The sequence below is a fragment of the Schistocerca piceifrons genome, chromosome 7 (assembly GCF_021461385.2).
Source record: "Schistocerca piceifrons isolate TAMUIC-IGC-003096 chromosome 7, iqSchPice1.1, whole genome shotgun sequence".
NCBI classification, from domain to species: domain Eukaryota; kingdom Metazoa; phylum Arthropoda; class Insecta; order Orthoptera; family Acrididae; genus Schistocerca; species Schistocerca piceifrons.
Genome location: NC_060144.1, coordinates 341042134 through 341330491, shown reverse-complemented (window position 1 = coordinate 341330491; position 288358 = coordinate 341042134). Strand labels below are relative to the sequence as shown.

The 288358-nt window shown below is 43.5% G+C and overlaps 1 protein-coding gene and 1 long non-coding RNA gene across 2 annotated transcripts; both read left to right on the top strand.

The window, feature by feature from the left end:
- Window positions 1–114350: 114350 nt before the first annotated feature.
- LOC124805691 lies at window positions 114351–273189 on the top strand (the record flags this gene model as incomplete). Its single annotated transcript, XM_047266261.1, has 7 exons — window positions 114351–115120; window positions 173420–173476; window positions 243031–243105; window positions 255464–255733; window positions 259099–259296; window positions 266312–266548; window positions 273028–273189. Coding segments are annotated over exons 1-7 (1170 nt in total), but the record flags the coding sequence as incomplete, so codon positions are not given.
- Window position 273190: 1 nt separating this feature from the next.
- LOC124804934 lies at window positions 273191–282572 on the top strand. The gene is made up of 2 exons (XR_007017385.1): window positions 273191–273385; window positions 281684–282572. It is a non-coding gene; the product is annotated as an uncharacterized LOC124804934 (long non-coding RNA).
- The last annotated feature ends 5786 nt before the right edge of the window (window positions 282573–288358 follow it).

Below are 288358 nucleotides of genomic sequence, written 5' to 3'. Positions count from 1 at the left end.
CAGTTTTATTTCATGACCCCGAGAGCTCCAAATTTAGCATCGTGGGGAATACTGTTACATGCTTCGGCTAAGTACCCCTCTGTTATGACACAGTGGCTGTAGTGTAATACCATTTACTGTTTATGAATGAGCGCCATAATTTTTCTGCGTTATGCAACGCAGCTACATTAGCTGATGTAAATGAATAATAAATTAGGTAATAACACTGCTATTCCGCCACCGCCACGTTAATTTATTTAAACACTTTATTCTCCGATGGGTTAAACTGGCCGTTAGTTGTGATGACGTAAATGTGTTGAGATCTTATATGGCCTCGTGCTTGCTGTTGCTATGAAAATCAAATTGCGCGGAAACAAGCAGTGGAATTTTATTATGCCGTTAGGGAGCGACAGAACTTGCCATAATGTATTAGCGTTTTCCGATTCATGCATACACATAAAGTAAAATGGGTCGTTTGCCACTAGAGAACATTAGCATTTAATCAATGTTTGGCTATCCTAGATAACTGCGTGGCGCTTCACGGTTGCACATTAGGTCTTTCGAGATTTCATTACGCTCTGGTGTTACAATGATTCGTTATTCCTTGCATCATGTGCTGCATACTCTTCCGGAAAATTCCACCGTTGTTAATTTCGAGGAAGGGTGTCCCTGAACGTGAAAGTCTCGCAAAAGCAGCGCGACACCACAGTTTGATTCACTTCCGATGCTACCTTTGAGTCACTTCCGATTTTACCTGAATAGTCACAACTTCTAGTATTATTGATATTCTGAACAAAATTCCGGGATTAGAATCGATCGTAGTTGGTTCAAATGGCTGTGAGCACTATGGGACTTAACTTCTCAGGTCATCAGTTCCCTAGAACTTAAACTACTTAAACCTAAGTAACCTAAGGACATCACAATCATCCATGCCCGAGGCAGGATTCGAACCTGCGACCGTAGCGGTTGCGCGGTTCCAGACTGTAGCGCCTAGAACCACTCGGACGCACCTTCGTAGTTGGCTTCCGTGCAACAGTACTCAGTTTACATGTCGTGTTCTTAAGTAAACGATGACCGAAGCGACTGTAATCCCGAAACTATTATCTGTGCTAGAAAAACTTAAAAATCTGCAACATTCGCATATAATTTTTGCCTATAATGCCCATTTGAAATCCTTGTATTTAGTCTCCATAAACATGTCAGATAAGCTACACTCGAAAATGAAGTAATCAAAATTATGAACTACGATGAAGCATGTGCGACTGTTTGCAAAATTCGCAACCTACAGTAAATCTTGCAGGAATCAAGCATTTGTTGGAATAATTACATTAAGTCAGAGTAGATCGTAACTGACTTATGTTCTTTCACTTTACTTCAGCGGGTCTGCCTGTGGTTTATCGACGAAACATTGTAATAAATTATTATAACGCTAATACATACGTTTCTGTCTACATTTCGTAGGTTTTTATTTTACGTGGCATAGATTTCAGACTACAGGCCCATTTTCTAGTGTTTCTCTTTCAGGGATGTTATTCAAGTCTTTTGGCCAATGATCTCTATACTGCCTGGATGCAGAACTTTGATCAGAGAACAGTACCTGCATGTTCCAATGCGCCATGTTGTAGGTAACTAGTTTCGATCGATTGCTGCCGGATAAAGTGTTATGTACTTAATGCTTGTTATAATCCTTGTATTATTGACTGGAACAGTGTGGCAACGAACTATTAGATGCTTTCAAGATTTTAATACTTCATTAAAAGATTCCCAGAATAAAAGAATAATTACATCTTTCATACGAGCAGTATCTCTTGTGGTTTCGTCCCTAAAATCGATAAAAGAAAATTAAGTACTGCAGAGGTATTTCGTTTGATTTTCAACTTCACCGTGCATATTCTGCAAGTAACTGGCAACCATTAAGGACACTACTCCCGAAAACCATCACCTCTCACCTTGTATTGATATCTCTCTTGTGAAAATAGACCATACGTTGTACCCAAATAAGCTTCCTGAAAACTCTATGCTTTGCAACCTTCTGAATACGTTGAATTAATTGTCGCTTGTGCAGACTGTGTCTATGGCGCTGAGTGATAACATAAAAAATTATACACCATACTTCACTTACCAAATATGTAACAATGTATTTTACGTTGGTTTGTGAAGTAGGTGCCCTTGGACGTTTGGAAATGAGTTTATACCTAATGAGTACTTGATTAATTCATTCGTAATATCTATCAGAAATGGTTGTTTCTTGTGCAGACGACGCCATCTTTGTTGAACAGGTGTCTGCATTGTTTATGAAAACTGGTTCCACAGATTACTTGTTAGCAAGAATGTTGTATCTGGGGTATGGTTTACTTAGGAAATCATGATGTTTCCTTGTCGGTATTTCAATCTAATGACTGATTTTAGAAGTACATAAAGCAATGCGGACTAGAAACCTCCATAAGCAGTTTCCGGCATTGTCTAGTGTTTTTGTTGTTGTCAGACATGATGACATGTTTTGTGCAGCGTTTGTACGTAAATTTTTGTGAAATGTAAATTGCAAATTTGTAAATACTATGAGTTCTACATACTGAAGTACAGTGTGATAGGTTAAAGCAATCTGGAGGATATTGTTGATTCGTCTGATACAGAATTTTATGGTACGTTACAATCTATACATTTTTAAAACTAGTTACATGAGGAGTGTGCATAGTTATGCCGTAGTTCGTTAGTGGTCCACCATTTTGTATCTTGAAATGGAAGAAGATCTTGTACAATGGACCTCGTGATAGTGGCAAAGGAATTGAGCTTCTTAATTTTTTAAGAATACGGAAATTTGTGTTAGTTACCAGTAACTACTATTTCAAAATGTTTTTAATTTGTAACTGGTTTTCAGCAATACTTCTGTTCAATCTGAAATTCATTTCCTAATTATTGGCGTGTATTAGAGTAATAATGTAACGCTTAGACAGTTAAATATAGTATTGATAAGATTTAGTTGATTGGAACATTTTAAAATTAGAATAAAGTATTTGTGCCTACTTCGTTGTCTTCAAGTTCGTCACTAGTTTTATTTTTGCTGCTCTATATCAGTTTCGTCTGTCTTCAGTTTACCGCCAGCCGGTGTGGCCGACCGGTTCTAGGCGCTTCAGTCTGGAACTGCGCGACCGCTATGGTCGCTGGTTCGATTCCTGACTCGGGCATGGATGTGTGTGATGTCCTTAGGTTAGTTAGGTTTAAGTAGTTCTAAGTTCTAGGGGACTGATGACCTCATCAGTTAAGTCCCATAGTACTCAGAGCCATTTGTCTTCAGTTTACTCCCAGTTAATTTCCTGTACTCATTAGACTGTGTATTTATGGATTTGGGTAGAACTACACCACAAATTGTATAACAATTGGAAGAAGTCAAGAACATAATTTGGAATAGTTTTTCATACTTGCATAACACTGCTTTTCTGGAGTAATTTTTTTAATTTCTGAAAAATGTTGCAGCACATATAAAGTGAATGCCATCATTTCAAAATGGAATCACGAAGTACAATAAACTTCCATTGAATGTGTGACTAGATGCGATAGTCTGAAAAATGTTACAAGGTACAACACCCTCCCTTACTAACACATTTGGCTAACATTGTACCTAAAAGACGAATTTCTGCTTCGTTTCATCTTTTCCTACTAAAACAGAATCTATGAGTAAAATTTAAGTTAAATAAAACAGAATCAGCTTTCTGATTAGCATGTCAATACCCATATGAAACTAAAGGTTTGAACTGATAAGCGGAATTGTCACAAATTTTAGTACTAGTATTTAAACATCTCTTTTGGTACTTCTCGAGAAATTTCGAACAGACAGTACAACAAGCTCATGTGGACGAAAAAACGGAATGTTAGTTTCTCCTTTTTTTGCCTTCGATGACACTTAGTAGTCAAATAACGAAATAAGAGCCAACTGTATTTCAATATCCAGTTCAGGCAGATGACAGTGTTTTTGGTGTATTGTGAAACAGAACAGAGATTAACTATTTATTCGAAATACATCTACTTATGATTTGCTAATGGCGTAAAATCTAGCGGATTACATGGCCTTAGTACCTCACTATACTATGTTCACCATGTTATATGGTAAATATACAGATCTCACTACAGAATATTGACAGTCTATTACTATTTATTACGCATCAGAGAGTCTTCGTTGTTTACGTATTATTATCACGATAATTACAAATTTAAAACCACACAGTGATCATCTTCAATCTTCACAGTAAAAGGGCAACTCACAAAAAGATCTGCGGTCTCTACCTTACAGTACAGTAAACGTTAAAATATGTCAAATCAAACAACACAGACAGACACTTAACAATGTACCTATACTATTTTTTTACAATATTAAAGGACCCCTCAGTGAACTGAAATTACAATGTTACATAAATAGCAGTAAAGCATTAACAGTATTTCATTTTCCTAACGACTTTTGCGGGGTAGATCTTCCTATGACACATTTTGATTACCAGAAACTGCCGTGACTTTGGTCATAAATTCTATTTTTATTTTGACGAAATGTTTACGGAATCTTAAGGGATGAGAGGGTAGGAATTGGTGGAAGACTATCCTGAAAATAAATGCATTTCGGGAAAATAAATGAGAAACTAGTGAATAGGGCTCAGGTAAAAAGATATTACTGTGAATAATATGCAAAGATTAAAAAAAGTTGCACAAACTAATTTCAATAAACAAGGTTGCGAACGTCGTGGAATTTAAGTATTGCCGGCCGTGGTGGCCGAGCGGTTCTAGGCGCTTCAGTCCGGAACCGCGCGGCTGCTACGGTCGCAGGTTCGAATCCTGCCTCGAGCATGGATGTGTGTGATGTCCTTAGGTTAGTTGGATTTAAGTAGTTCTAAGTTCTAGGGGACTGATGACCTGAGATTTTCAGTCCCATAGTGCTCAGAGCCATTTCAACCGTTTTTGAACATTGCCGAGCACATTTTTTTTTATAAATCGACAAATCCTATGAACATTTTCTTATTCCATTCTGAAGCGCAGTGTCAGGACTGCCTTTCCTAAAGCCAAACTGTTCGTCAATTTTCTTTTCCATTTTTCTGACATCTTACGGGACTCTTAGGAGAACAAAGATTTTCAAGCACATTTCGCACAAAATGTTTGTGAAACGTGCCAAAACCATCTGCTAGAATGTAAGCGCATGTTCACATTCTTTATTCAGTTGTCTAAAGTAGTCATGGCTCATCTAACACGGTGGTAGAAAGTAATGGATATTTCTGGATGTTTCTTTATTTCTATGGATTTGAAATGATAAGTTTAAAAAACCGTTGTTAAATGATTATTAAAATGTGGCACAGCTCATTACAATACAACATGATCGAAGTATCAAATCAAGCTGATGTTGCTGAATACTGAAACACCTAGAAACAGAAGGAGTAAAATTTACGAAAATGTTGCGTCTCATGCAGCACTGAGGTTGACTACAGTGGCCAGCTTAGTGCTCATGCAGCTGTCCTAAATTAGACATACTTACTGATTCAAATAAATGTTATCAATTATTTCTTCCAGATATTCCACAGCCGGCCGATGTGGCCGAGCGGTTCTAGGCGCGTCAGTCCGGAACCGCGCGACCGCTACGGTCGCAGGTTCGAATCCTGCCTCGGGCATGGATGTGTGTGATGTCCTTAGGTTAGTTAGGTTTAAGTAGTTCTAAGTTCTAGGGGACTGATGACCTCAGATGTTAAGTCCCATAGTGCTCAGAGCCATTTGAACCATTTGAACCAGATATTCCACCAGATGGCTAAGGTAATCGATACTTGCAAAAGCAAGTCTAGGTGTGAATTATTTCGGTGACTGGATCTACAGCGCACAGTGTGAACGTGTGCAAGCTATGTAGTGAAAAAACTAGTTCACAAAATAGGTAGGATCTGCAAGATAAAACGATGTTCAATTAGTGTTCATAGAGTCACTGCCTCTTGGCAGACAGATGCAGCACTTCAAAGAAGTGGTTAACTTGAAAGGTCTCGCATTGGGGTTTTGGCCTCATTGATATATCCTCTAACTATATTTCAGATTGACATAAAACTGTCAATTCTGTTGTGTACCACAAAAGTAAGGTGCGTTGGGCTACAGGGTGGTGTGACAGCTGTCATTGTAGAAACGCTGGACACAAAGAGAAATGATTAGTGAACAAGTAACACAGAAAACAGAATGTTTGCTTAATTCGTATGTCTCTATACTTACAAAGACTCATTACAAACAAGGTAACAGGAAATTGAGTACAGCAATTGATGTTACAAGGAAGAGGCAAGAATGCAGGTGTCATAGTGTAGTGACTCTAAGTGCGACTGTGGTGAGCGGCTGCCACCGGCCATCCTACACAGCGGCGGCAGAGAGCGCTCGTGGTACCGAACCACTGGAGGTGTGGCGCAGAGCACACGCACCATTGAATCCGCCAGATCCCGGGCGATCGGTGTCGGCGTCTCATGGAAACTTGTTAATTCCATTACTGTGATGTCTGTCTAGTGGTATTGATGTGTGATACCACGAATTTGAATAAATAATGTGACATACTTGGTGCATACTGAAATTGCCACACCATGATACAATACAGGCTGGATTTAGGAGGAACAGATCCACGATGGATCAGTTATTTTTATTAAGACAAATGCTGGAGTCGTTTTATGAGTATGACAAGCAACTGAATCAGTTGTAAATTGATTTCAAACAAGCGTACGACAGCCTACATGGGAAGAAAATTATACAGATCATGAAAGAATTTAGAATTCCACTAAAACTGGTCAATTTAACGGAAATGACAATGAAAGCAACAGTGTGCAAAATAAGAGTTGAGCAAGAAATGAGGGGCTACGACAGGGAGATGCGGTCTCTACAATGTTATTTAATTTAGTTTTAGAATCGGTGATGCTGCAAATGCCCGTAAACCCAGGAGGGACAATTCTTACTCGAAAAGTTCAAGTGGTAGCATATGCGGATGACGTAGCATTAATGGCAAGGAATGTAAGGGCACTAAAGGGGAACTACGATACGTTAGAGGAAGCAGCAAGGAATTAGGTTTAGAAATAAACATAAACAAAACAAAGTATACGGTGATGGGAGAGCCCAATGTAAACAGACAAAAGAATTCAATAGTAATGAATGGGAAAGAATATGAAAGAGTGAAAACATTTAAATATTTAGGTTCTGTAATAACGGAGGACAATAAAGTAGCAGCAGAAATTCAAGAATGGATAGCGAGTGGAAATCGTTGTTATTTTGCCTTGCAGAATGTATTTAATTCGAGGAATGTTAGTAGGAATACAAAAATCAAAACATACACGACCATATTAAGACCTATAGTAATATATGGATCAGAAGGCTGGGTATTGACATTAAAGGAGGAGAACTGGTTATTGAGATGGGAAGGAAACATACTGAGAAAGATTTTTGTAGCATTGAGAGAGGAAGATGGCTGGAGAGTAAGAACAAAAGTAGAACTACAAACACCTTTTGGGCAAAAGCAGGGAAGAATAAGATGGGCAGGACACGTACAGAGAATGCCAGAAATTCGGAGTGTCAAGAAAGTTTTTATTGGAAAACCTGACGGGAGAAGGAGAAGAGGTAGACCCAGGGAAAGGTGGTTGGAGGATGTGGAAGAAGACCTAAAGGCGATGGAATAAGAAATTGGAGAAGGAAGGCGATGGATAGAGAAGAATGGAGACAGAGTGAAAATCTCATTCTGGAAACATACCCCAGGCTGTGGCTAAGCCATGTCTCCGCTATATCGTTTCTTTCAGGAGTGCTAGTTCTGCAAGTTTCGCAGAAGAGCTTCTGTAAAGTTTAGAAGGTAGGAGACGAGGTACTGGCAGAAGTAAAGCTGTGAGTACCGGGCGTGACTCGTGCTTCGGTAGCTCAGTTGGTAGAGCACTTGCCCGCGAAAGGCAAAGGTCCCGAGTTCGAGTCTCGGTCGGGCACACAGTTTTAATCTGCCAGGAGGTTTCATATCAGCGCACACTCCGCTGCAGAGTGAAAATCTCATTCAAGAATGGAGACAGTTGATACAGGGGGCCAAGGCACTTCAAGACCTGTAGAGCCAACCAAAAAGAAGAAGAAGAAGTACAATAAAATGCAATTAGCCAAAGCAAAATGACATACTCCATTTATAAAGTGGAGGTTTGCTTGGTAATTCTTAAATGAACTGCTATGTTGTAAAGAAAATTAATTAATTAACTAACCTGACCTTTGACTTAGATAAAACAGAGACCATTTAAACTCTCTTTTGATTTTTTTGCCTAGTTGCATACATTTAAAAAAAAAATTTATCTGTCGCAGATCAAAATCTGTGAAAAAAAATTAACTATAGATGATTATGTTTTCTTCGTGGCTGCTGTAAGGAAAGAAAGGGTTAGGTACAGAATGAGTTGGCAGATGGAGGTTTCCGTTTCTCCGGTTCTCAGAGAACGCCAGGCAAAGTTAGAGAAAACTGCAACTCGATGAAGAGTGCGTCTCTCTTGGCAGCTAAAGTACTCACAGTCGCCGTAAGATTTTCTGAAAACACTTTGAGAATGAGAAGGTTGCACAACAGTGGCAGAGTGATAACTTCTGACTGACAAACTGTCACTTAGGGAACGTCTTGAACACACAAGCTGACAGCGATATATTGCGTATCGTTCGGACCGTGATAGTAGCAGATTCGCCCAGTATTGTTAATGTGCGAAGAAATCACTATGCACTATATTACTAAACATACTAATAGTTTTTATGACGGTCCAGGGATCCAACATCGAATAAAAGTTCGTAGACGATATTCATCTACTTTTTCATAAGAGAAAATTTTTATTCTTTATAATTGCGATTACAAGTTGTATCTCCTCTGCACTTCAAATTACGTCTATACGCAAATTTATCTGATCCTCCCAAAATAACAATATCCAATAGCCATTTCTCATCTCCAACAATTGTGAAAAACGATGGATTTTTTCCTTTTTTTCACAGCAAAGAGCGTTGTCGTCATAGTCTGAGACCTCTGGACAATCAATCCCCCACCAAGAAACATATTAAGGCGCTAGTCCTTCATTATACGTTCATCCTTCAATTCGAAACGTTCCTTCCAACAATTGACCTCTCCGCAGAGATAAAAACTGTAGAAGTCTACATTTTGGCTATTTAGGAATCATTTCCAACTCCAAAATTACCTCACCATCTTTGTGGAAATGCCTGGTATCCAACGAAAGAGGAAGAAGTCACTGGTGCTGCCTAAGGAAAAAATGGGAAGGGGAAGGTCAGAAGACTTCGCTGCCGAGCTTCTGCGACAGTTTGTTCTTTACAAGCGTAATGTTGGTGCATCACACCATAACAATCCCAAATATGCTCAGTATGTCCTTGGGAAATAATGGTTGGCTACTCTCTCTTTCCGGAGGTAGTGAATCCACTGCTCGCCTGTCCACCCTGTCTCGGGATCATAGTATTTTTTCACTGTGATTACGTGGTTAAATAAGTCCCCTGGAATGGCCTGAGAAAGCTGTAATATTTCCGCTGCTGTCTCAATTCGATGGGATTGTTTATCGGGTGTGAGCGGCCTGGGTGCCAGACGGTGGCGACCTTCTTCATGCTCAAAATGTTGCTCCAGATTTCGGCAACTGTTCCAGGACTTAATTTCACTTTTTTCCACTGCCACCTCGATTTTAATACTCCAATCTTCGTGCGTCACTGATAAGAGCACAACTTCTTCGAGCATCACTTCTTTCGAGATTCCCAGTTCCTTACAGAGAGAGATTATTTGTCATTTAGACCTGTTTGACCACACTGGAAGCATTTACGCCACCTAACCACTGTACCGTAATGTGGTATATTGTCGTCATAAACTTACAACAACTCACCGTAATTAGTAATCTAACTTGATATCTTCGATATTACAAACAAAACTTTATGACTAATTCTGGCGCGAGAAAAGTCTTTCTCCAAGGGTCTTCCATATTACTCTTCTTATAGTATATGCGACATTTCAGCGTGAGATGAAACACTGTATGTCCTGTCCAGCAACAGCCTGATTATTAAGTGTGTGTCTAACTGTAAACCGTTTCTGCAAATGAAAGAAAATTATTTGTCTTAGCTACATTGATCTTTTGACCATCATTACCTTTCAGTTAACCAGTGGAGGCTACATGAAGGTAAATTGCGTAGTTATAAAATTAGTAATATCTGTATCATTGATCAGCGTTTCAAAACATTGGTTCCGAAGGCACGGATTTTTAGGTTATCTTTAGTATTTAGCGCACGCTGAATTCAATCTCATTGCTCAAGAAGGTTACGTTTCTTTGCTACCTCAATATTTAGTGTTTAGCCTATTACATATACTAAGCCACTCAAGTGTTTGAAATTTTTAAATTCACTGTCGGAAAGCAGAATTGTTTCCACATATTGTAACTACATCAAAAATGAGATACTCATATAAATTTTGTTAACAAGGATGAAAAGATACGTTTGACTGTCTGTGTTTTGTTTACGCCCTTGAACGCGAAGCTAGAGTTACAGTCACAGCTGGCCCAGCGCTATACAGAGATGGAGGTGGCGACTCTGTAGAAGAGAGGTACGGTTAGAACTGGCTGACTTCGCGTGTACCTTGTGGCCCCTGCAGGATAGTATGACCTGAGCTCTTTGAGTTATGGCAGCACTGCTACAAAACGAATCGAAAATGTAAGAATTATCCGGACTGATTTTATTACGTTTGTGGTGAAGCATCATGCAACACTTTGGAAATAAAGTTGGTGACGAGGACAAGTGCTTCACACCACAAATATATGGTGCGCTGTAAGATGTGTGCTGATTTCTGCGGCGCTGGAGCCAAACACTTCAGAAGTGGCTCGATTCTGATGTAGCTTTCATTTACGGGGAAGAAAAAGTCCGCACTACCGAGTTCTCTCTCTACTAGTACCTTTTAAATTAATTAGAATAAGTATCTTATTGGGTTAATTTAATGAACATAACGGCTTTTAATTCCAGATACAAACCAAAGAGAGCATAAAATATCAAGACGTGCCGTCTACCGTAAGACCGTCTAATAACCAGAATGACATTTGCGGCCTAGATAGCGAAACGCCTGAAGAGAATATTGGGGATATTGGAGACGCATATCAAGCCCACTCATATTCGTGACTCGAGATTTGTGATTATGCGAAGGATTTGTCCAGTTACCAAGTCTTCATGATAAATGTTAGTTCTTGGAACTAACTTCTACACTATGTGATCAAAAGTATTCGGACACGTGGTTGAAAATGACGTACAAGTTTTTGGTGCCCTCCATCGGTAATGCTGGAATTCAGTATGGTGTTGGCCCCCCCTTAGCCTTGATGACAGCTTCCACTCTCGCAGGCATACGTTCAGTCAAATGCTGGAAGGTTTCTTGGAGAATGACATCCCGTTCTGCACGGAGTGCTGCACTGAGGAGAAGTATCGATGTAGGTCGGTGAGGCCTGGCACGAAGTCGGCGTTCCAAAACATCCCAAAGGTCTTCTGTAGGATTCAGGTCAGGACTCTGTACAGGTAAGTCAATTACAGGGATGTTATTGTCGTGTAACCACTCCGCATTGCTTTTCGCCACTGGGAACCAAGAAGGTGCTTAAACTTCAATGTAGGCCTGTGCTGTGATAGTGGCACACAAAACAACAAGGGGTGCTAGCCCCCTCCATGAAAAACGTGACCACACCATCACACCACCGCCTTCGAATTTTACTGTTGGCACTACACAATCTGGCAGATGACGTTCACCGGGCATTCGCCATACCCCCACCCTGCCATTACATGGCCTCATTGTGTATCGTGATTCGTCACTTCACACAACGTTTTTCCACTGTTCAATCGTCCATTGTTGACGCTCCTTACACCAAGCGAAGCATCGTTTGACATTTAGCGGCGTGACGTGTGGCTTATGAGGAGCTGCTCGACCATGAAATGCAAGTTTTCTCACCTCTCGCCAAACTGTCATAGTACTTGCAGTGGACCCTGATGCAGTTTGGCTTATCTGGGTAAATGTCTGCGTATTACACATTACGAACCTCTTCACTGTCGTCGGTCTCGTAAGTCAACACATGAGGTCGGCCGGTACGCATTTGTGCTGTACTTGTCCCTTCACGTTTCCACATCACACCGGAAACAGTGGACCTATGGATATTTAAGAGTGCGTAAATCTTGTGTACAGACGTATGACACAAGTCACACCCAATCACCTGATAACGTTCGAAATCCGTGAATTCCGCGGAGCGCCCCATTCTGCTCTCTCACGATGTCTAGTGATTACTGAGATCGCTGATATTGAATACCTGGCAGTAAGTGACAGCACCATGCACCTAATATGAAAACGTATGTTTTTGGGGTGTCCGGATACTTTTGATCGCATAATGTGTTTGTATCGTAGTCGCGAAGACAGGGATGTAGTCCTTCGGCCCTACTGTTCAAAATGTACATTGAAGTAATAAAATAATTGAAAGAATCGAAATAAAATGAAGATTCAGGAGTGAACTTGAAATTCAAGGTGAAAGGATATCAATGATACGATTTGCTGACGACGTTGCTAGCCTGAGTGAAAGTGAAGGAGGATTACAGGATCTGAAAAATGGAATGAACTGTGTAATGAGTACAGAATGTGGATTGAGAGTAAACCGAAGAAAGACGAAAGTAATGAGAAGTAGATGAAATGAGTACAGCTAGAAACTTAACATCAGTATTGATGGTCACTAAGTAGATGAAGTTAAGGAATTCTACTACCTAGGCAGCAAAATAACCAATGACGGACGGAGCAAAGGGTCCATCAAAAACAGACTAGCACCGGCAAGAAGGGCACTCATGGCCAAGAGTAGTCTACTATTATGAGACTTAGGCCTTAATTTGAGGAAGAACTTTCTGAGAACGTACGTTTGGAGCACAGTATAGTATGGTAGTGAAATATGGACTGTGGGAAAACCGAAACGGAAGAGAATCGAAGCATTTGAGATGTGATGCTACACACAAATGTTGAAAATTATGTGGACTCATAAGGTAAGGAAAGACGAGTTTCTGTGCAGAATCGGAGAAAAAAGGAATATGTGGAAAACACTGACCAGGAGAAGGAACAAAATGATAGAACATCTGTTAAGATATAATGGAATAACTTCTATGGTACTAGAGGGAGCTGTAGAGGGTAAAAACTGTAGACGAAGACAGAGATTGGAATACATCCAGCAAGTAATAGAGGACGTAGGTCGCAAGTGGTACACAGAGGTGAAGAAGTGGGCCCAGGGGAGGAATTCGTGGCGGGCCGCACAAAGACGTCAGAAGACTGATGACTCAAAAAAAAAAAAAAAAAAAAAATGGCACTGAGCACTATGGGACTCAACATCTGAGGTCATCAGTCCCCTAGAACTTAGAACTACTTATACCTAACTAACCTAAGGGCATCACACAAATCCATACCCGAGGCAGGATTCGAACCCTGAAGATCAATTTCGGCAGTATTTAAGAAAGGATAAAGAAGTTTCTCTGGTTTACTGTCATGCTGGTCTCATTGAAGTTTTGATTAATGTATATCTATACTGAATGCTGCCTTTCAATAGATTCGTCACATAGAACTTTGAAATCTGTAGTACTTCGTATTCGTAAAGTGAATACTTCTTTTCAAGTAGGTCATTCATTACAAATGAGTGAAACCTACAGTTGTACGGAACGCTTGTTAACTGCTCTGAAATATGAACATCATAGCTGGAAGACATATCGAAGATTGGAGGTAAGTTTTTGAGCTTAATGCAGTATAATCTTAATGTGTAAATTTTTTTAGTATAATGTGTCATATACGTCGTATCATACACAGATACACATTACCACTATTTGTTATGGGTTTTGGCCACGCTGCTGAGTGTACAACGTGGCTAAACCAAATATCCATTCTTCTTACGTCTATGATACAGTGAGGCAGATAAGAAGAGCTACGCACAACGCAGGTGGGAAGCAAGACCTACCCTGACACCACATTCGCGCAACTTTAAGGAACAAGCTCTCTTAGATGCTTAGAAAATTCTGTTTCCACCGCTGTAGATTGTACTTTGTCTGATGAGATATTTTATAAAGGTAGTGAACAAAGAAATTACAGCTTTTGCTTTCTTAAAACAGAAATTCCTGAGTGTCGGTGAGGCCAAACATAATGCAGGTGATTTTTACGGTCCTCAGATCAGGGAGCTTATGAAAGATCCGTAATTCGATGAGTGTGTGGAGAATACAGAGAGGTATGCCTGTTTAGCACTGAGATAAACATTAAAAAACTTTCTTGGTAACTATAGAGGCCCACTGCATGCAAATGTTGTCGAAAAACTAATGCAAAACTTCCAGGTTCTTGGTACTCGTATGTCAGTAAAGACGCACTTTCTCAGCTCAAATTTAGATTCCTTCCCTGACAACTGTTGAGACTGTAGCGAGGAGCAGGCTGAGCGTTTTCACAGAGATATTATCGTGATAGGGGAGAAGTACCAGGGTCTCTAGGAGGCGGATATACTTTCTGTCCATCTTTGGTGTCTCAAGAGAGACCTTCCAGATGCAAAACGAATACGAAAGTCTTTAAAAAGAGCCTTTCCTACATAAAATGATGTTAATGTATGATCTTATATACATAATTTAGACATTATACAAACGTAAGACTGTTTTAAGACCACTATCAGCACATATGTTGTATTGAATATTTGTTAAATCCCAATTTTAAAATGTGAAATAGCAGTCTGATCTGGCTCAACAAAATGAGCTGCATTTCTGAATTTAGCGTGCACGAAATATTAAGAATCAGCTTAAAATGCTTCGACTTCAGAAACTACTTAAAATAGTCTGCATACACGATTTGTTTCTGGGACAGTTTCTTCCAGGCACTAACTCAGGTACCTAGTGCGCGTATGAGTGCCCGTGTGATTGAATATAATGCAACGCACCACCCCTGCCTGTGAAATTACTTTTTCGGTTTAGCATTTAACGTTTTCTTCATTTCTCTCTTGAAGTAGATTTTATTTTCGATCAGGCGCCCATTTCAGAAATTTTACCTCTGCAGTCAACTCATTTGCAGTTGTGTAAAAAATAAATGAAAAGTGCAGATAGAGATGTAATTTGTCTTTTGCTGGTGGATGTAGAATTGGACGGATGCAGAGAGGCACGTTGACGTCTTTGTAAAACATGTAAATGATGGATTCTAAAATGCTGTGGTATGGACTGCTTTAATTAATAACATGTTCAATGATTTCATAATTATTTTGTTAGAAGGAGGCTGCAGGAATATAGTTATTATCAAAGGACGGAAACGGCTTATTACCCCACTCGCAGTACATTACGTAAGAAGTTATTTGCTCGACATTTTTAGCAGCCTACCTTTAAACGTTGTATGTAGTTTATTATTCTGCACCTTTCCTCCCAAAGAAAGCAATGCGTTTGTTGCAAATAACTGCTCTTTTCAGTCTAAAGTTAGGAAGCCGGGTTCCTAATTGGAAATATCAGGAAGAGGACATCCAGTTACAGCATTCACCTAAGAGTCGAGGTAAACTTCTCGGGAAACATGGTCGAAACCGGAAGATCTGAACTGCTTTTAATTTATTTTTGGGCGATGTAGTACAACAGCATCCATTTTTAAATACCCGTTACATCAATTCTGATTGACTTAAAAGAGAGATGGGAAGAAAAGTGGGATGTTGTGAGGGATAAAGGAAGAGAGATGCAAAGATGAAGATGGTAAAACGGTACAAGGAAAACTACCAGTGAGGAATTTAGACACAGATTTTGGGTCTGATATTAGTAAGGGAGCATTCGAGAAGACGGCGTTCAATGCTCCGCTGTTCGCTAATCCTGTTAAGGCAACATTTTTCTGAACAGGTCCTTTAGAGAGCGCATATCAGTTCGCTAACGCGCTCGTAACCTGCCAACGTCAGTCAGCCACTTTAACCATTACTGGTTTGTTGAAAGTTGTTTGCTTCTGACACAACAAATAAAAATATAAGAACTACGGCTTCTGTGCGGCATTTTCAGTTCTCATACAAGGAGTAATTAATGGGAGTAATGTTTAGTTAGGGATTCTGTCGAAGGATAATATAATTTTACCCTTTATGTTGCGCACAACTTTAAATTATTTGTATTTTTACAGCCTCGAAGCTCTACCTGCAGCGACACGAAATGCTGTAAAGCAGGAACAGGATATTCGTGCGTGTCGTAAACGCACATTAGCTTTATAGCTGCGACACGAACGAAGCAGCAACAGCAAAAAGTGAACTCTACGTCTTCTTTTAAGCACGGAACTCCAGTAGCCTCGATTACCCAGTGAGAGCGCTGTTTACCTACCGTTCCCGTCGATTTCGCTCTGGCGTAGTGTGTTTTGTGTAGAATGGTATACAGGAAATAAAAGCCAGTCTGAGGCCCGCTATCATTTTTATTTTAAAAATTCCCAACCAATGCTGTACAATCCCAATGAAGTCATGAGATGTTTAGTTGACTCTTTTATTAGAATATGTTACGCGTTTCGAGATTACACCCATGTTCAGACATCACAAACTTCAACTCCTTCCTACTCAACCAGGGGTACAGCCTTGACAACTCAAAGAAAGTGTGTAGTAACATATGACTATAACTTCGACGCAAGTGTATACGCTCTGCTTCAAGACTGCTTGTGTCGCAGTTACGGTCTTATGTTACTGGACACTTTCTTTGAGTTGTCAAGGCTGTACGCCTGGTTGGGTAGGAAGGAGTTGAAGTTTGTGATGTTGAAAGGGTCCTGTAGCCACCTTTCATTAATCCGGTAGCCCATTTTCACTAGTATTTCTCTTTCCTTCCTTGTTTCTCTTTTCTCATAATCATCATAGTGGTGTGATTGAATGAATGTGGTTGTGTGTCACGTTGTTAGACGGTGGCGTAGTCTGCTGCAGAAAGTCTGCGATAGTCGTACAGATTCAGCAGCAGTTGTACAGAATAGCCAACTCTCGTAGTGGTCAAGTAGGCAAAGAGGTTTTCGCTACTTGTGAGAAATCCACCTGCATTAGGTTGGTGGCGGAAATGGCATCTTTGGGTTTCCCGGACCACGCGGAGCGTGGAAGAGGCTGGAGAAGAAGTGGGAGTCTGCCGCCGGTACGGGAAGCGTCCACAGCTGTGCTCCAGTCGAAGAAGGGTGAGTTAGACTGACCGCGTGGCGCGTTGTTACTTGGCGAGGGGAGAGCTGTTAGCTTTCGGTCTCGCTTTTCAACTCTGAAAGATTGCGTTGCCTTGTAGGAGCGAGGAATGCAAAACTTTGGCAGATTTTTTTTTTAGTAAATTTCTATAGCAGAGCGTTAATTGTTCGTGATTGTGTGATGTGATATTGTTGCAACTTGGTCACGATACCTAGAAATTGCGTCTCCACAAACCACGTGGGCACGCGGGTGTACTGCGAAACGTGTACCGTTTCACGAGTTATTGCGATCAGTTATCAGGCAACAGCAGTTGTATGAATGATTCACACCAATGATTTTAGTTGTAGATTATAGCGGTGAACGTATCGACGCTTTTCTTTAATGTTTTAGGAATTAATGTTATCAGTAATTGTGTACATGCCTCACATCCTTATCTTAGGAATAAATGACTTTATCTACAATTTTCTCTTGTGTTCCGAGATTACGTTTTTGCACGTAAGCCACTCACCTCGTAGCTTTCCCGTTAGCACATCCAACGCGTTTCCTTACGCACAGGTCCAGTGATTAGTCTCCCATTGTATTTTATAACAAATGCTTTAGATTAAGTCTTATTTTCAGGTGTGTTGCTGGGAGCTGATCTTATGCAGTGTTCATGCATTTTCTATTTTATTTTAAATGTTTGATTGTCGTGAACAGCGCACGGCAATACTATTAATTACATCGTATCCGCTATGAGCGACATCACAATTTATGCATTTTTGTGAGTTTTTAGTCTGTGATCAGATTAATTTATTTTCCGACTCGACCAAACCTTCGATTAGTTGTATGGTTAGAGTCAGTGGCGACGCTAATCTTCTCACTTTAACTTCACAAGCAATAAGTATTTACATTCCCAATAATAACGTAATAACCCGTAGGAACAGGGTAGTTACAATGTCTGAAGATGGATGTAATCTCTAAACGCGTAACATGTTTTAATAAAATAGTCAATTGAACACCTCATGAGTTTATTACCATTGTACAGCATTGGTTGCCAATCATTTTATAGAGTGAACGCGCCCGAAATGAGCTATTTCCACTCCCCACAGCGGTTCTCGTTTTCCGAAGGACGACTGTGCGGTGTGCGTCATACGAGAGAGATTTACGTCCGATATTCAAGCGCTGGGGGGACGCGGGACGGAGCCGGGCCTTATAATTACCCCGCGACGGCACACGTGCGCGACTTTCACTCCTGGAGACGCGCTCGGCGCTGTGATCAATCACACGGACCCGGCCCGGCCCGTCTGGCGCGGGGTGAGTGAGTGGGAAGCCGTTTGCCCACTTTCTACGTGAGCTCACACTCAGCTCACCCGGGCCCAGCTGACTCGCCTCGACCCGATCGGTTTGCCTCGGGAGACGTATTCAGTTAACTTATGCCCCTGCTCACACGGGCCGTGCGAAGTGGTCACCTCAGCGCTTTCAATAACGCTGCGTTACTTAGCTGAACCTTGTGTGCTGTTTTCTATTCTCGAGACAGCTGTTACTACAAGAATAATTTTCTAACCGCCCATCCGCTGTACCTTAAATTCCAAATCTTTAAACTTAATTCGTAAATGAGATAACAATTGCAATCACCCACTTTACAGAAGCAGTCTGCTTTTGGTAGGAAAACACATAAACGTTGACATTTTAGTTTCAAAACTTTCCATTTTTGTAAGACCTGGCGTCTTCCGGTGATGGAGACACAGCGATCTACAGGATGTCTCTGTGCAAAAATTTAACAGGACATAGAGGAGGCTCCACTGATCAATTTGAGGTAGGGAACCTGGAGTCGGAGAAACCAGCCTAAGAAGATAATAGGAATAAAATCACATTACTATACTTTTTTATTTACATTAGTAAATAACCGGCCGGAGTGGCTGAGCGGTTCTAGGCGCTACAGTCTGGAACCGCGCGACCGCTACTGTCGCAGGTTCGAATCCTGCCTCGGGTATGGATGTGTGTGATGTCCTTAGGTTAGTTAGGTTTAAGTACTCGGTTCTAGAGGACTGATGACCTCAGCATTTAAGTCCCATAGTGCTCAGAGTCATTTGACCATTAGTAAACTGCAAATACCATCATTGACACAACTGGCGTACCATTTATACTGTTTTTTTACAAAATGTGCTGAAACTGACGGCCATCGACCTCAATGCAACGTTGACATCGGCGGATAAGATTCTGATGCACGCTGACAAATATCGCCCGTGTGTTTCGAATCACATCACAGGCAGCTACAATTCAAGTAGCTAATTCTATCTCTGTATCCACTGACGTCTCATACAGAAGTGGCTCTAGATATCCCCATAGCAAATAATCAAGGGAATTCAGGTTAGGTGCCCTCGCAGGCCGTGGAACAGGATTTCCCTTTCCAGTGCAGCGACCAGGAAATACAGCATTGAGATGGTTGCGAACATGCACACTGAAGTATGCATCGTCATATTGTATCAACATCCTTGAGACGCCCTGCTAAACCCGCAGGACAGGACAGCTAGTTTAAATTGTGGAAAGGGGCCAATAAAAGCGGCTGTCAGTTACACTCGAACATACAGCTTTATTTATTTTACCAATTATTACAAGAGAAAGAAAATTAAAAAAAAAACACAACACTAATTTTTGGAACTTAATAACCGGCTGAATACGCCATAAAATCTCATGCCTTAGGGGCAAGACCCTTTAATTTAAAATCGGCTGGAGGCCCATCACTTAAGACTCAAACAAAAAAAAAAATTTTTAAAAGGCCAAAGGCCTTACCTTAAAACAGTTCTTTAATTAGGCTGAAGCCCAAACAATCTGACACCTTAAGAGCAAAACTACTTTAATTTTTAAATCCGCAGAAGGCCCATCACTTAAGACTCAACAAAATTAAATTTCCTAAAACAGTTCTTTAAATTAGGCTGAAGGCCCAAACAATCTTACACCTTAAGGGCTAAACAACATTAATTTAAAAATCGGCTAGAAGTCATGCAAATACAAACAACAAGAACAAATAAGAAAAGGCAGTTCACCCAACAGTGCTCAGAAGTTTCCGATGGTCGGCCTGGAATTCAGACACTAACGCTCGCTTAGGTGAGACAGGCAGTCGGCCCAACCATTCTCTATCCGACGACAGCCCAACCGACAGACAGTCAACGGACCCACCGACAAGATAACTTCTGCTCCACCTGACCAGTACACAAGAGGGAGTTCAATGGAACAACGTAGAAGATATTGGCGCCCACAACCATTCATACATTGAACTGTCAAACTACACACTGTGCTGGACAGCGACAACACGATGAGTAAAATACACTGCCTGAATTTACGTCAATGGCCAGGGCAGGTAACCGGAACGTTACCGGCCACGTGGCAGAAGATTCCGCTGGTGCACTTCAGTTCAAAATGACCAAGTACAGTTAAACTCGACCAGAGGGTGGCTACAATTTGCCAACTTGAAGACACCTGTTGTTGTTCCCGAGAACGTCCCAGCAGCCGGCAACGAAATCCAAACGACACAATGTGAACAATCGTGATTTGCTGGTAGATTAAGTCAAAACTCAACTTTCGTGTTCGGGATCGGTGAGCCACGGACCTCGTAACAATGGGAACAGCACCACACATTCCGACCGCGCGTAGATTCTCCGGCCAAACTATGCGCCGCGGAGATTTCCTCGCTGCTCCACGCCAACCGACCAACTGGTCGCACACAGCACAGACGGAAACTATATGCGCCAGGCCAAAGATAGTACAAGGTGCCAATATCGATACACACCGCTACTGCCACTCGTAGAGAGAGAGGATAACAGCAAAATCGCTATAACTGCGGGAGATTAAACACAGAATAGCAACCAAGGTTTAATCCAATGCGTAACATGAGCCAACCACGGCTCAATCCTCTCACGAAAAGCCAAGGTTGCAATGGAAATAAGATAGAACAGAGCCACCTAATGGTAAACAAAACCTGCATCATGACTTCCCAGTAATCGGGCTCATTCTACTTGTTTCCTTTCAGGAAAGAAATAATGCACATGTAAACAAACAGCACAATACGTGCTAACTTGTACGCATGTTAGTTGTAAATGAGGTGGAAAATACTAACGCTAGAGAAAGCAGTAGACAAATTTACTTCCATATCTCTTTAAACTGGCTTCTCTGATCCCAGATTCTCCCTACCTCAAATGGGTTAGTGGAGCATTCTTTATGTAGCCCTGTTACGTTTTTGCATGCTCTTACGGAAACACCCTGTATACTTAAGGACGCCATATTCACGTGATATGTCACTGCCAAGAGACATAGCTCGATGAAACTTGGACCATACATACAAAGAACAGCTGCAATATAGTACAGAAATAAACTGAAATAAATACGCAAGGAGACGAGAAGAAATGACACTTTTATTCAAAGGAAATAATTACACTGCAGTCACCGCGATTTGTGATGGACGCCCGTAGATTACAAAATGGCGGGACATGCTCCTTAATGGGATGCGTGATCACCACGAACGGCAATGGAGGCACTGCAACGTTCTCCTAAGCTGGCCACAAGGTTGGTAAGCAGTTATTGTCGTAGGCCGTTCCATTCGTTCACTAGCGCAGGTAGGTGGTATTTGCTGCATATGGAAGTGCTGCAAGAGGTCTCCCCATCGCATGCTCCACCTGCTCCACTGAATTTAAGTCTGAGTCAAGCCCATTCGCAGAATATACTCTCGTTCCGAAAGCTCCTCCACCTCCACTGATCGATGTGGTCGTGCGTTGTCATTCTTAAAAATGCAAAGATGCGCATGGGGAAGGAGTAGTGTCACAATAACCCTGACCGATGATTGTACCGTGTTCAAAGATTTAGAGGGCAGTCTGCTCATGCAACATTATGTCTACCCACTCCTCAACACCTGGACAACTATAACGATCATGTTCGACAATGTCCCTGGGTACCTAATATGTTCCCAGCTCTCGACATATGCGGGCACGTTCCACCGACTTAAATCCAATTGAGTACGTGTGGAATGCGTTGGGGTTATGCATTCTAGCACAAGCACCTGCACCATCGACCATTCAGCAGTTGTCAGTTGATCTTATGGTGGAATGGAACGCCCTACTTCAATAATTCCTCACCAATCTTGTGGCCAGCATGGGAGAACGTTGCAGTGCCTCCATTGCCGTTCGTGTTGATCACACACCTTATTAAGAACCACGACCAGCCATTTTAAAGTCAAATGGCTCAAATGGCTCTGAGCCCTATGGGACCTAACATCTGAGGTCATCAGTCCCGTAGACTTAGAACTACTTAAACTCACCTAACCTAAGGACATCACACACATCCATGCCCGAGGCAGGATTCGAACCCGCGACCGTAGCAGCAGCGCGGATCCGGACTGAAGTGCCTAGAACAGATCGGCCACAGCGGCCGACTTTTAAATTCGGGGGACCATCATAAATAACAGTGACTTCGGTGTAATATTATTCTCTTTGAATTAAAGTGTCATTTCTGTTAGTGTCATTGCATATTTATTTCAGTTACCTTCTACACTGTACTGCAGCAGTTGTTCCTATGCATGGTCCACGCTCCGTCGAGCTGTGTTACGTGTAAGTGAAACATCATGCGAAAGCTACTTTCGTGCTTAAGTTTCGCACACTATTGTAATTACAGCTTAATGATTAACGGTTTTGGCTAACTAGCAACCATCCTCACATCTATGGAAACAGAGAAATTGACTTTCACAATTCCTTTCAGGTATTGTGGAAACCTAAAAAAAATTTTAAAAATTCATTATTATAAATGCATGAAGACGTAAAACAATACTTAAAGAGTAGCATGCTTCAACTACACACATGCTCATAAATTAAGGATAATTCTGATACATGGTGAAACAACGCTCTGTTGGGCGGTTTGTGGGTCTAAATTACCTCGGGGTATGACGATGCGGTGCATTTGACCTGTGGTCGTCGCATGATGGCGCTGGCAGCAGTGCACATACGCAGAGGTTTGTTGGTGCATGTCAGAGTACGGTGCAGCGAGTAAGTGTGCAGACGTTTTCAGACGTGCTAACGGTGACTGTGTGTTGACAGTGGCTCAAAGAACACATATTCATGACGTTATGAGGGGTAGAATACTAGGGCGACTGGAGGCTGGTCAAACACAGCAGGTCGTAGCACGGGCCCTCTGTGTGCCATAATGTGTGGTCTCAAAATTATACCAACGATTCCAGCAGACAGCAAACGGGACCAGGCGCTACAGTACGGGACGTCCACAGTGTACAACACCATAAGGAGACCGATATCTCATTATCAGTGCCCGCAGACTGCCACGGAGTACTGCAGGTAGCCTTGCTCGGGACCTTACCGCACCCACTGAACAGGTGTCTCCAGACACACGGTTTACAGACGACTGAACAGACATTCTTTATTCGCCTGGAGACCTGCAAGGTGCATTTCACTGACCCCTGGTCACAGGAGAGCCCCTGAAGCCTGGTGTCAAGAACACAGTACATGGCCATTGGAACAGTGGTCCCAGGTTATGTTCACGGGCGAGTCCAGGTATAGTCTGAACAGTGATTCTCGCCGGGTTTTCATCTGGAGTGAACCAGGAACCAGATACTAACCCCTTAATGTCCTTGAAAGGGACCTGTATGGAGGTCGTGGTTTGATGGTGTGGGGTGGAATTATGATTGGTGCACATACACCCCTACATGTCTTTGACAGAGGAATTGTAACAGGTCAGGTACATCAGGACGTCATTTTGCACCAGTATGTCCGCCTTTTCAGGGGTGCAATGGGTCCCACCTTCCTCCAGATGAATGATAACGCACGGCCCCACCGAGCTGCTATCGTGTAGGAGTACCTTGAAACAGAATATATCAGGCTAATAGAGTGGCCTGCCTGTTCTCCAGACCTAAACCACATCGAGCACGTCTGGGATGCTGTCGGTTGACGTATGGCTCCACGTCTTCAAACCCCTACGAAACTTCAGGAGCTCCGACAGGCACTGCTGCAAGAATGGGAGGCATATCCCCGCAGCTGCTCGACCATCTGATCCAGAGTATGCCAACCCGTTGTACGGCCTGTGTACGTGTGCATGGTGATCATATCCCTTATAGATGTCGTGGTACACGCGCAGGAAACATTGGCGTTTTGTGTTTCCGCACGGTTTTCTCAACCTATCACCAATGCCGTGGACTTACAGATGTGTGTCGTGTGTGTTCTCTATGTACATATGCTATTAGCGCCAGTTTTGTGTAGTGCCACGTTGCACCACATTCTGCAATTATCCTTAGTTTATGATCATGAGTGTAGAACCGTTAGCTAAGATGTTGACCACAGCAACACAGAAAGTACATCTGGGTAATAGTGTAATTGTCATCTCAACATTAACAATTATTTCTATTTATTTCTCAAAATTATAACCGTCCGTCCTTGCACTCCACCTGTCAGTTACAGCTGGCAAACCACGGTGGATGCAGCCATGTACGCACCATCATTAGCCTTCTGCTGGTTTGTCGTGCTTTGACCAGCCGTTTAAGATTGACAAGTTTCACCTTGTAACGATGTTTTTGTCTGCATATCAGTAGGTGGGTATTCCAAACTTCGTTAAGGTTTTATTCTTTTAACCCTAGTCACATGGACACAGTTAATAGTTCAAAATTTCCAAAGAAAGCTTTTGAAAATTTCATTATGTATCACCAAGTAGGGTGAGACCTCTTTGGGATGGTTAAAGCTTTTAACGCTGTTAGACACGGAGCTATATTTATGAGAAACAGTTTGTTGAATAACATTTGGCGGACAAGGAAGGAAGCCGTTAGCTTGACGCACAGTCCGTAACGCGCTCATTGGAACCGGAGCACTACGTTAGTTCGCAAAGCTGTTTGCTACCCTGCAGAAGCTCTTCCTGACTCAGGATATTTTTCTGGAGCTCATTTACCCCCGTCTTGATTGGTACTGCGCCGCCGGTACCGGTATGTTACTGTGGAGATACATGGAGTTGGTTTCATTGACAAACATGAAAATAAATAAACGGTCAACCAACAGTGTAGTGAAAGGGAAACCGAAGGAAAGTATGCCAGAAATCGGGCATTTATATATAGAATGCATTCATTTAAGCATCCACATAATTCCGAACGTATGCGCTCTCATGATGTATCATATACCACTATATTCAAAAAGGAAAGTTGCTCTACGGGATATTAATACAGAGTCACCTTAGAGCAGGCTGTTCCAGCTCGTCGGCTCCGTTGTGAGCCGCTGAGCGCTCCCTGCTCCAGGGAGCCGTGTCGCTCGCTGTGACCATTCAAGTGGCCCGGCACGCCGGCACGTAGCACGGCTGGTGGAGGCAGGCGGCAAGGCAAGCGTTTTGATGTGCTAGCTGCGTCTTACAAGACCGACAACCTCATACTGTTAGCTGCTAAGACGTGGTGACATGCTTCACCAGGAAATACGATGTTCAGGTAATAAATAAGAAACAACTATTTTACAAGAAATTGCATACTAAATTTATTGGGCCTCTGTACCTTGACATTTTCTTTTCATTACAAGATCGGAAATATCATGCGTCAAAGTGTTCGCAGCGTTAATGCGGAGGATGGCCTTCATTGTAGCGTCCTGAAGAAACGATCATTCCTTACTTTTTACTCTTTTCATTGCTGAGAAAAGCTGCTCACAACAATACGTAGATCCAAACATGCACATGATCTGAGAGGCATTGTTCTGAAGCTTGGGAAATGTTTTTTACTGTAATGAACGATGCCATCGTGAGAAATCCAACGTGTTGTAGTACCTCTCTTTCAACAAAGTTGAATTTTGCAAATCAATGATCTCCAATAGAAGTGACGATGACAAGTCATCGGCGGAAACTGAAAAAGGAGTGCTGAACTCCTTAAGTTTCATTTCCAAACTAGTGAGGTCTCGGAATCGTGTTTCAAACGACGTGATGACCTGCTTTAACTTTGCTTGGTAATCGCCGAAAGTAGTATCTTCAGGCAGTTTTAAAGAAGCAAGACGACTGAAGAACGTTAAATGCCCATTAGTCATCTGCCTCTCAAATAAACGTAACTTTTCCATGAACGCTTTGATCTGGTCGTGCATGTCAATGATTAGCTGCCCTTTGCCCTGCAATGACAGATTTAAATTATTCAGATGCGTAGTTATGTCAGCTAGGGACGCCCGGTCTGATATACATTTTATATCTTTGAGACAAAGCATTTCGAGAAAAAGGGATATTTCCCCACGAATGGCAAAGAAAACATCAAGAACTTTTTCCCGACTCAGCCAACGAACTGTACTGTGGTAAGGTATATCCCCATACTCCGCTTCCATATCTTTCAGGAATCCTTTGAATTGGCGATGATTCATACCGTGACGCCGCACAAAATTCACACACTTCACGACATCTTTCATTACGCCACCTAGTCCTACTGTTTCAGCACACAGTGCCTCTTGGTGTATAAAACAATGAAGAGTCCAAATGTCTTCCCCGAATTCGTCCCTGAGTTTATTTTTCAAACGAGAAGCAAAACCTTGGTGACGCCAGATCATTCGTGGTGCACCGTCTGTCGCTGCAGAATGGAGCTTATCCCACGGCAAATTCATATTGTCCACTGATTCACAAACAGCTTCAAAAATGTCACGTCTTGTTGCGGTGTAATCGTGGTACCACATCCAAGAGTTCTTCAGTTACTCGCAGCTACATGTCGACACCACGCACAAAGACTGCAAGCTAAGTACAGTCCGTTATGTCGGTGCTTTCGTCAAGCGCTAGCGAAAATGCAACAAAGCTCTCCGCCTCTTTCCTGAGCTGTGTCTCTAAATCCGCTGCCATGTCCAGGATTCGACGAGACATTGTTTGGTTCGACAGGTAAACCCCTTCAATTGCCTGCACCTCCCTTGGAAACAAACATTCAGCAACTGCTACCATGCACGATTTTACGAGTGGTCCCACCGAAAACAGCTTGCCACTCGTCGCAATGATGTGAGCGACCCTGTAGCTTGCTCGAATTGCAGATTCAGTAGTGTTTTCTCCGCTCTCATTCACCTGAAAATTATAAACGCATTACAGAACGCGAACTATGTTGCATGTTTGATACCCTCCGTATTACGAAACCGTTGTTAAACCTACGTCTCCTGGTATGTCGTTCTTAAGCCTGGTTACCAGTTCTCTGCGTGCAACGCCTTCTACCTTATCGTAGTGTGGGATCCGTACCAGATAGGGTTGATAGAAGAGATAGAGAAGGTCCAACGGACAGCAGCGTGCTTCGTTACAGGATCACTTAGTAATCGCGAAAGCGTTACGGAGATGATAGATAAACTCCAGTGGAAGACTGCAGGAGAGACGCTCAGTAGCTCGGTACGGGCTTTTGTTAAAGTTTCGAGAACATACCTTCACCGAAGAGTCAAGCAGTATATTGCTCCTTCCTACGTATATCTCGCGAAGAGACCATGAGGATAAAATCCGAGAGATTAGAGACCACACAGAAGCATACCGACAATCCTTCTTTCCACGAACAATACGAGACTGGAATAGAAGGGAGAACCGATAGAGGTACTCAGGATACCCTCCGCCACACACCGTCAGGTGGCTTGCGGAGTATGGATGTAGATGTAGATGTAGATGTAGTGCGCTGCGTGAAGACGTGTATAATGTCATTGTATATTGTACTTCTTCGCAGAATTAAATACTTTATGACATACAAGACATTGTGGACGGCCATCCCTGTCAATGAATAGAAAGGTATCCTCCAATAGAGGTACAGGGCTCCCGCTGTGATTGAACACGGATTATTGCGTCAGTTGCGGCTGCATGCGACCAGGGGGCAGTGAATTCGCTTTCCCCCTCCACGCGCGCTCCGAGCTGCCGCGGTGAGCGCTCCGGAGCGCTCCGGCTCCCTGGAGCTCGGTTGGAACAGCCTGCCTTAGAGTCACAGGCTACATCCAACACCCGTATAAGCATGAATCATTTCCCTGTGAATGAAAAAGAGGTGTGAAACGATCGCCAGCACTTCCTCAAGCAGGGACACTAAAAAATAAAAGCATATAAACCCTCTGCCTCTCCGCACATTAATCAGGCTTAATACGGTCCTACATTCACAAGAATTTGTGATTACATGGGAAGAGTACAGTATAACAGATCTGACACGAATCGGACTGTCTGGTGCAATCATCAACAGGGTGTATGTTGCGGACTGTGTTCGTGTTACAGTTAGTCTCACTAGTTTTGTGTGTTACATTCTAACTTGTGTATAATGTGAGCGACACCGTACTTCGTTATTTAAAATTTGTAATTTCCATTTACTAGCTGACTTATAATAATGAGTACCTGAAAAGAAATGAGACCCAAATAATTTTCTGAGCCGGAACTGTGGACAGTGAAAGACTGGAAGTGATGCAGGTTTTCTCATTTATTTTTCTGTCTCCAATGCATCTTATTTAGCGGTTACCATTGTCAACATGGTTGGTGTTGGGGCTTGTACGACACGTTCTGTTGTTAACGCCGTTCCTCGCGGGATGCAGTTTGCAGCAACTTCTGACAGCAACTAATTGTTGTAATATGATGGAAGTTTTTTCCAGTGAGTCACCATACAAAACTCCACGTGTGACATGTAGCTCTAAGGTGTATGCATTGAGACTTTCCGCGACTGGAACGCCATACATAGCTAGGAAATGGACACACATGGCCGCGCTATCTCCCCTAGTGGAGAGGGACGAATCCTGAGACGTTTACAAAGAAAGTACGAGACAATATTTACGTAAAGGAGAATAAAAACTGTATTCTATGATACAATTATACACGAGGAAGCATAGTGCATATAAAGGTTATTCCCTTGCTGGGTATCTAATAAACTGATAGATTTAAACATAATTTAAAAGTACATGAGTATGTATTGTAGTCATCGTAATGTGTAAAATTGCAATAAAGAATCTGAAACGAGGCAGCGTATTTTAAGTTACCGATTTTGTGCACCTGTGACGAGAAGATTATGTAACAAGACTATGACTGTATGCTGATGTTGTTGTCTTCCGTGCGAAAACTGGTTAGGTACTGCTCTTCACGGTAGTCTATTCTGTTGAATCCCCTTCGTCTGGGCATAACTATTGCAGCCTATATCAATTCAGAAAAAAAATTAATAAATAAAATGAAATAACTTGAAGTGTACTTTCATGAGTGGAAGCAAAAATTAGTATGTGTACATTAATGTTAATACTAATCATGTATAAATATTCTCTAAACTGACTCTTTCCGTATCATTTAGATAAAAGAATCGCTCAGATGATCTATAGGACACGTAACTAACTAATTATATTTTCTGAAGGTATTTGTCTGGAGTGTAGCCCTTTACTGAAGCGAAAAGTGTACGATAACCAGTTCAGACGAATAAAGAATATAAAAACTTGGCGAAGTGTGCTACAGGATAATGCTGAAGATTAGATGGCTAGATCGCTTGACGAACGATTAGATACTGAACAGAAATGGGGAAAAAACTTGACTAAAAGAAGGGATCGGTTGACAGGACGCATTTCGAGACATCAAGCAATCGTCAGTTTAGTATTCTGGCGGGGGTTGGGGGGGGGGAGGGTTCAAAATTGCAGGGGGACATCAAAAAACGTAAGCGGGTTAAATGCATGTGGTTTGCAGTAGTTACTCGGAGATGAAGATTCTCGCACAGATGAGAGTAGCGCGGCAAGCTACATCAAAGACTTCAGACTGAAGACCACCACAATCACAGCATCCATTTGAAACTCCTCACCGTAGTTAAGATTTCGTGACCATCTATAACTTTTACGGATCACACTTCCCTCCAATTCGTTGATGCTCCAGAATGTGTCCTGTTATCCAATCCCTTCTTTTACTCACGTTTTGCTATAAATTTGTTCTCTCTCCAATTCGAAGCAATACCTCCGATGCGTCGAATATTCAGCGTTCCACTGTAGCACCATATTTCAGAAGCTTATATTTTCTTCTTGTGTGTACTGCTTGTCGTCCACGCTTCACTTGCGTACAAAACTACGTCCTAACAAAAAAATACCTTCAGAAAATACTTATTAACACTTTAATTTATATTAGATGCTAAAGAGCTCCTTGTTTTCACAACGCTTTTCTTGTTACTGCGTCTGCACTTTGTATCCTCTATAAAAGCCATCAATAGCTATATTGCCGATCACTAAGCAAAACTCGTTTACTACATTAACTTCTCATTCCTTAATTTACACTACCTGAAAAAAATATAAGACTATTTTAGAGGTTTCCAATTCACTTGAGACATATTGTTGGAACAGTGTATATGGAGTACTTGAAATGATTACATTTACAGATCAGTAGCACAAGAGGTTCTGAGGCACCACGTATCGACTCATTCTGAAACACCCATGCTAGTAAGTGGTGTAGCCTCAACCGGCGGCAATGCAGGCGCTGCTTGCCATCCAGTTGATCGTACAGATGGCGAATACTGTCCTGGGATACGTTTTGCCAGGCCTGCTCGACCTGTTCAATAATTTCTGTAAGAGTTGGTGGCTGACAGTTGCACGAGTCAATTTTCATTCCAAGCGTTATCGATTGAAGACATGTCCCGAAATCGTGCTGGCCAAGGAAATTACTGCAGTCTTGCAGAGCACGTTGAGTTTCATCGGCAGTGTGTGGTCGAGCATAATCCTGTTGCAACAATATATCACCTTCCTTCACATTGCAAGAATAGCGTAAGAACAGGTCTAACAACATTCAGCAAGTACCCAGCGCTGGTTAGTGTCCCCTCCAGAAACATCAAAGGTGAACGACAATTGCACATCAAACCATAAGGCCTGTGGTGGCACCATTAAGTCTTGGACGAATGGACTCTGCGAAGAGCGCTCACCAGGTTCACGTCGCACGCACGAATGACCATCAATTGTGTGCAGTCCGAATCTACGTTGATCTAAGTGACCTCTGATGGCACCGGTCGAGCCCTGCTAGTAGACGCTGTGGCGTGAATGGGATACAGGATAGAGGTATGCGTGACCGTAGTCCTACTGATCATAACCGCTTCGCACAGTTCGTGTTCACAGGTCCAGTCTCACAATCCCTCTTATCTGTGCTGTGGTAGCTGTACGATCTGCCACCGCTGCCTTTGCAATTGGACAATCCTGCAGGGCATCTGTGTTGCGTGAATGTTCAGAACCTTGAATGAGATTTTCACTCTGCAGCGGAGTGTGCGCTGATATAAAACTTCCTGGCAGATTAAAACTGTGTGCCGGGCCGAGACTCCAACTCGAGACCTCTGCCTTTCGCGAGCAAGTGATCTACCAACACGATACCACAGTTCATTGAGAGTAGTGACTGGCGTATTGTGATGAGCCAGTTGCTCGGCCACCATTGACCAGACGTTTTCAGTTGGTGAGAGATCTGGAGAATGTGCTCGCCAGGCCAGCAGTCGAACATTTTCTGTATGGACCTGCAACATGCGGTAATGCGTTATCCTGCTGAAATGTTGGGTTTAGCAGGGATCGAATGAAGGGTAGAGCCACGGGTCGTAACACATCTGAAATGTAACGTCCACTGTTCAAAGTGCCGTCAATGCGAACAAGAGGTGACCGAGACCTGTAACCAATGGCACCCCATACCATCACGCCAGGTGATACGCCAGTATGGCGATGACGAATACACGCTTCCAATGTGCGTTCACCGCGATGTCACCAAACAAGGATACGATCATCATGATGCTGTAAACAGACCCTGGATTCATCCGAAACATGACGTTATGCCATTCGTGCACCTAGGTTCGTCGTTGAGTATACCATTGCAGGCGTTCCTGTCTGTGATGCAGCATCAAGGGTAACCGTAGCCATGGTCTCCGAGCTGATAGTCCATGCTGCTGCAAACGTCCTCGAACTGTTCGTGCAGATGGTTGTTGTCTTGCAAACGTCCCCATCTGTTGACTCAGGGATCGAGACGTAGCTGCACGATGCGTTAAGGCCGGTTCCCACTAGGGCTGCCACGCGTCAAAACCGCGCGTCAGCAGCGTGGTTGCCATGGAAACGGCGGCAGCGGCACGGCGCGGCGGGCTCTGCGTCGCGGTTTGATCATGTCGAACCCAAGGTTGGTCGAACCGCTTCCGCTGCCGCGTGCCGCGCTCCAAGTCCGCGCCGCCAATCACAGAACGCACTGAGCGTGACGTCAGGTTGGCATCCCGCGCCACACGAACTTTCGCCGAACCGCTGGCGCGGACGCGGCGGCAGCTATGAAGTACTTATCATCCGATTTCAAGGAAACTATTGGACAGAAAAATTTGATTCTTGCGCATGTTGCACCCTGAGATGTTCTCTCGATAAAGAACCGAATTTCGTTTCGTTATTCATGGTGGTTACTTGTTGTATCGCATTTACGTAAACCTTTACACGAAATTTTAACGAGTGTGCAGAGGTAAAAACGCATTGCGTGGACTTTGCGTACAGTTCATTTTTGGTAACACATTATTGCGTATGAAATTTAGTCAACATATCGAAATTGTTTTTAAAGCTGAGAGCAGATCGATAGCTATCACCGTTCTCGAGATATTGAATGATATGTCGGCGGACGGGCTGTGCCGTGACCGCGCGCAGGTTGCTCGCGACGCGACCGATACTTCGTCCTGCTCGTCGTAAACCATGTGGTTGTATCAACCGCAAATTTCGTAAACGGTTCAAGAAATCGAAACGTGTTTTTTTGCAAACGATAACTTGTGAAAAGCCATGTATTTAGTCGCATGATAAATATCCTAAATCTGTTTATCTGCCGAGATATGAAAGTACAGTTTTTCAGAAGGGATAGTTGAATTTTTTTAAACAGCATTTAATAGCATGTGGAATGAGAAGTTAAACCGAAACTAATTTGCTGGCATGTCATAAGATGTAATTTACTAAATATCTACAGCTATTGATTATTTCCTTTGGTAAGTAACAAACTTTTTTTTCTTTATCCAGTGTACTTTACTGATTGAAGACGCGTTTCGACTTTTACTTCAAGGCATCTTCGGTGGAATCTAGAATGATTCAGTTTTGTTTTGATATGTGATACTTACCGATTATAAAACAGTTCACATCTTTTTTTATTTTTATGACTGATTATTTACAGTGAATCGAGTTTTTGGCGGACATATACGTTTCCCCTCACCCGATCACATGCTGGAGGTTGAACTAAAACTTAGATTATGGAACATAAGCATATTTTCATGTTCGCTCTTTTTTCTTCTGTCACTAGCAGTAGACTTTTTACTGAAAACTCTGATTTGAAGTCGTAACTACAGTGTGTTCACCTCATGTCCCTACCTGTCTGGTTGGTTTATGTATGTGTTGCCAACCTGCAGAATTATATGCTGAAAACTGATGCTCGTTTATTTTTGTTCTCCTTATATCTGTATGTGTGTGTGGCTAGCCAGTGATAGTTATAGAAAGTTGAAAGTGAATCCAGTAGTTGTCAGACAGTGGTTGAAAGATTTGGTGTGCAGCTGATTTCAGTTTTGATTTAAATGTTTTGTGGAGGAGTGCATGGAAGAGTAAATTCACTGCTTACATTAATAGTTAAAATAGTAGAATAGTATTTCAACAGACGATTATTATCAGAATACTATCACCCAACCTCTTTGTCCTCACTCTTTCACGCCCCATAATACGTTCTGTCAACTAACCCCTATTGTTGTCAAAGTTGTGCCTTAATTTCCTCGTCCTCCTCTATTTAATTCTGTACCTCTTCTTTAGTCACACGATCCTCGTATCTAATCTTCAGCATTCTTTTTCATCACCACGTTTTGAAAGCGTCCATTGTCTTCTTGACAGTACTGTTCATCGTCCACGTTTCACTTACATACAAGGCTGCGCTCCACACAGATACCTCTGTAAAATAGTATCCAACCATTAGAATTTATATTCGGTGTGAACAAATTTTATTTTTCAGAACGCTTTTATTGCTATTGACAGTCTTCAGTCAGGTTCGCGTATGCACCAGGAAATGCCTTACAATTTAAAATCTGGTTTCGAAAACTCTGTTCCAAATATATATTATTCTTTCGTGATTCTTAAGCAAGGTGCTGGCAATGATTACATTATGCTCTGTGGGAAATTCTATCAGGTGGCTTCCACTTTCATCCCTTCCACCTAGCCTTTGTGTTCTTACTATTTTCGTGTCCCTGCTACCGTATCACATTTTAAATTTTTGTCTCGCTTCATTATCTGAATAATCTCTTTTATCGTACATTGTTTCAATGTGTTAGGAGATATTGAACAATCATGAACGGTAGTTATTAAATCTGTTTATGTTGAAATGAGAAAACATGAATAATGAAATATGTGAAAGAGTACATTGAACAGAAAATGAAAAATTTTATGTCTTCACCCAACTTCGTCTTTCCTTCATGTAGGTGTAAGATATAGTTATTCAAACACACCGGTCGTTTCAGTGGGTCCCGCCCCGTACCTCAGTGGCTGTCCGTCATTGGCTACCGCTAGCGTCTGCCGCTTCCAGATGGGAACGCCAATTCCGCAAGCCGCCGCGTCAAAGCGGAAAACGCTTGCCGCTGCCGTTGCCGCACGACGCGCTGCCGCGCTCTAGTGGGAACCGGCCTTTACAGCCATGCGGATAAGATGCCTGTCATCTCGACTGCTAGTGATTCGAGGCCGTTGGGATCCAGCACGGCGTTCCGTATTACCCTCCTGAACCCACCGATTCCATATTCTGCTAACAGTCATTGGATCTCTTCCAACACGATCGGCAATGTAGCGATACGATAAGCCGCAATTGTGATAGGATACCTTCATCAAAGTCGGAAACGTGATGGTACGCATTTCTCCTCCTTCCACGAGGCATCACAACAACGTTTCACCAGGCAACGTCGGTCAACTGCTGTTTGTGTATGAGAAATCGGTAGGTGTCGCCACCGGCACCAACCTTGTGTGAATGCTCTGAAAAGCTAATCATTTGCATATCACATCATCTTCTTCCTGTCGGTTAAATTTATCGTCTGTAGCACGTCATCTTCGTGGTGCAGCAATTTTAATGGCCAGTGGTGTATTTTATTTGTGCGGGACATTTTAAATTATCAATAAAACTGTATCGAGCGCATATTCGGCAAGATGAATCGATTTAATTCCAAGCGCTTCATACAAAGACATGCATCCACCAAAATCATGTTCGATGCCACCCACGAGGTGCATACAATTCTTCCCACTAATAAATGCTGTCGACATTTTGTTTGCCATGTGAACTGGTGCATGTGAATATCTGTGTTACAAACTTGAGCAGTGACCACGTGCTCCCCAGATTTTCCCACCCCACAGGAATCTACAGATTAAGGCCAAAGTGGCCTGTTTTTCTCCTATGAGAAAGCCATAGGATCGTATATAAATGTACCAGGATTGTTTCGTCCGTCTATTAAATACAAATTGATTACTGTTAACATGCGAAATATTAGTAAAAAATAAATATTTTATCATTCGAAGCTATTTTCGTATCGTTAATTTATTTTCAGTACATCTGAAAATAGTGTCACATTTGTAGTGTTGATGATTACGCTCCTTAATTCCGAAGAGTTTGGCTCAAGTTCAGCTAACAGTACGTAGCTTTCTCTGACTGCCCCATAGAATACCATAGCGTTATCCGTTGCGACCTTCATAAAGTCAATCGGTGAAGGAATTGTTCTTAAAATTTAGATGGGCCTAACCATGTCTTTCAAATAACGGGCAAAAACTATTCAGAGAAGGTTACGTTGCCAAAAAAAATAAGAGCGAATGTGGACATTGTATGCCATCGCAGCAGGCTGGAACAAAAGAAATAATAATAATCAAAAGAAGCTCCTGCTAGTGAAAGTAAGTAACCCTCCATACGCTGCCACTCAATGAGTAGTAAGATCCCAGTGGTGAGTTACAAACTTTATCTTCTATTACAAGGCGTTAAATGTGCACTCTTGTTGGAAGTTTCAGGGCACTGTTGTGTTACAGTTAGGTCCACAAGAAACTACCATCCGTTTTATAACCAAATCAACTGTGTAATTTCAGGTTTGCTGACGTTCAGTATTGCGTAAAAAGCGAACAACATAGGTATGAAGAAAGGTAGGAAAAAAACGAATGCTGCATCAGTACTAAAACTATACATCGGCGACAGCTGCAAGTTGCTGTGTCACGTGATTGCTGGTAGTGATTTCCGTGGCGTAGCTTGTTAATTTGCTCGCTTGGTTACAGGATTCATGTACATTAATACGATGTGCATCTGATTTATTCCATGGTTGCACCTGACACCTACATGTAAAGGCGTTTCTTAAAGGTAAGATTCCACAATAATGCATTGGCCGTAACATATATACTTACTGCACCAACGTCCTATCACGTTGCCTGATCTCACAGTTTGTTTGTTTCCCTTTAGTTCGTGGGGTTTTTGGGAAGATTACGTGTATGTGACTCTTCTTCAGCTACTTTGCGTGAACGCTGACGCCACAGAGCAACAGCAGTGAATGCAGTGACATCAGACATACGAGCAAAAGTATGATACCTGTTTAACTAAACCCTGAATGTGGTGCGTTCAGTGGAGGGCATATCGAACGTTTGTGGAAGTTAAATAAAACCTTTGATCCTTAACGCAATATCAATTTGTCACTCTTCACAATAATGTTATTAATGGTATCTCGCCACTGTTTTCCTTATTTTAAAGATTCACTGTATTTTTTACACAACGATGGTCTCAAAATGTATGCTTCGGACAAAACAGCGAACAAATTTGTAGTTCTTTGTAGTCGCCCGGTTTCTACCTTCATTCACTAGAAGTTATAGTCCAATGAAGTGGAGAAAGCGTTTGAAACACGCTGTGTACCACTCTAACGATCATGTGTAATGTGCATTGACTTACAAATTGTGTACTGCGCACTTCTTTACCTGCAGTATGCTGTAATTTTCATTTGTTTCTCAATTGGTAGCGGACTGCTAATTTAACGCCTGCCTAGATCTGTCTAATATTCGAAACTATTCTCCACTTAGTTACAAGTATAATTTAGAGTCCATCGTTAAATGGAGAATTCTGTGACTAAATGAAGATTAACGATTGCCTACTGTTCTTACTTAGAATAAAAGCTGTAAACCCGATCACAAAAAGCTGTAATTTAAAAGCGTTATTGTAACTGCAGCAAACATCAAGGGAAAGGCTGTAGGACGCTTGTCACTGGGCTCTTCACATTTAATTTATTTCCATTCCGTTCCGTAGCCCTGCTGGCATTCCCGGCGTCACGCATGACGGTAGCTCATCAGTAATGCGTCATTATACCCCACGTCGGCCTTCTGCCAGTGTTGTTTCTACAGCGATAGCCAACGGTACAAGGTGAGAACGTTATGGCCCTTCCAACCAACCTGTCACTGAAGCAGCTCACAGTTAATCTGTGCTCTTAAAATCACATGCCAGAGTTGAAACATAAACTGATATTTTTTGTGATCTTTCAAGGTGCTTGATTGTGTAGATCGTGTCACCCTCCTAGAAAAACTCAAGTGTTACGCAATAGACGGCATTACACACAATTTGTCTGAACCATACCTAACTAACAAAATGCCAAAAGTTGAGGTAAATAATTCCCGCAATGTCAGAAAGGTAGAACATTTTAGTAACCGAAAAAAATACAAATGCAATCCCTCAGGGTTTTGTTTTGGGTCCGCTCCTACTCCTTATATATGTCAATGACCTTCCACTTAATATTCAACACTCAAAATAGGTACTTTTTGCAGATGATCCTAATGTTATAATAAATTCCGTTAGAGAGGAAACAACAGAACAGTTGATAAACGATATTTTCCAAAGAATTATTAAGTGGATCTCTGAAAATAGACTTAAATTTTTGCAAAAGAACACTTCATTCACTTCTGTGCAACAAACAGTCACAGCAAGAGCTGATGTAGCACATCAGCAGGAGTCGGTAAACAGGGTAGAATGCACCAAATTTTTGGAGGTATGTATTGGTGGAAACTTGAACTAGAAGAATCATATTGCTGAGCTTCTGAAACAATTAAAAGTTGAGCTACTTTTGCTCTTCGGCAGTTGCTAACCTTGAAAACAATTGTATCAACCTACTGATATATTTTGTATACTTCCATTCCGTAATGTTGTACGGAATAATTTTCTGGGGTAATTCAACACGCAGAGATAAAGTACTGATTGCACAAAAGCTGGCAGTAGGAGGAATATGTGGTATTTACCCAAGGGCGACATGTACGTACCTTTTCAAAGAGCTAGCGATTTCAACTGCGTCGTTACATTACATATGAAGGGCCTATTTTAATAGTGGTACAAGTCCATTTTTGTTCATTCTGAGATACAGAGTCCTAAAGTTGACTGAGCGCTGAAAAATCTGCAGTTGAGATAGCTTTAGGACTCTGTATCTCAGAATGAACAAAAATGGACTTGTACCACTATTGAAATAAGCCGTCCATATATTAGCTAATGAAATTCATCATACCTAATTCATCATAATTTGAGAAAAACAGTGATGTCATACCTACAACACTAGAGGGAAAAGTGATATTTATTATCCATTGTCAACGTTGTCAGTGGCTAAGAGAGAAGTTCAATATGCAGCAATGAAAAATTTTTCATCATCTGCCCAACAATATAAAATGTCCGACAGGTAGTGAAACAAGTTTAAAATCTAATTTAAACAACTCCTTCTATCCCGTTCATGAATTTCTGCTTAAAATCTGTAGCCAGAAGAAAATCTAGTTTTACAGGGTGACAGTTATTGAACAATATGAAAAAGAACGTAAATTAGTTAGAACCAACGCGTGTGCACACATAATATTCAACATGTAAGCGTCACTACATGTATCCGGATTTAGGTTATGACATGTTCGATACGCCTGCAATCACCGGCGATGTTGTAGCGCCGACGAACAGCGAAATTCTGCATGACCCGCTAATGTATGAGAATATTTATGCAGTCGACGCCCTCCTGAATGGCTGTTTCCATCTCAGCAATGGTTTTGGAGTTATTACTGTACACCTTATCTTTAATACAGCACGACGTAAAATAGTCGCATGAGTTCAGATTTACAGAACATTGCGCCCAATAGAGGCCCATGCCAGTGCTTTCCGAGTACCCTAGAGCCGGAATGCGTTCTCCAGAGTGCTCCTCCAGGACATCAAACACTCTCCTTCTTCGATGGGGTCGAGCTGCGTCTTGCATGAACCACTTCTTGAGGAAATCATGGTCACTTTGGATAATGGGGATGAAATCATCTTCCAAACCCTTCACGCACCGTTCGGTAGTCACCGTGGCATCAAGGAAAATCGCACAGATTATTCCGTGACTGGACATTGCACTCCACACCGTCACCCTTTGAGGGTGAAGAGACTTCTCGATCGCGAAATGCGGATTCTTAGTCCCCCAAATGCGCCAGTGTTGCTTATTGACGAACCCATTCAAACGAAAGTAGGCTTCGTCGCTAAACCACACTATATTCACATACCAATTCCCATCGTGCCCCACTCTCAAATGTGCTGTTAGGACGCCCTAACGCAAACCGTTCAGAATTTATGGGGATTTTATTTCATATAGTTCAATAATTGTCTCCCTGTAAGTGTAGTTGCACGAGTAGGAATGGAATGACACTTTGTTCATTGATGTTAATACTAATCATGCTTACATATCCTGTAAAGTGACTCGTTCCACATCATTTCTATAACGGAAACGTTGAGATGATCTATGGTATGTGTAATTAACTAACTAAGTAATCCCCCTCCGCAGACATTCGGACAAATCACTGACACTGTGTCCAGTAGAGTTGAAGCCGTCACAGAAAAGATAGCTGGACACATCCCTTGTTAATGTCCGCTAAAAGGCGCCCAGGTACATTTGATCAGATAGTGTACCGCTTTCGGTTAACTTTTAAGGGAGGGTAGGACGTCAAACGGGCCGACTTGGAGCAGGAGAGGCACCACAGGACATTTTAATTTCCACTGTCTATACTTTTACAAATAAATTCATAAAACTTTGTCAACATGACCAGGAAGGATTCAGAATTCACCCTCATAGGAGTGGAAGTTCGAAAACACGACGAAATGATTTTTTTTTACATGCGATATTTCATCGTTTTTTTCACTTACTAATGGCAATATTTCTTGCTAGAGGTACACTTTTCTTCATAAGTAAGAGAGGTTCTTCGATGAATCTTGCACAGCATACAAACCACACTTAAAGCTGTATGAAACCCCAGAATTTTCCAAATCTATTAAAAACTGTGGTAAAAATTGAGGCAATTATCTATAAAATTTGTGTTTTTTCTAAACATGAAGTTTAAAATATAAAATATCATTCGTTTTTTCATAAATTAAATAAATTCTAGAGTTTCATACACCTGTGAGTATGGTATGTATGCTGTGCAAAATTCATCGAAGAATCTCTCTAACTTGTGAAGAAAAGTGTACCTATAGCAACAAACGCAGCCATTAATAAGCGAAAAAATGATGAAATTTCACACTTAAAAAAATTTATTTTGTTATGTTTTCGAACTTCCACTGCAATGAGTGTAAATCCTGAATCCTTCCTGGTGTTGCAGACAATGTTTTATGAATTTATTTGTAAAATTATAGACACTGGAAATTCAAATGTCCTATGATGCCTCTTCTGCTCCAAGTCGACCCGTTTTACATCCTACCCCCCTTAAAAGCTTATTTTCCGGTCAGTTTTCGCCCCTCTCTAGCTTCACCCCTGGTGACGGAATATCTCTCCAGCCCCTCGGTACAGCCCTGCGTAAGAGGTAAGCAGGTAAATTTTTTCCGCTATACGACAAATATTAACTACCTGTGACGCAGCGGACAGCGTCCGTCAAACAGTAACAAACGACCCGTGTTACGGAAATGGCTTCCTGTCGGGAAGGTGGGGCAAGAACAGGTTGTGGCAGCTGCCCTGGAGCGTCACTTCCTGCCCCGCCGCGCGACCGTAACTCAGAAATGCCTATAATGTAGGTATTCATTAGTGGAACACAGACACACTTCGTATTCATGTCATAAATGACGGCCGCGTGCGTGTCTGTGTTTTCAATAATGAAGCGACGCATACCTACAGGACAGCAGAAGAATTTCTCCGTGTCCGAGGCGGTCTAATCGGTCCAAATTATATTGTTAGGCGCCGGGATAACAGTCACGAGCTATGAATAATTCCCCCCCTCCCCTCGCCGTCTCCAGCTTTCAATGAATACCTGATGAGGGCGTTGGACGGCGCCGGCCGCGACCCGAAGAAAACGGAGCAGCAGAAGCCCCGAAATGGGTCGTTAGGGCTGCGGCGGGGAGTCCCCGGGCCCGGCAAGCCGCGGGCTGTTGGCCGCCACCGCGCGGCACTTAGCCAGGAATCCCTGGGCGCTGGTGGGGTGGCTTTCCGGGAAAGAGGCGACTCCCGAGGACGGCCTGTCCTACGGCACTTGTGGTCGCGCTGGCAGCCCTCGGGTCAGTAATGGAACTGGGCCCGCGCACCTTCTGCCGTATAAACGCTTCCTGCATAAGAATCGTTCCTTTCCCCTGGCGGTTACAAAGTAATGAGGGAAACAACGTGTGGGCCTTTATCCCCTGGCCTGCCTTCCCTCATATACGTGCAACGCCACGCCTAATCACCATCGCGCTGCTGGTCACGGCCTGCACAGATGGCCGGGGATCTTCACTCTCCCTACAAGAGTTTCGAATTCATTGCTCAAATTACTTAACCAAAACACAGTTAAATAGTCAAATAACCACATTTTCAACGGGTCGGTTATCAGTATTTTGTTTTTACTGTTTGGCAGAGCCTTCACCTTAGTCAAATGGTTTTAAGCTAAAAATCGTCCCAGACGCATTAGCATTCGTTCAGATAGCCATTGCATTACTGACTTATCGTACCGCAAAATGGCTCATGAACGATTCGTAAACAGCTCTGTTTAGAACTCAGCTGTGTACTAGTGCGAAACGGTGGCAATGGGGAAGGCAGAAATGAAACAGTTAACAGATTGGAAATGTAGGATATTAGACGCATTAATCGATTAATCAGTGAGGAAGATTTGCGTAGTTTCGCCTAGAGAACAAGAAAAGGAAAGAATGGCAGAAGGAACACAGTGGAGTTACACTACTGGCCATTATAACTGCTACACCCAGAAGAAATGCAGATGATAAATGGGTATTCTTTGGACAAATATATTATACTAGAACTGACATGTGATTACATTTTCACGCAATTTGGGTGCATAGATCCTGAGAAATCAGTACCCAGAACGACCACCTTTGGCCGTAATAACGGCCTGGACACGCCTGGGCATTGAGTCAAACAGAGCTTGGATGGCGTGTACAGGTACAGCTGCCCATGCAACACGATACCACAGTTCATCAAGAGTAGTGACTGGCGTATTGTGACGAGCCAGTTGCTCGGGCCGGCCGAAGTGGCCGTGCGGTTAAAGGCGCTGCAGTCTGGAACCGCAAGACCGCTACGGTCGCAGGTTCGAATCCTGCCTCGGGCATGGATGTTTGTGATGTCCTTAGGTTAGTTAGGTTTAACTAGTTCTAAGTTCTAGGGGACTAATGACCTCAGCAGTTGAGTCCCATAGTGCTCAGAGCCATTTGAACCATTTTGAACCAGTTGCTCGGCCACCATTGACCAGACGTTTTCAGGTGGTGAGAGATCTGGAGAATGCGTTGGCCAGGGCAGAAGTCGAACATTTTCTGTATCCAGAAAGGCCCGTACAGGACCTGCAACAAGCGGTCGTGCATTATCCTGCTGAAATGTAGGGTTTCGCAGGTATCGAATGGAGGGTAGAGGTACGGGTCGTAACACATGTGAAATGTAACGTCCACTGTTCAAAGTGCCGTCAATGCGAACAAGAGGTGACCGAGACGTGTAACCTATGGCACTCCATACCATCACGCCGGGTGAAACTCCAGTGTGGCGATGACGAATACACGCTTCCAATGTGCGTTCACCGCGATGTCGCCAAACACGGATGCGACCATCATGATGCTCTAAACAGAACCTGGATTCATCCGAAAAAATGACGTTTTGCCATTCGTGCATCCAGGTTCGTCGTTGAGTACAACATCGCAGGCGCTCCTGTCTGTGATGCAGTGTCAAAGGTAACCGCAGCCATGGTCTCCGAACTGATAGTCCATGCTGCTGCAAACGTCGACGAACTCTTCGTGCAGATGGTTGTTGTCTTGGAAACGTCCCCAGCTGTTGACTCAGGGATCGAGACGTGGCTGCACGATCCGTTACAGCCATGCGGATAAGATGCCTCTCATCTCGACTGCTAGTGATACGAAGCCGTTGCGATCCAGCGCGGCGTTCCGTATTACCCTCCTGAACCTACCGATTCCATATTCTGCTAGCAGTCTTTGGATCTAGACCAACACGAGCAACAGTGTCTCGATACGATAAACCGCAATCGAGATAGGCTACAATCCGACCTTTATCAAAGTCGGAAACGTGATGGTACACATTTCTCCTCCTTACACGAGGCATCGCAACAACGTTTCACCAGGCAACGCCGGTCAACTGCTGTTTGTGTTTGAGAAATCGGTTGGAAACTTTCCTCATGTCAGCACGTTGTAGGTGTCGCCAAAGCATCTTCTTCCTATCGGTTAAATTTCGCGTCTGTAGCACGTCATCTTCATGGTGTAGCAGTTTTAATGGCCAGTAGTGTAGAATGAGGAGGAGGGGGAGGAAATTACTGTTTAACGTCCCGGCAACAACGAGGTCATTAGAGACGGAGCACAAGCTCGGATTAGGGAAGGATGGGGAAGGAAATCGGCCGTGTCCTTTCTAAGGAACCATCCCGGAATTTGCCTGAAGCGATTCAGGGAAATCACGGAAAACCTAAATCAGAATGGCCGGACGCGGGATTGAACCTTCGTCCTCCCGAATGCGAGTGCAGTGTGCTAACCACTGCGCCACCTCGCTCGGTAGTAGTGTAGAATGCTTGGGCAGATACTGTGGCGTTGTACAGCGTGCGCAGTACTCGGAAACATGGCGAAATTTAAAACTCACAAATTACACGAAAACTGATATAAATGTATAGTTTATGTTAGTGACCAAATAATAGTGTTTCGGAAAAATTCACAAATGGACTTGCAAACTTGCTTCTCAGATTTGTTTGGGAAGTCAGTTTTCTATAAAAATCCTAAATACGCATCGTTACGACAGTTTCTCCAATGTACGTTTCGTTATTTCTTCTGTTTTCCTGACTAGATTTTGGCCACTAGTGGAATGGAAGTACGACGGAGGGCGCTATAGAATTTATCTGTCGTTGACGAACGAAGTACTAGAGAAAATTCGTGAAATTAAGCAACTCATCGTTTCTTCTCAACCATCAAGTTTCCTTGAAAAATCTATTTCATCTCTGTTAACTTCGAGATTACAAAAGAAAATGCCTTCCTTGTGTGTGTGAAGCATTCGCAATTCCTCAGTCAAGTAATATGAAACGGTTCTGCCTCCACAAATGCACTTCTTTCTGAATAACTTATATCTCTAATCGAATCCGATGTAACAAACACAGAAGTGAATACGTTAAACTTCCTTTCCTATTAAGCAATTATGCATCTAATAATTATTATGTATATGCATTGTATACTTATCATAAAAATGTGGTTAGTTAATATCGATCAAGTTTTAGACTTCTGTTACATTTTAAATCACAAAAAAAATATTTAGTGTGGGTATACGTGGAAATCCTACCTTTCATATTACGTAAGGATTATAATCTAAAGTAAACCAACATTTACATTATGCGTACGCCTGTATCAAGTGATATACGGGTTGAATCACCTAAAACCTGCACCACAAATATTGCGGGAAATGGATGTGCTACTGATGTGAAGGTTTCACGGAATAGATTGGTACTCAGGGGCTCGTATTCTTAGCCAATCAAACGATTGTAATAATACTTATAAAATGTATTTCTTGTGCAAACACACAAAATGAAACAATGCCTATTGACATTAACAAACAAAAAGGTAGAGCAAATTAGAATGTCAGTGGTGTATGTTGCAAGATTCTAGTGCGAGTCTTTTACGAGATATAGTGTTTTGAAAAGTATCCACGCCAACGCTTCTACAATACACTAATTATATGGATACTGACTATTAACGAAACAACTGACGATCACTCGAAATGATCACCGCCAGCGACAATACACGCTTCCAGTCTGATATGGAACGACTGCTGCACACTTGTTGGCATTTCAGCGGAGATGTCCGAGTAGGCTGCAGTAATACATCGTTGCGTATCATCGGGTTAGTTGGTTTGTCCGTGTAGAGAGCGTCCTACAGGTTTCCTCGCAGGAAAAGACTACAGGCGTCAAATCCAGGGAACGGGATAGTCAAGGTACAGATCCTCTGCGTCCAATTGAAACGTTTCTCTCTCTCTCTATGAATTTATAGCGAACGAAAAGATTCTGAGACATAACTACTAAGCGAAGCTTTCCCACCATGCCACGATAAAACAATTACTGAGTGTTGTACACTTCCATGACGGGCTAAAGAAACATCCACAGAGGGCAAAAGTAAGCAAAAAATGGAATTAATTAGTACTAATAACAGATGCGAACTAAACATTCGTCGCCGTCCACTAATTTCTTGGGACAGAAGACCAGCAGGCTAGTGAAACGACGCCTACGCCATTGTTCGACGGTAGTTGATCGTAGTAGGCTAATAGATGTTATCACAGGGATCAGTGAGGTGTGCTTCCTAAATAACTCGTCTTGCATATTTTAATTAAATATATACTTAATTAAATTCAGAGGTACATAGGAGCAGATGCTTCTTACACTTTGTATTCCACAGAGAAAAGCACCGCAGACTGCAAGAAAAAGTGGAGTACATAATCACGGCTTGTTCCTTTACCGACACTATGGTTGCTTATTTCCATTTGGTTCTCTTAGCAAATCTCTCTGGCCAAACGATACCATTACTATATTAATTACAAAACGTATTTCTCTACATAGAAAGGAACAGAAAACATTATTTTACTATAAACACGGTTTTGAGATCACTTCGGGGGCAAGGAAGGGATGCGAACAGTCGACTTCGCTTTATTGGATGAACTCTGGAAAAGTGTAGCTCAGTTATAAAGGAGACAGCGTGTAGAACCATAGTGCGACCAGTTCTTTATTATTGCTTTAGTGTTTGGGGGCCCCACCTGGTCAGATTAAAAGAAGGCGTCGAAGCCCTTCAGAGACATGTTGCTTGATTTGTTACCTTAGGTAAGAAAACGTCCGTTTCTCGAAACACTATCGAGAAAATTTAGAAGTATGGCATTTGCGGCTGCCAATTTACAAGTCAAGTAAGGACTGAGAAGACAAGACAACGAAATTGCGGCCTGTACGAAGCGCATACGCAGTCATATTTCCCTTGCTGTATTTGCGATTGGAACGAGACAGGGACGCTCTACCGTACATCATATGGTGGCTTGCAGTATGAATGTTAATGAAGACATAGGTACGTTTTTCACAACTTTCTAATGTTCATTACTGTTGGCTTATAAGCAGCAAGGCCAGTCAAATCAACTATCGGTATTGTCCTAAGCGACATTTAGAAAAGCAAAGCATTTCTACATAATCATGTGTAATGATATCTAAATCTACCTATTTCCATCAATCCAGGCGGCATAGCGTAGTATTTTTTCTTGGAGGAATGTCCTCCCAGAACTAACTGCACCAGCTAAAACAGTAAGAGATTACCGGCCAGTAGCCTCGTAAGTGTGTCAGCAACAAACAAATCACTGTAGTTACATAAACTACTCGAATCATTTGAAAGTAATTTCTATAAACGGTGTATTGAAATACTGATACAGTAGAGCTGATCGACCAGTAGCTTATCTACTGGTTATAACAGTAAAGTTAACATTCGTTTGCTAAGAGAATACACATACTTCTTCCAGAAAAAGTTCTACGAAGATTAGTCTGTATATTGCACGGAAGAAAGATTTAATAAAATGCTATTACGTTATTAAAATACAATGGAGCCAGCAAATGTATACAGGGTGTAGTGTAGAAGTACAGATTTTTTATATGTGGAATGTAATATGCACACACACAAGTGTGTTGGTTGTTTCTGCCTTGTGTCAGTCTTCCTGCAAAAACACCACATAATTTACTACCTGATGTTTTCTGCACAGTTTTATCTGCTCCACTAAGTGGACTATGCCTGCAGTATAGACTAACCACATCTCGTACATGCATCCAATTTCAACACTTGACGTGCTGCCCAGGGAAAAATAAGTATTAAAAGCTTGCTCGTGTCACATGCACTTAAAGATACTAACCAAACTAGAAACTTACTTACCCTAACAGCAGGAATCAATAATCTGCAAACGACGTAAATAGTGATGTAATGTTATTCAGTACACTGTCCTGAGTCACTAATAAAAAACTGTACTTATACTCGCTAGAACCTGTATACATCTAGAAGAGGAATAATTCACTGATGATTTTTCGCAAGATACAGAAATGAAAGTGTATTACATGAAAGTAAGTGTTTTAATTAGTAATATGTGTTATCGGCCTTGTGCGCTGATGCTTGCGATTTGATTTAAGGCATTGCCGCCACAGCTGGTCATTGTAGCCAGCAACGACACAAGGCAGTCATTGTGTGTGCTCGGACTTTTGTGCAGAAAGGACATGAAAGCACAACGGTACCCGCATGTCAGTTTATGAGACTGAATCCACTACTTCTCAACCAAATAGATCCTCATTTTGCCTCACAAGGGCTGAGTGAATCCCGCTTCTCAAACAGAACTTAATTAATCTGTGATCCTTTTGTACAAACGTCTTTCGACTCCAATACTTTATTGTAGTGCAAAAAATATTCTGAACTTACGTGTACAATAATTAACAATCAAGAATTAGCTATGGCCACTCTCGTACGATTAATAGTTGTCAAATGTAAAGTGCAACTGGCTATTTTCGTTGTAGAGTTTTTAGAACTTACGAGAGTACATTTCTGGATTTGTATTTCGTTGCTCGGAACTCGCTTTGCTACTTACGTAAATAAGGTATTCAGGTACGATCTGCTGCATTGTCGACAGTGAACGGCTGCAACCTATGTACTGTTAGAAGGTGAGTGTGTCGTCCTGAATTTTCAATGCACCATGCATGTTTTTATTTCGCAATGCGCCATGTACAAGTATTGGCAGTGCGGTCCGGTACCAGAATAGAAACAGTAGCAATAAATCAATCAAGTACAAGAGTCGTTTACACTTACAAATAATTTATAGCGGTTCCCTGTTTTTCGAACGAGGAAACTCCTCTCTCGAGATGTGTTTGCGTGGTACCGCATTAGCAAAACTTCACAGCAGATAAAGCTCTGTACTTCGCTCTTTACGGAGCAAGGTAGTTAGTTGTAACAGTAATTTCTGGAGTAGTGCAACACAATGTTACAAGGCCATCGCATTTCATGAAGTAGAGAAATGATAAAACAGGCAGACCCCGGAAGAAATGCAAGGCAGTTCGCGAATGATGCTGTTGTACATATAAGAAATTGCAACAACAGAAAACTGCATCGAAATTTAGGAAGACCTGGAAGAGTATCGACGACTGATACGGTGAGTGCGAGTTGATCGTTAATGTAATGTGTGTATGGCAAATTGAACTCAAATAAAATCACAAAAGCTGTAAAGTAATCATTTATTCAGGATCGATTTCGCTGTGTTAAAGCAGCATCTTCAGGCAGTAGTGCATAGAAAGGAAGGCATTCCTGTAATCTATATATCTAAGATTATTGACTGCTTTAGAAGCCACTTTTTCCGTGAATGAGTTGCCTTATGATCCCAACATCACATCTGATTTTCCTACAATTGCCTACGTGTCACGACGCTCCGCACGGGTTTTTCTAAAAATTTTACTATTGTTGCCAGTATCAGTCATTTGTAACAAATAGTATAAAAGAACAGCAATGACTCAGGATAGTCAATAAAAGCAAACCTGTGTAAAAGTACTTGCAGTAGTGTCACATACATTGACACACTTACACACACACACACACACACACACACACACACACACACACACACACACACACACACACCGCCCCCTAACATTGGTAGTCACAGAATGCAACCCCATGAAAAGGGGAAGTCGTCGACAATTAATAACCAGCAGAGCACCTGGGTGAATAGCACAGCCGCCAGCCTTGGTGACCGAGCGATTCTAGGCGCTACAGTCTGGAACCGCGTGACCGCTACGGTCGCAGGTTCGAATCCTGCCTCGGGCATGGATGTATGTGATGCCCTATGGTTAGTTAGGTTTAAGTAGTTCTAAGTAACTGATGACCATAGAAGTTAAGTCCCATAGTGCTCAGAGCCATTTGAACCATCTGAATAGCACAGCCGATGAGGCACTACAGCAAAAGCAAATGTAGTTAATGGACTAAATATGGTTAAAATGCAGTGCAAGAAACATATAATAAGATATCATCAGTAGAGCGTCTGTCTGAGGAACCAGCCCAGTTAACCCCAGAAGGATAAAATTATGCAAGATTAAAAATCAAGTAGCAAGAAGTTAATTAAGCTGTTGGATCTATAAATGCAGCTATATGCAAATTGAAGGTAGATGAAGGACTAACCGTATTAAAAACCTTATAAGGTTATTAACTTTATTTAAGACCCCTACCAAAAACTAGTAAGAACCGAGAATGAACATCAAGTAATAGGGGACCCCATTTATAGAGGTAAATCTAGGAACCAGGTGAACAGATTAATGAATCACCTAATATAACGTGAATGTCCAAATAATCAATACATAAAATTTCTATACCCTGTAGTCGGTTGCCGCGAGGGTAAAGCAGTAGAGGCGGTCAGCTGTATACTAAATTGGCATGGATCGCCATACGATCGAAGACACTAGTGTATGATGAAAGATCACAATACGTGATAAGTGCGGTGGGATTTTGAAGGTTTGGGAGCGCCTTAACGATCGAACATTGCATCTAGGAACCAAAGAAAGCTGTAAAGATGAAGACGTATCATCAGGAGAGGATGCTGTATTAGTGGGAATGATATATAAATAGTGAAGGATGAAGGTACTAAAGGTGAATACCAAAGTCGTGGAATCCAAGGAATCACACACTCAACTTTTAACTAATCGGAATTACTTAGAATACTGCAGTATCTTAGCTCCATCTGGTTATTTAAAGTATGCAGTGGGATCTCACCTTCCTCAATGACGTTAGGAATCAGGCCTTTCTCCTGGCGATACGTAGCAGAGAAATTGTAGTTCAGTTTTGTGACTGAATGTCACATTTTGTCGAAGTGTGCGCTGAAGCATGACTTTGAGGTGACCAAATGACCTACCAGTGTGGCTGATAGATCTCATTGGACAAGTTGTAAGTTGTTGTTGTTGTTGTTGTGGTCTTCAGTCCTGAGACTGGTTTGATGCAGCTCTCCATGCTACTCTATCCTGTGCAAGCTTTTTCATCTCCCAGTACCTACTGCAACCTACATCCTTCTGAATCTGCTTAGTGTATTCATCTCTTGGTCTCCCTCTACGATTTTTACCCTCCACGCTGCCCTCCAATACTAAATTGGTCATACCTTGATGCCTCAGAACATGTCCTACCAACAGATCCCTTCTTCTGGTCAAGTTGTGCCACAAACTTCTCTTCTCCCCAATCCTATTCAATACTTCCTCATTAGTTATGTGATCTACCCATCTAATCTTCAGCATTCTTCTGTAGCACCACATTTCGAAAGCTTCTATTCTCTTCTTGTCCAAACTATTTATCGTCCATGTTTCACTTCCATACATGGCTACACTCCATACGAATACTTTCAGAAATGACTTCCTGACACTTAAATCAATACGGATGTTAACAAATTTCTCTTCTTCAGAAACGATTTCCTTGCCATTGCCAGTCTACATTTTATATCCTCTCTACTTCGACCATCATCAGTTATTTTACTCCCTAAATAGCAAAACTCCTTTACTACTTTAAGTGTCTCATTTCCTAATCTAATCCCCTCAGCATCACCCGATTTAATTTGACTACATTCCATTATCCTCGTTTTGCTTTTGTTGATGTTCATCTTATATCCTCCTTTCAAGACACTGTCCATTCCGTTCAACTGCTCTTCCAAGTCCTTTGCTGTCTCTGACAGAATTACAATGTCATCGGCGAACCTCAAAGTTTTTATTTCTTCTCCATGAATTTTAATACCTACTCCTAATTTTTCTTTTGTTTCCTTTACTGCTTGCTCAATATACAGATTGAACAACATCGGGGAGAGGCTACAACCCTGTCTTACTCCCTTCCCAACCACTGCTTCCCTTTCATGTCCCTCGACTCTTATAACTGCCATCTGGTTTCTGTACAAATTGTAAATAGCCTTTCGCTCCCTGTATTTTACCCCTGCCACCTTTAGAATTTGAAAGAGAGTATTCCAGTCAACATTGTCAAAAGCTTTCTCTAAGTCTACAAATGCTACAAACGTAGGTTTGCCTTTCCTTAATCTTTCTTCTAAGATAAGTCGTAAGGTCAGTATTGCCTCACGTGTTCCAGTGTTTCTACGGAATCCAAACTGATCTTCCCCGAGGTTGGCTTCTACTAGTTTTTCCATTCGTCTGTAAAGAATTCGTGTTAGTATTTTGCAGCTGTGACTTATTAAGCTGATAGTTCGGTAATTTTCACATCTGTCAACACCTGCTATCTTTGGGATTGGAATTATTATATTCTTCTTGAAGTCAGAGGGTATTTCGCCTGTTTCATACCTCTTGCTCACCAGATGGTAGAGTTTTGTCAGGACTGGCTCTCCCACGGCCGTCAGTAGTTCCAATGGAATATTGTCTACTCCGGGGGCCTTGTTTCGACTCAGGTCTTTCAGTGCTCTGTCAAACTCTTCACGCAGTATCATATCTCCCATTTTATCTTCATCTACATCCTCTTCCATTTCCATAAAATTGTCCTCAAGTACATCGCCCTTGTATAGACCCTCTATATACTCCTTCCACCTTTCTGCTTTCCCTTCTTTGCTTAGAACTGGGTTTCCATCTGAGCTCTTGATATTCATACAAGTCGTTCTCTTATCTCCAAAGGTCTCTTTAATTTTCCTGTAGGCGGTATCTATCTTACCCCTAGTGAGATAGGCCTCTACATCCTTACATTTGTCCTCTAGCCATCCCTGCTTAGCCATTTTGCACTTCCTGTCGATCTCATTTTTGAGACGTTTGTATTCCTTTTTGCCTGTTTCACTTACTGCGTTTTTATATTTTCTCCTTTCATCAATTAAATTCAGTATTTCTTCTGTTACCCAAGGATTTCTACTAGCCCTCGTCTTTTTACCTACTTGATCCTCTGCTGCCTTCACTAATTCATCCCTCAAAGCTACCCATTCTTCTTCTACTGTATTTCTTTCCCCCATTCCTGTCAATTGCTCCCTTATGCTCTCCCTAAATCTCTGTACAACCTCTGGTTCTTTTAGTTTATCCAGGTCCCATCTCCTTAAATTCCCACCTTTTTGCAGTTTCTTCAGTTTTAATCTACAGGTCATAACCAATAGATTGTGGTCAGAGTCCACATCTGCCCCTGGAAATGTCTTACAATTTAAAACCTGGTTCCTAAATCTCTCTCTTACCATTATATAATCTATCTGATACCTTTTAGTATCTCGAGGGTTCTTCCATGTATACAACCTTCTTTCATGATTCTTAAACCAAGTGTTAGCTATGATTATGTTGTGCTCTGTGCAAAATTCTAGCAGGCAGCTTCCTCTTTCATTTCTGTCCCCCAATCCATATTCACCTACTATGTTTCCTTCTCTCCCTTTTCCTACACTCGAATTCCAGTCACCCATGACTATTAAATTTTCGTCTCCCTTCACAATCTGAATAATTTCTTTTATTTCATCATACATTTCTTCAATTTCTTCGTCATCTGCAGAGCTAGTTGGCATATAAACTTGTACTACTGTAGTAGGTGTGGGCTTCGTGTCTATCTTGGCCACAATAATGCGTTCACTATGCTGTTTGTAGTAGCTTACCCGCATTCCTATTTTCCTATTCATTATTAAACCTACTCCTGCATTACCCCTATTTGATTTTGTGTTTATAACCCTGTAGTCACCTGACCAGAAGTCTTGTTCCTCCTCCCACCGAACTTCACTAATTCCCACTATATCTAACTTCAACCTATCCATTTCCCTTTTTAAATTTTCTAACCTACCTGCCCGATTAAGGGATCTGACATTCCACGCTCCGATCCGTAGATTGCCAGTTTCCTTTCTCCTGATAACGACATCCTCTTGAGTAGTCCCCGCCCGGAGATCCGAATGGGGACTATTTTACCTCCGGAATATTTTACCCAAGAGGATGCCATCATCATGTAATCATACAGTAAAGCTGCATGCCCTCGGGAAAAATTACGGCTGTGGTTTCCCCTTGCTTTCAGCCGTTCGCAGTACCAGCACAGCAAGGCCGTTTTGGTTATTGTTACAAGGCCAGATCAGTCAATCATCCAGACTGTTGCCCTTGCAACTACTGAAAAGGCTGCTGCCCCTCTTCAGGAACCACACGTTTGTCTGGCCTCTCAACAGATACCCCTCCGTTGTGGTTGCACCTGCGGTACGGCTATCTGTATCGCTGAGGCACGCAAGCCTCCCCACCAACGGCAAGGTCCATGGTTCATGGGGGGGAAGTTGTAAGTATTGCGTGTAAATAGGCGGGTAGAGTCATTGCCGGCCTTTTATATTATTTGTTACAAATGACTGACACTAGCAACAATCGTAAAATTTTTAGGAAAACCCGTGCGGAGCGACCTGACATGTAGGCAATTGTAGGAAAATTAGATATGGTGTTGGGATCCTAAGGCAACTCATTCGCGGAAAAAGTGGCTTCTAAAACAATCGTTCGGGCAACCTTTTTAGTATTGCTGATAAATCTGGAATCTCTTATCCAGTAAATTTACATAGGATGTAGAGAATATCGAAAGACTGCGTGTTTCCTCATAGGTGAACTTCTCATCAACTTCTAGTGGCAGAAGAGACGTGCGTTTACTGTTAAACTTCCGAGTGCAGAGTTCCAGGAAGAGCTACTCAGTACAATACATATTTCTACTCAGATGTAGCAAAATCAAGATGGTAGAAATATCAGTGAAATTATAGTAAATATGGAGGTTTATCAGTGGCTGTTCTTCCCATATGCCATTCACGAAAGTTCCCATAGTTACTTGGTAGCGCCCGAAGATAAAGCTTTATGCTCCGAAACCAGTTGTAATATAATTAAGAAAACACCGGCAACTGCAGAGGATTTTTACTCTATAAACATTCATGAATGATCAAAAAAGGGGGAAATGAATCATTGTGGGAGCTTGCCTCAGACCATAATGTGATTATTAGTTGCATGTAGATGTGCATGGACACGTTACTGATGACTTAATGCACTTTCTGAATGGATGACGCTGGAAATATGGGGCGTTCTAACATGGGAGCGGCACCAGCTCATTAACCGCGATGTCCGTTCAAACGAAGAAATCCGTAGAAGCCGGGGCGTGTTTATTTGGACGTACAGAGACATCGAATGGGTACACATTACGGAGCGTTGACCAGCCTTTACGCTTTTGTGTGCCACAGTATTTGTATTTCATTCTCCAGATGATAACAAAGTAAAATAGATATACGTAATTTTTGTTACGAACGACGCTGAAAGGAATTTCACAGACAGGAAGGAATGAAAATGATGGCAAAAGATTTGCAATTCAGCCTTCAGGCATGTGTGCAAGAACAGGGATACAGCAAAGACAAGAACCTAACACCGACAGATATTTCTTCAGAAGAGGTACATGAAACGATATTGTCAAAAGTGCTCACAATATATTGCTCATCTAAAAATATATAAGAAAAAGAACAGACAATTATGAATTAATCCATGCAAACTTTAAAAATGGATGTAGGCCACGTATTTAAGTACGTTCCATATCTCCTTCTGAACCACTTTACGGATTTCAACCATAGTTGGTACACATGTCACTTACTGTCTGGAAAGAACCACTGTGGGGATAAGAATCACACAACTTTGGGGATGGAGAAGCAGTGTAGCCCACGACACGTGAATACCAATAGTTCAGTCATCCGGTATTTGAGAATGAGGGACTTAGAGGCTTGCAACAAAATTTACACATTATGTCAAACCTTTAGAAAAATTTTTCTCGCTGACGGCCCCAAAAAAATGATGAAAGATATAAAAATTTTATGGCTTACTGCATTTTCGCTGTTCATAGAGTAAAAATGCTGCATGAAGTATGACGTTTTAATTTATCGCTTCTTTGCTAATAACTGTATTCGTGACACATTTTGCAGACAATACAGACAATATTCACATACACCACTGAACGTACCAGAAAAATTATATCATTATACGACACTTAGTTCAGGAGCTAAACACCGAGATGCCTGAAAAACTACCGAACCATGCAAGACGTCTAAATTTATTACCATGTTGTTACTTACTCAATTCCTAACACTTTTCGCCGGCAGCGTTTACATCGCCAGTAAATGTATATGCAAAAATGTATCACTGTACGACTGACAGTTCAGGAGGCCCGCCCGGCTAGCCGCGCGGTCTAACGCGCTGCTTCCCGAGCGGGAAAGCAGTGTCGGTCCTCGGCACGAATCCACCTGGCGGATTAGTGTCGAGGTCCGGTGTGCCGGCCAGCCTGTGGATGCTTTTTAAGGCGGTTTTCATCTGCCTCGGCGAATGCGGACTGGTTCCTCTTATTCCGTCTCAGTTACACTATGTCGGCGACTGCTGCACAAACGGTCTCCACATACGCGTTCATGATTACTCTACCACGCAAACATTGGGGTTACACTCGTCTGATGTGCGACGTTCCCGAGGGGCAGGGGGGGGGGGGGGGGTGAACCGCACGGTAACCCTGGGTTCGATGTGGGGTGGCGGTGGGGTGAGTGGACTGCTGAGGCCTGTTGCGGGGTTGTGAACCCTGAGGGCTACGGCGAGACGAAGCCTCCCCGTCGTTTCTATGCCCCTGGTTCAATACGCAATACACACACACAGTTCATGAAGTATGACGTCAAATACAGAGATGAGTGTCAAACAGCTGCATCATGCACAACGTCTTAATTTATGACTTCTTTACTGCTAACTCTGTTCATAACACATCTCGCATGCAATAGCCACATATAACACTGATTGTATCTGCACAATTGCATTATTGTACAGCACTTATTTCAGGACATATGACGTTATAAACATTGAGCTGCGCGAGAATTAAACTGCGGGTCGGAGCTCACTAGACATACAGGTGAAATGTGTGACAGATACATGTGGAATATGTTAAATGTGTGTGAAATATATTTGACAAGTGTGTGCGGAAAAAGCTACGGGTAAAAAGGTCGTCATAAACCCCTGGAACAATTTCAGTCAGAATTGGTACACATAGTAGTCACAATCTGGACAGAAAAACTGTAGGGTTGAGAACCACCAGCTTCCTATTGAGGTGAACGTGATAATGTGGTGAGACACTGGGGGAGAAGGAGATGAATGGATAGCGAGGGGGAAGGAGGAGATAGACATAGGAAGAGGATGAAATAGACCGAAAGGAGGAGATGGGTAAAGAAAAGAGACGGGAGAAAGAAGAGATAGCAGAGAGAGGGGCAGGAGGAGATGAACACAAAGAGGGGGAGGAGGAAAGGGACCGAGAAAGAAGAGCTGGAAAGAAAGAGGAGAGAGTTGGAGATGGACGAAAAGGAAATGAAAGTGTAGATGGAGACAGAAGGGGGGACAGAGGTGAAGGTCTAATAGAAGAATGGAACAAATACGTACATGAGCAAAGCCGGGCATTCAGCTACTAATTATGAAATGTGAAAATAACTGTGTCCGAGACATTAATTGTAGCATCTTTGTACTCAAACACATCAACATTAAGTTTTTTCTCCTTCTTTGCGGACTGTGTGGCAAGGGGGGAAAAGCATAAACAGTTTTGATGGAATCAAAAACGAAGCATATTGAAACTATTCCCACTAAATTCTTATGATATTGGTGAACTGCATATGCCAAAATATTATACTTACTGTTCTTCTAGCCGAGCGGTCTAAGGCGCTGCAGTCATGGACTGTACGGTAGGTCCTGGCGGTGGTTCGAGTCCTCCCTCGGGCATGGGTGTGTGTGTTTGTCCTTAGGATAATTTAGGTTAAGTATTGTGTAAGCTTAGGGACTGATGACCTTTACAGTTAAGTCCCATAGGATTTCACACACACATATATACTGTTCTTCGTTTACTTTACTTAGATTAGGTATTTGTTCCTCTGAATTTTTTTGTTTGCTGTGAAATTACGAACAACTTTTGATGGCACTATTTCAGCGATGATATCCAGTAAATCATCTCTTTTTGAGCTCTTTTAGACAAATGTTTATTTCAAAGAGAAAGGGACCACATTAGTGCATGCAATGAATCAATGTCACTTTCTTACAGAAGACAATTTCTTGAATTTTATAGCTTTTTAAAGGAGATTTTAATTCCATATTTCTGTTTGTAATTTACAAAAGTGATCGGAGATATTATCTGTATAGAGTTAAAAAATTCTGTTTCGGTAATTGTGATAAATGTGTTTAAACTATGCTCATTCTGTACACAGTTGATGAACTAGTGAATTATAACCAGTTAATCGGTTTGACTGACTGGTCCTGAGAATGACTATTTGCACCAGTGTTGCATTCCAAATTTTTTGTTGTTGTGTGCAGCACATATTTGGAAGAATTTGCTGGTGTTACACCGTTTCCCCAGCGGAGCCCAATCATAGTTTCCTCGTTTGCATACTGTCAGTTAAGTACCACAGGGTGAAACGTCATACAGACATTTATTTAAATGGAACAATGGCTATTGTCATTAACAAACTAGAATTATGGTAAATTATAACGTCAGTCGCGTTTGTTGCAGGATTCTAGTGCGAGTCGTTTGCGAGATATTGTAGTCTGAAAAGGTCCCACACCGACACTTGTAGAATTCCTGTAATAGCACACACTGAAGAACAACATAAGTGCATAAACTAGTTCTGTGGATTCCGACCAGTAAAGAGGCAACTGATCATCACAGATTCTGTTCAAAATGACCAACGGCTGCGGCGATACACGTTTACAGTCTGGTATAGGATAGATGAGAGGAGAAAGTACGAAAACGTTCCGGGACACTCAGGAATACAGAAATACAAGTCGCTGAGGAAATGCAGGGAAGTTAAGACGAAATGGCTGCCTGAAAAATGTGAAGAAATCGGAAAAGAAATGATTGTCGGTAGGACTGACTCAGCATACAGGAGAGTAAAAACAACCTTCGGTGACATTACAAGCAAGGGTGATAACATTAAGAGTACAACGGAAATTCCACTGTTAAATGCAGTCGAGAGAGCGTATAGGTGGAATGAATACATTGAAAGCCTCTATGAGGGTGAAGATTTGCCTGAAGTGATAGAAGAAGAAACGGGAGTCGATTTAGAAGAGATAGGAGACCGGGTATTAGAATCAGAATTTAAAAGAGCTCTGGAGGACTGAAGATTAAATAAGGCAGAAGGGATAGATAACATTACATCAGAATTTCTAAAATCATTGGGGGATGTGGCAACAAAACGACTATTCACGTTGGTGTGTAGAATGTGTGAGTCATGCAACATACTATCTGACTTTCGGAAAAAACATCATCCACACAATTCCGACAATTCCAAAGACAGCAAGAGCCGACAAATGCGAGAATTATAGCAGAATCAGCTTAACAGCTCATGCATCCAAGTTACTGACAAGAATAATATATATAAGAATGGTAAAGAAAATTGAGGATGCGCGAGATGGCGATCAGTTTGGCTTTAGGAAAGGTAAAGGCAACAGAGAGGCAATTCTGACGTTGCGGTTAATAATGGAAGGAACACTAAAGAAAAATCGACACATTCATAGGATTTGTCGACCTGAAAAAAGCTTTCGACGATGTAAAACTGTGCGAGATGTTCGAAATTCTGAGAATAATTGGTGGAAGTATAGGGAGAGACGGGTCATATACAATATATACAACAGCCAAGAGGGAATAATAAGCGTGTACGACAAAGAACGAAATTCTCGTATTAAAAAAGGTGTAAGACAAGGATGTAGTCTTTCACCCGTATTGTTCAATCTGTACATTGAGGAAGTAATGATGGAAATAGAAGAAAGGTTCAGGAGTGGTATTAAAATTCAAGGTGAAAGGATATCAATAATACGATTCGCTGAAGATATTGCTATCCTAAGTGAAAGTGAAGAAGATTTTCATGACCTGCTGAATGGAATGAACAGTCTAATGAGTACAGAGTATGGATTGAGAGTAAATCGAAGAAAGACGAAGGTAATTAGAAGTAGTGGAAATGGGAACAGCGAGGAACTTAATATCAGGATCGATGGTCATGAAACAGATGATGTTAAGGAATTCTGTTATCTAAGCAGTAAAATAACGAGTGACGGACGGAGCAAGGAGGACATCAAAAGCAGACTAGCAATGGCAAAAAGGGCATTCCTGGCCAGGAGAAATCTACTAACATCAAATATCGGCCTTAATTTGAGGAAGAATTTTTGAAACATGGACTGTGGGATAACCGGAACAGAAGAGAACCGAAGCATTTGAGAAATGGTGCTACAGACGAACGTTGAAAATTAAGTGTACTGATAAGGTAAGGAGTGAGGAGGTTCTGTACAGCACCAGAGAGGAAAGGAATATGTGGAAAACACTGATAAAGAGAAGGGACAGGATGATAGGACATCTGTTAAGACATGAGGGAATGACTTCCATGGTACTAGAGGGAGCTGTAGAGGAAGACAGGGATTGGAATGCAACAAATCATAGAGGACGTATGTTGGAAGTGCACTCTGAGATGGAGAGGTTAGCACAGGAGAGGAATTCGTGTCGCATCAAACCAGTCAGAAGACTGATGACACCCCCCCCCCCCCCCCACACACACACACACACAAAATGGAACAACTGTTGCACACGTGATAGCATTTCAAGATGTACAGGCAGACTGCAGTAATACGTTGTTGTATATAATCGGATGTAGTTGGTATATCCTTGTAGACAGCGTTTTTCAGCTTTCCCCACAGAAAGAAATCCACAGGCGTTAAATCCGGGGAAAGAGCCGGCCAAGTACACGTCCTCTGCGTGGAACGCAATAAATTCGAAGGGATTCGTGAAGACATGCTGTAGTATTTCCTACACTATGGGCCGAACAGCCATCATTTTGCTACCACAGGTCCATACTAGTCCTCAGAGGAACGTCTTTTGGGTGCATCTGTGGAAAATGGTGTACTAGGAGTCTGAGTTTTGTGTGTGCGATCAGTGTTCTGCCTATATAAGATGGGTGTATGGGCTGATTGTTCACTGTCCCACACCACACGTTTACACTCCATGGACGCTGACATTCCACAAGACGAACCCAACGGGGATTGTCGTCAACAGACAAGATGTATGTGTTTAAGCGGCTTACCAGCCGTGATTGGTGAATGTGGCTTCATTACCAAAGAAGATACATCTACAATATCCAGTTCTTAATGCCCATGTGCAAAAGTTACATCGGTTCTCATAATCGTTTCCAGGCAGCTCTTGATAGAGATGTGATAAGGGTGGAACCTATGTCGATGGAGAACGTATAGGACACTTGCTTGAATCACACCACTTCCTCGTGCGTTTGTGCGGGAGCTAACATAAGGATCAACTGCAACAGCGCCAAGAATATTAATTACCCCTCTCCTGTCGTCACTTGTTTCTTTCTGTTACCTTGTCGAGGTAACACATTACCACAACTGGTTGAAGAGGTTGATAAATAACCGCCGAGATCGTCGACGCCTAATGGGGTACCTTCTGCATACGCCGTACAAGAAGGACATCCATTCTTCCTACATGCTCCATACACCATGAGCATTTCGACTTTTCCTGCATTGGTGTGTCTCATCATCCACCAACGACCTACTGCTGGGACTGATACACATTAATTGACTAGCAAGTTGCACTGCACTCAATGATACAGAGCACCTTGTAATCAAATATAGCAACATTGTACCTAGCAGCTACGCTCGCTGAATGGCACTAACAAAAGTCGGTGTAGAAACCTTTCAAAATGCGATATCTCGTAAACAATTCGCACTAGACACCTACAACAGACACCACTGACATTCTAATTTACCTTTCTTTTGGTTTGTTAATGTCAATAGACATCTCCCCGTTAAAAAGGTGTATGGTGGCACAAAGATACACTTTCTTAGTATTATTACAGTATGTTTATTATTGGCTAACAATACGACCCCCTGACTACTAATCCATTCTGTGAAAACCGCACATCAATAACACCTTTTATTTCCGCGACATCTGCGATGCAAGGTTTAGCTGATTCACCCTTCATACATAGAACATTTAAGAAAAACTTGGGTAGTGACGATAAAACATTTTAAAAATAACGATGCGGATTTTCGTACACTATTATTTCGTGCCGACGAAATAACTGTTAGACATAATGAAAATTACTTGCAAGAAGCTGTCTTTAAATTTAAGTAAAACAGCCAGAGAATACGCTCTGGATATTTCCATCACAAACACAAATTCAACGGAATTTTTAGGGCACCAGCCTGTTCGAGTTAACATTGAAGTTGACAAGTAGGTCATAGTGCAAGTTAATTCATTTAAATATTTATGGAGCAGTATTGACAGACAAATAATGAAATCAAAAATAAGACAGTGTTATTTAAAAATTTCTGTGGAACTTACGCAGAACATCGGGAAAGAAATTCCACAGTGAGACTCCACTGAAGTTCTATAAGGGTTCGGCTACGTCAGCACTGCTCTGTGGATGCGAAAAATGGACCCTTAAGAAGAGTGATGAAAAGAGAATAGAAGCATGTGAAATGAATTTCTTTAGATAAATGGCTGGATATACGAGGGCTATTCGGAAAGTAAGGAACGATAGGTCGTGAAATGGAAACCACAGTGAAAATCAAAACTGTTTTATTTGCAACGGTTAGCTACACCTTTCAGCTACTTCTCTACACAGTCACCGCTCAGACTTAGACATCTGTCGTAGCGTCGTACCAACTTTTCAATTCCCTAGTTATAGAAGACAGCCGCCAGTGCTTTTCGACAATTTTCTACTCTGGACTGCAGCTCATTGTTTGTGTCAAAATATTGACTTCATAGCTAGCGGTTCATTTGAGCAGAGGTGAACCTCAGGTGTAGCCAATTACGGGCTGTATTGTGGGTGATCAAACAGTTCCCATCGAAAACGCTGCAGGAGCATCTTCATTGCCCCTGCAGAGTGCGACCGAGAATCGTCATGTAGAACGAACAGCGTTAAACTTATGTTATGTGGATTCCATAGCCTCAGGCGAAATCTTTCGCCAGACCCTCATGCTAGTCGGGAGATGCTAATTTCTGGCCATCTTTACGTTCTCACTGTGAGCTCAGAACTGAGAAGAGCGACATGATGCGATCGGCGGGCGTACTAGACACAGTGCCCAACGCATCTGTGCAAAGCTTCATCAGATTTTCACTGTATTTCCCATTTCGCGACCGATCGTTTCTTACTTTCCGAATAACCCTCGTACTTTGATGAATAAAAACAGAAAGGATGACCTCCGAACTGAACGGAACATACAGAATATAACTGACATGTTCTTGTGACCTTCAGTCGAGAGACTGGTTTGGTGTAGCTCTCCATGCTACCCTATCTTGTGCAAGCCTCTTAATCTCCGAATAACTCGTACTTTGATGCGTTTACCATCCCTCTGAATCTGATTACTGTATTCACCTCTTGATCTCCCTCTACAATTTTTACTCCCCCCCCCCCACCCCCTACCCATTTCCCTGCAATACTAAATTGAGTGTCTCTTAATGTCTCAGAACGTGTCCCATCAACCAATCGCTTCTTCTAGTCATGATGGGCCACAAATTTCTTTCCTCGTCAGTTCTGTTCAGTACCTCATTATTATTTACGTGATCTACCCACTCAATCTTCAGCATTCTTTTTTAGCATCACGTTTCAAAAGCATCTATTTCCTTCTTCTCTACACCATTTATCGTCAATGATTTACTTCCATACATGGCTACATCCCCAACAAACATTTTGAGAGAAGACTTCCTAACACTTAAATCTATACTGTGTTTAACATACTTCTTTTCTTCAGAAATGATATTCTTGCCATTTTATATCCTCTCTACTTCAGCCATCACTATTTATATTTATTTTGATGCCAAAATATCAAAATTCATCCACTACTTTAAGTATGTCGTTTCCTAATCTAATACTCTCAATATCACCTGATTTAATTCAAATACATTCCATTATTCTTATTTTGCTTATGCTGATGTTAATCTTATATTGTCTTTTCGAGACACTGTCCATTCCGTTCAATTACTCTTTCAAATCCTTTGCTGTCTCTGACAGAATTACACTGTCATCAGCTTATATTTCTTCTCGCTGAATTTCGATTCCTCCTACAAATTTTTCTTTTATTTCATTTTCTGCTTGCTCATCGTACAGATTGAATAACATCTGCGGTAGGCTAAAACCCTGTCTCACCCCCTTATAAACAATTGGTTCCTTTTCATAACCCACGACTCTTATGACTGCTGCCTGGCTTCTGTTCAAGGTATAAATAATCTTTTACTCCCTGTATTTTACCCCTGCTGCATTCAAAATTTTAAATTGGCGTAATAAAACAATATAAGTTAAGACGGAAAGAAAATATAGATCGTATGCCAGGTCCAAGAATCACTAAAACCATAGAACAATATACTGGGTGATCAAAAAGTCAGTATAAATTTGAAAGCTTAATAAACCACGGAATAATGTAGATAGAGAGGTAAAAAGTGACACACATGCTTGGAGTGACATGGGGTTTTATTAGAACCACTCCATATTACTAGACGCGTGAAAGATCTCTTGCGCGCGTCGTTTGGTGATGATCGTGTGCTCAGCCGCCACTTTCGTCATGCTTGGCCTCCCAGGTCCCCAGACATCAGTCCGTGTGATTATTGGCTTTGGGGTTACCTGAAGTCGCAAGTGTATCGTGATCGACCGACATCTCTAGGGATGCTGAAAGACAACATCCGACGCCAATGCCTCACCATAACTCCCGACATGCTTTACAGTGCTGTTCACAACATTATTCCCCGACTACAGCTACTACAGCTAATGTTGAGGAATGATGGTGGACGTATTGAGCATTTCCTGTAAAGAACATTGTGGTGTCACCGCCAGACACCACACTTGCTAGGTGGTAGCCTTTAAATCGGCCGCGGTCCGGTAGTATACGTCGGACCCGCGTGTCGCCACTATCAGTGATTGCAGACCGAGCGCCGCCACACGGCAGGTCTAGAGAGACTTCCTAGCACTCGCCCCAGTTGTACAGCCGACTTTGCTAGCGATGGTTCACTGACAAATTACGCTCTCATTTGTCGAGACGATAGCATAGCCTTCAGCTACGTCATTTGCTACGACCTAGGAAGGCGCCATTATCATTTGCTATTTATCTTGTGATGCATGTACCGTCAGACCGATGTTCACCAATTATGAATTAAAGTTAAGTATTCCAGAAGCTCCGTACTTTTTTTACTAGACTCAACTCCTTTAACTGTTCCAGACCTCACGCCAGCCTGCGTGAGCTTAAACGCGTGCCTTTCGGCTACCTCATAGTGGCTTGGCTGTCTTGCCAAGTCACAACAAACATCATCTTTGCTTTGTCTTACTTTGTTATGATAATTATTGCTATTCTGATCAGATGAAGCGCCATCTGTCGGACATTTTTTAAACTTTTGTATTTTTTTGGTTCTAATAAAACCCCATGTCATTCCAAGCATATGTGTCAAATTGTACCTCTCTATCTACATTATTCCGTGATTTATTCAGTTTTCAAATTTATACTGACTTTTTGATCACGCGGTATACCAAGAGGCAAAAGAGATTTAGCGCCAATGAAGAATGGCTTGACCTATTTTGAAGGAGACGACATACGTCTCGCCACTGTCGTCCTGTTGTCAAAGTCTACATTGGAGAATGAAGTTCAAACTCACTTCTTTATGTACCTCGGAGATTTGCCGGGAATCATCATTTTAGAGTTCGGGTGATCGTCTTCTTGTTATGATGCTACTACAGGAATTCTTAAGCTTTAGTAGCGCGGGTGATTAGAGGAAAGTACTTACGGGAAACCGCCATTATAATTGCAGCAGCGCCTTCACCGAACAATGTACTCTCTCCGGAATACCTTCAGTCCGTGCTGGCCTGAGACGCCAGCGAACAGAAGAAAAGCTCCGCTGCGTTGGCCACCGAGACGCGTGTAACGCAGCATGACGCCATCAAGGGCCGCAGCCGGCTGGTACAATCGGAGATGCCGACTCACGATGCTAAGGAAGGGCCTAAAATAGTTGCGCTGCGTCATCCTCGAGATGACCGCCGATTTGTAGTTCGAACGGAATCTTCGCGGAAATAAAATGCCGCTATATAATCAGAATTCTTATGGGGTCTACTGCTGGGAAAAGACACGCTTTTTTATGCACAGTGCTACAGTAAACCCCTCATGTTTCCATCAGATTATGGAATCTAGCGGTTTCACCTCGTTAACTGCGGAAAAGGCCATACTTAAATTTTGCATAAGCATGATGTCACGAAACGTGGTATCCGGGAACAAAGGTTGTCGTTGACAGTCGGGTCACAATTTGAAAATAGTTGTGCCATCCATAAACATAATCTCGTACTAACGGAAATACGGATAAACTGCACACAACAGAAATTATTTAATTTTTGAAGAACAACATTTTTCCACCAGGCTGTGCATAGAAATTCTATTTTTCACTAGCGGATTCGGGCATTGCCCATCGTCACATGCATCTGAAAACATAGCAACACACTGTAGCAAAAACAGCTCAACACATAGCGGGTACCTGCATTGGACACACCATTACCCAAACATTACATTTATATATGGCTACAATTAAAAATTATACGAAACACACTCGTCAAACATCCTAATCTATAATATAAAGATGCATAGCATGAAAGTGCTTATGGAAAAAATACTACTACGGCGTTCTTTAAATGCCACATCCAGCCAAAAGCACTAAGAAAACAAATCAAGCAATATATTCTACGAATCACACTGTATACATTCATTCAAAGAAATATCTTATGTTCAGTTTCCGTGCAACATTTCGAACTGTCAGTCAGGGAATAAAAATACAGGCATCTTACAACTATCGACGCAATTTCAAAAATATTTATATCTTAGTAACAGTAACAGTAACGCATAATACCAATAAATCGATGTCACACATAAGCATCGTTACAGTATCTTTAGTACATATGTCGAGACGTATTTCGTGGACTGAACAAATTTATTTACCTTGTATATATTCAGTAAAATACTGTTAATCGATGTAATACTCTGTCAAATCTCAAATGTAGCACTTCGGCTCGTGAAGTAGAAAAATGTGTGAAAATATGTCCACATTCCTCACGTAAAACATAGTGTTCACACTTACAACGTGTGACAAATGTGGAGAAATGACGCTTGCAATCAGTTGTGGCCAAAACAATCTTTCCACGTGTCACAAATAGCCGTGCACATACAAAGAATAATTAAAACATTGACAGCAAGACATAAGGTGAAAACAGATAACATTAATATGTAAGTCTGTATACGATGTTGTACTTGAAATATATCTTTTACCGCACAGCGTTTGAAGAACAACACTTTTCCACCAGGCTGTGCATAAAAATTCTATTTTTCACTACCGGTTTCGGGCATTGCCCATCGTCACATGCGTCTGAAAACATAGCAACACACTGTAGCAAAAACAGCTGAACACATATCGGGTACCTGCATTGGACACACCATCACCCAAACATTGAGTGTTACTAATCATGGTTGTTATGGCACGGCACAACCGTCTCTTACAGTATCACCATTATTTGAAAAAATAGACAGGTGAGACCATTAGAAGAGTAATCCTTACCATAGCATAAACTCATCAGTTTTGATTGGAATCCACCCACATGACGAACAGCAAATGAAATTTACATCGTTCATTCTTATAAGATTGTCGTTTGTTGTTGCGGTGCTCAGTCCGGAAACTGGTTTGATGCAGCTCGCCATGCTACTCTATCCTGTTCGACCCTTTCATCTCCGAATAACTACTGTAATTTCCATCCTTCTCAATCGGATTATTATATTCATCTCTTGGTCTCTCTCTACTATTTATACCCCATACACTTCCCTCCAACACTAAATTTGTGATCCCTTTGTGTCTCAGAATGTGTCCTATCAACCGATCCATTCTTTTGGTTAAGTTGTGCCACGGTTTCCTAGTTTTCCGAATTCTAATCAGTACCTTCTCATTAGTTATGTGATCCACTCATTTAATCTTCAACATTCTTCTGTAGCACCACATTTCGAAAGCTTCTATTCTTTGTGTCTGAACTGTTTATCCGTCATGTTTCTTCCATACATAGCTACACTCCAGACAAATATCTTCAGAACAGACTTCCTAACACTTAAATCTATATTCGATGTCAACAAATGTCTCTTCTTGAGAAATCCTTTGCTGGTCATTGCAGGCCAAATTTTATGTCCTCTCTACTTCGGCCATATTAGTTGTTTTGCTGCCCAAATAGCACAACTCATCTACTACTTTAAGTGTCTCGTTTCCTAATCTAATTTCCGTAGCATCACCTGTTTTAATTCGACTATATTCCATTATCCTTGTTTTTCTTTGGTTGAGGTTCATCTTACATTCTCGTTTGAAGACGTTCTCCATCCCGTTCAACTGCTCTTCCAAGCCTTTTGCTATTTCTGATAGAATTACTATGTCAACGGCTGACTTAAAGTTCTTATTTCTTCTATTTCAACTTTAATTCTGCCCCAAATTTTTCTTTGATTTTCTTTACCGCTTGTTCAATGTACACGCTGAATAACATAGGGGGAGACTACAACCCTGTCTCTCTTCCTTCTCAACTACTTCTTCCCTTTCATGTCCCCTGACTCTTATAACTGTACAAGTTGTAGACAGCGCCTCACTCCCTGTATTTTACCCCTAGAGCCTCCAGAATTTCAAAGAGAGTATTCCCGTCAATATTATCCAAAGCTTTCTCTGAGTCTAAAAATACCATAAACGTAGATCTGTCTTTCCTTAACTTATCTTCTAAGATAAGTCGTAGGCTCAGTATTGTTGCCTCGCGTGTTCCTACATTTCTCCGGAGTCCAAACTGATTTTCCACGAATTCGGCTTTCACCAATTTTTCCATTCGTCTGTAGTGAATTCGTGATAGTAATGTGAAACGGAGACTTATTAAACTGATAGTATGGTAATTTTCACACCTGTCGGCAACTGCTTTCTTTGGAATTGGATTTACTATATTCTTCTTGAAGTCTGAGGCATTTCGCTTGTTTCATACATCTTGTACACCGTGGAAGAGTTTTGTCATAGCTGGCACTCCCAAGGCTATCAGCAGTTGTCACGGAACCTCATCTACCCTCGTTGCCTTGTTTCGACTTAGATTCTTCAGAGCTTTGTCAAATTCTTCTCACCGTATCGTATCTCCAACCTTTGAAGTTTATCTCCCTCATATAGACCTTCTTCAGACTTTCAACTTTTGCATCGTTGCTTACGAATGGTTTATCGTCTGAGCCCTTGATATTCATGCAGCTGATTCTGTTTTTCCCAAAGGCTCTTTAATTTCCCTGTAGGTGGTATCTGTCTTTCCCCTAATGAAATATGCCTCTAAATTTTTCATTTGTCCTCCAGCCATTCCTGCTTAGCCATTTTGCACTTTCTGTCAACCGCATTTTTTAAATGTCTGTACTCCCTTTCGCCTGCTCTATTTGCTGCATTTTTAAATGTTCTCTATTCATCAATTAAGTTCAATGTCTCTTGTGTTATCCAAAGATTTCCATAGGACTTGTCTCTTTACTAATCAGATCCTCTGCTGCCTTCACTATTTCATCTCTTAAAGCTACCCATTCGTCTTCTACTGTATTTCTTTCCCCTGTTCTAGTCGTCTGTTGCCTAATACACCCTCTGAAACTCCTAACAACCTCTGGTTCTTTCAACTTATCCAGGTTCCATCTCCTTAATTTTCTACCTTATTCACGTTTACTCAACAGTTTATAATCAATAAATTGTGGTCAGAGACCACATCTGCCCCTGGAAATGCCTTAAATTTTAAAAATTGGTTCCTAAATCTCTGACTAACCATTATATAACCAATCTGTCTCCAAGTCTCTTCCACGTATACAACCCTCTGTTATGATTCTTAAACCAAGTGTTAGCGATGATTAAATTATGTTCTGTGTAAAATTCTACCAGACGGCTTCCTCTTTTATTCCTTTTCCCAAGTCCATATTCACCTACTAGTTTTCCCTCTCTTCCTTTTCCTACTGTCGAATTCCAGACCTCTATCACAATTAAATTTTCGTCTCCTTTAACTATCTGAGTAATTTCGTTTATCTCATCGCACATTTCTTCAATCTCTTCGTCATCTGCCGAGTCAGATGGCATATATGCTTGCACTACTACAGAAGGCGTAGGCTTTGTGTCTGTCTTGGCTACGATAATGCGTTCACTATGCTGTTCGTAGTAACTTACCAGCATTCCTATTTTCATGTTCATCATCAAACACTCTCCTGCGTTACCCCTATTTGACTTTGTACTTATAACCCTGTGTTCACGTGACCCAGTCCTGTTCCGCCTGCCACTAAACTTCATCAGTCCCCACTACATCCAAATTCAACCTATCCATTTTCCATTTTAAACTTTCTAATCTCCCCGCCCGAGTAAGAGATCTAACATCCCACGCTCTGATCCGTAGAATGCCAGTTTTGTTTCTGCTGATGACGGCACCCTCCTGAGCTGTCCCCGAGAGATCCGAATGGGAGACCATTTTACCTCCGTAATATTTTACCCAAGAGTACGCAATCGTCATTTAACAATACAGTAGAGCTGCATGCCTTCAGGTGGAATTACGACTGTAGCTTCCACTCGCTCTCAGCCGTTCGCAGTACCAGCCCAGCTATGCCGTTTTGGTTGATTTTACAAGGTGAGATCCGTCAGTCATTCAGACTCTTGCCCCTGCAACTATTCAAAATGCTGCTGCCCCTCTCCAGGAACCACACGTTTGTCTGACCTCTCAACAGACACCCCTCCACCGTGGTTGTATCTAGTTTACAGCTTCCAGTATCGTTAAGGCATGCAATCTAACCCACCAATGACAAGGTCCATGGTTCATGGGGGTATGAAATTGTACTGGTATAAAAATGAAAGTATAAAATAATATGCTGTGCCAGAGTAATAATGCCAGTGTAAATCGAGAGGATAAAATGAAACACGGTGGCAGGTCAAAACTTAAAAGACCTAAAGTAACGAAGATTACACCTGTTGGCTCTGAACATTTTATTAGTACATGGCACAGTAGATAAAAATAAAATAATATGCCCGTATCACATGCGGCGTCATTGTGTAAATAGAAAACAAGACGAGTTCAGAGAAATTGTTCGAAGTGTTCAAAAAATCTTCTGTCCTTTAGTTCTATTAGTTCATTGAGGATTCTGTCAAGATGTTTACGTAAATGGCTGTATCTCTCTATTCTTCAAGTATATTCGTAACTCTGCCGTTTGTGACCTTGTGTAGAGCCTCCAGTGTGCTACCAGTTTATCCTGGGATAACTAGATCCTTCAGGCCCTACTTCCAACAAGGCGTAACATTCATTGCGAGATGTATGTTACAAAAGATCTGGAACGTAACAGAACACAACATTTAGAAATAAAATGAGTAACGGCACAGTTGTAGCTGTAGGAGGAGAAAAACTCATTTTTTTCGTTGTTGGGAAGTATAATGATAAAGACAAACTACAGGCTTGTGGATATTTAAATTATGAGCGCTGGCAACAATTGACGAGGGAACATTGAAGAAGAGGAGTGAGAAAGGAGGGACGTAGGAGAGAGAGAGAGAGAGAGAGAGAGAGAGAGAGAGAGAGAGAGAGAGGAAATTAAAATACAAGTAATTAAGATAATGAAAAAGAAAACTGAATCGAAAAATGAATAGTGGAGGAGCGTAATTAACTATGCTCACTGGTTATTACTGAAAAATCGGATTTTCGTAGAACGGAGTGCTTCAGCTTTTTCTTAAACGCAACGGGGCGTCGTGGGCGGACCGCAGGATAGCTTGTTTTAGACATGGAAAGTAGCAACACATAATTAGTTCACTAAATGCTTTTCTTTCGTGTATGGCCACAATTAAGGTTCTAGGCAAGTGAGACCTGTTGTTGCATTTGCGATGAGATGTCATTTCTAATTCGAGGTAGTGGGGCACATGCACACGGATGAGTCGATTAAGTAGGCACAGCATAATTGTAGTAAACGTAAACGTTCACAGACCCCTGGCGGGTCCTCGGTACCGACCGACTGCCGTGTCATCCTCCGGCAACGGCGTTCCTGGATGGAATGCGGAGAGGCATGAGGTCAGCTCTTCTGGTAGTTGCCAGTGTTCGGACCTGGATTCGGTTCTGTAGTCACATAATTATTCTGCCCGCAACCGTCCGAACTGGGAGCAAGAAGTACTGAGATGCTGAAATACGCCAGAAGTTTCGCACAACAATGCAACTACGCATAGATAACACGTAGCACTTGAAACTAAATTTGTAATTATTTCCGCTTGGCGGTTTTATCTACTTTACTGGGTGTATTTGGTACAGCTATTATAATTAAATGACTTAGTACATAATTTGCTTGAAGATGATTCCGTTTGAACGAGTGACTGTAATAACGCAGAAGGAACACTGTACTCGATGTGAAAGCTGGTTTCAACACCGCAGTATTTTATTATACGTGGTTCTCTTGGAGGTGTTTGCCCTTGCCTTCCACCAACGTTTGAACTGACTTACCCAGCGGGCCTGTATCACAACAAGTACTACGAACCAAATTGTAACGCACACAAATAAGGTTCGGAGGTAAGGATATCAGCAAAATAACAAAAAAAAAAAGTTGTATGATTGACAAAGGATTGAATTCCAGATCTTTGACTTTGTACCCTGGCACTCACTGGTTAAGTCATCAAGAAACACATTCGGAAGGACGACGGTTCAAACCCGTCTCCGGCCATCCTGATTTAGGTTTTCCGTGATTTCCCTAAATCGTTTCAGGCAAATGCCGAGATTTGCTTTCCAATCTTTCTCTAATCCGAGCTTGTGTTCCGTCTCTAATGACCTCGTTGTCGACGGGACGTTTAATATCCTCCTCCTCCTCATCAAGAAACACGTGTTTTTCGTTATATCAGTGGCCCACTCACTTATTTCTTCGTTTATTCGTTGTGCTCCATAAATGACATCATGTTCACTGCATTCAGTAACGTAAAACATGCAGCGTAAATGCACGAAACAAAGTTAAGTACCGATATATGGTTTAAGCAAATTTTTGACGTGTACGATTAGCATGTAAGGTTACTCCAACGATACGAATGACTTTCACAGTTTCGCTGAGTTGAATTATATTATATTAACTAATTCCTTTATTGTGTCATTTCATCTCGTTTTTCTTTTTTATTATTTGCATCTGCTTCTACTGCTTAAAAATCAGCCCGAAGGTTGTTGTGATCAGCACAGTGTTTTACTAGTCATTGTGCTGTTGGAGATAGTATGCCGCTGTTTTCCTGTGACTTCTGAACTTACAGGAGGAAACTTCATTTAATACTGCCTCAGAATCACAGTGCAGCTCGGCGTTTTTCGCATAAACAAACATCTTCGAAGGTGAAAGAAGTGGTAAGTGGCTCAAAAAATGTTAGAACTGAAAAGGGACTGAATGATCGACCTTTTGAACTTATGTAGCACTCGCAGCTATCGTGCGTCAGTGTATATTGTTTAGCAGAGAGGATTTTTGTCTTACTATTTGTTAAGGATTCTTTCAGTACAAAAAGTTAATCGTCTCATAGTATGAAAACTGATATTTTCTTCTCGAATCACTTCATTCGCTAGAAGTAAGTAGCGCATTACTTTAGTTCTAGATTCCTCATTCAAAAATGCGTTTGAGTTTTTGTAACACGAATTCCGCAAGAGATTCAGTATGTTTCACCTGGGCCAGTGCCACTTTATATTTTTTTTCTAATTTTATGATACTCTCTCGTACTCAAGAAAACCTATAAGAGTTAGTGGAAGTTTTTTTCCTGAGAGTTTCTTCGAACAATATTCCATTGCAGGTTAGGACTATATAAGTACTTCATGGACGTTCTTTCTCGCAGACGAACAGCTAATTTCTCGCGTATTAATAACTAACCGATGGCAACTGTTTACTTACGTTCATACTTGCTGTGCCAATCACAGTTTTGCTTATTGACGCCACATGCTGGCCAATCAATCGAAGCCTGAGGCGTTTTGAGTCCAGAAATTCTTTTTTGTAGGAAAACCAATATGCTGCCCAAAATACCTGACTTCTCTGTGTGCCTTGGGGTTTAATTGGCCTACAGTCTGCTTACAGCATTAGTGTAGGAACGTTTAGTTCGCTAACTTCGAAGGAAGTGGACTACGTTCACTTATCATTTTAAACTTTCCGTTTTTTATAATCGATTTGCGTTTCGTTCTATCTTCCCTCTGTACTGTACATGGCATTTTATGAGAACGAATCATAGACTTTCACACTTTCCTATCTAAACATTCCTCGCATTTCGTTGAAATGCGGTGCTTAATTACATTCCTTAATACTTCAAATTATGCTGAAGCGCCAAACAAACTGGTATAGGCATGCGTATTCAAATACAGAGATGTGTAAACAGGCAGAATATGGAGCTGCTGTCGGCAATGCCTATATAAGACAACAAGTGTCTGGCGCAGTTGCAGTTGTTAGTTCTACTACTGCTACAATGGCGGGTTATCAAGATGTGGGTGGGTGTGAACGTGGCGCTATGGCCGGCGCAGGAGTGATGGGACATAGCATCTCCGAGGCAACGATGAAATGGGGATGATACAGTACGACCATTTGATGAGTGTACCGTGAATATCAGGAATCCGGTAAAACATCAAATCTCCGACATCGCTGCGATCGGAAAAAGAGCCTGCAAGAACGGAACCAACGACGACTAATGAGAATCGCTCAACGTGACAGAAGTGCAACCCTTCCGTAAACTGCTGCAGATTTCAATGCTGGGCCATCAGCAAGTGTCAGCGTGCGAACCATTCAACGAAACATCATCGATATGGGCTACCGGAGCCTAAGGCCCATGCGTGTAACCCTCATGTCTGCACGACACAGAGCTTTACGCCTCGCCCGGGCCCGTCGACATCAACATTGGACTGTTGATGACTGGAAACATGTTGCCTGGTCGGACGAGTCTCGTTTCAAATTGTATCGAGCGGATGGGAGTGTACGGGTATGGAGACAATATCATGAATCCATGGACCCTGTATGTCAGCAAGGAACTGTTCAAGCTGGTGGAGGCTCTGTAAAGGTGTAGTTCGTGTGCAGTTGGAGTTATATCGGACCCCTTATACGTTTAGATACGACTCTGACAGGTGACACGTACGTAAGCATCCTGTCTGATCACCTGCACCCATTCATGTCCATTGTGCTTTTAGACGGATTTGGGCAGTTCCAGCAGGGTAATGCGACATCACACATGTCCAGAATTGCTCCAGGAACACTCCTTTGAGTTCAAACACTTCCGCTGGCCGGCGAACTCACCAGACATGAACATTATCAAGGATATCTGGGATGCCTTACATCGTGCTGTTCAGAAGAGATTTCCACCCCATCGTACTCTTACGGATTTATGGACAATCCTGCAGAATTCATGGTGTCACTCCCCTCCAGCACTACTTCAGACAGTAGTTGAGTCCATGCCACGTCGTTTGCGGCACTTCTGTGTGCTCACGAGGACCCTTCCGATATTTGGCAGGTGTACCAGTTTCTTTGGCTCTTCAGTGTATGTGAGACTCCAGAGTAGCACCGAAAAATTATCAGTCATAGTATTCTACGTGCTTGCTCTTAACTATTCCTTAACATTAGGCACTCCATCGGCGTATGACAATCTTCCAAGAAACTTGTTCGCACGTCGCGTGCACAGCAGGAGCGAAATTAGATCAGAGGAACCAAGTTCCTAGGGACGTTTGTGGAACGCACTGTCTATAGTCGCGTGATGATCTCATGCAAGCGTAGATATCAGAACATCGAAAACAATACGGCAGACTTTCCACAGCTACTTCAGCTGTAATGCTACTAACTCTATGAAGAAGTGGGAATGTTATTTGTTACCAGGCCGATACTTTCGTATGCTTCGCCAAAAATTTCTGCGAATTATGGACCATTGTATGGCAGTGAGACAAGGACTGTGGGAAAACTGAAAAAAATGGGATCGAAGCATTTGAGATGTATTGCTGCAGAAGAATGTTGAAAATTAGGTGGACTGACAAGGTAAAGAATAAAGAGGTTCTACGCAGAATCGGTCAAGAGAGGAATATATGGAAAACACAGGACGAAGGGGCAGAATGGTAGGACACCTGTTAAGAATCGGGGAATAACTTCCATGGTACTAGAAGGAGCTGTAGAGTGTTAAAGTGTAGAGGAAGACAAAGACTGGGATACATCCAGCAAATAATTGGGGACGTATGTTGCAAGAACTACTCTCAGATGAAAAGGATGGCACAGGAGAGGAATTCTTGGCAAGCCGCATCAAACCAATCAGAAGACTTGTTCGTCGAAAGCCTCGTAATTAGATGAGTTTTCATTTTGCGACATCACGGGAATATAAAGAGAGGATATAACCCAATCATGAGATCGCACGTAGCTGCGAGTTTCGCGCCAAACTGTCAGCTGTCTAAATTCGGATTTGGACGTATGGTAGTTCAAATAAGAGCCATATGAGGCATCCTTAACAGTTACTTATAATGGACACTTCGGTAGGCATCATACTCATCATGAATCTTATTTTTCTAGCCTTACGACAACGGTTACAGTGCAATATAATTTCTTAGTTATGGACATCGATAGGACATACCGAAACGAATTAATATGGATGTTGCTCATACCAAATGAGCAGAGAACGATATTGTTTAAGGCTGTCTTCTTATCAGTTTTACTCCTTATTCGCTTCTGGTTTTCAAACAAGAAATGCATAACGAAATCTGACAAGTGCATTAACTTGTAGTGGATCGATCAGTATCTTGAGGAAGCGCGTGATTGCCCTCATGCTCCTATTCCGTCCAGCATCAGACTATTTTCTCATCTGAACACCCGCACCGCATGCCCAGTCATCATATGATACGACGAGCCGGTCCCAGGCGGACCCACAATGACGCCGGTTGCAACCTCTGACAGGTGTTGGTAACGACATCGCACCTCACACGAGCGTGCAGCGTTCTCCGTGGGTCCTCACAGTGCTCACTATCTGATCCAGTGATCGCCCAATATACAGGGTGTCCCAAGAGGAATAGTCACTATTCACAAATATGAAAGGAACGATCATTCGAAGGGAAAGAGTCCAATAAACACCAAAAGAAGAGTTAATTGTCCAGTAAACATGGGCTCTAACTTGCATACCTTCAACGCTATGAGCACATGTTCAGTAGAAGAAATATTTCACAGTAGCGAAGCTACAGAAGCACTTTAAGCCCGTCTTTGTTGAACTTTTCTTGTTATGATCCATATTACCACCTCTAAAAATGTGGGAAACAAAGAACTTGCAATAGAAGAGATTTGGTTCACAGAATCTAAGATGAAATAGTGCTCATAGTTCTCAAGCTATACATTTTAAAAGCCCATGTTTACTACATTTTTTATTTCAAATTATAGTTCCTGTAATATCTCTGAATAATGACCGTTCGTCCTTGGGCATCCTGTTAGGTCTCATAACGTTGTCACGTGCTTCAACACTAATGCATCTGAAGGCAATTCTAACCGTCACAGATCATTGCAACTCAAATCACTTACATATCTGCAGCTGAAGATACGTGAGCACACCCGTGAGCACAACAGACAAGTATTTATCATCCCCAGGAACCATCTCTCTAATATCGTGTAACAATCCCGCGAGGTAAAGAGTCACTCACTGATGATTAGATCCGGGGAATTCCCAAATTGGAGAGGGGGGAGGAGGATGGTGTTAGTTTCACCTGTTGGTCCAGGCAGTCTCAGACATTTTCTGTGGATTTGGGTGATTAAGTGGATCAAAGATGATGTGACTGGGAGGTGTTTTCGTAAAGCTAGGAACGCATGTGTGCAGCCCCGTGAACACGGCTGATATCATTTTTTAAGACCGAAATTTCCGCAGCATACCCGTCACTAAGTTGCAAAAGATAGTGTCGCGAGGATGTTGAAGTAAATACCGTGGTTCATGTTCACGGTGACCTAAATGTACGACCCTACGCTACGGTACGAAAATCGCCACGAATACATCACAGAACCAAATAGATTTGGCGTTAAACGCGTCATTGAACTGCCGATGTACTCGACAGCTCGCATCATTTGAAAAGAGACAAAATCGCGACACTCCGTCACAGTACACGCCTCTTCATCTCAGAGTAGCCTTTGCGCCCTACGTCCTAAATTATTTATTGGATGATTTCCAGTCTTCTCTTTCCCCTCTGCAACTCCCTCTAGTGTGATGGAGGTTATTCCCTGATGCGTTAGCACAATTCCTATCATGCTATACCATTTTCCTGTCAGTTTTTCCACATGTTCCTTTCTTCACTGATTCTGTGAAGAGCCCCCTCGTTACTTATCCTGTCAGTCCACCACCCTGGTCGGCAGACGGTGGTTGAACTGATGGCTATAGCAAAAAACTACTAATACCAGTACTGATGGCCCCAGTTTTGATCAGAATCGAGGTAGAACCTTCCTACACGTTGCTCAGGGGTCTGAAGATGTCTTAGTAAAACGCTGAAACTGGTAGCCGTATAAAATAAATTTGGAAACTAGACAGCTGAAATGTGTTTGACATTATGTATCGAACAGTCGAGTCCCACAACCATCTCAAAAAAAAGATGGACATTTAGAGTTTTCCTCTTTCTGTCACGTCATCGAAGGCCTTCAATGTATTCTTTCCACCTATCAGCTTTTCTGTGTTTAACAGTGGAATTTACATTGCTTTGCTATGCTGACACCCTTCCTTCTAGTTTCACCAAAGATCGTTGTCCCATTTGTTGATGTGCCACTGCACACAGCTCAACGAACCTAGAAAGAACAGTGTACCAATCGCGGCCATGGAATGCACCATAAGAACGGTGGTCCTAAAAGATCCTGAGAAGGACAGGAGGTGAGGTTCACGTCTTATCGATGATAACAGGTTTCAGATCTGACAGTCATGGTTATTTTAAGTGAATGCATATGCATCTTAACCAGTTTCCGTATGAACAGTGCGAAGGAAACGACGTGCAATGGCCATCTGGGATCGGACACCTTGCAGGACCTTTGGTCTAGGGTCAGCGTCTTTGATTAACAGACAAAGTCCTCGGTCCTGGGTGCGCTCCAAGCAGCTGCTTAAATTTTGAGCAAAAATCATCAGTAACGACTGCTGAAGGTTTCTGCTGTAAGAAGTCATCTCCGTTCTGTCAACGTCTTGACGATACCCTCTTGCCCTTCGCATGGGAAATCGACCAACCATGCAGAAGAATCAGCAATGACTAAAGGCATGAGGATGTGGAAAGCAATGGAATCAACGGCATTAAAGACACACTGAGGGTATCAACAGAAAATGTGGCTGTAATTTAGAAAATGTCATGATGATCATTGTCAAAAAAAATTCGTATTAGTTCCTCATTCGCAGCTAGGGGAGGGGTTTGCGAAGCGGGAGGTAACTTCGAAAAAAGTATTGCACAACCAAAGAAAAAGTAACATACTGCGAGTCGGACGGTGGAATGTCAGAAGTCTGAACGTGGTAGGAAACATGCAGAATCTGACTCCCGAAATGCAAGAGCTAAGTCTCGATGTAGTGGGGGCCAGTGAAGTGTAATTGAAATAAGAGATGGGTTTCTGATAAGGCGAATATAAAATAACTTAAATAGTAGTAGGAAACGGTATAGCGGGAGTAGTATTCATTATGAATAGGAAAGTAGGGCACAGAATGAACTGTTGTGAAAAGTTCAGTGACAGGGTTGTTCTCACCAGATTCACAGCAAACCGACGCAGACAATAGTAATTTAGAATGCATACCGCCGTCCCGGAAAATGAAAAGATAGGGAAAGTATATGAGGCTACTGAACGGCTAATTCATTATGCAAACGGAGATGAAAATCTAAAAGTCAAGGGGACTCGTAATGCGGTTGGTGGGGAAGGATTAGAAGAAAGAATTGCGGTGATGGGTATGGGAGAGGAGAAGAAACGCATTGAGTCCTGCCGTAAATTTCAGACGGTAATAGTGAATACTGTGTTCACGAATCACAAGATGAGGAATTATACTTGAAAGAGGTCTAGAGACACGGGAAGAATCCAATTGGATTACATCATGGACAGACAGAGAATCGGAAATCTGATTCTTCCGGACAAGTCTCAAAAGCTTCAGTCCACCTTCATCATTACTAGATTGTGATCCGTGTCTGCATCGTCGCTTGAATCCAATACCTGATTTCCGATTCTCTGTCTGTCCATGATGTAATCCAACTGGATTCTTCCCGTGTCTCTAGACCTCTTTCAAGTATAATTCCTCATCTTGTGATTCGTGAACACAGTATTCACTATTACCGTCTGAAATTTACGGCAGGACTCAATGCGTTTCTTCTCCTCTCCCATACCCATCACCGCAATTCTTTCTTCTACTCCTTCCTCACCAACCGCATTACGAGTCCCCTTGACTTTTAGATTTTCATCTCCGTTTGCATAATGAATTAGCCGTTCAGTAGCCTCATATACTTTCCCTATCTTTTCATTTTCCGGGACGGCGGTATGCATTCTAAATTACTATTGTCGGCGTCGGTTTGCTGTGAATCTGGTGAGAACAACCCTGTCACTGAACTTTTCACAACAGTTCATTCTGTGCCCTACTTTCCTATTCATAATGAATACTACTCCCGCTATACCGTTTCCTACTACTATTGATGTTATTTTATATTCGCCTTATCAGAAACCCATCTCTTATTTCAATTACACTTCACTGGCCCCCACTACATCGAGACTTAGCTCTTGCATTTCGGGAGTCAGATTCTGCATGTTTCCTACCACGTTCAGACTTCTGACATTCCACCGTCCGACTCGCAGTATGTTACTTTTTCTTTGGTTGTGCAATACTTTTTTCGAAGTTACCTCCCGCTTCGCAAACCCCTCCCCTAGCTGCGAATGAGGAACTAATACGAATTTTTTTTGACAATGATCATCATGACATTTTCTAAATTACAGCCACATTTTCTGTTGATACCCTCAGTGTGTCTTTAATGCCGTTGATTCCATTGCTTTCCACATCCTCATGCCTTTAGTCATTGCTGATTCTTCTGCATTGGTTGGTCGATTTCCCATGCGAAGGGCAAGAGGGTATCGTCAAGACGTTGACAGAACGGAGATGACTTCTTACAGCAGAAACCTTCAGCAGTCGTTACTGATGATTTTTGCTCAAAATTTAAGCAGCTGCTTGGAGCGCACCCAGGACCGAGGACTTTGTCTGTTAATCAAAGACGCTGACCCTAGACCAAAGGTCCTGCAAGGTGTCCGATCCCAGATGGCCATTGCACGTCGTTTCCTTCGCACTGTTCATACGGAAACTGGTTAAGATGCATATGCATTCACTTAAAATAACCATGACTGTCAGATCTGAAACCTGTTATCATCGATAAGACGTGAACCTCACCTCCTGTCCTTCTCAGGATCTTTTAGGACCACCGTTCTTATGGTGTATTCCATGGCCGCGATTGGTACACTGTTCTTTCTAGGTTCGTTGAGCAGTGTGCAGTGGCACATCAACAAATGGGACAACTTCATTCACGGTATGATCATGGGCACACCCAAATATGATAGCTCCTTTTTGTCACATTTTCACGTGACCCAGCTTACTGCGTTAATTCTGTGGTATCACAGATCGATAGCACCCTGACCCCCGTCTCACGGTTGGCAGCGCAAAAGCACATTTCCGCCAGATGTCAACAAAAGTCGTGCGAGGACCGCGCGGATCCAATGATGCTCGCCGCCTGAGCCATGCCTTCACCGGCTCTGGCTATGAGCACCCTCTGTTGCCACGATGGAGAGTGACTGGCAGCAGCTATATGGACCAGTCTCAGTCTCATTCTTCGACAATCTTTAGCCTTCGACAGTTCGCTCATGCATTCGTAGTGGGAGTCTCATATTGCACGATGCTCTATAATTTGATTATTGTAACAGCTGGTCTTAGTATCTGTTTGTTCTTTTGTAAAGTTCCTTCGCAATACTTGGAGACAGCTACAAGTTAGTAAAATTTTTGTTTACTGTACCTAATCATTTCTGCTTCTGTCCAGCTTCCCTACGACGACAGCTGCTACGTTCCTCTGTAGCTCAGCTCTAGCTACCCTTGTCTACCACTTAAACAACATTCCCCTGCCACGACTTATGTTAGTGGTGGAGGGTCAAAAATCATCTGGTACCATTCCACATCATTTACAGCGCTTAAAGCCTCTAGTGTGTTCTTTGAAGAATGTGACTAATATTTGTCTGGTAAGTCTAGTTGTACAAAGTTATGTATACCTTGCGTGATTTCTTCGAGTTGTTTCACTTTCATTTATCATTGAGTCTACTAGTATGAAAAAGAGAGTTTTACCTTTGTTCGCATACCTTCCACAGATTTTGTGAATGTATTCTACAGTATATTCTTATAGTATCAACATATTTACCTTGCAGTAATCTACAAGACATTCACTATGAAAATATCACATGCTCTCGATGTTAATGTGCAGTCTCTCCTGGCAAATGCCGGGGTGTTTCCTTTAAAGGAAGCGACCAATTTCCTTCCACTTCCTTGCATCATTACAAGCTTTTGAACCGTCCCTAAAGACCTCGATGTCGACAGGATGTTAAATTCTAATCTCCTTTCCTTCCTAGAATCGATGTACTACTTTGCACACAATTGCAGAAAATAAATAATAGTTCAAATAGAGAGAAACAGCCCTTTCACCTCGCTCCCTTCCTCCCAGCCACTACCAATTACTGGCCGTCGTTGTACAACGTTAGCAAGCAACAGCGATAATTATTGAATACCGGTCTGTAAGAAGTCAGAAACAAAAACACTGGCCCAACGTGGCACTCACCACAGCGTTGCCATTACCAGGGTAGGCAACAACTAGCACGTGAGACGGAGACTACAGCACACTGGCGACTGCGAAGTACTGTCCGTATCATTCTGTAGAGAACACATCACGCAGCCGCCAATCTTGCTTGCACGCCACTGTAACATAGGGCTTTTACTTTACGGGACGTTTCATTTCTCCAAGTACATTATCTGCTAATTGACGCGATAAAGGGCTGTAGATAGGTGTCCACTGGACGGTGTCTGATTAAATCTTGCAATGATGCAGTGAGAGGAGACAGTGGGAGAGCGAAAGCTGTCTGTTAGGATGTATCACGAGGAGGGGCGAGGGAGTCAGGAAGCCGGTTGGTAGCAAGGGGTCAGCGGCAGGGATGGGTGACCTGCGGTGTTGTGCCGCTGGCAGCTTTCCCTGCAGATGGCCACACTTTAGCGCCTGGCGAAAGCGTATGACCCCAGTGGAGGGCCATTCGCCGACGACCGCCTTGAAATCACGTCACGTACACACATACCCGTTCTCTCTCTCTCTCTCTCTCTCTCTCACACACACACACACACTCACTCACACTCACACACACACACACACACACACACACACACACACACACACAAACACACTCACAACCGCACACACATATACACACACACACGAGCGCGCGCGCGCGCGCGTACACGCATATGCACGCATGTACACTGGTACGCACTGTTGCTTCCATCTAGAGGACAATACTGGCCTCCTTTGAGAAGTACCATCTTTCCCGATGAAGTTTTCTCTCTGCAGCAGAGTTAGAGCTGTCTTAAAACTTCCTGTCAGAATTTGCGAAAATATTTCTTCGATTTAATACGGCTGTAGATTGTCGGTAGTATCTGATCCTTCACAAATACGTGCATGCATGTCCGAAGGACATTGTCGAGTACTCTACACACGCACTGTTAATACAGACACTGAGAACCTATAATCTAAATGTTACAGTGCAATGTTTCGTGCAGTCACCGAATAAATATCTAAGAAAAGCGTCCAACGATTGTGGAACGGCAAGAACAAGCCTAAGAGCGATTCAGAAATTTGAAACTGAGAGCTTATAGGGCTACTTTACTACAATGCGCAACAGTATTAAAAGGTCATTTTTTTCTAAACATCGTAATCCTCATCCATTGCGACGCTTCCTCTGTAACGTGCAAAAGCTTGTCGTCCTGCGGCGTCACCTTCGGACCCTACGACGCTTCAATCAGCGAGGTGTCGACAGGTGCGAAAAAAAGACCACACCTCAAAAATTTACGTGACGTTTAAGGTGGCTCAATAATTCACATTCGCACCAAATTTCATCACAATTCTGTCCAGTGCCACCGTGGACGTATCACTCGATCGAAAGGCCGTAGCACCACTTCTTACGCACATTTTCACCCCTTTCTTTTGACGTCTCTGTGACGGAGATCAGAACCGGGATGCCCAGCGTTGAAATCACGCTGTTATGTTGTGAGCGGCCGACAAAAACATTTCAGCCACTCCACCGCTCTGAATCGGCACGTACAGGCCACAGGGGGTGGTATAGAAATCGTCAATGAAACCACCCCTTTTCCTGGGGCGTCGATTCCCGCACATTTCGTGGTCGAAAATGACAGCTAGCACCCTTGGGTGGTTCAACCCTTGTCTAAGGACAATGTGGGCCTGCGTATCAATTAAATGTGGTAGTACCCGTTTGGAGTGCAGCCGACCAGAATTCTTGCTTTCTTGTACAGGTTGGAGCCACTAGGGACGGTTCAAAACCGTTCGACGAAATTTGAACGTAACCATAACACCTAGGAACGTTTCTGACTTTTTCGCTAGGGGATGTGAGATTGACACCTGTACACTACTGGGCATTAAAACTGCTACACCAAGAAGAAATGCAGATGATAAACGTTATTCATTGAACAATTATATTATACTAGAACTGACATGTGATTACATTTTCACGCAATTTGGGTGCATAGGTCCTGAGAAACCAGTACCCAGAACGACCACCTCTGGAAGTAACAACGGCCTTGATACGCCTGGGCATTGAGTCAAACAGAACTTGGATGGCGTGTACAGGTACACCTGCCCATGCAGCTTCAACACGATACCACAGTTCATCAAGAGTAGTGAGTGGCATATTGTGACGAGCCAGTTGCTCGGCCGCCATTGACCAGATGTTTTCAATTGGTGAGAGATCTGGAGGACGTGCTGGCCCTAGAACTTAGAACTACTTAAACCTAACTAACCTAAGGACATCACACACATCCATGCCCGAGGCAGGATTCGAACCTACGACCGTAGCGGTCGTGCGGTTCCAGACTGTAGCGCCTTTAACCGCTCGGCCACTCCGGCCGGCGCAACATGCGGTCGTGCATTGTCGCAGGGATGGCAGGGATCGAACGAAGGGTAGAGCCACGGGTCGTAACACATCTGAAATGTAACGTCCACTGTTCAAAGCGCCGTCAGTGCGAAATAGAAGTTGTTATATCCTAGCCAGTAATGCCACCCGAGCCCGCTGCCAAAAGGTTGGCAGCATCAAAGTCTGGTCGCCGCCCGCATAAGCAGCGCCAGCGAGACAGCAAATCGCCGCAAGTCTGCGCGCGCCACCGCTGGCTTCTGGCTTCTTAAGCGCTGGGCTCGAGAGCGCTAGGACAGTTCTGTATTCGCCGCTCAGTTGTATACTCGCCACCGAATTGTGTACTTGCTAGTCAGTTGTGTGTTCATCGCAGCAGAGTTGTTGTTTGTCGTCAGCCGACGCTGACCTAGCCGCTCCGACTCGAACTAGACAGATTTCTGTAGACACAGAGTTCACTACTGTGTTTCTGTATCTTCGTTAGTAAAGATAAGTACCGACTTTTATTTAATCAGAGTGTTTGGGTTTTCATCTTTCTGTTCCCTGTTCCAGCGGACCGGTCGGCCCGCCATTAAAAGTGTGGCGGTGATTTCGTAAGCCGTTTCTACAGCGAATTGCTTGTCGCTACGAACACCGCCACAAAAGAAGTGACCGAGACGTGTAACCAATGGCACCCCATACCATCAAGCCGGGTGATACACCAGTATGGCGATGACGAATACACGCTTCCAATGTGCATTCGCCGCGATGTCGTCAAACGCGGATGCTACCATCATGATGCTCTAAACAGAACTTGGATTCATTCTAAAAAATGACGTTTTATCATTCGTGCACCCAGGTTCGTCGTTGAATACACCATCGCAGGCGCCTCTGTGATGCAGCGTCAAGGGTAACATCAGCTATGGGCTCTGAGCTGATAGTCCATGCTGCTGAAAACGTTGTCGAATTGTTCGTGCAGATGGTTGTTGTCTTGCAAACGTCCCCATCTGTTGCCTCAGGGATCGAGACGTGACTGCACGATCCGTTACAGCCATGCGGATAAGATGCCTCTCATCTCGACTGCTAGTGATGTGAGGCCGTTGGGATTCTGCACGGCTTTCCGTATTAACCTCCTGAACCCACCGATTCCATATTCTGCTAACAGTCATTGGATCTCGACCAACGCGAGCAGCAATGTCACGATACGATGAACCGCAATCGCGATAGGCTACAATCCGACCTTTATCAAAGTCGGAAACGTGATGGTACGCATTTCTCCTCCTTACACGAGGCATCACAACAACATTTCAGTAGGCAACGCCGGTCAACTGCTGTTTGTGTATGTTAAACCGGTTGAAAACTTTCTTCATGTCAGCACGTTGTAGGTGTCGCCACCGGCGCCAGCCTTGTGTGAATGCTCTGTAAAGCTAATCATTTGCATATCACAGCATCTTCTTCCTGTCCGTTAAATTTCGTGTCTTTAGCACGTCTCCTTCATGGTGTAGCAATTTTAATGACCAGTAGTGTATAAATGAACGCCAAAGCGTCTCTCTAAGACCCGTAGTTTCTTCACTAAGAGTTTTAGACATGCGCCTGTACAGACAGACGACATGTGCGACGTCATAGGCGCTTGCAGACCGGCAACCCCTTTGACACCCTCCGATTCCGGATGGCCTACTGTCAGGCGCGAGGACGGCAGCATAGCCTGCCAGCCGGCACTGGTAGTCATTTCTACGGCATTTTCTGCCTAATCTGAGAGGTGGTGTCTCTCAGACGTTTTCCTCGGCCACCTGTAAGAAGACCGCGTGATTTCAACATTAGATGTCGCGGCTCTGACCTCCATCGCAGAGGCGTCAAAGAAGTGGTGAACTGTAGGTGAGATGGGGCGACACGTTCTCGGTGGTATCGGCGCATAATTGTAATGAAATTTTGTGCCAATATGACAGTATTAACCGACCTTAAATGTCAGATGAACTTCTGAGCTGTGGCCTTTTTTGCTAGTGTCGACACCTCACTGTCTGAAGCGCCGTGAAGTCTGAGGGAGATGCTTCAGAGCGATACTTTTTTCACCATTACAGAGGATGGATGTAAGCATCTTTGAGCCAAATTTCAAACTTAAGTGTCGCAATGGGGAGGAAAAACGATCCTTTAATTTTGTTATACAGTGTAAAAGGCATAAATAGAGGTGAACTGGAGATGGGTACGGAATTCTGCAAGTTGTATACAATCTGACAAGAAGTGGGTCCCAAGTTTTAGAGACGCGTTCTTTGGTGCGACGAAGTGAGTTTTAAGGTGAACAAACACAAATATGTCTACTGGCATTCTACGAAGCCCCATGTGTTCATTGCGTGACAGGATTTTCAGTGATGGCTTAAGAGAGCCTAATTTTTTAATGTACTATCAGTTCTGTAAATTACCTGGACATGCATCAAGAAGTGTTGTCAAAACTGCAAAATATTCCACTTTTTGAACATCTACAGCTGGTTAAAAAAAATTGTTATGGGGCCAAAACGGGACACCCCGCATTATGGACTTACAGCAAGAGTCTTCCTACAGCAAACTTTTGATCAATGGATTGGCAGATGGTGTGCTACTGAATGGCCTCTACGAACCCCATATATCACAAATGTTCAGATGTGTGTGAAATCTTATGGGACTTAACTGCTAAGGTCATCAGACCCTAAGCTTACACACTACTTAACCTAAATGATTTTAAGGACAAACACACACACCCATGCCCGAGGGAGGACTCGAACCACCATATATCACACCCATGAATATTTCAGTCTGTAGCGCTCTCAAAAATGAGGTTTGTTCTATCAGGATTAATGATGTTGATCATTTGAAGAAATAAATCTAATTAGAATTTGAGAAGCTACTGTCCTGGAAGACTTACTACGAAATTTGTAGATTAGTATGGGAAAGATGCCATGTTTGCTTCGAACAGCACTGAAACGACTTTTATCAACTCCATATTTATTTCTCTGTTGATGAAGAATTCGGATTTTCATTTGGTAAGTATTGCAGCATCAAACGCATTTTATACAGCTGACTTATGGCCCACCCCGTATGTTAACGAAAAAATGGTTCAAATGGCTCTGAGCACTATGGGACTTAACTTCTGAGGTCATCAGTCCCCTAGAACTTAGAACTAATGTAACCTAACTAACCTAAGGACATCACACACATCCATGCCCGAGGCAGGATTCGAACCTGCGACCGTAGCGGTCGCGCAGTTCCAGACTGAAGCGCCTAGAACCGCTTCGCCAACACGGCCGGCCGTATGTTAACGGATCACACCTGAAACTCCTCCGATTTGCTGATAATATTATAAAGCTTGTCTCGAGTGCAGATAAGTTTCAATAACAAATAGTGGCACTTATACAGAAAGCGTGAAAAACAGCTCATGAAAATTCATTACGAATAATGAACACACCGACAAGAAAACAGTGCAGATTAATAGGAAGTCATATAAGTATTTCACATGTTTCTGTTTTTGTGGTGGTTTAAAACTAAGCCTGTCGGCTTAAGTCACTTGGTTGGTTACAAATATTCAGTCACGGCTCGCATCTTCCTGCCAGAATGAAGTATTGTTGCCAACTCGAGAAAGTGCAACTCCCTGAAGCCCATCTTTATACACGATGGTTCCAGTACGTCGGCTGGTCAATGTAAAATATCAAAGCAAATACATCTTCAGCCGTCTACATTCCCTATTTCATTTTATTTATACTACAAGTTTCGGCGCTACATTACGCCATCTTCAGGCCTCTGTGTAAAGACAGCAGAAATAAAATGATAAACTACATAAAAAATGGTACGCTGTTAAATTTAGAAATCAAATTATAAACAGTTCTTAAATGTAGTAAAAGCATAACTAAAACCAAACTGTACAGGCAATGACATCAAAGTTTAAAATAAATTAAGGAATAAAACGATAGAACAGTTACACACTGTATGAATGTGAACTAGGGAACAAGATATATATGGCATAAAATAGTAAGGAAAACATAGTAATCGATAGCCAGAATTGCATGCTATGCATAGATAACCACGGTGTCACATATTCACAAACAACCAGTATGTATTGCTAATGTCAATGCCCGTTAATCAACTGAAGCAAAACAATCAAAGTCATATACTGATGAGTACAAACCGAAGACAAAATATTTATTTATATGTTGTCACGTAGTAGTAAAATGTAAAACCACTTATTGGTGGTCAACCCCACATTAACTACCTGTATCACCATGTACCATATACTAACAACAAGTAATAAAAGAAGAACATAAAATTACATCAACATAATGTATCAGTCAATGATTCATAAGGAGCCACATACTTAATAAAGACATTTTTAATGAGCAAAACCGTGAAGCTAATGTAATACACAGTAATACATTCCCACAAAGCAGTCAGAATTGAACGTCATATGGAAAAAGTCATAACCAACATTATCATGAAAGTGGGAAATCTGATGGAAAGCTGGCGTGTGGCTAGGCGATATACCAAACTGTAAACTGTGAAGTAACTCCAAATAAAAGTACTACAATACACTATATACACAGAAAATCAGAAAGACATACATTTCAATCAGAAAAACCAGCGTCTCAGAGAAACTGAAAAAGCTGAGGTGCCAGATCTTTGGAAGAGAGACGCCAACTGTCCGTAGAAAGGGTACTTAAAAAGTTTCGATAATCTAGGAATATACTACATCCCCAAAATAACACACCTGTAGCGATAGCGAAGACGACATCGAACTATTTACAACTGGCACTGCGCCATCTAAGCAGCTATTCCTCCCACGATCCACACGCCAACAGAACGGTAATAAGACCTAATACGTGTAGCAATGGGAACTACTCTATACCATGCACGCAACCTTAATTTTTTAGAATACACACTATTTGATCAAAATTATCCGGACACCCCCAAAAACATACGTTCCTCATAATAGGTACAGTGTGCTGCCAGGTACTCCATATCAGCGACCTGAGTAGTCACTAGACATCGTGAGAGAGCAGAACGGGGTGCTCCCCGGAACTCACGGACTTCTAACGTGGTCAGGTGATTGGGTGTCACTTGCGTCATACGTCTGTAAGCGAGATTTACGCACTCCTAAACATCCCTAGGTCCACTATTTCCGATGTGATAGTGAACTGGAAACGTGAGAGGACACGTGCAGCACAAAAGAGTACAGGCCGACAGTTGAAGAGATTCGTAATGTGTAATAGGCACACACCTATCCAGACCATCAGACAGGAATTCCAAACTGCATCAGGATCCACTGCAAGTACTATGACAGTTAGGCAGGAGGTGAGAAAACTTGGATTTCATGGTCGAGCAGCTGCTCATAAGCAACACATCACGCCGGTAAATGCCAAACGACGCCTCGTTTAGAGTAAGGAGCGTAAACATTGGACGACTGAACAGTGGAAAAACGTTGTGTGAAGTGACAAATCACGGTACATAATGTGGCGATCAGATGACAGTGTGTGGGTATGACGAATGACCGGCAAACGTCATCTGTCAGCGTGTGTAGTGCCAAAAGTAAAATTCGGAGGTGGTGGTGCTATGGTAAAATATGGTCGTGTTTTTCATGGAGGGGGCTTGCACCCCTTGTTGTTTTACGTGGCACTATCACAGCACAGGCGTACATTGATGTTTTAAGCACCTTCTTGCTTCCCGTTGTTGAAGAGCAATTCTGGAATGGCAGTTGTATCTTTCAACACGATCGAGCACCTGTACATAATGCACGGCCTATGGTTACATGACAGTAACATCCCTCTAATGGACTGGCCTGTACAAGTCCTGACCTGAATCCTATAGAACACCTTTGAGATATTTTGTTACGCCGACTTCATGCCAGGTCTCAGCGATCGACATCGATACCTCTCCTCAGTGCAGCACTCCGTGAACAATGGGCTGCCATTTACCAAGAAACCTTCCAGCACCTGATTTAACGTATGCCTGCGACAGTGGAAGCTGTCATCAAGGTTAAGGGTGGGCGAACACCATTATACAGGGTGGTCAGAAAATGTCTGAAACGCTTGTCGTGATGTTGTAGGGCAGATTGTACTGAGACATAAATGTTAAGAAAAAAGGCGATACGTTGCGCCGTTTCCGAGATATTTAACATTGAAGTTAGCCAAGAAGGTCGTTGGGCGCGCGAATTCAAGTTTCTGCTAGCAAAACAAAGCACTCGTTAGGTAACGCCGCCCCCGGCAGGCCGCTTGAATGTGAGCGCGCGACGCCCCGATTGGCTACATTCAGTGTTTAATTACTCGAAAACGGTGCAACGTATAGAATTTTTTCTTAACATTTATGTCACGGTGCTACCTGCCCTGCAACACCCCTACGAGCGTTTCAGACATTTTCCGACCACCATATATATATATATATATATATATATATATATATATATATATATATATATGAAGTCTCAAAGGAGGCGTGCCAGAGATAAGTTCCTGCAGTCGCACTATCCTCTGTGTCCTCGGTGGCTCAGTTGGATCGAGTTGGCCTTTGGCCGTGCTGCGGTGAGGACTCGCTGTTTGTGTCCCTGCCTTGGAACGAGCGCTTGTGTTGGTTACATCTACTCCGCCGTTTCGCGAGGGCCGTACTCAGCATATAGATCACAATGGCGCACCAATAAAGAAAATCGACACTCAAATTTACGTTCCGCAACAAATTTGCACGACCCAAAGCACCTGAAGTCTAACGATTCCTACGAGAAGAGGAAAAACTCCCGGCAACCGACATTCTTGGCCTTCACGTGTCCATTGTGAGCAGCATCGTATATGTCAAGATCATCAACGACGCAACAGGTGAATGAATCCTTCGGGAGACGAAACAGGGCCTCCATTTCTGCCATGCTGATGGCAATGTAGGGACTGTGCACGTCGATTACTCTGGCATGGGATTTCGCACGATCAGACTTTTCGAACTTCCATTCGAACTACCGGCGGAGGACGTCGTGGCAGCGCTGCGCCCCTACGGCACAGTGCATAATCATGTTGTTGTTGTTGTGGTATTCAGACCCGAGACTGGTTTGATGCAGCTCTCCATGCCACTCTATCCTGTGCAAGCATCATCATCTCCCAGTACCTATTGCAACCTACATCCTTCTGAATCTCCTTAGTGTATTCATCTCTTGACCTCCCTCTACGATTTTTACCCTCCACGCTGCGCACCAATACTAAATTGGTGATCCCTTGATGCCTCAGAACATGTCCTACCAACCGATCCCTTCTTCTACTCAAGTTGTGCCACAAACTTCTCTTCTCCCCAATCCTATTCAATACCTCCTCATTAGTTATGTGATCTACCCATCTAATCTTCAGCATTCTTCTGTAGCACCACATTTCGAAAGCTTCTAATCTCTTCTTGTCCAAACTACTTGTCGTCCATGTTTCACTTCCATACATGGCTACACTCCATACAAATACTTTCAGAAACGACTTCCTGACACTTAAATCTATACTCGATGTTAACAATTTTCTCTTCTTCAGAAACGCTTTCCTTGCCATTGCTAGTCTACATTTTATATCCTCTCTACTTCGACCATAGTCAGTTATGTTGCTTCCCGAATAGCAAAACTCCTTTACTACTTTAAGTGTCTCATTTCCTAATCTAATTCCCTCAGCATCAACCGACTTAATTCGACTACATTCCATTTTCCACGTTTTGCTTTTGTTGATGTTCATCTTATATCCTCACTTCAAGACACTATCCATTCCGTTCAACTGCTCTTCCAAGTCCTTTGCTGTCTCTGACAGAATTACAATGTCATCAGCGAACCTCAAAGTTTTTATTTCTTCTCCCGGATTTTAATACCTACTCCGAATTTTTCTTTTGTTTCCTTCATTGCTTGCTCAATATACAGATTGAATAACACTGGGGAACCCTGTCTCACTCCCTTCCCAACCACTGCTTCCCTTTCATGTCCCTCGACCCGTATAACTGCCATCTGGTTTCTGTACAAATTGTAAATAGCCTTTTGCTCCCTGTATTTTACCCCTGTCACCTTCAGAATTTGAAAGTGAGTATTCCAATCAACATTGTCAAAAGCTTTCTCTAAGTCTACAAATGCTAGAAACGTAGGTTTTTTAATATATATATATATATATATATATATATATATATATATATATATATATATATAATGTAAAATGAATGGATGAAAATGGGGAAGAAATAGCTTTAAATATTTTTGTTATTTACATGGGGAAGAAATGGCTTTAAATATTTTTGTTATTTACTCTTTCAGTACGAACTTCGTTGTAGAACCCTTTTTTTTACGTGTGATAATAAAAATTCATTTAGACAGAATTAAGCACATTTAAAATTACGTGAACTTTAGCAACCCTCTCATGCTGATAAATTCAAACTAACTGATTAATAACATTTACGACTTTGAAAATTATTTAAATTAAATTTTTTACATATTTCGGCCTTGGCACACATTATCTAAATTCAATGGGTTTTTAAATATTTACTGAATTCTTTCCCGGCGTTAGCTATGAAACACAAGACTGTCTCTGTTAGCATAAAATGGTTAAATATTGCCAAGCCGACCTGAACGTTTAATCATCATTGACAAAACCCACTTCACTATACGTTTAAGTTATTTGCTTTAGAAACTGAAAGAACCAACAGATTAACAACTTCAACGTTAATTATCCGTCTATGAATGCACAAATGTAAAACCAGTAATAAATTCAGTCAGCCTCAGGATCGCTGTAAAAGAAAAATATTTCGTAATTCACTGCTAATTTTACCTGCTCCCGATTTACGGGTTTGGTTAATTTTATAGCGGAACAATTTTTTAAATGTGGCGCCGCTGCAAATCGTTCGGTCGCGGCACAGCACAGCAACACCAACGATAATCGCTAAAAGTGCTGAAAATTCTTTAAGAAATATTATGGATGACATGGGCAAGCTAATTTACATTAGTAATACACAATTTTGATAAATTATAATGTATTTAGACCACAACAATAATTAAAATTACACACCTTTATAATTTCTCCTCTAATTGCGGCTAAAGACAGATACAGACAAAAGAAGTCTACTCATGCATATAATGCTACGTCACAGGTTCCTCTCTCTCTCAGCTCTCGAGGAAGACGACAAAGAATGCACATTATGTAGTGCTATTTATATTATTGCTGATAATTAATATCTCTTTGTAATCTTACAACATTATTTTTCCTCTGTGGCTATATTTTACATTTTTTCATCGCAGATATTAACATATGTCGTAATTACATTATCAGTATAGAAATATTACAATCATAAATACTTCGAGATTATTATTACAGAAAATATTACAATAATAACCAACGTCCTTTATACAAAATTAAATAATATTTTTTGTTGAACTATTACAGTGCATACGAATTGCTTCATAGCGGCGTACATAGTACAATTAAACGTCATTTCAGTTTATTAACAGTGTGTTTGCTGCCAGGGAACGTTACAGTTTGCCTTTCCTTAATCTTTCTTCTAAGATAAGTCGTAGGGTCAGAATTGCCTCACGTGTTCCAACATTTCTACGGAATCCAAACTGATCTTCCCCGAGGTCGGCTTCTAGCAGTTTTTCCATTCGTCTGTAAAGAATTCGCGTTAGTATTTTGCAGCTGTGACTCATTAAACTGATAGTTCGGTAATTTTCACATCTGTCAACACCTGCTTTCTTTGGGATTGGAATTATTATATTCTTCTTGAAGTCTGAGGGTATTTCGCTTGTCTCATACATCTTGCTCACCAGATGGTACATTTTTGTCAGGACTGGCCCTCCCAAGGCTGTCAGTAGTTCTAATGAATGTTGTCTACTCCCGGGGCCTTGTTTCGACTCAGGTCTTTCAGTGCTCAGTCAGACTCTTCACGCGGTATCATATCTCCCATTTCATCTTCATCTACAACCTCTTCCGTTTCCATAATATTTCCTTGAACTACATCGCCCTTGTATGGACCCTCTATATACTCCTTCCTGCTTTCCCTTCTTTGCTTGGAACTGGGTTTCCATCTGAGCTCTTGATATTCACACAAGTGATTCTTTTTTCTCCAAATGTCTCTTTAATTTTCCTGTAGGCAGTATCTATCTTACCCCTAGTGAGATAAGCCTCTATATCCTTACATTTGTCCTCTAGCCATCCCTGCTTAGCCATTTTGCACTTCCTGTCTATCTCATGTTTGAGACGTTTGTATTCCTTTTTGCCTGCTTCATTTACTGCATTTTTATATTTTCTTCTTTTATCAATTAAATTCAATACTTCTTCTCTAACCCAAGGATTTCTACTAGCCCTCGTCTTTTTACCTACTTGATCCTCTGCTGCTTTCACTACTTCATCCCTCAGAGCTACCCACTCTTCTTCTACTGTATTTCTTTCCCCCATTCCTGTCAATTGTTCCCTTATGCTCTCCCTGAAACTCTGTACAACCTCTGGTTTAGTCAGTTTATCCAGGTCCCATCTACTTAAATTCCCACCTTTTTGCAGTTTCTTCAGTTTTAATCTACAGTTCATAACCAATAGATTGTGGTCAGAGTCCACATCTGCCCCTGGAAATGTCTTACAATTTAAAACCTGGTTCCTAAATCTCTCTCTTACCATTGTATAATCTATCTGATACCTTCTGGTATCTCCAGGCTTCTTCCATGTATACAACCTTCTTTTATGATTCTTGAACCAAGTGTTAGCTATGATTAAGTTATGCTCTGTGCAAAATTCTACCAGATGGCTTCCTCTTTCATTTCTTAACCCCAATCCATATTCAACTACTATGTTTCCTTCTCTCCATTTTCCTGCTCTCGAATTGCAGTCACCCATGACTATTAAATTTTCGTCTCCCTTCACTACCTGAATAATTTCTTCTATCTCATCATACATTTAATCAATTTCTTCATCCTCTGCAGAGCTAGTTGGCATATAAACTTGTACTACTGTAGTAGGCATGGGCTTCGTGTCTATCTTGGCCACAATAATGCGTTCACCATGCTGTTTGTAGTAACTTACCCTCACTCCTATTTTTTTATTCATTATTAAACCTACTCCTGCATTACCCCTATTTGATTTTGTGTTTATAACCCTGTATTGACCTGACCAAAAGTCTTGTTCCTCCTGCCACCGAACTTCACTAATTCCCACTATATCTAACTTTTACCTATCCATTTCCCTTCTTAAATTTTCTAACCTACCTGCCCGATTAAGGGATCTGACATTACATGCTCCGATCCATAGAACGCCAGTTTTCTTTCTCTTGATAACGACATCCTCTTGAGTAGTCCCCGCCAGGAGATCCAAATGGGGGGCTATTTTACCTCCGGAATATTTTACCCAAGAGGACGCCATCATCATTTAACCATACAGTAAAGCTTCATGCCCTCGGGAAAAATTACTGCTGTAGTTTCCCGTTGCTTTCAGCCGTTCGCAGTACCAGCACAGCAAGGCCGTTTTGGTTAGTGTTACAAGGCCAGATCAGTCAATCATCCAGACTGTTGCCCATGCAACTATTGAAAAGGCTGCTGCCCCTCTTCAGGAACCACACGTTTGTCTGGCCTCTCAACAGATACCCCTCCGTTGTGGTAGCACTTACCGTACGGCTATCTGTATCGCTGAGGCACGCAAGCCTCCCCACCAACGGCCAGGTCCATGGGTTCATGGGGGGGGGGGGGGGGGTGCATAATCATATTGTGGAAAAATGGACATAATTGCAGACATATCACATATCCTGTACTGAACGGAGTCCGCTAGGTCCGAATATAACTTAAAAGACATGTACTTTCATATCTGTATATCGGTGGTTGCCGTGTCATCGTCATCTACAACGGGCAGCCAAAGACCTGCTCTGGTTGTGGGAAGGAGGGACACCTCAGATCCGAATGTATCCAACGTCGAATCACTCACGTGCCGCCAGCTGACAAGGACCCGCCATCGCTGCCGACGCTGCTTCCTGTGACTTACATAGCAGCCCTCACGGCAGCTACAACTTCACCACGACAGCCGATATCCAATGTTGAGTTGCCGCTCCATCCTACAACACAGGGCGATGACGACACATCCGTTCTACATGTTACGGATTCAACGATGGCGCCGCCCCCGTCGACGGATGACGCGATGCATGACGATAGCATGGCAGTAGACCCGCTTATTGTGCCAACAGCAGCCTTTGTGCCGGAACGTCGTGAGTCGTTGCCATCGTCTGACACAGAAGGACACACCAGGAAGCAACGCTCTCCGAAGCGACGGAAGCGGAGTCGGAGAGCGACTTCCGAACGGGATGCGACACAGCCTCCAGAGGAAATGCAATCCGAAAACAAAGGAAGTAGGTTACAGTACGCTTGTTCGCCCACTGCTTGAATACTGCACAGCAGTGTGGGATCCGTACCAGATAGGGTTGATAGACGAGATAGAGAAGATCCAACGGAGAGCAGCGCGCTTCGTTACAGGATCATTTAGTAATCGCGAAAGCGCTACGGAGATGATAGATAAACTCCAGTGGAAGACTCTGCAGGAGAGTCGCTCAGTAGCTCGGTACGGGCTTTTGTCAAAGTTTCAAGAACATACCTTCACCGAAGAGTCAAGCAGTACATTGCTCTCTCCTACGTATATCTCGCGAAGAGACCATGAGGATAAAATCAGAGAGATTAGAGCCCACACAGAAGTATACCGACAATTCTTCTTTCCACGAACAATATGAGACTGGAATAGAAGGGAGAAACGATAGAGGTACTCAAGGCACCCTCCGCCACACACCGTCAGGTGGCTTGCGGAGTATGGATGTAGATGTAGATGTAGACGAGTACTTCACCTTCAATGACGACACTACCACAGAGGCAGTCGCCATTTGCTGCAGTGTGGCTCGGCCGAACTGAGGACAAATCACACATATCCATAGTGGCGCAATCGGATGCCAATATGCAGGACAGATGCTGCCCACTACATTCTAGAGTGCAGACGCCCTTGCCGTGCCCTGAGGAAGGTAGGGAAGCCGATCCTGCTCCGAGTTCCCCGGCGTGGGCAGATGACCACGACGACGACGGCACCATGCAAGTTACGCCAACAGGGCCCACGCCATTGGCGCTGACTGTCTAGAAACGACTGCAGGTGAGGTTTGGGGGGATGCGGAGGAGCCAATATATCGGAAGCTCCATAGACATTTCCAATCTCAATGGATAACTTAGCACCTGCGGTTCGACAACAAGCGTATCGTATCGTCACGATTAGCCTCAATACGATAAGAACGGCAGTGAAGATCCAGTTGCTGCGTGAGAAGCTTCGTTCTTCGGTTGTCGACATTCCTGTGTCGCAAGAAGTGTATATAGCGGCTCTCCCCGTCTTTTGTGGTTATGTGACACCGGCGGACCGAAATGGCAGCGGTACGGCAATACTAGTGCGAGACGGAATTGCCATCGAAGAAGTGACTTACCTTCCGTCAGGCAGGGGCTGGCGATCACAGCACTGGGCACGCGCATCATTAACATCCATCAGGAACTGACCAACACAGTGAGCGTTCGAAGTTCTACTCGGAGGATATCACCCCCCTCTTTATTAGTCGCTTCGATCAGTGTATCTTCGGCGGCAGCTTTAACTGTGTGCTCCACCCCAAAGACCAAGTCCCACATTTCTCGATTAGTCAAGAACTTCGGCTAATGGTTCAAGATTTGCTTCTCACCGACACTAGGGAGAAAATGCATGATGACCGTCCCGGACCCACATACCTTACTAGTCGCTAAGCCAGTCACCTAGACCGCATTTATGTCTCACGAGCTCTAGCGCTGGGAGTGTTGGACGCCGAACGTTGGCCGCTTGCCTTCTCCGATCATAGCGCTTTCATATGCACGGTTATTCTACAGCAGCAGCGGATATGGCGCAGCCGTGGACTCTGGAAGCTGAATGTGGCACACCTTCAGGACCCGGAATGCCGTCGGATTATCGCTAGCACATGGATGGAGTGCGAACGTCGTCTTCCCCGATATCCTTCGACTCTAGCATGGTGAATGGAATGTGCAAAACCAGCGTTTCGGCTTGCGCTAACGCAATATGGAAAAGACATCGCAGCGTGGCATCGTCACACGTTGGACTTTTATTACACAATGCTCTGCGAACTCGCCACCCAACCACCGACACCAGACCGAAAAATGGAAAGCCGCCGAATTAAATGTAAAATATTGTCTCTTACAAGGCAACGTTTGGAGGGGGTCGTCGTGGGGTCGCGACGCCAAGACCGAGCGGGAGGAGAAAACCCGTCTATGCATCACATCGTGCACGACATCCGCCGATGCCGACAGCAGCTGATCACGGATCTCATTTTGCCCGATGGTAGGGTCGTAATGACTCAGGCGGCGGTTGCAGAAACCTAGCACCGGTTTTACGAAGAGGTGACCACGGAGTACGCGGACGATCACGACATACTGTAGCACGTGTCGCACACCCTCGACAACGCAGCAGCGGCGTCACTTTTAGGTCGACTGACACGGGACGACATCGAGGATGCGCTTAACAAGGGAGTACTCAACAAGTCGCCCGGGCCAGACGGACTGCCGCTCGAGTTTTATCGGACTTTCCGCGATCTCATGATGCCCCGATGGATCACCATGTACCAGGAACTGATGACCCCAGGTGCCACCTGGGTTCGCGAAAGGTCTCCTCATACCGATACACAAGCGTTCCAGAGGTCGGATGGTTGAGGACTTCAGGCCAATTACAATGCTAAACTCGAACTATAAAATCTTCGCCCGACTACTCGTCAGCCGCATAAAGAAGGTTCTGCCACTACTCCTATTCATGGAGCAAACGACACAGGACAGAATGACCAACATACAAACGGCAACCAGCGAATGCAGGGATTTAATAGTCATCGCCACATACTGTCGCCTTCTAGCTGCTCTGATCTCCATTGACTTCGACCACGCGTTCGACAGAGTTCACCACAAGTTCCTTCTGTCAGTTATGGCCCGCTTGGGCTCCCCGCCTGACTATCTTGACATGTTCCAGCGACTTTCCTGCAGAGTTGCATCTCGTGTACTGGTGAATGGATGGATTGCGGGTCCTTTGCCGATGCGACGGTCAGTTCGCCAAGGATGCCCACTCTCCACGATCCTTTACGCGATCGCACTAGAACCACATGTCGGAGGGTTGAAAAACAGGCTCTCGGGCGTGGCGTTAGGGGATCACACCCTTCACCGCAGAATATATGCTGATGACCTTCTATTACTTGTCCGATCTGGTGAGGAGGTACGGTCGGTGTTACAATGGATCAATCGGTACGGATTGGCAATGGGCAGCCTCATGAATGTGGCCAAGTCGGCAACGATGCCTATTGGGAGAGGCCTACAGGATGGCGCTTTAGCCCCACTCCCAATAGTCAACAAGATGCGGTTCTTGGGCGTAACAATTACACAGGATGTGCGCTTCACAGTTGCCATGAACTATAAAGGATTACTACAGGCGATACGCACAGAAGTTCGCCGTAACCTATTTCGACGGATGGACCTCTTACAGCGTGTGGAATACCTCACCCTTCTTTTGGCGACTAAGATGATCCACATGGCTCAGGTTCTATTAATATCGACAGCGATGGCACACAGACTGCAAGCAGCATTTGGATATTACCTTACTGGTGGACTCCTATTCAAAGTCCGCTACGAAACACTCACCCTCCCTCCGCGTGAAGACGGACTGGGACTTACAAATGTACGAGCGAGAGCTACAGCGTTATACTTGTGCACAGTGATGAAGTTGTGGACCCATCAAGATGCTTCCCTTACGGGATGTCTGTTAGAGGAATTGATGCGGACGTCTCATCTGCCATCTGTCACGATTGCGCACATTGCTGCCTCACTCTCGCACCTCTCGGCAGACCTTCCCAACACTCGCACTCCCAAGGCGAGACACATTTATAGTTTCCTGCTAAGGTCCACCTCTCGCAATGTGACTGAGAGGAAAAGCCCGATCATTCTATGGCCAGCAGTGTTGAGAGCGGTCCAGAAGCCGTTCCTCCCCACGCGGATACGAGCCACGTGGTACCAGGTTGTGAACGGGAAAATTGTAACACGACATAGGCTGCATACTATTGGGGTGACGGATTGCCACCTTTGCCCACGTTGACACCTTGTGGACATTGATGAACACCGTTTAACACGTGGATCGGCGTTAGAGGTATGGCTGCGAGTGCAGAAGATCCTTGCCTATTATACCTGCGTATCGCGCCTCTCACAATTGAGCCACGGCTTCTCCTTTGTCCGGAGGATACTTATTTCCCGCAAGCGAAGACTCACGCTCTCACATGGTTTAAATGCAAGTCCATATACAACTTCTTTCGAGATGATGAGAAGATGGTACTTGATTACTGGCAATTTCTCCAGGACAGTCATAGCACACTTGAGCGTACAACCCGATACCAACAGCTATTTGTGAACTATTTGCGCAGTGTCTTCGATAACTCCCCTCACAGTGGGGGAGTACCGGGCAGGGGATGATCGCCGTTATGGGACTCCACACGCTGCGAAATGTTTATCAACTTGGAACATGGAATCTGTACGCAGATGGACCATGCACATGGAATGGCGTGCAAGACTAGCTTACATTTTTCTTTCTGTATTATCTATCATTATACGATCAGTTTTAAATTCCATTTCATAGTGTCGAAGGTACTCCTGTTCTGTTATTGCTATAATGTAAACTCTAATTTTGCTTGTCGTCACTGACAGACGCCTTTTTTCTAAAAAAAAAAAAAAAAGACTCTGGTACGAATTTTGCTGGCGCTCCTTTTTCTTTACTCCCATGTGATTCTAACAATAGATTTGTTATGACTGCAAATCATCAATATTTAATGATTCATGTATTATTTACATAATATTTATCCTGAAAAAAGATGGTAGAGCACTTGCCAGGAAAAAAATTATAAAAAAAGCTGGATAGAGCGTCAGCCATGTAGGCAGGAGTCCCAGTTGGGGCACACATTTTCAACTGTCCCTGTTGACTTATATCAACGCCTGTATGGTTCAAATGGCTCTGAGCACTATGGAACGTAACTTCTGAGGTCATCAGTCCCCTGGAACGTAGAAATACTTAAACCTAACTAACCTAAGGACATCACACACATTCATGCCCGAGGCAGGATTCGAACCTGCGACCGTAGCGGTCGCACGGTTCCAGACTGTAGCGCCTAGAACCGCTCGGACACTCCGGCTGGCTTGCCTGTATGCAGCTAAGGGTATTCATTTCATTGCAACCATACTGAATTCCAGTATTACCGATGGAGGGCGCCACGAACTTGTAAGTCATTTTCAGCAAGGTGTCCCGATACTTTTGATCACATAGTGTACACAGAATATCAGAAAGACATTCATTCAATCAGAAGAACCAAACGCAATTGCCGCTATATGACATGTAAGCGTTATACAGGTTTAAGACAGAGGATAGTGTGGTCTAAGACCAGAAAAAGATATCAATAAAATTTTCGTACAGTAAAGAATAAATCCCCATGTCGTGTAGTAAATACTGGATTATAGTGAGGGGGATATCAACATGCTAATGACGACAAAAGTTATGGGGTGAGTATTTATGCTTCGGAACCAGGAGTATGTAATTACATGTGACGTAGTTTACCCAAAATATTCAAGCAACACATCACAAGGCAATATCAGTAAAGATGGACAAACGAATAGGCCCATTAGATGAATGAAAAAGGAAGATGATGAAAAACAAACATACAGGGAACAATATATTAAGGCTGTATAGCTACTCAGTATAGAATTAGAAATAACGTAGAAAGACGTGTATGGGATGTACTAGAGCTGATTGCGAGGGACGGTCATATCAGTAATGAGGCCAACCAATGTATCAAATGTTTCTCAAATATCTCAACAAATCAGCTCTAAAACAAAAACTGTGTCACTGTATACTACACAATGTATAATTTGTCAGTTGCTACCTTCATGAATATTTGGTTAAAGGAGAACATGGGTGTCAAGAGATAAACCAGAACACTATGTCGCATAGTATCCGAACAACCACAACAACTAAAAAAACTGCAGACTCGCGGAAACAAACAACTGTCATGTAACGTGAATCAGCGTAAGAGGGAAGAACAAGCAATACGAACACCATAATGCCAACAAATGTAGTGTAGTAACAATCATGGTTACAGACCAAAGAATGAAAGCAAGCAAGTGAGTGGATCAAGGCGACGTTCACTTACGTAATAGGGGACTTGTGAAAATCTAGAAGGGTTCTTCAAGAAGACACAAAACATATATTTTGTTCCATGAATAGTAAGGGCTGTAGTGCCGCTTAGAAAAATGACATTAATAACCAAATAAGAAACACGTGTGAATAATTACCCCTGTGTGTAATGAAGACCAGTAAAACAATATCACGTGTAGCTACACGCCGATAGTACAAAACTGTTAGCGAGAAGTACAACAATTACGGTTTACAATTATGCATCGTTCGTAAAATGGTATCCCACATATACAGCACACTTGAAAGCACTGCAAACATCAATAGTCATTCATAACCAGAAAACTACGTCAATGTATTTTAATACACTGGCAAACTCAAAATTAAAGTAATAACATCATTGTAATTATCAATGAATCAAACGGTCAGAAATGTAAAACTTCAATAAGTTAAACATTCGTCTGCAACCATAATTGGAAAACCAAGTTACCGTACTTAATGCGGAATAATCCTAAAGGAAAGAAGCAGGCCACACATACCACAAAGATTGGGCTTGGTATAGAGACATACTTTATGAAGACCAATCTTAAAAGGCCAACAGTGGTCATGGTATACGAGAAAACATGTGTGAATGAATGCAAAACACACGGACACGAACCAAAAACGAAGGATCAGAAAAGAAAATGTAACCACATTAGACTGAGGACAACCCATATAAAGAGGATACACGCGTTAGAAACCACTGACAATAAATGAACGATGCATTGAAAAGAGTTTAAACCAGAGACATGAAACTCATGTCATCGACACGTAAAATGATAAAGAAGTGGTAATGTTGTAAATATTTAGGCTTGCTACTCTATGAGCATTTTCAGTAGATTATATCAGTTTCAGTGTGTCGTGTGAGACGGTTTCTTGGAACTACTCTTACTGACTCGACAATCTCCACTAGCTTGTGCTACGACTTCTAATACGTCATGTTTACGTGTCCCCCCCCCCCCCCCCCCCACCTCCTTTGTCAACTAAGTTTCTCTGTTTCGTCATCCACGTTTCTACGGGGCTGGCTGAACTAGTATTTTTTGTCTAGAGAAAGTTTCTTTGTTTGGTCACCTGCGTTTCTACGGGGCTTGCTGAGTTAGTATTTTTTGTCTCTGCAACATTGCGTTGTCTTTATCACATTACGTGTTGATGACATGGGTTTCATGATTTGTTTTAACCTATTTACATTTCAACGATGTATTTATTATTAGTCGTTCGTAACACAAGTGTTCTATTTATACGGGTTGTTCTCAGTCTGATATGGATACATTTTCTTTTCTGAGCCTTCTTTTTTGGTTCGTGTCAGTGTGTTGAGCATTTATTCATATAAGTTGTTTCTATACGATGACAACTGTTGACGGCTTGTGCAACCTGCCTTTAAGATTGGTTCACATGAAGTACAGGGACTTGGGTTCCAATTATTGGTGCAAGCTAACGTAAGATGACCACATTTCGGACTGCCAAAAAGAGGACATGTTCCATGTTTTAGGATGAAAAAAGAAGACATTTTCTATTTCTTAAAGTTATTTCATAAGAAACAAAAAAATAAAAACAGCACACACATCTCACATACCTACAACACTTTAGAACTCATGTACTGGTACTGACTCACCTCTCTCAATTATCATGATCTTGGTCTTTTTCTTATTCACCGGAAACTCTAGTTTCTTACTTTCTCTCTTTATCCAGTAGTCACTTCATTTCGACTTGTGCTTCTTGCACACCACGGTGGCATCAGTGGATCACAAATTACGGATTCTTCGTTCTCCAATTTGGATACCACCAGTTCAGCCATAACGATAATGCTCGATAAAACATATGACATGTAGATGAAGAACCGTGGAAGCAGCGGGTGTTGTGAACCAAAGGAGGATATTGTCACAGAGTTTGAGCGTTGTGCACGACAAGTGTGCGTAAACTAATGAAGAAAAACTTCAATTGCATCATCAATATAATGGCGACGAAATTTAATTGACGAAATAATGAGTGCGAAGGAGATGCCGGAGCACTTCACAACAATTCTGGAATCAAAAGAGGTTTCGAATTATCGATAGGAATCGACCATTCCTACAGCTTCGAAGCTTCATATGATACAAAGCTCCTCGAGTCTTGCTGCAGCTCTGAGTCTAGTGCTGAATGTTCTAGGTCTCCTGTGAACGCTTGGTAGTGCGGTAGCGTACAGTAAGTAGAGCCACCAGAAAGTCGGCGACGAGAACGCTAATCTGTGTGAAGTAGTTTACGATAACACACAAGAAAACCTCTACGCGCCTGACGCATTTTGTAAAACTTCTCAACTTTTTACTGTGTACGCAATATAATTCATGCTGTTGGTAATGTCGCAGACTGTCAATGTAAAAATTACTTCTCGATGCACATGTCGCTCAGTGTTCTCAAGTTTCCGTTGATGCACACATAGCCCAAAATGTAATGAGTTATCGGTGCAGAAATGTTGTTGACGCGCGGATGCAGAGTGAATCGTAATCAACAACGAAAATTGTCAGAGGTGAAAATGTACGATAAAATAAACTAAATATTCTGGTCATCATGGCTTCACGAAAATCCTGCTGCGAAATGAAATGATGGTATGGCATTATTGGCATGTAGACACCACGTGGAACTGTTAGCCCGCCTGGTATAAGTCACTCTATTTGGCGCCACTTAAGAGAATTGCGCAGCGATGAAAATAGAATATGCTATTTGGTAAATGACCAAAGGCTGTTGTGGCAACATAATTCGCCCCCTTCTATGCCCAAGTTAGATATAGCCCACAATAGTGAAGAACATACTTTCTTCTAGTGTTGTAGCTACGCAGTTTGCTATTATTTTTGAAATAGAATGGGTTATTAATAACAAGTTTCGTAATTGAATATATGTATTGTGAAGGCAGTGTGAATATCCCCAAAGTGATCTTGCGTGAGCTCCAGCTATTATTCTGGTTACTCGCTCTTGTGCAATGAATACTTTTTCTATTAATGATGATTTCCCTTAAAATATGTCATGTGAAAGCAGTTAATGAAAAGAGGCATAGTTGGCTAATTTACTGATAAGTTTATCACCAAAACTTGTAATAACCCTAATAGCGTAAGTAGCTGAACTCAAACATTTCAGCAAATCATCAATGTGCTTCTTCCAGTTCATCAATGCACACACCCAGAAATTTCAAATATTCTGCAGCAACATACTTCGGTTCAAAATCTATATCTACAAAACGGAATATACTTTGTTTACTCAAAATTCAGTAAGAGTCGATCTGCAGAAAACCACTAAATAATTATCTGAATGACATTAATTAAAATTCCCTCATCTAATTATTGCTTGTTGGGTGTGATTGCTATATTTGTTTGCTCCTCGTAACTGAGGGGTCAGCGCGTGGGAACGTCATGCCTAACGAATCGGATTCGATTTCCGGTTGGGTCGGAGATTTTCTCCGCTCAGGGACTGGATGTTGTGTTGTCCTTGGATGTAAACAAATAGAGCCCGCCTCCACGTGGCGGGACACAGGCAACAGTGTGAGTGGGGACCGGAGACGGGTTGGTGTCACTTTCAGTCACACCGGACCCCGGACCCAGTCACAGCGGCTAAGTGGCAGCATACGAACCCACCATAAGAAATTAGACGGTGGGTCATAAAAAATAAGCAGCTAGTGAACAAAAAGTGTCCTTGTCATGATCATTTCATCCCCATCGACACGCAAGTCGTCGGCGTGGCGTCAACTCGAAAAACTTGAACCAGGCTAACGGTCTACCCGCCGGGAGGCCCTAGCCACACGGCATTTTCATTGGTATACTTGTATCATCAGCAGAAAGAACTAGCTTTTATCTCCGTGATTAGTAAGTTGTAGCCACTGGTCTACCAGGTGCTGTTAATGTGTGATTACGAGCCGCCACTGAATTCAAAAAAATGGTTCAAATGGCTCTGAGCACTATGGGACTCAACTGCTGAGGTCATTAGTCCCCTAGAACTTAGAACTATTTAAACCTAACTAACCTAAGGACATCACAAACATCCATGCCCGAGGCAGGATTCGAACCTGCGACCGTAGCGGTCTGGCGGTTCCAGACTGCAGCGCCTTTAACCGCACGGCCACTTTTTTTCTTTTTTTTAATTGCTTGTTTTTTTCCTTTTTTTAACCACTTTTTTTATTTACGCTACCCCTATTTTTTTAATAAAATGGAACTAAAAAAAACAAGTGCCACCGCCACTTTTCATCCTATAACAAAAAAAAAAAAATCTGGGCCACTTCAGGCGTTGGCTCCTGACTAAACCTACCCCAGAGAGCTGCCTATATACCAGGGGAAGTATGGGAAATCAAGGTTAGGGCTATCCTTAAAAACAAAACAAAATCTTCCTTTTTCTGAATTTTATTTTAATTTTTTTTTGTTTTATATTTATTTATTTATTTATATTTTTTTTGTTTTTGTGTAATTGATCAGAGGCCTTCTGCGCCCCGCTGGTAATATGTTGAGTCACGTCTTCTCGAAATTGATGGGTTCCGTTCAATTGTTCAGAAATGTTCATTGGTTCAAACAGGAAACCTTCTTCTCTCTTGGCTTAACACATTCCAGCTGCGAGGCAGCTCGTGGAAAGCACTCCCAAGGAAGTTCGAGAAAAATTGTCTGTATTTTGGGTGACGGACAACGACATAATGACGGTCATTGAGGTATGTCCAAAAATCGAGTGCAGAGTCTACAGTTTGTCCAAATAAGTAGTGAATGGCATGTCCGCGAATCCAATTCACAGCATTGGTCTTTGTCCGAGGAAAATAGTCACGTTCCGGAAATAATAATGAAAGGGGAGTAATCCGATCCGGAATGTCCCGCGTTAGAAAAGCCACAATACGTCGAACCAAGTGCCAAACCTCCGCCGCCGGTCCGCAAACAAACCGATGTTCATCATTGTCTGGCACTCCACACGTGGAGCATAGAGGTGATTGGGCGAGGTGGATACGACGAAGGCGAAATTGGTTGATTTGCTTACCATTGACAGTTATGTACCAGACAGATTGAACATTCGTGTCAAGGTAACAGGCGAACACCGCGCGCCATAAATGACGCCAGTCAACCTGGGGGAACTTTTGTTCAATCGGGTTAAGTGGACGACCTAATTGGAGGACATTGTATACTGCCTTTGTCTTGAGTAAAAGCTGTCTTGGTAAGGTGAGGCGTAGATAACTGAGTTCCAGAAAGAAGTACCGTATATAATGGAACTGGGCCGGAACATCCGAGATGATCACTGGGGCTGACAGTGAGACCGGCAAGTATGCCGACAGGAGGAGACCAGTGAGGCTCGTTGGGCAACGTGTCCATACCGTCATCTGGGAGCTGACAAATAGGGCGCGAGCTCTATCCGGCACGTGAAACAGACCTATCCCACCTCGTTCACGGGGAAGAGTAAGGGTCGCATAGTTAACTTTGAACAACATCCCAGAGCTGACGAAAGATGCCATCGCTGCCAACATGCGACGTGCCACAGTAAGCGGGAAAGGTAGAACTTGCGCTACATGGGGAACTCGGGATGCGATATATGTATTGACATATCGAGCTCGTTGGAGAATATCTAGGGATCGAAGGCGATGGTCCATAAGACCTGCTCTGATCATTAAAAGGAGGCGTCGGCAGTTGATGGTGGCTGAACGCCGGAGATCAGATGAAAAATCTATTCCCAAACAACGAATGGTATCAACGGTGGTGAGAGGTGTAACGCACTCCACGGGAAGTCCCGTGCCAATGAACATAACTTGTGACCTACGTACGTTTAAAGAGCTACCCGACGCCTCACCATAAGTCGCTACCCACGTCAAAACAGCTCGAACTTCGTCGGCATTACGTAAACAGATGACGACATCGTCAGCATAGGCCGTGCAACAGAATCGGCAGCGATCTATGGACAACCCTACCAAACGTTGTCTTAGTTCACATAGCAAGGATTCCAAGGAAAAGGCGTACAAAATTGCTGATAAAGGGCAACCTTGACGTACGGATCGACCTATTATTATCGGTGGAGTGAGTCTGCCATTGTACATAATCCTGGATGAGGCACCCCGCAGAAGGCGCATCACTACCGTGATAACGGCGACCGGGAAACCCATATGGTGGAGAACGGCCGTAAGGAACGAATGGTCAACCCTATCAAAAGCTTGACTAAAGTCCAAAGACGCAAGTGCCCCAGAGAGGCGTTGTGCCTGGGTAACGGCGATCATATCCCTGTAGCGGCATAAAGCCGTGCGAATATTGTTGTCGCCTCCCAAAGATGCTTGGTCTGGCGACACAACATAGCTGGCAACGTTTTTAAGTCGTGCTGCCAAAAGGCGAGTGAAGATTTTCATATCACTGTTAAGGAGGGTGAGGGGCCGATAATCACTGATATTGTTGCCACCGTGCGGTTTATGTACAGGAATAATAATTCCTTCCATGAAAGCGTCCGGCACAGGTACTTCCGGAGACATCAGTTCCCGACAGATGGAGGTGAAGGTGGACTCTAACAAATCACGGAAGGTGCGATAAAATTCGAGGGGAAGACCGTCGGGGCCCGGGGAGCGATTGATGGTTCCTGCCCGGATCGCATCGCGGACTTCCTCATCAGTCACCTCCGACATCAAGCCACTTCGGCCGGCCACTGAATTCAGTATGAAACATTGCCCTCGTTATCAAATGTACTTGAAATGTTAAGATCGGATTAGATTAGATGCCCTTTCATTTCGGAAAGTCCATAGAGTGGAGATCTTTCAGGATGTAGATCATATCTGGAAAAAAAGCGTAAACAAATATTTACAAGGAAAAACAAATATACTAATGTATCTTACACAGATTCTTCTTCATGGATTTGGAATAAGTCAAAAAAATCTTAAACATATTTTCATCTAAAAGGTAATAAATAACCTATCACAGGACATGTAAAGTTTCGATACGCATGACAAACATGATAATTCTTAGGCTACCGAATCCATGCATTATAGAATAGAAAAACCATGTTACAAACTTATTTACATTGTAACCTCCCAACAGATAAAAAATGTAAGTATAGCATTCATTCACATTCAGCGTGACACAGTTAAAAATACCTCCCAACAGTAAAAATAATTATATCATTCACTTTCAGCGTAAACTCCCAATGAAAAATTCCGTAACCTACCAATCATACAATGTGAATAGCCTCCTAATAAAAAATGTGACTCATATATAACCTTTCAATAACTGACTGTGAATTTAAACTACTAAATTTTGGACGTCAGCGGTGCTGTGTCATGGCCCTGAAAGATCATTCTGAACAAACTGAAAAATCTTACCTCAATGAAGTCGCCGGATAACGCGATAAATCTGCACCTATAATAAATTTTTCTGACACAGCCCAGTGCAATGCTGGCCGATAGATTTGTCATGTATAAAAAGAAACAAATGATTTTTCTTTACAATAATCGGAATGACCATGGATTGGAGAAATTAGTAAATTCTTTAGATTGAGATGAATGATTATCAAAAGTTAATTTTTATAAGAAAGATTACTATTAAGAGATTTTTTAAAAAAAATTTACATGGGACTTGATATAACAATAGTACATATGCGCGAGGCTGTTGGAATATTCGCTATTGTAGTTTTGGGCAGTTGGATGTGAACAGCGCGTAGCGATGAGCAGTTGGAGGTCAGCCGCCAACAGTGGTGGATGTGGGGAGAGAGAAGACAGTATTGAGATGTTAATATGATGGGACGAGCTGGACGTGTGTCCGTCAGAAAAATGAAATTTGCCAATCTGGATGTCACAAATTATACATATATATTAAGACTTTTGAACACTATTAAGGTAAATAAATTCTTTATTCTCTATCAAAATCTTTCATTTGCTAACGATATGCCTATAAGTAATTAGTGCCTTCAGTAGTTAGAATCTTTTATTTATCTGGCAGTATTGGCGCTCGCTGTATTGCAGTAGTTCGAGTAACGAAGATTTTTGTGAGGTAAGTGATTTCATGAAAGGTATAGGTTATTGTTAGTCAGGGCCATTATTTTGTAGGGATCATTGAAAGTCAGACTGCGTTGCGCGAAAAATACGGGGCTATTACAAATGATTGAAGCGATTTCATAAATTCACTGTAGCTCTATTCATTGACATATGGTCACGACACACTACAGATACGTAGAAAAACTCATAAAGTTTTGTTCGGCTGAAGCTGCACTTCAGGTTTCTGCCGCCAGAGCGCTCGAGAGCGCAGTGAGACAAAATGGCAACAGGAGCCGAGAAAGCGTATGTCGTGCTAGAAATGCACTCACATCAGTCAGTCATAACAGTGCAACGACACTTCAGGACGAAGTTCAACAAAGATCCACCAACTGCCAACTCCATTCGGCGATGCTATGCGCAGTTTAAAGCTTCTGGATGCCTCTGTAAGGGGAAATCAACGTGTCGGCCTGCAGTGAGCGAAGAAACGGTTGAACGCGTGCGGGCAAGTTTCACGCGTAGCCCGCGGAAGTCGACGAATAAAGCAAGCAGGGAGCTAAACGTACCACAACCGACGGTTTGGAAAATCTTACGGAAAAGGCTAAAGCAGAAGCATTTCTTAAACAGGAGATTGGAAAACCGATGGATCGGTCGTGGTGGAGATTATGATCAACAGTTCATGTCATGGCCTCCACGCTCTCCCGACTTAACCCCATGCGATTTCTTTCTGTGGGGTTATGTGAAAGATTCAGTGTTTAAACCTCCTCTACCAAGAAACGTGCCAGAACTGCGAGCTCGCATCAACGATGCTTTCGAACTCATTGATGGGGACACGCTGTGCCGAGTGTGGGAGGAACTTGATTATCGGCTTGATGTCTGCCGAATCACTAAAGGGGCACATATCGAACATTTGTGAATGCCTAAAAAAACTTTTTGAGTTTTTGTATGTGTGTGCAAAGCATTGTGAAAATATCTCAAATAATAAAGTTATTGTAGAGCTGTGAAATCGCTTCAATCATTTGTAATAATCCTGTATTGTGTGTCAGTTTAGTATTGATCAGAATAAGTAAAGACAGAAATGTCTGAGTACGTCCAGTTTTGCTCAGCTGTTTGAAAATCAAATAACGTCATAAGTTTACCAGCATAGTAATTCATAATTTTTCTAAGGGGACATTTCAATTATGATAACACGTGCATAAGCTAGTACCATGTGACAATGTGCTAAAAGCCGAGATCAACCTGTTATGGGTGTTAGTAAATTTTTAATTTTGAAGAAAAGTTCACAGTCCCTTGGAATGATGGTTTTCACATACAACATGGATAATCTGTAAATCTGTTAAGGCACTACACAGGGAAAGAATTTTCTTCGGCAGGAGACGATAGTAAGAAACGATGTGCTAGGTCTATTAAAAGGATGAAAAAAAGTAATTAATGAACGAAAAAGTTATTTGATAAAAGTGTAATGATGTTTGGGCAACAGGTGAAGCGACTCCTTTAGGGCGACTACGTCAAGAATAGCCACAGGCAAAGTTGTCGTTTCCTTCGTGGCATCTCTACTGCTGGTATGGAACATACAAGCCCGTGAAGCAAAGTTATTTCACCGCGAAGTTGCTGCTAAGAGATCGCGAGGCCGTTATTACCATCATACGAGTAGCTGACCGCGAGCTCCTGTCTGCGGTATCGGATAATAACTGAGTTGCTCCAAATTTGACAGCCATCGTGGGTGTTCCAGAGCACCATCACTGACGAGCAGTTTCATTTCTTCAAGGCAGTGTCAATGCTGACTTATGGGTGCTTTAGGTGATTTCACTGTGTTGAACTATTATACCACCCGAGTCGTCCTCTTGAAACCACACAAGTCGGAATTCGCTTAAAGGCGTGCTGTTTGACAAAAGGGGTCACATAATAACTGATTACTCATTGATATGTTTATTCTAATGATTAAGCGATGCAGGAGATGCAAGGCGGGCTCATATATTAAATGATTTGTAAGATTTTTATGGTGGTTGAAATAAAGCATCTTCAGCCTTCAGCTGTACTCGTGCAACTTAATTTTTAAGCCCGTTTCTCATGTTACAAGCATAATCACTGGAGAAAAAGCTGTACAGTGAAAAATCAAAAACCTTGGCATGAAATAGAGCGTGATCATACGTTCCATATAAATAAATTCCATGATGAAATAGTCCACATACAAAGAATGAAACTAACTTTAATGCGATTCATACAGATAGTGTTTTATAGGTTGTACGTGTTGTAACATCGTTGTTTTTTCAGTTTTAGAGCTCTAAAATCTGTTTTTATTCCATCTAGATAAAAATCAACGGCATGGCCTGTTGGGACTAATGTCGAATGTGAAAATCATCTTTTGGGGAAAAGTCCTCAGGGGTGACGGGTAGGTTTTCGATAGTTACTACCTGAGGATTTTGGTGTAAAACAACAGTTATAATTCAGGTTGTATCAGTAGAAGCCTGTTGGAACTGAGATGGTCACTGAGGCTTTTAAATGAGTTTTTTGAATGTTACATTATTTTGATTTACTGTTGATATTTTTTTAAGAAAAAGTTTTTCGTGATAATGCTCAACGGCGCCTTTGAACTGTGTTTAGTGTGATTATTGGCACCTTAAAAATCTGAAGTTAAAATTTTTTTAACTGAATCCTTAGCGCCCTTTTTTGGAAGTACATGATCTTACAATTATTTTCGTTGGCGCGTTTAAAAGCGCAAAAGCTACTGCTTGATTAGATACTTGGCGCCATGAAATTATTTCGCAAGTCATTCACTTAATGTGGACAGTGCTTTTAATTAATACTTCGCAGTCTTGTATAATTGTAGTATAAGTATCTGACTTCTTAAGATGAAATGTGTTAATGCTATCAGCGCGTGCCGTGTGTAAATTGTTTTGTGATGCAATAAATTTGTTATTTTTCTGTTATTTAGCACGCCAGGATCCCCGCTTCCTATGGAGTCTCGACTCTACCGCAAAACTGTGCTCAATTAGACTTGGTAAACTAGAACAAATGCAGCTTATTGATATTCTTTTGACTTTGTTGTTGTTGTTGTTGTTGTGGTCTTCAGCCCTGAGACTGGTTTGATGCAGCTCTCCATGCTACTCTATCCTGTGCAAGCTTCTTCATCTCAGAGTACTTACTGCAACCTGCGCCCTTCTGAATCTGCTTAGTGTATTCATCTCTTGGTCTCCCTCTACGATATTTACCCTCCACGCTGTCCCCCAATACTAAATTTGTGATCCCTTGATGTCCTACCAACCGGTCCCTTCTTCTTGCTTTTGACCTTACAAACGATAAAACGTCTCCTTCACAGTAATTCACAGGTTGAAGATGCAGATACGTTGTTGAGCAGGAAAGATTTTAGCGTTCTCCTTCCAATACAAACGCATCTAGCGTACACGTTGTTTGACTTGGAGCGGCAGCAACAGCCTCGATGTTCCAACGCGGACTGTAGGCTGTTTCTGGAGAATGCCGCTCCCGCCGTGGTGGCAGCAGAGGTCAGATGGGGCGGACCTGCCTGTGGTGGGGGACAGTCACGTGACTCGCGGCGCCGGGCGACGGTAGTGGGGATGGAGCAGCTGTAGCTACGCGGGTGGCAGACTAACTTTCAGTGCGTGCTCGAAAGCACGCGGGGAAGGTGGGATTTCTGAGAGAAGGAGGAAGTGTACATTGGATCGTGCTTCAACGAAGCTTCTAATTCGAGGGAAAGACAACGTTCCAAAGAGGCAGTGTCAACCTACATGGTGTGTCACGACACTATGCAAGCACCGTCTCATTCGATCCGATGACGCAGTCAATGTCGTGAGTAGAGCAAGTGTGTCAATGTGTCAGGTACCTCGTTTTAAAGTTATAGGAAAACGTCACTAACAAGTGGGATACGTATTTACGGTTACTGATACGTATTTACGGTTACTGAGTAAAACCACGAGCGCACGCTTTGTTTCGCTTGTCAGTGACCTGAAGTGGAGCATGGGAGGAATACAAGCAGCGAGCAGTATTTTTTTGTTTAATGAAGTGATGCGTGTCATCCGTTGCACTTAGGTTTGAAAAGCACAGTACTCACTCTTGCTATCGGCGCGGACGCTTGCAACTGCACTTGTCGTATCACTGTTTCACTCGAGCACCGCCGCGCGCTACGGCCCTGCGCAGAGTGACCTATTGTGACGTGTGTCCGCTATGTGAGGAGCAGCTGATCGGAGGACACCATCATCTCGTCTCCCGATGGCTGTGAGTGCGGGCAGGTCGGCTTCGGCGGCGACGCGCGTGCTGCTGCTGGCGCTGTCCTGGAGCGGCGCCGTCTCTGGAGCCTCCGGTGGCGCTGCGGACTCGCTGGAGGACCCCACGTGGTCCCCTCTGGCCGTCGCGCACTGCCGAGCCACGTGTCTGCGACAGGTGAGCGAGCGCGCGGAATCAGCTTCGCTGTAAAGACCAGCACGTGCTGCCGCAGCGAAAACCTTGCATGACAATAGTCATCGTTTCACGTAAAAGAAAATGTATTATGTCACTAACACTGTCAAACTACAGTCTGAGTACAAATTGATCTACTTTGCAGCAGCGACCAGAACTGTTTTGTTTTGCGAAATGTCTGTTTTTCGACTGGAAAAAAATTGCGTATGTACTCTTTCATGCTTGGAAAACTTGTCTCCTGCCGAAAATTCTCTTTTTTCCTCCGCATTCCTCGTCCTGATACTGCTATTTTCGTTAGGAAAACGGTAGTGTTTAATGTGTTACACATTTTCAAAGTACACACGTACGATGTCATTTATACTGAAAACACAATATGATAGTCTACGTTAATCGTGTACTCACAGATAGCAGAATGTTACTGCACTGCCTCTACATCTATATGGAAGTCTCCAGCCCTCTTTTTCTGTCTGTATTTGAAGGCTACGCTCAGGAAATACTATAAAGATTTTGATACGGCATTCACTAACAGCCGACCGATTCACTACGAAGCTTCGTGTGTATAATTTATAAATACTCCGTGCGAACTGGCCGAACTATGGTGAATTAAAAATGCCCCCAATGTGCTTTACTGTCTGTATGTGAAGGCTGATCTCAGGAACTACTGTAGGGATTTGGAGACTGTTTTCAGTAACAAACTGATATGTGAGGAAGGCGTGTTTGCATATAATCTACTGCTGCTATGTTAAATTAGTCGTCCGCTCGTAGATTCTTGGTGCTACCCGTGCGAAGCCGAAACGGGTCGCTAGTTTCAATTTTACAAATGACGTAGATGACGTAGTAGTTGAGTAGTCGCGTCATAAATAAAGATCTGTCTCTCTCTCTCTCTCTCTCTCTCTCTCTCTCTCTCTATATATATATATATATATATATATATATATATATATATATATATATTGTCAAACATCATTTACAAAGGTCCAGTTAGAGTATTTGATGCTGTACTGGCTGTTTTTATAAAGGTTGCATGGTGGTCTTTGCTTTTGTAAATGATTGATCGAAGATCCCCGACGGTGTAAAAACGGCCCAAATCTGTGTGGGACTGCACCATGTTCTTCGAGTTTGTCTCTAGGTTCCCCTGACATAACAGTTTATGTTCACGAAAACCTGCCAAACCAGATTATTAGCGTCTCTGGGAAAGTACCTCCAGGTTAGCGACGGTCTGTTTTGTCTGTGTTCGTACACATTTTTGAACAAGTGTAAGAGGAGGTACACACGGAGTTATACTCCCATGCAATGAAAGTGTTTGTGTAGCTACAACGAATGTTTCATTTATGGTATGGTGGCTTAAATACCGGCTGTTTGTACAGGACGGCACTTATACGAATCGAAGCTTCATAGTACTTACAGGATTTCTGGATTCCTCGTTTGTATTATGTGGACATTTTCCCGAGCTTACCGCCGTCATCATGAAGCGTCTGTCGGCTCTGGAAGTCCGGTGTACCATAGTCTCGAAATGTAAGTGGCTAGACTTGTTGCCTGTATCTGCGAACATTTGATATCCGCTATTTTTATAAGGTACCAAAGACACTTAAACGGCATCTAGAACAATATGACTGTAGCGTAGGTATGTAAAGAAAACCACTACACTTACGTTACACTATTGACTAAAATCGCTGGTAACAGTAAGTCCTATCAAATACTTAGTAGTAACTGTACGGACGGTCACGTAAAACGAACAGTGGGAAAAACAGGATCCGGGCTGAGATTCATTGGGAGAATATGAAGAAAATTTAGTTCATCTACGAAAGAAGTGGCTTATAAAACACTTGGTCGACAGCTTCTTGAGTACTGCACATCAGTCTAGGACCCTTGCCAACTAGGATGAATAGAAGCGACAAGATCAAAGAGTACCAACCCGGAATCGTTTACTGAGCGCTAAAGCCTTGCAGAGATGCCCAACTAATTCCAGTGACAGTCACTTCGAGACAGGTGTTGTGCATCGCGGAGAGGTTTTCTCTTGAAAAGAGTCTAGTAACATAATAATTCCTCTCACACACTTCTCGCGAAATGGTGAACCGGCAAAATCAGATAAATGAGAGCCAATGCACACCTTCAATGACAATAATTCACACAGGAGCCATTTGTGAATGGAACAGGGAAGTGAAGACGAGATAGTGGAGCCAGAAGTACTTTTCTCCATAGTGTAAGATCGCAGTGACGCTTTATTAGCTAAGTGTTGTGATTGCAGGTGAATTGCACTTCTCCAAACGTGTTACTGCCGAACTGTGTTTAACCTCCAGATTTACCCACGACGAAATCATATCGACATCCTTTCACATCTTTCAACAGTTGCTAGCCTCAATCATTGCAACAGAACTTCAATGTTATGCGGGTATTAAAAATTTGATATACTGTTATGTTTCATCAAACAAGGAATAAAATATTTAGCTAATTATTGCGCGTTCGATGGTACTAAACACATTTATCGTCCAGTTGCAAACCGGAATCACGGAGATGAACGACAAAATGTGCATATTCATTCCATTTCAGTATTCTGAGCAATCGAATGATCGGTTTATGCAGATATCATCTGTGCTATAACAGACAACAACAAAGGTGTGCTACGTAATGTTCAGTAGCTAAGACTCCGACAATCTGTAAATTTCCTTTGCAGGAATGAACAAACACGAACTGATTTTCTTTATAGGATCGAGCATTCTTGTCTTCTTCGGATGCCCCGCAAATCATGAGAGGTCGCGTATAATTTTGAGTTATGAATCCAACGTGCTAAAAGTAGCTTACTTCTATTTGGAAGTGTGTTTTCTGTTCAATATTATTAAATATATAGTTCCTATGGAGTTAAACTGTAAGAGTATTCGATCAGGCTTCAGCTCTTGTAAAAGGTCGCATAAAAGATAGCTAGTACGCCGTTAAATATATTGCAGAGCGTTTTTACAAAAAATAAAGCATGTTCCATAAATGAAAACATAACTGAAGAAGACAACATTACGCTATCTGTGGTAAAATGAGTAAAGTGATAAAACAATTTTTAAAGTTCCTCTGAAAGTCACTAAAGGCTACTTTTCATTAAAAGCTTTCTTTGTATTGTTACTGACGGCGATTACTCACACAGTTTGTGAAATGCTTCTATGCTTGTATTCCAGTGGTGACTCTCCGCTAGGGTCAAGAACAAGGCGCGGGAACTGAAGGCAGGAGAATAACTGCTTTCACTTTCGTTAGACTAAGCGGTGTTGCAAGCTGGAGAAGCACACACGCACGCACACACACACACACACACACACACAGGAAGAACGGACAATACAATCAAGATCTTCGTAGCGCTGCGTACGCGGGATTGTTCAGCGCATTACGTCGTTGATTGAATACTCAACCTAACGACTACCCTTCCCCGTAATGTTACCTCACACTGCAACTAAATTTCGCAACAGGTTTTCCTTACTAAATATGTAGAATATGACATACTTATTCGTTTCAGCTTTTGTGTTATTTTGTTAAATTCTATTCTTCTGAAATCAAGCTATAGCATTTCGTTGGAAGAGAGAATAGTTCAGATTCACGAGATCCATTACGTGGAATGCGCTTTACGAAGGTGATGAACAAAACTTTGTTTTGAGTCGGGGAAAGAGCAACGGCATTTCAGGAAGCGATTGACTTGTCGGTTTAGTATTCTGTTCATTGCAGAAGGAGGTGAACAAGAATGGTTGGAGGTTGTTTTGGGGGAAGAGACCAAACCGCGAGGTCATCGGTCTCATTGGATTAGAGTAGGACGGGGAAGGAAGTCGGCCGTGCCCTTTCAAAGGAACCATTTCGGCATTTGTCTGGAACGATTTAGGGAAATCACGGAAAACCAAAATCAGGAAGGCCGGGCGCGGGATTGAACCGTCGTCCTCCCGAATGAAACAAGAATCTGGTGTATTGTATCACTGTGCCGTAGCACCTTCCAGCTGATGGCAAGCGTTGGAAATGCCGAAATCAATGTGAATTACGATGTTTGTTCCCTGACGTAAAACGAAGCCAGAAACAATTCTCAGGAGCTGTGGTGGAATTCTGACGTAATGTAACATTACAAATACAAACGCGAGAGTTACAGAGTTGGTATGGTTTTACATTTTTGTATACCTGAAGTGACTATCAATGCTGGCAATACCTCGTATATGACGTGACCGAACTTGAAAGTTACTTAGTGCTAACAAGTAACTGGCAGGGTCAACCAGTTCTCAGGTAGCAAGCAGGCATTGGTATACGCTAATCTACATTAAAACAAACATTCTTGAACGGTTACAGTAGAGCGTAATTTTCTCATATCGCACGTTCTGCTTCACGTCCCTTTAAAAGCGGGCACGCCTTAGCGCTCTTTGCTTTCAGTCGTTTAAGGCTGCTGTCTGGCATAATCGACTGCTTCAAGTGGTTGAGATGGCTCTGAGCTCTATGGGACTTAACATCTGAGGTCATCACTCCCCTAGAACTTAGAACTACTTAAACCTAACTAACTTAAGGACATCACACACATCCCAGCCCGAGGCAGGATTCGAACCTGCGACCGTAGCGGTCGCGCGGTTCCAGACTGATCGACTGCTTCGATATTTCTGTAGGTATTGTAACCGCTGTGATGCTATCATGTTCATATAACATGTGAAGCGACATGTTAATTTTGTCAAACATTTAACCACAAGTCCTTCCTTACTTCGAGTCGCCTGCCGATGTGACCGAGCGGTTCTAGACGTTTCAGTCCGGAACCGCGCTGCTGCTACGCTCACAGGTTCAAATCCTGCCTCGGGCATGGATGTGTGAGATGTTCTTAGGTTAGTTGCGTTTAAGCAGTTCTAAGTTCTAGGGGACTGATGACCTCAGATGTTAAGTCCCATAATGTTCAGAGCCATTTTACATCGAGTCGCTCGGTAGTTCGAACTGAAATAAATACCAATAACTGTGTTAAGAAATTTTACAGAGAATTCCAGTACCTTATTTTGATGCGAGGGCTATTTACATTCTTTCCGTAGTAAATATTGGCTTTTATTTATTGTTAGCGCCGTGATTAATCAACCGGCATCCTGAACTCACATCTTTTTATCACCTTTTGCAAATGTCGGAATAATCTCTCACTGCTGTTAGAACGTACTTATTAATTCACTCATATTTATTGTGAGCAGGAGAAATCCTGTCACGCTTACTGCCAGCCGATGTTACTTTGCTTTCGATGATGACTTCCAGTCCACGGCGTCATAGCAGATTCCCCAGCAATTTACATTATGCACGGCTAGTTCCGTCATCCTTATGGATAGTAAGCGGGATGTAAATCATGAAGTCCTTGAAGATGCGTTTTTCTCTGTGAACCGATAAACACCAAGAAGAGCTTATGTCATGCAGTCGCGGTGGAAACAACGCTGGCAGAAGGCCGATGAGGGGATAATGAAGCATTGCTGATGAGCTTCCGTCATGCGTGACGGCAAGAATGCCAGCAGGTGTACGGAACGGAATGGAAATAAATTAAATGTGAAGACTGCAGTGACAAACGTCCAACGGCTTTCCCTATATCCTTCCTGGTATTACAGTAAAGCTTGAAATGGCAGCTTTTTGTTATAAGCTTTACAGTTTTTATTCGAAGTGAAAACACGACATAGTCGTTAATCTTCAATTCGTCGCAGAGTTCTCCATTTCGCGATGGACCCTAAGTTATACCTGTAAGTCGGTAGAGAGTTATAACGCATAGTAGGCCCATCCAGGTAAGAATTAAATTATCTGTCGGCTGTAAATTAAGGAACAAATGTAAAATAAAATACACTGAGGGAAAACAAGTCTGGTGTATAAAATTTATTTGAGACGTGGTACAGATGATCAATAAAGTGATGTAAATAGTTCATCATACTTCGCAAGACAATTTCTACCCAAATGAAGATAGAAACTTATGCATAGAAGTGCAAAACATTTATTTTGAAAAGAACGACCCAGTTTTAGAAGGATGTACCTCTTACATACATGCGCGTAAGACCTTGTGGTACTTACTACAGTTATTTTAAAGGTAAAAGTTTTCGTTTATCTCTTATGAATGTTCGATGTTTTTCAGCTCAAGTCGTAATTTAAGATGGGCTGCTGATATGAACTTGGATCACCTCCGTTAACATCTGAAAGCACCTGGCAATCCTTGCGAGTTTTGGACTGTGATGGCAATCTAATCAAAGGTCAACATTTGGGGTTAGGGATTGGGGGTGGGATGGAGGGTGTATTGGAGGAGTGTGGTTCACAGGCGCATGACGATGTGAACGTATTAAACAACAAAATTACTGTATAGGCATAATAAATAAGCGTGCTCACTAATGTAGTAAAGAAGGGAAGAAGTTTTGTTACATGTTGTATTTGGTGGTAGAAAGCCGGTTGCTACATTGTTACATGTTTTTGTGATTGTGTCGTACGAAAAGGAATGGGTTCAATGATAGGATACTGGGAAAATCTAGTTGGTCTACAACGGTGACTGGTTACAAACGCTCTTACTAAACAATCGTGCGACCCGTTCCAGAAAATTGCCCTGATTGTTCGACCCCATATCAAATAAGCCTAACCGACCAAGACCGTACTAATTGCATAGTGCACAGAATCATTAAACATTAATTTTTTCTCATGTTCCAAGTGCGATTGGAAAGGCAAGAAATTCTAATGTATAGCAGAATGAAACGTACTCTCTACCATTATCATAGTAGCTTACCTACTGTGGATGCTCATGTAGAAACGTTGGGATGGCTCCTATGGGATATAACAGATTTCCTGATTCATCCTTCGTGAAAATTTTTAAAATTTTTTCACTGTTTTATTTTATTTTTTGCCTCTATAATGACTTCTTTCTTCGTAAATGGCTTATCGGTTCCTTACTAAGAGCCGTGCATCTTTTCGCATGTTGACAACTCTGTTCTTGTCCGAGACTTCCGTCAGCACCCCTCTCGTTTCCGCAGAACGCTCGGCGTGCCGCGGCTTGAGCCAGCGGTCACCTGTGACGTCGCACTAGCGCTGAGGTTGCGTGCGGGCCAGCGCTGGAACAACATTCCGTTTTATCTCTATCGACTTCTATTGCCCTTCTCGTCCGACCCGATCGTTCATCAAAATTTCACCGCAGCACTTAATCGATAGCAGGTGCCTTAAGCTTACGTAACGCGGATGCAGGTCAGCGGGGGAAAGGCGGGGGGAGAGGGGAGCACCTGTTGTGACTACATTTAGACGTTAACTCTAGAATTTTCTGTCGCCGTGACGTCAGTAAGCGTGAAATATGCACCACAACTCATCTGCGCACAGTGCTCCTTAATTACCGTTCATACCATGGCTTAAAATAAATTGTCGCTGCTACTGGTATCGACTGGATCGTCGGTGACGTATTGCTTTCCTTACCCTAAATGTGGCATCTCGCTTTACCGTCAGGCCTGGTGGGGTAGTGGTAAGGAGGGTGACTCGAAACCGAGAGGTGGCCAGATCAAATACCGGCCGGACCACTTTGCGTTTAAACTAACCTTCCACTCTCAACGGTGCGAGGAGTTGCCAGGAACGAGACGTGGTTCGAGTTCCACGTTTTACTCTACGTCACGCTTTTCCAGCTGGATAAGGGGGATACATTAAGGACACGCAAGACCACGACGTGGCAGCCAATTACAAGACTTGCACTTGGCCACTGAACCGGACTCATTATTATTTAGCTTCACCCACGCTATGTGTCATTACAAAATGATAGAGAACATTCGAGAAGTATGCTCATCATTCGAGGGATCTACTTCACAATACACGATTAGCGTTTGCAGTTGTTTGGTTATTTTCATGTAGTTCAAATGTATGACGTATCTGGAGTCATTATATATGCGTAGGGTTATTTTAAAATCAGTCATGTGTGACCCCAACTTGTGCAGTTAAAATCGTTGCAGTTTCTATGTTAGAGCTTAAATAGTCACTAATCGAAAAAAACGTTTACAAAATAAGATTATAATACAACTAGAAGAAATATTAGCAACCCTACTAAAAGAGCTACAACTAGACGAAATATTGGCAACCATACTCAAAGAGCACTTGGTCTCTTTGCAATGCAGCAGATAATGTACAACTACTACCAATCGATGATGTGAGCCCCCACTGATGACGCAAGTCATGACAATGAAGTGCCGTGCGGGATTAGCCGAGCGGTCTGGGGCGCTGCAGTCATGGACTGTGCGGCTAATCTCGGCGGAGGTTCGAGTCCTCCCTCGGGCATGGGAGTGTGTGTTTGTCCTTAGGATAATTTAGGTTACGTAGTGTGTAAGCTTAGGGACTGATGGCCTTAGCAGGTAAGTCCCATAATATTTCACACACATTTGAACATTTTTGACTATGAAGTGCTGTGTTGGTGCTAGTCTGTCGTGTACAGTCAGTGCTGTAAGATGGGTCCAAGTGGAACGTAGCCGAATGGCAGAAGGAGATATCATGTTTAGACCTGCCGAGGACTACAACGTGAATGCCGTTGCCCGATTTGTTGCGTTGATACAACGTGGACTGTCCAACTTCTCTACAAGTAATCTACGTCTACATCTACATACATACTCCGCAAACCATGGTACAGTGCATGACGGAGGGTACCTTGTACTGCTACGAATCATTTCCTCTCCTGTTCTACTCCCAAATAGAGCTAGGGAAAAACGACTGCCTAAATGCACTCGTAATAGTCATAATTTCTCGCATCTTATCTCCATGGTCCTTCCGCAAAATATGCACTGGTGGCAGTAGAACCACTATAGAGTCGGCCACTAATGCTGCTCCTCTAAATTCGCACAATAATGCTTTGCGGAATGAGCACAATCTTCCCTACAGGGATTCCCGTTTGAGTTCACCTAGCACCTCCGTAATACTTGAGTGCTGACTGAACCCACTGTTAAAAAATCTAGCAACCCACCTCCGAAGTACTTCAATATTTTCCTTTAATCTGACCTGGTGGGGATCCCAATCACTCGAACAGTACTCAAGAATTGGTCGCACTATCTTTCTACAAGCCGTCTCCTTTATGGATGAAGCTATGCTTTCCCAAAATTCTCCCAATAAAAGTATGTTGAGCATTCGCCTTCCGTCCTACCAACCTGACATGTTCATTGCATTTCATATCGCTTTGCGACTTTACGCCTAGACGTTGACAAACTGTATCCTACTGATGTTAACTTACAATCTTCTACACTTACAGCAAGCTGTCATTTCATGTGACGGGGCTATTCTGCAGTCTGGAGAAAGGGCGTATGAGTCGCAGCTATGTACACTATGAGACCAAAAGTATCCGGACCACCCCAAAAACATACGTTTTTCATATTAAGTGCATTTTGCTGCCACCTACTGCCAGGTACTCCTTATCAGCGACCTCAGTAGTCATTCAAATTTGAAAAAGCGAAATGGGGCGGTCCGTGGAATGTACGGACTTCGAACGTGGTCAGGTGATTGGGTGTCACTTCTCTCTCATAGGTCTGTACGCGAGATTTCCACATTCCTAAACTTCCCTAGGTCCACAGTTGCTGATGCGATAGTGAAGGGGAAACGTGAAGGAACACTTACGCTATGCATTTGACAGACTTTTTTCCTTGTTTTGGTCCATACTACCTCCTTCCAAAATATGGAAAATAAACAGCTTGCAATAGAAGAAATAAGTTTTACAGTATCGAAGTGCTCATCGTTCTGAAGGTATGCGTTTTAGAGCCCATGATTTTCATGTTTTGGTCTATACTGCCCCCTCTGTAGTTTGTCGGTGGAGTTCTGGAGATGCAGAAACCAAAAACAGTTACGTATTTGAAGCTAAGCAGCTTTTATAACACATCGTTTCCGGTCGCAACCGTTGGCTAATCGGTTTCCCGTGTACCCCGGAAGTCGGCTGTTCTCGAGCCTGGAGAATGGGCAAGGACCCTCTCGGCAAAATGAGCGGTGGACTTGACCGACTCTGCTGTTTTCAAAGTCAAGTGATTTTCTCATGAAAGTCGTTGTTTATTAATACCTTTATTAAAAGAATCTTGTCATAGGCTTGGCTGGAAGTAGCACATTTCATAAAAAAAGTACGACAGAACCAGCATTAGCAGGAAATAGTCAGTTTAAATGGATATCTCCTGCTCTGGAAGATGATAGTCCGAAAGTTCTGAAGTCTGAAAGTGGTTCTGTGAACCCTCTGCCAAGTACACGTGTAAGCGCAGAGGAGTCATGTAGCTGTAGACGTGGGTTAAAACAGCTTCGTGCTGTAGCAGCTCGCAAAATTGATAGCCGTCCTTCTGATCCCTAGCGACCAGTAAAGTTGGTAGTTGGTTTACCGTATCACAATACGGGGCTTCAGCAACCTGATCGAAGTGTTTCATAACAACGAGGTGTACTTGGCAGCGCCTTATAGAAGACGTAAAATCCATTTGCTGCAGAGGAAATTACTGTGTTTTTCACATGTGTCCATCTCCCTTGTAACTGTAGATTGTTATCTTATTTTGTCGATGGATGAGATACTATAAATGACTTGGAGGTTAAATAGACCAACAGTTAGGTTACAGTGGGTCCGATCTCCGTCATTTTTTGGCAGGATGAAGAAGCCCAGGTCAAGTTGGAATGTATTCTACACTCCTGGAAATGGAAAAAAGAACACATTGACACCGGTGTGTCAGACCCACCATACTTGCTCCGGACACTGCGAGAGGGCTGTACAAGCAATGATCACACGCACGGCACAGCGGACACACCAGGAACCGCGGTGTTGGCCGTCGAATGGCGCTAGCTGCGCAGCATTTGTGCACCGCCGCTGTCAGTGTCAGCCAGTTTGCCGTGGCATACGGAGCTCCATCGCAGTCTTTAACACTGGTAGCATGCCGCGACAGCGTGGACGTGAACCGTATGTGCAGTTGACGGACTTTGAGCGAGGGCGTATAGTGGGCAAGCGGGAGGCCGGGTGGACGTACCGCCGAATTGCTCAACACGTGGGGCGTGAGGTCTCCACAGTACATCGATGTTGTCGCCAGTGGTCGGCGGAAGGTGCACGTGCCCGTCGACCTGGGACCGGAGCGCAGCGACGCACGGATGCACGCCAAGACCGTAGGATCCTACGCAGTGCCGTAGGGGACCGCACCGCCACTTTCCAGCAAATTAGGGACACTGTTGCTCCTGGGGTATCGGCGAGGACCATTCGCAACCGTCTCCATGAAGCTGGGCTACGGTCCCGCACACCGTTAGGCCGTCTTCCGCTCACGCCCCAACATCGTGCAGCCCGCCTCCAGTGGTGTCGCGACAGGCGTGAATGGAGGGACGAATGGAGACGTGTCGTCTTCAGCGATGAGAGTCGCTTCTGCCATGGTGCCAATGATGGTCGTATGCGTGTTTGACGCCGTGCAGGTGAGTGCCACAATCAGGACTGCATACGACCGAGGCACACAGGGCCAACACCCGGCATCATGGTGTGGGGAGCGATCTCCTACACTGGCCGTACACCACTGGTGATCGTCGAGGGGACACTGAGTAGTGCACGGTACATCCAAACCGTCATCGAACCCATCGTTCTACCATTCCTAGACCGGCAAGGGAACTTGCTGTTCCAACAGGACAATGCACGTCCGCATGTATCCCGTGCCACCCAACGTGCTCTAGAAGGTGTACATCAACTACCCTGGCCAGCAAGATCTCCGGATCTGTCCCCCATTGAGCATGTTTGGGACTGGATGAAGCGTCGTCTCACGCGGTCTGCACGTCCAGCTCGAACGCTGGTCCAACTGAGGCGCCAGGTGGAAATGGCACGGCAAGCCGTTCCACAGGACTACATCCAGCATCTCTACGATCGTCTCCATGGGAGAATAGCAGCCTGCATTGCTGCAAAAGGTGGATATACACTGTACTAGTGCCGACATTGTGCATGCTCTGTTGCCTGTGTCTATGTGCCTGTGGATCTGTCAGTGTGATCATGTGATGTATCTGACCCCAGGAATGTGTCAATAAAGTTTCCCCTTCCTGGGACAATGAATTCACGGTGTTCTTATTTCAATTTCCAGGAGTGTATTATAGAGGTTAGAATCTCTTTCTGTGAGTGGTTGGAATAACCAGACAAATTTTGCAAATATACGAGACAAAGAGAAAAACGTTTAATTACGTGCTCGAAATGATTCATGGTGATATAGAAAGGTAAGATTGCAAATACTCTGCACCACTTCAAATAAATACAGCAAAACAGATGTATGTCAATTAAGCTTCCGTGACTTTCATTTAGCATATGTGTGGAAGACAAACACAAATTTTAGGATAAGATATTCTGAACACCTAAAGCACAAAAAAGTGGAAGCACATACACCAATCCCCATCCTGTGGCTAATCCGTGTCTCCGCAATATCCTTTCTTCCAGAATGCTTGTCTTGCAAGTTACGCAGGGGAACTTCTATGAAGTTTGGAAGGTAGGATGTGCAGTGGTGGAGGTAAGGGTGCGAGGACGGGTCGTGAGTCGTGCTTGGGTAGCTCAGGCTGTAGAGCACTTGCCCGCGAAAGGCAAATAACCCAGGTTCGTGTCTTGGTCCGGTACACACTTTTAAACTGCCAGTAAGTTTCATATCAGCGCACACTCCACTGCAGAGCGAAAATTCGTTCTGGACACACACATTTGCAGACCACCTCATACATTGCGGAAGTGAAGGATAGGAACCAATGCTGGACAGGACGTGATTTGGGACGAGAATGATTTCTAGTAGAGACAATTGAAGGTTCTATTCCGGGTAAAAGAGGGAAGTACAGAGGAGCCAGATGCTGGACGACGTCAGTAGACAGGATGGAGGGTACCGAAGAATGAGGAAGGAAAGTAGAGGACATAGAAGCATACAGGCCTACGAGGTCTAAACCTGCCGCAAGACACTTAACCAAATGGTGGCCTTAACAATGCCAGTAAGCAGTAACAATAATTTGTGGACAGGTAATTCCAACCTACGATAACTCAAAGCAGACAGTTCAAATGGTTCAAATGGCTCTGAGCACTATGGGACTTAACATCTATGGTCATCAGTCCCCTAGAACTTAGAACTACTTAAACCTAACTAACCTAAGGACATCACACAACACCCAGCCATCACGAGGCAGAGAAAATCCCTGACCCCACCGGGAATCGAACCCGGGCGTGGGAAGCGAGAACGCTACCGCACGACCACGAGATGCGGGCAAGCAGACAGTGAAGCTTGCTTTGTCCACTACAGAAACTTTAACTACTAAATAGACATACACCATCTTTCTCGTTTGTAAACATAACTTTCTGAAGTTATAATCTAAACCTAAAATTTCCGATGCAAGTTTCGCCTGTGTTGCAGATGACATATTGATTAGACATGAGGATGAAATGTATAGACAGCCCCGAACATGCATGAGGTAATGTAAGTTAACATTCAGTAAACTACTACTAAATTTCTAACTTGTTAGAAAACCGTGGTTTCGAATAAAGTAGTGATTTCAGGCCACACATTCCGAGACATTTTTTTCTATTATAACCTTACTCGTCCTTAGGATGTTATGGTTTCCTTCTTTTTCGTAGGCTGGTATTTATCAAATTTCTTTGTCAAAGATTTGATCAAAGATGTGATCAAATATTCCGTCAAATATATTTGACAAAGATCTTTGACGTAGCGCTAGAAGGGGTATTACACTATCATCACATTTTTCGTCAAAGTTCAAGATGGCTGACTGACAACAACTTGTTACTAACCGCAGCAGTTGCATGTACCACAATTGCACTGTGTGCACATGTATAAGAGAAGCGGGGGGGGGGGGGGGGGGGGGGAAGAAACATACCTGAGTGAAGTCGTGGGTGTTTTACGACTACAAGACAAAACCATTCAACAAAACTTGTTACGTGAGCTTATAGTGGAGGACGTCAAGTCGTACATCAATTACTTAAGAATGGATGAGCATACATTTCTGTATGTGCTCAATGAAGTGTATCCTCAACTTACAAAGCACAATATTCTTAAGAACTGCTACATCTGCAGAAGACAGGCTCACTGTAACACTCTGATTCCTTGCTACAGGAGAGGATTAGGTTAGGTCAGGTCAGGTGTCCAATCTTCTTAATCTATTTTTGTATTCAGCGTGCCTCACGTTGTAAAGCGCCTCATCAGCTTCATACATCTCTGTTAATTTTGTAGTTGTCGACACACACCAATTGTATTTACCGGCAATATTTATAAAAACAACACAGACGACAGAATGCTGCAGCGATGCTAGCGCTCCATGTGGTAACATGACACATTGCAGTGAACAGAAGACAAGCGACTTCTTTGATCAAATCTACAGCGAGGCCCTAGATTTGATCAAATACTGGACGACATTTGACAAAGTTCCCTATTACACCATCAAATATCTTTGACAAAGATACTGGACAAAGATATTTGATAAAGAAATTTGATGGTGTAATACCGGCCGAACTAAACTAAAAAAGAATTTCTCAAATCAAAGTTTTGCATGTTGTAACGTCGGCCGATTCGACGGAAGAGAATAAATGATTCGAATTCCACCAACCGCCTTGTTCGGCCGATGTCGGAGCCAGTGCGACCGCAGCCAAAGCTGTACGGTAAGGTCCAAGGCTGCGGGTGCGTGTGCGAGTAGCTTCTGCGGTCGCCAAGGCCGCTCCTGGGACGAGACGAGAGCAGAGGAGACTAGCTGCCCCTAATTACTGTGCGCCGAGCCGCGCTGCGCTGCGCTGCGGGCCAACAACCGTAACGTATACCCAGCCACCGCTGCCGCCGCCGCTGCTGCCTCTTAATCGCCGAAAAAAGAAGGCGACGAGAACGGCGGGCAGGGGAAGGAAGGCAGCACAAAAAGGAGCAGCAGGGGCGGCCCGAAGGGGTACACACACACACACACACACACACACATACACACACACACCACAGTGATCGGCCGAGACCTTGCTGCAGCGTCCTTGCCCGGCAAATGTTTGCAATGAATCTGCTCAGGGAGGTACTGACGGTAAGCAAGTGAGAAAGCACAGTGGTCCCGTAAGCAGCGACCGCTTTGTCATTCATAGGTTGAGCTGGTGGCGGACATAGTCACTGGTAGGATACTGGGACCATACAGCGCGGTTACAAAAAGGAGATCGGCTGCAAGTCACTCAAATACCGAGCCAGTGCATACTACCCACTCCAGATAGAACTAACAGGGGACGTAGAACTAATACACCGCCAAAAATTTCCGGGCTGATTTCATTCCTTGCGTGTAAGTGACGCCAGGGCAGTAACTACGATGGCAGCTTTCAGTAACAAGAATAAAGGACACATGTGCGTGCAGCTACTCAGTCGTGGGGAGCCAGTTTCAGTAGTGGATGTGCTACAGTAGTGCGTCAATGTCGTGTTGTCGCAAATTACAATAGAGCAACACCAAGGGTTTCAAGGCGTCCTCCAGAATTTTTTGAGGAAGAGAATAGTGTGCGCAAAGTTTATCGCTCATATCTTGACTCACGAACAAAAACGACTCGTGGACGCCTGCAGCGGCTTGATTGAAATGCAGAACGCAGACAATTCTTTCCTGGAAAAAACTAACACGCGGGGGGGGGGGGGGGGGGGGGGGGGGAAGGGAGGGATGAAATTTAGTTTTATGAATAATGTACATGCCACTCAGGCGAAGGGTCTACGGTTTGATGCCAAACCCGCCATTCAAGCCAGTGTAACAAACTGGTTGAACACCCAGAAGAAGGAATTTACTGAGAGTTTCACATTGCTATATCAACGTTCTGTGAGTTGTACAGAACTGGGTTGGAGACTGTAGAATACCTGAAGCATTAAAACTGCCATCTTTTCTCTAAGTTTTTTTCTAATCCAGTCTCGCTACTTTTTGGACTGACGGAATACAAAGAGGGACACCACGTGACCTGTAGGAAGCGTCACAGAGAAGCTGAAGAAGCTTAGGTGGCACATCTTTGAAGACTGATGCCAACTATTCGCAGAACAGTTACTTAGAAAGTTTCGATAACCTACGAATATGCTACTGCCCCAACGTATGGCTCCTGCAGCCATGTAAGCAGCTATTCTTCCCGAGATTCACCAACCAACAGAACTGAAATACGTGTTGCAATGAGAAGTACCCCATACCACGCATGTTACATTAGTTTGTACAATATAGATGCTGATGCGACAATTTAAAATCGTGAGGTGGGCAGATGTCACACCCAGACTTACCGGAAGATGCCTAAGAAACTTGTCATTGAGTCCGAAGAAGATACGTTGACACCGTGGCTCTACACTTGACATACCTTTCATCGCCAAACTCCTGTGATGTCCGGAGGACGACTTTCGGACGTGTAGTTTCGCCCCGGCGCAGTATTTATGACTGTATGTTAATTTATTCAGTGATCTTGTGATAGGATTCAAGGTGTTTTTACCCATTATAATAAATATAAGTGGCAGGAAATATCGTGGGGTGAAGTTCACGACAACCGTGTGCAATCTCGAAATCTCGTCGAATAAATATCTCAACAGTTATGGTTAATGTAAGAAACCTCCATTAATTCTTTCAGTGACTAACTCGTAATCATATGGATAACTGGAGACTATAAACGTTTCGACGACTCTGCACCAATCTTTATAAGTAGTTCACAGGATGTTTGTGAAAACTACACACTTGTTACATCCGTAGTGGTGTAGCTGCAAATAAAAGCAGTCTGCAGCGCTGGAAAGAAATAAAATGGATCAGAATACTAGAGCAACGTTCATCATTACTGTTCGTGCCAGGTGGGATTCATGCCGTCGTCGTCAGCTGGACTGAATAGTAGCACTACAACACAGAATTACATAACTTCAGTACGACGTCACTGCCCGTAGCGTTGCCCTGTTACGCTACAAGAGAACAACGTCACGCCGTAACCAAGCGACGTCTCAATTTTCACGTACCACTTTGACGTCAGCAGTAGCTATGACGACCGACATGCTATTCGATATCAGACGTAACATAAAACTGTCTCTCATGCAATGTCAACTGAAGGACTGTAAGTGACGTCCAATGTACTCGTAGATACGATGGATTTACTGACAAATACTGGTGAAAGGCACAGGTGTCAGAAAGGCGCAGGTGTCAGCCCTTCGAAAGAACCTTTAAATGCTATTCCTTGTCTCTCAGCTGAACATTTCGAGGGGCAAGTTACATTTGTAATGTTATAGCAAAACTGATACGAGTGGTACTCATTATATCTGAATCTTACATGAAAAGTACTGTTATCTTTTGTTGAATAATGCCTTCTTACAAAATATAGTAGGCTCAGAATTTTTGCGCACTGTGTAATATGCTACCCAGGACAAGTTATTTTAAAGTAATTGCACATATCATTACAAAAGAACTACACCAAACATCTCATACAACATCGAACTCTTGTCACTACTTCTTGGACAGTCCCTGGCCTACAGCATGGCTTATAAATTTTCCTTTCTTACCTCAAACACCGTCAATTTCTTGCTGCGTCGTCGCTAGCTGGAAGTACAGGCTCAGTACTGAGTTGCCGAGTCTCTGAAGAGTATCTCAAACAACGCTGTGTGCAGTGCCTCGCTCACAAGTCGAATGTTAGGTTGCACAGCGCTTCGCCAAGATCCACCTGGATTTGTACCGCTTGACAGCGAGGAATGTTGAAATCTTTAAAGTGTTATTTGCCGATTTGTGTGCCGTTCGAGGTATGCAGCAATGGCATTACCTTATTCAGTGTGAAGTCTGCTGAAACGGTACACCCGCAATGTACCGATGAAGACGATAATCGAAAAGCCTTTCGTGACTGGGACAAACTGGATGGTATGTTAAGAGTTGAACGTATCTCAGCGTTAAAAGTAGCTGTATTAATATTTTGTCCAAGGTCAAGATAGTGAACAGTGAAGCATAACGAAACTTTGTAGTACATTGAGAGATGTTGTGTTCAATCTGCAGAGTGTTTTGATACAGTTCTCCACGCTAGCCTGTCATGTAAAAGTCAAGTCTTTCCATCTTAATATTAAAACCCACACCCACTGGAGCCTTGATTCACTCTGTAATGGTGGACTCCCCTCCCCCCCTCCCTCCCTCAACGTCGCCCCTTGCTTCCCTCCGCGACTAAAACTTTCCTCGATGCCTCAGGAAATGCCCTATCAACCTATCCCTTCTTCTACTCTAATTACTCGATCTGCTCATCTAATCTTCCGCTTTCTTACTTATCACAGTATTTCTTCTCTTGTCTATGTTGTTTTCGCCGTTGTCTCACTTGCCTTTAATACTACATTCCAGACAAAAACTTCCAGGAAATACCTTCTAACATTTAGATTTATGTTAGATGTTAACTAATTTCTCTTCCGGAAAATTAACTTAAACTAACTTACGCTAAGGTCAACACACACACCCATGCCCCGGGGGAGGCCTCGAACCTCCAGTGGAAGGGTCCACGCAGTCCGTGACATGGCGCCTCAAACCGTACGGCCACTCTGCGCGGCTATTGCACCCCAGAATTAGAATGTGAATTAGAAAGTGTGCATTACTACAGATTCAAAAATGGTTGAAGTGGCTCTGAGCACTACGGGACTTAACATCTGAGGTCATCAGTCCCCTAGAACTTAGAACTTCTTAAACCTAACTAACCTAAGGATATCACACACATCCATGCCCGAGGCAGTATTCGACCGTAGTGGTATCGCGGTTCCAGACTGAAGCGCCTAGAACCGCTCGGCCACACCGGCCGGCACTGTGAAGTTTACCTACGATTATTTGCGCTAAGCCATTGTTGGCCTTTTTTGTGTTGTGTTACATGCAGTGTTGCAGACTTAATCATTTGACAAGTCACAAAGATAAGTAGACCTTTTAACTCATTTGTGTGACTTTGTTACTCATTCGTTGGAGTGCTGTAGTACGTCTCCTGTCTTGTTACCTGGCCCTGTGACACGGCTTTGTAACAGTGGCAGGGAGAAGTTTTCGTAGCGGTGTACTGCACCAGAAGCCGTTTCACGATCCCTCAAGCTCGGCCTACAGTAGCTACAGTGGCAACTCGGCCTCTAAAGAAATAGTGACGAGGCCCTTACAAAACTGGTGACAAGGGTATACGAAAGTTCCCATGAGAGGTGCCTATCGAGTATCACGCTCAGATATTTTTCAGTGCGAGACCATAGGGTGGGGCCTCCCACGATCCGGGTGGATCTCGGCAGACACTCTTTTTCTTGTGATAGTCAGGGCCTGACTGTTTGTGACATCATATCTCGGGCGCCATTTAGTGGTTCAGGCTCATGATGTCCGCATTTAGACACCTCCTGTATAGAGCAGTGTCGCCCGCATACAGCGCTAACGCAACTGTACCTTCGGTGTGTCGGAGGTGTAAAGGAAGTACACCACGTGGCCTAGCACGGACGTCTGCGGCACTCTCGACTGTTTTTTTGCCTCGCTGTTGATGCACCGACTCGTACGTGGAAGGTCCTATCCATACGGTAACTGACACTGGCCCGGAAACTACCGAGTCGAAAGTTCCAAGCGAAAATCGTTTTTATACATGTGACAGTGGACGACATACCGGTATTGTTGCAAGACTGTAGAGTAGGTAACTTTCAGAGGTAATAATATGGATTAAAAGAAGAAAAAAATGTCCATGGGCTCTAAAGTGCATGTGTTGAGAGCTATGAGCACTTGTTCATTTTCGCTACTGTGAAACATCCCCTGAACAAGTGCTAATAGCTCTTAAGATATGCATTTTGCAGCCGTGTCTACCTGATATTTTTTTCTTGTTTTGGTGTTTCAGGCGTGCTGCAGGGGAGTGTTGTAGGACCGTTGCTATTCACAATATACATAAATGACCTTGTGGATAACAGGAAGTTCACTGAGGCTTTTTGCGGATGTTGCTGTAGTATATCGACAGGTTGTAACAATGGAAAATTGTACTGAAATGCGGGAGGATCTGCAACGAATTGACGCATGGTGCAGGGAATGGCAATTGAATCTCAATTTAGACAAGTGTAATGTGCTGCGAACACACAGAAAGAAAGATCCCTTATCATTTAGCTACAATATAGTAGGTCAGCAACTGGAAGCAGTTAATTCCATAAATTAGTAGGCATTAGGAGTGGCCCATCGGGACCATCGGACCGCCGTGTCATCCTCAGATGAGGATGCGGATAGGAGGGGCGTGTGGTCAGCACACCGCTCTCCGGGCCGTTTGATGGTTTTCTTTGACTGGAGCCGCTACTATTCGGTCGAGTAGCTCGTCAATTGGCATCATGAGGCTGAGTGCACCCCGAAAAATGGCAACAGTGCATGGCGGCTGGATGGTCACCCATCCAAGCGCCGGCCACGCCCGACAGCGCTTAACTTCGGTGATCTCACGGGAACCGGTGGATCCACTGCGGCAAGGCCGTCGCCACGATTTAAATTGAATCGCCGTATAAAATTAATCGTCGGTAAAGCAGATGCCAGACTGACATTCAGTGGAAGAATCCTAAGGAAATTCAATCCGATAACGAAGGAAGTAGGTTACAGTACACTTGTTCGCCCACTGCTTGAATACTGCTCACCGGTATGGGATCCTTACCAGGTAAGGTTGATAGAAGAGATAGAGAAGATCCAACGGAGAGCAGTGCGCTTCGTTACAGGATCATTTAGTAACCGCGAAAGCGTTACGGAGATTGAAACGTCCCCTTAGAAAAATTAATTAATTACTGTGCTGATAAACCTCTTACATTATTTGATTTTCAAACAGCTGAGCAGAACTGAACGTACTCAGACATTTCGCTCTTTACCTATTCTGATCAATACTAAACTGACACAATATTTTTAGCGCAACGCAATCTGACTTTCAATAATCCCTACAATAGAATGGCCCTGACTAACATTAACCTATACCTTTCACAAATCACTTACCTCACAAAAATCTTCGTTACTCTAAGTACTGCAATACAGAGAGCGCCACTACTGCCAGCTAAATAAAAGATTCAAACTACTGAAGGCACTAACTACTGATAGGCATAGTTAGCAAATGAAAGATTTTTATAGAGAACGTAGAATGTATTTACCTTAATAGTGTTCAAAAGCCATAATATATATAGCAGTTCATGACATTCAGTCTTACAAATTTACTGACTCTGATGGACACACGTCCAAATCATCCGCTCTCAAAACTCCGCCATTTCTCTCTCCACATCTACCACTGCTGGCGGCTCACCTCCAACTGCGCAACGCTACGCGCTTTAACAGCCAACTGCCCAACACTACAATAGCAAATTTCAACAATGCCAACCAGCCACAGACTGCTCACAGCACAGCCAGTGATTTTCATACAGAGCGCTACGTGGCGTTACCAATAAAAAAAACCTAAACAGCCTATTTACAAGATGATAGATAAGCTCCAGTGGAGGACTTTGCAAGAGAGACGCTCTGTAGCTCGGTAAGGGCTTTTGTTGAAGTTTCGAGAACATACCTTCACCGAGGACTCAAGCAATATATTGCTCCCACCTACGTATATCTCGCGGAGAGACCATGAGGATAAAATCAGAGAGATTAGAGCCCACACAGAAGCATACCGACAATCTTTCCACGAACAATACGAGACTGGAATAGAAGGGAGAACCGATATACTCAAGATACCAACCGCCACAAAACGTCAGGTGGCTTGCGGAGTATGGATGTAGATTTAGAAACTTGCGTATCGCACAAGCTTAGTGCCAATACTACCGGTATATGTATTCTTTGTCAGAGGTATCGGAATGATTTTCTCTTGTAACTTTCGACTGTGTCGTTTCCAGACCAGGGTCACTTACCTCAAATAGATTCTTCTTCATCATCCCTGAAAGTTCGTTAACATCACCACTAAGCAGTGAATGTGCACTAGAGTTGGGCAAACTCGTTCATCCTTGGGAACTAGTTCACTGCTGATCGTTCTTTTTTGGGAACCGTTCATTTTTACTCGTTCACCGTTCATTTGTGCTTGGTATATGGTTCTTACAAAAAACTGAAAACTAGTAGTGTAGGTGACTGAAGGATGGAGGACACCAAGAGGGGGTACTTGCCTCCCCCCTGGAGTATAGAATTTTTATTCATTACAGAATTCTTACACACTTTTCGAAGTAATTTACGTGATTCTGCAGAACCTCTCGTTTAGCCAACTGTGGCGTAGTGTGGCTGATCGCAGGGAAATAATATAGGGTGGCGCACGGAAAACCAGCCCCGAGTACAGACTTCTCGCCAATTACGGACGATGTGTTGCCCGTTACGAGCAGATACAACAAACAGACAAACATGTAATTACTAGGCAGTGAAGAAATAGCAAGCTAATGCAAGCAACAATTGCGAAACAATCGATGACGATGTGTAGAGAGCTGGAGAAGAGAACACGAAAATCTCACGCGACGGGCATGGGCTGTAGCTCATGTAGTCAAGTAAACCTGTTGGTGGCTGTTTCCCAACTTAACAGACCACAAGTGTCTTGTATAAAATTCTTCGTTTCCACTTGCACTGCATAGCTATGCTTCGTTGTAAACAATAATCGTTTACACCCGGTATATACTTCACGTTGTCTCTGAATTCGTAGGCGAAGTAGAGACTTTATGGAAGCATAAAATAAAATGTGGTTTTCTCATCATACTAGCGTCACACGCTTCGTAAAAATTAAGTTTTTATGTTGCAATATTAAAGTTAATGCAGCAATAATAATAATAATAAAGTTCGCAGTAATGAAGTTTTTGGTTTGGAAGCTCAAATGGCTCAAATGGCTCTGAGCACTATGGGACTTAACATCAGAGGTCATTAGTCCCCTAGAACTTAGAACTACTTAAACCTAACTAACCTAAGGACATCACACACATCCATGCCCGAGGCAGGATTCGAACCTGCGACCGTAGCAGTCGCGCGGTTCCAGACTGAAGCGCCTAGAACCGCTCGGCCACACCGGCCGGCCATTGGAAGCTCCTTCTGAACAAATGTTTTTGAGATAATAAGTAAATACGATTTAATGGCAATCTATGTCTTTTCAAATGGAGATGCACCGCTTTTCCTAGTGAGCCAAAATGACCCACAACCCACTTTTTTTTTTTTTTTTCAAAGAAACCTAACTAGCAGGTAATTCAAATTGGAAACAACCAAACTTAAAAATAATTCGAGCCTTCCTAAATGTAATATTTTGTATATGAAAGATACACGAAAATCGTTTTATATGAATTTTCTTACACTAAAAATTAAGCAAACTTTTTGATTGCCGCTCGTGGACGCTGAATTGCCAGAGCCAAGTGCAAGAACAGTTTGGAACACATGTAAAATGGGCGAGCGCAGTGAACGAAACGAACAACTGGATACTGAACTAACTAGAAGCATTCGGCAGTGTAACTGGTTACGCGAAGAACGAGTGCGGCCGAGGGAGACCGAGACTGAGACGAGCACGCGACCGAGGCTGGAACGAGAATTGCCAAAGTGACCGCCGCGACCGAACTGAACTAGTGAACTATGAACCGATCGTTCCTCATTCCCGGGAACTATAAGTACACCGCCGTTACCGAAGTGAACTATGAATCGATCGTTCCTCGTTCCCGGGAACTATAAGTACACCGCCACGACCGAAGTGCACTATGAACCGATCGTTCCTCGGAATTCATTCCTCGGTCCTTTCGTTCATCTTGGTGAACCGTTCCTTCGCACCCGTTCCTTCGCGAACTACCCATCTCTAATGTGCACGTGTGGCCGGAGCAGGCGTGATGCAGCTGCAGCGCGGCGGCGTGGTTCGGCGCCCACGCCACGCCACACCACAGCACAGCGCAAGCACACGACCGCGTCGGTTCGGCTCCGGCTGCGGTCAGGCGTCGTGCCGGGGACCCGGACCGCGAGGCAGCTCGCCTCGCCGACCAGGGACAGCCGAGTGGGGCCACGCCGCCCCCGGCCGTAATTACACGGGACCCGACACGACGCCCCGCGGGACTGCAGGTGCTGCTGTCACGACTCTGCTCTCCCCGTCCCTCTCTCCCTCTCTCTGACACACACACACACACACACACACACACACACACATACAGTGAGCAAGACATTCGACACGAAACGCTGCTCCAGCTTACCGCCCATCCCGCTTTGAGCAGACAGGTCTCCTCTTCTCTTTATATGCTGCAGTTTTTTTTTTTTTGTGCGAAAGATTTCGTTTACCATTGTATCTGCATCTGGCAGCGACGATGAGTAGCTAAAGTAAGTACGGCACAGCTGGTGTTCAGCTGTACCTCGGTCGGTATGGTTGTGGTTGGTTGGCTGTGTGTGAGGTCTTAGGGGACTTAACTGCTAAGGTCATCAATCAGTCCCTAAGCTTACACACTACTTAACCTAAATTATCCTAAGGACAAACACACCCATCCATGCCCGAGGGAGGACTCGAACCTCCGCCGGGACCAGCTGCAGCGCCTTTCACGGCTCGGCTAATCCCGCGCGGCTATGGTTATGGTGGCAGACCTGCAGAGTAGCCGTGGTTGTGGTGGCAGACCTGCAGAGTAGCCCGAGGTCTAGGCCATTTCGTGTGTGAGTTCGTGAAGCCAAGGAATGCGAACGCCAGATTGAATCTGTGGTTACTGATTGACCTGTAGCGTATGCTAATGTTTACGTTCGGGCCGAGTTTAATCGGTCGATTTCGGCCGAAAGCCGCGTGTACCGTACTCGTTTTAGTTGCTCCTTCTAACGACCCTACCACAACAAAGGTCAACATTTAATAATAATTGTGGTCTTGCTCACGCTGCTAAATACTGCCTTTTCGGGCAACAACAAAGTTATTATGTGGCAGGTGTCATTAGAGCACAGTTAATAAAGTCATTTCATGTAATAATAAATAAACTAGGCACTCATCTTTTCGTGTTTCCCACGCTGGTCTCGTTGTAAAATCATGGCTCAGTCGTCGAAAATCTAAGTAGTGATGATTCAAATCTCGGATGCAAAGAGGCCTGGGTTGTATTCTGCTATATTCAAAAGTTTTATAGATGTGTTTCACAAACCATTCTTGAAGATTAAATCTTTGAAAGTTAGCACAATGGTGATGTAAAAAAAGTAATCAGCACTCCGAATTCATGTTACACTTCTTTTTATTGCTTTTGTTGCACTGGCACGTAACACACAAAACATCACTTCACAATACAAAACATACTTGAAAACATCTTCCTCACTGTTAAAGTTCACATTGTTTAAACTGGGTACAATATGCGTCTTTCCAACATAACGTCCAAGACATAACTTTTTCAAGGTCCGACTCTCTAACAAACTAGTAATCGCTTACGCGCCCAAAAATCAGAGTTACAAGTACGTCAAAGATCATAGTGACAAAAGAAAGAATACACATAAGAATAATATCATTGCAACATAAACACATCGATGTATCAAAGTACCTCTACATTAATGAAATCAAATCTGAATGTTGTCTCAGAAATATGTCAACTACTTTACAGAAACACAGTAGAATGTTGCTGGTACCGAGAAGTTCACGTGAGGTGCCGTAACGGTTACGTAATTCAAGTACCATTACATCCTGCAGCGATGAAGAAGCAGAGACGTGTCTTCAACAGCTGGATAAGGATTTGGATATGACCAGCACAGGACATACCGCTGGGAGGCAGTCAGACAGCGCAGTAGTTAGACACTGGACTCGCATTCGGGAGGACGACGGTTCAATCCCGCGTCCGGCCGTCCTGATTTAGGTTTTCCGTGATTTCCCTAAATCGCTCCAGGCAAATGCCGGGATGGTGCCTTTCAAAGGGTACGGCCGACTTCCTTCCCCGTCCTTCCCTAATCTGATGAGACCGACGACCCCGCTATCTGGTCTCCTTCCCCAAAAAACAACCCAACAACAACAAGCAGTCAGACAAGAGGCTTCGCGCAGAGCTGGAGTGCGCTGTAGATGCCGACTGTGTTGTATTGTAACCCGCTGGAGCAAGGCGGCTTGTGCAAGTCCGCCGGCCGAAGTGGCCGTGCGGTTAAAGGCGCTGCAGTCTGGAACCGCAAGACCGCTACGGTCGCAGGTTCGAATCCTGCCTCGGGCATGGATGTTTGTGATGTCCTTAGGTTAGTTAGGTTTAACTAGTTCTAAGTGCTAGGGGACTAATGACCTCAGCAGTTGAGTCCCATAGTGCTCAGAGCCATTTGAACCATTTTTGCGCAAGTTCAAATGGTTCAAATGGCTCTGAGCACTATGCGACTTAACTTCTGAGGTCATCAGTCGCCTAGAACTTAGAACTAATTAAACCTAAGGACATCACACACATCCATGCCCGAGGCAGGATTCGAACCTGCGACCGTAGCGGTCACTTTGCGCAAGTCCATCACTGTGTACATCAGAGCTAATATGTCTTGTGACTGTGGGAGGACACAAGATGACTTGCAATTTTGTCATATGATGACATGATGGAGACCGTGGCTGTTGTTTGAAGACAAATGTGTTAGGGCAGCACAAATGTGTTAGGACAGCAACCAGCCACAAATTTACTTTCTGTTCCTTTATTCAAAGGGTACCGTTACCGGTTTCGAATCGTTGTGATTCATCCTCAGACGGTTTACACCCTTTCTTTATGACATGTGCTTTGTTTTCTACAGATTAATTGTCCTAAAATATAAATAATACGTAATTATAAACGTGTCACACACAGATGGTTGCGTTACAGATTTTTGTTGCATGTGAATTACGTGAAACGTCGGTTTGGAGTGTTTGTTTTCATAACATCCGTCCAACTGATGTGAATACATTCCCACTGCATTCTTATTGTTGCACACGTAAATTGTTCTCACTGAACACTTTAGATTTGTCATTGAGAAGATTTCGACCACGCACCACATGTTCTGATACATACAAAGAGCTTACAAACATATGAGTATCAAAGATGCTCTGATATATCGTAACATTTGACGATGATGTCCTATGTTTGGAAAGTATTATATATTCGTTTACGCTACTGTAATGCCTTTTACACTAGTACAGAGACATTGAATTTTTTAATCCAAACCGACGTTTGACGTAAGTCATATGCAACAAAAATCTGTAACGCAACCATCAGTGTGTGGCGTGTTTATAATTATGTATTATTTATATTTTAGGACAATTAATCTGTAAAAAACACACCACATGTCATAAAGAAAGCGTGTAAACCGTCTGAGGATGAATCACAACGGTACTCTTTGAATAAAGGAACTGAAAGTAAATTTGTGCCTGGTTGCTGTCCTAACACCATCAACAAGATGACTTATTTTGTATTGTGCTGCTTGGCATTGTCACCTCGATCAAATACAGCGTGAACTATATGAAAATAAATGTAAATTAGTTACAAACTAAGGCGTATGCACACTTTATTCAACATGTAAACGTCACTATAGATATTCGTTCAGGCTATGACATGTTAGATATGCCTGCCATCATTGGCGATAATGTGGCATCGACGAATAGCGAAATTCTGCATGACCCGCTTCTCGAGCGCGAAATGCGTCTTCTCAGTCCCCCAGATGCGCCAATTTAGCTTATTGACGAACCCACCGAAATGAAAGTGGGCTTCGTCTCCAAACCGAACCTTGCAAGCTCATACCGTGCACTTTGGACGTCCTAACGAAAACCGTTCAGAACTTGATTTTATTTAGTTCAATAATTGTCACCCTATGTTTTAGGCGTAACTCTGCAAAGCAATCTGAAATAACGGTTCCATCATTTCTGACGGACTGCGACATTTCTCTTAAAATGGCAAAAAATTGACGTAATATGGAAAGCTGAAACCGAAACGAATTGGTACACTTCTCTTGAGCTTAAGAAGTGACTTAATTAATGAAAATATTTTCTTGGGTTTGTAATTAATACTGTCTTCAGCTACACCAAAATAATTGACAGTTGAAAGTTCATCGCATATAAAAATTTGACAGTGTCACACTCTAACACTGATTAAAAAGTTGCTGTAGAATTCAATCTGCCCAAAGTCATATTTTGTGCTGCTTCGGAATCATTAAAATATTTGCAGCTTAGCCTCGAAGTACACTCCACTGATTTCAAATACATTTGATGTTTAATGGTATGATAGCACATTGGTAATTCCGCAGCTGTTAGTAATCAAACAAATTGGAAACAAAATAAAGGTCCGTTTTAAGTGCTTTTAGAGAACACGTTTGATTGATGCTTTACTGTACCTAAATGATCCTTAATATCTGCTCTTCCCCTAAGTGCAATGGAAACACAAACACAAGTTACACATCGTACTTCAGGCCACTTCTCCCTCCTTTTATGAAAAACCATTCTTCTGAATATTTCTCTTGGACTCAACACGTCCTTTTTCTCATTTTGACTTCAGTTCAAACAGTCAAACACTTTAAAAACAAATTAATCCGATACGACTCAGACAGACAAACAGGGAACCAAGTTGCTGCAGAACTTAAATTGGACTGAAGCACTGAAGAATAATGGAAACTCCGCGGCCCTACCAAATAGAAATACTTCTTAAGGGGCACTAAGTAACTGTGATAATAGAGACTTCCATTATTTAGCTTAAAAGCTGGCTTTGAAATACAGATCCACCCAAAAATTTGGATAGGATATACATAGCGTCAGAACATTTCTCTGAAATCCGAAACCCGGGAAGAAATGCAATCCTGAACTACTTTTACGGACACCGACTTCTGTAATCTGAAGCCAGGATTGTCCCTCTGGCAAACTTTTCTGAAATGGAATGAGTACGTCAGGGTCGAATTAAAGGAAGTTGGCTCAAATGGCTCTCAGCACTATAGGACTTAAAATCTGAGGTCAGCAGTCCCCAAGACTTAGAACTACTTAGTCCTAACTAACCTAAGGAGATTACCGACATCCATGCCCGAGGCAGGATTCGAATCTGCGACCGTAGCAGCAGCGCGGTTTCGGACTGAAGCGCCTATAAACGCTCGGCCACAGCGGCGGGCTTAAAAGAAGACATCAAAGCGTACAAGGCAGAAGCGTGCTGTTATGTTCGTCACTGATAGGTTAGTTCTACACGCGAGTAGTATTGGGGAGATGCTTTCTGGCCTCAAATAGGAATTCCTGGACGGAAGACGACACTATCGACAAAGTTAAAGTTCAGGGAGTTAACGCTAGTTTCTACTGTCGCGAACGTATATTTTGCGTAATAACCATACATTATAGCTGATACGGAGGCAAATAGCCATTTGCCCCTCACTCTAATTACGAGTGGAATAAGAAGGGAAATGACTAGAAGGTATCCTGCGCCGTGAGGCATACGGTGGCTACCAGAGCATGTAGGTATACACAGAGGATCACTTCTTGTTACGTCCGTCCCCGTTAGCTGAGTGGTAGTCGGCACGGTAGCTCAGTGTGTTCGGTCGGAGGGGTAGCAGCCCTCTGTAATAAAAAGAAATGGATCAGTAACGAACTTCAACGGGTGTCATGGGACGTCCGCCCCGAACAAGGCAACGAACATGAACGAACACAACGACATAAAAAAAAGCGCGACAGAATATCAATTCTAAGGGCCCGGGTTCGATTCCCGGCTCGGTCGGACATTTTCTCTGCTCAGGGACTGGATGTTGTGTTGTCCTAATCATTATTATTTCATCCCCATCGACGCGTAAGTCGCCGAAGTGGCGTCAAATCAAAAGATTTGCACCCGGCGAAGGGTCAGCCCGACGGGAGGCCCTATCACACGGCATTTACATTTTACTTCTACCTACGAAGGTGTTCGGAGCGTACCTTACTAGCTCAGTATTGACGACCTCGCTATGTAGATGTTTTCTGTGTTAAGTTTCTCCTTCGACGTACTCTTCTGCTGATGGACTTTGTTTACAGAACGGTTGGCTCAAACTTGTGTGAAATCACTCGTCCCCATCTCCCGGCAGGACCGAACTCTGAACGTGACCTTTACGTTCTCCTGCTAATCCATCATCGTTTAGCGGTTGTGGTCTCGAAATCAAGGACCGCTTTGCAAGTCTCGCGTTCTATTGCTTGTGGACTACAGCCCTGGCATCGCTTTTCGGGACTCTCGTTCGGCGCGTGTATCTAGCGGGACACAAAATTTACAAAACGCAGTTCACCGCTGTTAGTGGGACTCGAAAGTGGTGGAAATATTCTAGGTGTAATAATGGAACTTCTTGTGGCTCATTGGTCGATTGCAAGACTTTCAACTGCATGACACTTTGGCGACATGCTTGTCCCTAATCTTTCAAATGTTCAAATGTGTTTGAAATCTTATTGGACTTAACTGCTAAGGTCATCAATCCTTAAGCTTACACGCTACTTAACCTAAATTATCCTAAGGACAAACACACACACCCATGCCCGAGGGAGGACTCGAACCTCCGCCGGGACCAGCCGCTCAGTCCATGACTGCAGCGCCCAAGACCGTTCGGCTAACCCCGCGCGGCTCTAACCTATCGATGGGAGGAATGCGGACCTGCAGTTTAATGTGGAATCCAAATCGAATGTCATTTCTCACATCGCTGGGAGGCGAAGGTTATTATTAAAGGTTGACAGAATTCCGCAGTCCGACCAAGATTTGATTCCGCGACCTCACGGTTTCGAGGCAGTGGATATAGCGCACGACGGCAGAGGCGGTTGCTCTGGTGACAAATGGCGCATAAAACGCGGCACGCGCGGCTAACGTAAAATCCTCTCCTACGCGACGACACCGCCAATAGCACTTCGGCACGGACAGATTGTGGATCGCGGCCTGCCGAGGTCTCCGACAGATGTCCCTGCGTTCACAGTATTGTGATCCAGTACGGTACAGAAGAAGTAAATCAGCAGATCGTTATGTTTTCCAAGTGACACTTGAATTGAAATTTTGGAAGCTATTTCTGCTTTTTCTTCCTTTGTAACTCAGACCTTGCCAATTTTGTTCTCGCTACTTACATGGTTTTTATAAGAGGTAACAACTTCCCATCAGTAAACGGCTGGATGGGTGTGTTTAACTGGTAACACTTGTCGGGTTCGCTGGCTCTATCAGTTAATACGAGGTGTCCCTCCCGCATCGGTACTACGATTTTTTTATTTTCATTTATCGTTTTTTTTTACCTCTAGCAATGATTGGTTGAAGTGAAAAATGCCAAATTGCACCCTGCTACGGACTTACCGCTGAACTGAATGGGACAGTTCTCAGGTTAGTGTCCCGCGTCAGTCCAATGCTTAACATACATTCTAAGAATGGACCAGCTGGTGCTTTGTAAAGAAATTCTTTTTTAGACGCCCTTCTCAAGAGCTCTTGTAGCTGAATATAACATTTGAGTATTTATATTAATCAATATTTATATTAATCAATCAACCTGAATAAGAAGTGAATTACTTCAGTAATTTAAACCATAAAAATAAAGAAGTTCTAATGATGAAAGATAAATAAAGTGAATCTCTAGCAGTTTCGACTTTACAAGCATGACATGGTACCAGTGCGAATTCCTGGGACGAAGTGCTCATCGTGTGGAAGGCTTTTCGAGATAGAACGTTTCCTGAACAGCCGAAATGCAGACTTGTACATCCAAATTCTTCACAAACTCGTCAGTTGCAAAAAAAAAAAATGTGAATATGTAGAGAAGCACTATCACCGATTTTCATTATCACAGCTTGATTTTTTTCAACATGGAAATTAAAACTTTATGACGACTCTTCGGAATGTTTTGTAGGACTGAACATTTTTTGTACTCTTTTTTTTGGGTGGGGGGGGGGGGGGAGGGAGGGGGGGAGGGGGAGAAGATCACCAGCCCTCTCACTCTTATGAATTACGAGTTCATCTCCTGCGCCAATCTCTTCGTTTCAGGGGAGTATTTATGCTCAAAGTCACTGTCGAACCTGCAGAGAATTTCTTCATTTCTTTTTTTATCAGTCTATCCAATTTTCTGAATCCTTATGTGGTATCAAATACCAACCTCTTCGATTCTCTTCTTTTCTGATTTTCCCACAATTCATTATTCACTTCCATAAAATGCTGTGCTCCAAACATACATTTACAGACATTTGTTATCCAGATTAGGGCAGGTGTTTGATGCTAGTAGACTTCTTTTGGGCAAAGTGTCATATTTGCTTGTGCTACTGCCGGCTGCGGTGGTCTAGCGGTTCTGGTGCTGCAGTCCGGAACCGCGGGACTGCTGCGGTCGCAGGTTCGAATCCTGCCTCGGGCATGGGTGTGTGTGTGATGTCCTTAGGTTAGTTAGGTTTAAGTAGTTCTAAGTTCTAGGGGACTTATGATCTAAGATGTTGAGTCCCATAGTGCCCAGAGCCATTTGATTTTTTTTGCTTGTGCTACTCGGTATTTTATTTCCTCTTTCCTCCGCCCGCCATGCGTTATTTTGCTTCGAAGGTAGCTGAGTCCCTTCGCTTCGTCTACTTCGTTGTCCCCAATTTTTATTTTGAGTTTATCGCTAATCTCATTTCTACTATTCATTACTTTCAACCTCATTATTTGCTCATTAGACCTTTAATTCCATTCAAATGGTCCTGAAACTGTTCTTCACTTTAATTAAGGACGTCAATGTCATCTGCTAATCTTATCGTTCATATACCTTCATCATGAGTTTTAATCCTATTAGTGAACCTTCTTCTAGTTCTCCCATTGCTTCTTCGACGTATAGATTAAACAGTACGGGCGATTAAACAACAGGGGGTGAAAGGCTACATTTCTGCCTCATAACTTTTACCATATGTTGGTCACCGGTGACACGACTGAACTTCCTTAGGCTCACGTGAATTCTTTGAACATGCCGCAGGGGGTCAACTTATGCGACTAGGGTTAGCTATCTATTGACGTAGTGCCAAGGAGGTCATCTAATTACGAAATTAAAAAGGACTAATACTAAAGCTTGCCAAAGAACAGACATTAGCACAGAAGGTGAATCTGCCCTCCAACTATCTACGACATAACAATGCCCGAAACTATTTCTCAATTCCGTGATAGCACCTACTAGTAACTTATGAGTCTCCCCAATTTTCTCCATAAGCTCGTGTCATCTTACCAAACTCTACATGTAGTGGAGGAGAAGTCATGATATGCTGTTAAGTGTTGCTGGCGGAGAGAAAGTCAGCCCTCGTGGGCTCACGGTGGGTAAGTCTAGTAGTCGGTGGCCGCAATAGAAGTCTCCAGTTCATCGGCAGGATATGAAGCATGGTACGTTCTGCAGACCAATTCTGTGTCCCATTTGGAGCGCCAATCCGATGATTTTACAGAACTTTGCCCAATGGCAAGATCGCAAATAAATCAAGAATTTCAGAGTCTGCTATGTTAACCAATGGAAGGACTCAGTTCTGAACAAGTCTTCCCGGCATCCCCATTCTGCTACCGCCAGTCCGCTGGCCTAGGTTTGTGGACATTCTGGAGGCCAGTGCTCGGCGCTGCCCCACTGCTGAATTATTGGCATTAACCACTGATGAATCTCGTTCTAAATTTACAACAAACTATCTGGATAATCCTGTGTTTAGGGTGGACCTGATAGTTTCTCACAGTTCCATAGAGTGGTCAGCATCTCACACTACTTGCCTCTGGGATGGACTTTCCAACCAGAAAATGAACTTTTTTGGAAACAGTTACGCCTTGGTAATTTTTGTAAACATTTCTCGCGAAGAACAGCGGTCTGGCTAAAAAAGTATTTTAAAAATGAATAAAAACATTCTCCACAGAAATAATATATTTATTTACAATGGTTACTGGTTTCGGTCAGAATGCGACCACTTCAGACCACTTGATGTGAGGCGGTAGCAGCGAGCAGAGGACTAATAAACCTTGCTTCGTTCACCGCCACTGCCTGCCATCATTCTGGTCTGAAGATGGTCACATTCTGACAGAAACCGGTAACAATAGTAAATACATGTTGTATTGCGGTGGAGAATGTTTTAAGTCCATTTTTAAAGTTGCGCCTCGCTCCTCCTGCCCACTAAGCTCGTCGGATGGTCCGACTGCTCTCACGCTAAGTAGTACGATCAGCTAGGAAGGCACCGGACTGCACATGGTGCGAAATACGCCATGGCGACTGCTCTGCGGCCAGTATGCAAAATCCTGACAGTGCCCTGCCCTGCAACTCTTAACGCTCAGCCACAACGAAATCTGATACCTGCCAATAGCCATTTGGGTGCAGAATGAGACCTCGCTCAGCTGAGAAAAACAAGATCCTCAAACTGTGCGACTTTGTAGGATTCTCCCTTCGCAAGAATTACCGGAAGATTTGCATTCGACTTCCAATATAGAGGACAAGAAGACTCTACATGACGTCCTGATTTCCGCAATCACTGAATATTGCTTTCTACTAAACGTAAGAATATATCAACTAGCTTCAGTCAGACTGAAACCAAATGAAATAGTGGACAACCTGACAATAAAAAATGAGACATATTAGTCCAGAAGTTGACTACCAAATATCACTTTTCCAATCACAGCACGTTTGTTCCTTGTCTTCCATCCTTCTTTTTTCACTATTGGTTCTGTACATATTGCATATTACCCCTCTTTCTCTATAGTTTACACACATCTTCCTGAGATTTTCGAACATCTTGCACCATTCTACATGAGTGAACTCTTTTTCTAGATCTATAAATCTTATGAATGTGTCTTCGTGTTTCGTAAGTCCTACGTGCATTATTAAGCGCAAAGTGAGAAGCGCCTCTCTTGTGCCGTTACCTTTCCTGATCCCAAACTGATCGTCATGTGACAGGTTCTGAATTTTCGTTCCAGTTCTTCTACACATCATTCTTGTGAACAGAATTGGATGCATGAGCTGTTCAACTGATTGTGCAATAATCCTCTCACTCATTTGGCCTTTTTCTACGTACGAGTCACGGTTGTGCAATAGTTCTCACACTTAATTTTCATTTCTCTACGTACGAGGCGTCAGACCTCAGATTCGGACGAACGTGGCTGAGTTCACCACTACATACGGCGCTCTGAGGCCGGTGTTTAATTCAGTGTTTGAGCTGCCGGAAGAGACACACGCATCACGGCTATCGGTAGCTGTTATTACACTGTAAATATTTAACTCCAACGAGCAAAGACAAAGTTTATACGCGCAGTGACTTGAAACAAAAAATCGAGAAACGAAACAAAACAAAAAAATATTAACTGTGAACAATAGCGGAGCGCCCAAGGGGGTAGGAGGGGAGAGGGTGGGGTTGGGGTGGGGGGGGGGGGGGACAGGGGGAAGCCCGGCCGGAAAAATACGCGGCCACTCGGCCGTGTGTTAGCAAAACTAATAACACGCACGCGGCGTGGCGCTCACGTGTCGCTCTTTTTGCCGCTCCCCGCCCGTGGGCGCGCGCCCTGCGCCTCACTCGCCGTCCTGCACAGTTTATTGAACAAAACGCCGCCCGCACCCGACGCCGCGCCGCGTGGTTGCGTGCCTGCCTATTCCCAGAATTGGAATTAAAAATTGAGAGGAGACTTTTGGAGCGCCATTCTGTTGATTGAACAATGCATGATGAAACACTCAGAGGTGCTAACGGATTGAGAGCGTGTCCTCTGTTTTCGAAAACGTAGCGATACGAGACGTTATACAAACAAGCTCTCTCGCGGCGATGAGTAACACTGAGAACTACTACGAATTAGAAGCGACGTTTCGACCGTGTTTTCATCTGCCCTCATCGGGATGACAATTTAGCTGCTTTCTGTCGGTGGTCTTGTACAAAACGTGCAGTTCTGTACACAGAACTGGACCACTAAACTAAACTCTGTTCGAAAATATCTTAATCGACCGACGATAACGTCCAACCGCCGTGTCATTCCCAGCCCACAGGCTTCACTGGATGCTGGTATGGAGAGGCATGTAACCAGCACGCTGCTCCTCCGGCCCTTGTCAGTTTTTGTGACCCGAGCCGGTACTTCTCAGTCAAGTAGCTCCTCAATTGAACTCGAAATGCTGAGTGCTGCACACGCTTGCCAACAGCAGACCTCGACGGCTACCCATCCTAATGCTAGACTGGAGGTAAAAGATCGTTGGCAGTCACCCCAGTATCAGCACCAGTCATTTTGTAAGACCCCCTCCCCCCACACATGGTACTTCTCAGTCAAGTAGCTCCTCAATTGGACTCGAAATGCTGAGTGCTGCACACGCTTGCCAACAGCAGACCTCGACGGTTACCCATCCTAATGCTAGACTGGAGGTAAAAGATCGTTGGCAGTCACCCCAGTATCAGCACCAGTCAGTTTGTAAGACCCCCTCCCCCCACACATGGTACTTCTCAGTCAAGTAGCTCCTCAATTGGACTCGAAATGCTGAGTGCTGCACACGCTTGCCAACAGCAGACCTCGACGGCTACCCATCCTAATGCTAGACTGGAGGTAAATGATCGTTGGCAGTCACCCCAGTATCAGCACCAGTCAGTTTGTAAGACCCCCTCCCCCCACACATACATACCATTTCACACCACTTGTCGCCTGGCTGATCTTACCGTTACAATCACGGCCACAGATCACACCCCAGGAGCCAGTGCGTATTAATCCAGTTAGGCAACGGAACATAATGAAAATGTGATCTCTTATAGGTGGCCTGAAAGTCTGTATCCTGTGTGGGTGTCATTGAACTTATACCTTCTACCTGTGGACATGGAATTCATTGACCGTGAAAGTAAAATCGCATAATACGATAGTCATAATTTATTTCACAAACGGAATGGTAAATCTTCCAAGGATTGGACATTTGTTACCAAAAGATTTCGATTCAGATAATACTTGGATGGTTACATCAATGACTAACTAGCTGTTGACAAGGTTCGGAGATGGATGGGATGGTGATTTTGTTATGACGATTTATCATCACGCTAACTAAAACCATGAAGTCGTATGGTATGCATGCAGTGACCGCGAGGTGTGAGGTGGAGAGCGAATGACTCTGGTCCTCAGATTTCTCCCAGCGCTTCAGTCAGATCGTTGTACTCAAAAGCCACGATTGGAATGGCTAGAAAGCAGACTTCTCTGCGACCCGCGGTAGTTTCCTTGGCAAGTCAACCAGTTTGTCACAAACATTCGCCAGTGACATTATTTTGTAATGTCCTGCATCCTCCCTCTTTTTCTGTCCAAAAAATGGAAGTGAAGAATAGTGCCACAAGACGCCTACCAAGAGCACACTTTTCCCCTTGTCGCGATTTCGCCACCTTGGGGAAAAAAATGAAGAAAAGTTCTACCCACTCGGCTTCGGTTTGATGGGACATCAGCTGCATATTAAAGTCACAGCAAGTGGTATTTTGTGGTGTGCTTTCTAAAGACTTTATCTGTACCCAGTGCCTGTACTTTCGCACTCCGCAAATAACATTCCCTTGAAATCTTTCACACAACTATCCACGAACAATACGAGACTGGAATAGAAAGGAGAACCGATGGATGTACTCAAGGTACCCTCCGCCACACACCATCAGGTGGCTTGCGGAGTATGGATGTAGATGTAGATGGACGGCAAGTTTTTCACCTGGGGCGCACTGTCCGATCCGCATGTCGGCCTAGGGAAAACAGTGGGGGTTGCATCTTTAGCTCCATCCTGCTATATTGTCCAAGGCCTTTGGGGTATATGGCCCGGCGCTGGCCTAGCGACTGTCCATCCTCCAGCACAGAGTCAGTTCTCCCACTTTCTCTCTGACTTGAGTTCACTGGCCAGTTGATGAAAAGACCCTGCCACCTGCGGCCCTTGGGAATGATCCCTGTGGTAGCCCCTCGCTCCCTAGCGCTCGTGTGCCCTGGACGATTCAGCGTCTCCCTCTACACGTCGTGATATGGCATGCATGAAAGCCAAGCAGAAAAGAAAAGGCGCAGGAAATTATCACTGCCCCTTGATTCGCTGTCATATCCATCCCTAAAATTCTAAATTCAGCTGTCTCATTAAAAGCGTCATTAGCATAATACTCCATTCCATCTCTGTTTGCATGGAGAAGTGACTAACTGGAAAGGTTAGCCACCTCTCAAGGTGGCCTGTCAGCATTGAGTAAGCCAGACGACTGTACGGAACCTTCTCTACAAGTACTACAGCTGTCTGTATCAAAACGTGGTGCAGGACTTCTTAGCTACAGACTTGTCTCTGCAGTGCCTCGGGCATGGATGTGTGTGATGTCCTTAGGTTAGTTAGGTTTAAGTAGTTCTAAGTTCTAGGGGACTGATGACCACAGGTGTTAAGTACTATAGTGCTCAGAGCCATTTGAACCAGGACTTTAAATTACGTGTATTTACGGATACAGCAGCAGCGACAATATTACGGCGGTCACTTAGATACTATCATATATCGTCGCCATATTACTGGTGTTAAGAAAACAAAGCACACATGAATTACTACTGTTATAGTCCACCCCCGGTAGCTGAGTGGTCAGCGCGACATAACGTCAATACTAAGGGCCCGGCTTTGATTACCGGGGTCGGAGATTTTCTCCGCTCAGGGGCTGGGTGTTGTGTTGACCTAATCATCATAATTTCATCCGCATCGACGCGCAAGTCACCGAAGTGGCGTCAAATAGAAAAACTTGCACACAGCGAACGGTCCACCCGACGGGAGGCTCTAGTCACACGACCATTGTTATACACCGAAAAAAGTGGACTAAGAATCGAACCCTGTGGGACATGAGAGAGTACAGTAAATGTTTCCATAGAAATTTATCTGAGAGACATATGGTTTTAAGGTAGCTACATTGCACTATTTGAGGAATTCCACAATCAACAGTATCAAAAGCGTTGCTGAAATCAATCAGGGTTAAAATGTACACTTGACGACTGTCCAGGACGTGTTTCAAGCCGTTGGCCACGTAGTAAACGTGTTGATTGAGAGACCTGGCGTGAGGGGGGGGGGGGGAGGGAGGCTGTGTCTCCCAACAAGATCTGTAGTGAGCCGGGCCCCCCAGACGCTGCAGACGGCCGGTCGCAGACTGGACAGGTAGGGTCTACGCACCCTGGGGTCTGCCGTCAGCCGGGGAGACGCTGCTGCCGGTGCTGCCGCCTCCTGGCGGCGCTATAAACCAGCCGGGCGGCGAGTCGGCTCTGGCGGCCGGCCAGCGCCGTGACACAAAATTATGGGCTGTCCGTCGAGCCCCGCGGGACACGCGAAACGCAATACCCGCCATTAATTCCCTAATGCACACACACTCCAAACACACACATACACACACATGCACGTCTGCGGCCGCACACGCGGGACGACCCAGGCCCAGCCCACCGCCGGCTGCTTCTGCGCCTCTGTCTCTCTCTCTCTTTCTCTCCCTCCCTTCCTTTCTCTCTCTCTCTCTCTTTTTCTGTTTATTCGTCCGGCACCGCCCGGCCCTGACAGCTTCTCCATTACTCCGAAATAATTTCTTTCATTTAGCCTCCCACCGCCCGATCGCTCAGCAGCTTAGCTGGGCGGCCCGTCTGGCGTACGTGTGGGTGCGCGCGCGTGTCTGTAATCCAGTAATGGCGGCGACGGCAGTATTGAAAATTAATTTCGCGTGTAGGCGGAATAATTGCATTTGCGTCAGCGGGACGACAAGCGGGGAAAAAAGGGAGTACAAAAAAGCACAAGTTGCGCAACATGCGGTGGTGGGGGAAAAAAGTGTTTGAGTGACACTACGTATGTGTACGTGCATGCGTGCATATGTGTGTGCGTGTGTGTCTGTGTGTGTGTGTGTGTGTGTGTGTGAGACAGAGAATGTCCGTGCGTATGATGGGACATAGAGAAGGATCGGTCGTTGTCAGACACGTACTGCATACACTGGCATGGCGAGTTTATTTACGGATACTGCGTTGTGGGGACGATCGAACGGTGTGCGAGCGCAGTGGCAGACACGGCACCAAGCGCCCCCGTCACTCACAGGCTGTTTATAGATCGCACGTGCACGACACTTGCTGAACGCTTTGTTGAGGTCCTTCTGTGCCGATAAAGCCACCGCTTAATGGTGCTAGATGGAAACGTATAGCGGAAACACTTCAGAACTTTTGAACTGGTGTCTGATGGGCCGGCCGGAGTGGCCGAGCGGTTTTAGGCGCTACGGTGTGGAACCGCGAGACCGCTACGGTCGCAGGTTCGAATCCTCCCTCGGATATGGATTTGTGTGATGTCCTTAGGTTAGTTAGGTTCAAAAATGGCTCTGAGCACTATGGGACTTAACATCTGAGGTCATCAGTCCCCTAGAACTTAGAACTAGTTAAACCTAACTAACCTAAGGACATCACACACATCCATGCCCGAGGCAGGATTCGAACCTGCGACCGTAGCGGTCGCGCGGCTGCAGACTGTAGCGCCTGGCAGGCAAAGATCATATATATTTGAGCCATCCAGGATATTTGTCGGTCGGTAAACTACCAAAATCATTCAAACATATGAATATACACAATTTAAACAATGCTGAGAATCCTTTAAATACGTATAATTGCGGAATATATGTGTGCAAATAAATCGTAAATTCAAATTGTTTCGGCTGTTCAAGCCGAGCCACTGCTTTTACTCCCCTTGTCGGCCAAATACTGGTGATGAAGTCTTGTGCACTAGCCGAGATTTCAAAGGACTATCTCTGTGTAGCAACTAGTGCGATCGTTGAAAGATGCATCATGGAGCTAATACGTCTGCCAAAGCGGATATCAGATCTCTACAATAGTGCAGTCTGCTGACCAGTGAGAAAGTAAAAATTCTAACGTTTATCAGTGCATGCCTGAACAAAACTGTTAGTTCTAAATTCGGAAAGTTTAATATGATAGAAAGTATCGTTGTTAGGCTGACGAAAGTGCTTCGCCCTTAACGTGGCTACTTCGCCCTTAAGATCAAACCATTTGAGATGCTTTGCTACAGAAGAATATTGAAAATTAGGTGGACTGATAAGGTAAGGAATGGGGGGGGGGGGGGGGGGGTACTCCGTAGAATCGTCGCGGAAAGGAATATATGGAAAACACTGAAAAAATGAAGGGACAGGGTGATAGAACACCTGTTAAGGTATCAGAGAATAGCTTCCATGGTACTAGAGGAAGCTGTAGAGTATAAAAACTGTGGGGGAAGATAGAGATTGAAATGCATTCAGCAAATAATTGAGAACGTAGGTTCAAGTGCTACACTGAGATGAAGTACATGAGAGGAATTCGTAGCGGCCCGCACCAAAGCAGCCAGAAGACTGATGACTTGAAAGCCGAAGTCAGTTCTTCTTTAGACAGTACCACCAGACCCATAAACTACCACGAAAGTATCACTTTCGTCACGCAGGACAAACGGTAGAAAATGGGCTTCTAGAAGCGTGGACACCAAACTTGTTCCTACGTGCAGAGAGAGGAATGCGGTTTCTAAGATACTTTCAGATTTTCATACAGGAGATGTATTACTGCGGTGCCCGCATGGTTCACGATTCGATTCTTCTGAAAAATATTTTTAATACCTAGTCATATTCTTAGGTGCAGCGTGGAATGCTCTTGAATGTCTGTATGTAGTCCAACTAGAGGAATCAGCTTGACATTCAGTTTGTGTCATATACGACTGGAAAATGGCATGGACTGAATGGAGATAAGGGTGTAATATCTCGTCCACAACGAAGTCTTCAGAGACGAAGCACAAGAATGGAATGGCGATGGGTATGGAAGGAAAGAGACAGCGTTTTTCTCAAAGGAACCATAGTTGCGTTTCGTTTAAACATTTTGGATGAACAACAAAAGAATTAAATCTTGATGACCGAACGGGGATGCAAGAGTTCTTCCATATTCCATGCCTTAAAGGACACGAATTCTTTACAGAAGAGTGGAAAAACCGGGGGAAGTCGACCTCGAGAATGATTAATGTAGGAACTCACGAGGCTATATTGATGTTACGACTCATCTTAGAAGATAGGTTGAGGAAAGGCAAACCTACTTTTATAGCATTTGTAGATTTAGAAAAAGTTTCTGACAATGTTGACTGGAATAACCTCTCTGAAATTGTGAAGGTAGCAGTGATAAAATACGTGGAGCGAATGGTTATTTACAACTTGTACAGAACACAGACGGAGTCCAGGAGCATAAATGATAAGCAGTGATTGAGAAGGAAGTGGGACTGGGCTGCAGCTTATCACCTATGTTATTCAAACTGTACAGCGAGTTACCCAATCAATTCATACAGCAAGCAGTAAAGGAAACCAAAGATAAATTTGGAGTAGGAAATTTCAGGGAAAAGAAATAAAAACTTTGAGGTTTGCCAGTGACGTAATTCAGAGTCAGAAAAGGACTTGGAAGACCAGTTGAATGGAATGGACAGTGTCTTGAAAGGAGGAAATAAGACGAACATTAAGAAAAGCAACAGAAGGATAATGGAATACAGTCGAATTAAATCAAGCGATGCCGAGGGAGTTAAATTGGGAAATGAAACACTTATATTAGTAGATGAGTTTTGCTGTTTGGGCAGCAAAATAACTGATGGTCACCAAACTAGAGAGCATATAAACTGCAGACTAGTGATGGAAAAAGAGAAATTTATTAACATCTAATGCAGATTTAAGTATCGGGAAGTTTTTTCTGAAAATATTTGTATGGAGTATAGCCATGTATCGAAATGAATCATGGATGATCAAGAGTTTAGACAAGAAGAGAATAGAAGCTTTTCTAATCTGGTGCTACAGAAGAGTGCTGAAGGTTAGGTAGGCAGATCACATAGCTAATGAGGAGATGCTGAATGCAACTGGGGAGAAAAGAAATTTGTTGCACAACCTGGCTAGAAGAAGAGATCGGTTGATAGGAAACATTCTGAGACATCAGAGTGTCACCAGTTCGGTACTGGAAGGAAGTATATGTGTAGGGGAGAGTGGGGGGGGGGGGGGGAGTTGAGCGGGGATTAAAATCCTAAGGGGAGACCAAGAGATGAATGCAGTAAGTAGATTCAGAAGGATGTCGATTGCAGCATTTATTCGGAGACAAAGAGTCTTGCACAGGAAAGAGTAGCATGGAGAGCTGCATCAAAGCAGTCTTCGGACTACAACAACAACGACAAAGGAAGGAAAATATTCAGGCAGGGATGTGTTACAAAACAGCTTCCTGCAAAATAACGTCGTATTTACCCCTATAAGACAGTCGTTCTAATATTTCCGCTGCCTGGGTGGGCCGAAAACATCTCAGCTGCTTCTCGTATAATTCGAATCAGTCCTCCGAAGTGTTTTGATGTTGTAGTAAGAGACGGTGGCGAGCCCGCGTTGACACATTAAGTCGAGATCGTAGTTCAACAACAAAAAGAAGTAATAATCATAATAGAGAACTGAACAGAAGACAGGATTGTGAAATATAATTCGAACGGAAATCTTCAAATAATCCAGCAGCGAGCCAGCTACGTAAACTTGGAAGGCAGCCTAAACAGTATGTTGCCGCTGGGCACTGTGCCAGCGCCTCGGTTCGATGTCGCTATACCTGTCCACAGCTCTTAAAGCGCACACGGTTGCACTCAGCTATTTCAACAGCTGCGGTACGTCACCTGATTCCTAGCGTTGCATACTGGCGTGGTACATTCCTCAAGGATAATTCACGAAGCCGAATTGGTGGAGCATTTCTGGCAGAGACTATTCTTGTGGGTGGGTTGCCCATTAAATGCCGATTATGAGGATTACTTATATTAGATTCTTCCAGTTGTTGGCAAATAGTGCTTACAAGGGAACCTCCACATCGCACCCCCCTCAGATTTAGTTGTAAGTTGGCACAGATCAATCGAGAAAACAGGAAGAAGTTGTGTGGAACTATGAAAAAAAAAGCAAAATATACAAACTGAGTAGTCCATGCGCAAGATAGGCAACATCAAGAAAAATGTGAGCTTAGGAGCGCCGTGGTCCCGTGGTTAGCGTGAGTACTTGCGGAACGACAGGTGCTTGGTTCAAGTCTACCCTCGGGTGAAAAGTTTAATTTTTTGTTTTCAGATAATTATCAAAGTTCAGGCACTCACACATAATCAACTTCGCTCTCCAAAATTCCAGGACATGTTCAGATTTGCTTGCACATATGCAGGATTTGACGGTCTACACACGGAAAAATTTGAAAACGTTAAAAACATATGTTTTGACAGAGCACAGGGAAAACTACGACTGTGAAACTGTTGCATTCATTTGTTGCAGTTTATGTGACAAACTCTTATGTTTTCATCACTTTTTGGGAGTGATTATCACATCCACAAGAAAACCTAAATCGGGCAAGGTAGAAGAACCTTTTTACCCATTCGCCAAGTGTACAAGTTACGTGGGTCGACAACATATTCCTGTCATGTGAAGCACATGCCGTCACCAGTGTCGTATAGAATATATCAGACGTGTTTTCCTGTGGAGGAATCGGTTGACCTATGACCTTGCGATCAAATGTTTTCGGTCCTCATTGGAGAGGCACGTCCTTTCGTCTCCTAATCGCACGGTTTTGCGGTGCGGTCGCGAAAACACAGATCATAAACTTATTACAGTGAATAGAGACGTCAGTGAACGAACGGACAGATCATAACTTTGCGAAAATAAACTTTTCAGTCGAGGGAAGTCTTGAACCAAGTACCTCTCCTTCCGCAACTGCTCACGCTAACCACGGGACCACGGCGCTCCTGAGCTCGTATTATCCTTGATGTTGCCTATCTTGCCCATGGACTACTCAGTTTGTATATTTTGCTTATTTTTTCATAGTTCCACACAACTTCTTCCTGTTTTCTCGATTGATCTGTGTTCAGTTTTTCAAGGCCTATCCACTGTGCCAACTTATAACTAAATCTGAAGGGGGTGCGATGGGGAGGTTCCCTTGTTAGTAGCGAACAAACAGTGCGTGGGCAAAGAGATCATGGGAAGGCACTGGGGCACAAGTCGCTTATTGGCGGCTGAAGCCTACGTACAGGCGTGGCGAAACGGGATTCCTGTCGACTCATATTTAGATACGTAGCACAGTAGACCGTCGATTGCCCCCATAAGACTAGGTAAATCAGGCGTCGTCGTGCGTCAAACGCTTATGTTTGCCCCTTGCTGCTGTTAACGCGTGTAGAAAGATTCACACTAGACACTGTTAACGAAGGAAACCAGAGAAGTGTATTTCAGACATGCTCTGACCCACACGTTTTGCACCGATTATCATTCAATATTCAAAGCCAGTGGCATCGCGACGTGCTGCCATGTTCGCTACTCATCTGTGTGTGGCAGTGGTTGAGAAAAAAAACCGTATATTTCTAAGAACCAACCCAGTGGGTTAAATTGTGTTTTTATAGAAAGTCCTGGTATAAAACGCAATAAGGAAGTAATAAAACACAGAAAGGATCAAGCACTAGGCTCTTTCACTATCTTGCTAAAATGTTAGATCCGATATTCAGAGGGGAAGATCAACAGCTGAACAAGAAGAAAGTGGAGAAAACTGGCTAATACAGATGCATCAAGAGTGGATTGCAAATGTTAGTATTTTAGGATTGCTCAATTTTAATACTTTCCTATCATGATTTTTTCTGATATTACCTTTCCGAAAAGGTCAATTCACTACCCATGGGCTTGTTTGGTCAAAGTTAAGAAACAACTCATGAAAGAAAAGAGCCGTATAATTAGTCAGCATGTACCAATTCATGCATGCTTTCAAAAGGGACTTCATTGTACTTTACGCTTCTGCATCAAGTTAAAGTTGTTTTTCTGGAAGTGTAAATGTTATTTATATTGTAAGGGGACCGATGGCCTTTGTAGTCTGGTCCATTCAACCCCCACAAACCAACCAATCTTATAGTGGAAGAAAAGTTAAAACACGTTGTGATAGCCCGACATGCGACCTTGCAGATGAAATGCGCGCACACGCTACACCGTTCTTCATTTTATTTTCTGCGAGTAAAATTTGACAAGCGAAACAGCTTGATAGATAGTAGAATTTGTGACTGATAGAATACGGTAGTGCATGGTGGTGAAGGCTCGAGACGTCCAAAAGGATAAAAATGCTGTACGAACTTAACATATAATATCCCATCGACGTCGAGGTCGCTAAATACAATACGAACTCTGTAAGTGAAAGGCTACGCAGGAAACGCTCCCGTCTACAGCGATTTACGGAAGCTGCGGAAAACCTAGGTATGGCGGTGGTCGCTCTTCCTAACACCGGTGCTTCAGCCACGACGCCTCTCCCAGTCGTCAAGGGGCATAACAGCATTCGCGCTGACCGGAGTCGACAGGGCAGGTAGTTGATACTTGACAGAAGTTGTAAATGTCGAGAGGCTGACAGAACGCTCCCAAATGTGCCTCCCCAGTGGAAGATGCTTCCCACAGCTGTAAACTTCTGGAAACAAACATTTGGTCGAGGAAAATAAAAAGGTTAGGCTCCAGCTTTATTCGTTGGAGAAACAATTAATATTAAGATATGTAGCACCTGACGGGCTTCAAATCCCCACTGGTCTTCCTGAATTAGGTTTTCTACGGTCTCCTTAAATTATTTGAGATGAGGTGAGGACTGTTCATTTAAAGGCTACGCCTATTTTTCCAGTCATCCAACTGAATCTTTACATTAAGAGGTACGATTTTACGAAAAAAATTTCAACTGAATATTTTAGCTTCATTCTTCGCCGCGTCTTAGCTGTGTTTCTGTGCCATATATAGTGTTTAAGTTCAGTCGGATGCTAGGTGCAGTCCTATCCTAAAGATATCTGAAGATTCAACGAAGGCAGTTCTCACCACTCATATACAAGGTAGGAAGGCTAGATTTGAACTAAACACAAATGTTAGTTTGAACACCATGTTGTTTTACTAGGTAAGGTCCTCTTCGAGGTGGTCTGCCTTTTCCTTTGCCTTTGAACTGGCACAGTCAAGTAGTTATTTGAGGAACTGTAGATTAATGTGGGCTCAGAACCAAGCTAACGCTCAATGAACGCTTCGCTACGAACAGTGGCTTCGCGAACGTCGATCGGTGTTGGCCTGGGCTGGCCGCAGAACTCGCGTTTCAGATATGCCACTGTGGGCTGTCATCAGATCTCCGCAACGAGGTAGACGTTTTGCGTCGACAGCGCCTCAGCAAGCTAGACAGGTGTCCTGTATATCATCACCACTTAAACATGACAACTGCTTTGTAGCGGCGGAGACGACGTATGTCATCAGCGCGCTGGTAAATATACAGTTCCAATAAAACGTGCGTTCCGACGTCTTCAAATACTGATAAAAAGGCGCGCTGTTTGTTTGACGCCGGAGCTTGATAACGTCACGAGGGGGTCGGTGTGACGGCCGGAGGCGTCACTTTCTTGCTCCCATCGGGCCTGCGTTTACGTCGGAGCCGTGCCGGAAATAGCAGCTCTGTCGGATCCGGCCTAAGGACCTTAAGATCATTATCTGAAGAGAGACCCCTCGAAAACAGGCTGCATCTATCCTCGAGCCTAGAGAGAGAAGGATTTTTAACTACAGCACTGCAGGCTGTTTGAGGGTTGAGTGTAGGAACTCACTTCCTTCAGTGGAAAACTTTTGTCCATGGACGCTATTTACGGAAATCAGCACGAAGGAATTTTGTTCCGTATTGACGTCATGCCCGGGATACCTATACTTATACAATGGGTGGACAAAATTATGGAAACACAAAAACACAACACATTACCTTGCCTGATACGGTGTAGAAGAACTGTTGGCAGTCAAAAAAGCTTCCAGTAGTCTCGGAATGGATAAATACAGGTTTTCAAGAGAATCAAATACCATTTTTCCCACAACGTATTGTACTGTATGGAACTGGTGAGCCAGAAGCGACGGAGAGGCTTCGTCCCCGCCTTCACAACTCCACAACAATGTACAGAAGTCCACTCACCCTACCGCCGCCCCACTCCGAAAAATGGTTCAAATGGCTCTGAGCACTATGGGACAACTTCTGAGGTCATCAGACCCCTAGAACTCAGAACTACTTAAACCTAACTAACCTAAGGACATCACACACATCCATGCCCGAGGCAGGATTCGAACCTGCGACCGTAGCGGTCGCGCATTTCCAGACTGTAGCGCCTAGAACCGCTCGGCCACTCCAGCTGGCCCTCACACCGAACCCAGGGTTATGGTGCGGTTCGGCCCCCAGTAGACCCCCCACCCCCCGGGAACGTATCATACCAGACCAGTATAACCCCAATGTTTGCGTGGTGAAGTACTTATGGTGTACGCGTACGTGGAGAAAGCATTTGCGCAGCAATCGTCGACATAGTGTAACTGAGGCGGAATAAGGGGAACCGTCCCGCATTCGTCGAGGCTGATGGAAAACCGCCTTAAAAACCATCCACAGACTGGCCGGCACACCGGACCTCGACACTAATCCGCCGGGCGGATTGGTGCCGATGACGGGCACGCCTTCCCGCCCGAAAAGCAGTGCGTCAGACCGCACGGCTAGCTATACGGGCTCCCACATCGTAGTGGCTGTTCTGGTAATAATGACGGAAGAGGGTAGCGATCACATCGAAGTAGGCATTAAACTGCATTGAAATCTGATGGCTGTGGTGGCCAGGGAGATATTTGAAGCCGGCCGAAGTGGCCGTGCGGTTAAAGGCGCTGCAGTCTGGAACCGCAAGACCGCTACGGTCGCAGGTTCGAATCCTGCCTCGGGCATGGATGTTTGTTATGTCCTTAGGTTAGTTAGGTTTAACTAGTTCTAAGTTCTAGGGGACTAATGACCTTAGCAGTTGAGTCCCATAGTGCTCAGAGCCATTTTTGAGATATTTGACGATTCAACCCCGTGCTCACAAAACCAGTTCTGGACGATGCGAGGTATGTGGACGGGGGTCCTGTAGTCTTGGAACACAGCATCGCCAGAATAAACATTGTACGGTAGTATGGACCTGGTCAGCCAAAATGGGTCACTTAATCCATGGCAGTACTGGGACCTCGCAAAGTAACCATGGAGCATGTGGAACACTACAACATGCCTGCCACAATGACCACCGAACCCACACCACGTATCACCCTTGGGACGTAAATTCGGCCAGGAGTTGGAAACCTTGCGGAACAAGACTCATCATACCAAATCACTTTCTTCCATTGCTACTGAGGCCAGGTTCTATGGCTTCAGCACCACGTATTTGCATTTCCCATAAGTGGTTTTGAAATTACAGCTCGCCTTACAGTTCCCTGCTTTTGGAGGTTCTTTCGTGTTGTTTTGGTGGTAGCACGATTCAAGAGTGCGACATCCAGTCCTGCAGCGGCTTTTGCAGCTGTCGTCGAGAACTGGTTTTGTGAGCACGGGGGTGAATTGTCGCAGATCCCCCTGGCCTCCACAGTCACCAGATCTCATTATTGTTCAACTTTATGGTCTACATGGGTGTGATGGCTACCCACTTCCATTATCGTTACCAGAAAAGCCACTACGTTGTGGGAAAAAAGGAATTCGATTCCCTTGAAAACCACAGAGGTCCTGTACTTATCCATTCCGAGACGACTGATAGATTTTTTGTCTGCCAACGGTTTTTCTACACCATATCAATCAAGGTAATGTGTCATTTTTATGTTTCCATAATTTTGCCCACCGATTGTATAAGGGTAGGTATTCCGGGCACCTTAATTATCGTCACGGTCCTCTTCAACGAGCGTCCGTCACGATCAGTCAACATATAGTTTCGCTTGCGTTGTGATTCAACAGATGATGTTTTTTCGCTTTCCCTGTAGGCAGTATAAATCTTCGGTACAGTTTCACAATAGAAATAATTCAAAAGCCAAGATCGCTTGAATACTGTTTACTGGATAACAGGTTTCTACACACTATAGGTGCCATCATCGGATCTGAATCTAGCTTTAGTGTGTTGAAACCGGTTATCCAGTAAACAGTGTTTAAGCGATCTTGGATTTTGAATTATTTCTACAACAGAGTGATCGCCCCACTACGCACTATGTGTTCACTGCAAAACAGTTTCACAAGTTGCGACATGGTCGTGAATTGAACAGTGTCTCGAAAATAGAATAAGTTTCCTTTACTTCACGCCTATGGCTACAAATTTTTAAGTCCTTAGACTACCTGTTTCGGTCAGTAATGGCCATCTTCAGATCTGTTTCATAAAAACATGTCCTAATATATTGGAGCCATCCTGGCTCTTGAAACACAAAATACTTCGACTACGCTGCTTACGGAAGCAGCCACCTTAAGAGCACCAACAATCTGCTCAAGTTCAGTGTCATTCACCTCCGACGTAATGCACTCACAAATACGCAGAACACTGTTCTGAGGAGTTGCAGCAAATTGCGGATATTGCACAGGTGCCTTTAGTTGTCAAATACAATAGCGAAACCTGCAGGCTGCTCCAGCATCTGTATTTACGTTAAAGCATGCGTTTCTCGTGCTGTTTCGATATTTTTGTCCAACCCCTCTAGATCTGTCCTTGGAAGACGTTCGAACATTGCAGACTGTCGACATTTTACATGTACCAATTACGAAAGAGAGGCAGCAAGAATGGTCTCAGATTTGTATGATCGTCGAAATCGTGGAAAACATGAACTGGCAGACGGTTGAAGATAAGCGTCCACTCTCCTGCGAAAGTCTACACAGAAAGATTACACGAACCAGCGTTAAATATGAAATCTGGGAATTTACTACAATTCGTTACATCGCGAAGACCTTTCCTACACGCATTTAAGCAATAATTTCCTTTGCGCTTTGGATTAAGAAGAAACTTGTTACCATGGGTAGTGTAGATATTCAGGTAATGATGTGCAGTGTTTCATGATGCCAAGAGACAGCGAAATGGAACGTATTGCGTTGATATGAAACTTGGTGGCCAATTAGAACTGTGTGCCGGACCGAGACTCGAATCAGAACTTTTGCCCTTCGTCGGCAAGTGCTCTACTCACTGAGATACCGATGCACGGTTCACACTCCGCCCTCACAGTTTTACTTCCGCCAGTACCTCTTCTACTACCTTCCTAACCTTATACAATCTCTCCTGCGAACCTTGTAAGACTAGCACTCCTAGAAGAAAGGATATTGAGGACACATGGCTTATCCACAACCTGGGGGATGTTTGCAACATGAAATGTTCATTCTACAGCGGAGTGTGTAACGTGGGAGACGAACTACTGACGGAAATAAAGATCTGAGTAGTGGTCATGAGTCTTGCTTGGGTAGCTCAGTCGGTAGAACACTTGGTGGCGAAAGGCAAAAGCCCCAAATTCGAGTCTCCGTACGCCAAACGGTTTTAATCTGCCAGGAAGTTTCATATCAGCGCGAACTCCACTGCAGAGTGAAAATTTTATTCTGGAAACACCTCTCAGGCTATAGCTAAGCCATATCACCACAGTATCCTTTCTTCAAGAAGTGATAGTCACGCAAGATTCATAGGAGAGCTTCTGTGATGTTTGGTAGGTGGGAGACGAGGTACTGGCGGAAGTAAAGCTGTGGGGACAGGCCGTGAGTCGTTCTTCAATTGCTCAGTCAGTAGAACACTTACCTGCAAAATGCAAAGGTTGGCGGTTAGAGTCTCGGCACGGCTCTCAGTTTTAATCTGCCAGGAACTTTCAAACTGAAATATGCAACACATAGCTCCGTCCGAACAGGCCACGAAGGCCCAACGGTATCGACCACCGACATGTCATCCTCAGTCGATAGGCGTCACTTGTTGCGGATATGCAGGGACATGTGGTCAGGACGCCGCTCTCACGGCCGTTGTCAGTTTTCATGACCATAGCAGCTACTTTCTCCTTAGTTGGTCTCACAAGGACTGAGATCACCCCGCTAGCCAACAGCGTTCGGCAGACCCGGATTGTGACTCCAAATGCTAGTCCAGTCCGACAGTGCTTAAGTGATCTATTTTTACAAGCTTGCACAAGAAGAAGCAACCTGGGAGATTATCCTCAAGACATTGAGTTAAGTACAATTAATCGAGTTACCCATTCTTCGCTGTGCCATATATCGATACCATGTTTGAAGGCGAAAGTAGAATATCTCTGCATACACCCCAGTTGTGTGTGTGTGTGTGTGTGTGTGTGTGTGTGTAAGAGAGAGACATACAGACAGACAGACAGAGGGGCAAGGTCTATGATGAAGAAGCGTGGATACATAGTTAAGATGGAAAGTAAAGCAGTACATGGACTTAAAAAATGGCGCTATGCACTATGGGACTTAACATCTGAGGTCATCAGTCCCCTAGACTTAGAACTACTTAAACCTAACCAACCTAAGGACTACACACACATCCATGCCCGAGGCAGGATTCGAACCTGCGAACATAGCAGCAGCTCGGTTCCGGACTGAAGCGCCTAGAACCGGTCGGCCACAGCGGCCGGCTGTACATGGACTTACTCAAGCCTCTAGTAATATCCATATATGCTGTAATGAGGCCTTTGCACCACACGTATATATCCAAACCACGTAACTAATAATGACCAGGCTGGAAGAAGGGAAAATGTTCTGTGGTAATAGACCGCTCTGCTTCGTGGAAGAGATAACTAAGTGCACAAGAAATAAGAGCAAATGAGGGGGTCCTCAGTTCCTTTACGATGACGACTGTGTTTAACTCTCTACGGGACGATTAAGATACTGTGCGGCAACTGCTTTTGAAGAATGCAGAACTTCATAAAGGAGAATAGAAAGTAATTTTGGAATATTGCGCTTTGAAATAGGCATTGTCACAGCCGTGTGAGGAAAGAAAGACATTTAATTTGAAGACCAACATACAAGAATGAGTTACATCACTATTGTAGGCTGGTAGCCATGCTGTCAGTTTAAAAGAAAGCTGTTTGAGCACTGCTTCGAGGTACAGGTACATGACCTTTATCATTTATTCCACGGTGAACAGGTATAAGAAAGCCTTAGTTAGTTAATTACTTAGGTACATGTTCCATTGGTCAGTTGAACGATTCATTTATCAAGTAAGAACGAGTCAGTTTACAGGATATGTATACATGCTTGGTGTTAACGTTAATCTACTCTATTGTTTTTAGTCGTACACATATACTATAGTTTATTTCTTGTTTCCAGTTTTTAAGCAGAAATTCGTCAATGGAAAAGAAGGAGTTATTCAGGAGAAATGATTCTGAATTAGATTTAAAAATTGCTTTGCTACCCGCCAAGCACTCTATGTTATTGACCAAATGATCAAAAATTTTCGTTGGTGCATATTGAACTCGTTTCTGAGCAACTGACAGCCTTGAGACTGGGTAATAAATGCCATTTCTGCCTCTAATTGTGCAATTATGGAAATCACCGTTCTTCTCAAGCTGTGATGGATTATTTATGACGAATTTCGTTAATGAATATACGTATTAGGCACTTTGGAAAACAAGTCATTCTTATGTCTATCAGGAGAGAGTGAACAGGAGTGTCGTTGTTCCTTCGTACAACACTGTATCGATATCCTCATGATCTCGTGTGTTAGATATTCTGTGAAGAAAAGATCGAAGTGTCTGAAATTGTATACTTTACAATGCAGCTGCAGTTTAAGTGGAGTCAAAAGATATAAGGGGACTCTTCGCAGAATCGGCGAAGAAATTAATATCGGCACCCTAACTATAAGAAAGGACGGAGTATTTGGAAATGTGTTGTCTCAAGGAGTGAAGCAGTAGCTTCTGTGGTGTTACAGACAGTCTTCGAGTAGAGAAATTTTAGCAGAAGGGAGAGAACGGCTAATGTAGAACATATAACTGAGGTAGTTGCGTGTATGCGCTACTCTGAGGTGAAGATATTAGCAATGCAGACGAATTTGTGGCAAGTCGACTGAACAACGATGGCATAAAAAAAGTTAAAGTACCGAAATAATATCGATAATGTGACAGCACATCAAAATTTGGTATACCGACCACTCACCCCACACAACACAGGAAATGAACAGTGAGTTCCATTTTAATTAATAGAGATTAAACTCCAACTCCCTCTCACTCCTCTCTCTCTCTCTCTCTCTCTCTCTCTCTCTCTCTCTCTTCTCTACACACACACACACACACACACACACACACACACACACTCGTACACAGGTGGTAGACGGACACGAAGCTGTACATGCGTTCGCAGGAATCAGAAAAAAAATTGCATATGTTCATTAACAGTGGCACAAGACAAGCCTATCATTAACTAAAAATATGTGAAAATATAGATATGTAATTAATCAGATCACCCATGTGGTTGCGAACACGACATCTTGCAGAATTAGTAATTCAAAACGAAAAAGAAAAGGAATTACATTGCCTGCAAAGGCAAAGGAAATACGAAATTAATACATATGTTAGAGAGCAGCTTGTACCTTGGTTCATATCGCACCGCATTTACCCCTTAGTCGGAGTCGTGAAAGCTCGTTGGTTCTCCGAAACCCCCAGAAAGTTCTCGAGGGCGACCGACCGTTCCGAGCGCCCAGCCTCGTTCGGAAACGAGCCTCGTTATACCACGAGCAAATATATCGGTCAATCAAATATTTGACGCTACCTCTTCGGAGCTGTCCTATTAATCTGGGAACCGTGTTAAAAGGGCAACGGAATTCTCAGCTCGGCCGTGGGGTCTCGTCGTTCCTGTTCGGAGCCGTGATCGATAAAAATTAGGAGCGCGTTTTCCGCGGCGCGGTCTATGGCGTGGCTGCCCCGTTAACGGGAAAATAAATGTGAGAGATTGGGAAGCGCGGCGTGGGCTCGGGGGATCGAGGCGTCGTATCTCTGCCTTGTTAAGGTGTTACCGTTAAACCGTGAAGTCCGTGCGGCCGGGCAGCTTCGTTTATTTTCGGGCGCCTTCGTGTCGGACTTCACATGCTCCGAGCGCGCCTTCCCCGTTCTTTGGAGGGACCTTCTTTGTAAAAGGCTCCGTTTTTTGTTTTCTTCGTTATGTAGCCATCACAGCAGCGGCGAACCACTCCGCCAATGTTTCACACTTCAGCGCGAGAGGGCATCGTCGCGATAAATAGCGCCCGTGAATAGCAAAACATGCACGACTTTCACACTTTCGCGAATCAACATCCTTTTTTGCTACTCTGCTGTTACATGCTGCTTGTCGATGGAAGTTCAATAGCAGGATCTGAAAGCGAAGTGCTAACTCATTGGCCAGAGGCCTGTTTTAAACACCACTGCCCTTCGCTAACCACTTTCTTGCATTACCTTAGTGCCTGTTAACCAGCGCAAGATATTTAAAAGTGAGATTAAAAATAACTGTTCATTTCATCTGTCTGAAAGAATTAGTCATTTTCGTCACGAGAAACATTAGGTGGAGTACTTCAATATTGGATCCTTGGATGTACTTCGATCAGAGTCGGTGGGCAAACCTACAGTAGCGTAGAGTAGTCAAAGAAAGGCACACAAATATCAGACGTTATATTACGTGTTTGGTCGGTTTTATCTTTCGCCAAATACACAAAACCGTAGCCGAAAAAAGGGTGTTTTTAATCACTGCTTATAGAAATTCGCACTGCCACCTAATGAACAAAATATGGACGTAAACAATATAAGACCAACTATGTGATGCGTATTAAATGTATTCGCAGCTGGGAATTGGACAGTCATCAGCTTTATAATGGAATGATGACAATCAAAATTTGCACCGGACCGCTACTCAATCCGGATTTCGCGCCTATTGCGAGCGGCCGCCTTACCTTTTGGCTATCCGAGCTGGGGCCAGACCCAAACTTCCATACGTCGCGAACCATGTGTCTACAACCTGTTGTTGTAAATCAAACACGTATGTTCCTGTACAGGGGAGACACTTTAAAATCGCGGATAAATACGATTTGCGAAGGAACTTTCCATTGTAATTCAGAATAACACAAGTACTGTAAAATCGTAACTGCGTGATGGGACTGATGAGTTTCTACCGAACAGAACACAGCGTGTCATTCTGAACGAAGAGAAGCCTTCAGGCGTAAAAGCAACTTCGGTCATGCCTCAAGGGAGTTATAGGACCAGTACTTTCTACAAAATACAAAAATAACTGAGTATACAAGTTATACAACGAGGTGGACGATACTAACCTGGCTGACCCCTAAACTGTTCTTGCCATATTGACCCACAGTACCGACTGTAGTTGATACACAGCTCAGACGTCACATTTACTTAGTGTTATCTCGAACGTTTGATTCGAACTGGCCAAAAATTTGCAATCTATTTCAATCATTCTAGTTTGCTGCTATTGTCACAAAATACGTCTCTATGTTCAAAGCTAGGCATCTTCAAATATCCCAGTTCCACGAGGTAAGTCTTTATTAAATAATAATGGACTGCTGCCCTGCAAGTGTGCCAATCCACAAATAAAACAACGTTCATGTATATATGCAGACTGAAGTGACGAATGAAAATTGACAACAAGGCTGGGATTCAGAATGAGATTTTCACTCTGCAGCGGATTGTGCGCTGATATGAAACTTCCTGGCAGATTAAAACTGTGTGCCGGACCGAGACTCGAACTCGGGACATTTGCCTTTCGCGGACATTTGCCTTTCGCGGACATTTGCCTTTCGCGGGCAGCTGCTCTAATAACTTTTTTTTTTTAACTCATTTTGTTCGATATAGTTCGTTGCGTTTGGTCGGGGCCGACTTCACAAGACATCCGTTCAAATTGATCATTGGTTCCTTGACTCAGTTTTTTTTATTACCGAGAGCACGCAGCCCTCTGACCGAACACGTTGAGCTACCGTGCCGGCTATTACATATGCGTTGGTGTCATGTAAGAGCACATTGCCCTAACCTCTGACACAGCTTTGCTACAACACATGGCGTGAATTAATCAAACACGCCTTTCAAAAATTGATTTAAAGTCATGTCACTTGAGCTGCCTGCAAATGAAGAGAAGTCCGCCTCTCTTGCGAACCTCGCAGGAGAGCTTCTGTAAAGTTTGGAAGGTAGGAGACGAGGTCCTGGCAGAAGGGAGGCTGTGAGGACGGGGCTTGAGTCGTGCTTGGGTATCTCAGTTGATAGAGCAGTTACCCGCGAAAGGCAAATGTCCCGAGTTCGAGTCTCGGTCCGGCACACAGTTTTCATCTGCCAGGAAGTTTCAAGGTTGGGATTATTCGGACCAGGGTTCCTGCTCACTTGGTAGATGCGCTAAGCACTACACCATCCTCGCACGATGGCTGGGGCGCTATTCCAAAACAGTTGGAGAGCCCCTGCAGTGTTGTTAGAGTTTAGTGGCAATACCAAATGGACTCAGACGTGAATGGGAATTTGGATTGAGGAGGAGGAAGGGTAGTCCATGCAGTAGTGCAGTGCCACTGTGCCAGGGTGGCGTAGTGGTTAGTGCAGCTGCCTAGTAAGCAGGAGACAGGGGTTCGAATCTTGGTCTTGGTACAAATGTTCATTTGTCATTTCAGACTGCATATATAAATCATAGATGTTCCAGACTTGAAAATATCTCTGGAACCAAACAGTTTCATTTGATTAAAACAGTATTCTTCGTACCACTCTTTTATGTGCTAGGTGAGATTTTCAGTATTGACGACATCATTATCAGGTCGAATCTCTTGCTGCACTAATGTAATTTAAGATGTGAAGCTAGTTGTTGACCAGCTAGTTGTTGACGGTGTGAACATCAGAACGGTTGGAGAATGTTATAAATTTATTTATTTATTCACTTAGCATCGATGATGTGAAGGTTGTTGGTAGCGCAATAAATATCTCGAAAGATTCACGCCTTAATGTTCTATTTGTGAGTTACGATCAAGCCTCGTCAAAGCCTATGGAATAGCGTCATTAACGTCGTGTGGTACAGGGCTGACTATTTTTTACAAGCAGCTTGCGGATGCAACTCGTCAACCTGCCTCGGATAAGCCAACGCAGCACCCACTGTGGCTGAGAGAGAGGGAGAGAGAGAGAGAGAGAGAGAGAGAGGGAGGGAGAGGAAACCGCAAGAATTGCATGGCAAGGCTACATGTGAGGAGAGAACCTGATTTGTGTCGAAAGGGGAGATAACAACTGTGAGAATCATAAAGAAACTACTTTGCTGTCGCGCTGAAGAACCTTATTGTAGTTTGCTTCTGCCTAATGAATTAAAGCGTGCAAAGCGCGATCTTGAACAATTAAACTGAAATGATATACATTTTTTCTGTTCTCACTCAGAGCGCATGCACTTCGAATCTGAATTGTTGTTACTGAAAGACTGACTGAGAGATAGTATGATCGAGCCATGATGAACGTTTCAGGCAGTGCGCCTGAATGGTTCAAATGACTCTAAGCACTATGGGACCACATCTGAGGTCATCAGTCCCCTAGACTTAGAACTACTTAAACCTAACTAATCTAAGGACATCACACACATCCATGTCCGAGGCAGGATTCGAACCTGCGACCTTAGCAGCAGCGCGGTTCCAGACTGAAGCGCATAGAAGCGCTCGGCCACAGCGGCCGGCCCCCCGAATGGCTCAATATCCCTACCGTTATCTGAGAAATGTGGAATTTAATTCGTGTCCCCGGCCGGTATGAAGCCTTAGCTTGTTAGATCCGAAACATTTCGGCTTGTACCAACATATATATTTTGTCATTTTTGTTCATCTTTTCTGCTTGTGGTTGCTACCCATTCCGCGGCAGCAGCGTCACAGCAGAGATGATTTAATAATAATGTGCATATCTTGCTTAAAATGACGTAATAGTAATGGTGGACGTGTCTTTTGTTGCAGTTCTTGCCGACCTATGGAAAGGATTCTTCCTGCAAGCTGCACCGAGATTGCTTCATGGTAAGGCTGTTATTAAGCTTACGCAAGTGACCCGTAGCAACTAAGGCCTCTGAAAGTTAACCCTTGTTCTCCACTCAATAGTACTTTCATAAACGAGCCGCATCAATTCTTAGATAAGTCTGAAAATGTTTTAGGCTGTGCGTTCCATTTTGTAGAGAAACCTGGCATGTCAAAAAAAGTTGGTGGCACTACTTACAAAATGGCAAGGAATGTAAAGATTGTCGTGTGTGTTAGCTCTGTACTTGTCAGTTAACAATCATCAGAAGCTGTTTTCGACTTGCAACTGGGTTGAAAACATGGCTGCCACCATACACTTCCGAGTTAAGTACAGAATTCTTAAGCCTAATAATAAACAATGATTTGATGAGCGGATTGAAGGCGTACAAAGGTACCCACTTGTATTTCATACAACCAATACGAAAATCTCCTTTTCAACAGTAAAACTAATCAATTTTTTCACATTTCCCCAAGATACCATTGTGTGCACAGCTCCGATGGAAGAATGTTCCCGCTACGGTCGCAGGTTCGAATTCTGCCTCGGGCATGGATGTTTGTGATGTCCTTAGGTTAGTTAGGTTTAACTAGTTCTAAGTTATAGGGGACTAATGACCTCAGCAGTTGAGTCCCATAGTGCATAGAGCCATTTGAACCATTTGAAGAATGTTCTTCAGTATATTTGTGGGTAAATCGATGTAGCCGCAATTTTTCGATTACAAGAAAACGAGGTTTCGAATGTTATGGTTTATAAATGTATTTGTGGAAAAGTGAAGCAACAGCAGCGGAACAACTTGTAAGTACATGTCGTTCTTTGCATCTCTTAGATAATTCTGTAGCGGCCGACGACCACTGTATGATTGTCAGTCGGCTTCAAGGGATGCCTTCAAAATTAAGTTCTCTTATTATGTCTTCTATTTCATCAGCCTTGTGAGCATAAAGATGTTACTGTAAAGGCAATGTACCGAATAACGTGATGACTTTAGGTTTGTGTGAAGTATCAAAATAGAGTGTGAGTTTAAACTCCACTCATAAACACATAGACAAATGCCGACGGAACGTTTATTTCTCTGCTGCACCTTTCAGCACGGGCAGCATAAACGATAACAGCTACTAAATGTCAGAATTACTTTGCTTCTCGGTCAAAAAAAGCTTTTAGCCGGTCATTCACGTGTTTAAAAAGATAAACAGAACGTTGGCACGTTACGAGTTCTACAAAATCAGTGTTTATGTCCTCAATCTGACAACTGTTATCGTTTTCGTAAATTTATCGATGCTGTACATTTCTGTTTCTATGACAGACCTAAACAGATTCCGACTGCTTTTCAGTTCCGTGCCGTATTAATTGTTCCAGAATAATAAATATTAGTGAAGTATAGGATTTTCTGCTACTATGTACTTATAAGTTTCTTTCCTTTTAGTCACAATTTAATGTTGCAAATTAATGTTTTCATTTTGTTGTTTTGTTGGTTTATGTAAGTGACCAGCGGACTTTCCATATACTCAGAAAACTTCCACAATGTACAACCGCATAGCTCTTTGAGGCTGTGACACCCCATAGGATGTGCGAAGGATTAATGCCCGTCTGCAGTATGTGAGGGACTTTTTCCTCGAAGCAAGTTACCTTATTAACGAAAACAGAAGCAACGTATGTATCACAGCGCGCGACATCATTCTTGCAAGGAAGTTAAATGAGGGCAGAAACAAAATTGAAAAGAAATTCCCTAATTGTGACTGGAAAGCTGTATGGCGGAACATCAACTATGCCGGGCTATCTACAGACGCTATTTCCGCATGGTACAAAACAGTTAGCAATGTCATCAGCACCAACGAGAGTCTATATGGGATCGGTTTAAACCAGACACACATTTGTGGAAAATGCTATCTGGTGGATACACTCATCCACAGATTCACCTGTGGCGGTAATGTGAATAACTGGAATTGGATCACGCAACAAATCGCCTTTCTCATCATTTCCTCGACGGAATATATAACGCCATCGCTCCTCCTGAGACCAGACATGACGTACTTTCTGAAATTAAAAACTAACGCCATTAGCTGGTTACTGGGAAAATATGTTAGTTATGTCATCAACAAACTTGGGTCGGACAACGAGATAGAATTTCGCGTTTACATGAAGTGTGAATACGCAAAAATTAGCACGTATCGTATCGCAAACACAAGAGTCACTACGGCAACATGCTGAAGATCATTTTTGAATGAATGGGTGTCGGTTAAGTTTGTGGAACCACTACAACACCTTGAACGAGAACGAACAGAAGATAATTAAAAGTCACTTGTGCTATTATTATTTACTATTACCTTGCTTCCGAAACTTCTATGTTACACGAAGAGTTTTTTCAAAACATTTTGTTCAGAATTACTCGTGTTCGACTTCCAAAGTATTTGTGTGATTCAAGAAGAATTGTTAAGTTTTATCAGTGTTCAGTTTCTACTCAGAGAAGAGGTTTCTTTGTCTTTCTTATATCGGAGAATGGGAGTTTTGTGTTAACATTTCTGCACACTTAGTGCTATGACCCAACAGGGAAGATGAAAAAAGGGGTGGGAGGGGTTTGGGCCTCGACGCACTGGCAGTGCCGTGAAGAGACCCCACTGCTAGTGCGGCGTGTACCACGCCCTGACCCCCCTATAAAAAAAAGGAGAGTCTTTAAAACGGCGGTCTAAGGGGGAAAAAACGTCGTGGTCTAGCCAGTAGATTTCAAAACCCAGCCACTCAGGTCCCGGGTTCAGTCCTAGGAAAGGGTTGGGAATTTTCCTCTTTCCCTTCCCTCCAAGACAGCCTCAGTTCCACTCAGTCTGCCTTCAGATTGAGTGCAGGGATCTTTTCCCAGGGGTGAAAGACAGTCGGGGCAGGTGCCGAAGCGAAGGAAAGGCTGCACTCTTCCTGCTGTCAGGCCAGAAACCCATTCATGGGTTGAGCTTCTCATACATACAGAATACTTGTGACTAGTTGCACATGAACAATAATTTTGAAGCTCCTTTTTTTTTAAGTGTGCTGCTATTTAAGCGCGAGATGACCCACTGGAAAATGTACTGCACACGAATTGCTGTCTGTTGTGGCTCAAATTCTCGTTCTGGCCATATAGATACTCTTGTTACAATTTGTTAAAGTGCAGTATGCAAATCTTATTGCTTAGCTTTACATGTTCGTGAAGGACGTTGTCTATATGTTTGACCATATGGCTGTACGTGTGTTTTTTTTTTTTTTTTTTTCAAGATATGCGATAACCTAACTTTTCCTCCGCTATAGGGAATGGTGGTGTTCTTTTGAAGTACAGTTCATGATGTTCATCAATCTGTCCTGCTAGAAGACTGTGATGTTCCATCCAACTTTCCACTTAATGAATGTATTTCAACTCTTCTTTAGGACTTTTTTAACAAAAAAATTCACCAAACAGCCGTGCAAATTGAGAAGTTACTTCATTTTACTTTCGCTAACAGTTTCAGCAATTGAATATGCCATCTTGAGAGGTGCATTTGGAGCCTGAGTATGGTGTATTGAATTTCCGAAACTGGTAGAGAAAGTAAAATAAAATAACACCGCAATTTGCACAGCTGTTTGGCGAATTTCTTCGTTAAATATTTGACCAGCCTACAACAAATCAACAGAGACATCCTCGGAACAGCCACTGACTTAATGGATGTACTAAAGATTAGGTGATCTAGATTTGATTTTTTTTCTGGCAGATATAAGGGCTGACGAAGCTTTGTTTATTGAAAAAGTCAAGTTTCACAGTTGCTCAGATCCACTCCAGCTATACACTACAGTCAGAATTATTTTTCACTCCTTGAAAGAAGATTCCTGGTAGCTGACATCACTGACTCGAGCTTTCAACTGCATACCCCAAACGGCTGTCGGCAAAAACAGTAGTCGTCTACATAAATGCGGCACGTTGCCATAGAGACATATTCAGTATCATGTTGCGTGATCGGTCGAAGCAGACGCATGAAGCAAACGCGACAATCTCTTTTAAATGTCAGGGCTCTTTATTCATGGTAAAGAGTATACACTGAGACGAAAACAGTCATGGTATAACTCCTAATACCGTGTTGGACCTCCTTTCGCCCGGCGTAGTGCAACAACTCGACGTGGCATGGACTGAGAAATTCGTTGGAAGTCCTCTCTTGAAATATAGAGCCGTGCTGCCTCTATAGCGTCCATAATTGTGATTCACGAACCGACCTCTGGTTTATGTCCCATAAATGTTCGATGGTATACACGTCGGGCAATATGGGTGACCAAATCATTCGCTCCAACTGTCCAGCTCGTTCTTAAAATTAGTCGCAAACAATTGTGGCCCATATAATTGCGTAGACTTCCGCGGCCAGAGTCAGACGACATAAAAATTTTCTGGGTATGGTACCGCGTCATAATGTAAAACCTACTGCTGCTCGAGAAAACCGACGTTTCGGCCACGGTTGTAGCGGCCTTCTTCTGGGTCTATTGGTGCGTTCTAGCTCTGCAATGTCCTTTATATTTTGTTATTACTGCTCACTGCGCATGCCATTACGTCATTTTAAATGGTAGTTAGTTTCATTGGTCAGTTAAGGAAGAAGGAGAGGGAACTTTATTTTAATAGGTTATTGCGGTGGAGGGAGAACGTAACCTCTGTTGTATATTGGCTCTTGTGTTTTGTGCCATGATTGGTAGCCACCGTCGAATGAGATGGTGGCTGCTGTTTTCCAACTGCTGGACTTCGGCCGCGCGGCGTCAGTTACTCTCCGGTAGTGCTCGTGCCTCGTGTTGACAGTGCGGTATGTTGGGCTCTGATTGCTGGCAGCCAAGATGGGGCAAGCCTGAGTCCATCCTCCCTGTTCATGTTATTAGGGTGTTTAAGTATTACGATGTTTGCCTATTCGGTCAGTAAGATTTTTCACATAAGGAAAGCGAATAGGCACCTTCGCCGCGTTAGGGTGCAGCCTGTCATCTACAGTGGTCGTAGGATCCAGGACTTACTAGGCTCCGCTAAGGTCAACGTGGATGCATTACACACTGCAGGAGTTTACAAGGTGGAATTCGAATGTGGAGAGGCATACATCGGGGAGACTGGTAGGCCAATAGCAACGCACAATCGGGTAAACGACCGCTATATTCGTCTAAGGCAACACAAATCCGCAGTGGCAGAACATCAGCAAGATTGCGGAAAAGAAATAAAATTCAGCGAAGCCTTTGTGTTGACCAAGCAGCCAGTTATGACGACACGCAAAATCAGAGAGGCCATCGAAATACTTAAACACCCTAATAACATGAACAGGGAGGATGGACTCAGGCTTGCCCCATCTTGGCTGCCTGCAATCAGAGCTCAACAGACCGCACTGTCAACATGACAGCACTACCGGCGAGCAACTGCCGCCGCGCGGCCGACGTCCATCAGTTTGTAAACAGCAGCAAACTTCTCATTCGACGGTGACCACCAATCATGGCACAAAACACAAGAGCCAATAGACAACAGAGGTTACGCTCTCCCTCCACCGCAACAACCTATTAAAATAAAGGTCCCTCTCTTTATTCCTTAACTGACCAATGAAACTAACTACCTTTTAAAATTAAGACGTAATGGCATGCGCAGTGAACAGTAACAACAAAATATAAAGGACATTGCATAGCTAGAATGCACCATTAGACCCAGAAGAAGGCCGCTGAAACCGTGGCCGAAACGTTGGTTTCTCTCCAGCAGCAGTAGGTTTTACATTATGACGTGGTACCATACCCAGAAAACTGTTATGCCAGTTGTGGCCCGGTGACATGGTGCGTTGCACCCATAAAATGTCCATCGCTGATTGGCTGCAAATGCTCTCCAACTAACAGAACGTAACGATTTTCGGTTAATGCTCGGTTCATTTGGACGAGAGGACCCAGTCCCTTCCATGTAAATATAACCCACACCATTATGGAGCCACCATCAGCTTGCACAGAGCCCTGTTGACAGACTGGGTACATAGCTTTACGGAGTCTGCACCACTCCAACCCTACCATTACACACACGAATCCTACCATCAGATCTTATCAGCTGAAAGTGCGGCTCATCTGACCAGGTCACGGTTTTCCAATCGTCCAGGATCCAACCGACACGGCCACGATCCCAGGAGAGGCCATGCAGGCGATGTCGTGCTGTTAGCAAAGGCACTCTCGTCAGTCGTCTGATGCCATAGTCCGTTAAAGTCAAACGTCGTCATACTGTCGTAAAGGATACGTTCGTTGTACGACCCATATTGATTTCTGCGGTTATTTCACACACTGACAACTGTACGCAGACGGCTCTGTTCTCGGTCGTCGATGAAGACCGTCGGCCACTGCGTTATCCATAGTGATATGAAAAGTCTGAAATTTGGTAATTCTCGGCACCACCTTGACACTGTCGATCTCGGAATATTAAATACACGAACGATTTCAAAAATGGCGTGTCCTATACGTCTAGCTCCATCTACCATTCCGTTTTCAAACTCTATTAATCGCAGTCGTGCGGGCATAATCACGCCGGAAACCTTTCCACTTGATTCACCTGAGTACAAATCACAGCTCTGCCAATAAACTGCCCACCTATGCCTTGAGTAAGCGATACTATCATGATATGTATATGTGCATATCGCTATCCCGTCACGTCACCTAAGTGTAGTTGAAGCTGTAGGAAGCAACAGGCAGACTACCCTCACCAGGATGATGGGTTGCAATGCACCACAGTCATCAAACCAATCCGTAGTACCACAGTAATTAAGGTTAGCACTCGAAGCGTCCAATATACACCAAGAACATCAGAAGAGAAATCCATAAGGTATTTGTAACCATCTTGCGCAAAATAGGGCCCTTCCTCTACGTTTTATTTGACGTCATGAAATCCCTTACAATCAGAGTATCACGGTAGTTGACTGAAGTTAAAATCTTCTGGGTTATTAGGCCGCGTCATGTTTCTTCTAAAATGTTCGACGTTTCGACTCCTCTGCTGGGATCTTCCTCAGGATCTTTTGGTGTCTTCTACTGCTAGAACACTGTCAGAGACGAGTGTCGCGTCCACTTATAAAGGGGGAATTTTCTGGCGTTCGTACTGGAGAAGTGATAGTATTGGTTAAAATTATGTGGCTACCATTGGTGGGCCATAGTCACAGGCTAATACAGAAGAAGAGGCGTTGGTAGCTCATCTCCTGTGGATACCATTGGCGGTCATCGTCATTGGATAGAAAGCCACTGTGTCACACTTACGCTGGAGAAGGGTTATTGGTTGAAATGCCTCCTACCGCTATTGGTTGGTCTTCATCAGTGGCTGGATTCGAAACGGACAGAGCAAGAGAGGGGGAATGTTTACCCAAAATATTATTGTCCGCCGAGGTGACTTGCAGCGCGTTGTTTATGCCGCTCACACACCGCGGCCGCGTATTTACTTCCTTGATGGCGGGGAGCCACGATGCCGGAAGCCTACAGCCGTCCTCTCTATTGAAATTAGATGAATTCTTAGAAATTTCAACCGCTTCTCGGACCTTTATTCTACAAATGTTTGTTTCCTTAGCCAGTACACGTACGTTATTAAAATCGATATCATAGCCACAGTTCTCGTGATGTTCTGCTACTGCCGATTTTGCACTTTGATTTAGCCATATATGCCGTTCGTGTTCCTTAATGCGTTCTTTAACAGTTCTTCCCGTTTCGCCTATATACACTTTGCCGCAGCCGCAAGACACTTGATAGACGCCTGCATTGTGGAGGTAATCAGGTGCATCCGTTTTCCGTCGGGAAAAGTCTTTTATTTTGTTTTGACTAAAGAAAGATGTCTGAATACTATTTTTCCTTAAAATTCTGCTTATGCGGTCAGTGACCCCAGAAACGAACGGTAACCTGACGGAGTGAGAAGGCGGTTCCTCGTCATTCTTATTAGCGGTATAACCATTCCGCCTAAAAGCCCTGTCGATTGAATAACTATCATACCCATTTGCCTTCAATGTCCTCTCTAAGTGTTCTAGCAGTAATGGTCACCAAACGATCCTGAGGAACATCCCAGCAGAGGGGTCGAAACGTCGAACATTTTAGAAGAAACATGACGCGGCCTAATTACCCAAAAGATTTTAACTTCAGTGACAACGGCCACGAAAGCCTGCAGACTTACATATCACAGTAGTTGCTTCCTATGACTAGACTGCTCTAACAAGGAATGTCCATTCACTTAGCTTCTGAAGGCATTCGACTGAAAGTGTCTGTTTCACACCCAGTTGCCGCTAAGCGTTTCAGCAGCTCTCTTTCCTCCTCGGCAACGTGAAACCGTCCCCGCCACGCCCTGCGCATTCTTCATACTTGACACGCTCCCATACGTCTCTGCGGCGACGGCGGGCGGGGTTCTACTTTGCTGGAAAATCTCATTGTAGCGACCGGGGCACCGGCGACAACAAACGACCACCACGACAGCCACAAATCTCGACCCAGCGGAACAAATGCAAATGGCGGCGTGCGGCCCGTTATAAAATGTCTCGGCTTTGCGTGTCAAAACTTTCAGAATTACGAGCTCGAATTCTCTGCGTCTACGCAACAGGATTGCAGCAAAATAAGCCTTAAGCCGAAGAAATAATGGAGGTTTCCCCTTTTAGTGGAATTGATGCCTGCCGTGATCTCTTAAATAGCGAGGTGGTATTAATCTCCCCAAGAATGTGAGCTGTCGGGGCCAAGAGAGCGGTTGCGTTAGTGTGAAAAACGGGGGCGCAGAAGCATTGTGGCCGCAGGTTTTCTCTGTGGTGCAATCCGATTTAGACTGAAACTGTGCAAACAATTTTGAAATAAAAGAAGGTGGAATATAAAGCACAGTTAATTTCACAGACGTACTTTTGTTCCCGTTGGTTGGATTGTTGATGAAATATTGATACCCATTATTTATTCTTTGAAGTTTGGGCAGAGCGATCGAACTGAGTGGTTCTATATTCACGAAACTAACTTCCCCAAGTAACACAGTTATGATGGTGAAACTCAATGTGTTTTCAAGTAATTCTTGTACACATATTCCGTCCTGTTTGTATCGAGGAAGTGTGGCTCAATACAGTTTGAAGTTCCGTCCTTTGTTCTGTTTCGTATGTGAATGGTAGCCGGGTATTTGGCGTGTCTGTCTGTTCCAACTCATTGGTCGATGTAACACTTCGCAGATTTAAAGTCCATCTGCGTTCATAATTTGTTGTGAAGAACATGCGTACGTTGCCTCCAACTTTGCTAGTAATAGATCTGTTGTAGATGTTACGTCCTTCTCTATCGATCTCTGAACTAACTTAAATATCCACTTGTATGAGGACCTAAAACTTAACTTGGATTAAGGAGCAAGCTGAATATTGTAACATAAATCATTAGCAGCGTTTGAACTCTGAGCCTTTATGTTGCAGTTCCACACCCACTCACTCAGCCACCGAGACACATAGTGTTGAATTTGGCTTCTGAGGCCAAAACTACCAAGTATGGTATGTGTAAAAATTTTACATGTCGACAGTGGAACCATGGTGTTGATATTTTCGTGGCGGCAGTGGCAACTAATAATAAAAAAGTAAAGCGATAGGCACGGAACATTTGCCTTCAACGAAGATAATTCCCCAACATACAGCATGTTGTTGATGATACTGCTGTTACGAGTCGCTCGGGAAGGTGGAATGCACACGCAGATCACAAGTTTCTGAAGTTGTGGGTTCCAGCCGTTTTGGATTAGCTATCCCGCCATTTCCATAAATCACGTCAGACAACTTTAACGACGTTTCTCTTGGCTCAGTTAAGTCTGAGACGTTTCTCTACATCCTGAGGTATCTGAGAAAATTTTTCTTTATTACGTGAAGAGAACGTATTCCAATATTTGTAAAGCTTTATTTGAGAGCTACTTAACACCTTCACACCTCTTCAGGCAGTGAACTGATCCGACACCCACCTTTTGGATTTATGTAGATCTAACAGGAATCGAAAAGAATACTCTGTTGACCATTTAAATCAACTGAACACAGTAATACAACATTCCCAAAGACAACTGGAGAAAATGAACAGTGATGCGACTCTCAGGGGAATGACTCAAAAGACATTACAGACCCAAAGCTCAAACGGACTTGATATCTTGATTCTAGTGTTCTAAGTAATAAAAATGTAAAATAATTCTGGCAAATGTTTCTTCGTGTTCGGCTTGTAAATATTACTTGCGATATATACAGGGTGATTCAAAAAGAATACCACAACTTTAGGAATTTAAAACCCTGCAACGACAAAAGGCAGAGCTAAGCACTAACTGTCGGCGAATTAAGGGAGCTATAAAGTTTCATTCAGTTGTACATTTGTTCGCCATTTCAGCCAATAAAGTTTTTGGTCCCTATTTCTTCGAAGGTGCTACTGTAACTGGACTACAGTATCTGGAGATGTTAGAGAACTGGCTGTTCCCTCAGCTCGAACAAGAAGCACAACAAATATTTCAGCAGGATGGAGCGCCACCACATTGGCACTTATCTGTCCGTAACTACCTGAACGTCAACTACCCGAGGCGATGGATCTGCCGCCAGGCAGCCCGTGACAGAGCACTTCATCACTGGCCTCCAAGAAGCCCTGATCTTACCCCCTGCGATTTTTTTCTTATGGGGGTATGTTAAGGATATGGTGTTTCGGCCACCTCTCCCAGCCACCATTGATGATTTGAAACGAGAAATGACAGCAGCTATCCAAACTGTTACGCCTCATATGCTACAGAGAGTGTGGAACGAGTTGGAGTATCGGGTTGATATTGCTCGTGTGTCTGGAGGGGGCCATATTGAACATCTCTGAACTTGTTTTTGAGTGAAAAAAAACCTTTTTAAATACTCTTTGTAATGATGTATAACAGAAGGTTATATTATGTTTATTTCATTAAATACACATTTTTAAAGTTGTGGTATTCTTTTTGAATCACCCTGTACTTATTGGAAAAACAAATATATCTCACTCGAAAACACAGATCATTCTCTTTCTTTAAAATCGTAGACTTAGGACAGTGCATCCATTAGACGTTTCACACTACCGGCGTATGAACACAGTTACGTCTTGCACAGCAAGTGATTTCCGACGAACTGTAGCTTTATACCCTAACGAGTAAAACCCGTGACTGCAGTCGCATTTGGTACTACCTCAGGTGCAGTGACCCTAACCATCTTTTATCCTTATTCATATGTATTTTATATACATGCAGGAGAATAACACGGAACGTAAGAGGTTATACCTAGTATTCCATTTATCACATACCAGAAATGGGCGAACAGTACACTGCTTCTTCTCGGAGTCCAAAACTGAACAGTAAAGCCGTGTTCTTTCGGTTGGACTGCACAGATTTCGGTGCAAAGTCGATTTGGTACAGAATTTTAGTTTACCTTAAATGCGGACGAATGTCACAGTATCGTGAACGTACCGGTCCCGTTCAAACGCTAAAGTTACCGCCCTACGGTAAGAAGTTGTTATGTGGACATTTACAGCTGTGCCATAACCATATTGTTCGGCAGTGAAAGCTGTTCGGATGCCAGTGTAACGATGTGGGACTGACACACTGCGTTGAATGAAATTTTTGACATAGACAGACATACTGTACTAGTTCCGCTAAATTTCGAGAGGAAACTCTTGACAACAATACAGAATTAAATTTGTTAAGATTTCCATGAACTGTTGATTGTTGACCATATCTGTGAAAGAGTAAGAAATAATAACGCCAAGGTGGTCTTCCCATTTCTACGTCGACGAGTTTGCTATGTTCTTAAGTTACTTCCATCCATGCTACTTACTTTCTCAAACCTGCGCGTTTTATCTCCTGGATGGCTGAAATTGTTCACTGTTTTTCTTTCGTATTGACAGTTGTATCTATTTCTCACTTACTCTGAATCTCATCTTGATCATCAGTACATACCGACCCAGTGTCCTCGATCTACATACCATCTCTGTTTGGTCATAGGCGCCAGTGTCAAAAAATGTAGGGTCCTGATTGATCGTCGTTTTCTCACGTCACACCGAATCGTGCTCTACCGGCATTTTTAGTGCACAATACTTTCTTCTGCTCGCAGTTTAAATCTACTCTGAGAGGTAGTTGTTTATCAAGTTCACTGGCCGAACACTCTGTTTCACGGGGTTTCCGGCTGTGTTGTGTTTCTCACCTGGCGATAAATAACTGGCAACGTGGTCCTTTATTTCGCTTTCGACCATAACTGCCAAGAATGTGACAGCAATTTTTATAACGGGACAAAAGAAGCTGTAACCTTATACTGCCCACGCAGAGAAACAGAAATTTAGTGACTTTGCACCTCGCCGTATAAACGACGCTGGCCCGGGAAGAAAAGGAAAAAAAAAAAAGGAAAGAAAGCAGGCAGGGGGAGGAGGCATCCTGACTCAGGACGTCACGGCGAGAACGATATCGCGTTTCAGCCCGGGGCGCAGCCGCCGCCGCCGCCGTCGTCGTGGAATCGGAAAGTCTCGCCTCAAAGTTACCACGGCGTTCTTTCTTTACGTGGCCATGATTTTCACTCCACCCCATCCTATAAAACTGTAAATATCGAAAGAAAAAAAATTGTGCTCTGCAGTTTCTGTACTCTCTTCTGTCTTCTTTTGATATGTTTCATCAACCACAGTGTGATGTCTTACACAAGGACAACTTCTCAGTACGAAATACCACACATTTGATATCAACTGTATTAATGCTGTTGCAAGAGGTGGAAAATCAGGAGTCACAATCGACGTTTTAAACAGCTTCATTTTTCCACTGGTTCCTTGCTAACTACACAGTCCAGTCACATTAATATGACCACTGCCTATGTTCGACGTAAAAGTGCAATAACCACTCACAGATGACGTGGCAGCACTAGGAGTGGAGGGCATATAAAAAGTGTCGAGGGGACATCACACACATCCATGCCCGAGGCAGGATTCGAACCTGCGACCGTAGCAGTCGCGCGGTTCCGGACTGCGCGCCTAGAAGCGATTTAGGGAAATCACGGAAAACCTAAATTAGGATGGCCGGACGCGGGATTGAACCGTCGTCCTCCCGAATGCGAGTCCAGTGTGCTAACCACTGCGACACCTCGCTCGGTTTCGAAAGTCTCTCTGAAAACTGAAAGAACAGTCGTTGTATATTCTCTGTGTCAGTCTCCCAACGAAAGCAGAGCTGTAGAGAAAACTCTTGTCTGTGGGTGTCGTCTACTCGGCGGTATCCGCCCGGATTGGAATCTGGCGCTCGTGTTTGGTATGGGGGTGTATCGGAGCAGGTAGCGTCTCCTATTTAGGGGCACGGGGCGTGAGGCGGGCGCCCGCCGGAAAGTGGAACTGGGAGGCTGCCGTGCACAAAACAGGGCAGGTCGGCTCCAGCCATCCGCAGCGTGCCGGCCCCGGCGCTGCTCAAGTCGAGCGGAAAATTGCCGCAGGGTGGTTGGTAGGCGTGGGAGGGTGGCGGCGCGACCTGCCTCCCGAACAAAGGAGTAGCCGGTAGGCGTCAAGGCTGCCACCATACCGCGCCTCCAAGACGCAGCGGCTTAGCCGCGTTAGAAATTAACGGCGTGCTGGTCTGGGTTTGTGTCCTATTGGCGGCAAAACCAACGAGTTATTTGCCGCAGGTCTTAATTCGACGTTGGAAATTTAAGGAGAATTCGGAAGATTTGGGCACTGGGGACTAATGCAAGATAGCCACTCTTTGCCTCATTAATAACCATCGACCTACTCTGCCATCTACCACCCTTATACATATTTCTCCTTTTCGTTTATGTGAATGGCAAGTGCATTTCCATTTTATTGCCTAAATATACACTACTGGCCATTAAAATTGCTATACCACGAAGATGACGTGCTACAGACGCGAACTTTAACCGACAGGAAGAACATGCTGTGATATGCAAACGATTAGCTTTTCAGAGTATTCACACAAGGCTGGCGCCGGTGGCAACACCTACAACGTGCTGACATGAGGAAAGTTTCCAACCGATTTCTCATACACAAACAGCAGTTGACCGGCGTTGCCTAGTGAAACGTTGTTGTGATGCCTCGTGTAAGGAGGAGAAATGCATACCATCAAGTTTCCGACTTTGATAAAGGTCGGATTGTAGCCTATCGCGATTACGGTTTATCGTATCGCGACGTTGCTGCTCGCGTTGGTCGACATCCAGTGACTGTTAGCAGAATATGGAATCGGTGGGTTCAGGAGGGCAATACGGAACGCCGTGCTGGATCCCAACGGCCTCGTATCACTAACAGTCGAGATGACAGGCATCTTGTCCGCATCGCTGTAACGGATCGTGCAGCCACGTCTCGATCCCTGAGCCAGCAGATGGGGACGTTTGCAAGACAACAACCATCTGCTCGAACAGTTCGACGACGTTTGCAAGACAACAACCATCTGCACGAACAGTTCGACGACGTTTGCAGCAGCATGGACTAGCAGCTCGGAGACCATGGCTGCGTTTACCCTTGACGGTGCATCACAGACAGGAGCTCCTGCGATGGTGTACTCAACGACTAACCTGGGTGCATGAATGGCAAACGTCATTTTTTCGGATGAATTCAGGTCCTGTTTACATCATTGTGATGGTCGCATCCGTATTTGTCGACATCGTGGTGAACGCACATTGGAAGCGTGAATTCGTCATCGCCATACTGGCGTATCACCCGGCGTGATGGTATGGGGTGCCATTGGTTACACGTCTCGGTCACCTTTTGTTCTCATTGACGGCACTTTGAACAGCGGACGTTACATTTCAGATGTGTTACGACCCGTGGCTCAACCCTTCAAAAAAAAAAAAAAAAAAAAAAAAAAAAAAAAATGGTTCAAATGGTTCTGAGCACTACGGGACTTAACAGCTGTGGTCATCAGTCCCCCAGAACTTAGAACTACTTAAACCGAACTAACCTAAGGACATCACACACATCCATGCCCGAGGCAGGATTCGAACCTGCGACCGTAGCAGTCGCGCGGTTCCGGACTGCGCGCCTAGAACCGCGAGACCACCGCGGCCGGCCTCTACCCTTCATTTCATCCTTGCGAACCCCTACATTTCAGCAGGATAATGCACGACCGCATGTTGCAGGTCCTGTGCGGGCCTTTCTGGATCGAGAAAATGTTTGACTACTGCCCTGGCCAGCACATTCTCCAGATCTCTAACCAACTGAAAACGTCTGGTCAATGGTGGCCGAGAAACTGGCTTGTCACAAGACACCAGTCACTACTCCTGATGAACTGTGGTATCGTGTTGAAGCTGCATGGGCAGCTGTACCTGTACACGCCATCCAAGCTCTGTTTGACTCAATGCCTAGGCGTATCAGGGCCGTTACTACGGCCAGAGTTCTGGGTCCTGATTTCTCAGGATCTATGCACCAAAATTGCGTGAAAATGTAATCACATATCAGTTCTAGTATAATAGATGTGTCCAATGACTACCCGTTTATGATCTGCATTTCTTCTTGGTGTAGCAATTTTAATGGCCAGTAGTGTATTTCTCCTTTTCGTTTAGGTGAATGGCAACTGCATTTCCAGTTTGCTTGCCTAAATATAGTCCGCAAACATTAAACACTGGAAAGTGTGCAGAGTGCCTTCCTAAAAACGTCACGATCCCCCTGAGGATTGAGGCGAAAACCCGAAAAGATTTTAATGCGCAAATTTCAGTGGTTTTCGTAAGGATGAAATTTATATTGTCTGATCTCAGCCATCTTCTCTTACAGAGTTTTACTACCACATGTTGCGTCACGTCGGTGTCCATTGTTTGAGAAAAAAGGGTTCGTTGCTATATAAGTGCAGGCCTCATGATACGCTACGAAAAACTTTGACATACTGAAATTATTGTAACTCACCGACCATATTTTCTTTTTTATTTTTATTTTACAAATATAAAGATTGTGACCAACTGAAGAGAATGTAATGCTAAAATTATTTTTAATATTGAAATTCAAGTGGTTCAAATGACTTTAAGCACGATGGAACTTGACATCTGAGGTCATCAGTCCCCTAAATTTAGAGTTACGTAAACCTGGCTAACCTAAAGACGTCACACACATCCATGCCCGAGGCAGGATTCGAACCTGCGATCGTAGCAGCCGTGCGGTTCCGGACTGAAGCGCCTAGAACCGCTCGATCAAGCGGCCGGCCGCCAACAAGGACGTTATCGTGTCAGCAATGCTGTCCTGATATATCCATGTTTTTGTTGCTCATTTCTGTCGGCATTGTTACTAACGTAGCACTGACCGGTCTTCCCGTCTTCTATGATAACATAATACAGTATTTCAAACTAATGTAAATTTCAGCCGTGCTGATTAGCCGCGTGGTCTTGGGCGCCTTATCACGGTTCGCGCGGCTTCCCCTGTCGGAGCTTAGAGTCCACCCTCGCTTATGGGTGTGTGTGTTGTCCTTTGCGTAAGTTAGTTTAATTTAGATTAAGTAATGTGTAAACCTAGGGACCCATGACCTCAGCAGTTTGGTCCCAAAGGAATTTAGCACAAAAATGCAAATTTTAGAACTAAAAATTCCTCCTTTTTAAAAAATGGTTTATTTAAAAAAGAAAAATTTAAGCGCTGCTGCTATGGATATTGATATTTAGATATTTTTACTCGTTTATTAGTAAAAGATGGAAAACACCTGTTATAACCGAGACCGGTTATTCATAACTAAAATAGCGGTGTCGATTGTAAGAGGTTGGTTGTTACCGTCCATAGGTTAATCTAATCCTGTTTTCAGAGACATTAGAGGTGCGATACGTAAAACATTGTAATAGATTCCTAATTCTTCACTTAGTAATGGTTCTTAAAAGTTCGTAAGCTGCAACAGGATAGTTGATGTCTACCAGTTGTAGTTTATCAACATCTCTATGAGGCTCTCACATGGGTTGAACAAATCTGTGATTATATCATCTTCAGTATTTCCTGAGTGCTGTTTCGTATGGGTCGAACAAACTTGTACAATACTCTAGAGTATGTCACACGCGTGTTTGGTAAGCAATACCTTTTGTAGACTTACTGCGTTTTCCCAGTGTTGTTCCAATGATCTATAGTCTGTCCCCCACAAATACCTGCACTCCGATTTTCTTGTAGGAGCTGACCTGATTCCAGTTGTGACTGATTGAAATTTTATAATCATGGGGTACTATGTTTCTGTGCTTTGTGAAGTAAACAGTTTTACAGTTCTGAAAATTCAAAGTAAGTTATCAACCTTTACACAATTTTGAAATTTTGTGAAGATGTTCTTCTTAGCGTTCATCCTAGTACGGTGTCCGCTGTGCTCAAGATTTTGGAGATTTTATTTTTCAACATTTAGTTACGACGCTTCCGATGTCCACCTTACGGTACATAATCCTGAGTTTAGCCATTCAGTGATCATCCTTTTGAGAGTTTACAGAACTGATCGGTTTACAACCTGACTGTTCCGACATCGTGTATTTTCTCGTTACATGAAGTGAAAGACAAGTGAAACCTGTTCTTGTTTTCTCGCTGTTATTCACTAAGCAGTAAAAGCATTTTATAAAAGATATTTTTGTATTCAGTACAATCACCTGAAGGTGCCCCTGAAATGGTGTAGACGTGGTTGTGGTGCCTAATAAAGGAATCAGTAAACAGGTAATGCGGTAGAATTTTCATTCATTTTCTAAAATGTTTTGAAGTATTTTTCTATGTTCTTTGGAGAATTTTGTAAATTTTCTTACAGTTACAACTTATTTCAAGTGTTAATTTTGTAGGTCGTATTTTCTGAGGCAGAAATTGGGGACCAGTCTAACATTTGTTTTAACGAGCGTGGAAAACCGTCTAAAAAGTACATTCCGGTGGCCGGTGGACCAGCCACGGTCGTTAATCCGCTACGTGGATTCGATCCGGGTCTCATTCACCGTTCCAGAGCTGCAGCCCCGTACGGGCAGGTGTTAGAAATTCATCTGACTGAGTATTTGAGTAGCTTTTTTCAGACCGTGCTTCATTATAGGTAGCTTCATCATCTGCAAAACGTCTGAGTTTGCTCTTAATGTTGTCTTCCAGGTCATTAAAATACAACTCGAGGAGAGAAGTTGCCAACAAATCTCCCTCAGGCACGCTTGAAACTACTTCTACATTACATCTCTGTCTCGCTCAAACACACACACACACACACACACACACGCACACACGTCCGCGCGCACTTCCTCAAATACACAATCCACATGCATGCTCGAAAATAAAAAAGGAAAAGAGAAAAAAATGAAAACACGACGGCGGCGTCCAGGTAATGTCCGGTGTAAATGAGGTGCACTTGAGCACCGGGCAGAACCGGTTCCTTGCCACTTTCCGCTGTACTCGCTGTTCTGCTGCCAAAACAAACAGCTGCCGTAACAATTTGCATGCAGCCAACATCGCCCCAGCGTCTCAGAGAGAAAAGTGTTCCTTTTTGCAGCCCTCACAACCACTTCCAGCTCGTTAAGCTGACGTACGAAGTTGAACATACAGTATGTGTGTGTTTATACATACAAACAGAAGTGTTAATATTTTTATTTTCATTTATTTATTTATTTGTGCTCCAGTTCAAGTTGGAAAACGTTAAGGCCGCATCTCTGTCGCTACGTCAATTCTGGATGGAACGTACAAATAGCAGATAAACTGATTCAGTGTTTTACGGGCGTCGCGTCGAATAATGTTGTCATAGATGCACAATATTTCTAGGAGACAACTGATCGTTATCATCAGGTGCTTACCGACGTGTCGCTGCAGCCGCACGGCAATACGCAGTACGTGCTGGCTCGCTAGAGAAGCGCAAGCGCCAAGGGGTGGGGCTATCAAGTCATCGTAGACGAATCATAGAACACGGCGACATCCAGTGCCCCCTGCCGGAGACACGGGCCACGGTGTGCGCATGCGCGACGAGGGAGAAAGCTCGGCCGCAAATCACGGCCGAGCGCGCGCGCAGGCGGTGTGTTGGCGCCCAGATGTGTGCGAACTTCCATTCTCCGTCTGTGTTGACTAGGTTTCGGTCATCTGCGACCGACGATGCCTTATTGCCCCCCAGTGTTGGTTCTCATACATCTCTGAGTTGTAATCCCGTACCTCTGTTAATCAGGTCGTTACTTATACACTCCTGGAAATTGAAATAAGAACACCGTGAATTCATTGTCCCAGGAAGGGGAAACTTTATTGACACATTCCTGGGGTCAGATACATCACATGATCACACTGACAGAACCACAGGCACATAGACACAGGCAACAGAGCATGCACAATGTCGGCACTAGTACAGTGTATATCCACCTTTCGCAGCAATGCAGGCTGCTATTCTCCCATGGAGACGATCGTAGAGATGCTGGATGTAGTCCTGTGGAACGGCTTGCCATGCCATTTCCACCTGGCGCCTCAGTTGGACCAGCGTTCGTGCTGGACGTGCAGACCGCGTGAGACGACGCTTCATCCAGTCCCAAACATGCTCAATGGGGGACAGATCTGGAGATCTTGCTGGCCAGGGTAGTTGACTTACACCTTCTAGAGCACGTTGGGTGGCACGAGATACATGCGGACGTGCATTGTCCTGTTGGAACAGCAAGTTCCCTTGCCGGTCTAGGAATGGTAGAACGATGGGTTCGATGACGGTTTGGATGTACCGTGCACTATTCAATGTCCCCTCGACGATCACCAGTGGTGTACGGCCAGTGTAGGGGATCGCTCCCCACACCATGATGCCGGGTGTTGGCCCTGTGTGCCTCGGTCGTATGCAGTCCTGATTGTGGCGCTCACCTGCACGGCGCCAAACACGCATACGACCATCATTGGCACCAAGGCAGAAGCGACTCTCATCGCTGAAGACGACACGTCTCCATTCGTCCCTCCATTCACGCCTGTCGCGACACCACTGGAGGCGGGCTGCACGATGTTGGGGCGTGAGCGGAAGACGGCCTAACGGTGTGCGGGACCGTAGCCCAGCTTCATGGAGACGGCTGCGAATGGTCCTCGCCGATACCCCAGGAGCAACAGTGTCCCTAATTTGCTGGGAAGTGGCAGTGCGGTCCCCTACGGCACTGCGTAGGATCCTACGGTCTTGGCGTGCATCCGTGCGTCGCTGCGGTCCGGTCCCAGGTCGACGGGCACGTGCACCTTCCGCCGACCACTGGCGACAACATCGATGTACTGTGGAGACCTCACGCCCCACGTGTTGAGCAATTCGGCGGTACGTCCACCCGGCCTCCCGCATGCCCACTATACGCCCTCGCTCAAAGTCCGTCAACTGCACATACGGTTCACGTCCACGCTGTCGCGGCATGCTACCAGTGTTAAAGACTGCGATGGAGCTCCGTATGCCACGGCAAACTGGCTGACACTGACGGCGGCGGTGCACAAATGCTGCGCAGCTAGCGCCATTCGACGGCCAACACCGCGGTTCCTGGTGTGTCCGCTGTGCCGTGCGTGTGATCATTGCTTGTACAGCCCTCTCGCAGTGTCCGGAGCAAGTATGGTGGGTCTGACACACCGGTGTCAATGTGTTCTTTTTTCCATTTCCAGGAGTGTATTTGTTTCTAGTGCTCCTTTAAAGGCGGAGTCCCTTTACGAGAAGGCGGAAGAACGAATATTTGTCTCTCCCTAGCGGACTGTAGATGTCGTCGTCTATGATACATCTATGGTGTCATAACCTTCCTCTTGACGAATGCGCTTTTGTAGCTAGCCTGCGCATTCAGTATATTGGCGAGTGGCTGCAGCGACACGTCAGTAAGCATCTGAGGACGCCTGGTTGGCCGTGCGGTCTAACGCACGGCTTTCCGGGCGGGAAGGAGCGCCTGGTCCCCGGCACGAATCCGCCCGGCGGATTTGTGTCCAGGTCCGGTGAACTGGCCAGTCTGTGGATGGTTTTTAGGCGGTTTTCCATCTGCCTCGCGTACACCACCATTACTCTATCACGCAAACATAGGCGTTACACTCGTCTGATGTGAGACGTTCCCTGGGGGGTCCACCGGGGGGCGAACCGCACAATAACCCTGGGTTCGGTGTGGGACGGCGGAAGTCGTCGTGGGGTTGTGGACCACTGCGGCTGCGGCGGGCACGGAGCCTCTCCGTCGTTTCCAGATCCCCGGTTAACCTACTGTACACTACAATACAAGCATCTGACGACGATGAGCAGCTTTCTCGTTGAAACACTGTGCAGCTTTCACAAAATTATCCGATGCGACGCCCGTGAACCACAGAAATAATTATTACGTCTGGGAAGTCTCAAACAGCACAGCACAGAAACTATTAGCATTAATTACTATTTAAAAGGACCGTCAAACACTGAAAATGAATGAGGTCAATACCTTGCAAATAGAAATTTGTAAACATTCCATTACAAATTGAGATAGCTGTCAAGTACAGGAGCGGAGTCTCCACTCATACTACACAAAAAGATTACTAGCTATAACTGTAGCTGAAAAATATACACTGTACCCAAAATGCAACGATTTAATATATTTTAGGTCCAATAGAGAGAATAGATCGCCTATAAAGAATCTGCGAGTTATTGTTGCGAGCTGTCGTTATTTTGTGGATAAAAGAAGAGGTTACCGCTAAAATGTATGAGAAATTTGTTTCAAAGACCGCGTTTATTTTTCTGTGTGTCATTGAGAAGTGTTTGGCGTGTCTGACGGAGGATACTTTTTTTGTTTGCCGTGTGTTCTTCCTCTCATTCATAAATGGATTTAGGACTAATGGCTGTATGTGTGTCTCCGTGCGAATTGCTTTTCTTAATTCATCAGGCTTTCGGCTGGTTTTAAATGCGCTTTATCTTTTGCTGCCTTGTACCGATCTTTTCATCTTAACGGAACTACTTCATCTAATCATCCACTGCGGTCTGTCTACTCCTACCACATTTTCCTCTCTACCACTTCTTCCAGCGTCATCTTACATGTTGCTGATGTCCGGGTAGCAGACTGTAAGTGTGAAGCACTGTACTTCCTCCAGGTAACGGATCGTCGACAGTCTATGGAGACTACAACTGAATGTTGGATAGCGAGAGAAGCGTTTCTGAAAAATACAATTTTTTTGAAACTGAATGTAATTTTCTCGAGTCTAGCCTTCTAAGGAAATGGAACGTGAATTATAAACGTTTCCAACAAGTTGAGAACAGAAGCGTTCGAGATTTGATGCTACAGAAGAATACTCGGATAATTAATGAACAGGTACACGATTGAGTAAGGAAGCAAAAGAAATTTGTGGTGGAACTTGACGAGGGACTGATTGATAGGACACACCCTGATGTTACAAACGAAAAGGGAAGGAAGATTATGGCCTTAAGTACGTCGACAACGAGCTTATGAACGACAGAGCGCGGTCTCAGGTTAGGGTACGAGAGGGAAGGAAATCGGCCGCGCCCTTTCAAAGGAGCAATGCGGGCATTCAACTTATGTGGTTTAGGGAATGGCGGGAAATGGAAATCTCGATGGCCAGAAAGGGATTTAAAATGCCATCATTTTCAAAATGAGTCCTGTGTGTTACCATTGCTCGGTCTGATGTTTGGAGATTAGCGGTGAACGTCATGAGAAAGTCATATTTAGTAATAATACTAACAAGCGATATACGAGTAAAATGGGATGATCACGTGGAAGTACTTGTGGAAGAGTTGTCAGAAAAGGTCATGCACCTATGCAGAGATTAACATACAAGACGCTAGTGCCATCGATTCTAGAGTACTGATTCAGTGTTTGTAATTCTTGCAACTTACGTTTGGAGACAGGCATCGAAAGAATCCAGGGACGTGTTGTTGCGAACGTAACAGGTCGGAATAGCCCATGGAAATGGAAATGAGCATACGGCACTGTGGGCCGGGAGTCCCCATTCCGGGAAGTTCGGGCGCCGTGGGCAATTACTTACTGCATTCGACGCCACATTGGCGACTTGCGCGTCGGAGATGGTTATGAAATGATGATGACAGTACAACACCCAGTCCCTGAGCGGATAAAATCTCCTGCCCCAGCTGGGAGTCGAAGTCGGGCCCCTTGGCGTGGCACCCCGTCGCGCTGACCACTCAGCTACTGGGGGCGACATAGCCCATACAAAAGGGCAACAGAAATATTCGTGGAACTCAAATGGAAAATGCAAGGAGAAAGATAAAGCACTCTCGGAAACCCCTTCTGGCTAAATTTAGAGATGAATATGCAACCTTTACGCCGCCACCGAAGTATATCTCGGACAGACATCTTGAGAATAGGACAGGATAGATTAGAGCACGTACAGAAGCATGTAATGAGTCATGTTTCCTTCACTCAATACGGAAATGGAATAGGAAAGAAAACTAATAATACTGATATGATGTGTACTCCACCATGCATGGTACCATCGCTTGACGAGTATTAAGGGATGATAGAGAAGGGTGAACGTACCAAATTGAGGTACGACACCCTTGTCCGGAAACAATCGAGTCGGAAGTTATAAGCGAAAATCGTACCGATACCTGCTAGCGTTTTGCTTTCATATTTTGGGATTTGGCAGTACGAAGCAAAGTAAGGAAAAAATTCCATTAAACATGAGCTCTAAAATGCATATCTTAAGAGCTATGACTACTTATTCACATTCGATAATGTGAAACACATCTCTTCTCATGAAGAAGTACTCATAACTCTTAAGGTATGCATCTTAAATCCCATGTTTACTGGACAATTTTCTCTTGTTTTGGTCCATACAGCCAAGAGCTTGCCAGTAGATGATGTACACTGTCCGACGTATCAGAACGATTTTCGCGTATAAATATCGACTCTGTCGTTCCCGGACCAGGATTCCTTATCTCAGGTTCGTACATTTACCCTTATCCATGATCGCTGCAAGTTTGTAACATCATCGAGAAATCACACTGTATATGTAAATGTAGGCATCATCAATTTGGTAATGCAGGAAAGTTCTGGGGTGTTAAAATTGTAGAGACAGACCAAGGCTTGACTACTGTAACATCTAAATGGTTGTAGGTCGCAGTAGTTACACAGAGATGAAGAGGCTTGCATGGAGTAGACGAAAGTGTTTATGTTCCCCATATGTGTTTCAGTTTGAAATTTAGCCCAAACTTACCTCCCACCAGTACCATGGAAGTCATTCAATGATGTCTTAACAAATGTCCTGTCATCTGTCTCTTCTTCTCGTCAGCGCTTTCCATATATTCCTTTCTCGTTGTTTCTATGGAGAACCTTCTCATTCCTTACTTCATCAAGCCACCTACTTTTCAACATTCGTTTGTAGCACCGCATCTTAAATGCTTCGATTCTCCTCCCACAGCCCGTATTTCACTCCCATAAAATGCTGTGCCCCAGACGTACATTCTGAAAACTTTCTTTCGCATATGAAGGCCTATTTAGATTTCGCTTGGCCAGGAACGATTATCTGTAAATTAATCGTGGAAGCGACAAGATTCTGAAGAAGACTGCACCGGATGTGTCGAAACGTCACTCGAATAGAAGAAAAACGATACGACCCAACAACCCAGAAAAATTTCAGTGACATCGGCTACAGAAGCCGCCAGAATTACAGTTCAAAGAGTTTCCATGGCGACACACGCCCCTCCCCTCCGCTCAGTCCGTCAGTGGGAGAAGTACTCGCCGGAAGTGGGGAGTGACGGCTGTCATATGGCGGCCGGCGAGCAGAAGAGATGAGGCACTTAGGCGGGAGGTGAAGGCGGCCGCAGGCAGAGACTGTGAGCACTGGCAGCTGCCAGGCATCCGTTCACCACCTGTCGTGGCGCCAGCAGCCTCTTGTCTTCCATTCTCTTGCCTTCTCTTTGCTGCCCCCACCCAATCACTCCGTTCCATTCACTCTCACAACCGTCGCCAAGCGCCAGGTGCGGGCTATCAGCTTTTCACGGCTTCCAACTGGACTAAATATTGCACTGTCTTGCAGTACTCCGGCGCAAGAGGACGCTAAAAAGAAAGAATTTCCTGCTAGGAAACGTACTTAAGCCGTTCTCACACGAGAAGAGTTAGCCGACGTTGACGTGGAAATGTACGAGTTTTGTGACGTCACTTCCGGTTGATTCACGTTCAGGGTCCATTGCCTCTCGTGAAACACAAAGTAACTTCTCACTAATTTCGGCAACGCGACACGAAAGGTTGGACCAATAAGAGTCAAGAAAGCTCACTGTCACAAGCAGAACTCACTAACTGCCATACTGTATTTGTCGTTTTCAGCTGAATACCATATTTGGTGAGTTTCATATTGTAACTTACAACCTATGAATATATGCTGCTCCTAAGAAATATAATGACGATCCCTCGAAAACTCGTCCTCATTGGTACGATTTGTTGTAAGAAACTGGTAGGATGCGTCATATTACTGGTTAAAGCATTTAATATTTAGTTATTTTCATATTTTAACTCGGGTGTTATAAGAGTACGTTGTTTTAAGACAACAGCAAATGGAGACTCATTAAAAATGCGTCGTCCGTGGTAGAGTTTATTATGCAAGATGACTGTTTTAACTTGAGGCAACTAAATACTTCCAAAACGACGAATCACACGGAAGAAAGTTTGTAGCTAAAAAGTTATCAGTAAATGGGACATCTGTCTGTGATAAAACTGGACACCTCGTAACCATCATTTGTGCGTCGGCGGGGTCACTGTATTTTCCAATGGACTCCCTCCTGCAATTTTCATTGCATATTCGCATTCTACTGCAAAAAATATGTACGGTTTACTCAAACTGATGTTTTCCATTCGTGGTGGATGGATGAATGTGTAATCGGCAAATATCTGGTGTGTCTATTTTTCAGGTGAAAACGCGACATATGGTCACCATCACCCTCGAAGTAGTTCCTATACGCACGTACACACTACTCCCAGCGCTTCTGCCTCTGGTCAGACGTTTTCTGGAAGTCCTGTTCTTTGAGGGTTTATATCACCATCAGCGATGCTTCTTCAATCCTGTCTAGAGTGTCGAACCGACGGCCTTTCAACTTGAGTTCCGGTTTTAGGAATAGCGCGGCGTCGCAAGGTGCCAAATCTGGCGAGTACAGTGGATGAGGTACAACCGCCATGTTGTTTTTTGCCAAGAAGGCCCTGGTGGGCCAGAACGTGTGACAGGGCGCGTTGTCGTGATGCAGCAGCCAGTTCCCTTGACGCCAAAGTTCGGGCCGTTGTCGCTGCACGTTTTCAGGGAGCCGTCGCAAAACGTCACAGTAGTACTCGGAATTCACTATTTGGTTGGGTGGGACGAATTCTTTGTGCACAATTCCCTTGTTATCAAAGAACACGATGATCGTGCTCTTCACTTTGCTCTTCATCTGTCTCGCTTTTTTGGGTCTTGGAGAGCACGGGCTCTTCCGCTGGGACGATTGTTGCTTTGTTCAGACGGCTCAAATAGCTCTGAGCACTATGGGACTTAACATCTGAGGTCATCAGTCCCCTAGAACTTAGACCTACTTAAACCTAACTAACCTAAGGACATCACACACATCCATGCCCGAGGCAGGATTCGAACCTGCGACCGTAGCAGTCGCGCGGTTCCAGACTGAAGCGCCTAGAACCGCTCGGCCACAGAGGCCGGCGATTGTTGCTTTGTCTCTGGGTCATAACCGCAGCTCTTTTCCCGAGGTTCGCACAGAATTTGATGCACACAAGTTGTTCTGTTAGCGGATCCGTCGTAAAATCGCCACACACCAAACACAGAGTATTAGGGAAATCACTGTGGACACGCAACACGTCCTCCCAGCTGAATGCCACTCAGCACACTGACTCATCAGATATGCTGCTCTCGCCACTTATCGGTGCAAAGATATACTACTCCTGCATTCCAGATGCCAGCACCAGTCCCGAAAATTTTGGATTCCACCTCGTACCATTGTACCTTTCATTTACGATGTAAAATTTAAACCATTGTGTGTTAATGCTTGATACTGATGTTCAAACGTTACTTGAGTGTTGCAAATGTAACCGTAAAGTGCAAATAATATGGCCTGTATGGTAACGTAGTTTTCTGTCAGCTATTGCGTTGACTGTGGTGACTCACGAAACCATCGGATTGCTTCGGTGGCCACCCTCGAACTCTGTCATCTGGGTGACTGCTCTCTGTGTGTTTCCAGCCAACCACAGTAGCTCTCGCTCTGGTCGGTAAGCAGCTACTGGCGGTATACAAACAACATCCAGAGCAATGATGTAAAATGTCCACGAAATGTCTGTGACAGGTGCGCCTGCCATGCATACTCACCAAATCAAGCACCACATTGGTGAGAGGCAAGGTGACTCAACAACATCGAACATCACGATGAGAACACAAAACTGTTATATCCACGTTGTTGTTCCTGGATTGCGCTAAACGTAGTTTCTAACGAGTCATGGAAAGAGCTAACCGTACTGTAGTTTACAGTCAAATTTGCAACACTAAAATTGATTTCGAGGACAAGTACCAACCTTTAGAACACAAAGATTTACGTTTGCATTATAAATGAAATATAGAATCATATGCACCACTTCTTCATTGCAGGACAACGCACACTGGACATCTGTCAATTCACAGCTCCATCAACCACGAATGGACAACAATGGTTTGAGTAAACCGTACCCATTTTTTGGCGTAGATCCGAGTTTACAATATAAATGGAGCGTTCACTTTTGAAAACAGACAGTTGACCCCGGCCACGCAGGAGAGGTGCAGAAGAGGTGGTTGGATGTTGCACAAACACTTGTCACCTTTACTGATATCAGCTTTTCACCTAGAACATTTTAAGTGTGATGCGTCTTTTTCGAGATATTTAGTTGTCCCAGTTTAAGACAAAAACCCTATACAAGGAGCGATGAAAAAATTTCCGTTTGAGGTCGTTGCTGCAACGTGTACGCAGCGTAGCGCAAGTCTGATGTGGGTGCATGAGCACCGACATTTAAGCAGGCATTCGTGCCTTTCCGTCGTGCGTGCCGTAAATGCGGAAAATTGAACTGCAACGGCGTTATTATGAAATTCGTCCAAACAGAACGAATGTGCTGTTATTATTCTCTTGCCTGCTAAAGGAGAAACACTGGTAGATATCCATCGGAGAATGCGGAGTGTCTCTGGGGCAGCGTGACTGTCCCCTCGTCCCAAGAAGTTCAAGAACCACTCATCTACTGGAATGTTGATGGTGCCCTGTTCTTTGATTAGTGGTGGCCATTGCTTAATGATTTCAAGGCACCTGGTGTCTCCATCACTGGGGAATCGTACTGAGCAATGCTGGAGATATTACGCCGTCAATTAATACGAAATGTCCGGAGAAACTGTGACAAGGGATGCTGCTGCTTCATGATACGTCACACCTCCTTATCGCATTGTTTTAACGCAGACGTTACGCTAAACAAAGGGGGGGGGGGGACACTCGAAAACCCGCCCTATAGTCCCGATCTTTCCCCTTGCGATGGTCACGCCTTGGGATCCTCGAAGAAGACCGTGAAGGGTCGGCGATTCTTGTTGGACGAGAGTGTGCAGCAGACACGAATTTCTTCACGCAGCATGACACAGTGTTTTACCAAACGTGTATTTTCAACCTGCGTCGGTGGCATGACAACCTCAACGCTCACGGCGATTTTTGCTGATTGTCATACTCATTCTGGACTGTACGGCCTTCGAACGGAATCTTTCTGGTAGCCCTGATAGATCAGTTACACCTCTTAATAACGAAATGGCGATTAAAGCCTTCAGAAGATCGTAACTAAAATAGCAGCATGTTTATTGTACTAAGTTCAGAATAGCGTGGCTGATATAGGCGCCATTACAAAACAAAGAGTAGCGAGTCCAGATGTTAGTGTATCAGAGTTTCTTCTCACCTTCGTGTTTTCTAAAAGATTCTGCGCCTTTCTTATTACATTAATAGAAATAAAGTTGTTTCTAACTTGAAAAACTGAAATGTGACGTGACAAAATGTGACATATTAACATACTTTTAACTACTACGTTATTCAGTTATTGGGGTATATAAAAGGAAAGATCTATTACAGGCTACTGAAGATGCTTCGTCAATAAAAGGATCAAAACGTTTATGGGAAAAACAAACTATCTTTCAATCAGCTGCAAGTATGGAACATACCTCCATGAATAATAGTTATATTTTCTGTAATATTCAGTGTTAATCTAAGTGCACTATCTCTCTCTGCGAAGTTTTAGAAGCTAAGTCCTTACTGACTAGACATGGAACTTTTCTTTTTGTCTTATAACAGGTCCGTGGATACTGAAGTCTCTATTTATGTATACAACAAGCAGCGCAACATGACCATTATATGGACAAGGGAGGAAATGTGCGTTTTAATTGAGCCAACTTAGGATTTATACGCGCATCCATTTTCGTAAACAAACTGCGTGGTCTGAGAGACAGATACAGCCGACAGGTGCCGTTGGAGAGGGCTTCAGCTGCAAATAACTTTAACGAGCACTTCCGATGTGACGCCTGGCGCTGCGTTTAGTGAGGTTGGATTTCCTGTCAACGCCCACGTCAGCGTTGCCTGTCTCGTCCCGTGTGAGGAAGTCTTTAGAAAGGGCGATAAAAATTGTAGAGGGAGACCCTTCAGTGTACACAGAACGCAGTTTTAGGTGCTTATAGATTGCAACAGTTGCTTGGAGATGAAGAGGCATACATACGGCAGATTAGCGTGAATAGCTGATGAAGCCAGTCTTAGGATGGAAGAACACAACGATAGCAACATGGTATCGTGTTGTTAGCCTATTGCTTAGCTTCACTGACAAAGATCTTGCTGTACACAAATATAAAAGCAAAGATTTAGCATTCGTCAGATAAACGAATTGCTAATGCGTTCACAATCATAGAACGTCGTAATGTAATTCTGGCAAATACATTTACATTGGTAGACTTCTACTACTGAGAAGTTGTGAACTTAATAACTTGTTAACAATGGAGTATTACCGCTGTTTATATCTACATCTACAAACATACTCTGCAGTGCACTATACGGTGCTAGGCACAGGGTGCCTTGTACCACATCTAGTCATTCCCTTTCTGTTATACTCGCAAATGCAACGAAGGAAAGCGACTGTCTGTATGCCTTCGTAAGAGCTCTAATTTCTCTTGTCTTTGCGGTACTTACACGAAGTGTACGCTGGTGGTTGTAAAATCGCTCTGCAGTCAGCTACAGACGCCGTTCTCTTCAATTTTCTCAATACTGGTCCGCGAAAAGAACGTCGCCTACCCACTAGGGATTGCCATCGCGGTTCACGAAACATTCATCTCTCGCTTGTTGATCGAATCTAGCAGTAACAAGTGTAACTTCACACCTCTGAATCGCTTCGATGTCTTCCTTCATTCCGACCAGACTTGGTACCCAAACACTCTACTGATTTTACAAGAAGGGGTGCATTAGTATTCCAGATGCGGTCTCCGTTATAGATGAGCTACACTTCCCCTAAAATTCATCTAACACGCCGAAGTAGATCTTTTGATTTAATCGACTTGAATGTGTGAAACAGCATCTGCATTGACTTGAATTTTTCTACATTTAGAGAAAGCTGCCATTCATCACACCAAGTAGAATTTTTCTCTACGCATCCTGCATCCTCCTACAGTCACTCGACGTGATCAGTGTCATCAGCAAACAGCCGCAGATTATTGATCACCCTGTCAGTCAGATCACTTACGTACACCCACACTTACTGTAAAAATGTGTGTATGTTTAAGTATATCTGCGTGTGTTCCACATCTCCTCCTAAACCACTGGATAAAGTTCAACCAAACTTGGTACACAAACCCCTTACAATCAGTCAACAATCGCTGTGGAGATACGAGCCACCTGGCTACCATAGTTGAGGAGATATGACGTCGTAAACAATGACATCGCACTGTAATTGTAAAGCTCCGCCTTCAACTGATAGACAATGAGATCAGTGAAGAACTGCCATGTAATGCATGTGGTTTAAATTTGTTACTTCCGTGCTACAAACTCCATTCGCCATAAATTTTGCATGCAGCTTCCACATATATCGCTAAATGCACCTTCAAAGTTATATCATGGTACCACAGATGGTTCAGGAGATATGACATTATAAACACCGAGATGCCTGAAAAAATGGCGCATTGAGCATGATGTTTAAATTTAAAACTTATGTGCTACAAACTCTATTCGCAACATGTTTTTCGGACAGTATCCACGTATCCCGCTGAATGTACCTACAAAAATATATCATTGTATGACACACAGATCAGAAGATACGACGTCATAAACGTTGAGATGTGTGGAAAACTGCCGCATCAAGCATGGTGTTTAAATTTATTCTTTCTTTGCTAATAACTCTATTCGCAGCATATTTCGCAGATAGTACCCACATACGACGTGCGTCAATAAAGTAATGAGGCTGATTTTCTTTGCAAGATGTGTCAACCCTGCAGGCTTGCGTAGGCACAATGTCCTTGACCTTGGTCTATAAGCTGCTTTTAGTCCAAGCGGCACATCGATGCAACTAATCAGTTGTGAGTTGTGCTGTAATAAGTTAACATGTGTTTGTGTCTATCGTCACGGAAATGGAACCGCATAATATTGCGCAATGGTATGCCATTTCTTTTTGCGTTAAATTGGGTGAAGACGCGACGACAACTTACGGTAAGCTTCACAAGGCTTTTGGAGAGAAGGTTATGTGAACAGCTCAAGTTTTTCGTTGGCATAAAATGTTTAGTGAAAGCAGAACGAATGTTGAAGAAAAAGTGAAATGCATGCTTGTGTGTTTCTTTGATTCCAAGGGAATTGTTCATAAAGAGTGGGTGCCTCCTGGACAAACAGTTAAACAATACTACTACAAAGGAATTTTAGAAAGACTTCATAAAAGAGTTCTTCCTGCCCTTGCCAACATTGCTGATAATTGGATGCTGTATCACGATAATGCGCCATCCCATACTGCTCTGTCAGTACAGCAATTTTTAACCTCAAAACAAATTTCAGTACTACCACAGCCACCTTATTCACCAGATATCGCTCGATGCGACTTTTTTCTATTTCCAAGAGTCAAAACGGCGGTCAAGGGACACCATTTTCAAACAACGTAAGATGTCCAAAAAGCTGTGATGAGGGTCTTGGAAGATATTACAGAAGATGAGTTCCAGTAATGTTACCATCAATGGCAGAAGCGCTGGAAAAAGTGTGAGCAATCAGAAGGGAACTACTTTGAAGGAGACAACACTCAACGTGACTAAAATGGTAAGCAACATTTTTTTCACATCAGTCTCATTACTTCATTGTCGCACCTCGTATACCACTGAATTTACCTACACAAATATATCATAGCACGGCACAAAGTTGAAGAGATATGTTACAGACACTGTGTTGAAATGCCCTATCATGTATGAAGTTTTAATGCATTTATTCAGCGAGCTTAAGGAAATGCCCGACACCCAGCAGCGCTTTTGACAGCTTGCAACGGCAAACCGCAAACGGCTGTGGGCGAAATCAGAAGCTGCCTATAGAGCTATGAAGAAGTGTAGACACGTGGACGTTCAGAATATCCCGTTGTAGGTACGTGAAGCAGCTGTACCCAGCGTGCAGAAACTGTAAGATTCTAATATAAAGTAGGCAGAATGAATAACCGAGCAATGCCAGGCTTTTCAGCTAATAGTGAATAAGAGCCTTCCTATCATACCTCGCTGGGAGACTCCTGAAAATACCACTTCCGCTGGTGAACATTCGCTGGTCCAGGGCAACGCACTGGGTCCTGTTGCTTAAGAAGTCTTCGAGCCATTCACAGGTGTAGGAAGTTAGCCCGGGTGCTCGGACCTTCGTTAAGTCTGCAGTGGGGTACTTTGTCAGACGCTCTCCGGAATTCTGTGAAAATGGAATCTGTCTGTTGCCCTTCATCCTGATTCGCAAAATGTCTTGTGGAAAAAGATCTACTCGTTCTAAAATCATGCAGATTTGCTTATAGCAGAAGCTTTTCTGTCTCACAGAATTTTATTACGTATATTCGAACTTAGAACATGGTTTGGGAATGGAAGTAGTATGCGAGCCCTTGCCCTCTACACTGTGAGACATCCTCGTTACAGACTACCATCTCGTAAGCCATTCTATCGATTTTCCAGCTTCTTAGGGACACAAGTTGCCTAGCACCCAAGTGTCGAAATGATTACATTCTTACATGACTACAGCGTTTTTCTCTTTGACTGACACCTGGCTTATTTCGTGCTTAGTGAGTACGACCTTGTAGGGACATGGTTAAAGAGTGAAAAATAATTTTAAAAAAAGAGAAGAATGTTACGGTATACGGAGACTTCGATCTCGAGTGTTGTTATATGGCATTCAAGCTCTTTGTGCGACCGCACCATTAGGACTGGGGTACCTTTTTTGTAGGTTTAAAGGCTGATGGGCACGGCCGTCCGAGCATAACGTAACGTTTGAAAAAGCAGAGCCAAAGATAGTTCCCAACTGCGTGCTTCAAGGCGAAGGCGTTGTCCTTATTACTGAAGTATTCGGCTGTTATTGTTTTCCAGTCGTTACGCATTTAGCTCTGCTTGAGCAACTGCCCGTGAAGGGATACGTACTAGCAATACGCCGCCCAAGAAAAATGCGAAGCTCTGTACGTCTGTGACGAGGGTCTGCAGTCACAAAGAGTCCCCATAAAAACGAGAGCGCAAAAAGTATTGAGCCATTTATATTTAGAACTTAATGTCCTGTGTATCATAAAACCCGATAAATCGGGAAGTTCAAACACGAATGCATGTATAATCGGAGTTAAAACACGCCTTCAGTATGCCTGTTGTTTGGCTGCTGTAGTGTTTCCAGACAATCATCCATCGTCGGCGCGATTTCTTGCACTATACTGCAGATTTTCCATACGATAACGCTGAGTTCCTCTGTATTTCCGGGATGCTGCGGGTGTCAGTTTAATAGCTCGTGCTTCCAAGTTGTTGACAAGAATAATATGTAGATGAATGGAAAAGAAAACTGAGGATCTGTTAGATAATAATCAGCTTAGCTTTAGGAAAGGTAAAGGCACCACAGAACCAGTTCACTGATAATGGAAGCGAGACTGAAGAAAAATAGAGACACATGCATAGAATTTTTAGACCTGAAAAAAGCGTTCGACAATGTCAGATGGTGCAAGATGTTCGAAATTCTGAGAAAAATCAGGGTAAGCTGTAGGGAAAGACGGGCAACACACAATTTGTACAAGAACTAATTGGGAACAATAAGAGCTATGGCCAAGAACAAGGTGCAAGATAGGGATGCAGTCTTCCGTCTCTACTGTTCGATTTATACATCGAAGAAGCAATGAAGGAAATAAAAGAAAGGTTCAAATGTGACATAGGCCTTCATTTGAGAAAGAAATTTATGAGAATTTACACTTAGAGCACAGCATTGTTTGATAGTGAAATATGAATTTTGGGAAAACCTGAACAGAAGAGAACTCAAGAATTCGATATGTGGTGCACAGAAGAATGTTGAAAACTATGTGGACTGATAAGGTAAGGAATGAGGAGGTTCTCTGGAGAATGGCCGAGGAAAGGAATGTATAGAAAACACTGACAAGGAGAAGGGACAGGATGATGGGACATAATGTTAAGACATGAAGGAATAATTTCCATGGTACTGGTTCAAATGGTTGAGCACTATGGGACTTAACATCTGAGGTCATCAGTCCTCTAGAACTTAGAACTATTTAAACCCAACTAACCTAAGGACATCACACACATCAATGCCCGAGGCAGGATTCGAACCTGCGACCGTAGCAGCAGCGCGGTTCTTGACTGAAGCGCCAAGAACCGCTCGGCCACTCCGGCCGGCTTCCATGGTACTAGAGGGAAACTGTAGAGGAAGACAGAGATTGGAATAGATCCAGCAAATAATTGAGGAATTAGGTTGCAAACATTGCTTTGAGATGAAAGTATTGCCCAAGAGAGGAATTCGTGTAGGGCCGCATCAAATCAGACCTTAGCAATAGATCTGGCAGAGAATCCGAGAAAATTCTGGTCATGTGTAAAATCGGTAAGCGGGTGTAAGGCCTCCATTCTGTCGCGTCTTGACCAGCCTGATGTGGCAGTTGAAGACAGCAAAACGAAAGCCGGAGTTTTAAATTTCACGTTCAATAAATCGTTCGCGCAAGAGAAACGTAAACACTTACGGTCATTTGACCTCCTGACAGATTCTCGTATGCACGACATAGAAATAAGCATACCTGGCGTAGAGAAGCAACTTAAGGATTTGAAGTCAAATAAATTACGATGTCCGGATGGAACCCTGTTAGATTTTACAAACCGTACTCTACGGCATTTGCCCCTTATCTGTCTTGCATTTATCGTGAATCTGTGACCCAGAACGACGTCCCTAGTGAACTGAAAAAAAGCACAGGTGACTCCAGTATATAAGAAAGGTAAAAGATCGGACCCGCAAAATTACAGCTCAGGATCCCCAACTTCTGTTTTCGGCAGAATCCTTGAACACATTCTCACTTCGAATATAATTAACGTTCTTGAGGCTTAGTAGCTTATGTCCACGACTCAGCATGGCTTTCCCTTTTCTAAAATGATATACTGAGAACTATGGACGAAGGGCAACAGGCAGATTCCATATTTCTAGATTTCTGAAAAGTATTTGACACGGAGCCCCATTACAGGCTTTTAACGAAGATGTAATCGTATGGAATAAGTTCACAGATTGATGAGTGGCTCGAAGACTTATTAAGTAATAGTATTCAGTATGTTGTCCTCTACGGCGAGCGTCCATCAGAGACAAGGAGTGCCCCAGCGAAGTGTGATAGGACCGCTGTTGTTCTCTATAGACATGAATGATTTGGCTGGCAGGGTGAGCAGCGGTCTGCGGTTGTTTGCCGATGATGCCATGGTGTAAGGTGATATGCTGAAGTTGAGTGACTGTAGGAAGATAAAGGATTAGACAAAATTTCCAGATGCTGTGATGAACGGCAGCTAACCCTAAGTGTGGAAAAATGTAAGTTAATGCGGATGAGTAGGAAGAATAAACCTGTAATGGTCAGTTACAGTATTAATAGTGTCGCACTTATCACAATCAAGTCCTTTAAATAGCTGGACTTTGCGTTGCAAAGTGATATGTTGAGGAATGAGTATCTGAAAACTGTGGTAGGGTAGCGAATGGTCGACTTCGGTTTATAGGCAGGATTTTAGGAGAGAATGATTCACCTATAAGGGAGACCGCTGGTGCGACCTATTCTTGAGTACTGCTCGAGTGTTTGTGATACGGGCCAGGTTGGATTGAAGGAAGGCGTCGAAGCAATTCAGAAGAGAGCTGCTAAATTTGTTACTTATGGTTTCGAACAACACGTAAGTGTTACGGTGATGCTTCCGGAACTCAAACGGGAATCCCTGGAGGGAAGGCAGCAGTCTTTTCGTGAAACACTCTTGAGAAAGTTTAGAGACCCGACATTCTGCTCCCGCCAACATAAATCGCGCGGAAGTACCACGGAGATAAGATACGAGAAATTAGGGCTCATATGGAGGCGTATAGACAGTCGTTTCTCCCTCTCTCTATTTGCAAGTGGAAGAGGAGGGGAATTGACAAATAATGGTAAAGGATAGCTTGCGGGGTATCTATGTGGATGTAGATGTAGGTGTAGATGACTGATGACTCAAAAAATGGAATTTCTAAAGCGACGTCGTATGTTGTGGAGCTTAAATGTTCTCTCACTGAAAACATGGACTAAAGCGTTCAAGGAATTTTCGCAACCTTCGTACGGCGAGAACTGTCATTGCATACACTCCCAAAATACAGTGACATTCTTCGTCTAGGAAAATCGCTTTCGCTAAGTGAGCATGTGGCAAATAGATATGATCGTCTTACTGCGTACTCTGATAATGCAGTGGAAACTATCATCTGTGGAACCTCACTTTCCATTACGTTCATGGAGCACACTATCGACGGTCCAGTTCCTTCAATGGGCCGACTCAATGTCTCTGTCGATATTAAAATAGGTGCATACCCCGCGTTGCCAATGATTCACCATATTATTGACGAGTTGTTCCACGAAGACACAAAGCAACAGTGAAAAAAAGATATGATTTGCACAGTGGTCTTGTAATTGATTAGTATTAGTGATTCAAACGTCATATTGAGACGGTAATAATGATTAACGTTCTGCAGCTCTCTTTGGAAATTACAACCAGTTCATATCATTCTGTCGTATTCATAATATAAGGCTAAGTGCTGTGGACACAGACTACGTATTGTTAAACGAAGCATTGCGATTTGCCTTGAATCAGCCACATCGAATTGTATCGAATCTTAGGTTTAAGTAGACCACTATAAATAAAATTTAAGTAATGGTTTTCATTAAAGGCTTCCCCCCCCCCCCCTTTTCATAGTGACGTTTCTACTTTTAGCAAGCCTGGTTTCGAATAGATATTATTCGGTTTCAGATGACAAAAAAAAGCTCCTAAAATGAAAACTGCAATATGTTGACATTTATTTAGATGTGTACAGCAATTAAAAGCCAAATACACTCCTGCCCAATCACGGAAACTGCCTGGCCTAATGAATGACAAGACACCAGTCGCCTTGGATTCGGCCAATGACATATGTTTTTAGTTTTCAAACATTTCATTAGCCGCGATTATTTACGACTTCTGTGTCTGCTGTAGTGAAGTGTAAAAGACTAGGTTCAATAAAATAATGTAGTTACTACATTTGTGAGGCTTTTATTACACATTTTCCTTAGGTGACCCACTGATAGGAACATTTCCTTTCGTTCATACTGTACTTCATATTTTATGATCGAACTAACCAAATTAATTACCTACCGTCAGCGAACTACATGTTCTCCGGACTTCCCAACACGTGAGCTACCCGGGCGTCGTCAATTTCCTCAATTTCCTCGAGCTGTAATTTTACACGACAACAAATGATTTACGTGTACTAAACGATGCGGCTTTCCTTATTTAGATTCTTCCTGCTGATTTGTATGTATCGCGTTGTTTGCCCAGGCAACTCGTAACCGCTGATTGTTCAACACTGTGTCGTTTTTATCAGCCTCTTTAACGGTTTGCAATCTCGCTTATCCATTGTCAGTGCATCGCTGGAACACGTTTGAATGTAGCATGTCGTACTTGTCGAAGAATCCAAATTACACTGCCTCAAAATAAGAAGGAAAAGAAGCACCCAAAAGATATGGTGGAATGTTATTTCAGCCTCGTATACGTACGCACCATTGCCGGTTGTGTATATGTTTAAAGTTCTAGTTCTCTGTGAGAAGAACAATGGCTTTAGCTTTGTTTACCTTTAGTGCTGCTACCACGCGCGGTAGAGTATATTAGACACGTGAACAGAGTCAGATGCAGAATGATCACTGTAAAAGACACGGGGATGCCGCATACTAGTGTGAGACAGTGTTATCAGCATCTGACAGACTGTAGAAGGGATTTGATTGTGGGTCTTAATTAGGCCAGCTGGTTGAATCGTGCATTATCCAGATTTGTGGGCATTCGGATGTGACAGTGGCCCGAACTTCGACGTCATGGGTACGTGACGGCTGGCGTACACGTCATCAAGTATCTGGTCGACCACAAATGGTCACAACAAAGGACGTTCGCTGTATTGTGCACCAAGCACATCGTAAACATCCACATCTGCGACTGCCATTGGAGAACAAGTACTGGACTCGCTCCAACATCCTGTGTCATCCCACACCATTGGTGGGAGACAAGCAGCAACCGGTCTATGTAATTACTGTTCCATATTTATACTGCCATCAGCACGAAACACAGACGGGTCCCGTGACCGAGGAATATGGTCACGTGTACACCACCGGCGGGTATGTGAAAGACTGTAGTTGGAATTCTCTGCGACAAATAGAAAGATCACCAGGGTGGATTAGTACTGTTTGTGTTTAGAGTTCTTATAAGGCCTATAGCATACTGACGGTGTCGTATTGTGTTCAGCTGTGAATTACGGTTCTGCAGTACGTAGGATGACCAGTGTCGGCGAATACGGCGGCGATCTGGTGGGAGTTCCCATTCTTCTGGTGATTTAGAGAAACGCAGCGATGCCACTCCTTCCGTCAAGGTGTGCAGGTCCATCGGATATGACTTCAGATGACGGCTGGTAGTGACTGACGTACATCCTGCATCCTCATGTCTTACTTGTCACTCGATGATCTCTTAGTGCCATATTCCAACAGGTTAATGCACGTGCACACACGGCACGTCTCGCTTACAACTCCCTGTTTGGTGATGAGGGACTCCTGTTGCCAGCAAGGTCCGAAGATCTTTCTCCGATAGAACCTGTGTGGCACCAGGTCGGACATCAACTTCCAGAGTCGGTATCCAGGGTATCAAGGACCAGCTACAACAGTGGTAGCCCGTTTGACCTCACGGGAGCATACAGCAGTGTATGACACCCTACCCAACGTAATCAGTGCATGCTTTCAGGTTAGAGGGGAGTGCAACGTCAGACTGATATGTCGGCCCCTACTGTCAAGCTCTTTGTTAATTTGACTCGATATTGTAATAACAGAAATAATGACACATTTCCTCCCAACGCCGGAAGATTCTCTTCGTTTCCTCCTGTCCTTCTGGGAGCTTCCCTTTTTTTTGCTAGGCAGTGTATAGCTGGCTTTCTCTCCATCAGGTGCCAAATTTCTTCGTCCGATAGCTTGGCCCTATTACATTCCACAGATATCTAGAATGAGACGTGGATCAATGCAAACTACTGTTCTCTTTCCGGGTGACGGATTTCAATACTTGGATTAAGGATTAATGTCCCACTGATGACGTCACTGGTTCAATTCTTGGATGTACTGGGATGCCGGTTAGCTACCTTTCAACAGAATGGTGTCAGTATTGTTTGCTGAACTTGGACAGAAAGCGAGCCAATTCGACAGTAATTGCATTCATCATTTGTTGCATTTTAGTTCTGAAACTGCAGTGAATACTGAGCAATTCACTACTGATCCCTGAAATTAAATCTCTTAAACGAAAAGGAGTCAGGGTAGGTGCGGAAAATTGTAATGTAAACCCCACCTCATATAGCAGTTCCGACAAGCCATTTCAGTGATTAGGGATCTTCGTCCGAACATATGAACTAAATATTTTATACTTCATATTGGAGCTGTGTCGCAGAATCTAAATCTATCCATTACACCGAAATCAGAGTTGTGAGTCGGTTTCCTGCCACATCAAAAGAAGCGACTCAAAGTCTCTGAACATCGTGTGTCAATATTACATTATATTTTATTATATTATATTACGCTGTATGACCTGCGATAGGCGTCAACCAGGCAGAGCTAAGTTATTAAGGCATGGCCTTAGAAAGTGCTTGGTTAAGCTCAGTCACCTGCGGTAGATTATATTACGACTTTAGAAATGCTTAAGCTGCCTTTTGACATGTTAATAATGTGTATTTTTCAGTTATGAAGTGCTTAAAAACTGATTCTAACAACGATGATGATTACGTATACTGCTGAACGCATTTTGCTGTTTTCTCTTACGGAATATGTTTATAATAAAAAACTGCAGCTATCCATATAGATTACTGACTTTATTATTTCAATGAGATATAAGCATTGACCTGTTTCACTGTAGTTCCATAAAGACATTTCGTCAAATGTAGCGGACTCAAATCTACGCGCCGCCACTGTGGTGGGCAACGACATATGAAGACGACAGGTTGGTGGAACTGTTCCATCTTTTTAGTGTCTTGTTCTGAAGTGGGAAGATACAACTACACCACTTACACGTGCAGCAACTACAGTACAAAGGGAGACAACAACGTGCTACCCGTGGTAACAAAGAAAAGGAAATAGTGTCTTGATCCTAAAGCTAAGTGCTGTTTCTAAACCTCACATTCAATCCACTTGCCATTTGCTATCCTCATATTCATTTTATGTTAAGAAAAGGTGTGCTATATTTTGATTTCGCCGAAGTGTGAAAGCTCTTTCGCAATCATTTCTGCATAAGAGGGTTTCATTTACTGGAGATAGTATCCGACTTTTTGTCGGACAACTGTTTGCGTCCAGGAACTACATTACTGGGCATTAAAACTGATACACCAAGAAGAAATGCAGATGATAAACGGGTATTCATTGGACAAGTATATTATACTAGAACTGACATGTGATTACATTTTCACGCAGTTTGGATGCATAGATCCTGCGAAATCAGTACCCAGAAAAGTCACCTCTGGCCGTAATAACGGCCTTGACACGCCTGGGCATTGAGTCAAACAGAGCTTGGATGACGTGTACAGGTACAGCTGCCCATGCAGCTTCAACACGATACCACAGTTCATCAAGAGTAGTGACTGGCGTATTGTGACGAGCCAGTTGCTCGGCCACCATTGACCAGACGTTTTCAATTGGTGAGAGATCTGGAGAATGTTCTGGCCAGGGCAGCAGTCGAACATTTTCTGTATCCAGAGAGGCCCGTACAGGACCTGCAACATGCGGTCGCGCATTATCCTGCTGAAATGTAGGGTTTCGCAAGGATCGAATGAAGGGTAGAGCCACGGGTCTTAACACATCTGAAATGTAACGTCTACTGTTCAAAGTGCCGTCAAAGCGAACAAGAGGTGACCGAGACGTGTGACCAATGGCACCCCATACCATCAAGCAGGGTGATACGCCAGTATGGCGATGACGAATACGCGCTTCCAGTGTGCGTTCACCGCAATGTCGCCAAACACGGATGCGACCATCCTGCTGCTGTAAACAGAACCTGGATTCATCCGAAAAAAAATACGTTTTGCCATTCGTGCACCCAGGTTCGTCGTTGAGTACACCATCGCAGGCGCTCCTGTCTGTGATGCACCGTCAAGGGTAGCCGCAGCCATGGTCTCCGAGCTGATAGTCCATGCTGCTGCAAACGTCGTCGAACTGTTCGTGCAGATGGTTGTTGTCTTGCAAACGTCCCCATCTGTTGACTCAGGGATCGAGACGGGGCTGCACGATTCGTTACAGCATTGCGGATAAGATGGCTGTCATCTCGACTGCTAGTGATGCGAGGCCGTTGGGAACCAGCACGGCATTCCGTATTACCCTCCTGATCCCACCGATTCCATATTCTGCTAACAGTCATTAGATCTCGACCAACGCGAGCAGCAACGTCGCGATACGATAAACCGTAATCGCAATAGGCTACAATTCGACCTGTATCAAAGTCGGAAACGTGATGGTACGCATTTCTCCTCCTTACAAGAGGCATCACAACAACGTTTCACCAGGCAACGCCGGTCAACTGCTGTTTGTGTATGAGAAATCGATTGGAAACTTTCCTCATGTCAGCACGTTGTAGGTGTCGCCACCGGCGCCAACCTTGTGTGAATGCTCTGAAAAACTAATCATTTGCATATCACAGCATCATCTTCCCGTCGGTTAAATTTCGCGTCTGTAACACGTCATCTTCGTGGTGTAGCAATTTCAATGGCCAGTAGTGTATAAAACAGTTATACGAACTGTTCAGCGATCAGAAGCTTCGAGTGTTCCTCGCCGCCTGTAACGGCCGGCGTGCCCTACCCTTCACGAGGGGAAAAAACCAATAACAACTTTGGGCGGGCGCAATTACGAAGGCGGCCGTGGCAGCTGGCACACACACCGCACTCCGGCACGGCACACATTCCTCGAGGCGCCTCGGACCGCCGCCAACCCCAGCAACCCCCGCCAGATGGCAGCAGGGTCGGCAGGTGGCGGCGGACCGCCGCCTCCCCAATCTGGGCGCCTAATAACCCCCGCTACCTGCCCCAAATGCGCAGCCGGCGGAGGATTTGCTGCTTAGATTTTTTCTGCCGCCGGCCCCCGGGGGTGAAGGCCAGGCGACAGGTGCCCGATTGATGGTGCTACCTGCAGCGGCGGATGCTGCTCCACGTGGCACTGCGACCAATCGGAGTGCTCCGGTAATGGGGCGCCATCTGGCTGACGCCTGCAGATGCGCTTCGACGTGGTGCAGGTAACCGCTGACCTTGCTTGCTCGTCGATTACCACGGAAGGAAACGAAACGTTTTTCTCCCCTTCCAGCTCTCGGAACAGATTGTTCTCGGCGACCGTAAGCCACGAGCTGAATGTTTATTCATTAACTGCATCTACAGTCAAAATAGAATGTTAAGCTATTCATGATGGTATTACGTTTCAAATAAACCGCTTATGACTTTGTAGATTTAGTGGCCTATTTCTCAAAGGATTCATATGCATAAGTTCTTTTTACAGGTCTTGATGCCAAAATGGTTTCTTTTTTAAGATTTCTTTCTTTCTAGTGGTCTCACACTGTCCATTTATCTTCTGTCTACCTCTTCATCTCTCTGATATCTTAGACTTATTTTTAGCAGTAGTATGTGCTACTTCCTCTTTCATCTGCTGCAGTTTTAATAATTATTGAAACCAATTTATTGAAGAAACCTTTCATTGTTGCTCTTGCTTGTCCTCTCTGTTAGATTAGTTTGTTTCCTGGGCAAAATAATTACTTCTTCTACGGCTGGATTTTGCACTCTCCAATATGTGTTTTTGATATTAATGATTCATTGCCATAATTTATGAAAACGATAAATCGAAAAAGCTGTGTATGTAAGGTTAATTGATCACTTTATATCACACGATTTGCTATCAAATGTACAGTTCGGCTTTAGAAGTCGTTTGATAACTGAAAATGGTGTATTCTCTTTCCTTTGTAAGGTACTGAATGGGCTAAATAAAAATTTTCGAACGCTTGGCGTATTTTTTGATTTAACAAAGGCATTTGACTGTGTTGATCTCACAATATTGCTCCAGAAGTTGGACCATTACGGAGTAGGGGGAGTAGCTCACAATTAGTTCACCTCTTACTTTAGCAACAGGTAGCAAAAGGTCGTTATTCACAATGTTGATAACGGCTGTGGTGTGGGATCTGAGTGGGGTACTGTCAAGTGGAGGGTGCCCCAGGGATCAGTGTTGGGGCCGCTCCTGTTCCTTATTTATATAAATGATATGCCCTCTAGTGTAATGGGTAACTCTATAATGTTCCTGTTTGCTGACGACACCAGCTTGGTAGTACAAGGTGCATTCAAGTTCTAAGGCCTCCGATTTTTTTTTCTAATTAACTACTCACCCGAAATCGATGAAACCGGCGTTACTTCTCGACGTAATCGCCCTGCAGACGTACACATTTTTCACAACGCTGACGCCATGATTCCATGGCAGCGGCGAAGGCTTCTTTAGGAGTCTGTTTTGATCACTGGAAAATCGCTGAGGCAATAGCAGCACGGCTGGTGAATGTGCGGCCACGGAGAGTGTCTTTCATTGTTGGAAAAAGCCAAAAGTCACTAGGAGCCAGGTCAGGTGAGTAGAGAGCATGAGGAATCACTTCAAAGTTGTTATCACGTAGAAACTGTTGCGTAATGTTAGCTCGATGTGCGGGTGCGTTGTCTTGGTGAAACAGCACACGCGCAGCCCTTCCCGGACGTTTTTGTTGCAGTGCAGGAAGGAATTTTTTCTTCAAAACATTTTCGTAGGATGCACCTGTTACCGTAGTGCCATTTGGAACGCAATGGGTAAGGATTACGCCCTCGCTGTCCCAGAACATGGACACCATCATTTTTTCAGCACTGGCGGTTACCCGAAATTTTTTTGGTGGCGGTGAGTCTGTGTGCTTCCATTGAGCTGACTGGCGCTTTGTTTCTGGATTGAAAAATGGCATCCACGTCTCATCCATTGTCACAACCGACTAAAAGAAAGTCCCATTCATTCTGTCGTTGCGCGTCAACATTGCTTGGCAACATGCCACACGGGCAGCCATGTGGTCGTCCGTCAGCATTCGTGGCACCCACCTGGATGACACTTTTCACATTTTCAGGTCGTCATGCAGGATTGTGTGCACAGAACCCACAGAAATGCTAACTCTGGAGGCGATCTGTTCAACAGTCATTCGGCGATCCCCCAAAACAATTCTCTCCACTTTCTCGATCATGTCGTCAGACCAGCTTGATAGAGCCCGAGGTTGTTTCGGTTTGTTGTCACACGATGTTCTGCCTTCATTAAACTGTAGCACCCACGAACGCACTTTCGACACATCCATAACTCCATCACCACATGTCTCCTTCAACTGTCGATGAATTTCAATTGGTTTCACTCAACGCAAATTCAGAAAACGAATGATTGCACGCTGTTCAAGTAAGGAAAACGTCGCGAAAAACAGTTCTCATTCTCGCTGCTGGCGGTAAAATTCCATCTGCCGTACGGTGCTGCCATCTCTGGGACGTATTGACAATGAACGCGGCCTCATTTTAAAACAATGCGCATGTTTCTATCTCTTTCCAGTCCAGAGAAAAAAAATCGGAGGCTTTAGAACTTGAATTCACCTCCTAAAGGATGTTATGTGCAACATTGGCTCGGTTTCTAGTAGTGCAGTAGATGACCTCAGTTCATGGCTTGTAGAAAATAAACTAACGTTAAATCACAGTAAGACTCAGTTTTTACAGTTTCTAACACACAATTCAACAGAACTTGACGTTTTAATATCACAGAACGGGCATATGATTAGTGGAACTGAACAGTTCAAATTTCTAGGTGTTCAGATAGATAGTAAGCTGTCGCGGAAAACCCACGTTCAGGATCTTGTTCATATACTTAATACTGCCATTTTCACTATATACGAACGGTATCGGAAGTGAGTGATACTTATACACGTAAGGTAGTCTACTTTGCTTATTTTCATTCACTTATGTCGTATGGTATTATGTTTTGGGGTAACTCTTCCCATTCTAGAAGGATATTTTTGGCTCAGAAACGGGCGGTTCGGGCAATAAGTGGTGTGAGTTCACGAACCTCTTGTCGACCTCTGTTCACGAGTCTGCGTATTTTGACAATGGCCTCTCAATATGTATATTCGTTATTGTCGTTTCTTGTTACCAATATTAGTTTATTTCCAAGAATAAGGAGCTTTTACTAGGATAATACTCGGCAGAAATCAAACCTTCATTTGGATCGGACTTCCTTAACTCTTGTGCAAAAAGGTGTGCAGTATACTGCTGCATCCATTTTCAATAAGCTGCCGCTCGAATTCAAAAATCTTAGCAGTAATCCAAGCGCTTTCAAATCGAAACTGAAGAGTTTCCTCATGGGTCACTCCTTCTAGTCTGTCGAGGAGTTCCTTGAAAAATTGAGCTGATTTTTTGTTGCGTTTACTTAAACTAATGGCTTGACATTTTTCGGGTCCATAAACATTTATTTTGATCTATTGTTAGTTTTATGTTGTAATTTCATGTACTGATACGTTCCATGAACTTGGAGATTTGATCCTCAATTTGGTCCTACGGAACATGACGTCTAAATAAAAATAAATAAGACAGACAGGTCTTCGCTGACCAACTGGACAATAGTCGGTAACTTGTTCGACGTGTACTCACTGTTCGTACATTCTCTCGCATGAATAGTATCGCAGCCTAATAGGGAACAGAACAGAGCGGTCAGTTGGTTTAAGTGGGCATAGCGAAGCAGATGAGCAAGACGGGTCTGAATCCTCGTAAGTACCCTACCTTATCAAGAATATCCGCACACCTTTTAGTGGATATTGACGTGGGATGAGTGAGCCCTCCGTCTTTGTGATGGCGCTCCTTCAGTGAGTGAATGTCTATGGAGGAATGCCAGTCCATACTACCCTTCAACAGCCGAAACCAGTGAAAGTAGTGAAATTGAACGCTGGGATCTAAATCGAAGTCGACGTTCAATCAGTCTAACTCATCTGAGAAGCATTTCGTTGGTTCAGGTCGGGGATCTGGGCATGCCAGTCTATATCAGGGACGTATATTGGTCCACAAACAGTTGCCTCACTGTAGTGGCGTTGTGGCGGGGTGTTTTGTCATGCTGCCAAAACCAGTCATATCACGGAACATTTTCTCTACTGTACACAGTATACAATCTGTTAAATGTGTTCACATCCATCCTCATTTAGCATTTTCTTCAGTGCAGTAAGAGCAACACTCTCTAAGCATCTAAAACACCCCATAAAGTAACACCACCATTTTGCGCAACACACTATGGCAGATAATGTTTTCCAGGCCCATTCACCAAAACCAAATCCAGTCTCTGTTGATCCATCATGGACACCGACATTAGCTGGTCAAGTAATTATCAATGAAATTCGCCAACAGCCATGTACACACATCAAAAAAGGTTTGCATCTCCTCGGTTCCGAGAGTTCCGGGATCTGTACAGAAAAATGAAATAGAGATCAACATAAACATCATTTCCGCCCTTTTCATTGCTCATGAAAACCACACTTTGCATGTTGTACCACCATACAACGAGACCTGTACACACCGGTACTTCTAATACCCAGTAGCACGTCCTTTTGCATAGATGCATACCTGTATTCGTCAAGGCATACTATCCACAAATCCATCAAGGCACTGTCCCACTGCTCAGCGGCGATTCAGAGTAGTTGGTGGGCCACTTTTCAACCTATCCCAGGCATGTTCGATAGGATTCATGCCTGGAGAACATGCTGGCCACTGTAGTCGAGCGATGTCGTTATCCTGAAGGAAGTCATTGACAAGATGTCCACGATGGGGGAGCGAATTGTCGTCCTTGTGGACGAATGCCTCGGCAATATGCTGCCGATATGGTTGCACTATCGGTCGGAGGATAGCATTCACGTATCGTACAACCGTTACGCCACCTTCCATGACCACCAGCGGCTTACGTCGGCTCCACATAATGCCACCGCAGAACCGCAGGGAACCTTCACCTTGCTACACTCGCTGGACAGTGTGTCTAAGGTGTTCAGCCTGACCGGGTTGCCTCCAAATACGTCTCCGACGATTGTCTGGTGGAAGGCATATGCGACACTCATCGGTGAACAGAACGTGATGCCAATCCTGAGCGGTCATTCGGCATGTTGTTGGGCCCATCTGTACCGTGCAGCATGGTGTCATGGTTGCAAAGATGGATCTCGCCAGGTGAAGTTGCGCATCATGCAACCTACTGCGCACAGTTTGAGACGTAGCACGATGTCCTGTGGCTGCACGAAAAGCATTATTTTACTTGGTGGCGTTGCTGTCAGGGTTCTTCAGAGCCATAATCCGTAGGTAGCGGTCATCCAGTGCAGTAGTAGCCCTTGGGCGGCCTGAGCGAGGCATGAAATCGACAGTTCCTGTCTCTCTGTGTCTCCTCCATGTCCGAACAACATCGCTTTGGTTAACTCCGAGAAGCCTGGACACTTCCCTTGTTGAAAGCCGTGTGTTTCCTTCCCGATGGAATGACTGGAACCGATCAGCTATCGGATGCGCTCAGTCTAATAGGCGCTGCTCATGCATGGATGTTTACAGTTTTGGGCGGGTTTAGTGATATCTCTGTACAGTCAAAGGGACTGTGTCTGTGACATAATATCCTCAGTCAACGTCTATCTTCAGGAGTTCTGGGAACTGGGGTGATGCAAAACCTTTTTGATGTGTGTAATTGAGATGTTTTTTTATTTTGACTATCAGTTTCGTCATTCGTAAATTCACGACATTCTGCAATATATGGCACTGTATGACAATATCGTTCAGTTTTGAGACATGCATATGGGGCCTGAAGATGGCATAGTGGAATGCCGAAACTCGTAATCAAAATAACATAAAATAACATCTCAATTACAAGGCTGTTGGCGAACTTCATTCATAAAAACCAAATCTTTCCAGCGGGTTGCCACAGGATGTAGCTTGATTCACCACCCATTTCCAGTCAATCTGTGTCCAACGGCATCGCTCTTTACCCCAGCGCTCTCCACATCTCTCTTAGCATTGACTACAAAAAATGTGTGTTTTCTAAGGAGCTACTCTTCCCTGTACCCCTTCTTTTTGACTTCCCAGGCACAATCGTTGTGCTAGCTGGACTTCGAAACTGACGATTGATTAATTCCACAGATTTCATATTTTTTCTAAGTGTCCTCCGCAATATTCGAGATTCACTCAGAAGATTTCATGCGATTTTTTATAAGTACCCTCCGCAATATTCGACGGACCCTGCCCGTTGGTATATAAGGTCTCCCTGGGTTTGGTTTGTGGATAGCACACTGGACTCGTATTCGTGAGGACGACGGTCCAAACCCGCGTCCAGCCATCAAGATTTACGTTTTCCGTGATATCCCTAAGTCGCTTCAGGTAAATTCCGGGATGGTTCCTTTGGGCGAGGTTGATTTCCTTCCCCATCCTTCCCTAATCCGAGCTGGTGTTCCGTCTCTAATGATCTCGTTGTCGACGGGACGTTAAACGCTAATCTCCTCCTCCTGGACTTGTTTTAGCTATGGTTATCACTTAACGTTTCCACTTCGCAGTCACGTAATGAACTATCAGTCTGGCCAGGTGTAGAACGTTTGAAACATCCGGTATGAAACAGTCGCTCAGATGACATCCAATGACGCGTCCACGTTTGAAATCACTGAGATATCCGGACAGGTCCATTCCGCTGTTACTGTTTCTCTACTGAGAAAACAATACACCCTGCCCCTCTTGACATCTAACGGTCAGTTCCGCATTACATCTCATCGGGTGGTGTATATCGAACAAACTGAGCACTTAACCTAATAACGGAAAGTTGTGGATATCATGCCGGCGACTAATTCTCACCTCCAGAGGGCGTCTTCAGTTGACGAGGAGACCTGTACGCTTTCTTTTCATTTCCTCTTTTATAACAGAAAAGTAAAGTAGTATTATTCCATTGTGCTCCTTTACGTGGAAATGGGTCATCAGTCACAAGAAGGAAAACCTAATACAACTGCCCAGAATCAGTCCTGTGAACACGGGCGCTTTCGAAAACCGTTCGCCCAATGGGCAGCTACTGGAGAATACATGCTCTTAAAAAAATGTAGCTATTAAACAAATATAGTTCTCTCTGGACAGCAGGAAACATTGCGTAGGTTGGTGATGGTCTTTGAGTGATACGAAGCGAAGATTATTAATTTATTTTAAATTTAGTTAATAAACCACCGAGGTCTTGCTTCGGTTCTTTTCTCCAGAACCCACTCGGAGCTGTCTGTATTACAGCCAATGTCCGTGAGTACTTAGCGAATCATGTCGGTCGTTATCGGTGACAGTAACTTGCGCCGCAAGCCTGGTTCGTTCATTTTGTTACGACTTCCCATAAACATAATACGGCCGTAACTCCAAGTCTTGCTCGTCGTCCCTGCGGTATAAGCATAATAAACGCCCATAGAGGGTCCTCTAAACTGCTGCAGCTAGACTATAATATTCGATGAAGAGCCAATAAATTTAGGCTACTATAATGCAGCTGCTCAACGAACGACGACTCACTAGTAAACAGGATGCTTTATTGGAAAAGATGACGAGGTGTTTAACGATCGGCCTTCGCCTGCTCCGTAACATAACCTCAGCCACTTTATTACGCCGTCTCACGCGATTCCGGAAGAGCGTATCAGGTTCAGGTACAAGTAATGCAATTTACAAGTCTGTAGTACCTACACAACAGTGTCATAAAGGTTAGTCTAATAATGTAGCACTAAATTCAGTAAATATACAAATGGTCTTCGGTGCCAACTGTCGGCAACGACACCGCTGTCGAGCTATTTGAGTACGGCGTATCAGTGTCTTGAGAACACTGAGTATAGAGCACGCATAGCATCTTCTTCTCTGAATGGTTTAGTGCTCGTCAATAAAGAAGGGCATATATAGAGTATATAGAGTAGATTTCACTATATGTTTTCTTCCATACGAATGATGTCAAATTCAAATGGATGCGAAACCAGATGATATACGTAAAGGGCATAAAAACGCTATAATGCCGTCCGTGCAGAAACATCATCTAGGCTGCGACTAAGCTGTTTCACTGCGATGTCCTTTCCTCGAGAAGAGAAATTTGGAAGGAGGTACTGTGAGGAGGAGATCAGCATGGCTGCCTCCCATGCTAGGGGAATTTTTTCGTTCGGCATTTTTTCCTCGGTGGAAGGAGTGCTAAGCAGTCTGAGGACTCGCGAGGTCAATTGACGAACTACTCAATCGATTATTAGCGTGAATGAATGTGTGTGTGTGTGTGTGTGTTTCTCTTTTTTTTTGACGAAGGGTGCGTCCGAAAGCTAACCTGTAAGTGTCTTTTAATTGTACCTATCCGCAATTTAACGTGTCATCTTTACAGTAAGTAGCAATCTATTTTTTCCTTACATTGCTGAATCTAGAGAAAAAGCTATGATAGTAGAACCCTAGTTACAGCTGACCACGTCCTACTGAATGATCAGATTTGTTTCACGTTGTTAGAAGGGACACCATCTTCAGCGCTCCTAAAGCTAGAGTGAAAAAGAAAGTGCACATAAAGTACCCCAGCAACACAACGAAGCTACGTAAGGTCACTGAAAAATCACCATAAAGTTCGTCGTCTCCTCCACGTATTATTCATAACAATGACATATCCCTTTATTTTTTTTGCTCTTTTCTATTCTTCTTTCCATTCCCGTTCTAACTTCTTATTACTATCTCTCCTCTTTAATTATGATTTTCAGTACTTTGGTATTAATTAACTAGGATAACGTAAACTTCAATTCCTGTTCTTACATCGTTGTTTCTTATTTTTCCAGTACTCCTTCATCTTCTCCCCCAGCTTTTCCCTTTCATCTGTTCATGTTGTTCCCGATTTCTCACATCCTCTGTCTTGTAATCCCTCTAAATATACTACTTTGTTCTTAAAGATTTTCTTTCTGTTATCTACATTCCTTTGATATTGTTTCTTACCACTTCTTTTCCTATTTTTGTAATTCAAGAAATACAAGTAACACAGAAATACAAGAATATTTGTTTTGTCTCTCTGTTCTGGATAATTCAGTAGAGCTGTCCAAGGAAACAATCATTGCTTTGCCATTACTTCTGACATTTTCCATATCTTTTCATAGATGTCGTTAGCATCCAGCCATCTGTAATTTGCATAATACCCATTACGTTTAAAATCAGTCGTCTTTCCAGTTTCTCCGTTCTGCCCAGCTTGTAGTTTATCGTTAAACAATTAAATGCATATAAACATTCTGGTCTACCAAGGTGTTACGCATTTCTTGTTGTAAATGTTTTTCGTCAAACCGTTTGCTCTTTCCTTTTTATCAGCTTGTATCATTATATTATTTTATTATAATAATTATTATTACTATTACCTGATACCCACATTTCCAGATCTAAAAGCGTGGTAGTCAATTCAGTACAACACTAACAATGAAGGTACGTTTATTACGAACACCAACTTACAGGAAGAAGGGAACTTAACCCCTGGAGGGAACGAACTATTGTTTATATAAACATCGAATATTCCAGAATATACAAACATTACAAACATAAGAAGTTTCGAGAATCTTCCAGAAAAGATAAATATCGAATAACAAATCGTCGCTGGGCGCTGGCTTCAAACTAATGACCCGACGCACGCCAGCGAGCGATGCTAATCGCTACGCTGCATTGCATGGGGTGCGTCTAAAACCATTATCATTATTGTTATTATCAGATTTCGTGTAATATTAGTTGAAGGTTAAATTTAATTTGCAGCTTTAATAGGTAATTTACTAATAAATGGGGAACAAGTTTTTATGAACTGAAAAACATTAAAATATTTCATTTATTATGCAGAAAGAATATTGAAAAAGTATTCATAAGAATGCAAAACTATTTTGTTTCAGTATTACAAAGCTGTAAAACCTACGTTACGAAAAGAACTCCCCAGTCATCCTGACGTAGTGATGGGTTGAACCAACTTGCTGCTGCAATGAACCACCAAATCTTTCTCAAAGTTTGCCGTCAGAAACCGATATAGGCTGTCTCCAAACAATGCACGATACAGAGAGAAGGACCTTTCAACATCTCGTACTGCATATGAATGTCATTAGCATACACATTTGCAGTTTCACGTACACCTACTTCTCCTTCCTAAACTTTGGCAATTTTGCACGTAATATGAAATTCACCATTTTTTTCGAACACATTTTTAAATTTATATGTAATAGCTTCCACTTTTGTACTCTAAGTGAACTAATTTTTTTCTCAATGTCATGCACTTCATCAACTGTCTTAGTTAACAAGCTGGTTCATGTTTTAATTTTTTGTCAGAGCGAAATAAAAAACTCAAATTTGAAGATATGTAATGTAAGACAATTCTTTTTTAGTGTACTATCGTTGAGTAAGTTGTGAAGAATTTCAACTGGATAAGCGTCATCCTTATTTGGTTCATCAACCCCTGATTTAAAATTCCCATAATTGTTTGCATAATACACTGCTACTTCCAATCATGTCCCCCAACGAGTAATTATGGGTCCAGGTGGAAGTGAAAGATCTGTAGTTTTGACTGAACAAATCAGTTGTTGTTGGTGCTTTTGCAAACTTATTTCTGTCATTTGAGATCAATTCGTCCACTTTACGATACGATACACGTATCTGTTCGCAGAGTGTAGCCCATGTACTTACTACACACGGTATGTTATGACGTATGGGATGATTACAGAAAGGCATCTGTAACTAAGTGTTGAACTTAATCAGATTTCACCCCATTCGGCCGTAACAACAGTATATATTCTTTGAATAAGCGAGGCATTGTTACATGATTCGATGTTGATAGTTCTTTACATGGTAATAGAAAACACAGCTTGGAAACCGTTTCATCATTTTCTAGCACATCTACCAGAACAAAATCTGATGATTCGTCAATGCTTACCCAATTTTCTTTTTATTTCTGTATCGTACTCTGATCTTCCTTTGCATTTTTTCGTAACAGGCAAGCACATACGATTTTTTTAAATGTTGGTTCTTCTGGTGTTTCGAGATTTGCTTGTTTCGTGAGAGAAATTCTGAACCATGAGATTCTCGGTTTAAAGGGAAATCACACGAAAGAAAAATGTTGCACAAATCTGCATAATATTCGGAACTTTTTGAAACTATGATATGTGAAGAACCTGATTTGCCTAAAATATCCTGTCTAGAAGTTGTACATTCCAAGTACCCGTGGTCTAGGGGTTGCCGGCACGGTAGCTCAGCGTGTTCGGTCAGAGCGTTAGCTGCACTCTGTAATAAAAAAACTGAGTGAATGGATCAATAACGAACTTCAACGGGCGTCGGGAGACGTCCGCCACGAACAATTGCAACGAACTATAACGAACAAAATGAGATTTTAAAAAAAAAAAAAAGGTAGCGTCTTTGATTCATAATCAAAACGTCCTCGGTCCCGGGTTCGATCCCCGCCACTGCCTAAATTTTGATAAATAATCAGCATTGGCGGCCGAAGACTTCCGGCATAAGAAGTCAGCCCCATTCTGCCAACGGCCTTGTCAAAGAGGGCGGAGGAGCGGATAGAGGTTCAGGGCACTCTCTTGTCCTAGGGGTGGGAAATTGCCCCTAAAGGCGGAAGAATCAGCAATGATCAACGACATGAGGATGCAGAAGGCAATGGAAACCACTGCATTAAAGACACGTAACGTGTATCCACAGGACATGTGGCCTGTAATTGAAGAAGTGTCGTGATGATCTCCCCATTGGCAAAAGATTCCGGAATAGTCCCCCATTAGGATCTCCGGGAGGGGACTGCCAAGGGGGAGGTTACCATGACAAAAAGATTGAATAATCAACGAAAGGATAACGTTCTACGAGTCGGGGCGTGGAATGTCAGAAGCTTGAACGTGGTAGGGAAACTAGAAAATCTGAAAGGGAAATGCAAAGGCTCAATCTAGATATAGTAGGGGTCAGTGAAGTGAAGTGGAAGGAGGACAAAGATTTCTGGTCAGATGAGTATCGGGTAATATCAACAGCAGAAAATGGTATAACAGGTGTAGGATTCGTTATGAATAGGAAGGTAGGGCAGAGGGTGAACAGTTCAGTGACCGGGTTGTTCTAATCAGAATCGACAGCAGACCAACACCGACAACGATAGTTCAGGTATACATGCCGACGTCGCAAGCTGAAGATGAACATATAGAGAAAATGTATGAGGATATTGAAAGGGTAATGCAGTATGTAACCGGGGAAGAAAATCTAATAGTCATGGGCTACTGGAATGTAGTTGTAGGGGAAGGAGTAGAAGAAAAGGTTACAGGAGAATATGGGCTTGGGACGAGGAATGAAAGAGGAGAAAGACTAATTGAGTTCTGTAACAAGTTTCAGCTAGTAATAGCGAATACCCTGTTCAAGAACCACAAGAGGAGGAGGTATACTTGGAAAAGGCCGGGAGATATGGGAAGATTTCAAATAGATTACATCATGGTCAGACAGAGATTCCGAAATCAGATACTGGATTGTAAGGCGTACCAAGGAGCAGATATAGACTCAGATTACAATATAGTAGTGATGAAGAGTAGGCTGAAGTTCAAGACATTAGTCAGGAAGAATCAATACGCAAAGAAGTGGGATGCAGATGTACTAAGGAATGACGAGATACGTTTGAAGTTCTCTAACGCTATAGATACAGCAATAAGGAATAGCGCAGTAGGCAGTACAGTTAAAGAGGAATGGACATCTCTAAAAAGGGCCATGACAGAAGTTGGGAAGGAAAACATAGGTACAAAGAAGGCAGCTGCGAAGAAACCATGGGTAACAGAAGAAATACTTCAGTTGATTGATGAAAGGAGGAAGTACAAACATGTTCTGGGAAAATCAGGAATACAGAAATACAAGTCGCTGAGGAATGAAATAAATAGGAAGTGCAGGGAATCTAAGACGAAATGGCTGCCGGAAAAATGTGAAGACATCGAAAAAGATATGATTGTCGGAAGGACTGACTCAGCATACTGGAAAGTCAAAACAACCTTTGGTGACATTAAAAGAAACGGTGGTAACATTAAGAGTGCAACGGGAATTCCACTGTTAAATGCAGAGGAGAGAGCAGATAGGTGGAAAGAATACATTGAAAGCCTCTATGAGGGTGAAGATTTGCCTGATGTGATAGAAGAAGAAACAGGAGTCGATTTAGAAGAGATAGGGGATCCAGTATTAGAATCGGAATTTAAAAGAGCTTTGGAGGACTTACGGTCAAATAAGGCAGAAGGGATAGATAACATTCCATCAGAATTTATAAAATTATTGGGGGAAGTGGCAACAAAACGACTATTCACGTTGGTGTGTAGAATATATGAGTCTGGCGACATACCATCTGACTTTCGGAAAAGCATCATCCACACAATTCCGAAGACGGCAAGAGCTGACAAGTGCGAGAATTATCGCACAATCAGCTTAACAGCTCATGCATCGAAGCTGCTTACAAGAATAATATACAGAAGAATGGAAAAGAAAATTGAGAATGTGCTAGGTGACGATCAGTTTGGCTTTAGGAAAAGTAAAGGGACGAGAGAGGCAATTCTGACGTTACGGCTAATAATGGAAGCAAGGCTAAAGAAAAATCAAGACACTTTCATAGGATTTGTCGACCTGGAAAAAGCGTTCGACAATATAAAATGGTGCAAGCTGTTCGAGATTCTGAAATAAGTAGGGGTAAGCCATAGGGAGAGACGGGTCATATACAATATGTACAACAACCAAGAGGGAATAATAAGAGTGGACGATCAAGAACGAAGTGCTCGTGTTAAGAAGGGTGTAAGACAAGGCTGTAGCCTTTCGCCCCTACTCTTCAATCAGTACATCGAGGAAGCAATGATGGAAATAAAAGAAAGGTTCAGGAGTGGAATTAAAATACAAGGTGAAAGGATATCAATGATACGATTCGCTGATGACATTGCTATCCTGAGTGAAAGTGAAGAAGAATTAAATGATCTGCTGAACGGAATGGTCTAATGAGTACACAGTATGGTTTGAGAGTAAACAGGAGGAAGACGAAGGTAATGAGAAGTAGTAGAAATGAGAACAGCGAGAAACTGAACATCAGGATTGATGGTCACGAAGTCAATGAAGTTAAGGAATTCTGCTACCTAGGCAGTAAAGTAACCAATGACGGACGGAGCAAGGAAGACGTCAAAAGCAGACTCGCTATGGCAAAAAAGGCATTTCTGGCCAAGAGAAGTCTACTAATATCAAATACCGGCCTTAATTTGAGGAAGAAATTTCTGAGGATGCACGTCTGGAGTACAGCATTGTATGTATGGTAGTGAAACATGGACTGTAGGAAAACCGGAACAGAAGAGAATCGAAGCATTTGAGATGTGGTGCTATAGACGAATGTCGAAAATTAGGTGGACTGATAAGGTAAGGTATGAGGAGGTTCTACGCAGAATCGGAGAGGAAAGGAATATGTGGAAAACACTGATAAGGAGAAGGGACAGGATGATAGGACATCTGCTAAGACATGAGGGAATGACTTCTATGGTACTAGAGGGAGCTGCAGAGGGCAAAACCTGTAGATGAAGACAGAGATTGGAATACGTCAAGCAAATAATTGAGGGCGTAGGTTGGAAGTGCTACTCTGAGATGAAGAGGTTAGCACAGGAAAGGAATTTGCGGCGGGCCGCATCAAACCAGTCAGCAGACTGATGACAAAAAAAAAAAGTTGTACGTGAGACTGCTTTTCGATAGTTACCATCTACCAAATGCTGTGAGACTTCGGATATCTTGTCTGCATTCACTGCTTACTCACATTTCTGAAAAAATAGAATTCTTCCATCAGTTGAAAAGATGCCACTACGTTCGGCAACGTACTATTTCGGCATTATATGGCGGCCAATCACTTCACTTAGGATAACGTGTTGTATAGACAATCTGATTTAAGCGAGACGTTGGTAATGATTGAAGACTGTTGAGTATACTGCGTCAGCCGTCCCCATCATAAATACAAATTTCCCCATACAGATAGCGAGGCAGCACGTGCTGTGAGAACTCACTCACAACGCAGTATGTTTAGGAATGAGGTTCATTCAGAATACGTTCTCATAATATGACAACACTTCAGACTTTTTTTCCTGCAATTTAAAATTTGTGACAAAGAAAAGTGACAGACTGTATTTTTAGCAAAATTATTTAACATATTTTTTCTACAGAAAATATTACAAAAACGTATACTTTTATATGAAAAAATTCGTATACGATTGGACTGTGCTCTTTCGCGAACTTCTGTCTTAGTTACACATATTTAACGACAAGCATAAATGTGTTACATAAAAATATGTTCCTACCAATAACTTATGGCTGCAAGAAAGGAGAGGCACACAACTACTAGTAAAAAAAAAAAAAAAAAAAAATTGTTCAAAAGTGTGTCAAATCTTATGGGACTTAACTGCTAAGGTCATCAGTCCCTAAGCTTACACACTACTTAACCTAAATTATCCTAAGGACAAACATACACACCCATGCCCGAGGGAGGCCTCGAACCTCAGCCGGGACCAGCCACACAGTCCATGACTGCAGCGCCTCAGACCGCTCGGCTAATCCCGCGCTATTAGTCTCAGTTCCGTTATTCTTACAGGTGTATAGGCAGAAGGAAACCTTTTTGTTTCCTTATGCCTATACACCTGTAAGAAAAGATGGTGACATGTCCTACCGCGAGTCTATTGGATCGTAACTGAAATGCACTGAAGGTGGCTATTTACAGCCGAAATCTAGATTTGCAAAAATAATGAAAGCTAATTGGATTGCAACTGATAACAGTGTGCCTCTCCTTCGTTATAGTCTACGATCGCTGTGCGCAACAGTTCCCTATGGAATCAAAGTTGGTTACTTATGGCTACTTCTTAGAAGGAAAAATTACAGCAGTGTACCCTTGCTGTTTCAGTAAACAACGGTACCAACGTTTGCATTTCTTGGTACTACGTTCATTTCATTATGTCATTAAAAGGAGCCAGTTTAGTGAGATGGGTGTTGGAACATCGCCGGCCGTAGTGGCCGAGAGGTTCTAGGCGCTAGAGTCTGGAGCCGCGCTACCGCTACGGTCGCAAGTTCGGAATCCTGTCTCGGGCATGGATGTGTGTGTTGTCCTTAGGTTAGTTAGGTTTAAGTAGTTCTAAGTCCTAGGGGACTGATGACCTCAGAAGTTAAGTCACATAGTTCTCAGAGCCGTTTGAACCATTTGCTGTAACATCAGTAAAGATAAATAATTGTAAATAAATGGTACTGATGGGAGTTGTACAAGGGAAAAGCTGAGAAAGTGCTAGTATGATATGAAGACGTGGTGCTGCGCCTATCAATCCATTCTGACATCTGTTGACATACACAAAAAAAGTAGTAGGATAGTCACGGCAATAAGATGCAACATCAGATCTCCAAGCGTTTATGTGCTGAAGCGCGCCATGGTCAGCGGGATGGCCTGTAAGTCAAGGGGATATCGCCTGATGCAAGTAGGTCGGCTTAGAGGGATATACAGCCTAAGCCTGCAGCCGTGGCACTCGCAGAGTGGACGCCCCACTGCTGGATCTGTGGGGCCCTTTCGTCACGCAATCAAATTGCGCTCCGCCCCCCCCCCCCCCCCCCCCTTACCGCCCAACCACTGTGTCCGCCGCGCTTGGCCCTCACATGCGTGCACGCAGAGGATGCAGCGCGCACCCACGCCTGTTAATTAATTCAGGCTTACCTCGAGCGGGCCGGGACGGTACACAAACCCTTTTCCCGGACTGCAGCGGCAGCAGCCTTCCCTTCCGGAATTTACGGAGAGTCCGCGGCCGACGCAGCGGGATTCGGTGGAGATTACTGTTAAAGTTTCAGTGCGGCGGATGGATGGATGGGGCGCGCTCGCACACGGCGCTGGGTGGGGGGTGGGGCTTAAATATTAAGGCCGGCCTCTCTGGGCGGCTGCAGAATTATTGACGAGGCTCCGGAACGCCGGAATGCCCTCTGGGAGCGGCGGCTGCGGTCGCCGGGGCACGGTGGCGGAGGGCGCGTCCACGTCAGGGTGCTCAGCGCCCGCTAAAGGCCGCCGGCCTGACAAATTCTCTTTAATTCCACGACGCGAACGCTTTATTGGATACCCTGTGAAACGCGATCCACATAAAATTCTGCAGACTGTCGGAATGTTGTCAGTGTAAATCCAGCCCTCTGTGGCGGTAATACGTAACATCGCAGCATCGAGTTTACGGGAGGGGACAGGGGGAGGGCAGTGGCGGGGTGTATGTCCTGGTTCAGGGTTGTAGAGGACCATTCTGTTTAAATTCCAGAGAGTGGCAGAAAAAAAATGGTCCAAATGGCTCTGACAAGGGAACCTCCCCATCGCACCCCCCTCAGATTTAGTTATAAGTTGGCACAGTGGATAGGCCTTAAAAACTGAACACAGATCAATCGAGAAAACAGGAAGAAGTTGTGTGGAACTACGAAAAAAATAAGCAAAATATACAAACTGAGTAGTCCACGCGCAAGATATGCAACATCAAGGACAGTATAAGCTCAGGAGCGCCGTGGTCCCGTGGTTAGCGTGAGCAGCTGCGGAACGAGAGGTCCTTGGTTCAAGTATTCCCTCCAGTGAAAAGTTAACTTTTTTTATTTTCTCAAAGTTGTGATCTGTACGGTCGTTCATTGACGTCTCTGTTCACTGTAATAAGTTTAGTGCCTGTGTTTTGCGACCGGACAGTAAAACCGTGCGAATAGTAGACGAAAGGACGTGCCTCTCCAATGGGAACCGAAAACATTTGATCGCAAGGTCATAGGTCAACCGATTCCTCCACCGGAAAACACGTCTGATATATTCTATACGACACTGGTGACGGAATGTGCGTCACATGACAGGAATATGTTGTCGACCCACCTAACTTGTACACTTTGGCGAAAGCGTAAAAAGATTCTTCTACCTTGCCCGATTTAGGTTTTCTTGTGGACATGATAATCACTCCCAAAAATGATGAAAACATAAGAGTTTGTCACATAAACTGCAACAAATGAATGCAACAGTTTCACATTCCCACAGTTTTCCCTATGCTCTGTCAAAATATATGTTTTTAATGTTTTCAAATTTTTCCGTGTATAGACCGTCAAATCCTGTATATGTCCAAGCAAATCTGAATATGTGCCGGAATTTTGGAGAGCGAAGTTGATTATGTGTGAGTGCCTGAACTTTGATAATTGTCTGAAAATAAAAAAAAATTATACTTTTCACTCGAGGCATAAAAAATTAAACTTTTCACTCTAGGGAAGACTTGAAGCAAGGACCTCTCGTTCCGCAGCTGCTCACGCTAACAACGGGACCACGGCGCTCCTGAGCGTACACTATACTTGATGTTGCTTATCTTGCGCATGGACTATTCAGTTTGTATATTTTGCTTATTTTTTTCATAGTTCCACACAACTTCTTCCTGTTTTCTCGATTGATCTGTGTTCAGTTTTTAAGGCCTATTCACTGTGCCAACTTATAACTAAATCTAAGGGGGGTGCGATGGGGAGGTTCCCCTGTGAGCACTATAGGACTTAACATCTATGGTCATCAGTCCCCTAGAACTTAGAGCTACTTTAACCTAACTAACCTAAAGACATGACACAACACCCAGTCATCACGAGGCAGAGAAAATCCCTGACCCCGCCGGGAATCGAACCCGGGAACCCGGGCGTGGGAAAGTGGCAGAAAGGAAACCAACTAGCTCATATCACCACTGAAAGAGCGTGGAAATACGTTCCGATTACACAGCGTGACAAAAAAAGTGAAGCACCTAGAAGCCATGGTGGATTGTCAATGTGGTCATCAGTCCCCTAGAACTTAGAACTACTTAAACCTAACTAACCTAAGGACATCACACAACACCCAGTCATCACGAGGCAGAGAAAATCCCTGACCCCGCCGGGAATCGAACCCGGGCGTGGGAAAGTGGCAGAAAGGAAACCAACTAGCTCATACCGCCGCTGAAAGAGCTTGGAAATACAGTTCCGATTACACAGCGTGACAAAAAAAAGTGAAGCACCTAGAAGTCATGGTGGATTGTCAATGTAACTTAGTACACGCACATACGAGCGGAGTTGCAATTATCTATGGCAGGTACACCAGCCACCAGGGTGCATTCGTGTTGTTCGTATTTAGTGCTGTTGTCCAGTCAGGATGGCATATGTGGTACGTGAACAGTATCAGATACAGCGTGATCGCTCTCAAGGACACGGAGAAACCTCCTACTTGTATGAGACAGGGTGATGAACAGTTGACGGGTCTCCATTTGGCCGGATGGTTGAATCGCGCAATATTCGCAGTTCATGGGCACTGAACTGAGACAGTAGCCCGATATTGTATGACATGTGAAAGTGAGTGCTGGCGCATTTGACGTCGTCGGCCACACTTGGCCACCACAAAGAAGGTTCGCCGTATTGGACAGCAGCATATAGTAACCTCTTCACACAGTCGCTTGACAGCCGTCAACGCATAAAGCACTGACTACAACATTTTGTGTTATCCTGCACCATTGGCCTTACACTAGCGACAGCCAGATTAGGAAATTACTGACCGCTGCGTAGGCTGCCGTTAAGACCACAAAAGCCGCGCGGGATTAGCCGAGCGGTCTTAGGCGCTGCAGTCATGGACTGTGCGGCTGGACCGGCAGAGGTTCGAGTCCTCCCTCGGGCATGGGTGTGTGTGTGTGTTTGTCCTAAGGATGATTTAGGTTAAGTAGCGTGTAAGCTTAGGGACTGATGACCTTAGCAGATCAGTCCTATAAGATTTCACACAGATTTGAACATTTTTGAACACCACAAAACAAACGGTTGCATTTGGTGTGGTGCTGTGACCTGGAAATCAAGGACTGCTTACAAATGGCATCGCATAGTGTTCAGCGATGGGGTGATCATGGCAGTGACTGGGGAGAGGTCCCATTCTTCCAACGTTTTGCAGAGAGACAGCGGCGTTACTCTTGGCATTACGGTATAGGCAGCCATCGCGCATGGCTTCAGGCCACGACTGGTAGTGATTATGCGTCACGAACATCACATTCTTTTACGTGGTACCTCTCATGCGACAGTGCTATCGTGCATTTTTCCAACAGGATAACGCCCGCTCATACCTGGCAGGTATTTCTATGAGCTATCCTGTGAATAGCAAGATCTGTCCCCGATCTGTGGAACCAGCTCGGACTTCAGCTGTGTCACAGTGACAGAATGCGGGCTATCAAGAACCAGCGCCATCTTGCTTCAGAAGAGAATATAATAGCTTTATCAGAAGAGAATATAATAGCTTTATAACACCCTTCCCGGCCGAATCATGCATGCTTCCAAAGAAGCCGGGCTGAAATGTCCTATCGGTAAGCGAGCGCGAAGTACCAATTTCTTTGTACATTTCCCCCATGGCATTGTAATCACTGACATAACATCACATACCCTCAGCCCGTGAAGTTTCATTCGATTCCTCATCCCCTTCTGCATACTTTTTTTTTTTTTTTATATATATACGAACGAGCAGTGTATTTGGTGTACAAGAAGATGCGGACTGCTCTGTGAGATAGTTTAATTTCACTTAGGTTTTTGTATTCTTCTTGAATCTTATTCACGACAACGCTCTGTGATGTGGATCGTCGAAAGGTGTACAAATAAGATAAAATGAGCCAATGGAAGTCTTCGATACTACCCGTCGGCTTTCACCGACGACGTCATCAATGTGAATGAGTTAAGGTCTAATCTAAATCTGGAAATTTGTGATGAGTTCCTATGGAACCAAAATGCTGAGGTCATCGCTCGCTAGGCTTACACACTACATAATCTAGCTTAAACTGACTTGGGCTCAGGACACACACGCACCCATGCCGTGGGAGGACTCGAACCTCCGACGTGGGGAGCCGCGCGGCAAGGTCTAATATAAATCGAATATTCTTAACATAAACAACATAACAAGAACTGAAGTTATTCTCATTAAATAGCGTTTGTTGCCTTCACCACTTCAAAACCAGACTGTTACCTTTCAGTCCTACCCAGGCCTCAGTATAACTGAGATTTTCCATTGACGGGAGCTCACAACCGCACTGTCAACTTTCAGCCTAAACTAAACATCGAGCTACGGTGCACCACAATTTAGATTCCTACGTATAATATACAGTCAAAGTAATCTTGAAAATAATCTGTTCTCGTTCTGTTTGTGCAGTTACAGTGTAACGAGTTACAATATATTTATGTGACCGGTGAAATCCTATGTACAGGATTTGTTGGTTTAACTGGCCGTTTTCTCTGTGAAAACACGGCTGTATACTGACCATTTACACGACTAGATGTTTTAAATCTTAATCGACAACAAAATTCGATAAATGTAGGCCAGATAAATACTGTTTCCTCAGGTATTCGTCTATGCTGCAGATGGAGTTCTCAGTCAGAAATAATTTTAATCTGTTGTTAAAACTTTTCATTATCTGCTAGCACATTTAATTCACGAGGAAAACTGGCAACTAATTTTATGATTGCATACTTTGCTTTTTTCTGTGCAGCAGTAGGGTTAAGCTAAGGACAGTGGACGCTCTTTTTCTTGGTAATCTTTTATTCATAGATACTATAATTATTTTCAAATTCAACCTGATTCCTAACAACAATCTTCAAAAGATAGTATATGCATTCTGAGGCCGTCGTAAATAAGCCTAATTATTTAACCAAATCCTACCTGAAGTTAGAGGATTGACTCCAAGTATTATACTTACAACGCGTTTCTTTGCAATGAATGTGTCTATAGGTGTAGTTGCTCCAGACAATCTTTATGCTTCAGCGGACGGGAGAAAGACGAAGTAAGCTAATTTTCTAATACTTTCATAGCCAAAATGTGCAGACACATCAAACGGTGCTGGATTCACGAGCTTTAGAGAATCAGCAATGCTTAATATACAATTCGAATTTTGATCAATATGCACGCCCAGGGGTTTTGAGTAATCAGTTTTACACACTTCCTATTTCCCTTCGTTGACGATACTTACTACAATCTAAAAGTCGTTGATAAATCGGTGCAGTACCCTAAGAGACAATCATCGACTTTAAAGACATCCTCGGAATCACAGCTCAACCAAATTCAAACTTTAAAATAATTCGTGAAAATACAAAAAAGTGAAAATTGTACTAAAGTCTGTTAAACGTTCCATTTACTACAATGGACGATCACTACACAACGTGCCACAAATCTTCTGAACTGATGGAAATATTTCGCTACATAAACCAAGATGACTGCTTGAGGGAAAACAAGGGGCGAGAAACTATATGAATGAATGATGGTCTACGCGCGTAAGGATTAGACTGAACAATAATCCAACGCGTCATTGTTAAGTGGAGCTGTAAGCATCCAAAGATTAGTTTGAATACTACAGTGCTACGCTAGGCATGTTTCTACTGAATGCGGTTCGCTCTGATCCTACCTGACCAACATTGTAGGAGTACCCACATGTTATCATGGAATATGCAACACGGTGAAATAGCGTCTCTTCTTTTCTTTCCTTTTTAAGGTGCACAAAGCGAGCGTCCCGAGAAGTTCGAGTGAAAAATTTGTATCTATCAACTGTTGACCCGAGTCACGTTTCTAGTTCCCAGTTGCAGGTTGCTTATCCAAGGACTTCCAGAGTTAGCAATAAACTGATTTTCAATATTTCACGTAATTATTGGCCAAATTTAAAATTTTTTAATTCTGTCATAACCAACTCATTGTAAATGTCTCGGCTGGAGGACGATCTATGAATTCAATGTAAAGAAAGCTTCAGATATGAACTTTGGTCTTCTTTTACCGCATGTAGGTGCACTGGATTACTGGTTACCGCAGGACCAAACAGCCATGTTAAGAGCCACTCGTACAGGTTACGAAACCATGTTGTGTGATAAACGGCACATTTGTTTCCGTACCATCGTAACGGACTCATAATAAAAAGAGAGTAGAACATTAAAAATGGTAACTGTGTCCTCATGGTAAGACGTTTGTACTAATGTAACACATCATGAAGTGACGCGTGTGTCTCGGTGGACTGCCAGCTACACATCTGAAGCTTTCTTTGAGAAGTTTGATCTTATCTTAAAGATTTACAAAGTAGGTCAAGTATTAGAAACTGTGTACATGTCTCGACACAGTGCAACTCACGGCGCGCAAATACCCCGTCTATATTCATCCAGTAGGCCTACTTGAGAATTAGAGCAGTCAGTGATCAGGAAAGAACTGTGCACATGATTTCAAATCCTTACGAAACCCGTTCTTACTGAATACCCTTAAAATGATCGAAGAGAAAAGTTCATCGTGTACTACATTTTCGTTGTTTGTGCAGTAAAACTGTAGCATCAGGAATGTTCTAATTTATTGCTTCTTTACTACTAACTCTGTTACCAACACATTTTCCATACGGTATACAGATATACTGCTGACTGTATCTGCAAAGTTGTACCAAAAAATGGTTCAAATGGCTCTGAGCACTATGGGACTCAACTGCTGAGGTCATTAGTCCCCGAGAACTTAGAACTAGTTAAACCTAACTAACCTAAGGACATCACAAACATCCATACCCGAGGCAGGATTCGAACCTGCGACCGTAGCGGTCTTGCGGTTCCAGACTGCAGCGCCTTTAACCGCAAAAGTTGTACCATTTTACGACACATAACTCAGGAGAAATTACGTCACAAAAATTGAGATGCGCGAAAAACTAGTTTTTTTCTTAAAACTCAGCGTAAATTAGCCAGACGGCTCTCATGAGAGCACATGGTAACTTCCAACAGACCTTTAACATAATTTCTAATCTTTTAGAAACCTCTTCTCGCGTACATGCTTTATGTCAAATATAGCACATGAACTCATTTGTAAAGAAATTGGAAGCCTGAAGCTGTTCTATACACGGAAGTTCGAGCCTTTAAAGAATCGGGGACTTACTGATATAGAATTAAACAGTTATTAATTCTGGACTCTTAGTCCACCATTTCGTCGTCAGCTATTATTTCCGATAGCAAGTAAAGAAATATGCACGTGGCGATACGAGTTTCTGACCATCTGGACAATACTATGGGCGAAAAGAAGAGAGAATTCAGAAAATGTAAACGAAAGAGAATTTAGTCTTTACATTACTCCACATGATTTTGATGGGCAGCAGGCGTAATTTTATGTTCAATAACTTAACTGATATCTTCGACAGCGTGGTATTTGTTTGATTATTTTATTTCACGTTAGTAGAGTACTAGTTAAGCGTCTACATCGAAGAAGGTTATTGCAGTAAAGGAAATTAGCATATTTTTTTAAAGAAATTATCAAATTGTTTCATGTTGTATTAATAAAAAATAGCGGAAGAGTCAGAAGAAATACTATCACACCCTCTGTTCTGAAAGTCATTTTCCCACTGTAGAACTGTCGGGTAGCTAAAATGTGGCCACATAGAATATTGGTCGAGCTTGTAAAACATTCAAAAACAGGCAAGCAAAGACAGTCACATATTAGTACGAACTCTTTCTGTACTGTACACAGTATACAGTCCGTTACATGTCTTTTTCATATCCTTCCTCACTAGGCGTAATATGTGAACGTTTTGACGACAGTAATAAAATTAGACATATGTAGAGTCGATGACGTCAGTGAAATAAGTTCTTACCCCACTGTTCTTTTATTTATACATTTTTTCTGTTTTACGCATATTGAAATACGTTCTATTAGCCTGAGACTCAACTCACATTAGAGTAAATGACTGTATTTAAATACATTACAAATTCAGTAAAAGCTTTGCCAAGCTATGCAAAGAAACCTTTACAGGACATATGTTCTTCAGTGTATGGACGGTGTTTCGAAGTGTTTCCGTCAAACGTGTAAGGGTGAGAGATCATGTCATGGGAATGTAAGAGATTTATCCGGGCTAGCTGGGTCTATTAAGCAGGTGTGCTGCATCTTCATATTACCTACCCCAGTAAACTGACATGATTATCGACCAGAAAATCTGCATATTGTGTCTTACTAAGCGCAGAAAGTTAATTTAGAAGCGAGCTAGGAACACGATTATCCCTTTCCACTCAGAGCATTGATTATATTGTAGGCAACACATAATGCATACACACTCCGCAGTGTATCTACAACCTGCCGTCAATCAGCGGCATAACCATTGTCGAAAGACACCTAGCATTGCTGGTAAGTGTCAGATGTTTTGTATCGAAAAAAAAGTAGTTCCTTAGAACGTGATCTATCACCCCTAGACGTGTATTGCAAAGACTCTGAAAACTCGTGGAGTTTATGGACCAGAAACACCTTCAAATACTAGGTGTAAGATTTTCGTATTCTCTCGCTCGCATGCTCAAACAACTAGATCTACGGAAAAAATGAACAGAACCTTGTTGTAGGAACTTTAACGTAGTTGAATCTTGTACTGCGATACTTTTTCGCTAGAGGCCGAATTATTCAACAAAAACGTACAAAAGTGACCTTCAGATACATTTTTCTTGAAAACCATGTCCTCCAGCGAAAACATATTCCACTACAAATTTAACTTCATTAAATTTTCTACAAAAAGCTCCTGTTGATTTTTTTCTGTAAGATTAACAGTTTGTTTGGATGTTGCAAGCGAGAGAATATGAAGTATCTTACGTGGTTTTTTTTTTAAAGGTACTGCGGGTTGCGTAAGACTTATCAGTAGGGACAACTGAATGAACCTGTACTGTATACAAAGGTTGGTCAGCAACAGTCTAACAAACTTGTAATGGTATTGCAGGGCAGATTGTACTGGGAAAGATGTGTTAAGAAAAAAAATCGAAGCATTGTGCCGTTTCCGATTTAATTAGCATTGAAGTTAGCCGGTCAGGTCGCTGCGTGCGCACATTCAAGCAGCCTGCTGGTGACAGAGTCGCCAAACGAGCTCTTCGTTTGGTCCCCTAAAACCGAACTGGAGAGCGGTACAAAAATTGGACATGGGGCGGTAGTAAGGATGGACCCTGAGCCAAAGGCCGAGCAGTGTCGTGCGCTGCCATACACGCTACGAGAAATACTGACACTAACTGAATCTGACTGGCCGCTTGAATATACGCGCACAACGGCCTTATTGAGTAACTTCCATGCTAAATAACTCGGCGCAACGTATCGAATTTTCTTCTTGAGAATTATTTCTCAGCACTAGTCTCCTGCAGACTTTTTATGACCACCCCGTGTATGTTTGACTAACAAAGATTACGTTTTGACGATTATAAAACGAGCACCGGTGTTTACGGAGATGTTTTTGTCAGTAACATGTACCGCACAGGGTGATAACAGGCTTGGAATGGGGTACTTTTTATCGACATCATAATACCCAACTTCCCAAAACAAGGACAATTTCACAACGATCAGAATTTAATCAAGCTAATTTTTTCGACCTGCTTAAAGTCCCAGACTAAATCTTTTCGAACACTGATGTATTAGGCAAGTTCGCTGATGAAGTCGGCGATAACATTCCACCCTGATACAGGAAGAATGGAAATAAATTTCACCTTCAGCGTACTAATGCTTAGTGGAGATCTCTATGACCGGTTACATGCAATAGTATACGAAGACAGTGATAACGTTAATGGTGTTATGAATGACAGTTCTGGAGTGAAAAATACTGAATGACCGGGAATGTTTTGGACATATATTGCATTTTTCCGTTACTTGTGCTGCCAGCACGACCATTGCCATCTGCTTTATCTGATCTGTAATCCAGAAAGAGTACATAGTTTCTAGCGAGCGTTGCATCACAGAAGTAACCTACTGAAATCATACACAGAGTAGCGGAATTCAAACCGTCATTACTTAATCGGTATTTAAGTTCCCACTGGTGAGCGGTGTTGCGGTTCTGTCAACAGACCCGCGTCCGACTTCAACCCGCATCCTTGCTCTGCCTTGTATGCAATATTGTGTTTGTGAATAATCTTAAAATCATATTTACGTTCATTCATGCTTTAATTTTCAGTCCCAGTTTCTTTTATTGGGGAAGGTAGTTTTCCTTCAACATAGCCTTTTTTGTTGACATCATAGCTGTTGTTACGTTTCGTTTTTGTTCATTATTAATCCATGACGCTTTCTTGTTTCAGTGTTGGGAGAACTGCGAGTTGTTGCAGTCTGATTGGTCGGTGTGGGGCTCCATGTGCTCCGAGCAGAGTGTCTGTGTAAGTACAGCTGAAGCTGATATATAAATATATAGCTTTTTCTTCTTAGGACCGACCACATGTTCCGTAAACAGATGGATCAGACACACTGTATTTTGGAGAGGTCTTGGTCTGTGTCAGTCCCCCCAAGTGCTACATGATTATTTAAATAGCAATGATGAAACTAGTTTCTCTCAGGTCTGTCCACAGCCTCTTAACGAGTATTTTGAATCTGTGATTGTGCCCGTTTCAGGTGAATCGTGGATTGAATATGTTGCAAAAGAATGCACTCTGGAGGTACTAACTTGAATGCTGCAACGATCCTGTCACACACTATGCGGACATTTGAAATTCCATCTTGTGGCAGACTTCTTAATTGTGTTAAAGTTACATTCGTTCTTCGGTGTGCAACGTTTCAATCTCATTGACATTATATCAGCAACAAAGCTTTGCAACTGAAAAGAAATGTAGGTACCGAGTACGCGTTCGTATCACACACAACTGTAAAACGGTAAATGAATATGTATGTCTCTCTAGTATAATGAAATATGTAAGTTTGCAAATGTTCCCATTGTGACACTTCCATGTGATTATTAGATGATTTTTCTTATCATCGATACAGCAATCATAAAAATATGGCGTGCTTTGGATAGAATATTTTGGATCAGAAATTGCTACATTTCGATACGTGAAGGCGTTTTATGCATCGTTCTAGCTCGATTTCCAAAAATAAGTCAACGTTTGAAATGTACTTGTGTTCGAATGCTACAGAATACATACTTGACTGTATCGAATTTGCACCCTGTACACGATTTGCCTCTCTAGTTTCGTTCATTTTTGTTGCTCGCATTTGGTTTTGACATATAGTGAAACCTCATTGCTTTTTGCGTTAATCCTGTTTCCTACCGTTTTCCACACACATTCAGTTACTAAGTACGTGATCAGAAATATGACCTTCGTATCTGAGAGAAATTTCGTCTATTTGAAACAAATTTTAGATTCATAAAAATTCATCTACCGTACAAGGCTTAAGTCCCCCATGATAACAGCTACTGCTTTTTAGAAATAAAATATTCCGCCTACAAAACGTGACGTAGAATGCGATTAACACGAAGTTAACTCATGTTCATTTGATATGTAAAATGATTCTACAAATTTTACAAACTAAGTATTGTTAATTATAATCGGACTTCGGGGGTACAGATTTAAATCCCGATATCTGTTCATAATTATAGCTGTTCCACCCTGCTCGTCTTCTCATTCATAAAATAGTAGCTCACGAATTTCTTACCATTTTGCTTACTACCTGTCCTTCGTCCTGATAACGTTTCCCCACAGCAGGAACTGTGTAACTGTTTTACTTTCTACGTAATTACTCATCTTATTTCGTATGTCGCTGGCATATGCCAATAACACGATAAGAAATCGTCTAAAATAACATGAAGATGCGGATGATTTTGACAGCTGGCCAAATTTGTTACTTTGAAAGGTTTGTTGAAGCGACTAGAGGCTATCGTATAGTGAGCCGGCATTTTCCCGGCCATTGGCATACTTTTATATTAATTTCATTAATGAAATTCTGATGGCGACATCGCACTGATAATGCCAAAATGTACCCATTCCCAGATCAAATGTCACTGTATGTTAAACGAACAGTTTAGGTGTGTGATTAGTAGCGGTAAATGTGCTTCAAAAAGATGATTATTTGGGCAAGAAATTCGGTTACTGCGACCCGTCCCAGACAGGACTGATGTTCCAACACTGAGATGGTATGGACATGTCCGAGGGGTGAAGGAACAACGATGGCAGCAGTGTTTACCCAACTGATCTTCACCACGAAGAGGAAACCGAAAGAGGCCGATGGGAACGTGGACGGTAACTACAGCCAAAGCCGTGGGAGTGAGGGGTCTATCGGAAGAATGGCGCGATAGAATTTTGTGGGATCTGAAAACAGGAAACTGCTGATAAGCGGAAACGCACGGTAAGGTAAAGTAAGAAAATTAACTCAGAATTTCGTCAGACTGTCTTTGGTCCTCCGTTTGAGAAATCGATATCAGGAGACAGCACGGAACCCAGAGACTGTAACAGAAATTGGTAAACTGGAGAACGTTAGCTGCGTGTGAGGCTGAGCTTGTGTAGTGTCTCAAAAACATATTATTTAGCATAAATCGGCGAGGAAAGTAGCGTAGGCACGGGAAAGCGGTATCAGATGGAGGACCGCTGACAGATGACTTGGGCGTCGCCTGTCACCCGGCCGGGAGGCGTCTGCAGAGAGGGCCGTGCGCTGAGGCCGCAGACTGCTTCCACCTGTTGCGCCGCGACAAGTTGTCTCGTCCAGAGGCGGCGTGACCCCGCTGCCCTGACTCCTTGTCACAGCACAGCACAGCGGCGGACGCCTTGCCACCTGTTGCTCTGCGCTCTACTATTGTTACCTTCCACGTCAGCTGGGGACGGCGATCTGTATTACCTCTCTTCACGACAGCGCGTCCGTAATTGTTCCAGTTTTGCTCTGGAGCCTCTCCGCGCCGAACTTGCATGGTAGCCAGCATAAAAAGTTCCAGTGCCTCGACTGAGAAAGGGTTTTTAGCAATTACGGATGAACAGAACGTGGGCCTGTCAAGTTTTTCATACGTCTGGGTGTGTGCTATCAGTAATACGGTCCAGTCCAGGAGATAGCGGATATGCTTAGAGCAAAGAAATTCCGGTGGCAGGCCGTGATCCTCATGGGTATTGGGTCCGCTGGCGGATTGGGTAGCCAGCGACGACTATTCATGCATAGGTGCAACTACAGATAGGTACTGTTGCTGGATATCGATGTTGTCTCCAGCGACTATCGCACTGGAATTCTCCCTCTAATATGCCGAAGTCGTCATCAGAGACTTCTATTTGATTGCGGTAGTGTAGATTATTGTGTGTTTTATGGGTGTGTTTTACATGTTGACGGATTTCCTGTATCAGTCGGATGCTAAACTGTATAAACATAGGTGGCAGAGCGAGTTAAATTTTCACAGAGACACGCCGACACCATGATTGCGTTATTCGGTTTGATTTTCCCACAGATGGTCCGTTTTCCTCACAAAAAAGTCGTCATCGGAGACTTCTATTTGATTGCGATGGTGTAGATTATTGTGTGTTTTATGGGTGTGTTTTACATGTTGACGGATTTCCTGTATCAGTCGGATGCTAAACTGTATAAACATAGGTGGCAGAGCGAGTTAAATTTTCACAGAGACACGCCGACACCATGATTGCGTTATTCGGTTATTTTTCCCACAGATGGTCCGTTTTCCTCACAAAAAAGTGTCTGTAGCCGGTTATATTTGTACCTGGGGTTGTGAACGTAGTTCACCAGATTCATAATAAAGAGTTTATTGTTTCGAGTACTTTTACAGTCATGTGCCCAGTTTGTTGTATACTTCCGTGAGGACCTGCAGGCGTAAAATTCACTGTGCATGTCTTGCCCAATTCCATGTTCACACGAAGTCTTCGGGTTGTACAGAGCATGTTACTGTCCTAGCAAAACTCAAATTTTGCGGAATTGATGGTTTTACGCACAGCTGAATTGGATCATAATAAACTGAATGCGAAAGGTTGTGATGAATAAGTCAGACGATATTGGAAAAGTAGAAAATTTTGAGAGGAAAAAAAAGCTACGAAGGGAATCCCATAGGTTTCAATTTTGTATTCACTCCTATTCCTTATGCGTGAGCGATCTTCCACTTAACAGTCGACAGGGAAAATCGGTACTTCTTGCTGTTTATATTAGTATTATAATAAATCCGGTTAGAGGGAAAGAAACGGAAGAGCTGGTTAACAATATTTTCCAAAGAAGTGTTCTCCAAAAAACGCTCTTCCTAAATTTTGAAAACAAAAAAAGTTGCTGAGCCTCTCAAACATTTTGTTTAGCTACTTTTGCTCTTCGTGTAACTGTTAATCTTCGAAACAGACGTATCAACCTCCTGACATATGTGCTTATTTTCGCTCAGTAAAGCCTTACGGAACAATTTTCTGTGGTAATTCATCATTTAGGAAGAAATTATTGATTGCACAAAAGCGAGCAATAAGAATAACGTGTGGTTTTCACCCACAGATGTCATGCAGGTATCTAGGCATCTTAACTGCGCCGTCACAATACGTATGTTCGCTAATGAAAGTTGCCGTAAATAACAAATCATAGTTTTAGAATAACGGTGATGTCCATGTCTACAACGCTAGAGGAAAAAATTACTTTTGCTACTCATTGTTAAAGCTGTCAGTGGCTCAGAAAGGGGTTCAGTACACAGCAACAAAAGTTTTTGATCATTTACCCAATAACATAAAATATCTGGAAGGTAGCGAAGTAAGTTTTACATCTAATTTAAAATCATTTCTCCTTGACAACTCCTTTTCGATTGACGCATTTCTACTTAAAAACTGGTAGCCAGGAGAACTAAATAAATCAATACATAAATAAACAAAATAAGTGTAGCTGCATGAGTCAGACTAAAAATATTTAATGTGTTCATTAATGCTAACACTAACTGTGAATACATATCCCGTGAACTGAACGTTCACATCATTTCGTTAGAAGAATCATTTAAATAATTTTGGAACTTGTAACTAACACTCATTTAGCGACCGAACAACAGAAATTAACGGATAACCTCGATTTGATATGAGTTAATCAGGTAGGTAAACAACAGTGGTTTTGGCCCCCGGTTGCTCGTGTCAGTCTAGTTAAGCCAGTATTCTTGAAGGGAAGAAGAAGTTTCTTTGCTGAGTCATTGTTAGATACAGTCTCTTCTTTTGGCCACCAGTGCGTCACAGTGAAGAGTAAATGTGGTGCAGTTTTATCACCCGCACCACATAGTCTATACTTAGGGGTTTGTATATCTATTGTCATTGTGTAAAGACGTTTTTTGAAGTTCACATGACCAGACATTATACTTACCTTTAGATTAATCAGCCTCCTGCTCAAGTATAGGATTGCACAACTTCTCCCTGAACATGATTTCGGTTATCATTAGCCTATCATGTGTCTGTTTTTGAGCTCTTAGTCCAAAGTTCTACGTGCTGCAGTTTGCTCCAGCTATGTGTTAACATTTTATCCACAAATTCATGGTAGGAAGGTTCCGGTCCGACAAATGGGATCGTTTCCACTGTCTTGGCTAGGCTCTCAGCTTGTTTGTTACTAGTAATACCTCAGTGGCCAAGGACCCACAGCATGTCTACCCAGTTGCTTTTACCTAACCTTACCAGAGATTCTACAACGATCTTGGCTCTCGTTGGTGGGGCTAGTAGAGATTTCATAGCTGCTTGGCTGTCTGAATCAATGCAGATTCTACGAACCTTGTGGCATCAACGTGTATTCTCGCAGTGACAGCAAGTACCTCCACCTGGGATACCATTGCCAGCTTGCAGAGAGAGACTGCGCTCTCTAGTACAGGCTGTATTACGTGCATCCCGGCCTCAGCGCCTTCGTGTGATTTCGGCCCATGAGTAAACCAAACTGTCACGAGAAAGGTATCGTGGCTCATTCTCCCATTGCTTCATACTTTAAACAGCTACATTTAAAGGATTATTGAAACACCGAAGTTGTTTTATAGTGAGCCGCCTTTTGTCTGATAATTCCTATATTTACCACATTCATTATGTTAGTGTGGGGCTATGGGTATTCTAAAATTTCCATACTCCTGCCGCTGCTTGTATCTTAACCTGAAGCTGATGGTCTACATCGCGGCAACGGGTGTGTTACCAATCCCGACATTTATGGCAAGGCAGGCCTATCTCTGCACTTTCTCCAACTAACTGCTAGACTTAACCGATTTTCAAAAAATTCGTCCGATTTCACAAGATTATATGTTCTGCATGGAAGAAGATAGAAACTAGAGATAATATTTACCTTACGCATAATGCACTAAGTTACTGTTTCCAAACATGGCCTTCCAGTTTTACAAGCGTATATATTTACACAACCCTGAGGTACTTATCGCAATTACGTGTGTGACCAACGTTTTCATTTACCTTTCACAAATGGTGAATGTTCCCTCCATCTGACACACGACAGATATCTAGGCGATAGTCAAACCGCAACCACACTTTAGCGAGCACCTCTTGAGCTGCTGTATTCGTTGCTGTTACTGTAAAGCGTCGCGTTTCACTCAAAGTTGCCGGATGAAGATACACATTGCCACAGAGATGGACTCCTTCATAGCACCTCGTACAAAAATATCATGTATCAGCCGACCTTTTGACCAGTGGTGCAACTAGAGATCCATAGGCGCCTCACGGCTAGCCATCGTTGCAGTGTCATGCTCTAGCCGAAAGTCACATCATACAGATGTATCTTAATTGCTCCTGTCAAAATGAAGAAGTAAAATACCTTTAGCTGCCGTGTCATGGCCGTCTCGACTCGACACACATTAAGCATAGGTAGCTAAACGCGGTGATTGCTAACGACAGGCAATGGAATCGACAAGGAAGCGAGGTACACTTTGTCTCATTGCGTAGCTCAAAATCTCCCCCAAAGTTCTCTCTCAATTCGTGTAGAAGGTACAGTCTTCTAAAACCGTGTGAATCTATCTGAAATAACTGAGTGGATTAGTTTATGAAACGCAGCAGATGACTCGGAACGTAGCACCTGGACCTCGGAAGACGGACGGCCGCTGGCTAACGGAACTGATAGCGGCGTCGAATTCACCTCGGACGCGCCGTGCGGTGCTGACTAGGTTTCCGAGAAGTCTGTCGCTGGGTCTTGGGGCGAGCAGTGGAACAGCGGGAACTTGTAGTGAGTGCAGACGGTGGCTGACAACAACGAGACAGCGGCGTCTGCTGTACGGAAGTTGCGCAGTCCGGTGTTGTCTCGGTTTCCGAGAATGGAAGGCGGATTAAGGTGTAGGTTCATGCTTCTTGAGAAGTCTGTTACTTGATGGTGCAGCGAGCAGCTGAATAGCCGGAACTTACAGCGAACGCCTTGACCCTCGGTGGGCGGTTGCGGTCGGACAAAAGATAGCGACGACAAATTCAGATAGTACGCGCTAGACGTTGTTGTGTTGCTTCCCGAGAAGTATTTTCCTGGAGAGAGAACGGACAGTGACTGCGCCTTGTGCCGAGTGGCTTGCATGCAGGACTCCACAAGGAACATAAATTTATTGCGAGGGCAATGTTATGGAATTTTAATTCAATTTCAGTCCTTTATAGCTTGTTGGGGTTGTGTTACGTACTCAATCGATAGAAACGGAAACTCTATAGGATCACTTTGTTGTCCGTCCGCCCGTCTGTCTGTCCGACTTTTCAAAACATTTTTTCGTAGAAGTGAATCTACGTATCAAGTTGAAAATTATGCCACATATTAAGGTCTACGGTCCCCTGGAGATGTAAGGAAATATAGCTTTTAAGTCAATACAATCAAAAGATACGGCTATTAATGTAACATATTTTGATACTCAAGCATCTAATACTATAGGGTACTTTCCGTTAGCCTACTTTTGTATCCCGCCTGGATAGGCGGCGCGTGTGTCTGCTCCTGTGAACTGCTTCTGTAATATAGGCCGAGAGTGAAGGAAGCGAGTAGGAGCAGGAGAGCACTTCGGTACTGCATGTAACTTTAAGACTTTTAATAGAGTAAAAAAAAAAAAAACAAATAAATATCAGATGCATACATAACTTTGGCTACGATGAGCACGTAGGTGTGAAGCCTTAGTCAGTGTCTAATCCTGTGAAGTTAAGATGACTGTTCTGTACAATTTCAAAGCTAACAAATACTCGTTGCTGTCCAAACTTTAACTGAACTTAATACAAAGTCTCAATAGCAAGCTAGCCCACTAGATCAGAAGCGATATTTCCAGGCCCTCTGATCTTGATAAAATGGGGCAGAAATCAAGACGGCACCCGCTGAGCTCGGCAGCGTAGGCCAGGGGGCGCTGTGGCTTGTATGATTTTATGATAGCGGAACAAACACTGGTAGCAGTTACTTCTGTAAAATATCTGGGAGTATGCGTACGGAACGATTTGAAGTGGAATCATCATATAAAATTAATTGTTGATAAGGCGGGTGCCACGTTGAGATTCATTGGGAGAGTCCTTAGAAAATGTAGTCCATCAACAAAGGAGGTGGCTTACAAAACACTCGTTCGACCTATACTTGAGTGTTGCTCATCAGTGTGGTATCCGTACCAGATCGGGTTGACAGAGGAGGTAGAGAAGATCGAAGGAAGAGCGGCGCGTTTCGTCACAGGGTTACTTGGTAAGAGTGATAGCGTTACGGAGATCTTTATCAAACTCAAGTGGCAGACTCTGCTAGAGAGGCTCTCTGCATCGCGGTGTAACGTGCTGTCCAGGTTTCGAGGGGGTGCGTTTCTGGATGAGGTATCTAATATATTGCTTCCCCCTACTTGCACCTCCAGAGGAGATCACGAATGTAAAATTAGAGAGATTCGAGCGCGCACGGAGGCTTTCCGGCAGTCGTTCTTCCCGCGAACCATACGCGACTGGAATAGGAAAGGGAGGTAACGACAGTGCCACGTAAAGTGCCCTCCGTCACACACCGTTGGGTGGCTTGCGGAGTATAAATGTAGATGTAGATGTGATCGGCGTAGTTAGTCTTCTCCCGTAGTGCCAACTTACGAGAGCGTGCATCTACCTTGTGGCATCGTAACTATCGACGCCATACCTACAATCATGAAATTTGCCAAGAAGCAGCGTTTCACTGTAAAAGTAAACCTAAAATCCTAAAACTGTGAATTTCCTAATTATATCACACGAAAAGAATTGTCAACTATTTTCTGACAGTCTGTGTGTTATCCGTCCGTCTGTTACGCCGTCTTTTTTCAAGAACAAATATATGCGTGAAGTTGACCGTAAAAAGATGTAGCTTTTAAGCAATGCAATTAAAAGATACGGCCATTTTGATGCAAACTCATTAATTAAGACCTATAGCTTACTTCGCCTTGACTTAGAATCATGAAATTTGGCAAGAAGAAAGGTTTTTCAGTACAAGTAAAGGAAAAAATCAGAAGATTGCTGATCTATAATCATGTTACACGAAAATATATTCTTTTGTCGTTAGTGATCCGACATCAAACAGCAAAACTGGAACATTTTCTAAAGAGTTGGAATCGCTATGACCGATAACTGTCCACTCAGTATCGATGTCGTTATAGGCAAAAATCGTCGAAATTCTCGATTCCCGGAATGGATGAACTGTCTGTCCATATAATTGAGTTTGCACTGAACTCTCAGCCCTGCTGGCACCTGGCCAAATTTTTCCTTTGGAGGACTTTTTGAAATTGGGTTGGAATTTAGTTGTGTCTGGGCAAATTTGTAACGTATGTTGAAGAGTGACTTCATTCTACTGCTATTTCTACTTTTGGAATCGTGATTCAACTCACGGAAGGTCTTTGCGCTTTTGGTGTGACAGTTATCGAAAAGGCACAGTAGGGCAGTGTCTTTATTTTACAGTGTCTGTATAGTTCGATGCAATGTTCCTGCAGACGTGCATGCTTGCACAAATTTTCATGTGTTAGTAAACAGTTAGCCGGTATACAATTATATTCGCAGTTTGCAAATACATTTCGCAGTTAATGAAAAGGGCACGACTTTAGGTTGTCCGCCTTCGTAGCTGCCATGTCAGGGGAATGGGCCCGATCCCAATATTGGCATGGATCAAGATTTTAAACATTGCTGGAACAGAAACTGTTGAAATTCTTCACGGTAAACAGTTGCAGGATAAAGATTTATTAAAATCTTTGACCACGGTTTAGGTATATGTAAATATACCTTCATCAAAAGTAAAATACACTAAAATCACATCCTGCAGTGGAGATACATAAAATAATCGTGCCAAAGGCGTCGTCAGTAGTTAAAAAAACATCATCTCCATTTATACAACATAATTGTGAACTAATCATAGCATAGCCACTGATGATCTTTCCTTCGTGAGAGGACGGGAAGGAGTGCAGAAAGCGTCGTGATGCTACTTGAGGAGCTGCTTGAATTAGAAGTAAAGGATCCAGGCCTGCTAACATGACTACGGCCGGGAGAGCAGTGTGCTAAACTCATCCATGCCGCATTTGGATGACGCCATTCGCAGACGACGACACGGCGATCGGTGGGACCCGATTTGCTTGTCTGTAGCAAAGCCCTTTCAAGTTTTTTGTTTAAGTTGTCGTAAGAATTGCAATTTAATCTTTTTAAAACTTGTTTGCTTTATAGGCCTACTTGTGATGTTCTGTACAGTAGAGGAGATGGTATTATTAAATAGCGTCTGACGGCTAAAATACAAAAGTTACATAAAAATATGGAAACTGCGCGAGATATGCATCCTTGAGCATACGCAGACGCTAGTCAAGCCTGCAGGTGGCGCTGTTGTATTTGACCACGAGTGGCACTTGTGCAGTGACCTCAATACGACCGAGGGAGGTGACCCAGTGGGTAGTTCACTGTACTCGGATTCGGGAGGACGACGGTTCAAATCCGCGTCCAGCCATCCTGATTTAGGTTTCCCATGCTTTCCCTAAAACGCTTCTGGCAAATGCCGGGATGGTTCCTTTGAAAGGGCATGGCCGACTTACTTCTGCATCCTTCCATAAGCCAATCATGGTCAGAAGAGTTTTATTATCAAAAAATGTAATTATTATCAGCCTGGTGAAAGTTTTATGTCAAACACTATGATTATGGCAACAGATGTTCGAAAAATGTGTGTAGCTCTATCACTGATAATGTTGTCCTTATCTATCCTTTAACTCTACAAAAAAAAAAAAGTGCTAGGCTATCTAGTGAAACTTTATTAATGTTATCATAAAATCCGATTGGTAGCCGTACAACTTGTATTATGAAAAGCCTTAATCGGACATGTCAGTATTCTGATTGAGAACAAAAGATAGAAACTTATTACTCATCCTATAAAACATGAAAAATACTGTTGTATATGACTGCGATTTTAGAATGTTCTCTAACATCTCCTAACAATTAATACTGAACAGAAGAGACAACTTGTCTCGTATTGCCGCTGTAGCGGCGCGAATATTCTGCATCCAACGACATGCTTAAATAATTCAAAAGAAATACTGCGCTCCGTGGAGAGCGCAATTCATGGTCACAACTACTGATGCAAGTACTATCCCCCTTTTTCTAAAAAATTGAAACTGAATGATCAGGACGGCTTCGGTAAACAGGCCATTAGCGGTGTAAAACATGAAAGGAACCAATAAAATCTTTTAGTTTTCTATATTCTAAAAATTAACGATTCCGACACTGACAAACTTTACTCAGACGTTTCTCTTGCTTCGACAGTTTGAGTAGCAAAAACTTCAGTTATTCCACAGTGTCTTTACCCAAAAATAAATACCTGAACACCACGAATATACAAATGTTGCTTTCAATGTATGCATACACAAATGTGACAAAATCCCTCCAGTGCGCAAGAAAACAATAACTAAGCGCAGCAAAAGGACAGATTACCAAAAATTCTCGATTACTACAAATATCTCCTCTGACGCTACTAGCACGGTCAGGGAAAGGTGTGACCTCTCCTGATGCGCGGCTTCTCTCCACGCCAGGCTGCGTCCATCTTGTCTTACCACTCACTGTTCGCTCGCTGCCACTCGCGATAATAATATCCCAGACTCGAAGTTTGTGTATGCACGCAACAGCAGAATCAAGTGTTCCTTGTAGTCGTGAGTGCGTTATGTCGCAGATAACCGTTATCGACCGCGGAAAAATGATTCGTTTTCGTGTGGTGGTTCGCACAGCTCGCATTGTCCAGCACTGGTTTTGTTAGCGCGAGGACAAATTATTGCATCTCCCCAGACCACCAGAGTCAGAAGATCTCATTATTTACTGAGCCTTTGTGGTGTATTTTGGACAGAAGGGTACGGGACCGCTATCCACCTCCGCCACCCTTATTAGGACTTGCCATTTCCTTGCAGACAGACAGGTATAAGATTCCCTTGAAAACTACACAGTACCCGTGTTTATCTATTCCGAGATCACTATAAACTGTCCTGAATGGATGGCCGGGGTGGCCGAGCGGTTCTAGGCGCTACAGTCTGGAAGCGCGAGACGGCTACGGTCGCAGGTTCGACCCCTGCCTCGGGTATATATGTGTGTGATGTCATTAGGTTGGTTAGGTTTACGTAGTTCTAAGTTCTAGGGGACTGATGACCTCAGAAGTTAAGTCCCATAGTCCTCAGATCCATTTGAACCATTTGATTTGTGCTGAATGCCAAACATTTTTCGGACAGCGTATTAGATGTGGTGATAAGTTGTGTTGGTAGTGTTTCCATGCTTTTGTGTGCCCCCGTACACTTGCACCCTCACAGCCCCCGGCTACTTCCGCTCCACAGCTCACTGTGCCAGTAAACCGGCGTGACGGCAGCGTGTGTTGTGTGCGCTTTTGCAGTTCCCGGGCTGCCGGCAGGCGTGCCGCTTCTTCCGCGGCGGCCAGGGTGGGGGCGGCGGCTCGGGGCCGGCGCCGCCCCCGCAGCAGCAGACGCCGGTGGCGCAGACGCGCGCCTTGCCGCTGCTCGCCGTCGCCGGCCGCGACCTCTTCTGGCCCTGTCGGCTGCCCCGCAACGCCACCGGCCCCAAGGGCGCGCCGGGCACCGCCAGGCTCGTCTACGTCGTCGTCTGGAGGCCCGACGACGCCTCCCACTGGCGGCAGGTCACGCAGGTCAGCCTCCCACGCACTGCTCGACTCCCCCGCGCATGGGGATACACTCATAAGCCATACTGTTAACTGCCTCACAGTTGTCTTTGCTCAGAATCAAAATTAATTCCAGGTTCAATTTACGGATATCCGTCGTCTTGCACGAACGAGGGACATGATGATACATATGAGAAAAAGTACCACCACAGCTGTGTCTTCAGAATGTCTTTATTCTATCACGGGGCTACATTACAGCCATCCTCAGGCTCCACCACTCCAAAAAGAGTATTTGACTTCCTTGGCGCATATACTGTGGGAGTCTTTTCACTAGCACACGTCTGCTAGCTTACATCAGGAGTCTATAATCGACATTGGTGCCGAGTATAAGCAGACGAAATGAATTAAAATTCTTGCTGCAGCCGGGACTCGAACCCGGGTTTTCGTCTGCTGCGATCATTATCGTAGATAATAAAAAGAGACTTAAATGTCTCAGGGAAACATTTAATTATAACATCTATAAGATCACCAATGGTACAAGGACGCCCCATTATGTCCAATGCTGGGGTGCTTGCCAATATCAGAGAGCCCAGGCAGTAGTGACAACATGTAAGGGAAAAATGAATTGAAGTTTGTGTTGGGGACGGAACTCAGCTTAGGTAGTTCGTGCAGCAATGTTGACCATCGTACTGCGGTTGTGTAATGGTTAGCATTTCTGTTTAGCAAGCAAGAAGACCAGGGGTGCCTGCATGGTAGCTCAGCGTGTTCGGTCAGAGAGCTGGTTGGCCTCTGTAATAAAAAAACCGAGCGAAAGGATCAACAACGATCTTGAACGGATGTCTTGTGACGTTCGCGACGACCAAACACAACCATCAACAACAACAACAACAACAAAAGGGCTCGTGTCCCGGCCGCAGCACCAATTTCGTCTGCTTCGATCATTATCGTAGTTCAATAAGAGTTCACTAGTTGGAATTCAACGTTCTATACGAATGAAAGATTTTTTTCAACTGCTCCAATAATATTATTACGGTCATGACAGTGAGCCACTGGTGCTGATAGCCACAGATTAGGCAGATCGTAGTTGTATTGCGCGGAGTATAGTAGTGCCCACTAGTGAAATTTTGTTGAGAAAAATCGTTGCAAGCAGTATAGATATCCAAAAAACTTGTATGTTACATAAGAAAATATTTGGCATGCAAGCAGTGCACACTGTTGGAGAGAATGTGAAGAGTAACGTTACCACATGTATCAAATCACGTTCACGTATTAACCATATCAACATCTCTCGATCCTAGATTCGAGAACATACACGCTCAAGAAGCTTCAGAATTAAGCTTTCGAGGCCGGTCAGTGTGGCCGAGCGTTTCTAGGCGCTTCAGTCTGGAACCGCGCTACCGCTACGGTCACCCGTTCGAATCCTGCCTTGGCCATGGATGTGTGTGATGTCCTTAGGTTAGTTAGGTTTAAGTAGTTCTAAGTTCTAGGGGACTGATGACCTCAGATATTAAGTCCCATAGTGCTCAGAGCCATTTGAACCAGCTTTCAAGATGCTGCAAAAATGCGCAATGCTGCCTTGTGAGACATATCTGTTACGACGGTTTCTAACATTGACCATCCTCACAAAATACAAGAAAAACGCAATGTAACACGAAAGCGGAATACAAGATACAATGAGACTACACAGTCCAAATACTTACGAAAAATTATTATCACAACTTCACATGTGCCATAGATGTCTTGATATAGAACGAATAAATTGACCACAGTTGAAATGTGTAAAGCAAGTTTCCATTACTGAAGCAATACGTTGAGTCGATCAGTTGTAAACAGCACAATAGCTGTTAACTATACAGGTACACTGCAAGAAGTCAATAAAGGACGACGATCATACAAAGGCAATAGGTGTACATAGTAACATAGAACCATCACAACTTAATATTATGTCGTAAGGTAGTATAAAATCACAACAGTGAAACGACCATGTTCAACGCAGGGATCCTTTTACGGACAAAATACATGCACAAAGCACGCATATTCTTTACATATATATGCCAACAAACATAATACAAAAACTGTGCATACACCCAAACGTAAAGTACACAGCACAAACTGAAGTCAAGTAACCTACTAATACCACATGGATGAAAATGTATTACTAGCCAAATGCGTGAGAAATGCAGTGAACAGGTTCAAGACTCCACGTCAAGTCATTAAAAGAACATGAAGTATTAACGCATGAATAGAAAAATGTGATGAAATTAAATATAAAAGTCTTCATCCCTTAGTCTTGCGAAGAACGAGAAGTCAAAACCAACCAAAAGTCTGAGAAAATTAAATACAAAAGCGCTTCTATGTCCCTGTACTGAAATGCAAAATGTCATAAGCCCATCTTAATGGAAGTGAAAATATGTAACCCGAACCTACTGAAACCCAATATAATGAAATCGTGTTATTTAAAATTTGTATACAGTGTGATGTGGGATATGTAATGTTAATTAGTGGCGTATTTAAGTGTCAATATGTATGGCGCTGAAGTGTTTGTATGTTGCTTTTTACCCAATCCTATAAATTAATGATTTAATGTCGATATTTTCGTATCGATTATTTTCGGTCACCGATGATTAACGTCTATGATAATATAGAAATCAGCACCGACCATTTGGCAACATCGCACCTCCCTCTAAGGCTACTTTCGAAGCACGTATTTTGGTAGTAACATTCCTCGATTAAAGTAATTCTCCAAGATGCAGTGCAGATTTAGAGCACAGACTTAATCTGTCCTAAAGTCTTACTAGTTGACAATAGAGAAAAGTACAGCAATCGTTCGCAAAACACGTCATCTTACTATAGCAGATCTAGATTACAGTTACATATTCATCTTCAGTGGATACGACAACAGGTGACAGTTCAAATTAGACTCCTGTAAGCTCTGCACCAATATTGTTTACTAAGCGACACTTTGTTGTCATATGCACTGAAGATAACTGTGTAACAGTCGAAATCTAGATCTGCGATAATGAAACGAAAGAGTTCGTCATCGACAGCTGTTATTTTCTTCGTTGTCTCTAGTCAGTGATCACTGCACAAAAGTCTCGCATGGGTTCCAGTCTGATTTTTATAACTTGCTGGTATATCAACTTTTGCACAGGACAATTCATTTTACTTGGCGCCCTGCGAAAACATCGTTACTATGTTCCTTACAAACCCGCTGATGTACTCATGCCCTATGTTATTTCTCCTATGTCTGTCTTTCTTTCCTAATTCAAGTGTATCCCCTTGGTTGAGCTGTTCCCAACTTATGTCGGGGCTGATGCCGAGATGTAAGGCAGTAGCTGTTAGCAGCGTTTCGGCGACACGCACATCATCAGCGCGCTGCTGGCGTTTTGCAGACGGAGCAGTGCGGAGCGCGCGTGCCGTCCGCCTCCGGGTCGGCGCGCGTGCTGGCTGTAGACGCCAGCGGCCTGCGCACCGTGTACACCCCCGCCTGGGCCGCCCCCGCCGCCTCCCTGGGGCCCGTAGCCGCCCGCGACCTGGCCGGCGCCTCGGTGCGGCACCCCACCCCCGCAGGACCCAGCACCGCCACCGGGGTAAGCTTTAAGTTCTAAGTAACTTCCGACAGGCTTCAGTATCCATCACTAACAAGTGGTGATGTGATTAACTTCTCATGGTTGGGATTCACAGTCATATAATATTTCTTAAAAGACATCATAGTCGCCGTTGAGTGTATAAAATATTTATTATTACTACTGAAATTTCGGCCTTATGGCCATTCTCAAGTAACACTGCAAAAGTTATATTCTGTCAGAATATAAAACTATCCGACATGATAGTTTTATATTCTGACATAAAGTAACTTTTGCAGTGTTACTTGAAGATGGCCATAAGGCCGAAATTGCAATAGTAATAATAAATATTTTATACAGTCAACGGCGACTATGATGTCTTTTAAGAAAGTGGTGTTGTGTTTGAATGAAAGTACTTCCTGCTGGCTTCTACTCGTGATCTTCGGCCGAAGTTTGTTTAGTGCTCTTTATACCGCGTCTCCCCCCAACGGAGGTTCGAGTCCTCCCTCGGGCATGGGTGTGTGCATCGTCCCAACAAAAATTAGTTTAAGGTAGATTAAGTAGTATGTAAGCTTAGGGGCCGATGATCTCAGCAGTTTGGTCCCATAAAACCTTACCACAAATTTCCGAAATTTCTTTATACCGCTTCGCCAGCACTAGTGGCTGGCATTGTCAAAGATTGACCATCCAACGCTGGCGACGGTTTGGAGTCTATCCCGCGGCCGCAGATAATATGTAGAGTGGAAATGGACACGTTCTGATTGCCAACTCCCACAGGAAAAAAAAAAAAAAAAAAAAAAAAAACGCCGGGACAACTAAATTCATGTAAGAAACACAGGGCCGCAGATGTCAGGAAATACCTCAAAAGCGGGTGAGGCTCCGGGAGGCAGTTTCTTTTTCAATCCCTTAGACAAGTATGTGTTTACATTCAGGTGAGATTATTTCATTTGCCGATTTCACGTTCTCCGCTGGTTTATGGAAAGGTACAGTACAACAAAAAACTGCCCTATTGTGTCACAAGTAAAAGAGTATAAGCTTCTGAATTTCGTCGTTACCAGAAAATGGCCTTATTTCATTTACTAGAAATGTCTGCAAAAAAATAAATAAATAAAGAAAATAAAATAAAATAAAAAGTTGTCACAAAAGGGAAGGAACTTAAAGTAAGAACAACTTCTGCCTGATTACAGTGAGGACATTAATTCTGTGACTTCTGCTTTTTCAAAAAATCACATTTACAGAAGGTATTCGAAATTTGCCCGTTGTACAGCGACGTGTAGCACTGCCCCCTACCAGCGAATGTAGGATCACAACAAGCCTAACCGCTGCACGTGCGGCGTGATACGTCATCTACTGACGTCACATGTTCAACGTTTGTCATCCACTTTTGCGGCTCCGTGTGATTCTTGTTAAACTATTTGTCGCAACGCCATCTACCTCACTCCTGGTTTTTTCAAACGTCGATAGGAATCACCTCGTATGGTCCTGACACGGACAGTCTGGAGGCGATGTGCGATGTATGGTAAGCCAAGATCGCTAAAAAAGCATTTTATTGGATGACCAGTTTCGACAGAGCTATGCTGTCATTATCGGATCTTATGCTTTTGAATGCAATACAAAGCGCATGCAGTGCGAAGGGATTAGTAACACTGATCATTAATATGTTGTAAAAACTGAAAAGTATAAGATTCGATGACTACTGCTTGGCCCTGTCGAAACCGGTCGATCCAACAAAATGCTTTTTTTCTGCGATCTTGGCTTGGGAACTTTTCTATTTACGTAACTCATTTACATTCAGAAAATTGAGAAGGTAGTCTGATACCTTCGGATTATGTTATTCATCGCATTACGGTATAAAAATTACGGCAAATTAGAAAATGAATACTTCATTAAGAACATTCTAAGTGCCATATCAGGAAATTGACTGATTTTAGCGGCCGATAGGAAAGTTCTTACAGTTCGTCAATAAGAAATTTTTTGCACGTTGAAAACAGAAGAAAACAGCAACCAGCTACTCTTAATAATGCTGTTTTTCTTACAAAAAAAGCGCCGTTACCTGTTTCGAACCGACAGTTTCGTCTTCAGACGGCTGTTTATATGTATTTTACATTTGTTTCTTTTCAACAGCTAATGTAAACAACAACAGACGTAATATACACATGAACAGCCATTTGCAGATGAAGCTATCGGTGCGGAACCGGTAACGGCACTATTTGTGTAAAAAAAGAAAAGGTCTGGCTGATTGGTGTTCTCTTGCAAGGACCAGCTTGTGTTGTGTACTTAGCCACTGTCTCAAAAAGTTAGTTTTCGACAAAATAGCAGGAAGGATGTTTTTATTCAAAGTGCCATTCATACTGAGTCACTGCGTTGTAGTTGTGAGAACACAACAGAAAAAGATTAAGCTTTTCACTTGTACAGGGTGGGACAAATAAAAGTGTCCCGGAGAACAGAGTTGCAGGGTACAAAGAAACACAGCAGAGCAAAGGATAATGCAGTGCTAATCTGATTATAGCAGATGTTGAAAGTGACCGTCATTCATCTCTTGACACTTCTGGACCATGGTCAGCAAGTTGCTGAAGGCGGATCGAAGCTGGACTGCTGGAACTGCTCCAATCTCATCCGAAATGTTCTACTTCAGTTCTTCAACACTATGAGGCTTCCCCACACAAAGTAATCGCACACTGGCAGTTTAGGTGGGCCGGGTGGGCATCTAGAGCCGCGACCAGTCTGACCTCTGCTAACAACTCCATCATGGCATCCTGTTGGACGTAGCTGTAGGTCTTCTCCGTAAACACTCACACAATTTGTATCCACTCGTCTGGGCCGCTTTTATTCGCCCCACCTTGTAGAAATGTGTGGTCAACAGAAACCACTCATTATCTTGTAAATTTTGAAACTTCAGAGGTATACATAGCTTGACATAAAGACCAGGCGCCATCCTTTAATGTATGTTTCAATGTCTTTCTCCTTCGTTTGCCAGCTGCATCAAGGCTCGGGACATACAACAGATTATCGAGAACATAACGGCACTGAAAATGAGTTTTACGAAGGAATGGCTTTTAGAACGTTCTACATTTCCACTCACCGTGCGGTTAAAGGCGCTTCAGTCTGGAACCGCGTGGCCGCTACGTCTCAGGTTCGAATCCTGCCTCGGGCATGGATGTGTGTGAGGTCCTTAGGTTAGTTAGGTTTACTTAGTTCTAAGTTCTAGGGGACTGATGACCACAGATGTTAAGTCCCATAGTGCTCAGAGCCATTTGAACCATTTGAACCAGCCATTTCCACTCTTCATACGTACCTATCGCACCAACATCTGAAGGCCTTTCCCTGGTCCTTAGCACTGTGATTTTCCCTTTATTACCTGCAACAATCGTTCGCTGAAACTCGGAAACACAGGAACCGCATACCTTAAGGCTTTTTGTCGTTTCGTATTTTTATGTTTGTGAATCTCTATGGCTTACCTGAACAAACGGGCGTAGTAGCTCTCCTCTACAGCGGAAACCTGCGTTTTGGCGAGTTTTAGTATATGGTTGGTCTCATACACGGAGAAAACTTCCCGCAACCATACACACATGCTGTAAAACGATCGATGAAGGCCATATACCTCAGCACAACCAAAACGCAATCTGCAGAGTGCAGCTTGCGTGCCGTTGCCTGGGCGTAGCCTAGCGTTATCTTTAAGATTGGTGACCAAGCCCCTGCTTTTCCGTCTGCTGTTATTGGTTTTCTCGGACAATCTGGGGAAGCTCTTAGTATAGAAAGTAACCAGACCAGATATTACGTCTGGATGAAAAATATTACGAGAGGACTCCCGACAAGGCCAGAAGAGTTGTTCCAGTGGTACGTGACAGAAAAATGTACTGCGTTGGCAAATATGATTTGCTTGTGTTGCAATCAGTATCAGTCGTTGTCATTCCTTATGAGAAAAGTAAAACCACTGTTTCAATTAGTGTTTTCTCAGCTGTGAATTACAAAGTAAACACCAAGAACTGTGAAGGAACAACAAGTTTGCTAAATGTTCGCACACTATCGAGTTCTCACGATACTTGAGTATCGAACAGAAAAACAAGTGCGCTCTGCAGGTGAGGATGTCTCTCCAAAATTAGGGAGTCGAGATGGAAAAGGAAATTGCGTGATGTTATTTCTTAGAGATTTTACAAGGGCAATTCAAAAAGTAAAGGCAATAGTAGTGAGAAAATGACAATGTGAGTAGCATCAGTCATTTTCGTAATCTCCCCAACCTGTATGTACTTGATAAGCTTCCCAATTCCGTCCTGAAAAAAACTTTGTGGGATCCATTCTTGGATCGCCTGCATGATCTCGTAATCCGACGGTGCTACTTCACCGGATCAAAAAAAGTGGAAATTGGTTGGAGCAAGTTCAGACCTACACCGTTTATGCTCCAGCAGCTGAAAACCAAGATTTTGAATGTGCTGGGGGAGCGTCATACTGAAGCAAAATTACACCTTTTGAGAGATTTGTCTTTGCTCTGATTTTGGGTTTCAGATCTCGCAGTAGCTAATAGTCGCTTTCACTCTTTACTGTATGGCCTTTAAGAGTGTTTTAGAAATGGCACCATATAATACCGTAAGGTGCTCTTAAAAATTTCTTTAATAAGCGACCGGTTCCAAAGAATGTCCTCCATCACAACTTCGATTAACAGCAAGAGTTATAACAGAATACGATGACGTCTAAAGAACAGAATGTTAAAAAGAAGATAGGAAAAGGCATAGTCGACTTTTCGACACTGTGCTCCTTTTTTTGCCGTCATTGTATTCGAGTGTAACTCTTGTTGCTAACCTGAGTGGTGCTGAAAAATTGTCTTTGATCGAAACTGTTCGCTCATTATAGAATACTTCCACAGTACCTTACAGTCTTACGTAGTGTTGCTTCAAAACTTCATTAAAGCTGTATCAAGAGCACAATCAATAGAAACATTGTCATTATAAACTTTTTTACAGAAGGTTGCCTTTCTAATTTTTTTATATAACCGAAGACGCATGTTACCACACCATGCGCTGCTACTTATTCTGATTCGTAACGCTGGACACACGTCTCATTAACGATCACTGTGCAACTGAGAAATTATCCTCCCTCTTCGCAACGCCTTAAATGTGATTTACACATTTTTGAAACGTTATCGTTCGTCTTTTTAATATGATACAGAACGAACGAACTAGATGATAGGTTATGAGATTCATAGACAGTTGAAAATGGTCAACGGTGATAGTTGCTCAACTGATGCGTAATATCAACAGTCCTGCCCAGACGATAATCACAAATCATGAGCTCAACTGACTCGATATTCTTGTTCATTTTCGAAGTAGATGACGCATCCGAATGCTCTTTCTGCACTTTTAAGGCGATTTTTCCATCTGACAGACTGAACACTTTTAAAATGGTTTATCCACTCGCAAATCTTTCGTCCGCTGTGATAGTTGCCTCCGCAGGGCACCTGCGTTCTGCACATGATCTCCGCAGTTTCATTCTTTTCGGAGTTTTCTGCTAATTTCGTCCCTGGTGGATACGGACAAGGGGTAACTTATAATAAAGTATCGCTATGATCATAGCTGTCCACTGAACCAACGTAAGTAACTTACAGGGAAAGTAGCATTTCCTTATTTACGTATGGAGAAAAACAAAATTTCGTTTAGTTAACTGATTTGCCAGCGTACTTCTACTTGCTATGTTCGCACCACGAGGTATCCGGTGTCAAACGAGGAGCACCTTTAGAGGAAAGCCCTCTGTGCGTATGCGCAACACCAGTAGGTAATTCCTGGCGGAAAGCATATGACTTCTCAATGACAGCGTGCTAAGCAGGCAGTGTTGGTTGTCCAACTGTAGCTTCGGCGCCCCCAGACATTCCTACAAGCTGTCGCGACTCCCCATGTTGCAGGTTTTGTATAACGAGGTCACATGTGGAGGCAGGCAATGACAGGACACCAGAAAACATGAAATACAAAAGAAGTGTTTCTGTCAAGGTTGTACTGCGGACTTTCTTATAAACGTAAACGACATGAATCAAATATCTTCTACACTTCATTTCATGTAAACCTGGACGCATGTCAATTGTTTTGCTTCCTGTAGACAGAAGCGGTTTCCTGAGCTCTTCAAGTTGGGGGAATCCATTTTCAGATACATTTATTCGTCAACGATACTTTACAGGAAACGTACAAGATACCGTAAGATCCTTACCTTCTGATAGATGGTTTACTGTCGCATCACGTCAGACAAAGGTATGCGACCACCGCAAGAGTTTTAGCGGGGCATTCAGAAGTCAAATGAACAAATGTGTATTTTTTAAAATATGAACGTATAATTTTTTTTGTCATAATACTTATACTGCTAGCAACTGCTAATAATTATAATAAACTATATTTTAATATTTGAGTCCTGAGTTTTGTTTCACCATGAATCCCAATATTTATTTTTATTTCAACACAGTTGTTCATGACGGTCTCAATAAATCGTCAAACCACTGCTGGGCTTTTTACTGGAAGTTGCAGAATTCAGTTGATTTTGGCCCCGCTTGCACTCGTGACTTACTTGGTTGCACATGCTTATGTAACACGCTTAATTAGTTCTACTGTTTCCATTTGAAGACTCCGTTGCTCTTTGTCATTGTGGTTCGTACGTTGATGGCAGATTACGCTTGCGGCCTGAAGATGACGGTTTTTCGCGTCGAAACTGGTAGCATGTTTTGAACAAACGTCTGTATTACAACACAGCTGTTGGTTTCAATTTACATCATTCAAGTACAACAATAATGGTTCATTGGGGAGGTCAATAATAATGTCTGGCGCTAGTAATAATAATAAAGAAAAACAAGATTCACAAGTCTGTTGATTATCATAGTAAATTTGAAGTGGTACTTAGTGTTATCAAAAACAGAAAGATAATGAAAGAGAAGGGAATTTAAACCGGCATTATCAGTGTCTATGTTTATCTGCCCTTGGTCATAGTGATTATTTGTGGGCACGACTGATTCTTATGTAAGGTGACAGGTGGACTGAGAGAATGTGTGGCTTGTGTTGTTTTCCAGGACGGCAGCGTGTGGTCGGTGGAGGTGCTGTCTGTGATCCACCAGGGAGTGCTGGTGATCGCGGAGCTGTCATGGCGAGCGCCGGACAAGGACCTGCTGGCCGCGCGACGTGACGGGGGTTCCCCGCTGTACCTGGTCACGTGGGAGGTGGACGGCGGGGGAATCACTGGGAACCTCTACACCGACTCCTCCTGCGTCACGCTCTCTCTCTGGCCTGACACTGTGTTTCACATTCGGGTAAATTTTTCTTGTTGTTATAAACATACATTATACGAGGGTGGGTCAAATGAAAACTTTAAATTTGTAATAACAAATCGAAATTTCGCGCCGTTATCCTGTAAGTTGGTAAGCGTGCTACAAACAGCGTGCAGAATGGCGAGTAGGTGGCAGCATAGTGCAGATGCACACGTACCGTCGCAGTATCAGTATAAAGATGGCCACCCCACTTACGACTTGCACCAGGGAAGAACAGCGCTCTGTTATTCGGTTTTTGCGTAGTGAAGCTGTGAAACCTACTGAAATTCATCGACGAATGAAGGTTCAGTACGGTGGCGCATGTTTGTCACAGCAGCAAGTCTACGGATAGAGTAGGAAGTTCGCAAATGCTATGAATGACTTCAGTGAAAGATGCTCTTCGTCCAGGTCAGGCACAACGAGTTGTGACTCCACAGAATATTGCCGCAGTTGAAGCCATAGTGAAGGAAAACTGCCGAGTGACATTGAGTGACATTGCAGCATGTTTACAGATTAGTCATGGGTCAGCACACGAAATGTGCATGATGTGCTCCAGTTTCACAAAGTGTCTGCAAGATGGGTGCCACGGCAGCTGACTCCTGAAATGAGAGAACGACGTGTTGATGCTTGTGAAGAACTTCTTCGGCGCTTTTAACGAAAAGGTGATGGCTTCCTTGCACGAATCCTTAATGAGGACGAAACCTTGGTTCACTTCCACCAACCGGAAACGAAGAAAGCGAACAAGGAATGGCGACATTCCTCATCACCAAAACCAAAGAAGTTTCGAACAGAACCACCAGCAGGGAAGGTTATGCTGACTCTCTTTTGGGACGAAAAAGGCGTCATTTTGGAGCATTACATGCCTAGAGGGACCACTGTCACCAGTGCAGCATACACAGATCTCCTAAAAAAATCATCTGCGGCCTGCAATCAAGTAAAAGCGACGTAGATTGCTGTCAGCAGGTGTCCTTTTGCAACATGAACATGCAAGGCCCCACACTGCCCGAATAGTTGCAACAATCACAGACCTGCATTTTGAGTGTCTTCCTCATCCACCATACTCACCAGACCTTGCCCCAAGTGAATCCCATATGTCTGGACCACTCTAAGACGCAATGGGAGGAAAGAAGTTCCGTTCTAATGAAGAGGTACGCCACGCGGTGCATGAGTGGTTGCACGGACTAGCAAAAGATTTTTTTTTCCAAAGGAATTTTGTGCACTTTGTAAGCGCTGGAGGACTTGCATTGAGCGTGGGGGAGATTGTTGAAAATTGATACAGCTTTGTACCACTTCTGCACAATAAATAATATTTAAAAAATATTTAAGGCTTTCATTTGACTCACTCTCGTATTTCATAGAGTTCACCTAAGAAATATGAGCACTGTAAGCAAGCAGTTTATGTGGGGGCTTCTGGGAGCGATTGTAAAGAATAGTATATATTCCTCCACTCCAGGTGCGCTGCCCTGCGCCTCTCCACCCACCCATTCCGAACTCTCAAACCAAAATGTTAAACTATAGCACTTTCACTGTTTCTCAGACTTTACTGAAGACGTCAAATCACAAATTCGATAGCTGGCTCAAACAAACCACAGTGTACGTTTGGTGTCTTTTGATACTCTTGCCCATACAAATCTTGTTAAAATGTCAATTTGGGTTTGTGTGTGTGTGTGTGTGTGTGTGTGTGTGTGTCTGGTGGTTTATGCAGAAACTGTTTTTCTCACGTAAGACAGAGATACTTTCCTGCCACGATACGGTGTTATCGGTAATGGGAATGAATTCTCTGTTCTAATTTGCTTACAAAAAAATCTGGAAAAAGATAAATTGACGCCTTCAGTGGTAAGGCAGGTTTGTAAGCATGAACTGATTGTATATATCAATAAAACAAAAAAAAGCACTGACCGAATTGGCGATCATGTTAAGTAGGCCTATCAGGAAAACGTCTTGATAGCTAATGTAGCTAGGTCCACAAAATGAGATGCGACATAGTCGCAGCAGAATTTTCCCTGTGATTCAATATTATATGTACGTATTTTTATTTTTGTTGTTGTATTATTCCAGAAAAAAGTCCAATGAAGATACCTTTAAAATAAAATTCGCAATGTGCCTGGAAGCCCGGTAAATACTGCACTGCAGGAAGAACACTTTAACCAACGAAATAAACTAATGACAACACTTTTTGCTGATAACCATCTTTTCACATCTGACAGTGAGGACATACTTCCGCATTTGGATTTTATTATGCGCAATATGGTGACCGCACACTAATCATCAAAAACGACACATACCACAACTCCACCGGTACACAGGTTCTGTGCCTGGTTGCCATGGGATCAGAAGCACTGGGACAACAGGGTACTGAACATCATCCGTGACTCAACCAATGTTTAATTGCTTTTATTAAATATTGTACTCAGGCAAATATATACAATATTGACCTTTCCTTTGAAACAATTATAAAGACATTCACCCAGTTTGCGGTCACATATTGAAGGGCCATACAAATGCCTGTTTTATGGTTAATTACAACAGTATTAATTCTTGATTTGAACAAATTATTTAAAGAAGTCAACAGTTGTCTGAACAAATAACAAATTTCAGCGTTTGCCTTAAGGAAAGTTACTAGAAATCATTAGTTCTGATTTTAGAACAAATTGTTCAGAGACGTGTATCAGCTTAACAAATTATGAATCATCACTGCATATTACCAGTGAAGGAGCATCTTAACTGGAGCGAAAGCATGCACACGTATAACGAAGTCTGTTTATCAACGAGCCACCAGTGACTGATGACATGCCACAATGGGACACCTCAGAAATGGGAGCCGCAAGTATACAAGTGGCTAAAGAATGAACAACACAAGAACCCTGAACAAACAATTAACATGGTGTGCATCCAAATGTATTACAGAGCCACCCAGTAAGCCCACTGGTGGAACCAACCCCAAAAGTGCAGGGGAAGTGGAAATTGGAATTATTTCACTGGCCAAATGAAGTGCGCTAAGACATTTTACGACAAGGAAGCTACTGTGGTAAATCACTACGGAAGCCCACAATAGAGCGGTTAACACCATGCTCTCTCACCCTGCAACACAGTGCAATAACTAACTTTTTAACTCGAGGGAGGTGCGGTAACCTTTTCAAAACTTAACAAAGCAAAATGTTCTAAGTAAGATGCAGGTGTCAAATATGGGTGAATGCTCCTCCCATAAAAGATAGGCACAACATTTGGCGAAACAACACGATCATACAAACGATGATTAATTTAAACGAAGGGAGAAGCTCAGTACTCTTGGTAAGTATAAACATGCCACGAAATACTCTAAAGAAAAAAAGACGGCTATTAATTCCTAATGGAACTTACAGTCATGGACGCTGGCGTAATAGCTGGTTAACCGACACCGCAACACAGTGTAATGGTTCAGTAAAATACCTTAAAAGAGCTCAATGAATACTTTGTAAAAAACCGCCTAAAAACGGCAAACATGGCAAACATGTGGTGACAATAATTTGGGGCTCCAGCGTGATAAACAGAACGTGAGCAGCCGCATGCGGCGCAGGGTCGGGACACAAAGGAGTTTTCGAAGCTTATTCCCAATAGAATAAACAGCCAGCAAAATTTCCTCATGACATTAATCATTAGGGAAACACACATTACGATGCACAGCAGTGGTCTTAGAAAAAAATAACACTAAACTTTAACACTCCTTAGAAATGTACACATTAGTGGCACTTAAAGCTAGGAAGGCCGAGTAGTGATCGCAATCCTATTTTTAATACTTGTACTTTCAAATCCTCGGCGAGACGAAATTACTAGTTCCGAGCACAGATCGAAACGGGGTGGAGTGACCATAGTGCAGATGGTCTCAGATGAAACAGGCATACCGCTTACAGTGATATTGCACAGACTTTTAGACAGCGAACACGAAATGTTAATGGTGAGGAAAGTTGTCAGAGCTGCTCTTCCGGAATAATGCTGAAAGCAATGTCTTTCTGCTAGCCAGGCAATTCCACCTTGATCCATTTACGTTGCGTTCGCTAACCACCACCGAAGCGTTCCCCAGGCACTGGGGCTACATACCACGCACAGATCTCAGGATCCACAGAATGGGACCACGTGACCACAATACAGATGGAGCCGACCGTTACTCTCTGTCGCTGTTAAGCCACCCTCGTCCTCCCGTCGTCACTCCGAAACCGTCTCAATGTCGCCGACGCTTCCCGCCTCCTCCATGGACCACGCTTCGCACCCGCTATCTCTGGACAAATATAAGCACTTCTGGAGCGTAATGCAAGATATTGAAACACACCACGTCTCAACCATTTTCTCATACTTCACTATTGTTACTATGTATACTGGGAAGTAGCATCCTCAAGGTATCCTTCACACCCAAGGTATGAATGGTATGAATGGTTAATTCTACAATTACTACCAGCATTTTGGAGGGTTTTATTTCTGGAGCCACCAGTTCTCCAGGAGGAAATCTGATTACGATGGAGTTGGAGAGGTCGTTAGGATTTCTGAAGTGTTGGGCAAGGGGCTAGGAAAGCAGCATTATAAACATACTGAATGATGTGGACTACATGGAGTGATTTTTGGCATATCAGCAATGTAGAGAATATACACTATGTGATCAAAAGTATCGGGACACCAGGCTGAAAATGACTTAAAAGTTAATGACGCCCTCCATCGGTAATGCTGGAATTCAGTACTGTGTTGGCCCACCCTTACCCTTGATGACAGCTTCCACTCCCGCAGGCATACTTTCAATCAGGTGCTAGAAGGTTTCTTGGTGAATGGCAGCCCATTGTTCATGGAGTCCCACACTGAGAAGAGGTATCGATGACGGTCGGTGAGGTCTCGCACGAAGTAGGCATTCCAAAACATCCCACCGGCGTGATGTGTGGCTTATGAGCAGCCGTTCGACTATGAAGTCCTAGTTGTCCTCGGTCTCTGTGAGTCTACAGACGAAGATTACGTGTCTCTTCACGTTTGCACTTCACTATCACATCAGAAACAGTGGACATAGGAATGTTTATGAATGAGGAAAGCGCCGGCTGCGGTGGCCGAGCGGTTCTACGCGTTTCAGTCCGGAACCGCGCGACTGCTGCGGTCGCAGATTCGAATCCTGCCTCGGGCATGGCTATGTATGATGTCCTTAGATTAGTTAGGTTTAAGTAGTTCTAAGTTGTAGGCGACTGATGACCTCAGATGTTAGGTCCCATAGTGCTCAGAGCCATTTGAATCATTTGAATGTGGGAAGCTCACGTACAGACGATGACACAAGTGACACCCAATCACCTGACCACATTCGAAGTCCGTGAGTTCCTCGGAGTGCCCCATTCTGCTTTCTCACGATGTCTCATGACTACTGAGGTCGCTGATGTGCAGTACCTGGCAGTAGGTGGCAGCACAATGCACCTAATATGAAAAACGTAAGTTTTTGTGGATGTCCGGATACCTATGATCACATAGTGTAGGAGAGAGCTTTGAGATATACCTTCAATAGGATAGATGCTTTGGAAAGAATAGGTTGTTCGATAGAAAGGAATGAATGAGACAGACATGGTTAGTTGTCAATGGATATGTCTGGAGTTTTAAGAGGAGAATAAAACGTCACCACAGTGATGGTCGCTATCCCCGCCCCATTCCTCGCCCTGACATTCCTCCTACTCCCGCGTCAGTTGTGATGCCTACCGGGCATACACACCCAGGTCGAACGCAATGACCCTACCCTCCAATCTCCATTTGACATCTCCTGAACTACTGCCTTCCTCCACCAGATCTTGCCTGACGCTGTCGCCACCCATATCTCTACCAAAGCCATCCACCATCACTGCCCAGCCCTGTCCCCACAGGTCGTCCAGCGTATTACGCTACTGCCAGCCCGCCTCTACCCCTCTGGGAGGACGGGGGGATCGAAATACAATAGAGAAAAAACAAAATAAAGCCAACACAGTCATAGTTAGTTATTTTCGAGAGCAAGGGGCCGGATATTGCAAATTGTTGGTTGCTAAGTTTATGCGATAGAAGAAGTGTGAGATAGCAAGGTCGGTCATCGGAGGAGAAATTTGGACGAAAGCCACATTGGGTAACCGAAAGTAAGTGCTGGTTCAGTTGTCTGTCGATGCATTGGGTGAGAACCTTCGGGCAGGACGTCATGAACCAATAGCACGTGCTATGGAGGATGACCGGACCAATAGACTTGTCTTCTTCTGCCCTTGAAGTGTCCCGTCTTCACTTTTCACTGCTACTTCGTTCTGGGTCTTCCTACGTCCCTTCTTCCTCCTGGCTGGTAAAGCGTGGTCTGAAGTGGGATTTTCTCTACACTCAGGTATATCACAGCAGCAAAGACGTACTGGACCTATGAATCTTGCACTAAGTTTAAATCTTGGTTATTAATATCCTAGACAGACTTTGTCCTTTGTTAAGCCGTACTGTGGCGCTGTTCTCCCTCCTGAGCGAGCGTGTTGGCTGCCCGGCAGGTGGAGCTGATGTGGCACTCGCGGTCGCTGTCGCACAGCGAGCCCCTGCGGCTGGACACGAGCGGCGTGAGCGCGCCCGCCGTGCGTCGCGAGCTGTCCGCCCCCGAGGCCGCCCCCGCGTCGGGCAGGCCCGCGCCGCCCTCGCCGCCCTCGCCGGCCCGCGGCCAGTGGCCGGCGCTGCCCTGGGCCTCTCTGTACGCTCTGGTGGCGCTGACGTTGCTGGCGCTCGCCACGCCCGCGCTCTACCTGCTGGCCGACTGCGCCTCCCGCGCCTGCAGGCGGACGCCCGCCCCCGCCGATGACAAGTGGAGCCTCATCGGCCACGAGGAGGCCGGCGTGCACACCACCGACCTGCCAGGTAAGCCACAAATCCACTGCTTCTACCGTTACTAAATTCTCCAAAACCTTTTTGTGTAGCTGATTCCCCAAAGCTCCTAAGCTTTAGGAAGGAAAGGTCATATTTCAGAAACACAAAGAGCGTCTGATAAAATAAAAAAATTTGGGAAATTTGAGGTAAGGTCTTATGGACCAAACTGCTGAGGTCATCCGTCCCTAAGCTTACGCACAACTTCATCTAACTTAAACTAACTTACGCTAAAGACAACACACACGTCCATGCCCGAGGGAGGACTCGAACCTCCGACGGGGGTATCTGCGCAAGCCGTGACAAGGCGCCTCAGACCGCTCGGCTACCCCTCGCGGCGTCTGATAAAATAGTTCGCCATTAACTCCTCGTTTCGATCATCTGGTTATCTTCAGATACCATCAAATTATTTCGAACAGCCTATATGGTGCCGTCACTTGAAATAAAAGCCATTTTATGTCCCTGCGTTGTAATGACGATAACAGTAAGAACGTTGTGATGCAGGCTGCTGTAAATAATTGTATGATTCCTGAAGGTGTTCATAAAGGAGTTAATAAATATTTAATCTGTAGCTCTTCGTGGATTCTGAAATATGACGTTTTCCAAGTGATCAAAAATGTTTTGCCTCACTTGTATATTTATCCATGTGTGTCATGGCCCTCCCCGGCGGTGGGAAATGGGAATGAAAGCTTAAGCGTTACAAAACTGAAGAAATAGCTTTACTGTGATATAAAAATTAAGAAATAACAAAAATATAGCAATCTTTGTAAAGTGGTCATCTCTGATATCTGTGGAGTAACATTAAATACTGTGATGCTCCGCGCCATGAATCGTTCGAGGGGCGTTCAATCAGTAATGCGACACATTTTTTTTCTGTCAATCTTGTCGAATATTCCCGCTTCAGTCCTTGTAGATTCATGTTCCTATTGGTGGCGGCCAAAATAGCGTATGTAGCTGAGGTGCTTTCCAAGCAGACAGCTATAATTACGTTTCTTTTGGTGGAAAACCACAGCATCACAGATATTCATAGGCGCTTGCAGAATATGTGCAGAGTCCTGGCAGAGAACAAAAGCACCATGAGTATAGGGCCAGACATCTGTCAACTTCGCAGAAAGGTGCCGCCAACCAGTCCGATCTCGCGCGTGCCGGCAGTTGTGATCCCTATTCGTCTAACAGCTGGGATACTGAAAGATGTGTGTGCCTGCTCGGTTCCACGCCACCTGACAGAAGATCATAAATTGCTACTATGGACGATCTGTGCGGAAGTGCTTGCGCTTAAAGAGGCTGATGGTGGCAACTTTTTATTGAACATCGTCACAGGCGATGGCACATGAGTTCATCACTTCCAACCAGAAACAAATCCATGGAGTGGCGCCACTCAACCTCCCCACCAAAAGAAAAGTCCAAAGCCGCAACCTCAGCTGGTAAAGAGATATTGGCGAGGTTCTGAGACTCTGGAGGGGTTATTCTGTTTGATGTCCTTCCTCATGGTGCAACGATCAACTCTGAAGTGTATTGCGCTGTCTTCATTCAGCTGAAGAACAGACATCAGCATGTCTGTCGCCACAAAACGAACTTGTCCTTATCCATCACAATGCAACGCCGGACCCTAGTCTGTGAACGCAAGAGTAGCTCACGAAACGTACTGGTCTGTTATTCCTCATCCACCCTATAGCACTTTCCGACTTTCATCTGTTTGGCCCAGTGAAGAGTGCACTTAACGGCAATCAGAACGTGGATGATGGGGAGGTTATTGATGGAGCAAGACGTTAGTTCCAACGTCGACCAGTAGAGTACGACCATTGCGGTCATATAGGTCCTCCCAGTACGATGGGGTAAGACCGTCGTTCTCATCAGAGATTACGTTGAAAAATAGAGTTTTGTGGGGAAAGGAGTGGGGAATAATATGCTGTATTGGAATCCTGAATAAAGTCAACGTGCTTTTAGAAAAAAAAAAGTGTTGTACTACTTATTGAAAGCTCCTCGTAACATAGTCAGCTACTCCTTGGCATGCTGTCCTCATTGTAGTCGAGACGCTGCTGGTCAGTTCCGTCCCACTCTTCGTCGGCGACTCTTTCTGAGGCCACTTAGAGCAGAGTCTGTACTAACACTGCCCGAGAGGGCGCGTGCACTGCCGGGTACCCCTCAACTCTCGCTGTGGTCTAGAGGGCGTAATAAGGTCCCTAATGGCGGGCAACTCTCTTGCCAGGAGAATACAACGACCATCTACAGAACTCTGGCGACAATGAAACATTCACACAGAGACAAGCTCCAGTTACGTGATTGGCTGAAACACGCGCTCGAAGCTGTCATGCCCAGCCCACGGCAATTGTCGAAGATATTCTTACAGTATCTCGACTAAAGTATAGGCAACGCACCAGGTGACTCTGTTCCACGCATTCTGGGTATGTGGCATCTCGATTTCAGTACAGGCTGCTCACCAGGTGGCTCTGTTCCACGCATTCTCCGCATGTGCGAACAACTGGGTGAACCCTGCCCGCGTGTGTTCAGACAGAACAAAACTGTCACACGTGCTATGACCTGCCAGCTTCAGCTGTTTACCCGCCCCAGCACAACTGAATCTGTGAGTGCCTGGCTGCCCACCTAGGGGCAGGCGAACTGAAACAGCGTGAACGAGAGTGTGACGACAAAACTCTAGTTTCTAATGGTGTCACACAGTCGGCTTCATGTCAGCAGATACTGCATGCCATTCCTCTCTGCTGATTCCTGCCCCCTACAGGAAAACACTCAAGAGATGGCTGTGGTGTGCTCTCGAAAGAAAAGGTGCATCACGGAAATGTTGATTGCAGGGCTGGTAGATTCCATCCTGATACTGCACAGTCCTCATTTATTCCCGATAGCCATGACAAGCATCCGACATCTGTACATGGTACAAGCCCGGTATGTCACTGACCCATCTCCTGGCTGGCCGGCCGATGTGGCCGTGCGGTTCTAGGCGCTTCCGTCTGGAACCGCGTGACCACTACGGTCGCAGGTTCGAATCCTGCCTCGGGCATGGATGTGTGTGATGTCCTTAGGTTAGGTAGGTTTAAGTACTTCTAAGTTCTAGGGAACTGATGACCACAGATGTTAAGTCCCATAGTGCTCAGAACCATTTAAACCATTTGAACCCTCTCCTGGCTGCACTCGCGTCATGTAGTCCTGAGAGCTACATTGGCACAGAGCCGACTCCAGACTATTCTACAACCATCGTTATGCTTCAGAAAAATCCTTCACTCCCTGGTGAAGAAATCCCGACTTTGTAATAACCCGTTCGTATCTCTTGTACCCCTTCTTCGCGCGTCACAGTACTAGGGCCTCAACAGTTAACCTTAATGAAATCCAAGAGGCCACACTCACTGACTGGATTAGGTTCCTTTCAGATTACGCCTATATAATAGCCCCATACCTTGCCACAATATACTACCGCTCACGCGACGAAAGATCCTTACCTAAAGACTGCACAATTGTACAAGTCACGCCAGTACATAAGAAAGGAAATAGGAATAATTGTCTGAATTACGGTTCCATGTCACTGACGTTGGTTTGCAGTAGGATTTTGAATTATATAGACCTCTACCGTGTTCGAAAATTACGTATTACCTCGAACAAAATGATCTATTCACAAAATTCGGATTCAGAGGATCTCGCTCGTCGTGAATCACTCTTTATTGTTATGAAGTAGTACTAGGATCATCGAGTTGAACGTTCCCCAAAGAAGCGTTAAGGCCCTGTGCGGTTCATAACGTATGTAAATGAGAAGATAATCTGAACAGTAATCTTAGATTATTTGGAGACAATGCTGCCAATTACCGTTTAGTAAAGCCATCAGAAGGTGAAGATCAATTCAAAAATGATATACACAAGATAGCTGTATGGCTACGAAGTTTCTCGCAGCAGCGACCGTGCTTAAAAATTTCTCGGTTCACTTGCCGCGCCAAACTCAGATAAAATTCCAATGTTACGATTATATTCACCATCATGTTCGTCAGGGACTGAAACTGACTTTCGTGAGCTGGCAAGGTTCCCTCTTTTATATCCTAAGAACGGCATCCGGTCGACTGGCGCTTACAGAGGTGGCACGCTCTACGTACATAAACTTCACTCGCGCTCTCTATCAAGCGTTGTTACAGTGCCACGCGTTGCAGCAGGAGGTGAACTTCGGGAAGTACCGTATTACTCTGTGTTTCTTTTTTTTTTTTTTTTGTTTCTGCTTGCCAAGTGCACTCTTTCATGAACTGCTAAGTGCTAAATGACTGATCGAACAGTCATGGGTATCAGACGGACGACTCAACCAATATGTGTACAGAAAACCGACTGACACGGATCTGTATCTGAAGCTTTCACAAACCACCTCAGAAAAGAGCTGCTCTGAAGAACTTAGTAACAGAGCCAGAAGTGTTTCGTATATGGATCACCTCGGTTCCAAGATTATGCACGACGGTGTTCAGAAGCATCAGGACCAACACATGGCGCGGCTTCTATTCTGCAGTGCAACATCTATCAAGATAAGTGAAGTCCTAAACAGGCAAGGAATCAGACCACTCTTCCTGCCTCCCAGAAAAATTAAAGAAATGTTGCGACCAGTTAAAGATAGCCTCGGGTTAACAGCGCCGGGAATTTGTAACATTCCCTGTGAGGGTAGCAAGATTCACGTGGGCCAATCTATACGGACGGTTGCTGATCGTTGGAGCAAACATCACCAACAACTTACGTACAAGCATTTGGATAAATCAGTGGTGACACAAGATCTTGTTTAACCAAATTAGAATAGTGGCTCACGCTTCGAACTAATGGGACTTTGTGACCAGAGAAGCTGTTGAAAACAGACTTTGTGAAAACAACTTCAGTAGAGACACCTGCTATGTCCTTCGCAATGCATGGAAGCGTGCACTTGACAAGGATAAAACGAATAATTCACTTAGTTCACCGCATGATGCGATGGATAGCGATTCAAGCAACGTTAGAGAGTGTAAGCAAAGAAAGTCTGCGGACATAGAGCGCACCAGCTCTGTGCGCGCTATAATGACGTAATCCAGACAATCGCATGCCGTTCTGGGGGGGGGGGGGGGGTTGTATAAGACTGGGAATCTTGCCAATTCACGACAGTCAGGTTTAGTCCCTGATAATGATGCTGGATCTTATCGAAAGGTTGGAATTTTATCTGTATTTGACGTGGCAAGTGAACCGAGAAAGATGTCTGTATCCTGCGAAAAGTGGCAATCGATTTCAAAAACTGAAAACTGTGTGTTCATCCGCGTGAGTACTAAACGGAATGCATTACCTTTCGGTTACACGATAAGTCCCCGATTCAGCTAAATATCCTGATTACAACTGCGTAGAACGTAAATTGGAACGATCGCAGAGAAAATGTTATGGGGAAGGAGAACCAAAAACTGCCTTTTTATATTCAGGACAATTAGACGAGGCAACGAACCCACTAAAGACACTGCCTAAGCTACGCGTGTCCGTGCGGTATGGGATGACTACCAGACAGGATTGTCGGAAGACATCAGTAAAGTCAAAGAAGGGCAGGTGTAGTGAACTGTTGCGAAATAGAGGAGAGAGTATATCGGATATAACACGCGAGTTGCGCAGGCAGGCATTAGAACAAAGGCGTTTTTCGTTGCAGCAAGATCTTTTCACGAAATTTGTATCGCCAGCTTTCTCCATCAAATGCGAAAATACTCTGTTGACGCCCATGTGCGTAGGGAAAACTGATCAATGTAGTTAGAAGAAGAGAAATCAGAGTTCACTCGGGAAGACTGATGTGCTCTTTCTTCCCACACCTTTTTCGAGGGTGCGGTAGTGAAACAGTGTGATTGTGGTTCTGGTTCGATGAACCCTACTTACTTACTTACTTATGGGTTAATTGCAGCGTAGACGTAGGTGAAGACGATTGCATGCTGTCTGGGTTGACGAACACTATCATTGTCTCCAGAAAGCTAGCGCGTGGTTGTGTTGCGTTCTCCTCGTGCCACCTTGAGCCTTAGTTTGTAGTAAACGTCGTCAGCTGGTGTTGTTGACCGCGGGCAACCTCTGAGAAGGAGAGCTTCAGTGTCGTGTGCCTGCTGAATAGTCTGAGAGGTATATTCTAGTTCTTGACGTAAAGTGACAATGCGCTCGTGGTCTAACCTTTAAGTGGCACTCCGAAGCATATTAACAAACAAAACATTGTACACGAAACGGCACTTTCCCGTTAAAGATTAAAGACAAAGGGCGCTCTAGTCAACTGGACTGAAAAAGCATGCTGTTTTACTGTCAACTACATATTTTCTGTGTTAGGTTCTGAGAATGTGTGGTTAACAGAGTACTGAGAATGTGATTTGTGGTTAAGAGAATGGCTAAGTCTTGAGAGTGGTGAAATATTTTATCTTTCTAGCGGTTTATTAAATTTAGAGGAGCGAAAAACATCCAACGAGTATATGCCCAGTCCACAAAAGGTTCTGATCTACTAATGTTTGAGACTACCTGGAATGGGATGGGTGACAGGAATCTGTTGTGTCTTTTTATAGAACGATGCCCTCTGCTAATAATCGCATCAGTTTGTCTCTAGCCAGACGTAGGCATTGGACCGTTACTGCGAGAGTGATGCACGAACTCTGAGCAAGAACTTTTTAAAACTTTATTCGGAAAAAAAAAATCTAGCATTAGTACCTACAATACTCCTAGTCATACTACCGGGAGAGTTTTCGAGACTGCGCGAGATAAGAAAAACAAGACTACTAGAATCCAGTCTTCCACATTTCAGTAGTCATTTTAAAGAGCTTTTCCAGTAAGAGCTTTTATGGTTAGGACAGCTTGTCTAAAACTACTACAGCAGACACACACTATATTTTCACAGAAGTTATCTGTCTGTATCGCACTTTATTCCTTCAAATGGATAACGCGTTTCGGCAGATTGCATCATCAGATCAAAAATTTAAAGAAACAGTACATCGTGTTACGTCAAACACGAGGAGACTTCAAAAAGTAAGTTACACATTGTTGTGGCTGGCTAAGTAACTTTGATTCGATGCTGCAGTACGCTTCAAGCTGACACAGACATATGGCACTGTTTCCATACAGGAAAAATGCCTTGTAGTCTCTATTTTTCCAAGAGTGCTAGTCTTCCAAGGTATGCAGGAGAGCGCTTGCGAAGTTTTAGAATGTAATTAAGGGGGAACTGGCATACGAGAAGCATTGAAAATGAGTTGTGAAATATGCCAGAACAGCTGAGACGCTAATTGCATTGCCTGCTCAAGACAAGGCTCCAGGTTCCAGGCGGGACACAATTTTATTCTACGAGGGATTTTTAAAACAGCTCTCGCCCAACCGCAGAGTGACACATTCATTCTACCTTTCCATCCCTTTATCCAATCAATGCCGTCCGAGAACTAGTGTGGCACTTCTCCGATCACACAGAGAACCTGAATATCGGCTGTTATTACTACGGGGTCACCACTATCAAAAGGAGGAATCTGTGTACCGGTTCCGTCTGTGTCTTGTGTACATTGCGTTGTCAAACGTGATAAGATTTTACGAAGTATTTGCAAATCATGTAACTGATGCGGAGTAGGGAACCAGCCCATTATTTACCTCTGTGGATGTGGAAAACCACCAAAAAACCACATCTAGTCTGGCAGACACGAAACGAACACTTGAACTCACTCACCTTTCTGGATGGGTGTCGTTCTTCCCGCTGGAGTTTTCTTTCTTTTTTAGCATCTTGAACATCAGTACTGCATTTTCGTGGTCGCAGCTACAAACAGAGCATTTGATACGTTGAGTGTAAGGAATGATGACAAGAACTGTCATACTCTGCAAGTTCTCCAACGTGTGCATATGTCAAGTTGCTTCATGCTTCTCGTGAAAAATAGCACTAGTTTGTCGTTATCTTCGCACCCAAGCAACTGCAATATTTTGGTAGGTTATTTACTCATATAGATCAAAATTCCTGGTCTCATTCAAAGGTTATAAATTATACTCAGCCACTAGACGTACACCTTGACGGAACTGGCTGCAAAATAGAAAACGGCTGAATGATTCGGCATTATACGCATAATTATTACCGTTTTTTTCTATTGAGAGTATGAGTCTAGCAGTATACTCCTACATTCAGTTGCGAACTTTAAGCGTATACAACCTTAGATCATTGCAGATTTGTGACAAAATGGAAACAATAATTTAATTTCTTAATTGTGGACTTCCGCATTTATTCTTGTCGTAGACTCGTAAATGAATAGCGATGCATGCCTGCTCTGATGTACCTCCAGAGAGAGTAATTTATCTTTTCTTCCCGTCTGTCCCCAGATTCACGGCAGCACATACTACAAGAGACGCTTCACGAATCGAAGAGGCCACTCGAAGTGCAAGCTTGACTCCTCTGGCCTCAACTCTTGTGAGGGCTGTCAGCTGGAATTCGGCTGAACTACTGAGGAGTGTCTGGAACCACGTCTAGTCAACTACTTCGAGCGTTTTCTCATCAGTGGACGCCGATAGAATGGAAGGATTCCTCCTGTACATATTACCATAGGCTTCGTTTTAGTGATTGTGTTGTGTGTAACCTTGTCAGACAGAAAAAAGACAAAATACACCATTGTAAACTGATTGGTATGTGAGTGACTTGAATGCTTTGCTTATGATGGATTAGCATGGACTGCCAAAATATAGAACAAAGTTTTCAGTGCTGAGCCGCAATGTGCAAGTGTTCTTTCAAGGAAAATTGTTCTACTGATGTCGATTGTAGATAACTGGTAATGCAATGCGTGAGCTTAGCAGACTTTATGTTTGTGAGAGGTGTTTGTTGTATAAATTGTATATCTAATGAGATTGACACTGTTTATTAATTGTTTTGTATTACCTCTCGAATGAGAACTAGAAGCATGGTCACTGTTCCAAAACCTCACAAATTACATTACAGAATGAACATTATTCGCAATTTTCCTGCTTACAGAGAGTAACATTCACTTTCTGGACTCCTAGCAAAATTCTTCTGCATATTTTTGCTGAGTTATCTTATTAATAGGGACTGTAATCTTCTGATTTCCTTAGTGTCATTGTTAAATGTATGGTACTGAACACTGTCATAAAATCCTATAACTTACAGTTAATTTCTTATGGACATGTAATGCCTGAGAAAGAAAACATAAGTGAACTGTTTTCTAAATGCTCTCTTCAATAAAACTTTTTTACGATATTATTCAATTATTTAACATTCATTCACCAGCTCTCACAAATTTGAAAACAAGAATTTCAGTTTTTTTGTAGACAAAGAATTACTTATGAACAAACTGCACCACTGCTAACATAAAAGAGACAAAATGGAACCAAACTATTGTTGTTAAACAGTAGTTCTAAAAGGACAAAAAAGATGACTAATATTTTGCATTGAACCATTAATACATAATATGATGACTGACCAGTTCTAACAACTTCACAATGATCCAGTATATTATTGAGAGTGTGTGATCTTTAGAAGACTAGTAGGAACAAACCTTAGATCCTTTCACGTGTTTGACGATGTCATTAGACTCCAAAGACAGTCTTAAATATGAAAAAGATGATTCAAGGAATTGGTGATGTCCTGTTCAAAGGAACAATATTGGTATTAGCATAACAGGCACAAAAAATACTTAAGGAAAACTTTTAATTCAGTCTTGAAATAAACATTGTCCATGGGACTTTCAACATATTCCACCAGGCTGGTGAAAATTAATTCAAAAATGTATCTCACTCTTTCCTCTAAAAATGCAAAGTTACTGCATTATACCCACATATTTGAGGAAAGAATCATATTTAAAGCAACTAATAACAGTAATGAATGTATACATCACAAAACTGTCCAGATATCACATACTTTGAAGAGGTCTCTGCAGAATGCTGTAGAATTGGCACCAAATATAATTCTTATAATGCAGGTCTCTATTCATAAAATACTATTGCTGTGAGTAGCTATGTTACCTAATGGACACACCCTAAGTAGTAACTTCTCTAACCAGTATTCCACATGAGCAAACCAAATGCAGCTTTACCTGTTGTTGCTTGTACCTTAGTTAACTGGGCTATACTCAGCTCCATTTAAAAAGAGTAGCTCAGTAATATTGTAGGATTGAGCTACAGTTTCATGCCCTGCAGCTGACATGTGGCAAATAATAACATGAATTGGTGATGCTGCAGCGAAAGAGTCTATGCATCAGATAAAAGTGTGAGTTAATAAAATAAATAGTAACATTGAATAAGAGATAAATGAATATTTTATTAAAAAAAGGTTCTACTCTAGGCTCTGAAGTTGATGTAGTCGTTGCCAAAGACTTCTGTTGAATTATATTTTTCCAAGAAGGTACATCCAAATAAACGGAAAGTGCTCCCATGGTAACCAGATATATTACAGACAGTTGGCAGTTGACAGAGTGCTGACACTAAAGTTTTCAGATAGTCTGTGTAGCCATTTATGGTGGCCACTGGTTCAATATATAGAGGGATAGTGTCAACCCCTTCCACATCAACTACAGTCTGAAAATAGTCCACTGAAGCACCAAAACTGTTTGCAGCAAAATAAATAAACGGACATCTCTAGGCATTTTATTTTCTCAGAATAGTTAAGATCCATCATCCCAAAGACCTCCTGACAAAAGGATGGACATATAAAAAGAATAATAACTGTATTAAATGCAGCAAAGTTGGGTTGAGAGCATTATGAGAATGGTAGCAGAATCCCCAAGGTAAACAGTCATCCAGACTTTCGAAAACTAAGTCCATTCTGTGATCACAGTACACAAAATTTTCTACAGTGCAGAATAATTCAGACTTCAACATGACAGTTGATACAACAACACATAACAGATAATGAGTAGATACTCATACTCTGTATGTTCTCAGTTCTTGAATTCAAATGGAGAAGTAAGAGCACGGTAACAGACATTCACTGTCTGAAATCACTCACCCAAGTGACCAAACTATACTCGTTCCCTCAGGCATGTCCTCCTTCTTCCAAAACTATTCTAAATGTGTGTAGAATTCATCCCTTTGCTGCACACTTGGAAAGGTTCTGCCTCTACATGACTCCAGCAGTATTCCACCACTATCTACATCTACATTTATACTGCGCAAGCTACCCAACGGTGTGTGGCGGAGGGCACTTTACGTGCCACTGTCATTACCTCCCTTTCCTGTTCCAGTCGAGTATGGTTCGCGGGAAAAACGACTGTCTGAAAGCCTCCGTACGCGCTCTAATCTCTCTAATTTTACATTCGTGATGTCCTCGGTAGGTATAAGTAGGGGGAAGCAATATATTCGATACCTCATCCGGAAACGCACCCTCTCGAAACCTGGCGAGCAAGCTACACCGCGATGCAGAGCGCCTCTCTTGCAGAGTCTGCCACTTGAGTTTGTTAAACATCTCCGTAACGCTATCACGGTTACCAAATAACCCTGTGACGAAACGCGCCGCTCTTCTTTGGATCTTCTCTATCTCTTCTGTCAACCCGATCTGGTACGGATCCCACACTGATGAGCAATACTCAAGTATAGGTCGAACGAGTGTTTTGTAAGCCACCTCCTTTGTTGATGGACTACATTTTCTAAGGACTCTCCCAATGAATCTCAACCTGGTACCTGCCTTACCAACAATTAATTTTAAATGATAGTTCCACTCCAAAATCGTTCCGCACGCATACTCCCACATATTTTACAGAAGTAATTGCTACCAGTGTTTGATCCGCTATCATATAATCATACAATAAAGGATCCTTCTTTCTATGTATTCGCAATACATTACATTTGTATATGTTAAGGGTCAGTTGCCACTCCCTGCACCAAGTGCCTATCCGCTGCAGATCTTCCTGCATTTCGCTACAATTTTCTAATGCTGCAACTTCTCTGTATACTACAGCATCATCCGCGAAAAGCCGCATGGGACTTCCGACACTATCTACTAGGTCATTTATATATATTGTGAAAAGCAATGGTCCCATAACACTCCCCTGTGGCACGCCAGAGGTTACTTGAAGCGTCTGTAGACGTCTCTCCATTGATAACAACATGCTGTGTTCTGTTTGCTAAAAACTCTTCAATCCAGCCACACAGCTGGTCTGATATTCCGTAGGTTCTTACTTTGTTCATCAGGCGACAGTGCGGAACTGTATCGAACGCCTTCCGGAAGTCAAGAAAAATAGCATCTACCTGGGAGCCTGTATCTAATATTTTATGGGTCTCATGAACAAATAAAGCGAGTTGGGTCTCACACGATCGCTGTTTCCGGAATCCATGTTGATTCCTACGTAGTAGATTCTGGGTTTCCAAAAACGACATGATACTCGAGCAAAAAACATGGTCTAAAATTCTACAACAGATTGACGTCAGAGATATAGGTCTATAGTTTTGCGCATCTGCTCGACGACCCTTCTTGAAGACTGGGACTACCTGTGCTCTTTTCCAATCATTTGGAACCTTCCGTTCCTCTAGAGACTTGCGGTAAACGGCTGTTAGAAGGGGGGCAAGTTCTTTCGCGTACTCTGTGTCGAATCGAACTGGTATCCCGTCAGGTCCAGTGGACTTTCCTCTGTGATTCCAGTTGCTTTTCTATTCCTTGGACACTTATTTCGATGTCAGCCATTTTTTCGTTTGTGCGAGGATTTAGAGAAGGAACTGCAGTGCGGTCTTCCTCTGTGAAACAGCTTTGGAAAAAAGTGTTTAGTATTTCAACTTTACGCGTGTCATCCTCTGTTTCAATGCCATCATCATCCCGGAGTGTCTGGATATGCTGTTTCGAGCCACTTACTGATTTAACGTAAGACCAGAACTTCCTAGGATTTTCTGTCAAGTCGGTACTGAACGCTTCACGCTTAGCCCTCCTTACGCTAACTTTGACATCGTTTAGCTTCTGTTTGTCTGAGAGGTTTTGGCTAAAAATCTGAGTGTCCCAGTCTATATCTGGTAAATTGAAATCTCCACCTAAGAATACAACATGCTGAGAAAATTTATGTGAAATGTATTCCAAATTTTCTCTCAGTTGTTCTGCCACTAATGCTGCTGAGTCGGGAGGTCGGTAAAAGGAGCTAATTATTAACCTAGCTCGGTTGTTGAGTGTAACTTCCACCCATAACAATTCACAGGAACTATCCACTTCTATTTCACTACAGGATAAACTACTACTATCAGCGACGAACACTCCACCACCGGTTGCATGCAATCTATCCTTTCTAAACACCGTCTGTACCTTTGTAAGAATTTCGGCAGAATTTATCTCTGGCTTCAACCAGCTTTCTGTACCTATAACGATTTCGGCTTCGGTGCTTTCTATCAGCGCTTGAAGTTCCGGTACTTTACCAACGCAGCTTCGACAGTTTACAATTACAATACCGATTGCTGCTTGGTCCCCGCATGTCCTGACTTTGCCCTGCACCCGTTGAGGCTGTTGCCCTTTCTGTACTTGCCCAAGGCCATCTAACCTAAAACACCGCCCAGCCCACGCCACACAACCCCTGCTACCCGTGTATCCGCTTGTTGTGTGTAGTGGACTCCTGACCTATCCAGCAGAACCCGAAACCCCACCACCCTATGGCGCAAGTCGAGGAATCTGCAGCCCACACGGTCGCAGAACCGTCTCAGCCTCTGATTCAGACCCTCCACTCGGCTCTGTACCAAAGGTCCGCAGTCAGTCCTGTCGACGATGCTGCAGATGGTGAGCTCTGCTTTCATCCCGGTAGCGACACTGGCAGTCTTCACCAAATCAGATAGCCGCCGGAAGCCAGAGAGGATTTCCTCGGATCCATAGCGACACACATCATTGGTGCCGACATGAGCGACCACCTGCAGATGGGTGCACCCTGTACCCTTCATGGCATCCGGAAGGACCCTTTCCACATCTGGAATGACTCCCCCCGGTATACACAAGGAGTGCAGATTGGTTTTCTTCCCCTCTCTTGCTGCCATATCCCTAAGGGGCCCCATTACGCGCCTAACATTGGAGCTCCCAACTACCAGTAAGCCCACCCTCTGCGACCGCCCGGATCTTGCAGACTGAGGGGCAACCTCTGGAACGGGACAAGCAGCCGTGTCAGGCCGAAGATCAGTATCAGCCTGAGACAGAGCCTGAAACCGGTTCGTCAGACAAACTGGAGAGGCCTTCCGTTCAGCCCTCCGGAATGTCTTTCGCCCCCTGCCACACCTTGAGACGACCTCCCACTCTACCACAGGTGAGGGATCAGCCTCAATGCGGGCAGTATCCCGGGCAACCACAGTCGTAGTCCGATCGGGGGATGCGTGGGACGAGCTGGCCGTCCCCGACAAACCCCCTTCCGGAACCCCACAGTGATGCCCATTGGCGACAGCCTCAAGCTGTGTGACCGAAGCCAACACTGCCTGAAGCTGGGAGCGAAGGGATGCCAACTCAGCCTGCATCCGAACACAGCAGTTGCAGTCCCTATCCATGCTAAAAACTGTTGTGCAAAGAACGTCTGAACTAATCTACAGAGAGCGCAAACAAATCGACACAAAATTTAAACGGTTATTAAAATACAAGATTGCCTAGTAAATGCAGTAATGCTGCTACTTGCGCACTGCTGACACACTGCTCGGCGGCGGAAGGAGACTACGCGATTTTACACTATTCAGGTACTAAAACGCGATGCTACAACTTGAAACGTCCCCTTTGAACAATTCTTACACGACTGTCCTTAAACTGACACACAATATTTTGTTAGCGCAACGCAATCTGACTTTCAAAATTCCCTGCAAAAGAATGGCCCTGACTAACATTAAACTATACCTTTCACAAATCACTTACCTCACAAAAATCTTCGCTGCTCAAGCTACTGCAATACAGCGAGCGCCACTACTGCCAGCTAAATAAAAGATTCAAACTATGGAAGGCACTAACTACTGATAGGGATAGTTAGCAATGTATTTACCTTGATATCATCACATATAAATATAGCCATCTCTCTCCCCACATCCACCACTGCTGGCGGCTCACCTCCAACTGCG